This window comes from Equus caballus, chromosome 3, assembly GCF_041296265.1.
Source record: "Equus caballus isolate H_3958 breed thoroughbred chromosome 3, TB-T2T, whole genome shotgun sequence".
In the NCBI taxonomy this organism is placed as follows: Eukaryota; Metazoa; Chordata; class Mammalia; order Perissodactyla; family Equidae; genus Equus; species Equus caballus.
This window is the reverse complement of record NC_091686.1, coordinates 105,003,998-105,292,355: the sequence shown is the minus strand read 5'-3', so window position 1 is coordinate 105,292,355 and position 288,358 is coordinate 105,003,998. Positions and strand designations below refer to the sequence as shown.

Here is a 288,358-nt window from a genome sequence, read left to right as displayed (position 1 = left end):
ATCGACTAGCATAGCTTAGAAAAACTTTAACCTTGTTCCTGGCTACACTGGGTTGGTCATCAGCTATCACTGGTCACTGCTGGGCCCTCTTGCTCTTGCTGTTTTGGGAGTAGACAAGCTCATCCCTGGAGCTGGCCATGGGCCCAGATGGACAGAGTACAGTGGAGAAGGCTGGAGTGTGGAGAAGGGCCGACCCAGGGGGTCTGAGAAAGAGCCCCTTCCGGTCTAGGGAGCTCAGAGGGAAGCCCTGGGCAGGCAGGTCCAAGACGGGGGCCCCAGCTCTGATTCTTCCACTTACCTCCCCAAGTCTTAATGTCTTGATCTGTAAAATGGGTCAACATATATTTTTAATTTAGAGGGTCATTGAGAAGATTCCAAAAACAGATATATGTGGAAGTACCAGGCAGAGCACTTGAGAAATCTGACACAGGGAAATCGTGGCTCCCAGTAACAATGGCAGACACTTCAGAATCCTCACCACGTGCCGGGCACAGTCCTGGCACATTTAATCCTGATCACAACTCTATGAGGCAGCTACTATTATTATCCACGTTTTACTGTTCAGGAAACAGCACAGAGATGTGAAGTAACTCGTCAAGATAACACAGCTAAAACTCAGGCCATCTGTCCCTAAAGTTTGTGTTCCTTACCCGTATGCTTTTCATTTACCTTTTTCCTCTGCCCCTAAACTGTGTTTTTGAAGAATCTGTAAGCCATTGATCCTTCCCTTCAAATAAAATCTTGTAAGGAATTCTAATGTAAAAACAGGTACACACAGGGCAATTTTGGTAGGGGGGCTGCTGTGGGCCACAGTCTTGCCCCCTCTGCTTCCCCTTTCCCCAGCAGTGGAATTCGGATCCCAGAGGGCTCCACACGGCAATGGGTGAAAAATGGAACAGCAACATCACCTGAGTGAGCTTCGGCTCAAGGAGTTCTTGGAATTTGAGATAGAAACATGTGATTTCTTCTTGACCTCAAGGCTGGGACCTTATCTATCCACCCTGATAATGAATACACACACACAAACACACACAGACACACACTTCCACACAAATACACACTCACATGCACATTCACACATGCTCTCGCACACACACTTACACACAGGCTCATCTTCCGCTTCCCCCCCCCCAGCTCCCTCCCTTCCCATACCGCATGAGATTCCAGCAGAGTAGGGGAGGGAGGAGCCCCCAGCCTCTCGAGCTCCCACCCACTCCTCAGTGAAGGCAGGGCTCGTCCCTGAGCCGGACTCCTCAGCATCCTGCTCCATTTACAAGCCTTTTCATCTCAGGAGCTCTGTAAACAAGCAGCTTCATGAAAGCCCATTTTACAGATGGGGAAACTCTAATCACTGTAATGACGTCTCATGGAGAGTGGGCTTTCATCTGTGGGTCAAAAAGGACTCTTTCCACATACTAATGAGCAGTCCCAGAGGAAGACTCACCACTGGTCTTCCCGCTCTGCAGTCCTGGAGAGACGAGGTGGAAGTGGAGGTTCGGGATTAGGATGTCAGGGACCTGGCTGGCCAAGGGGGCTGAGTGTGTGCGTCAGTAACTGGACAGTTAAGCACCCGGGGAAGGGGTTTAGGGCTGGAGAAGAAGCCCGTGGAATAGTACTTGTAATAGCCGTAACCATGACAGCTACTGTGAGTGGGCACTTCCTATGTGATCAGCACAGTTCCCTGCAAATTCTGCAGATCCCAGGGCTTTTTAGGGAGTGCTAGAAGGGCCCAGGGGCCACCACCCAAGTGCTGGTTTAGGCCTGGGGTGACCCGGATGTGATCCATTTTAGGACTTGGCGATGGGAAGGAAGGCCGGAGTAGAGCTATCGTAAAGTGACATGGGAATTGGACACAGAGAGCAAGGACAAGAAAGAAGCTATTTGCCTTGATCGTTTGGAGCCAGGTTTTCCAGGGATCTGGAAAACGGGAGCATCTGATGTCACCTTGGGAGATTTTCTTAAAATACTTATGCTCGTGGCCCATCCCGGATTCTGATTCAATCGGCCTGGAGTGGGGTCGGATGTGGCCCCCATGCGATCGTAGAGGACAGCCAGAGCTGAGAATCACTGTTCTAAACCCTCGCTGTTCAGGCTGTGTCCACCCCCCGCAGCACTGGCATCGGCTGGAAACTTGCTAGCAATACAGGTTCTCGGGCCCTTGCCCCCTCAAGGCCCACTGAATCCAAAGCTGTATCCTAAGTGCTTCTCGAACTTTAATGTGCTTACATGTCACCCGGGGATCTTGTTCAAATGCAGTTTCTGATTCTGCTTTAGATCTTCCTGAATCCCAGATCTGACGTCTGCTCCTGAGCCCGGTGCATAGGTTGTCAGCATGATGAGAGCTGACTTTTCTACAGCGACTTAGAACTCGTCAGGGACTGTCAGTGACTTACCGCGTTTTGCCTAACTCTTATCCTCATGCTGTCCTGCAAAGCGGGCGGGCCAGGCTACCATTAGCCCCATGTTAGTGGTTCTGTTTTACAAACTGGAGGCTGAGGTTCAGAGCTGTAAAGTCCCCTCTCCTTGCTCAAGGCCCTACAGCCGGTATGCGGCTGGGCCTTGCAACTCCAATTGTTCTGGCATCTGAAGCCAGACTACATTGATTCCAGTCACAAGCCTCCTGTAACTACTTGCTACTTGAATGACAGACCACCACACTCTGCGAAGGGAGAAAATGATTAGCATGTGACTTGTGCGAGGGGAGGAGAGGGGGCATAGATCAGTGCTTCTCAACCTTGGCTACACAATGGAATCTTCTAGGGGAGCTTTGAAAAACACCCAAGCCTTTGTCCCCGCCCCAGCAATTCTGATTTAACTGATCCGGTTGTGGCCTGTGCTTTGAGATGTTTTGAAAGCTACCCCAGTGATTCTAATGTGCAGTTAAGATTGGGAGCCTCTTCCTGTCCCCCACACCACATGACACAGTCCTGTACCCTGAACACAGACAGCCTTCTGACCATTCAAATCCCTGCTCCCAGGCTCTGGAAGGCTTCCATTATCCCTGGGCAGCCGAGCAGCGGAGGGTGCCTGCTGGGAAAACATGATCTGTTGGAATCCCAACCTGCAAACTCATTTAGGTTGCCGGATTTAGCAAATAAAAATACAAGATGCCCAGTTAAATGTGAATTTCAGATAAAGAACAAGTACTTTTTTTTTTTAGCATAAGTATGTCCCATGCAATATATGGGGTATACTCACCCTACAAATTTATTCATTGTCTATCTGAAATTCACATTTAAGTGGGTGTCCTGTATTTTATCCGGCAACCAGATTCTTGTTGCCAGCCACCAGGCCTTCTAAAACGAGAATATCGGAGATGAGGGTGTCTAGGGCCGGTTTGAGGCATCTAGTTTTGTCAGATGAGGCTGCTAAGAAGTATTGGGTTTCAGATTCCTTTATTAAAACTGCCCCAGGGGCCAGCCCAGTGGTGCAGCGGTTAAGTTCGCACATTCCGCTCCAGCGGCCTGGGGTTTGCTGATTTGGATCCCAGGTGTGGACATGGCACCGCTTGGCAAGCCATGCTGTGGCAGGCATCCCACATATAAAGTAGAGGAAGATGGGCACGGATGTTAGCTCAGGGCCAGTCTTCCTCAGCAAAAAGAGGAGGATTTGCAACAGATGTTAGCTCAGACATCTTCCTCAAACAAAACAAAACAAAACAAAATGAAAAACTACCCCAGATGGACAGAAACAATAGCCTCTTCTTGCCTGTGGAGTCAGCTTTCCATGAATATGTTTACATGAATGAGCAAACCAGTTTCTCCTCTCCCGGGCACCAGGCAGTGTATGTCCGTGATGCAGTCCAGCTGGAAGCCAGGAGCCCAGAATTGGAACATAGAAAATTTTTTTCCTGGAACCACCTAACACGAGCTAAACAGCTACTGCATAAAATTTGGTAGAAATGTTGTGGATAGCATGTTCTAAGAAAGTTGGCTGTACGTGGTCTTGATTTACCTATACAGCTGGCACTCACGCTGTAGGCCTACAGCTAAGGCCATCTCAAAAATAATTGCCTGGCCAAGTCAGGGTGATGGCAATCTAAAATGAAAGCATAAATTAGTATAAGTTGCCTGTTCATTCATTAATTCATTCAAAAAATGTTTTTTGTCCGCCTACTATGTGCCAGGCATTGGGTGTGCAAAGATTCACCCTTGCACTCAAGTTACTCCCATTCTGTCGAGGGAGACAGATGAGTGAAGGCAATTATGATGCAACCAGATGAGTGCTTTGATGAGGGTAGGTCAAGGTGCTGTGAAGACCCTTGGAGGGGACTTAACCAGAGGCAGGAAGCAGGAAAGGATCTCTGGAATGGACTGAAGTGCAGGTGTGAATTTGCGGGATGAAGAAGCTGGGAGGAAAGAGAGTACTCCAGGCAGAGGAAAGATACCGAACTAGGAAAAGGGAGAGAACATGGCACCCTCTGGGAACAGGGCTTACATTCCTCCATGACAATAATTAGCTGCCCTATTTTGATTATGCAAAACTTTCTCCAATTTGCCACAGTCCTCACACTCCCTCTTATTTATAATTGGCCCACTTCCATCATTTATGTTACATGGAAGTGCTTGTGTTCAGGTTTGTGACCCCTGGTCTAGCTGCATCTCGTAAACCTGACAGAAGCTGGAATAGGAGTTTATATTCTATAACTACCATTTATTTTTATAACGTTCTATTGTCTTATTATAAAACTTATTATGGGTCCAGCCCGGTGGCACAGTGGTTAAGTTCACACGTTCCCCCTCAGCAACCTGGGGTTCACTGGTTCAGATCCCAGGTGTGGACCTACGCACTGCTTGTCAAGCCATGCTGTGGCAGGCATCCCACGTATAGGAAGATGGGCATGGATGTTAGCTCAGAGCCAGTCTTCCTCAGCAAAAAAGAGGAGGATTGGCAGCAGATGTTAGCTCAAGGCTAATTTCCTCAAAATAAATAAATTAACTAAATTAAAAAAATTTTTTAAAGTTATGCTGATTGTAGAGAATTTGGAAATACAGAAAAGTATGAAAAATAAAATAATGATATGCATAATAACCACAATTCAGAGGCAACTGCTATTGATCTTCTTGTATATTCCCTGTCATGTTTTTCTTGCATTTACATTTCTAAGTCTTCTTCGTATTTTGGATCACACTAAATATGCAGTTTTGTATCTTCCTTGTTCAGAGGACATTCTAGTAGCTACTAAGTATGGTTTATTTTGCTATATCGTAATAGTTGAGCTTCTAAGAAAACTCATTAAGAATCACTTACAATGGGACCAGAGAGGTTATATCCTAGAAATTTTTAAACTCACAATAAAAAGAGTATTTTTCCTTCTAGAATATCTGTCTTAGAGTTGTTTTTTATAGTCATAAGGGCACAGCTCCAAAAGTTAAACATTATTGGACAAACTCAACATTATATGATTCAAAAGTGACTCCAGTAAAAAAGAAACTAATGTCAAAGTGCTATGAAGGGCATTAAAGGCGAGAACGGAAAAAGCAACTTTTCTAAATTCACATATGATAATTTTATGTAATACACAATTGTAAAGATGTAGGCAACTGATATAATAAATTGAATGTATGAAGAGACATGTGACTATTTCATCTACATTCCTAAAAGTTTTTATCTTCAAATTGCTCAGAAACTTTTCTTGTTGGAAAAATCAGAGATCCCCTTATATTGGGGGCGTAAGTAGTAATCATATTTGGCACCTGATTTGGAATCCTGTAAGTGGGAGAGCATTGGCGGTCATCCACTTAACTCTCTCCTTGAAGTAAGAGTCCCTTCTGCACATCACAGTCAGTGACTGTCCATCCTCAAGCGAAGGTGTCCCATGAGGGGAAACCCAGCACTTCAGAGGTGCGATCCAGAGCTTGTTACTAAATAGTTCTTCCTCTCTTGAGGCCAGCCCAGTGGCAGAGTGGTTAAGTGCGCACCTTCCACTTAAGCGGCCTGGGGTTCGCCGGTTTGCATCCGGGGTGTGGACATAGTACCGCTTGGCAAGCCATGCTGTGGCAGGCATCCCACATGTAAAGTAGAGGAAGATGGGCATGGATGTTAGCTCAGGGCCAGGCTTCCTGAGCAAAAAGAGGAGTATTGGTGGCAGATGTTAGCTCAGAGCTAATCTTCCTCAAAGAAAAAAAAAACGTTCTTCCTCTCATTGAAGTAAAGTGTCTTCTGCTAACTTCCACCCAGTCACCCAACTCTGCTCTCCAAGTTGGAGGCTAGTTCTTTTCCATAGGTCAGGCTTTTAAGTATTTCAAGAAAGCTATTATGTTGCCAAGCAATCTTTTCTTTTCTAAGCTAAGCATCTTTAACTTTTTCAAGTTTCTACTATATTATAGTCTCTAGTAGTTTCTAGAAACTCAGAATGATTTAGGGTTATGTAATATTTTAAAAAGAGTTAAGTGAAGAAAGCTTTGGATCAGAACAAGAACAAGGCAGGGAAAGGGAATCTGGAAAGGCATCTTTCATGTCATCTCAGTTAATCCTTACAGCTACCCAACAGAGTGTAGGTCAAGACTTACTGCCCTTCACGTGACAGAAAACCTACTCAAACTGGTTTAAGCAACACAAATAAACACATAAATTAATAAGGAACTGAAAAGCCCAAGAATTGATCTTGGCCTTCAGTATACCTTGACCCAGGAACTTAAATAATGCCACTAGCACTTGGTTTCTTTCCACCTCTCAGCAATGCAGTCTGCTGCATGGCCTTCATTCTTGGTCAAAAATTTGGTGACTCCCTGCTTCTCTAGACTCACTTCCTCTCAAGTTCAAGTTCAGCAGGAAAGAGCCCCTGACGTTCCAGTAAAAGTCTCATTGCATTTCATTGACTCTGACTGCATCGTGTGCCTGCCTCTGAACAGAGGTTGGGCCAGGGACATGGGTGATAATATCACCCAGGCCTGAGTCCCACGTCCACCTCTGAACTAAAGGTGGAGGCACCATCCATCACCCAAAATGTATGGACTATGAGTGGGGGGGTGGGGGGGGGTTCCCCAGAAGGAAATCTTGGTGCCGTTACCCAAAGAAGGGAGAATGGAACACCAAGTCAGCCATGTCCACTTGTCATTTTAATTTCCCATTTAGAGATAAGAGAATGAAGCTCAGAGACAGGAAGCTGTTTGTCCAAGATTACACATGTAGAAAGTGGAGGGACAGGGATTTGTGTGTGCTCGAGTGCAAAGCCATTCTTTTCCCTCTCCCCACACCAGTGTCCAGGGGAAGTTCTGCTGACCAGAACTGAGTCCTCTCAAATGCATCTCCACTTTTTATGATTGACTAACTTTGGGTGACAAAGTAACTGATTTTAAGCCCTGGTGATTGATAAACTCTCCTGAATCATTTGAGCTGAGTGCATGTATTATTCAGAATTCCTGACTAAGGTGTTGGAATTTCTCCGTGATTGGTCAGTGAGCTCATTGGCCTCTTCCCAGAACCTGGGGGCATGTCTGCTGGGACTTCAGAAGCCAGTCACCCACTTCATCTCGACTTTCATTTCCTGGTAGCAAGTCTGTAAAGTCTATCATGGGGCCTTGTCTGTCATGACAGCCTCAATGGTACGTCTGGTGACACTAGAGTGGAACCCTGGATGATCCTGCTCCTTGGATGAGGTTTGCTCGGCCAGTGCACTGTTTTAAGATGTAAATGTGAGTGCCTGGGTCACCGTGGGGACTCATCCTTACTATCAGTACAGCATTTTGCACACTGTCTGCTCTGAAGACAATTGAAATGCCACCCTGATAGATCTTAGAAAGTTAAACTGTGTCCCTTACCAGTGGCAGAACAAACTGTGACAGAATACGCAAGAAATATATTCATACATGGAATACATCCAACTATTAAAAAGAATAAAATGAGGTGACCAAATAGTATTGGCAAATCTTGAAAACATAATGTTGAGCAACAAAGAAAAGCTGTAAAACGATGCCTGCAAAATCATGCTCTGTTTGGTTGGGCTATCTATACACAAAGTAAAAATAGAAACACATGCAGAGGCATTTATGATGGTGGGTCTTTAGGGTAGGAAGAAGGAGCTTCAAAGGGTGAAGGGGAAACAGGGCATCATCGATTTTATTTGTAATGTTTCACTTCTTAGGCTGGGTGGGGGATACGGAGATGTCTGTCACACTATTCTCTCTACTTTTTAAAATGAATAAATAAATTTGATAAATATAAAATAAGATAAATAAAATATTTGATAATGAGACATGTTCCCCCTCAGTCGTGGTCAAGTTTCCACCTCTCAAATGCCGTATTAGTTAGGATTTAATTGTAGAGACATAATCCACTCTAGCTCCCTCATTTAGGCTGAAGGAGATTTAATAGTGTTTACAGAGTTACTCAGGAGGTTTAAAGTACCATGATGAGCTTTCAAGAATAGCTTTGAGAGCCACACCACAGAACAAGAGGGCATCAAGTCCACCACTGTCTTTTATGATCAGGAAGCTACTGGCTGGATTTGGAAGAACACCATGGAAAGGCCAAACTCCGCAGCCATGGCGCTTGCCAGGAGAAATGGCGGAAGCAGCGGAAGTGTGGCCTCCTGCTTCCTTCTGGTTGGTGGAGAAAGGTAGGAAATGTTGATCCACCATATTTCTCACAGGAGCCGTACCGTTCCGTCACGTAGGGTCTTACTGCCGGTACACCACCTGGCCCCAGCCCGTGACTCCCACACACCCCCCAACTCTGAACTCATACCACCAGCCCCCATAATAGATTGGGGTTTGGCGGTCAGAGGGCTCAGTGAAAAACAAAATGCAGTTCAGTAGCCACAGTTATAAAATGGCGGGTTTATGCATACAGGACCCAGGCCCAGGACTGCAAAGAGTGAATTAGACCTGAAAAAATATCTGGGCTCACAGTGGACCATAGTCAGCTAGGCAGTCTCAAGAGGAAGGCAGTACTGCTAAGGTGAGAGAGCTAGGCTCTGGGCTCAGACCATCTCAGGCCATTTTAGATGGTCCCACCACTTGCTAAAGGGTGACCTTTGGCAAGTTCCTTAATCTCTCTGCCCTTCAGTTTTCTTATCTGCAAAATGGGGATGATACTAATAATAAAACCTCCCTCGTGGGGCTGTTGTGAAGATTGAATGATACCAAGGTAACAGTAATAACAAACACAAACAGGGCTTACCAGGCACTGGGCTAACTCACGTAACTTCGCAGCAGTGCTGGAGATGGGTACTTTCGTTGTTCGAGTCTCATGGATGTGGAAACTGAGGTTCAAATCCAAAATTCTGATGTCAGACTCTGTACTCATGATTGCTTCATGATGCTTCTCTTAGGATAACGTGAAGGGCTCAGGACAAGCCGAGCACTTGGTGAGACCAAGGTAATACTTAGCTGTTATTACCCAGAAGAGCCGACAGAGAGAAAGGTGGGTGTGGGAACCAACAACAATACTGAATTCCAACAAATGGCAAAAATATACTCCCTTTGGGCCCGGGGCCAGGGCTCAGCTAGGCTGAGAGCCCCGAAGTTGGGTGTGTTATCTATCATGTCTGTCCCCACCTCCAATGTCAGGGGTGCAGGCGAGTGAAAGGAAGAGCCTATAGCAAAAGCAATTGTGGTCTTTATAGCTCTTCAGGAGGAAGCTTCCCTGTTTCAAGCAGCAGCAACCCACCTCTGCTGTCTCAACAAAAAGGGAATCTGTTGGAAGTCCATCAGAGCTCCAGTGGGTCCTCAAAGGTGCAGGCTGGGAAAAGAGGCAGGAGCTTAGGAGGAGCCCTGGGAGGGATGCCCAGTATCCTTTGCTTCTCCTGCTGAAATCCACTGCCATGGCCGCCCCCCTGAGAGCTTCTCATCACCCCTTCCTCTCCTTGGGTGGGAGCATCCAAGGTGTGTCTCCCAGGGGGTAGGAAGTGCCAGGGGATGCTCAATTCTACCCAGATATTTCTGCTTGGGGAAGTTTCTGAGCCTACAGCCTCCTTCTGTCATCAGCAAAGGGAAGGTGGTGGGTGTTAGAAAAGTGGTAAAGACGCGCTCATACCCAACTGAGACTCTCTCTTGAATAAACTGTATATAATGCTAAAATGCCACTTCAAATTAAAGAACTCTTTCAAATGAATGTGTATTTTATTAAATTCATCAATGACTACATAGCATTGAAAAATAGCAGTAGATAGACATGCAAAACATATTCAGTCAGCCTTCAGATCATGAATGCTTGGTGAATATATCCTTTCGAGGACAGGGACTGGGGATTTGTCTTGTTCCATGGGGCAGAAAGTAGGAGGATCTGAGTCCCCAGACCCCATGACTTCCATACTCACTGGGCAGGACTGGCTACGTAATTTGCAAGGCCCAGTGCAAAAGAAAAATGTGGGGCCCCTTGTTAAAAATTAAGAATTTCCAACATAGTGACACTAGAACATTAAACCAAGTGGGGGGACCTTCTCAATGTGGGGTCCTATGTAACTGTACATGAAGCTGGCCCTGCCACTAGGGGATTGTCTTCAAATGGGAGCATAGTTTGGATGTTGGACAATGGCCGCTCCACTGGAATGCCCTTTTTTTATTCTAAGAAGTTAGCTGAGCAAGGTAACAAGTGATTTCTGTGGGGTGTTCAGCATACAAAGCCCAGTGAGCTTCCCACTGCCCTTCTCCCCTTCTCCCTTCCTACAAGCATCTCTTGAGCATTTTCTTGGTGTGTGGGGCACTGGGAAAGACATGGTTCCAACCTTCAGAATACACACAGTCTAGTGAGGGAGATAGGTTGACAAGCAAACAATTAAAACATAGTGTGATCCCTGGTACAAGGGAAGTGTGTGAAGGGGAATTTTGGAGAAGGGCCCCTAGTCAGCCTGGGGAAGGCAAGGAAAGACCCTCCATAGGCCTTTCCAAAGAAGGACTTTGTAGACCTGGGGAGCCAGGGTTCTGATTTTGTTTTAGAAAGTCACTCTGGCACAGGGTTGAGGCTGGATTTGTGGAAGGCCAGGGAGCCCAGTCATGGGCCTGCTGGCTGCCCTGGTGAGATGTAACTGGGTCCTGAACAACAGCAGTGGTTACCTGGCATGGAGAGGATGGGGTGGATTCGATAGTTCAGAGATGGAATCAACTGAGGTTCGCGATTGATTGGAGGTGGGTGGGTATTAAACTTGAAAGAAAATCCTAAAACGACTAATTGGCTTCTGACTTTGAGCAGATACTCAGACAAGGAAAGAAAGCCAGTTTGGAGGGAAAGGTTATGCCTATTACTGGTAATTTTGCAAATCAATAAAGAGAGCTACATATCACTAAATGCTTTTCTGCCTTCCACTTCACGCCTCTCCTTCCTTCTCACCACGTCTCTCCCTCACCCAAATCACCACACATAAACAAAAACACAGAAAAATCACAAAGTCTTTAGTAGAAATATGTGGAGTTGAAAACAAGGAAGTAGAATGAAGTAAATAGATTGGTTATTCCATCTCCGAAGCAATCAAAACAATACAACTTGGGAATAGGAAATTTCAGGTTTATAATTGTTTGTAGTTCTGTAATCAAGGGCACTCATCCTAGTACAAATATGTTTTTTTAAAAATAGAAATAATTTTCCTGGCTTTTCTCACCAGACTGTTTAGTAACTTATTTATTTACACCTTCAACAAGCTGTAGTAGGTGAACTCAGGTACTTAAGTTAAAAGGTGTGTTTGGGTGGGGAAAGGGGGAGGAGGATCCTTCTCAAGTTTGATCAAATCTTTAAATTTAAAAAAATACCCCCTGAGCCAGCCCTGATGGCCTAGTGCTTAAAGTTCAGTGCTCACTGCATCGGCGACCAGGATTTGTTTCCCCATCATGAAATCACACCACCCCTCTGTCAGTTGCCATGCTGTGGTGGCAGCTCACATAGAAGAACTAGAACAATTTATGGCTAGGATATATAACCACATACTGGGGCTTTGGGGAGGAAAAAAAAAGAAGAGGAAGATTGGCGACAGATGTTAGCTCAGAGTCAATCTTTCCCTACCAAAAAAAAAAAAAGCCTCTTTCCCTGCAAAGAAAAATACCCTTAACAGGTTAATTGCTCAGTAGTCACCTTGTATGCACAACATGAATCCTTGAAATGATTAACAAGAGGAAAAACTTGGTGGCAGCCCATAACATTCCTCTCATTTAGAAAGTATTTGGGACGGACTCTATAATGCAGTCTTAAAATAGCCACTAATCAGATTCCGATTTCGGAAGCTGTAAGAATACGGAAGCCCCAGCCACATCACCTGAGCGGTAATTAGCATTAAGCCACACCACGTCCATCTCTCATTTCACACTTTATAGACCCCTTAGTTCCACCTCAGCAGTAATGGAGGGAAACTGTTCAGGTATTCATATATGCCAAATCACACCAGCTACTCTCAGGGGAAAAATATTCCTGTAATAGAACCTAGGAAGTGAATTCTTATCTGTTGAAATACATAGCAGCTTTCAAGTTACCCAGGGTTGGTCTTGAAGCAAGTTCTTTTCTGTCCTTCCGTGTTGTGGTGAGGACTCCAACACCTTGGGTTGGCATGTCTGAAGTCACGTGCTTTTCTTGGCATGGCTTTGGGAGATAGGCATAGGAACTACAGTGACAGAGACACCTCATTCTCAGAGGTGTCCTCCTGGGCTTCTTTCACAGCTTCCGTGGGAGGGTGCTGCTGTGGCCATTGGCAGGAGGAGATATACAGAGAGACTTTTCTACTGACCTGTTAAATGATGTGATAATACACTTTTCATGTAAGTAATTGCTTAGTGAATTTGCTCTTTGAATACTTTCTCCCACGAAGTCAGGCAGCTGGGGAGGGTGGATGACACAGTGAGGCAGCTGGGGAGGGTGGATGACACAGTGAGGCAGCTGGGGAGGGTGGATGACACAGTGAGGCCTGATGATGCAGCTCTTCCCTTCTCTCTGCCTTGCACACGTTGACCTCTCAGAGGCCAGGTGTCTGTCTAGTGGCACATGCGTTTCCTTAGGCCAGAGGGTCTGAGCTGGCCTAAGAGACATCGTATGTGGGAAGCGCTGTTATTGTGTCTTACAGCAACCTATCTCTGTGTGTTTCAAACCAGCCAAACCAGACTTTCCTCTGGGATAATATTTGGTTAGGAATGTTTCCATCTCATGACGGACCATGCTCTAGGGATTGAAGAATGACCAATTGATTTGGGTTCTAAAAACTTAGTCAAGCATCTTCTTAAATTGGATTACTCACATTCCTGAGGCATGTGAAGTGAAACTGGACTCTGCTCCAACATTTTTGCTGGAAGCAGGTGGAAGTTTTTTAAGGAGCCTTTAGAGGAAGATGTCCAGATGGACAAAGAAGTAAGCTTCCCGGGAGGGCTGGCAGTCGGTGGGCATGAAGGGAGTCACAGATTGCATTTTGGAGCCAGAGACGGACAGTTGCTAGCTCTGGAGGCATCATTGAAAGGCTGCTTGTCACATGGCTTTGAGTGTCAGGCCAAGAAAGACCTCTGCCCTAGGTAACTTCTGGATGACCGGGTGTAGAACACATCAGGGCTAAAGCAGCGTCAAATCTTCTGCTGAATTAGTGACAGTCATTGTTTGGCTATCAACTTCTGTGTGTCGGGGTAGAGACTTGATTGCTAAATCAGGGAGAATGGAATGCCTTCTCCACTGAGAGCCGTTGATCCATTGTTGACGTATTTTCTGAGTCTTTTTTGGACAGCCTTCAGATTGACTTAAGGACATGTTAATCCAGGTGCTGAAGAAACTTCCTTCTAGAAACCAGAACTCTTGAGTTTACTCAAATGCCTCTTCAGCAAAGGCACGTGGCTGTTTTGTTTTCTTCTCCCCAGCTCAGGGAAGCTGATCAGTGGCTGTCACACAAGGAGTCTTCCAGGTGGGAAGGGGCATCTTTGGGAGCCAGGACGGTGGGATCAATTGCAGAGATGGGGGACAAGAATGACATCTAATATCCCTTCTTCAGTGAGGCCTTTCATGGCCACTCAATATAATTTATCCCCCACCCTAGACACTGTCTACCACACCATTCTGATACATCATTCTGATATATTTCCATATATATTATAGCACTTATTATTATCTCAAATTATCTTGTTCATTTAAACATTTCCTTGCTTATGATCTCTTCTGTACCTAGAATGTAAACCCCAGTGGAGTAAGGACCCATCTGTCTTGTTCGTGCTTCTGTCCTCACCAGCTAGGACAGGGCTGATCTATGGTAGGTGCTCAATAAATATTCCTTAATGAATGTATGAATCATGGGGTGTGAACAGTCTTCAGAGCCTCATAGTTTTTAAAAATTTGATTTAGACATTTGGGTTAGGAATTTTACTAAAATGAATTATTTGGTTTCATGCCTTCTGTAGATAGGAGATACCAGAATATTAAACCTATTCTGAATGACCTGGGGCATCATCGTGAATTTAGTTGTTTTATGCTGGACTATCATCCAGTCCTATTAAGTGCATGAATTTTTTTGGCCTCTGCACAAACCATTGTGATTATTGAATTTTTGTCTTTGCCTCTTATGGCTTTTCTCTTTTCATTTTGGCTGGGCTACCAGCTGTTCTCTTTCTATCATCGAAGCACCTTCAACAACCATTCTCCTACTATTCACTTACAATTTTGATGGAACTGGATCGTTAAGCTTGAGAGAGATGAATATAAAATGAAAGTAAATAGGTCCTGCCTGAGAAGTAAGGGAATCTTTGGCTACAAATGTGTTAAAATGTCCTTGATGACATTAATTTAATTTAATCCAAAATATTTTCCCACCTCTAGTTCACAGAGGATAAATTAGGGGTATTTTGGTTGCAAGCAACGGAAACTGTTATTGGTTATCTCAATTGGATTTTTTTGAGACATAGAATTGAAAGAATTCAATGGGGGAGCTCATAGAATTGAAAGAAATCTATGTCACCAAGGAGCTTACAGGAAATCAGATAAAACTAGTTTGAGGCAATGTATTAGCCAGGGTTCTCCAGAGAAACAGAACAAACAGAATAGTCTATATCTATATTATATCTATATCTGTATCAATATCTATATATAAATATCAATATATCCATGTATATATAGAGAGAGAGACAGACAGACAGACAGATGTGAGAGGAGATTTATTGTAGCAATTGGCTCGTGAGATTATGGTGGCAGAGAAGATGCAGGATCTGCTGTCTACAAGCTGGAGAACCAGAAAAGCCGGTGGTGTAATTCTGTTCAAGTTTGAAGGCCTGAGAACCAGGAGTGTGGACGTCTGAGGGCTGGAGAAGGCAACGTCCTCGCTCACGCAGACAGAGCAAATTCACCCTTCCTCACCTTTTGGTTCTATTCAGGCCCTCACATTGGATGATGTCCACCCACATTGGTGAAGATGATCTTTACTCAGTCTGCCAATTCAAATGCTAATCTCCTCCGGAACCATCCTCACAGATACACCCAGAAATAATGTTTGACCAGCTCTCTGGGATTCCCTGAGTCCAGTCAAGATGACACATAAAGTTAACCATTACAGGCAATGATAGAAGAGGCACCATAATGTTCTTTCTGTTGAATCTCCAAATTAATTCCACAGACTCCAAATGACCTAGTAATCCTCAGAAAGGAGGGATCCCTGTACACTGAGGAGGTCACATTAGATTCTAAGGAAGAAGTGTGATGGCATTTGGAGCCCAAGGAGGGTTATAATTTATCCAAGTGGATAGGAGTGTGTGTGTGGGAGGATGATCAAACCTCTGGGAATAGCACAAGCAAAAGAATGGGAGCAGGACCCTGTGTGACATTTTTAGGGACAAGTAAGTAAACCAGTCTGTCTGGAGTGGAAGTTTCAAGAAGGGGAGTAGTGGGAGGCAAAGCTGGAAAGATAGGTCAGACTGAATTAGATGGGATCTTGCATGCCAAGCTAAGGATTTGGGGTGACTTATCTATATCTGAGCAATTGACCTGGAAGGACAGAGTGGAAACCAGTCAGCAGTGTTCAACCAAGACTTCGAGTCTCTCTGTAGGTAGTGCATTCATACCCTGGCCTTGAAGATATGGCTTGCCTTCTTTATCTCCCAAATAGAAAGTGACCAGGTGCCGGTCCAGTGGCGCAGCACTTAAGTTCGCACGTTCTACTTCTGTGGCCTGGGGTTCGCCGGTTCGGATCTCCGGTGGAGACATGGCACGGCTTGGCATGCCATGCTGTGGTAGGCATCCCACATAGAAAGTAGAGGAAGATGGGCATGGATGTTAGCCCAGGGCCAGTCTTCCTCAGCAAAATGAGGAGGATTGGCAGCAGATGTTAGCTCAGGGCTAATCTTCCTCAAAAAAAAAGAAAGAGACCAGGCAGCTCTGCTGTTATTTCTTCCCCAGAATTCCATAATCTTGTTTCGAAAACTTTTCCCCCATTTGGAATCTGCCTAAATCCTAAATCCCAGACAGAGTGAGCTTGGCCTTGAAGAGCAGGAGTTTTTGTCCCTTAAACAGGCCAGATAACAATAACAATAATAATGGCTAAGATTTGTTGAACACTGCCTATGTGCCAGGTACTCCTCTAATAGCTTATGTATGCCTACTTAATCTTCTTTTATGTAATTATATCTCCTGGTTTATAGGTGAAGAAACTGAGGCACAGGGAGGCCACAGCTAGTCATTGGTAGAGTTGAGAATCCAACCCAAAATCCTATCACAAATTCCAAACTCTTAATCACCAGGGCTGAGGCCCCATAGTTGCTTAAGGGTCATGGGGTAACTGGAACTGCTCCCTGGAGGTGGATAAAGTAGGTAGTGGCAGCCAGCTTCACCCTCCCTAGGGCCTGAATTGGTGGAATTCGATCAGTTGCTTTACAGATGCCAACCAAGTCCTCCTGAAGGAAAGATGTAGGTTTCCTGGTTTTTGCCAAAGTTTCTTTATCAGTTAGATGGATGGATGATGGATGGATGGATGGATGGATGGATGGACGGTTGGATAGATGGGAAAAGGGGCTCATTTCATGTTACAGGACAGCTCACCTCATGTCTCAAGAAAGCACCACAGTCTCATTGAACTAGCAAACTCTCTCCGCACAATGATAGTTTTTTAAAGAGACTATAGCTCAGGGAAGTAGAGAGAATCAACAACTGGCCCTTCATTACAGGTAATTTTTAGTGGCCTGCACTTTGGATTTCAATATTCATCCTTCAATATGTTGACTCTTGACTCAAAAATGTGCATGCATCATTTAAAGGCAAAGTTTTGAGTGCGTTTGCAGTGTGCCTAGGTGATAAGGGTACAGCAAAGAGTGGGACAGAGGTAGTGCCTGTTGTCTCATGTATTTCTACAATTAAATAAGGTGTTTTATGAGAAAATACTTAGCACAATGCCTGGAAGCTAGTAAGTGCTCAGGCAGCATTGTGGAATTAAAGAAGCGAGAGAATGAATGAAAATAAAACTAGCAATTTTTATGAAATCTTCTGCTGAGGCCTCTCTCCTTGCCTTATAGATGGCCATTTTCTACCTGTGTCTTTACATGGCCTTCCCTCTGTGTCTGTCTGTGTCCAAATTTCCTCCTCTTAAAAGGACATCAGTTATATTGGATTTGAGTCAACTCTAATGACCTTATTTTAACTTAATTATCTCTTTAAAAACTCTGTCTCTAAATACAACCACATTTTGAGGTACTGGGGTTTAGTCTTTCAATATATGAATTTTGGGTGGACACAATTCAGCCCCAAACAAGCTGTATCCTTCCTAGCATCTAGAATAGTGCTTGGCATGCAGTAGGTACTCAATAGATGTTTGTTGAATGAATGAATAGGAGAATAAGTGGACGATCTTGCATCCCCAGGGGATCTGTGATAGTAGGAGATTCTACTGGTTTAATATTGTTCAATCTTTTCAGGAATTTTTTCCATGGCTGTCTAGGTACTGGCTTGATTGTCCATAAAGAATGTTATTCCCAGTGAGTCACAGAAGTACAAAGGATTTGCTCTTGCCCGTTATAGACTCATTCATTCCTTCAGTAAATGTGCAGCTAGGAGGCATGGTTAGTTGGTCCTGGCTTCTTTCCCCATCGTCATTCCCTTGGTTTCACCTCTGATTATGTCATAAGTCTTGATCCACATCCAATACCCAGGAATCCCTGACAGCTTATCTACACATCTGCAGACCCAGGTCTGACCAAGGCCTTATAAATCCCAGGAGGCCCCACAGCTGCCCAGCCCTGGCTGCACATTAGAAGCACCTGGGAAGCTTTTAAATTTTTTCCATTGCCCAAGCCGCAACCCAGACTGATTGAATTGGAATCTCTGGGGGAGAGGCCTGGCCATCAGTATTTTGACAGCCTCCCCTCGTGATTCCACTGTGCAGCCAGCACTGAGAACCAAGGAACCACATGCCCCTCTGAGAACAATCAGATCATGTAATTATAAATTCCAGGGATCTCCGCACACCCCAGTCCCCTAAAAATGCTCCCTTCCTGCTTTGACCAGACTTCTCTCATTTTCCTACATGGAGACACGCCTGTCCATCCATTCAACCAAGACTGAGTACTAGTATGGGAGAAAAATAGAAACATGACCTGCGCTTTCCTGTTTGAAAAAAAAAGAAAGCTTAGAGTCTTGTAGGAAAACAGAAGTATGAGTATTTGCTGAGTATAATGTTATTCATTCATTCATCAACTATTTATTGAGTGTCTACGATGTACCAGGCTTGGCGATACAGCCAGTGCTCATCCCCATGAGCTGACAGTCTGGCAGGAGAGGGAGAGGTTAGACAGTAGTGAAGTGTGGTGTACGTTATGGCAGAGAAAAACAGGGTAATCTAGGCACACACACTAGCTGAGATCTCGAAGACAAAAAGGAGTCAGCCAGACCAGTGTAGGCCTCCTCAGAACAGAAATCGTGTCTGTCTAATTGTACTCCCAGTGCCGGGCTCACGGCAGGGGCTCAGTGAATTTTTTGAATTAATGAGTAAATGAATGAATGGTGAAAAACCAAGGGGAAAGTTTTGCACGTCTGAAGCAGTGAGTGTCAGAGGGAAAATCTCAAGGTTTGCAACTGGAGGGGTAGGCAGGGGCTAGATCAGGGAGTCTCAAAAGCCACAAAAAGGAATTTGGACATTATCTTGGGGTAAGGGGAAGCCACTGAAAATTAGGCAGAGCAGCGACTAGCCAGGTTTGTACTTTAGAAGCATCACTGTGGCTGCGATGTGGATTAGATTGGAGACGGATGGAGACTGGTGATCAGCTGTTGTGTGATGGGCAAGAGTGATGGTGCTCCCTTCTAGGGAGTGGAGAGATGAGGATTATCCAGGCAGAATAGATGGGGTTTAATGTTTGACTGCTTGGATTTGGGGTTAGGGAGGAAGTGAGGCAACCCCTGGGCAGCTGATTTAGGAAGCTTAGAGGATGATGATTCCATTCACTGAAGCAAAAAGTACTAAAGGAAGAGCAGGTTTGGGATACAAATGCAGGTTTTATCTTAAGCCATGCTGAGTTGGAGTGTCCATGGTCCACTGAATCGGAAATGCCCAACAGGCAGTTGGGTAGATGCACTGGGAGCTCAGGAGGGAGGGCTGAGCTGGAGGCAGAGATGTGAGAGGATTGTGCATAGAGGGGGCAGTTGAAGCCACGGGAGTGGTGAAATCACTGGGAGGGTTGTGTAAAGACTGAGTGATTTCACATTTTGCATCTGCCTTGGCCACAGTTGATTAGCTATTGTTCTGGTGGAAGCCTGTGCAACCCCTCCTTCACAAATGGGGTGTTACCTAAATCACAAACTGATTGTGAAATCTTTTGACTAGCACAAATAATAGCTACCATTTACTGAACAACCAAACGTGTATGAGGTACCCTGGCACTTGTTTGCAGTGTGGCTTTGGGGAAATTACTTAGCCTTTCTGTTCCTCAGTTTCCTCACCTTTAAAACGAGGCTAAAAGTGCTTACTTCATAGGGTAGTTGTGAGGGCTGGGTGACTTACTCTACGCAGGCTGTTGGAGCAGTTCACAGCACGTCGTAACACTATCGAACATCTGCTCTTTATCACCTTTGTTGTTGTTGTTGCTACCTTATCCTTCCTATTTCTCTACATAGTAGGAATCTGTAGCGTCATTTTCAGGATGAGGAAATGGAGGCTCAGAGAGGCACAATAACTAGTCCAGGGTCCACCCCTAAGCTATAAGGACTCTCGGTCATAAGAAATGGAAATCCATCGAGCTTACTTAAGCAGGATGTATACCGGCTGTCTCGTGGAACCCAAGCAGATGATGTAACTGTGAATATGAGTCAGGACCTCTTAGTCGCAAACAAGAAAAAGTGACTCTGGTTTTGCTAAAATGAAAGGGAATTTAAGGAAGAATGAGGGGGGCACACAGAGCTTGTGGCAGCTTGGCCGGGGCCCAAGGCTGCTCGGAGGGACAAAAGAAGGAGGCCCAGAAGGAACAGCCTGGGCAGGCAACCACCCCCCTGGTCACTGGGGTGAATAGTCCCTGTCAGTTACTTGCGCGGGACTCATGTCCTGGGAGAGGCCGTTGTGTTTGTGCAGCTCAGGACGTGCACCTGGACGTCGTGGTCCCTGAGGAGGGCCGAAGGAGCTAGCTAACATAGTGAGGAGGGTACCTGGAAAGACCTGTGCCTACAAAGCAGGTCACAGTGGACACAGATCTCTCCCCCAAGGGAAACACAGACATGCTGTAGAAGGCGACGGGCGCCGGACAACAAAAATCACAAACCTGCTCTTCACTAGCCCTTTTTAAATTTTTTGAGGAAGATTGGCCCTGAGCTAGCATCTGTGCCCATCTCCCTCTATTTTATATGTGGGACGCCTGCCACAGCATGGCTTGATAAGCGGTGTGTAGGTCCGTGCCCGGGATCCAAACCAGCAAAACCTGGTCTGCCAAACTGGAGCTGTGAACTTAACCACTGCACCACCGAGCTGGCCTTTCACCAGCTCTTGACCATGAACTGACCAGGGACGGGAATGCCCACAGAACGATCTCCAAGCCCCATTTTGAGCCCTCTTTATATTTCTGCTTCATTCATCTCTCTCTTTCCCTGAAAACTCACTTTCTCTGCATCCTGGGTAGAAAATGTCCATCCACAACCTCAGGATTTCTTGACTGATCCAGCCACAGTGTGACTGAATCTCTTCGCACAATTTCTTTTCTTTTTTTTGAGGAAGATTAGTCCTCAGCTAACGTCTACTGCCAATCCCCCTCTTTTTGCTGAGGAAGACTGACCCTGAGCTAACATCTGTGCCCATCTTCCTCTATTTTATGTGGGACGCCTGCCACAGCATGGCTTAACAAGCAGTGCGTCGATCCGCACCTGGGATCCTAACTGGTGACCCTGGGTGCCAAAGCAGAACGTGCAAACTTAACCACTGTGCCACCGGGCCGGCCCCCCTTAGCACAATTTCAGCTTTCCAGGCAAGGAACTGATTGATCCAGCTGAAGTCAGTTATCTACTTCTGGTCCAATCAGTTGAGGCCAGAGGGGCGAAGATGATCTGAACACTCTACCAACGTGGATTGAGGGAGGGAACACGTTGCAGGACAGGTTTAGGGACTTCTCCTAGGATAAGAGCCCCAGTCTGTGGGGTTTGTGAGTCTCTGTCTGTGTTAAACTGCCTTCCATCGCTGCTCAACGCTCTGAGGTCGCCAGACTAATTGTAGGGGGAGCTGGCCTAGCCTGGGGTCACCCCCAGTATTGACAGTCTTCAGAAACTCTTGCAGCTCAGCAGGACAGAGATGACAAGACACTTGTCACTGTGAGGCCAGAGGCAAAAGCGAACATCATTGGTTGAGGCAGAACAGAGATGTTGAAGGAGGGGAAAGTGCCGGGGAGGCAACGTGCAGAATTTGGGACTGCGTGTTCTGTGGGAAGATTACAAAAGGAACAAAGGCCCTGTTCCCTGCCTCGGGGAGCGGTGCCCCCACACACTGCCAGTTAGCTGACACTCCAGCTCTTGGGGTGTGAAACCAGGGAAGGAGGAGAGAGTTGGAAGACAAGTCCAGAATCGAGGTCTTAGAGCTCAGGAGGGGACCACAGGGACATCAGCCCAACTCCCCCGTTTCACAGATTCGGAGGTTCAGAGCTATGGAACCCTCTCCAATGCCCGGGGTTGGTAACAGACCTGGGACCTGCACTTAGGTCTCCAGATCCTTCACCTGGGGCGCGCATCACCCCATTGTACTAACTCCTGGGTTTTATTTTAGAACAACGCTTTCTTCTGAGAAGGGCCGTGGGTTTGGTGTCACCTTGAATTCCATGGTTAATCCCAAAGGTGAGCTATTGGCTGTGATATTCCTTTTTCTCGTCCAATGAACTGAGACAGTGATCAGGCCAGTTAGGACTCTTTCGCATTCTCCGGGAGCTGTCTTGTGAAGCTCGTTCTTGAGTCTGGACCATTTGGGGCCCCAAGGAAAACCTTCTAGGCCCAGTGTCCCTCCAGGCCTATCTGAGATTAGCAGAAAGTCATATATCCAGGACATCTGAAATGTATACCCAAGGGGTGAATTAACCCTGGAGAGGCTGGCCCACCATGCCAGCTGGGGAAGACCATTCTGGGGATCCACCAAGATTTTGCTGAAACCGAATGCCTTTAGGGGCTAATCCATTCCAGGGTTCTCCTGAGGATAGTTTGTAAGTCTTTCTTTCCTTTTTGAACTTTAACATTATCATTTATTATTGAATAGGTAATAACTATAGTCAGATGGCTCAAAGTTCAAAAGTGCAAAAAGATATGCAGTAAAAGTTTCCCGTCTCACCCCATTCCCCCGGGCAGCCAGCTCCATCGTGTGAAAGCAGCCAGCGGTAATTGGTCAATTTTTGCCAAGCTCCTCCTCACGGGAACATGTCTGATAAAGACAAGTTGTTATTGGTGCAAGGAAATTTATGTCAGATAAACTGTTAGCTGCAATTTATTCCTCCTGCATTCTAGCTGTGCTGGGTACCTTCCAGAGCCACCAAGAGGCAATGGGCAGATGATCAGTCAGTTGTGAGGATGGGTATCAGATCCCAAATCTGTCTCTTGCTCATTTTAGTATCCCAGAAAGTCCCAACCTCTCGCTGATTGGCCTCGTCTGGAAAATGAGGGAGGAGCAAAATCTCCTTTACAAGCTGGTTGAGAGGATTACATAAGATCACACGCATTCCTGGCACATTCTCAGGAATATATGTTGCACAAAAAATTCTCTTGGTTTTTTTTTTTGGTGAGGAAGGTTGGCCCTGAGCTATCATCTGTTGCCAATCTTCCTTTCTTTTTTTTTTTTTTTCTGCTTGAGGAAGATTGTCGCTGAGCTAACATCTGTGCCAATCTTCCTCTATTTTATGTGCGGGATGCCACCACAGCATGGCTTGATGAGCCGTGTGTAGGTCTGCAATGGGGATCCAAACCTGTGAACCCCGGCTGCCAAAGCAGAGCACATGAACCCAAACCACTATGCCACTGGGCCAGCCCCAATGTGATATTTTTAAAATAATCAAAATAATTTAAAATAATTTAAAGTACATGATGAACAAAATAACCAAATTTAAATAAAGAGAGCATCAGTGCTAGTGGGAGTCATCACTGCCCTGCTCCGTCCGTGAGAACGTGTTTGAGTGGGAGAGGCGAAGCCAGACATAGGAGGGAAAAGAGCACGAGGTGCCTCAGGCAGGTCAGCCAAGACAGGGAGGCCAGGCTCTCCTGTCCTCTCTTTCCAGCTTGGACCCGGAGACCTGTCCTTTGGTCGTCCTTAGCTTCTGGCAGACGGGCCATGGATCTCTGGGAGCAGTGGGAGCAGCCGCTGCAAAGCAGAAGGGAGTGTGCTGGGCTTGTTAGAGGAAACACAAGGAGAGGTGTTCCCTCCTGCAGAAGCGCATGGCTAACAAGGGGCATGCTGTGGGAGGAAGGCCATAAGAGGAGACGAGAGAGCGTGTTCTCCTAGTCAGTGAGAGAGACGACTAACTCTGTCAAGAAATGCTTCAAGAAGCCCATCTGCTGTAGAGGCTACAGACCCAGGGCTTCGGGGCAGCTGGGATCAGAGGAAGGAGAAAGCTACTGTATAACAGAGAAGAGAACGAAATTGGAGCTGGAGTGGAGAATGTTGGAGGGGAGCGTGGAGACAGAGAAGGATGCTACTGTCCTAACTTGATGTGCCCCTCCCTGTGACCTCCCAGCCTCATCTTGAATTAAATTTGCCACCATCATAAATTGCTGGCGTGAGGTCTGTAAGAGGACTGTGGAGGCCAGGGTCAGCACATCCCCTGTCCACTTCTGCAGGAAATGCTAACATCGTTATCTACAGGAAATGGATTCATCCTCTCTTTCTGGGAAGGATGGCTCATTTGTGACTGTTAGCCAACAATTAAGAGATTCCAGAGTGATTTTGCTATTGATTAGCTGCTGTTTTGGCATCCACTTTAGGTCTCCGTAGACCTGGGATAGCAGCAGGTCTCTCAAGTGTTATTATAGCAGCATTGCCGCTTGGTAGAGATTTATGGAGCTCATTATGGAGCTCTCAGAAAGCCAAACTCTTGAGTTCCTCTCTGAACTTGTTTCTCTCTCATTCCCTTCATCCCAGTAACTGGCACCACCATCTGCCTAGCTGTTCAAGCTAAATTCCTGGCAGTCACCAGAGATTTCTTTCTTTTCCTTCCATCAGATCCATCAATGAGTCTGGTGGACTCGATCTGCACCCATCGAGGTCCAGGATGACCAACCGCCTGGCCTTCTCAGGGATTTTCCCAACTTAGCACCAAATGTCCCACGTCCCAGGATATCCCTTAGTCCCAGGCAAACTGGGGCAGTTGGTCACCCTAATTGGCTATGGCCACACTAGTCCAATTGACACTACTGCACACCCTCAGATTTGGCCTCTCTGCCTCACTCTGGGCCCACAGCCACTCTCCACCCAGCAGCAGAGTGAACTTTTAGACAACTGAGTCAGGGGTTAGCAGCTTCTGCTTGAGACCCTCCGATGCACTTGAACCCACAGCCAGCCCTCGGCACAGCCTCTGAAGGCCTTGTATGATGGGCTCTGGGCTCACTCCCACCTCTCTGGCACAGCGCTTCCTCGGTCACCACACTGGAGCCACCACCTCAGCATGGCAAGTCCCCTTACTCCGTGTCTGCCGTTGCTGTCCCTTCTTCCCGGAACGCTGTCGCTGGATCTCCACATGGATGATCTCCTGAATGATTCTCATGATCCAGGTCTTAGCACAAACGTCACCATCTCAGAAAGGGCTTTCCTACCACCCAGATGTACTTTAGCCTCCCCTAAACTGTCACTCTTTTTCCTGTAACTCTATTTTATTCTCCTTATGTATGTGTCACCACTGAAACACTTGTGTGCATTTTTGTTTGTTTATTGCCTCTCGTCTCCTTTCTGCTCCCTCCAGAATGTAAACTCCTTGACAGCAAGGACCTTCTTTCCCTCATTCTCCACTAAATCCCCAACACCTAGAACAGTGCCGGGTACACAGTCAGTGCTTACAAATGAGTGGAAGCAAGGCCTCCCTTCACGGGTTCAAACTGCAGAAGAAACGGTCTCTACCTCCTAGGAGCTTTGTGCATTTAAGGGCTTGAGGACACAGCAGAGGGGGACAAGTGACTAGGTACTATTTGAATTGTTCCAAGGAAAAGAGGGTCCCTGAGTAGGTTGTGAGTGCCTAGGGAAATGGGATTTCCAGAGGTGAAGCCAAGGGCACTTGAAGGGGGATCCTCATACGTGGAGGATGGAGGCAGGAATGAGCACAGCACACAGGGTCTGCCCATGGCATAGCCTTCGGAGTTGGCATAAAGTCATTGATGCCTGGGTGATGAAATCTGCCATGGGAGTTGCAGGGAGCCACGGAAAGCTTGGAGCAACACAGCTGAGCGCTATTTTGAGGAAAGCCAGTCAGGACGGCAGGGAGAACCATTGGTCCACTGCAGCACACATGCTAGTTGAGGGGTGAAGAGAAGAAGGTGGGAGTGGGAGAAAGGAAACAAGCACAGGGAAGACTCAGAGGGAAGAGTTGCTAGGGTTTTGTGGCAGTTTGGATCTTTGTGGCAGAGGAGATGGAAATATCTGACCATTTACCTAATTGTGTTGATTTCCAAGAGAATCAATTAGAATTGACCAATACAATTAAGCAAGTGCAGAAATCAATAGAACTGGGAAATTCAATAGGGAGATCAATAGAATTAGGTAATTGTTTGGATGTTTTCGGCAAAGGAGAGGGCACATGCAAGCCGCCAGATCTGGGGTGCTGGGTGGAGAGGGAGCTCTGTGGGAGTCACTCCTATAGAAGGGCTTTGCAGACTGTTGTGTGTAGGGTGCTGGTGGCCATCCAAGTGATGCTCCAGGACAGCTGTTAGGACCCGTGCGGCTGGAGAGAGAGGTGTACAAGTCACTCCCTCCACAGGAAAAGGGTCTTAACCTTCTTAGGCTCCAAGACCCTTGAGGATATGAGAAGAGCCCTGGACTCACTCCCCAGAAAAATGCTCCTATCCAGGCCCTCCTTCAAGTTCACCCCAGTTTCAAATGGGTGTTTTTTGTTTTTTTGTCTTCTGTGTGCCCTTGAGATTGGCTTTTGTGCCTGGAAAGGATTATTCTGAAAAGACTTTAGTTTTTATTTATTTTTTTTTGAGGAAGATTAGCCCTGAGCTAACATCTGCTGCCAACCCTCCTCTTTTTTGCTGAGGAAGACTGGCCCTGAGCTAACATCCGTGCCAATCTTCCTCTATTTTATATGTGGGACACCTGCCACAGCACAGCTTGAGAAACAGTGTGAACTTCTGCAACCCAGATCCGAACTCACGAACCCCGGGCCACTGAAGTGGAATGTGGGAACTTAACCGCTGTGCCACTGGGCTGGCCCAGATTTCAGTTTTCAAAGGATTTTAAATTTGTTCAAGTTTCAGTCTTTAAAAACTCTACTTCTCTCTGCATCTTCTTAAATTCAGTTTATAAATATCTTTGCACTATTTATAAATCCACTGAAGTTTAAATAGCAAATTTTAAAAGCACTTAATTTACATTTTAAACTTCACTTACACTTTTAATATATTTGGTTTCTTTAAGGTCTTGCAATTGTCAAATACAACAAACCTTCCAACATACCTAAATAATTTTTATGAATCTACAAAATTAAACCTCAAAATGATGGATTTTAAGTTCTCCCAAGTGTTCCAATATGGTTTACTAACTTAAAATTGTTATTTATATTCACAAGTCTAAATCAATTATTCAATCACCTATTTTAAATTAAAATCACTAGGTTAACCTACTACAAATACTAATATGCTAAATTGTCCTTAACAAGAAATTAAAATAACAGATATGTACAGATTATTTCTAAATTTATCACAAAAATGATTTGGTTTACCTTGTGGCTCTTCTTAATTCTGAATCTCCCTCAGAGTTAATTTTGCTTATCCGTCAAGGGAAAAAATCAAGTCACTTCAGTACTGACCTTTTTTTGGGTCATTATGCAAAGGGCTCCAAAACTCTAAAAGAAATCATGGCTAATCCACTCACAGAAATCTGCATCTCCATCGCTGCCACATGCTCAGATTACATTTTTCAATTGGATTTAATTTTGTGGGCTATTGTTTGGTTTTAAATATCTTAGGATATTTAAATGTCTTTTCTTACCCGGAAAACCTTGAATTTGATGGAATTCTTTCTTCTTTTATGTTGTTCACATCTGGTGGCACCCTACAGCTCACAGATAGTACAATGACGTCTCACCGGATCTCTCAGGGCCTTGCCTGTGTCCACGTGTCGTAAATGTCAGGCCACGCCCATGAAGCAGCAAGGCTGTGAAAGCCCATGGACCCCAAGTTGTGACCGCCAAGTGGTGTGAAGGGGTGAATTTAGAGAAAGTAGAGAAGAGAGTTTGTTCAAAGGGGGTGAGGGAAGTCATGGGAGAGGGTCGAGCCATCAGAGGCAGCACAAATGAGCCCAGAGCTGGGAGGGGAACCAGAACAACGCAATGTCACAGAAGCCAAGGGTGGAACGAGTCTCAAGAAAGGAGCATTTATCAAAAATGTCAAAACTACAGAAAGGATGAGATGGATGAGTGTTTAAGAGAGACCAGAAATCACTTGGATTACAAGAGCTTGGTTTCTGAACCTGATAGTTAGCTGAAGCTTCTCTGGTACCCTGTCCAAGGGCCAGCATCCTTTCGAGGAGTGTGGCCTGTCCTGTTCCTAAAATGTGTTAGAATTTCTGGATCCCCCACACTATATTAGAGTCAAAGAAACAGCTGTATCCTTTCTCACAGGTTCCTTATTGTTATACCAGGTATTTCAAATTTCTGTCAAACTCCCTTTATCTGTTATTCTGAGTACTGGAAGATGAAATCTATCGTTTGACTTTATTTCAGGTCACTTTGCTGTGTTTCTTGGAAAGAGGCACGAACTGTTCTTGACACTGCGAGCCTCCTAATCAGGAGTGGGGAGCAGTAGACAGAGCACAGATTTAGGACAGAAGCTGCAAAGCGGCGGGCTCTATCAGTGTTGAAGAAAACAGAAAAACACCCTAGCTCAGGCTTTCTGAACCTCGGGACTAGTGACAGTTTTGGCTGGATCATTCCTTGTTGAGGGGGCGCTGTGCAGTCTAGGATGTTTAGCAGCATCTCTGGACCCTACACACTAGATGCCAGCAGCACCCCCCACTCTGGGTTGTGACAACCAAAAATGTCTCCAAAGTTTACCAAATGTCCCCGGGGGTGGGACTGCCCATGGTGGAGAATCTCTGCTTAGCAATTTTAAGCAGAGAGAGAGTTTTTTTTTAGGAAGATTAGCCCTGAGCTAACTGCTGCCAATCCTCCTCTTTTTGCTGAGGAAGACTGGCCCTGAGCTAACATCCATGCCCATCTTCCTCTACTTTCTATGTGGGATGCCTACCACAGCATGGCGTGCCAAGTGGTGCCATGCCCACACCTGGGATCCGAACCGGCAAACCCCGGGCCACTGAGAAGCCGAACGTGCGAACTTAACCGCTGTGCCATCAGGCCGGCTCTTCCCCAGTTTTTTCATCTGGAGAGTTATCTTCTTTTTTTAAAAAAGGAGTATTTATAGATAAGATAGGTGAAGTGACTCTTTCTTCCCTGCTTCCCTCTTCTCATGTCCACCCTTGGATCCCCACTGTCTCTCCATATCTGAGTGGTTCCATCACTGCATCTATCCGATACCCTCTGTTGCTCAGCAACTTTGTCCTGCTCCCTTGGGAAGTCTGTGCATCTTTCACTCCTTGCGTTCCCTTCTCTGCCGGTTTCTGCCTTTTAGCATCTCAATCCCGTTTTCTTTCTCCCTTTTTCTGTTGTTTGCCTTGCCATCTTTTTTCCTTTTGTGTCTTCCCTTTAACTGAAGAACACCTACCAAATAGAAGATTTTATGGTGTGTTCTTTAAAAAACATCAAATCACAAAACAAAAACTCTATCAAAGAAAATTTGGAAAAATAAGAAACATTTTAAAAGTTACTCCTTCTACCTTCACACAACCATTCTTATAAATTTGGATGTATGTCATCCTTTTTGCTTTGTGTGGCTTTTTGTTTGTTTTTTCTTGCCATCTATTTCTGTTTTGAATTCAGCGTTTCTTTGTTATAGCGTGTCATACACATCTTTATCTTGTGACATTGTTTTCATAAATGCTATTTTTTAAAGTGGCTGCAAACAGTCTCATTTATCGAGTGGAAGTATCATAATTTACGTGTCATGCCCCATTTTGGACATGTGGTGTGCTTCCCTCTTAATTCTGTACACTAGACAAATATTTTCATACACGTTGGAATCTTTTCCTAATGTGGGTTTCTGTAAGTATAATTACTAGGTCAAAGGGTAAAAATCATGTTATATTTCTTAATACATTTCTAACTTTCTCCTAAAAGTTAAATCAACTTGAATTACCAGCCACGCAGGAGAATATCTATTCCATTGCCCACCATCATAGGACATTAATGTTTCAAACAAATCGTACTAGGAAGAAGTGTCTTTAAGAGTCTTAATGTATTTCCAAACATTGCTGGCATTTTTTGAGATCAGATCAGTAGAACTTTGTTGTGGTGGATTTTTTGCTTACTCCTTTTATTTATGGGATTCAGTGTTTGGCTTACTAATGTGAATGAACTTTAAAAATAAAAAAGATAGCAATTCAATGGTTTTATTTTATTTTATTTTTTTAAAGATTTTTAAATTTTTTTCCTTTTTCTCCCCAAAGCCCCCTGGTACATAGTAGTGTATTCTTCATTGTGGGTCCTTCTAGTTGTGGCATGTGGGACGCTGCCTCAGCATGGTTTGATGAGCAATGCCATGTCTGCGCCCAGGATTCGAACCAACGAAACACTGGGCCGCCTGCAGCGGAGCGCGCGAACTTAACCACTCGGCCACGGGGCCAGCCCCTCAATGTTTATTATTGAGAGGGGATACTTTTTCTCACCGTATTTGCTTAATTTTATGTCCATATAGTCAAACCTATAGCTCTTTCTGTCTACCCCACTCGTCTTTTTCTGTGGTCTAGGTCTCTCTCTCTGAAATTAATTCTGACACATGATATAAGGTGGGTCTGAGTTAATGTTTTTTTCAATTTGCTAACTGGTTACTCTAGAAAATGTATTAATAATCCTTGACTTTAAAGTTTATTTGAGAGGCTTTCTTTATCAAATTTTAGCAGGGGTCTATTTTGGGCCATTTTATTTAATCAATCCATCTTCCCGTTCCTAGGCTATTACCCAACTGTTTTGATAACTATGTTCTTTTACTGTGTTTTGATAGCTTATAGGGCGTGTTTCATCTCATTTCTTTACTTCCTTCTGAATTCCCTTCCATTCTCTTGCCTTTTCTATTCTTCCAGATGAGTTTTAGAATTGTCTCACCAATAGCCATGCCTTCTCCCCTGGTCGGGCGTGTCAGGGTGGGCTGGCCCAAGTGGTCTAGATCTCTAGTGCCCCCATCGCACATGTGTGTGACGCAGACTTGTCTGCTCAGTCAGGTCATCAGAACAAGGGGCCTGTTGTAAGTGTGAGCAGAATCAAGGAACAAGCCCAGAGCTGGATCTCCAAGCTGGACAAGAAAGGATGAAACCAGCCCTAGGGAGGGAGCTGGCATGAGTAGGGCTGTTCAGCCCTGAGGTGGGAGCTGGGTGGGGTAGATTCAGGGAGACTGCAGGCATGAGTGGGTTAGACTATATATTGGCTTACTCTGTAGAAAGCCTAGCTCTTCTTTCTCAGGCAGCAGCAATTTCCAGCTCTTCCTGATTGCATCTTTCCCAGGTAAGAAGACTGCTGTGGATCTGAGGGACCTAGAACCTTTGCCACAGTGTACTTGGTTTCCTCAAGTCCTGGGTGAACAGAACTGGTCTCTGGGAAGATGGTGGAGGGTGGGTGTCAGATGGTTGTGCTTGGCAGTGAGTGATGAAGGAAGTCAGTGATCAGTCAAGGAGGTCTCCATTTTCTAGTCCCAGGAGGTTCTGTGTATTGGGAGTAGAGCCAGGGGGTGAGCGCCTGTGTCTAGAGTAATGGGGGTGTTCTTGTGTGTCACTGGGCTCCCCATTGGGGGGCGCTTATTGGACAGCTTGGGTCCCACTAGAAGATGTGCTCACAGGTTCATGCTTAGGCCAGTGAGAGGTTGTGAGGAGCAGTAAGTTAACCTGGGTTTGAATCTGGTCCAGCCAGGATTCAAACCCAGATTCGTAACTTTGCGCAAAATATTGAAGCCTCTCGGAGCCCAACTCTTCACCTGTAAAATGGAGATGAAATGACTGGATTACTTAGAATTGTTGTAAGAATTAAACAATGAGTCTTGCAGCTTGCCATAATGTTTAGAGATGAAAAGCAATAGGTTTTGGTATCTGGGTTTGGTTTTACAGTGCTTTGCTACTTAATAGCTGTGTGATTTTTGGGTAATCTGCAAAATGTGGATAATGATGGGATCAAACTTATAAGGTGATTGTGAAGATTAAGTGAGATGAACCCAAGCCCATAAAGGTTTAACCCTGGGCTGTCATGTTTCTCCACTCTCTTGGCAAATATGTTGATTTCCAGAGCCCCAGGGATGCTCCATTTACTCAGCAGACTCCTGCTCCACCTCTCCTAGGCACAGGGGTGGGGTGGGGGGAGTTGGGGCCTTGAGGGTGCTCCTAGCTTTGCATGCAGGCTAAATTATGTGGCCTTGTTTTTCCCGCTTGCTTCTGGGGACTTAAGATGAGGGAGAGGATAGTCTCCCTATAGGTGGGTGGGGCCACCTTACCCCTAGGGAGGTACCCACAGACCCTATTAATGCAAGAGGGAACCACCTGGCTCAGGGGTACCCATAAACAACTCTGTAAGATGCAGGACAGCCTGGGGAGGGCTGAGAGTGAAGGTGCCCACACATTTCTCTGGCAAGAGCTCTCAGCAGAATTGAGAGTCATTTGCCAGTGTGGAGTCAATAACTTCAAAGAAAATTTACTGATAAAGCAAAATGCTCACAACACTGATAATGGAAGAAGCAGGGAAATCAAAGCTTGTGTAAAGAATGACGGCAATTCTATTAATATCTCGTGAGCCCATCTCATTTCCACGCCAGTGGTGCCCAGGTAACCTTTGTTTGCAAGGTGCCCTAGTCCAGTGCCATGTTTAAGTTATTTATCGACTTAGATTCTCAGTCTGCAGATGGTAACCTGAGAATAGGAAGTCTCATTGAATCTGGAGTTATAAATTTGACTTGCCTTTAAGTATGTAAATCTTAGCCAAAGCCAGCTTTGGTTCAAAGTGGAGAATTTATGCTAATACACCATCTGGTTGGTGGTAGGGTGGGTAAGCTAAAGGCCATAACATTGTCAGTCCTGATTGAAGTTTCCTCCAGATCTGCTCTTCTCCACAGTTATCCACCTGCATAAGTACTCCTGCAGAGGATGGATTGCCAAGAGCTTTTCTATGTTTCAATAATTCAATTAATCCATGTAGCCTCTACAAGGCCTCATAAAGAATTGCCATTTTAGGTAGAAAGGTGGCCCCTGTAGTGGGTTCAGAAGACCCTTGACTTTCCTTGGCTTTGCCTCCAATTGCAGAGTTACCCTGAACAAGTCACTAAAGAACCTCAAGTTGCCAATTAGTTTAAAGAGGAGAGTCTTAAAGATTGTAAAGATCCCAACTCTAACATTTTTTGAGTTTTTCAGTCAGGTGCCCTGTTGATAGCCTATTTTAGGATTCTGGTTGTGTCAGGACAGTGGTAGTTTTTGTTAGATTAGTTTTGTTTTGCATGTGCGCTTGAATGCTTTAGGGCAGGGTATGGTCTATCTATTTTGCCTCAAGCCCCACTACTGCCTATCATCCCCATCTGGCCATTCATACATTGACTTGTTTGGAATGAAGCCATTCGAGTACCACTTATTAATTCAACAAATATTTGTTGAATATATATTGTGTGTCAGGCACTTACTAGGCCCAGTGAACAAGCAAATTCAACCTCATAAAACTTATAGCCTACAGAGAATGGGAAACAAAAAATTCGTAACACTGTTTTGTGGTAATGAGTTTGAAGAAAAGGAAAACAAGATAAAGGGGCTGTCAGAGGAGGTAACATTTGAGCAGAGACCTGAGTAAAGCAAGGAAGCACATTGTACAAAGACCTGCCATCCAAGAAGGAGGGACCAGCAAGGCCAATGGCCCTGGGATAGGAACATGCTTGCCAAGTTTGAGGAATAGCAGGAAGGTTGATGAGGCCAGAGTGGAAGAAAATGTCTTAGCATAAACCAGCCCTATGTGGAGGGCCTGGAAAGACTTTTATGTTGTAAGTGGGATAGGAAGAAATGGGAAGGCTTGAGCAAGAAAGGACCTGATCTAGTTTATGTCAAAGATCCCTTTGGCTGCTGTATTGGATAACAGACTATAGAGGGGGCAAAGTAGATGCAGAAAGACCACTGAGACCCTAGAAATAATCCCGATGAGAGAAGATTGTGGCCAGGCTACCCTGGTAACAGATGGTGAGAAGTGATTGCACTGGAGGTGTATTTTGGAGGTAGAGCCATTTGAAGGATTTTCTGTCATATTAAATATAGAGTGAGAAAGGAAAAAGTTGAAAGGGTACAAATTCAGGCTCTAACATTTTTGATCTGAGCAACTGAGTGAATCATTAACAAGATGAGAAAGGCTGAGGGAGTCAGGAGTGGAGTTTAGGGCACGTCAAGTTTGAAAGGCTGGTGGGATATGCCTGTGAAGGAAACTGTTGAGTAGGCAGTTGGAAATTCACGTCTGAAGCTCAGGTCTAGGCTAGAGATGATATATTTGGGAGTTGTCAGCACAGAGATGGTGTTTAAAGACAAGGGCATGACCAGTGGTTGTCCTGAACAGCTTTTTAAAAAAACAGAATAAAATAGAAAATTTCAGAGTGTGTTGTACATAGTAGGTCATTGTTTTATGAAATATTTTCTTTTAGTTGTGTTTGCATACATGCACAAGCTGGGTCAGGATGTGAAATGTATTTTTTACTGTGAGTCATAGTCAAAATTTAAAAGTCATTGACCTAAGGGGTAAGTGGAAGAGAATTAAAGACGGAGCACTGGGGAACTTTGACTTGTAGAGGTCGCGAGGGAATCCAATAAAAGACTCTTGAGGAGTGGCCAGCCCATGATGGAGGAGGAGCATCAGGAAAGAAGCTGAGGATGAAAGCATTTCAAGTCCGGGGAAGGGATCATGTGCCTCAAATGCCGTCACAATCTTGAGTAAGGTGACCAAAGACTGATGGGTGGGTTAGCAACATGGAAGGCAATGGTGACCTTATTTTTGGTGGGGTGAGGAAGATGGGCCCTGAGCTAACATAGCACGGCTTGACGAGCGGTGTGTAAGTCTGCATTCGGGATCCGAACCCACAAACCCCGGGCTGCCAAAGCTGAGTGCGTGAACTTAACCACTATGCCACCAGACTGGCCCCCAAAGATGACCTTGATGAGGGCTCTTAGCCCCATATTGGGGGCAAAAGCCTTGTTAGAATGGGTTCAAGAGAGAATGGGATGGAGGGAAGAAATGGAGACAGAATGTGGATAACTCTTTCAAGGAATTTTGCTAAGAGAGGAGAGAGAGAAATGCGACAGTAGCTGAGTGGGGGACGCGAGTCAAGGTGGGGAGTGGTTTCTAGAGATGGCAGAAAACCCTGCAAGTTGTATGCCAATGGGAAAGATTCCCATCAAGAGAAGAACTCAGTGATGCAGGAGAAGGGGGGTCATTGGGGGAGGAGACACTTTCACAGAAGTCTTCCTGGAGCAGAGAGGGCAGAGGATCTAGTAAAGGGTTGTCTGTGATAGGAGCCAGGAGAGTTCCGCCATGTTCAAAGAGGGAATGCAGAGTATACAGGGACACATCCAGGAAGATCACTTAATTTGGTGGAGGGATGGGGAGGTCTCTTCTGAGGGCTTCCATTTTCTCCACAAGGTTGGAAACAGCATTATCAGCTGAGAGTGAGGAAAGAGGAGTGAGGACTTACTCACGCAACAAAAAACAATAAAGTTCTCTCATGGTTTGCAGCCTACCACTGGAGCCTCAGTGGCTGCTTGCCCGTCTTCCTCCGCCTGACCTACTGCAGGATGTTTGGACATCTGTGTGGTCGCTTTAACGCTGGTTTCACTTGGGGCTAAGGATAGTACCCATTTTCCCATCAAAATCTCTCCCAAGAGCCCCAAATCTGCCATTTATGCTCATCCACACCAAACAGAGGTCACCAAAAAAGGCGATTGTGGTTCCAAATAGAATAAAGGCAGATCTGTAGTCAGCCTGGTCTGAATTGAAAAGTGTGTGCAACTACAACATAGTCCACACTACTGGCGCATTCTTTGTATGAATTGGGAAAAAATGTCCTCACTCTGGTTGGACACAACCCCAGGTTAAGAAACAAAAAGCAAAAACCCCCTATGGGTAGAAAAATAAAAAACTGGAAGGAAATACACCAAAACTGTCATAGTGGCTATTCATTGATAGTCACTTCCCCACTATTTTGGAAATTTCACAATTTCCACAATAACTATAGATTCCTTTTGTAACAGAAATGTTCTGTAATTTTTTTTGTCTTTTTTTCCAAATACAAGTACTGGATTAGGTTTTTAAACTGCAACTCAGCAGACCCAGGGGGTTCCCAGAGCTCCCTCCCAGTCTGCACCCTGCCCCCAGGTTGTCCTGGGCTGGAAGGGAGATTCGGAGGAGGTGAGCGTGGGGGAGGGGGATCAGACCAAGCAGTTCTATTGTTCTGCTTGCACTGAAAAATCACTGGGCTGGATGATTTGTGAGGTTTGTTCCAACATAAACGTTCTGTGTGTCTGTGTTACCTATAAATTGTTGACATGATGGCAGCACTGTGATTGATCTGAACAAAGGTTTCCACGGAATTATACACAGGCTGTACCTTAAATTCCTGGGAGAGAGCAGAGGGCTTTGACAGGTTCCCTGGGAGCGGGGATCAGTGAGTACCACAGTAGCCAGAAGCAACTCCTTCTGATGCAGCATCTGGAAAGAAGTGAAATTTGGCCAGACTTCCCATTACATCTGTGACTTGTGCAGTGACCCCAAATTGAGAGAGGCCCACTTCTTGAAACATGATGAGTCTAGGTTATATTTGTTCAGCTGTGACTGCCCACTGCATTTTTCTATGAGTCACCTTCAAGGGTCCCACCCCCTGCAGATGAGAAAGAATGAAATAATAGTTGATGGTGGCAGTTAAAAATGGAAAACTCCTTGCCCTTTGTCAGGGGTTATAAAGCCTCTAGCAAGGGAGAGAAAAAAAAAAATCTCAATTTTATTGAGTTCCTTTAAGGACAAAGAACATGTATTGTTCTCAGTAACTAGCAACTGTTCCCAGCGTACAATCCTCTGGACACCTGCTCAGTGTAAATGTGGACACATCATAGGGGCAAGGAGTCCCCCTACCCTGCCCTGCCCTTCCCTCTGTGTTCCATGATGGGAGAGAACCAAGGGTGAACCACATTGTCATTAATAGTGGGAAGGCAATGGGTGTTTCGGAGAGTTGGGGTGAAAATGTGACACTTGCAATCAGGTGGGCTCTTGGGGGCCTTCCTTCCTGAGATGAGCCAGGTTCTGATGGAGGGGGAATTGGCACAAAGACAGGTGATGAGGTGGATGGTATTGGGGTCCTCTGTGTCTTTCATTCATTCCCCAAATGTCAACTGAGCTCTACTCTGAGCCAGGTACCCTGCTAGGTTTGCCAGATGCAGAGGTAAGAGACAAACTCCCTGCCTAAAAGAACAAACTGATGACAGACAGAGCTAGCAAGCTAGCAAGCAGCTAGTGTGCTGCATTTGGCCTGAGATGTATTTTGTGTGGCTCCTACAGTTGGGTTTTTGGAGTTCTTTAAAAAAATTTGAGCCAACATCTAAAAGTCCTGAAATTTCACCTAATGGTCTTAATTTCTGGCTTCTGAAATTTGAGAGAGATAGCAACGTTGGCCCTCATTCCTAACAGCAACAATCAGCTAAAACAGAGTTGTGGCTGCCCCTTTTAGGAGGAAGTATGTGGGTCAGTTCACTATTCCGAGACTTTCTGTTACACCTGGCCTTCTTCACTCAAGGCCCGTGGCTGCAGCCCTAGGCCATTGGCCAGAGGTCTGGCTCAGATGGGTGTTGCACTTTTTCCATGGAAACCACACGCTGACCCCCACTTTTGCACATCCGCTTTGATTTCCCTTCTATTCAACAAACACTGGCTGAGCAGTTACTGAAAACCAGACCATGTGTTTGGCACCAGGGACACAAAGAGTAATAAGGCACAGTGTTTGCCCTTCCTCAGGGAGGGCTTCCTAGAAGAGGTGATGCAGGGGGAGGAGAGAGGTGAGGCTAGATGTGTAGGCAGAGACTGTGGAGGTTCCGCTAGAGCAGAGTTTAGGTTCTATCTTATAGTTCAAAATTGAGCGCACACTAGAATCACCCATACGATTGCAGACCACATCGCTAGACTTTCCGATCAGAAGATCTGGTGTGGGGCCTGAGAAGTTGCATTGCCAACAAGGTCCTGGGTGCTGCTGGTGCTGTTGGTCTGGGAACCAGGCTTTAGGAGCTATTGTTTAGATGCTGAAGAGCTGTTGTGAGTTCTTTGGCCTCTCCTGCCAGCTGGCCTCGCTCTTGCTTTAGTCTGGGCCAGTGTGAAACATCCTTGGCCGTTGAGCTGTGTCTAGTCCTGCTGCTAGAGCACTGTCCTGTGATTTAGATTCAAGGCAGCCAGCAAAGCACGCCAGCGCACAGAGCATGCTTCCTCTTTAGAGACCACTGGCCCAGAGATTTGTGCGGCCAGAAAGCCAAGGAAGGCTGGGCCATCTTGCTGTGGTTTTGGAGCAGGGCAGAGGCCAGTTCCGAGCTGAGTTGAGGCAGGAGAAAATATGAAGAAAGGAGTCTACAAGTAGAGAAAGAACTTTCACAGAAAAACTCCAGGCTAGAATCTCACCCGCTGGGAGATGATGCAGATATCAGTAAACTTTTGGGGTCCTGTAGGGAATAGAAATGTGTGCCTTGAGCGAACCTGAGAGTGTGCACCTCGACTTTTGTGCTCTAAACTCCTCGAGTGCTTTAGGTGTCCCTTGCCTCATCCTGGGCCTGACACTGGACAGAAGCACAAGCTTTGGAGTTAGGCACACCTGAGTGAATCCCAACTGGTTTGGAAAGTAATGAACCTCTGTGGTCTGGATTTCCTATCTCTAGAATGTAAACAATTACTAATCCAGTCACTGTGTGGATGAAGTAAGATAATGCATGAAGAGCTAGATTGAGTGCTTGGAACATAGAGGTCCTCCACATATAACCAAAGATAAGAACCACAACTGAGTACCTACTGTGTGCCGAGCATTATATTTGGCATGGTACATATATTCGTTAAATTCCTCTTTATTACAGCCCCCTAGGGTGTAAGTTCTCTAGGACAGGGACCAGGTCTTCACAGAGAGCCTGACACATAGTAGGCACTCCATAAAGTCTTCTTGACTGATCACTGTGGGAGGGGCCCTGTCTCTAGAATGGAGGTGATGCCACTGGCTGGGGAGAAGAGACAGGGGAGACCTCAGATTCCAGAGGAAAATGAAACATAAGAATGATCGTCGCTTAGGGGAGGTGGGAGGAAGAATTGGTTATGGTAAATTAAGCCAGGAGCAGTGAAACAAAGGAGGATGGCAGGGGATTTTAAAGGAACATTTATAACTTAAAAAAACTGACGCAAGGTAAAAGTTTGAGGTACTGAGGCCTGATTCATTAAATTGATAATTATATGTTGTACCTACTATGTATTCAATACATGTATATAGTGTAATGGGAAGAGTCTGAGAGGTAGGCGGGCCAGGGTTTGAGATCCTGGCTGTGCCTCTAGTTGTAACAGACCCATAACAAGGAATAAATGGAATAATAACTGTTTAATGAACCCCTACTATGTATCACACACTATGGTAATGCTTTATATTCATTAACTTGCCAAATAACTTATAAAATATAAAAGTTCCACCAACTTTATTATTAGGACCTGTTAGTTATGACTTAGGCAAAGCATTCTCGAACCTTACTAGCACTATCGATCATTACTATGATTGATCTCCTGTGTGTAAGACCTCATACAAGCCACTTTATCCATAACACTGACATTCACCAATTCCATAATCTGTGACTGTAACTTTCTAGGGCTTGTTTGTTACTAGGCACCAGCACGGTATCTGACTATTGCAAGTACTCAATAACTGGTACCATTACTATTCTTTGTAAGGCTTCTTGGTTAATTACACATAACCTTGTCTAATTTGAACACTCAAAACCACCTTGGGAGGTGGGTTAAGCTGGGATTATCCTCTTATTGAGAAATGGAGTGAAATTGCCCCAAATCTGAGAACTCAAGAGATGGAGGACTCAGGACTAGTACCAATTTCATTAAAAAGAATTTACTTTTAAAATCTCTGCCTACAAAAGACATCTCTGCCTACAAAAGACATTCTGGAAAATATAGAAGGAAAGTCCTGAGCACCTAGCTTTCTACCTGCTGGACACCATAGGTTTTTAACTGGTCTTCTTTCCTTCCCTCTTCTAGTTGGTGACTAGAAAACTAAAAGCCATAGTTGCCTTAACTCCAGTGAATGTAGATCTCTGTTTTGTTTTAAGTTGAACCATGAGAGATTGGCTGTTCGACAGTTTTTAACCTACAAAAAATGGCAGTTTCATGTGTAGCTCTTGCCCCTCTCCTGGCTCAGTCTTACTTGCCTACATTTCTCTTTGCCACTCCTTTTCCACTTATTTTATAATCAATTTTTGTCTATTTGTAAGCTGGCTTAAATACTTTTTGGAGCAGCATACAAACAGATAGAAAATAGTCACCCGTTCTCACAATCAGAGAGAACCACTAGGAACATTCTTGTATATTGCTTTCCAGTATTTTTCTCTGAATATTCTTTTTTTTTTTTTTCCTTTTTCTCCCCAAAGTCCCCCGGTACATAGTTGTATGTTCTTCGTTGTGGGTCCTTCTAGTTGCGGTGTGTGGGATGCTACCTCAGCGTGGTTTAATGAGCAGTGCCATGTTCCCGCCCAGGATTCGAACCAACGAAACGCTGGGCCGCCTGCAGCGGAGCACGCTAACTTAACCACTCGGCCACGGGGCCAGCCCCTGAATATTCTTGAAGATACAGTCGCGTGCCACATAACCGCGTTTCAGCCAATAAGGGACGCATATATGATGGTGGTCCCAAAAGACCAGTACCATATAGCCTAGATGTGTAGTAGGCCATACCACCTAGATTTGTGTAAGTACACTCTGATGTTTGCACAAAGATGACATTGCCTGACGATGCATTTCTCAGAATGAGTCCCTGCAGCGAAGCCACAAATGACTGTGCATATTAAGGCAAGGTTGAAAACAGCCTGTAGTTATGTCAGTCTGTTCTGTTCCTTTAACAGCTCTTCATTTAAGCCTGATTCTTTGAAGTCTAGTGCTTTCTCACAACTAAGTAACACATTTGCCATTTCCTGAATTCAGGCCGCATCCAAGGAAACACTCCCTTGTCAGTGGGCCTGACCGAACAATTCTGAAATTATCAGCACTGTCCTAGGGCCCCGGAGAAGCTCTTAACGAATGCGAGAGTTCAAAGTGGTTTTGTTCAGGTGTTGTTTTCGAGCCACTTTTTCAGGCTTTTATGGTACAATCCACTTTATACCCTTTTCTTGCTGCAGCTGTGGTCAGGAGAGCGCCAGGCTGCTTGCCCACAGGCCCTCAGGGGTGGATGCCCAAGCAAGCAGGCCCAGAAGGCCCAGCCTTGATAGCTGAGAGCCAAGCAGGCAATGCTTGCCACCCTCCTCTTTTCTTGCTTCAGTCACTTGGAGCTTCTTGCTGCTGGGGAGTTTGGAATGAACAGGGCAAGGCCAGGAATTTTCCCATCAGTCTGAGCACCTTGGTTTCCCCAGGCCTGGTGACTCAGGGTGGGCACTGAGCCGAAGAAGAGAAATGATTGCCTGGGCTCCTGGAGGCCTTTCTTTCATGGCATAGCCATATCCCAGGGGAAAGTGCCATCTTCTCCTCTCTGGAGCCTCTCTCTGCCACTTCCACTTTGTAAAGAATGCCGGCCCCACTGAGTGGGTTAAGACACTGGCAGGTAGAGGCACCAGGGGGCCCAGAGGATAAACCATGGATGCTAGTCGAAAGGGCACTGGGGCAGTGTCTGAAAACCTGAGACTATATTCTGGCGTCAGGATGAAAACTGACAGTCCACAGACCTGCTTTGTTTGGCTGGTAATTTTTTTTGTAATGGTGAATTTCACATACAAAACTAGATATCTGGCTTCTCTAGAAAAGTCTAAAGATCTGACAGCATCAGGCCATGTGTCCTCAAGCAACATCTGGAGCTGAGTTCTGAACAGGGCGCTTCCTTTCCAACCAACAAAGAACATGCCTGTCTTCTACCTGCCTGGCCGCCCCAGGTGTGTACCCACCTGGAGCCTGCCCTTAGGGGATGACTCCTGCTCACTCTGTGCTCTGGCATCTTACCTGCTTCCTCTTCAACTAAGCAGGATCGCTGGTGACTTCTAAAAGCAGCAGCACTGTTGAAAGAGAAGCTGCTTCCTTCTCCTGCTCCTGGTGTGTCTTGTCCCTCCAAAGGCAGGAACGTTGGGGTGGGGTGGGGTCAGCTGGAAGGCAGGGACATTTGGGAGGGCTCGCAGGCTGCGAGATTTCCAGGAACTAGATCTTTCAAGAAGGAAACAGTGTGAGAGGATACTGTTTTTATGGGCAAGAAGTCAAAAAGTCTTCCTCTGTCAGCTTGTCAAGTGTGAGGTGGACAGCAGGGCGGGTTATAATGCGGGAAGCGCTTCAGGAGGAAGAGAAAGAACAGGGTCACACTGGTGCAGCCCAGGCCTCACTGTAACCCAACCTCGGTGCCCAAAGGGGTAGAGTTTGTGTTATTTTAAGTATACTATACATTTCAGCAGCTTTTCAGGTAAAGCAAATGGATGTATAATGGATAAAAATGTTTTAAATGCAATTCCAGTCCTTGTCAATGCACAAACACACATTTGGTAGAAGTTATTGGGGATGTGGATGGACTACCCTGTTTTCTACATGTTTAACATAACAATGTGTGCATGCATATATAGTATGTTGATACAATCCAACTCATACATTTGTGTAACTCTTTACGGTTACAAAGCCCTTTCCTTATGTTATTTTACTAAATTTTCATCATCTATGAGTTGGGTAAGGTAGGTCTAAACGTCGCCCCATTTAACAGATGAAAACTGAGGCTCTGATTAGGTAGCTTGTCCATGCCAATAAGTGACAGAACCAAATAGATGAATACAAATTTTGAACTTTTTTTTCTAATTTCAAAATTAGTATGTATGGATACATACATCCATAGCAATAAAATATTAAATCTTATCCTCAGATTTTTCCCTGTTAATGTTGGCATATATCTTCCAATCTTCTTTCTATCCATAGCTATCCTCTGCTTTTTCAGTGGTACCCCACTGGCTCGTCGTTGGGTTGATATAAGGATCTGTTATACACGTATGAAACAGTAAAGATATTGTTTGACCCACATTTTCAATGTGAAAACGGTTGTGAAGTTTGAAGTTGTACATTCAGATAAGAGGTTTCCAGTTATTGGCCACCATAAGCATTACCTTTAGGAACATCTGAATACAAAATGCTTTTTGGGGAGGCTCATAAGGCAGCGTAGGAGCTCAAGCACAGTGGAAGACCATGTTTTAGTGCTATTGTCACATTGCTGGCGTTGTCTCCTGAGATAATACACACACCCCTTTTTTTCATAGCTCCACCCACCTTGGGTTCTATAACATTCACCTTTTTTTTTGGTAGTTGCACATAATGGGAATATGAGATGCCCTAAAGGGCTGTTGGGAGATCTTTCTGTGCGGGTGGGGTGCCTAGCAATCACTCACATCTCTTCCTTTGGCATCTCCAACCAGGCTTGTCAGACTCAGACTCAATGGAGAACAGAAAGAAAATTCAAGCCTCCTGGATGGCGTTCAGACTGAATTTCAGAGCTGTGAGTTCCTTCTTAACTTTAAATTATTATTTTATCTTTTGAATTTAATTAGTTAAGAAGTAATTTTAAATAATGTGACCAAAAGTTATATATGTAATACCTTTAAATCCCTATGGTTAAAAACGTTTAAGTCAAAAGTGAAATATTTAGGGAGTAAGCTGGACCCCAAATTCCAATCCCCCAAGCCAGGAAGAAACCATTTCTTGGTTTGAAAAAAGAAGTCATACAACAATGTAATGAAGGAAATAAAAATAGGGTGACAATGGCTGCAGGCAAGGGAAATGCTCAATGGAGGAATGTCCATGTGAAAATCTGGGAGAACGTTCTAGGCAGAAGGGATGGCAAGAGCAAAGGCCCTGGGTGGGAATGAGTGATGGAAGCAGAAAGAAGGCCAGGGTGGAAGAGAAGCCACCTCTTTCTCTGCACTGGACTCCTGGCCACCCCCCCAGGCTGTGGGCCCCAGAGTGACGATCCGGTCCACGCTCTTTACCCCAGACCCTCTGTATGGCACCAACTTGTTAGCCTTAGTCCTAATACAGTACATCCTTGTAAAGTGGGAGTTTAGTGCCAACGGCCTCAACTGTTTTGAACTTAGCCCAGGGCTGTGTAGTAAGAAAGTTTTCTGATTATTCAAAGTAAATGTTAATTCTAGGAAGTAGAAGATGCACGTAAATAGACCCATCAGCGCTGTCAGGTTTACTAACTCCTGTTTTACACACAGTTTTAATGACTTTTTGTTGAATAGATAAATGAATGAAGTGAGCTATTTTCTTCATAACAGGTTAGAAAAGGCAATATAATAATGATGGATGATGACAATAAAGCGAGGAGGTTACTGTTGCATATAGTTACAGCGATAACGCAGAAAGTGCCTGTAAACAGCCTCACTGCTAACACTGTGCAGCAATGGAAGTAGAAAAATTACACAAAATACACACACATACACACATCCGTACATACGTATACACACACACACAGACACACACACAGGAAAAGTCTAAAAGCATAGCTGTCTGGGCCTATTTAGGACAGAAAAACAGCTCTTGAGGTGCTTAAGGACTTATGGGATTGTCACTGGATTTTGTAAAATGATCCTCAGTCATCAGGAGGTTGTTACATTCAGTTTGCTCCCGGCAGGAAAGTCCACGTGTGTTCTCTTTGAAAAGTTTATCACATAATTGGCATTGGAGGAGGTAATTTAAGGATGTGACCACCGGGTGACCCTCGAGCTGGACCCAGGCAATCAGAGGCTCCTCACTCCCTCCTCTGTCCTTAATATGTCTGCTCTGCCAACCATTCCCACAGTGGGAACTGTTCCAAGGACACAGCCTTGAGAGAGTAAGGTGTTGGTGAGACCATCTGGGCGGCATCTGGGCAGTATACGTGACTAAACTCAGTTAAGGCCTCTATATAAACTTTTAAGAGTCTGGCTGGCGGGTGCGGACATCTACTGATCTCACAGCCGCCCAAGACAAGCCTCGTATGTAAGTTCCCTCGCTTATTAAACCTGCCATTTACCAATCCGGAGTGGCCTGCCTCTGTCTTTGGTCTCTCCTTGCCCTCTGTGTATGGGGGCCAGTTTACAAACCAACTATTGGTTAAACATCTGGGACAGAGAAAGCCATATCCAAGTGCTCGCTGTGGTAAACATTTTTGTGACAGATCCAGTAAGTGGTTCAAACTTTCTGGCTTCAAAAAGATTCAAGCTGTGACGTAACCCAGAGCCCACCCTCTTCCCTGCACCCCTCCCCAACAGCACTAATTTCTTTCAACCTGTTAACTGTGAGATATTCATAGAAAAAATACATAGGATTAGTACAACTCAAGGATTTATGATCATGAAACAATGACACAACAAGAAGAACACTGTCAACAGCTCAGAAATCCTTGTTCCCTCAGTCTTACTCCTCCTCCCCAGAAAGTGAACCCTACCTGACTTCTAGAGTAAGAACTTGCTTCTTTTCTCCATGGTTTTACCACTTAAGTATGCATTCCTGAACTAAGATTTAGTTAGGGCTGGTTTGGGAATTTTATGCAAGTGGAGTCAAACAGGATGAATCAAACATGTTTGTCAGATAAGAGTTGTTTATTTAGTTCCATGTAACAATAAATAAATTGTTTGTTTTCATTGATGCATATTACCTGAGCACTTTCGACTACAACAACAGCAACTTCATAACAGTATCTTATTGTATGAGGGTTTCACAGTTAATATTCCATTCTACCAACGGCAACGGACAGCTGAGCTGTTTTGCGGGCTTTGCTGCTATGGGCAGTTTTGTGTATGGCCTCTGATGAACATAGGTGCACATCTCTCTTGGGCATATGCCTGGGAGTGGATGTATATACACTGGGTTTAAGTCTCATTGTGGTTTAATTTGCATCTCCCTCAATAGTGACATTGAACACCTTTTAATGTGTTTATTAACTATCCTCATTTGTAAAGTGCCTGTTCTAGTCTCCTGACCATTTTTCAATTGGGTTCTTTTTCTTGATATATAGGCATTCTTTACATGTTCTGGAATAAGCTCTTGGTCAGTGCTATGTTCTACTCTGGTCTGCCTTTTCACTCTCTTAAAAGTGTCTTTTATGGCTAATGCCTCTTGTGTCCTATCTAAGAACTCCTTCCCTACCCTGAATTCATGAAAATTTGTCTATATTGTCTTCTAGAAGTCCTATTATTTTGCCTTTCACATTTAGATAAATTCTTTTGTGTGTAGGGTGCTGGGTAGAGGGTCAAGTTTCCTTTGTTTCCGTTTGGACATCCATTTACTGCAGGTTATCTTAACCTTCCTGCTCTGCAGTGACATTGTTGTAAGTCAAGTGTCTGTATGTTTCTGGATTCTCTGTTCTATTTCATTCCACTCATCGTACAAGTCCTTTGGGCAATTAAATATCCCTATAAGGAAAGGGAGATAAGAAAGCAGTGAAAAACTGCTGATTATGCATGTGAAATTGATAACTGGGTTAAGATCTTCACTCTGCCACTACCGACTAGTCCTTTAACACTGGGACGTGCTGTTCAACTTCTCTGGGGCCCCATTTCCTGGCCTTTATATTTAGGATTAATGACAATCTATGGAAAGTGTTTATAACAGTACTTGCACATGGAAAGCACTCAAAAAAAGATCTTAAAAGTCCTTATCACAAAAATTTTGTAACTATGGATGGGGACGAATGTTAACTAGACTTATTGTGATCATTTCATAGTATACAAATGTTGAATCATTATGTTGGAGACCTGAGACTAATATAATGTTATATGTCAACTATACCTCAATAAAAAAACAGTAAAATAGCTACTGATACACACAGTATTAGGCTGAGTGAACAAAGTCTTTCACAAGAGAGCACATACTATATGATTACTTTTATATGGAACCTGAGAACAAGAAAAGCTAATCTCTGGTGGAAAGCAATTAGAAGAGTTCTCGCTCCTATGAGAGTTTAGATTGCCTGGGAAAAGGCATGAGGGGATTTCCTGGAGTGGTGGTAATCCTCTCTATCTTGATAAGGAGGTTGAGTTTCACAAGGTTACGTATTTGTCAAAATGTATCTATGGTATTTTTACACCTTGTGCATTTCATTTATGTAAATTTTACCTATGAAATAAGCCATAAACAAATATTGAACTCTGGTTGAAAATCTGCAAGCTGAACTATAAAGGCTGACATGAACTGATGCCTACAATTTTGAAAGAAAGCAAAAATAATGGATTAATAGAAGAATCGACAGATGGACAGTAATGTAATAAAGCAAATATAGAAAAATGTTTTACAGAATCTAAGTAGTATGCATATAGGTATTCAGTGTCAAAATATTTCCACTTTGGCATGTTTAAAAATGTTGACAATAAAACAACAGATAAATGGAACACATGTAATGTAAATTACCCTATATATATAACACTATAAATAAACTATAAATAAAATATTTGGCCATGGTAAAAAATTAAAATAGCAGTCACGATCTCTAATCTGCAATTTAAAAACTCATTTAGCTCACATCCTAACCTAAATTGATATATAAAATCAATATTTTTATAGTATCAATGTTTATACATTTTTACAGTAAAAATCTCCGTGAGTTTGATTACAGGGTGCTGTCCAGGTCCCAGTGGAGTGTCTGCATCTTACTTTATAAAAATGGAAATTTCTAAAGTCTAAGACACATCTGGCCCCAGGAGCTTCGTAAGGGATGTGGGCCTATATCAGCTCACAGTTTTGTAGCCTCGGGCAAGATCCTGCTCTGGGTGGGCCTCAGTCTCACATTAATGATGCTGTTTAATCTAATCAATGCTACTTTAGAGAACAACAGGAGGCACAAAGAAATGTGCGAGTGAAAGTACTTTAGAAGTTTGTGTGTAAACGTAGACTGAACGTTGAAAGTACTAAATGGTGACAGGGTTCTCTATCTGAGATGGAATGAAGGTAGGAAAATGTTCTGCAGCAAGTTGTGATCCCCTAAAGGGAGAGATTCTAGAGTGATACACACACATACCCCATCTACCTTTTCTCCATTCTGTGCAAAAAGTACTACAAAAACTACAATCCAAAACTAGAATCAAAAAGATATCATCTCTGATCTATTATGAGATCCATGTACATTGGAAAAAAGTCTTCTGTCTGAACCAGCATTTTGCCCTTTGGACCCTAAAAGGGAAAGCTTTCTCATTCCAAGTTTTTTGAAATTTCGATCCTTCTGTTAGCTCCTTGTTGAGAGTAATATAAAGGCAATGTGGAGGCAGTTAGATCTGTGCCCCATATCAAAGCCCAGAGTTACTGCGGGGAGGCTCGTTGGGATGAATGTTCAACTAAGACCTGCCCCTCTGACCCCCTGAGGTGTTATCCGCAGCCTGCTTGCCCAGGGCTGGAGGAGGGGCTGAGCCCCATGAGTACCTGCCAGTGGGTTCCTGTCACCAGTGGATTCCGCTTTAGAAATCACTCTGTGGAAGGGTGCTTGTTGATCACTCTCCAAGGGCTGGCTTTGAAGTCTAGCACCCACCAGCAGAACCACTACAGCTAATAAGAACAGTCTGGGCTGACTTGATTTCTAATGCCCACTCTCCAAGTAATATGCCCTGGCCCTCAGACTGATGTGACCAACGTGTGAGGCTGTGGAATGACGACCCCAGAGTCCCAAGTTCCAGATGAGTCTAATCAAAGCTTCCCACTCATCTTCTCCCAACACCAGAGGTTCCAGTGAAAACTAGTGGCTAACAGGCACTGAGTTCTCGTCATGTGCCAGGTACTGTTCTTCATGCTCTAAATATTTTAGCTCGTTTCACTCTAATAGAGAGGGACCACTATTCGCATTTTACACAGGCAAATGCAGGCAGAGAAAGTAAGGGGGCGCAACAGGCAACTGATCTCAGGCAGCTAGACCCCAGAGTTAGCGTGCCTAACCTCTGACTTCTCAGCCCCAGGGAGAGCCAGGCTCTATGGGTCCTGGAAGCAGCTCTCCCGACTTCTTCTCCCTGATGGTGGAGAAAGCTCTTGGGTTTTGGAATGAAACCAGCTTAGTTCCAACAAGGTGCTTCAACTGTTACTTTGGGCAGCTAGGCAACTAGTAAGCTTGCTAACTCTCACTTTCCCCAGCTACAAAACCAGGACCATGCGGCAGAGGGATAGGGCCTGGGTTGTGGAATAAGACCCAGGTTTGATCCCCACTCAGCAAATCCTGACTAATCCTGTGTCATGCCCCCAACGCCTAGCCCCAACTAGAAAGGAAGCTGCTCTTACCCAGGGAAGGTGTTTGTGTGGGCATTGGAGAAAACATCTGCCCAGCACGGAACTGGGTGGCTGTTAGGGTAAGCGCCATGACGGGCTCTCCCTGGGACGGGTCTTCTCACAGCCCAGATGGAGAAAGACGTGTGGAGACACAGGGAATACCCGGGTACAGCAGAAAGTGAAATAAGGACCATGGTTCGCCAAAGCTGGGACTAGCATGGGGGGAGCGGGTCTCCTGGAGAGAGCAGCTCCCTCCCCTTCCTCAGGCTGGTTAATCCAGCTCTTTCCCGTCGCAGACCCAAGGCTCCAGCTGGTCAAGTGTCTGACTGCTGAGTCTAAGCTACCGGGGCAGAAAGCACCCCAAAGACTGATAAGGCCGAACAATCCTAGCTTTGTTTTGGAAGGATTTGTCCCTGACTTTCCAATTGCCTTTTATCTGTGTCTCAACGTTTCTGACCTCTTCAGCCTCAGAGGAGCTAAACTAGAAGATTCAGGTTCACGGGTAGGAGAAAGCAGTGGATGGGGAGCCCCACTGGTCTCCACTCGCTGGGATCTCCCGCGGCCCGCGTTGGGGCGGAGGAGGGCGCTCCAGCCGGGGGTCAGGGCGCGCGGGACCTTCGCGGCCATGCGGGCACTGGGGACGGGGGACCGGGGACCGGACAGCTTTCTCCCTGCAGCCAGGCCGTCTGTCTTTCCTTGGCGCAGGGCGCGAGGTCACGATGGACTCATTAAGCCGGCAGGTAGGCAGTGCTGCGGCGGCGGCGGCAGGCGGTCCTGGAATGTGCGAGGGGCGTGATGACAGCAGCCGCCGCCGGCCTCTTTGCGCAACACCTTCGCTATATATACGGCGGGGCCGCGGCGCTCCACCTGGGTGCCTCGTTCGGTCCATTACCTGCGCAGGGAGCGCTGGTGAGTACCGCCGCTGGGGCAAGAGCGCTTCCTGCTCTTTCCGCTCTTGAAAGAACCTTAATTTACTTTTAATTTACTTAATTCTCTTAATTCCTCCAGGCTGCCCTCAAGGAACTTGGCTGGCTTTGGGCTGCAGAAGAGAAAAAAAATAATAAACCTTTCCCAGACTTTCAGATCCTCCCCCCTTAATATTACTGCTATTGCTGTTATTACCACTCCTATGACTACACTGTTAACTACTGGCAGTGTTATTAATCAGCTGTACTTGGGGATTCTAGAATTATAGATGCTTTGGGATTCTTGGGTTTGGGGAGGAAAAATAGGGGAACGTAGGAATCAGGACGACTGGGCTCTCTTTTTGGTCACTAACTGGATATGTGACCCAAGGCAGGTCCCTGGGAGTCCCTGGGCCTCAGTTTCCCCTCTTTACAAGAACAGAACCGTCTCAGAGTCTTTCCTGTGCTGAAAATTCTAAGTTTTTGTGGTTGCCCAGCAATGCGATGCCCCCTCCTGTGACTTCCACGTGTCCCGCTTCTTGTTTGCAGAATTATTGCAGCAAACAGTCCTAGTTTGCTGGTCCCATCAGTGCAAGCGGCTATCAGCAAAGGGCCTGTCCTTCAGTTTTGTCTTGGGAGAATAGAGCCCACAATTTCTCAGTATTTTCAGAGTCAGAGGGAAGTGGGGGGCGGCGGGCGGCTGGGGAGACGCCTTACAAGATTTGCACAGGTGCAGTTGGATTGAGGGCACCCAGCATCTTCCAGGCCAGAAAGAAGAGGGACATAGTATGGAGTTAATTCAGTTTTAAGATTCCCCCGGGTCGATGCCTACCACGGGTCGCTGGCATTGAGATGAGAAGAGTTAGAATCTCTCCATTTTTTCTAAGGAAGAAGCAACTTTCTCAAACCTGTTGATTTCACGGAGGCAGCTTGTGGATTTCACCACTTAGAATCTCCTCTCCCTGTTCAGGTTCACCAAGAGATTTCTGTTAGCTCTGCTCGCTCCGCCCTGTTTCTCTTTCTTTCCTTTTGTTCCCCCTACTGTGCCAGCAGTTCTTTAACCTGTTCTGTGTTGGGTGTTCTTGAAAAACAACAAGTCGTGCCTTATAGGATTGACAATTGTTTCAGATTGTTGAGTGTTTAAATCTCTTGGTCAGAGCCAGCCCACCAGCTGATAATGATCTCTTCTCTATTTTTATAACTTTGGTGGCAAGAAAGGCATGCTTTTAAAAGGCTGGGATGTTCAACAGATTGCTCCCTCCAAAATCTACTCCAAACCACTCACCCATCTCATTGAAACAAGTCCCCAGAAGTGGGAGGACAGACGTCTGGGTTGTTGCTCTTAGACGCAAAGCTGACATAAAAATAGCCTGAATTCAATTTAATGAAGAAAATAGCTTCTTGGGATCAGTGATTTCGAATAAAACTTTTAATACTATTCTCAGCCGCCTCCCACCTTGCCTTCCTCACCCCACACCCCCACTTCCACCCTGGGGATAAGGGCAATATCAGCAGGGAGTTGTTAGGACATCTTGGTAAATTAATTCATCCTAGTGAATTAAAAAAAGCAAGAGTGAAAAAGAGGGCTGCCAAAAGATGGCGACCATATTTAAGATGTTTATAAATTAACCCTTTTGACCCTCTAATGCAATGCAAAATAATCGGTATAGTGGCAGGTTAATTACAGGATTTATTTTGAAATATAAATACAAATTGAAAGTGTACCAGGAGGGTGTCGTTTGGTAATAGGGCCCTAGTTTATTTATTTTTTTTGAGGAAGCTTAGCCCTGAGCTAACATCTGCCACCAATCCTCCTCTTTTTGCTGAGGAAGGCTGGCCCTGAGCTAACATCAGTTAGGGCCCTAGTTTAAACTGATAGAATAAATGTCTTTTAAAAAATCTATTAGTGCATCTCCCCAAAAGTCTAAACTGAAGCCATTCATCAATGTAAAACCCGGGCCATTTGCTTCCCCCATCTCCCGTCCCACACACCTGCCTCCCACCTCGATGTCCTTGAGAGATTATTTTGTTTTGTGTTGGTTAAAGGAAGCTGAAGAAAAGTAGCCATCACCCTCTTGGGAATTTTTGAAGTCTTGGTTATTCTTTCAAAGTATAAGGAAATATTTCTTCAGCACACTGAGAATATTGGAGCCAGACTGAGTTTGATTTATGTCTGAGGGTGTAGTGTCTGTGGGCCTTGGAGCAATTAATTTCTCCCTGACTCAGTTTTCTCCTCTGTAGAACGGGGATAACATGGGTACTTAAGTATATTTACTAACAAAAATACATAAAATGCATCTGAGATTAAATAGGTTAATTTGTGTACAGGGCTTACGGCAGTGCCTGGCACAAAATGCTCAAAAAACTACATTTGGCTGGCCACAATGTGCCAGAACTGTGTTGTATGCTGGAGCTACAGAGGTCATCCTGCCGTTGCTTGTGGAGGCCACCCCCTGGTGGGAGAATGTGTGTGTGTCCCGGTCTCTCCGTGGGATACTGCCCCGTGCCGCCTCCTCTCCCCACTTCTTCAGATGGCCGTGGGCTGCTGCTGTTCTGAGCATAGGCGGCCCCAGAACAGGTCCTGGTTGGAGAGGCCCAAACAATGCAGAGTGTAAGGGTTGGGAGACTGCCAGGGGCCCTACATTTCCTTGCCACCCACGTCTCAGAAGAGCCGAGAAATTTCCTCTTCTTGGCCTGCAAGAGTTCCTCTTGGCATTGGATACACATGTGGATGCAGGAAGTTGAGCCGAAAAGGTTATCAACACAGCAGGCTCAATTGTAGGGATGAGTGGTGGGGAGTGAGGGAGCAAATGTGTGATCGTAGCCACTGGTCTCCTGCCTGGGTGTTAAAAAACATCTTTCTGGGTATTAGTACCAAACTGCCAAAATGATGACTTTTCCTTCTCTGCTTCTTCTGGCAGGTAGCAGGAGTGTGCTGGAGGAAGCTTGAGGGAAAGTGGGGAGAGGGAACAGCTGGATCAGGGGATGAGGATGGGAAAAAGTCTTTGGAGGGACCCAAAAGCTCCCAGGACCCCTGGTGGTGCCCAAAGCCCCTCCCTAGGGAAGCAGCTTCCAGACAGAACAGTGTCTGCCACACCCCTGGGAGCAGTGGCCTCAGAGTCAGGCTACATCCTCTGTCCAGCCCATTCAATGCTGCCTCTCCTAAAAGGCTTGGCATGTGCCGAATCCAGGTTGCTGGTATGCCAGAAGCCTTTGCCGGAGCTCAGCAGCCTGTCATTACAGCATTCTTGGCTGCATTTCTAGCCTCTGAATGACTAGGCAGGAGTGACACCTGCATAGAGATGAGCCCTGCCAGGTCTCCCAGAAACCCTCCGAGCCCCCTGGAGCCTGGGCCTGAGGCCCCTTGGTACCCTGCTGCTTTGATGGGACCTGGAGGATTCCTTCTCTCTCTGTCTTGGCAACCGACTGTGAGGTCAATGGAAAGGGCCTCAGCTTTGGAACCAGCAGTCCTGAGTTCAAATCCTGACTCAATCCCTAGGTAGCTATGGAACTTTCTTAATTTTGCTGTGCCTCAGTTTCTTTGTAGGCTGGAAAAAACTGCTTCCTTTTCATAAGAGTTAATGAGGTCACAGATCATGTTGGGCACTCGCCTATAATAAAACAAACTGTAGCTCCTTTATCTCTCTTGCTTTGGGTTCATTTATTGCAGGAATGTTTACCGAGGGTCTGCTTCCGTGCTGAGTACTGAGATGAAGAGCTTATGGTCTGGGCAAAGTGGAGTTAAGTCTCTTCATTGTTCATGGTGCAATGCATTTCACAAAGTTCTGAGTGCTGGCTCCACCAGACGCTATGTTCAGGGCCTCACCTATACTCATGAATTAGTCCCATGACAGCTCAGTGAGGGAGCTGGTATTGTCCCCATTTTTGGGATGATGACACTGAAGCTTGGAGAAGCTCAGGGTCACTCACAGTGAGTGGCAGGACTCTCATTGAGAAACCAGTGTGTGGTTCTCTCTCCTGGTACTGCGTGCCAGGCCTCATGGTATCAGCAGAGGTGGCAACTCCAGGGACCCAGAGGAGCCCCTGCACAGCTGCCTAGTCATGAGGCTGATCATGGGGAGTTTGCTCCAGGTCCTGCCTTTACTCCAGATCTGTGGGGTCAGCCTGCACAGAGTGCTGGGGCTTTGCTGGCCAGGAGAGCAGGAAGATTGAGGCCTTTGTGCCCGCACTGCCAAGTATAGTGGTTGGGTGTCAGGTGCTCTGATTTCCCCCCTGCCTGGGTCCGGAGAGGAACAGCTTGAGCTGTCAAGGTGGAGAGGACTAGGAGGGGAGTGGCCAGCAGTTTCAGAGAGCTCTGGGCTGGGTCCGATGGCGCTCCGGGCTCCCTGCCCTTTGAGGGGCAATGCTTTGGTGTGTGGCCCTGCACATCCTTTCCTTACCTGCAGGTGTCTAGCACAGTGAACACCCACAAACTGATGGAGGAGACGATGCACGGACCAGAAAATGAAGTGCAGCATGAGGGTAAATAATTGCTTCATCAGGGAAGTATTTGTAAAAAAGAAATGGGCTTGTGACAAATAGTTGAACTCAGAACAGGGAAGACAAGACTTCCCAGAAGGAGGAGTAGAGACATTTAATAGAGATTTGCCTTTGCTTTTTGGGGACGCTAACAGTAAATGAGTATCTGAAGGTGAATGACAGAGGCACAGGCCTCATACAGGGTATGTATTCAAGACCGTTAGAGCCAGCCCTGATGGCCTGATGGTTAAAGTTGAATGCTCACCACTTCAGTGGCCCAGATTCACTTTTTGGTCATAGAACCACCCACTCATCTGTCAGCCGTCATACTGTGGCTGTGGCTCACATAGAAGAACTAGAATGACTTAAACAACTAGGATGTACAAACATGTACTGGGGCATTGGGGGAAAAAAAAAGGAGGAAGATTGTCAACAGATGCTAGCTCAGGGTGAATCTTTCCTTGCAAAAGAAACAAAAGACACTTAGCTTTTTGGATCCCTTGCCATCATATTCTATTCCTTTCTGTTCAGTTCAGTGCAAATGGGTCTGCCCATTCCAATGCTTATAGTATTATAAACTACTTGGATGCTGGACCATGGGAATGTCTGTTTCTGTGTTCGCTAGACACTTCATGTTCACTTCTTGAAAGAATGACTGATCAATCAGAGAAATGCACTCACCGAAAACATCACTTAAATAATAAACAAATAATCATCCTTCTTACAGCATGCTGCTGAGAATGTTTCCCTAATGTGGCTGCTGTGTCATCCAGGCTGTGTGCAGTTTCTTGACACAGTTCCTCCATCCAACAGATCTTGGCCAACCCAACTTGCATATGGTGATGAGGGACAACCACTCTTCAGAAAGATTCAGGCTGGAGTTGTTTCCTATGCGTAATCAACCGGGACCAGGGCCTTCCTTCAGCAAACCCTGTATGTTGATTCCTCCATTCACAATATAAAGTGCCTACTGTGTGCAGTCTACTGAGCACTGGAAGAAAAAGAATAACAGATGGCTCCTGCCCTCAAAAACTTAAATTCCAATTGGGAAGGCAGTATAAATGTGTGTGAGATAGGAGAACAATTCTAGAATTAATTAAGATCATGAGAAAAGAGAGGTGATGCAAAGTCACAATTTTCAAATTTTTCTTTCAAATTGCCCCCAGAGAAGGAGAGTCAGGTATATGAACCTCTGGGGTTTGAGTAGCCCAGAACAGCCCATTGCAAGCTCAAAGCAATTTTTGTTTTTTATAAATTTAAATAAATTTTGCATTCTATACTATAATATGTCCCTGCTTATTTTAGTATGATAGCTGATAACCACAAGGTTTACATGTGCCAGGCACTGTTATGAGAACTCAAAACAAAACACACTTAACCATCACAAGAATCTTTCCTAGGTAGTATCCTCATTTGACATATGCGGAAACAGAGTCAAAGAACTGGCCCAAAGTCACACAGGAAACGGCAGAGCTGAAACTTGAACCCAGGCAGCTGGGAGCTAAAGTCCAGCCTTCTAACCTCTAGACCAGTAGTTCTCAGTCCCTAAGGGACATTTGGCAATGTCTGGAGACATTTTTGGTTGTTACAACTAAGGCTGAGGGGGCCAGAGATGCATCCAGTGAGCAGAGGCCAGGGATGCTGTTAAACATCCTACAAAGCACAGGACAGGCCGCCATGGCGAAGTATTTTCTGGCCCCAAATGTCAGTAGAGCCAAAGTTGAGAAACAGTTTGCACCTTGTAAATATCGCATCTCAAATGTAAATTATCTACCAGTCACATTATTTAATATTCCTTTTCCCCGATTATGTGAATAAAATCAGCTCCAGGAAGGTATGTTTATGTCACGGCCAAGGATGTTGGGGAATAAGGGCCCCAACCTCACTGACAGGTAGAGCTGTGTTTAAAAACTGGCTCTGTCACTCACCTCCAGGGTGACTTTGAATCAGTTGCTTAATCTCTTTGAGCTCGAGGGTGTCCCATGTGCAAATGGAGATGGTCATGACCCCTTTCTTGCATAAAGATTGAAGGAGATAATATGTGCTGAGCACAAGCACAGCGCCTGGTGTTCATTAAATGGTAGTTGTTGTTGTTAGAAATCAATTAAAGGATGTCACAGTGCGGTGTGGTGCAGTGCCAAATGAGTCACACGGGTAGGACGTGCAAGGGGTGTGAAGGGCAAGACCAGAGAATCGGGGGGAACTCAGGCGGAAGGGGAGGGAGGGCTCGGGCTGAGCCAAAAGGGGTAGAGAAAGAGATGGGGGGAGGGTCTCCTAATAGCGGGCTGCCTGGGCAAAAGCAGAGGTGGCACTCTACCGAGAGGATTCAGGGTCCCTATTTCAGGTCAGTGTGACCGAGCACAGAGATCATTTGGGGAGCAGTGGGCAATAAAAGATGGGGAGTCCACACCATCACAGCTGGGTGTTAGGAATTTACCCTGTGGACACTGGGGACCAAACCAGTTAAACAGGCTGCTGTGTTGGTCTAGACAGGAGGTGCTGAGGCCCAGCCAGGGGGGGTGGCACTGGGAACCAGGGGTAGAATCAGCAGGTCCTGGTGCTGGCTGGATTTGGGGGCTGTGGGAGAGTCTGGGAGGATGATAACAGGAATCACATAAGCAGCAAAGTTCCACAGAAATGTGCTGGATCTAGGTTAGGGTGAATTTGAAGTTCTGACTTCTGTACACGGCACATGAACATTGAAGATCGGAGGCCTAGAGGTGCGAATGCTTTTGTACGAATATCGGGTGGGAGGTGCTTCAAGACCGAGATCACGGCACTCACTTCCTCCCCGGATTCTGTATACGGTGAGTGGGCCACTGACTTCTGCCATCAGATTGTTGAAGCATCTTTTCCATTTGCCTAGCATTGGGCCTTTAATCAGATATATTTCACGTTTGATGTTACTAATGCATGACTCACTCCTTCCAGGAGTGTTCCAGCTCATGTAACAATTGAGAGACAAGCACGGACTCCAGAGCCAGAGAAACTCTCAAATCACGCCTACCACTTAGGCCGAGTGGCTTCACCCCTCTGAGTGTTTCGGTTTGCTCGTCTGTGAAATGGGAATGACCCTAACCCCTCACAGGGTTGCTCAGAGGAGTGACATGAACCAACTCATGGAACAGATTTCTGTTCTAAGCGCTTTACAGAAATTAACTCATTGAAGTTGCCTAATGACCCAATAGGTTATAAACTAATATAATCCCCTTCTACATAAGGGAAACTGAGGCACAGAGCAGTCAAGTGACTTGCCCCAGGTCACAGTGCATCTGGGGCAGAGCTAGAGTTTGGTTCTGAACATCTATGCTGGGTAAAGTACCCAGTCTAGTGCCTGACTGAAACTGAGTGTTCCAAGATTGTTAGTTTCTTTCCCCAAGACGCTGTGGCTGAGGATGCCTGTGCTGGGAGAGTCAGAGGGATAGACACTTTACCTACAGTCAGAAAACACGTTTTCTTTTCAACCTCTGTGCCGTTTCAAACCCAAGCTGGTTCACCCACATGGCAGCTTCAAGCTGAGGTTGGAGGTCTCCCAGGTCAGCCTTGGCCTCTCCTCCTCAACCACCTGCCTCCACCCCACCTCCCCTGCCCAGGCCCCAGCCATGTAGCTGCTGCTCAGCACAGCCCAGGAAGGAGCTCCAGCCAGCAGGCCTGGGGAGCGGCAGGCTTTACCCTGCCTTTGATTGTCAGTGTAAAAAGGCTTTTCATTGAGCCTGAGGGAGGAGTTCAACCTGTGACAGGCACTGCAACTCCAGGAGGTACTATGTGAGAAGCAGCCCTGCCCCTCGAAACCAGCCAAAGCACCACCCAAAGCTCTGGATTCACACTGACCTGGGCTCAAGGCCCTCCCACCTGGGATCTTGGGCAAGTCACTTAGCCTCCTTGTGCGTGAGTTGCTTCATCTGTATAATGGGAGAATAATGACCCCTCCCTGAATGGGTGGCTGTGAGCTTGTGGGAAGTGCCTAGCACAGCCTGGCTCAATAAATATTAGCTCTCACTGGCTGGGCAGGTCCCAGCATCCTACTCAGAAAGCACATGAGGCCTATTGTGTACCAGGCCATGGGCTGGGTGCTTATTAAGCTGAAATGAAAGACCTAATCTGTGCCTTCCTGGAAGCCAGTGACTGCGGAAGCCACTTCCCTGTGATCATGCAACTATGTGCCATGCCGTGTGGTTGCATGAGGAAAGTCGAGAAAGTTCCTTGGGCTAAACAAATTCATAAAAGCCCCTCATGATGGAACTCACAGAATCAGCTTTTTTTCCTCCCCTAGCCTCATCAACATGAATAATGGTAACAATACAGGTGTCCCTGGGCCATCTTACCTTTGTGGGTTTGGGGGTTGGGCTACATCTTTTAAAAGAATTTATAAATTACAGGTAGAAGAAAATAAAAATGACCCACAATCCCACCGCCTACTCTGAACCGCATGGAACATTTCTGGATCCTTATTGAGATCAAGCTGTGAATGGGACCAAAAAGTACTTTTTACTTACTTTTATTTTATTTTTTGCTGATTCTTTATAACCTTTTTAATGGCATGCTGTTACACTGCCTGGATGTACCGTAGTTAATACGATAATTTTCCTATTTTTATTTTTCAACTCTGTAAGTGATAGTGCAGCAAATGTCTTTTGGGTTTGTGTCACCTTTGTTCGGTCAACACACATTTACTGGGCATCATCAATGCACTGGGCAGAGCCGCAGCCCCTGAGGATGCAGGCAGGAACAAGACAAAGCCCCTTTGTTGGTAGAGCCTGCATTCTGGTAGGCAGTAAATAGATCCATTGAAGAAAAATGCTGGAGTCAGACAGACCCAGATTCTGGGAAGCCCTCTCCTAGGAGGTGATCAGAGCAAGGCAGGTATTTCTGATTTTCTGAGAAAAAATATTCCTAGATTCCCACTTCCTAGGAGTGAAATTACTGGGTCAGAGATGTATGAAAAGTGTGAGGCACTTTAGACATTTTGCCAAAGTGTTTCCCAGCGTTTCCAGCAGTGTGCATCTCACAGCATCTTCTCCAGCACAGCATATTAGACTTAAATTTTTTTTTTTTTTTGCTAATTTGATAGCTCCCTGTTTTAATATGTATATTTTGGATTGCTAATGAGGCAGAACTTATTTTTAAATAAGTGTTTTAGCCACTTGTACTTCTTCTGTGAACTGTTTGTCCCAGTCCTCTGGGCCACCTTGTCTAACGAGCGTCAAAGGGCAGGACTGTCAGGAGTGGGCTTTCCGGTGTGCCAAGAGCCACAGCTCCTCTCTGTGTAACCAAGAAAGGCTTTGTGCAGAAAATGAGTTGTGAGGAAGTCTCTACTGCGGGCTGGGAAGAATGTCGTTCTGACGAAGGGTCATTAATGCGGGCAGCATAGCGCAATAATAACTGCTACGACTTAGCAGATGCCTGCTTGGCGCCAGGCACTTTCTAGGTATCACCATCAATCTCATAACCCTGCAAAGTATGAAGAACTACTCCCATTTTATAGATGGGGAAACTGACACTTTATGCTCAGAGGCATTAATGGGCTAACCTAAATACACACCCATTCATAAGTGGCCTGGAAGTGGAAAGTCGATGGGGGCCCCCTGGAGGGTCATGAGGACTTGGTGTACCATGAGTTGATGAAGATGGATGAGTTCACATCCCCTTTTCAAATAAAGGAGAGAGTCAAGACAGAGGCTGAGACAGAAGTTAGAGAAATCAAAGGAGGTTCAACTGATTATATAGATATGAGGCTAGCATGGAAAAACGCTTGAGAACTGGTTTGATTTAGTGATAGCCTGGGTGAGTGGTTGAGGGAGGGCTACAGAAGATAAAATGTGGCACTAGGATGCCACACTTCTAAGGTATAACACGACCCCCCTTCACTCTCCCAATTCCTTGCAGCCGCTGGGTCTCCCTGTCATGGCAACTGAGTGCGCCTCCTTTGAGTGGCTGCTTCTTTAAGCTCTGTTTTCCCGTCCACAGACCATGGCTCCTTGGCCTGAGTTGGAAAATGCCCAGCCCAACTCCAATAAATACATCGAAGGGGCCACTAGCCAACAATCTGCCACACCTGCGAAAGGCAAGGAGAAGGACCAAAGTAAGTGCCGCTCATCCAGCCCCAGACCGGCCTCCTGGGAGGATCCTGGGAGAGACATCTGACTCCTCATTCCTCATGGCCTTTATTGCTTGTTTGGGCAGATGACACCGGGACCCCTGTAACCAAGATTGAACTGCTGCCATCCTACTCCACCGCGACACTGATAGGGGAGCCTACAGAGGTGGAAGACCCCTGGGACCTGCCGGCGCTTCAGAACACGGGGATCAAGTGGTCGGGTAAAAATGAGTCCGGCTGGGGTAGGCTGGAGGGGACTGCCTGTGGGCAAGGAGTTCACTGTCTTCAGTGTCATCTCCTTCACGTCATCCTCCCCCTTTCCCTCGTTCTCTGCCCCTTCAAACGAAGGTCCTGGCTAGGGATGCCTCCTGGCTGTCTGGGAGGCTTAGAGTCAAAGGCCAGTGTAATGACTGGGGATCTCTCGTTCTTTCTTTCATTCAACAAAGGTGCCAGGCTCTGGGGTTATAACAGGCCAGGCATGGTGCTGCTCCTTAGAATGCATCGCATGCTGACCAGGCCCCGGGTACCATCAAGGTGCCCTGGATGCAGCAGTGAGCAGACAAGGCCCCTGCTCTGAGAGCTCCAAGGTGGGGGGTGGGGGGGTCCCCTTACCTAAACGCAGCCACCAGGGCAGGCTCCCAGAAGATAGAGAAGGTACAGGCAGAACAGCTGGCTGCAAGCAAACCCTGCATTTCTTTTCCAGGTGCAGGGTGTCAAGTCTGTGGAATCCACAGCTGGGTGGGGAAGGGAGCTGGGAGGCAGGAGGTGAGAACCACTTTAAAAGCGAGTGGAGAAAGCAGCAGCCAAGGATGTAGCATTCCAGGATGTGTGAGGGCCCAAGCCCTCCCCAGAGGGAGGCTGTGATTGCTACCTTGCAGGCACATTCTAGAAAATATTCTGTCCTGTTCTGAAGGGGCTTAGGAGGGCCTTTATCTCTGACCCCTCACTTAGCAGATGGCAAGATGTCTTAACTGCCACACTCAGCGACCCTGGTTCAGCTGAGCCTGGAGCCTGGTTTGCCTGTCTGTGCCCCAGGCGACACTGAACCTCTCCTCCCAAATGCAAATCCTTTAGATACCCTTCACCAGGGTTTTCAGCTAAATGGACGACAGTGGTAATTGCTTGGAAAACTGCAGCCTAGGAAGTGGTTGCGTGGTTGCGTCCCATCTCTAGGCCTTAGAACGTAAATTTACAGCTGCCTGGCCAGGAGGTGGGGTGGGGGAGTTCTGAGCTCATTGCCAAACTTCTCAGTGTTTCAACACTTAAAAGCATTTGTGCTTTTTCCTCTGCTCCAGAGAGAGACACCAGAGGGAAGATTCTCTGTGTCTTCCAAGGGATTGGCAAATTCATCCTGCTTCTGGGGTTTCTCTACTTGTTCGTGTGCTCCTTGGATGTCCTCAGCAGCGCCTTCCAGCTGGTTGGAGGTATGGAGGAAAAGGTCAAGGTCAGGGTTGGGGGAGTTCTTATTGAATTTGGCTCAGACCATTGCGATGCAGCAAGCCCTCTCCACTTGCAGCCTCCTGGGGTGTTTGAGGGCTGGAAGCCAGCTCGGAACATCTGGTGAAGCCTATGCCCCCATTTTAAAGAAGACAAAATGGACACCTATAAAAGGACTATGACTGGCTGAGATGGCTGAGGCCAGGAGCCAGTCCCAAACTATCAGCCCCTTGTGTTTGTCCACAAACCTTGGACAGGAAGCTGATCGACACAAAGACTTATCAAAGGGATTCCCTGCCATCTTTGGGCCCCCCACCCTAAGTGGAGAGGAGATAATTGGATAAGGGTGTTCTCTTAGGCCAAGGTGACCTCAGAGCTGGTCCTTTGCGGGAGAAGGACATGGGTCCCTGGGCTGGGGGAATCTGCATCCATAGCAGTTGCCTAAACATCTCCCAGGACTAAGTGTGGCTATGCAGTATGAGGGGAACCCAGAAGTACTTGGTCCACCTTTGTACCCAAAATGGGTGACAACAGTGATAGCCAGCACTTTGAGTGCCTGCTGGGTGCAGGCATTTTCAGTGGCACTGTCTTAAACATTCCTTTCCAAAGCCCTTCCCGTTTACAGAGGAGAGGACCGAGGCTCAGAGATCACTGCCCGGCCCCACAAGGTTCATAGCCTGTAACTGATGTAGTGAGATTCAAACTCAGATCCACGTGACACAGAAGACAGACCATGGATTTCCACATCCCTTGGTGCCTCTCTTGAGAACTCATCTTTTTGACCTGGGAGAATTGGGGAGGGGAGCACTTATTGGAGCGTGAGGGGGGACTGACTTCCTGGAAGCCACCTCTAGTCGCCCTGTTCTCAGGTAGCATCAGTGAGGGTCTTTGCTCTCTGACTATCTCAGACAAGACACCTTGACTCTCTGGGCCTCAGTCTTTATATAAAATGGATTGGGGAATAAATTGATGGTCTCAGAGGCACACTCTCAAAATGATGCTCCCAGCATTCGCTTACAGGATGCAGTTGGGGCTGGGGGTTAGGGAGTAGATAGAGGAGAATGAGGAGATCCACTCCTGGAGGATAAACCTTCTGAATTGGGGTATATCCCAGAGAAGAGAATTAGGGCGTTAGGAGGTTCACTGATACTCGTCGGGCCAAGTACAGAGTCAAGGCCATGTTCATGACCAGAGAAGGCTGGAGGAGGGCTTGCTGGTGGAATGGGAGAAGCACAGGAGGTTGAAGGGACAAGTGGAACAAAGAGTGGGGGGTAGGGGCAGCTAGGTCAAAGAAGTGGAGATACGGCATCAGTGCAGCGCTGGGAAGAAGCATGAGAAAGGAGGATGTCATGGGTACCAGCGTGGCTGGAGATTTCTAGGTACCCTGCACCCACCCAACCCCCATCATGTGGCCATGGGTTTGTTTTTCAGGAAAGGTGGCCGGGCAGTTCTTCAGCAACAACTCTATTATGTCCAACCCTGTGGCGGGGCTGGTGATTGGGGTGCTGGTGACCGTCCTGGTGCAGAGCTCCAGCACCTCCTCGTCCATCATTGTCAGCATGGTGGCTTCCTCACGTGAGTTTAGGCACCCACGAGTCCAGATGCATTCCAGCCATTTCTCTGTCCAACTGGGGAGCCTGGGAGTTACTCTGAATATGTCCAGGCTTGTCATCATTAGCTTCCTATCTTGTCCAACTGTGATATATTCCACTTTCGATCCTAGGCAGCCTCCTGTTTCCATTTCCATAGCTGAGTCTGATAATAGACCCAGTATTTGAAGAGTCAGCTCTGAATTATCTAGAACTGTGCTGTCCAGTCCAGCAGCCACTAGCCACGTGTAGCTATTTAATTGCATTTAACCTTAATTGATTTTAATTTAAAATATAAAATTCTGGGGGCAGCCTGGTGGCATAGTGGTTAAGTTTGCATGCTTTGCTTCAGCAGCCCAGGGTTTGTGGGTTCAGATCCCACACATGGACCTACACACTGCCCATCAAGCCATGCTGTGGTGGCGTCCCACATATAAAATAGAGGAAGATTGGCACAGATGTTAGCTCAGGGCCAATCTTCCTCACCAAAACAAAAAACTGAGCTTGGCAGTTGGCATTCCAAACTTGAACCTACCTGATATTTATTCTGGCTGAACTGAGACAGAACCCCCTGAGGGGGACCAGTTTGAGCTGGTTAATTTTCAGCCCAAACCAGCATTTTAGCCCACATTAACTAGAACCTTTTATGGGCCAAATTAGAATAAGATATCATTTCAAAATACGTTACATTTATGTGTCAGAACATTGTGGCAATATACTAATTTTGTTAGAAAAAGAAATCGTACTGCCAAGAATTTGCCGTAATAAACACACTAGTCCTCGTCTCCCTTAAGCTGCCCTGGCCTCTGTCACACGGAGGAGAGAGGGATTTAGAAAGGCACTTTTAAACTGGGATCCACGGAAGGGCTTCGTGGAGTCTGTGAAGTCCCTGAAATTAGGCACTGGAAATTTTGGGGGTGGTACACGTGAATATTTCTACGGTGAGCTGCCCCAGCTTTCATCAGATTCACAGCGAGCGAGGTACAGACCTCAAAGAGGTTAAGAACTGCTACTTTAGGGAACTGCCAGCCTGAACAAGGAATGTCAGGAACCCAGCCAGGCTGCCTCCCTAAACTTGCTAACTTGCCGACCTCGTCTTCTCCCCATGCTCCAGTGCTCACAGTGCGGACTGCCGTCCCCATCATCATGGGGGCCAACATTGGGACCTCGATCACCAACACCATCGTGGCGCTCATGCAGGCAGGAGACCGGAATGAATTCAGAAGGTAGGAGGCTCAGAACCAGCCTTTGCCACCATCAGGCGCATCGGTTTGGCCAGGTTGTTGTAACTACCTTTAACTAGCGAGTAAGAATATGCTTGTCATTCCTGGATCGTAGAGAAGTCACCGCAGTGGAATACAGCTAGGGGCTGGGATCACACACTTACCAGCAATTAAACTCAGCTCCCTGGTGTGCATGGCAGGGATAATAATAGTATCTGTCACCACTGTGTTGTCTAAGGGATTAAACACAACCATACAGGTAAATGATTAGCAAGGTGCTTGGCAAGCCCTCGCTAGAAGCTTACCTACAGGCCGGTGTAGTTAAAACAAGCCCAGTTGGGATAGGATTTTCTGTCCCACTTAGTCATAAATAATTATAACCTCCAAAAGCTTCCATTTTTGGCCAACTGAATCCAGGCCACTTTTTCTTTGTTCTTCACTGCATGCCAATAAAAGGCAAAATGTAGCTTTGTGGATGCGTAAGATCTGAAAATGGGGCGGGTTGGATATAGGCAAGGGGAAGCCTCTCTTCTAACGGGTGAGGCACTTTTTGCAGAGCTTATTAAAGTGCAGAAGCAGTTACCAGGGTGTCCACAAGATGTGCTCACTGTGCGGGTCAGGCAGATGGCGTCAAACAGGCTGGTAGGGGGGGCTAGCAAACATCGTCCCTCCTGCGTTGGTGATTTGGAGGCAGCAGATGTCTGCAGAGACATTCACTGCCCCAGAGGCGCGGCTGACCTCCTTTGGTCCCTGATACAATGTCCCAAGTGTCACAACAATAATACACGTTATCCAGGGCGCTTGCGAATTTGATCTTCTCAAGAAGTCCAGCAGGCTTTTTTTTTTTTTTCCCTGAGGAAGATGCACCCTGAGCTAACATCTGTTGCCAATCTTCCTCCTTTTGTATGTGAGCCAACACAACAGTGTGGCCACTGACAGACAAGTGGTATATGTCCGTGCACGGGAACCGAACCTGGGCCACTGAATTTAACCAGTAGGCCACCAGGGCTGGCCTTTGAGTAGGCTTTTTTATGTCCCATCTTATAAATCTAGGAATGCAAAGAGATTAAGTAACTTCACTGAGGGGAATGGCTGGGACTCAATCCAGGTTTTCTTATTTTAGATTTTGGGGTCTTTTCACACTAACTTTTGCCTCTGGATAACCTATGAGATATAAAAGTAAGATCTATGAAGGTGCCTACACAGAGGAATATAACTGACCTAGCTCGCCTGGTTTGGGCTCTCTAAATAGATTGCTTTCAGTAACTTCTTAGGTAATGTGTATCTTTCTTTCCTGGTGGTTTGGATTATGTTCTTAGACAGATTCCTAGAACAATAATTACTATATTAAACAGCTGTAAAACTCTTAAAACATTTTGCCAAACTGCTAAGAAGTATTTGTGTCACTTTACATCAGCATTGTATGAAAAAGTCTTAAATCATTCTCTCTAGGAAGAAAAAGTTACTTTTTAAAATATTAGCTAATAAGGTAGGTGAAAGTTTGTACTCACAAATAAATAAATTACAAATAAATTTCTTTTACTACTAGAGAATTTAAGCATTCTCTCTCACATGTTTTATTAACTTCTCTCTGTTCATATCCCATGTCCCATTTGGTTTTGGGTGTTTTTTGACATGCAGATGTTTTTAATTTAATTTTATTTTTAATTTAATTTTTTTTTTTTGAGGAAGAGTAGCCCTGAGCTAACTGCTGCCAATCCTTCTCTTTTTGCTGAGGAAGACTGGCCCTGAGCTAACATCCATGCCCATCTTCCTCTACTTTATATGTGGGACGCCTATCACAGCATGGCATGCCAAGCAGTGCCATGTCCACACCCGGGATCTGAACCGGCAAACCCCAGGCTGCCGAGAAGTGGAATGTGTGCACTTAACTGCTGCACCCTGCAGATGTTTATAAAAGGAAAATTTCTTCATTAAGGAAAACGACTAGAGTTTCTTAATCTGGAGACAGAAGGATGGAATTCAGGGAGAACCTGTGAATTTTCTCAGATAGAAGAAAATTGTGGTATATACTAGCCTTGTTTCTTGTGGAGACTGTTCAAATGTATCATCAGAGTCTCAAGATCTTTAAAAAAGGGTTCAGAATTCAGGTGTGTAGAGGGCTTTGACGATGACCATCATCCTGGTCCCCACCTTTCCAAAGGAAGGGTGTCTTCGATATGTGTGAGTCAAAAGTGGTTTTGATGCACTCCTTCCAAACAGTGGTCATGGAGCTAATTGCTGCAGCTGTCACGTGGCTAGTTCCTTTTTTCCCAAGAGGAGAGCACTGAGTGCTGTCTGATTGGTGGGAAAGGCTCTGCCAGGCAGTGGGAGACAAGGATCCTGGACCCAGTGCCCCTGCAGTGGTCTTCAACTCCTCTATGCTTGCTGGTCCTCAATTTCCTCCTCTGTCAAATGGGCATATTAATACCACCCACTTTGAGGATTGCTGTGAGGACGAATTGAGATTGTACACACTTGTGTACACAGGTGACACCTGGCAGATGATACAAGTAATGACCTACCTAGACTGGTGCCCACTTGCCCTTTGACTAACCTGGCCATTGGCTTGGGGTGGGGTTCCCCTCCTGTAGGGCTTTTGCGGGGGCCACTGTCCACGACTTCTTCAACTGGCTCTCCGTGTTGGTGCTCTTGCCCCTGGAAGCCGCCACCCATTATCTGGAGATCCTGACCAACCTGGTGGTGAACAGCTTCAACTTCAAGAATGGAGAAGATGCCCCAGCACTTCTGAAAGTTATCACAGATCCTTTCACAAAGCTCATAGTCCAGGTAACCAGCTTCGTTCAGACAGGGAAGGGAGCTAACTCCCTCCCCCTTCCCCTACCCTCCTCAGAGGGGCAGAGATGGTGGAGAAGGATGAGTATAAACATGGCTCTTTGGTGGCCTCTGAAAAAGGCCAAGGCGGGGGGCGCAGAACTTCAGAGACACTGGGGAGTCATTGGCCTTTTTGGTTTCCTTGACTTCAACACGTGTCATCTTTATTGGAGTCGGGGTGGGGGATGGCGAGTGCCTCTCAAGACTCAAAGACTCTCCATTGGACACTTGGGACCACTTTATTCCCACTACTAACCTCAGCATCAGTGGGCTACTTGATAAAAGATTACCCTACTCCCAGCCAAAGAGGAAGTTTCCCGTCCTTCCTTCCATCTCACCCCTCTGGTCACCAGTCTGTCCATATAAGTGAAATAAATGAAAGAAGGCTTTGTGGATGCGGCCTGGGGAGAAAGGGCCAGCTTGGTTTTCTCTGCTTGGTTACCTTCTGGTTTTCTCTGCCATTCGCTCTACCAGTGAATATCTACCGTCTGCTTCCTAGGTACCAGTCCGTGTTCATACAACCATTTATTTATCAAGTACCTGCTGATGTCTTTGTGCTGTGCTCCACCCTGGGAGTGCAGATAGTGAGTCCCAACTCACTCTTGCAGGGGCTCGCAGTCAGGTTCATGTCCTCAGAGCCCCTCTTAACAGCAACCCCCATGCTCTGCCCCACCTCAGTTCTGAGGACACGCTCTTCTGTCTATTGCCTTTCTCAGCTGGATAAAGATGTTATCAACCAAGTTGCACTGAATGACGAAGCAGCCAAAAACAAGAGTCTGATCAAGATTTGGTGCAAAACTTTGACCAGCATGGTAAGTTTCTAAGAACATCACTGGGTGGGTGAATTCTTGGCATACTTTAAGCAAAACCTTTCATTCAAAGTGGGAAAATGGGCAAATAAAAGATAAGGGAAAGGAAAATTAAGGACATGTGAAAAATCAAAATGGGCCAGTGAGAATCCTTAAGGAAACAAGTTGTTGAATGCTGGGTGGACAGACAGAATGCAGTAGGACAAACAGACCCCCTTTTGCCCCACCCTGCACCATGGATACGTTATTTCTGGGTTGTCATCATTTTCATGGCTCTTGGCTTATCTCTGGCTGCCTCTCGGTTTCCATTTATGGAAGGACCCTTGGAAGCAGTGCATCTCGCTTATAGATGCAAACATCAATATGTGTCTCCCTACTGTTCCCCACGTTGTCTGCCACTCCCCACCAAAAGTGAGCACGCTGGACTAGATATACCATTTCTCATGTTTACAACCCAGACGCCGATGAATGTCACCATCCCCTCGGGTGAGAACTGCACCTCCCCTTCCCTCTGTTGGATGGATGGCAACTACACCTGGACCATCAAGAACGTGACCTACCAGAAGAACATTGCCAAATGTGAGTGGAACTCGGTAGAGTGTCAGCCACCCAGTCGGGCTGTCTCGGGTGGTGGTGGGGCTTTCTTCTCTGTGTGGAGCCCCAGTAAGTGATGGAAAGAAGGGCAGTAAGGTTCACTGAGCACCAACTCTGCACCGGGGAATGAGCTATGTGTTTTCACAGTGGAGGAAACTGAGGCTTAGGGGACAGGTGCCAAGCCTAAGGTCCCATGGTAAAGGGCAGAAGCAGTACTGGAAGCCCAGTTCCTCTGGCAGTTCCGTACCATCTGAGAACTCGTCGACAGATTCCAGAGTGCTTCTCCATGTACTTCCATATCCCTTTGACAGTAACTTTATTGTGAGTATCCTCAGTATCATGAGTAAAACACAGCATGGGATTTAGAGATAGAAGAATGGGGTGGGAGGCCTGGATCTGCCCCTGACTAGTTGTGTGATTTTAGATTTCACTTCGTCTTCCAGCCTCAGGCGATCCCACTGGCAGAACACAGCCTCAGGGCTACCCTTAGCTGCAAGGGAAGCTGGGAAGCGTGAGCTCTATTTGGGGCTGCCCTGGGTCAAGCTAAAACCAAGACTCTCTTACTATGAGACAGGAGAATGTTGGAGAATAAATAAGAATCTGTGGCCTCAGGGGGCCCCACATCCTCCTAACAGGGGCTTTTCCTACTCTCTTCAGGCCAGCACATCTTTGTGAATTCCAGCCTTCCGGATCTTGCTGTTGGCATCATCCTGCTGATCATCTCCCTGCTGGTCCTCTGTGGCTGCCTGATCGTCATCGTCAAGCTCCTGGGCTCCGTGCTCCAGGGGCAGGTAGCAGTTGTCATCAAGAAGACCCTCAACACTGGTAGGTGCACTGTCCCTCATTCTGGTCCTTCTAGGGGGTGACATCGCTGTGGCCACCCCAGGGTGGGCTCCTTTAGATTCGCTTCTAGCAATGGCCTCTGCATGGGAGTTTCTCTCTGGATCTGATAAGCTGCAGAAATTAAGATGCCATTCACCCTTGAAATCTTCCTTGGTGTCTTGAGAGGAGCCTGGGGAGTGGGCACAAGCTTCCCTTGCAGGTTTGCAAGGTCCTGAGAAAGAGCTAGCTCAAATCCAGAGAGCTTTGAGGTGGTCTTCCTTCCTGGAAGATTTCCTATATGCTCAGGACTTTACTGGGTCTGTTAGGATCCCTTAGGAAAAAGGGTGACAGATGCCCACTGTGGTCCCCACTTCCCTCTGACTCTTGGGAAGAAAATGTGGTTCTGGATAAATACATCAGCATCCTGAGGCAGCCTCTGCGACTCTACTGGCCAAGAGGAGCTCCTGCTGAGTATGGCGTCCTGGCCAATGAGAGCGAACCTAGCCGAGGACATCACTCCTCTGTGAAATCTCAGTGAAGCAGGGCCAACAATATCTACCTTCCAGGGTTGTCAGAAGGTTGTCTTTAGGAAGAGCTGAGTGGCTCTGGGTGATGCAGGGCCGGGGATGCAGGGCCTGGTCCTGTGCCTGTGGTCCAGAGGGCTGGGTTCGCAGGGCTCCTGAACTGCTGCATTTCCTCAGGGCTCCTTTAAGTGGAAACAAAGGGAGAGGGTGCGCCGTGTCGGGAGACCAGGGCAGGAGGAAGGATGGAGGTCCAAGTGTTCCCAGTGCTTTGGGGAGGAGGGTGGTTATCTGGGTGGTGTCTCAGTCAGTTCAGCTGCTGAAACAAATTACCAGAGCCTGTTTGGCTTAAACAGCAGTAATTAATTTCTCACAGTCCTGAAGCCTGGGAAGTGCAAGATCAGGGTGCCAGCATGGTCAGGTTCTGGTGAGGACCCACTTCCTGATTTACAGATGGCTGCCTTCTCAGTGTGTCCTCACAGGGAGCAGAGAGTGGACGGGAAGCAAGCTGTCTTCTCTGAGGGTACTAATCCATTCATGAGGACTCCACCCTTGTGACCTAATCACCTTCCAAAGGCCCCACTTCCTAATGCCATCACACTGAGGTTAAGGTTTCAATGTGTGAATTTGGGGGGACACAAACATTCAGTCCATAAGAGATGGGTTCAGCATTTCTCACCTCTGACCTCCAGTGAGTATGTGTTTTTGTCTTCATAATCACATGCAGGGTAAAAGGATTCTGAAAATCCGGTTTGCCATTTCAGGTGTGGGGTGGGGAGGCATCTATACAACCTAATCCTCGAGCCCAGCCCAGCCCCCTGGGTCCTGTGGAGGGGCCAGGTGGGCTTCCAATCCACACCTTCCCTAGAAGGATTATAACAGATCTATTTTGCTTCTGTCTTCCAGATTTCCCCTTTCCCTTTGGCTGGGTGACTGGCTACCTGGCCATCCTCGTGGGGGCCGGCATGACCTTCATCGTGCAGAGCAGCTCTGTGTTCACATCTGCTCTGACCCCACTCATTGGTGAGTTTCTCCCTGGCTTCTTCTGGCCGCCACTGCCATCGTCCATGATCCCTTGGGGCTGATGCCATGGGCTTTGTCTTTTTCCTCCAGGTATCGGTGTGATAAGCATTGAGAGGGCGTATCCTCTCACGCTGGGCTCCAACATCGGCACCACCACCACCGCCATTCTAGCCTCCTTAGCCAGCCCAGGGAATACGTTGAAGAGCTCACTCCAGGTCAGGAAATGCTGCACGGGGCAGGGGCTCTGGGGGTGGGATTCAACCCCATCCGCGTTATTGCAAGTAGGTGGTTTCTAACGAGAGTCAAGCTTTGTTCTGTTATGTCAAAACTGTGATGTGGAGGAGAAGCCATGGGGAGACAGATTTGAGAACAGTGAAAGCCATCTGCCCCTCAGAGAGGTAGTGAGACTCCCATCCCTGGTGGTCATTTAAACAAACTTGGGGTGGCCACTTGATAGAGGTGGAAAGCATAGACACCACTTCCTGTCACCTTGCCCCCTCTTGGGGAACTCTGCCTGGACATTAGGAGGTCGCCTGTGGCCTGGGCCTGGCATTACAAGAAAAATCGGGAACCTGCCTTGCCTGGATCAAGTAGGTGACCTTGGGCAAGAAGACTTTTGGTATTTGAATCCTTGTCCCACCACTTACACACTAAGTGACCTTAGGCAGATGACCTAACCTTCAAGCATCAATTCTGTCGTCTGAAAAATGGGAACCATGATCCTTATCTCATTAAGATTATTATAAAGATCTGATGGGGAACTATCTGAAGTCGTGCTGTCCAACAGAAATATAATGTGAGTACAGAATATAAATCTGAGCCACCCATGTAATTTAAAATTTTTTGGGAGCCACATTTTTATTTTTAAATTTTTAATTTTTTGGTGAGGAAGATTAGCCTTGAGCTACCATCTGTTGCCAATCTTACTCTTTTTGCTTGAGGGAGATTGTTGCTGAGCTAACACCTGTGCCAATATCCCTCTATTTTGTATGTGGGATGCCGCCATAGCATGGCTTGATAAGTGGTGTGTAGGTCTCTGCCTGGGATCCGAACCTGCGAACCCTGGGCCCCCGAAGCAGAGCAGGCGAACTTAACCACTACACCACCAGGCCGGGCACAGTAGCCACATTTTTAAAAAGTAAAAAGAAACAGGGAGATCAATTTTAATAACGTGTTTGACTTAACCCATTGTCATTTCAACATGTGACCGATATAAAAAAATTGGTGAGATATTTTACATTCTTTTTTGGGCTAAGTCTTTGAAATCCAGTGTGTATTTTACACTTACGGTGCATCTCAATGTGGAACAGCCACATTTCAAGTGCTCAGTTGCCATACGTGGCTGGCTAGTGGCTAGTGTATTGTACGAGGCTGGTCCCAAGTCCCCAGCATGATGCCTGGCCCCCACTTGGCACACATAGGGAAGTGGCACAGTGCGTGGCCGCTGGAGCCAGGCCACCTGGGTTTGAATCCCACTCTACCATCTGCCACCTATGTGACTTTGGGAAAATAGTTTAGCCTCATGGTGCCTCAGTTTCCCCCTCCATCAAATGGGGATTATGAACATTGCCATCTCATAGGATAGTTTTTGAGGATTGAAGTAATTCACGTAAAGTGCCTAGAACAGTTGCCTCGCACATAAGAAACACACCATAAACATCAGTTGCTGCTGCTATTATTTTTTGTTAGCTGTACCCATCCTTCCTTCACTCTCCCATTGAGCCAAGAAAGTCAGCTATCCTGTGAGCCTTTTCCTTCTGTGCCACCAGCTCTCAACCGCCCAGCTGAAAGCAGCAGGTCCAAGACACTGGGTGGCAGTGGGCGCATTCATGAGGGTCATTTTGCCTAAAGGACTTCTGAAAATTGAGCTGTGATTCAGCAGGTCACCTCCCTTGCCCTCCCTCCTCTTGTCCCCAGACACATAGTAGGTCCTCAGGTAATGCAGGTCTCACTCTGGGCTGAGCTAAGAAGTCAAGGAAGCCCCGTGACTCTGCTACTGATGCCTGCCTGGTGAAGCCCTCCTCTCCACCCCCACCACGCCACAGACCCACTCACCTGTCCAACCTCTTGTGTTTCAGATTGCCCTGTGCCACTTTTTCTTCAACATCTCAGGCATCTTGCTGTGGTACCCAATCCCATTCACCCGCCTGCCCATCCGCCTGGCCAAGGGGCTGGGCAACATCTCAGCTAAGTACCGCTGGTTTGCCATCTTCTACCTGATCTTCCTCTTCTTCCTGGTCCCGCTGGCAGTGTTTGGCCTCTCCCTGGCCGGCTGGCCGGTGCTGGTGGGCGTGGGAGTGCCCATCATCTTCGTGCTTCTTCTCGTGGTGGCCCTCAGGCTCCTGCAGTCCCGCTGCCCACGCATCCTGCCCAGGAAGCTCCAGAACTGGAACTTCCTGCCCTTGTGGATGCACTCGCTGAAGCCCTGGGACAACCTGATCTCCCAGCTCACCGACTGCTGCCAGACACGCTGCTGCTGCTGCTGCCGCGTCTGCTGCCGTGCCTGCTGTCTGCTGTGCGGCTGTCCCAATTGCTGCCGCTGCAGCAAGTGCTGCAAGGACCCGGAGGAGGGGCAGGATATCCCCATCAAGGCCCCCCAGGCCTTTGATAACATGGCCATGAGCAGAGAGCCGCAGGACGAAGTCCCCAAGTCTGAAGTGGATGCCCTGGGCACAAAGACCGTCTCCAGCCTCACAGCCTTGTAGGGGCTGCCCAGAGGTGGGAGGAGGGGCCTCAAGTCCCACATGCTCACACTCCTAGTTCTACATGCCTTTGTCCATCTCATGGGGATTTGTTTCCCATCAAGAAATGGATTTGACATCAGTCCCCACTCTCATTTCCCTTCACCCAGTATATCAGCCTGCATAGTAGTTTCATCTCAGCCCCTGCACCCTGGGTCTTCCCCTCCCAGGAAGGCGCAGAACGACACTGAAAGAGAATTAGACAATGAAACCTGGCCAGAAGAGATGATCTCACCCGCCCCTGCACACAGCTGGGTTGGCTGATAGGACTTATTTTCAGACTCAAACCATCCTCTTCCAAAGGAAAAGCCCCAAGGGAGGAATTTATGGAAGGTTCTCAAAGGTGACATACATACACGTATGCTTTTCTTTATTGTGATAAAGCTCAGACATCTCTTATAGCAAAGACTGGCTTCAACCAAGAGCAGCTGCTCCCAGGCGTCCTTGCCCCAGACCAGCCCAGTTCAGGGGAAATAATGTGTTTGTTTGGAGACCTGGAGAAGACCACAGGTGGGGGTCTTTCCCACTTCCCAGTGCTCCGCAAGTCACCTGAGCAGGTATAGCTAGTCCAAGCAGTTTACCTGCTGTGCTCTCAAGTTTCCGAGATGGGAGCCACATCTGGGCTACAGAGGGAGGTTCAGGACGAACTCTGGCTCACCTGTTGCGCTGTCTTCCTAAGAAGAGAGTGGTCCTGTTCTTGAGCTGGGCAGTTGTAGGATGAGAGCTAGGGAATGGGGAACATTTGAGGAGATAGTTTATCTACCCAAAGGACCTCATTCTTTTTAATCTGACTAACTTAGAGGCCAAATTGACAGACGTTGTGGCTAAAGCCTACTGCTGCTCTCTTGGTCAGATAAAAACCCATCCCTGTTGAGTCTTTTGGAATAAGATATACAGGTTCTCTAAGTCCCCTCCACTGCTGTCACCTGAATCCCAGGCAGCACCTGAGTATGGAACAGTTCTACATTTCTCTCTGCCTGTGTGCTCCCTGTGCAAGATGACTGAGTCAGCTTTTGGTGGTCAGCTTCCATCCATCCATCTATCCGTCCAAGCCAGAACCTCTTTCCAAACATTCTCCCATAGATAGATGAACGTTGATTTCCTTCTCTCTAAGGGCAGAAACCAGGGCATGCTGGACTGCCCACAGAACTGTGGTCATCAAGTAGCAGTAGGGGTCTGTGTGTGTCCATGAGTCCAAGGGATGTGTTCCTTCTTGCCCCAGATGCCTTCTCTGTGCCTTCTAGAGCCTCTTCTTGTAGTTATACCTCTTCCCTCCACTGCTCCTCACCCTAAGGAGTTCCAATTCTCCCCAGAGACTGAGTGATCTTCGATCAAGTCTGAGAAAGGGAGATTCGTGCAGCCACACTCTAGACCCTTCCCTCCCCATCCTAGCTTATCCATCATCCTAACAGGTTGGGGAAACAAACTGAGCCCTCCCCCGACCTTCCCCCATGTAGATACCAATTCCCAAACAGAGCCATTTATACTCTCTATTTATGGTCACACACTTGTACAGCGTTTTTCATAAGTTATATAGTAAATAGTAGTGTGATTTGTATTCTATAGTGCTCTCATTTGGAAATAAGGCCAGGTTCTACTATGAAATATAAAGACTGTCTTTGTATATTTTGTAATACCACCTTTTCAGTGTGCCTCTGTAGCCACACCTGTGCCACACACCCTGTAAATATGTAAGTTAAACCTGGGTGGGGCTTTGGCCCTCTTTGCACTCTGATTTTTAAAAATTGGATCCTTGTATCTGCATTAATTGTATTTTTATACTGGTTGTGGGAAGGGAGAAATAAAAAAGATAATCAAACCCAAAAGGAATATGTTACTTTCAATTACAGGGAAATAGGGGCCTCCTGATCTATCTCCTAGAAATGTGAAGTCTCCGTCACTTAATGTCACTACCCACCACCCCACCACTAAGGCCAGCCACATAATTTGTGGGGCCCCTTGTTCAAAAAGCAGGGGGAAAGTACCACTACAGGTACCAAATATAAAGCTTTCCTTTCTTCCGCAGTCTCTCTCTCTTGACTTACTTTTTTTTTTTTTTAGAAATTTGCTATTTAAAGTAAAAATTTAAATTTAAAGTAATAGCATGAATTTTATGGTTCATCTTTAGATTGTGTAGGGCCAGTTTAAAATTCAAACATAAGAGCTTCTAACTTGTACGTGGAATCACTGAAATTATACAACTCCTATTTTGTAGTTCATACGTGTATTTCATTCCTCCCAGAACAGCTGAAACACTGCACAAAGCTACCTCCGTTATTTCTATTTCTCTTCTGGATATGCGCATGTTCTACCAATATTCTCTGCCTTACTGATGAGTAAGGAAGCTGTGCGAGGAGGAAGGACTGTGGGCTGCCCTTTCCTTCCATGTCGTCATTTTTGGCCTAAGTGGCTGGCTAACACAGGGAAGTAACACTCATGAGAAAAGGATGTGATAGGGTTCGTTAGTCATTAGTTTTGTTGCGCTCCAAGGAAGTTCTGGTTTGAATGGAAAGCGTAGCTTCTTTGTCAGTTGCAGACAAAACACACTTACCTTGTACTTGGCTTTGAGTCTTGCTACACTCCCGCTTGTAGGTCTCCTGAATTCTGTACTCGTGGAGCCTTGCAATTGCTCTATGTGACTGGTGTGGCAAGGAACTGGGCACATATATTGTCCATTCTCTGCTCACATGCATGCTCCATTGTCCCATCAGACTTCACTTACATAACTAAGTTAAAAGATAAAACTATGAATTTCAAGACCCTAGTAGCAGAGCATTTCAGCCAAGGATGAGGCCCTTCTGAGTACGGGGTCCTGTGTAGCTGCATGCGCAAGAAGTCAGCCCTGCCCACCACCCCATGCTGGTCAAAACAAAGTGTTAAAGAAGAGCTGATTTAAATTAATAAACGTGTGCAGAAGGACTGTAAATTGACAGCACCTCTCTAGGACAACCAAAGCACATGCAGAGGGCTGAGTCAGCACTGCGGTGTGATGCTGAACTCAGGGTTGGGGTCACGCAGAGAGCTGGGTTCCACTGCCGGCTCTGTCGTTTACTGCCAAGCTTTCCCAATGCTAATTTCCTCACCTGGAACATGAGACATTAGCATGCGGCTTCCTATGATTATCAAAATGGGGCAACGTGTGTAAATATTTAGCCCAGGGTTGGTTTACTGTAAGTGCTTGGCATATAGTCATAGTATAGGGGACCAACATGCATAGCATTTGTGTGAGATACACTTCCCACACTTGTTTACATGTTTCTTTCTCTGAGTATTTCCAAAGAGAAATGGCAAACCAAAAAGCTGCCATCAGCCCAAGCCAGAGAGGCCAGAACTGGCCTTGGATTCATTATTAGGAATTGCTGGACGAGTGTCATACGACTCATTTCCAAATGGATCCAGGGTCAGTCGGAGGACTGAGCTAGGATGCAGCCTGGGGACAGGAGGCAAAGACCTCTAGCATTTTGGAAACTGTTGTGCTGTCCTTCAATGACAGACGTACGTTCTAGTCCCAACCTAGGACACAGAGATGGGCGTTGTTTTAAAAAGGTTTTTACGCTCTTTTTGTCAAGGTTCAAAATCCAATAGTCGTAGAGAGTTTACAGCAGTTGATGTTGTCATTTGCCCATCTCTCCCCACACTCCTGTCTGGTTCCTCAGAAGCAACCCTTTCCAACTCCTTAAGTGCTTTCTTCTGGTATTTTGCTCCATAAGCATCATGTGATGATAATGGCTTTTTCTTATGCATCTCTTCACCTGTTTTTCAGTAAATGAGGTTTAGCTCTCACACCATCCCCCCACTGCCACCCATTTTCTCAACCAGCAGTCAACATTTACATTACTAGGTTCACACAATTGAGATAAATTGCAGAACTAAATAGTGGACCAACATTATTTTCTTTCATTGTTTTCATCAGTGCTGTTAAATACCTATAAATATTTCTTTTTCCCAATTGCTCCAAACTGTCTGATAACCTTCTGGTTTCTTTCTTTTCTTTCATTTTCTCTTCTTTTTAAAACTTCATCCTCTGGACTCAGTATGGACTAGTTCTGTCCATCTTTCAAGCAGCTTCATCTTAGGCTTTGCCAAGCTCCTACGATGGATACCCTGTTTTCTGGAGTTTATATTTTATTTCTTTATTCTCTAGTCTGCTTGGATTACCCAAGAAAGAGTACAAACGAAATAAAATTTTTTTTTCTGCTTTCTCTCCCCAAACCCCACCCCTGTGCACAGTTGTATATCTTAGTTGCAGGTCCTTCTAGTTGTGGGATGTGGGACGCCACTTCAACGTGGCCTGACGAGCTGTTTCATGTCCGCGCCCAGGATCTGAACCCTGGGCCGCCGCTGTGGAGCACGCGAACTTAACCACTCGGCCACAGAGCCGGCCCAGAAATAAAATTTTTGATTCCACATGTGTGTGTAAATTTATTTTATGCTCACAGCCCAAAAGAGTCCAGCCCAAATTGCTGACCTATACTGTGAGCAAATAAAATGGTGATGGTTTTTAGGGCACAAAGTTTTGAGGTTGTTTGTTACACAGTACTAGGTAACTGATACGACCCTGTTCAAAGTACAAAATTTTACCTCCGTCTAATGTTTTTTTTTGGCACCTCATTTCCTCCACCATCCTTATTACCATGGCTCCTTCGGCTTAATTCTTTCAAGAATAAATCTCCCATCTCTTTCCTGGAGCGGGGCAGCAGACTTTCAGGTCCACCAGGGGTGTATTATTTAATTATTGGCTTCAGCCTGATGTCATTGGTTGTCGTATTAGCAGAATAAATCATCCTGCGCAGGTACTATCTAAATATGACCTGTGAGTGGAGCATGAATTATGCTGCCAGGAAGCAGAGTTAAGCCTTCTCATTTGGCTCAGGTTACGTGGCATCCAAAGGGGCTCTGGGATCTGCACCTTGGTGCTCAGGTTGCAGTTTTACATTCTTCACTTCATTGGAGTCTTAGGGAGTCAGTAGATAGCATCCCTTTCTTACCTTATAGAATCTGGAATCAATTAAAAATAAGACGTAGAAGAAAGACTGATGGAGGTGAAAATATCCATTTCATTACTAAGGAAGCTGATTGTAAGATGGCTTTTAGACCTTCAGGGGTGGGGAAAGCTTCCTAACATTCCACCTTTGAATTCAAAACAATTTGCTTACCCAGTCACAGGCCTCCCCTGGGGCTAGAGCCTGCCCTGAGGCCACCACAGCTGACCAGAGTAAACGGGCCCCTGAGCATGCTCCCTCTTCGTCTCCCAATCAGATAGATAAGTGGGAGGCCCACACTGTGACCTCTGTGGCAGTTCCAGGGCGGTTGAAAATCCTCCCTAACGCTCTAGCTGGGGCTGTAGGGCCACCATCCACAAGTAACGGCAGTTGAGGCCCCTGGGTGGGTGTTTTCCATGCATCACCTCATTGACTGTCATCAGAGCCCGAAGAGATAAGAGCTGTTTATTTCCACTTAATGAAGAAGATTCAAAGAATTTAGCTGACCATCCAGGATAACAGGATTTGAATCCAGAGCCCAGTGCTCTGTCCACTGAACCATGCTACTTTGTGACTCACTGACATCAAGATTATAGGGCAGCTTCTGGGTATATTAGAGTTGAAGTGTCAAGGCATTTCAGAAGGAAGAAGCTTCGGGAGAGGAGGTGGAACAGTTCAGGAATAAGGAATAAAGGGCACAGGACTCGAGTCTTATCCACCGTGATATACAGGTGCTGAACCACCACTTTCTGTATCAACCTCCCAAGGCCAGCTCCCTAGTCCTCACAGGGGCCTGGTCCTTGCTCCTCACCACTGAGTGCAGTATGTGTGGGACACGTCACGAGTCAAGGCAGACAAGTCCCTCCCCAAATATCCAGGGCTGAGGCAAAAAGGGAACTGTTCTCAGCATACACCGCTTCAGGGCCAAGACGAGAGCCTTGAGATTTGCCAGTGGAGGGAGCAAGGTCTCACCCTTCTCCTCCTTGGAGTTTTAGTCCCAAGTCACCAAGAGGGAAGCTTTGCTCAGGGGATTGTGTAATCTCTTGCCCTGATCCTACCCTGGCCTTCACCCATCTGTCTGAAAACAGTGATGGAAACTTGTTCCTTCTTTGATCTTCTATCACTCTCACTTTTGCTCCCCAAGAAAAAAGAGACAAGAAGATATTGAGAATCTAGACCTGGTGGAAGGAAGACATTCTCAGGAGACCTCTCTTTAGATGGAGAAGGAAGTTTGGGCAGAAGTTGAAGCCGAGGAATGTCAGCTGTGACCTTTAACTTCTGCTCTTCAGCCCTTCACGTGTTTCTCTCTGAATGCCGATCCAAGATGGGCGTACTTCCTCCCTCCCTCACGTCTAGAGAGGTGGTTTCAGTGGAACCCTCAGAGAGCGAGGTAGGAGTACTCTGCAGCAGAGAACGTGAGAGACTGCTACCCAACTTGTGTCTGAGAAGAAACGGCTGGTGGCAGCAGAGAAAAAGGCTGTGTTTGAGAAATGACTGCACTCCACTCTGACAGCCAGTTGAATGACGTCCAAGATGGCTCACTCACATAGCTGCTGGCTGGGAGCTCAGCTGGAACTGGCAACCCGAGTGCCTTAGTTCTCTTTCATGTGGGCTCTCCACGTGGCTTGGGCTTCACAAAGCAAGGTGTCTGAGTTCAAAAAGGGAGTGTACTAAGAGTGGGAAAGAAGAAGCCTCAGATCTCTTCAAGCCCAGTGTCAGCAGTTATACAGCATCGTTTCAGCCACATTCTATTGGTCAAAGCAAGGACAATCCCAATTCAAGGGGAGGGGAATAGACTCCACTATTCCACAGGACAAGTGGCAAAGAATTTGCAGCCATCTTTAATCTACCACATTGGACTTATGGCTTAAAGCAATCCTCTGACCTTTTCCTAACCTAAAAGTAACTAGGAAAATTGTGACTTTTCTGAGTTTTTTGAGGAAGTTTTTTGAGGAAGCAAAGAAAGAACTTTCCATTGGAAAAATTTTAAAGATCAGTGAGGAAAAAAGAAAGTTGTATTCTGATTTTATATAACTAGTCATATTTATTTAATTTTTCATTATGATAATAAAAAACAATAATAAAATAACATAGCATTGAAATGCACAAAATAATATATAGAGGAAATTTTATAGAAAAAAATTCACAAATGGAAAAAGTTTAGTCCACATTAAAAATTTTTTAAATATTTTTATTACGAAAACTTTCAAACATAAAAAAGTAACAGAAAAGTATAATGAATTCCCACGTGCCCTTCACTAACCCTCAACGATTACCACCTCAGAGCCAGTGTCTTTTCACCTACACCCCAACCTACCTCCTCCCTTCCCATATTGTTTCCAAACCAATTTTAAAGACCATATAATTTCGTTCACAAATATTTCAACATGCATTTGCAAAAGATGAGAATATTTTAAAATATACTGACATGATATACGAGCGATGAGTGTTATCGAGACTTATTGTGGTGATCATTTCGCTGTACACACATATAACAAATCATGATTTTGTATACTGGAAACTAATCTAATGTTATATGTCAATTGTATCTCAATAAAAGAAAGTCTTAAATACTCAAATACCATTATCCCATGTACAAAAATCCCTTAAAAGTAGTTGGACATTTTAATACATCTCTATTTGACAGATCTAGCAGGCAAAAATAAATAAAGATATACAGCTGCACTGTCCAATATAGCAGGTAGGAGCCACATGTGGTTGTTGAGCACTTGAAATGTGGCTAGTGTAATCGGAAAATTGAAGTTTTAATTTTATTTAATTTAAATATGCTTTAAATTCTACTTGATTCAGTATTGGCAAGTTTTTAAGAATGTTTAGAACAACGTGGTTACATGAATCTACATTTTCAACTGTAAATTTTATGGAATCTAAATACAGATCAAGTATTTCTGATGACAATTTAGCATCTGAGATGTGCTGAAAATGTAAAATACACATTGGGTTTTGAAAAACTACTATGAAAAAAAGAATGTAAAATATCTCATTAATATATTTTGTATTGACTACATGTTGAAATGATAATATTTTGGATATGGGGGTTAAATAAAATATGCTAATTAAAATTGGTTTCACCTATTTCTTTTTACTTTTTAAAATATGGTTACTAGAAAATTTTAAATCACTTATGTTGTTCACAGTATATTTCTATTGGACAGTGCTGCTATAGAAAGTCTGAATGATATAATCAATAAGGTCAATTTAACAGACAAATATTGAATTCCCTTTTTCTACAAACATAAAGCTTTCCTAGTACTCGTAGATAAGCTTGAAATTGATTATATATTGTTTACCAGAGAAAATTTCAGTAAATTCCCTAAAGGAGAAATTATTCAGAACACTCTCTAACCAATATAAATAACAAAACTAAAATCAACAAAAAGACCTAGCTGTATGAAAATATTGGAATTCTCTCCTAAATAATTCTTTTGTCAACAATGAGACCAAAATGCAAATGTAGGATATTTAGAAAATAGCAGTAATAAGCATCCTCCATAGTAACCCTATAAGATGCTGACAAAGCTGTAATAAGAGGCAAATTCAAAGCAGCAAATGCTTTCATTTCTGGATGCAACTCTGCTAATACATTTGAAAGTCTTTACAAAGGGTATTTTTGAGTAAAATGTAAATTACCAAACTTGAATCAAGAAATAGATAACCCAAACAAAGCAATAACGGTGAAAGAAAAGTTGATTGCCTCCATAAAAATGCTGGGCCAAGTGATTACAAAAGAAAATTCTTTTTTAAAAAACTTCAAGGAGGGGCCAGCCTGGTGGCACAATGGTTAAGTTAGCATGTTCCTCTTCAGTGGCCCAGGGTTCGCCACTTCCGATCCCAGGTGCGGACATGGCACCACTTGGGAAAAGCCATGCTGTGGTAGGCGTCCCACGTATAAAGTAGAGGAAGATGGGCATGGATGTTAGCTCGAGGCCAGTCTTCCTCAGCAAAAAGAGGAGGATTGGCAGTAGTTAGCTCAGGGCTAATCTTCCTCAAAAAAATTAAAAACAAAATTCAAGGACTAGATAATTCTCATGATAAAGAAATTGTTCTAGGACAAAGGACAGAGGAAACCATAGATTACATAACAATTCAATTTATAAGGCTAAGCCAGACACAAAGTTTAAAAAAGATGTATAGATGATGTTCATTTACGTATATGTATATGTTATGTATATGAAAACAAAATTGTTTTTTAAAGCTTGGCCCTAGCCAACATCTGTTGCCAATCTTTTCTTTTTTCTTCTTCTTCTCTCCAAAGCCACCCACTACATAGTTGTTTATTCTAGTTGTAGGTCCTTCTAGTTCCTCTACGTGGGACACTGCCTCAGCACGGCTTGATGAGCAGTGCTAAGTCTGTGCCCAGGATCTGAACCAGCGAAACCCTGGACCACTGAAGCAGAGTGTGTGAACTTAACCACTTGGGGCTGGCCCCGAAAAAAAAATTTTAAACAAAACTCCAGTAAATAAGTCCAGCAGTATATAAAATACCAAATAACATTATGTCAGAAATGTAAAGATGGCTTAATATGAAAAATCTACACATAAAATTCATATCAACATCTGTCCTCCTGATAGATATTTTTGAAAAGTTTGATGAATTCCAATATCCATTTCTGATGTATTTTTATTTTTTATTTAGTTTTTTTTGGTGAGGAAGATTGTTGCTGAGCTAACATCTGTTCCCAATCTTCCTCTTTTTGCTTGAGGAAGATTGTTGCTGAGCTAACATCTGTGCCAATCTTCCTCTATTTTATACGTGGGACACGCCACGGCACAGCTTGATGAATGGTGTGCAGGTCTGTGCCTGGGATCTGAACCCATAAACCCCGGGCCACTGAAGCAGAGCACGCAAACTTAACCATTATGGCACCAGGCCAGCCCCTAATGTATTTTTAAATAGTAAACTTTGATTTAAAAAACATGCTTTCTTTTCATGATGAAGAATATCCTTCTCAACATCTAACATCTGACTGGTATAAATAAGAATCAACGTCATACTTAAGAATTCAACATCAATGATTTTGAGACACCAAAAGCATTCCTATTAAAATCAGGAACAGTGGGGCTGGCCTGGTGGCTCAGCGGTTAAGTTCGCACGTTCTGCTTCTCGGTGGCCCCGGGTTTACCGGTTCCAATCCCAGGTGCGGACATGGCACTGCTTGGGAAAAGCCATGATGTGGTAGGCGTCCCATGTATAAAGTAGAGGAAGATGGGCATGGATGTTAGCTCGAGGCCAGTCTTCCTCAGCAAAAAGAGGAGGATTGGCAGTAGTTAGCTCAGGGCTAATCTTCCTCAAAAAAAAAAAAAAAAAAATCAGGAACAAGGCAAAGATTCAGGTTACCATCACAATAATTTACCGTTACTCCAGAAGTTTTAGCCATTCCTAAACAATAAGGCAAAGAAAGATTGCATTCAAAATAGCAACAATGCCATTAACTACCCAGGAATAAACCTAGAAAGAAATGTGGGAAAAGAAGGACTCAAAATTACATATACAATATAACCTTTACTAAATTAAAAAGAAGTGCATAGACCACGAGCAACTGTTTTTATAATTTCCTACACTGTCAATTTAGCATTAGCATACATTTTATGACCAGAAAAAGATAAACAGCAACAACAAAGAAAAAAATCCCTAAAAGAGAGTGGGTTGGCGTAGAAAATGTGATGAGCTTGCAGTGTCAGGAGAGAGAGGGGATTTGGGAAAGGGATTGACTTGGAACCGAGGGGCATGCTTTTCCTCTCCCAATACCTTCTTGGGAAATCCTACTTCCGGGAACCATTCATCCAGAGCTGAATGTGACTGTCTCAGAGTGTTGGAGTTCAAATTCCTTGGTGAGTCAAGCTGAAACTTGCCAGCAATTAGATGGCTGTAAAAGACACCAGAAGACAAGCATGCTGTGTGATAAAAATTTTTCCGGCTGGATAAAGTCCACAATACCAGACAGCACACACGCAGGGCTTCTGGGGCCCTAGGCTTTCTGATGGCCCAACATTTCTCATTGAGGACATGATCCCAACCCAGGGCAAGAAAGAGTCTTTCTAGCCAATTTTTTTTTTTTCCCCAGAGCTTTTATACTTGAGTTTATTCTTCATTTAACTTTTCAAACATTACTGTAGTTGAATATTCCCACTTTCCTTTTCACTTCCACTTCCCTAGATTCAACCTGAAGAAAGGGAGAAAGAAGTAAGGCGTTTGTGTGTGTATATGAGTGTGTAGACACATGTGTCACTGCATTCTCCAGACATTTCCTTTAACACTCACCCTCTCTCTGGGATGACGGGGATTCTGGTTCACTCCCGTGAACTTCTGAGTGCTTGCACCTTCTGGTTGGGACTGGTCACCGCTGGATCCAAACTGTACTTTCTGTGGCCCACCCACAGCTCCTCTTCGTCTCATTACTCCTGATTCATGTCGTGCCACTTGATCCTCTGCTTCACATCCCAGAAGCACCCAAACCTGAGTAGCTAAAGTCACAGGCTTTCCTAAAAACTCGAAAATGCCATAGACTGGACAACACAAGGAGGAAAACTTTAATCTCAAAGCACCATGTTGGCCACACACCGTCACCTGGAGCCCCTTCCTGTCCAACTTTCTCCTTGGCCTACCTGCCCGGCGTTCAGCAAGCTCCTTCCTCGCAGATCTCAGCCTCGTTTCAATTTGCCCTCCCCCCAGGCCCAGGGACCCTCAAGATCCCTGGATTCCCAGTGTCCACAGAAGAAGCCCCAAATCAGTGAACATCCCAGCAACCCCGGGAGGGCACACTTACCCTCCGCTATGCAGAAGGATTGAGCTCTTTCTTCAAAACTGCAGATGTCCAGGCCAGGCCTTAGCACGAGCACCGAAGAAACTTTTCTCCACAAAAAGCAGTCCCCTCCATCTCCTTATTTCCAGGACGACTTCTGGGGGCCACTTGTTTCAGTAACGTTCTCAACTTGGCAGGACCCGCTCAAATGTGGAACCGCAGGCCTCGCCCCAGAGATGGCCATTCAGTAGGTTGAGGGCCAGGAATCGGCATTTTTAGAAAATGCCCCAAGGGATTCAGATGCAGGTGATCCTCAAAGCATGCTTATAAGCACTCTTCCCCTAGCAAAGGGCAAAAATTAAGATGCTTTTTAACACAGCTTGCCAAGACTTCTCTTTCTCTCCCCCCACCTCTTTCCCTTCCTTGCTTTCTTCCTCTTCTCTTTCTTCTTCCCCTACCCCCTTTTTTTCTTTTTTGAGGAAGATTAGCTATGAGCTAACATCCACTGCCAATCCTTCCTCTATTTTATATGTGGGACGCCTGCCACAGCATGGCTTGATAAGCAGTGCTAGGTCCGTGAACCGGCGAACCCTGGGCTGTCAAAGCGGGGCATGTGACCTTAACTGCTACACCACTGGGCCAGGCTCTCTTCTTCCCCTTCCGCTTCCTTCTCCTTTTTCTCCCACACACAAAAATGTTAACAGTCATTTCTGGGTGGTGAGAAATATTTATAAAGAAAATTATGTATATATTATGAATATATAAGAAATAAATAAGATACAATAAATCATAAACTATAATAAATATAATAAATAAACAGGAAATTAGAAGTAAAGAAGAATAAATAAGAAAAACATAATACTTATATTTATATTTTTCTGCCCTCCACCCAATTATTTGACCATGAACTTATATGATTTTGTCACTAGTAAGAAAATGTAATAAGGAAAAGAAAAACGCGAATGACCCCGGAAATGCGTCCGGTGGGAAACTGAATCTGGCCTAGGAGTCTTCTCCTGGCTCAAGTTCAGGGCCTCGTCTCCAAAGAGCTTATCTAAGTAAGCCGGGGCTTGTTCCCACGTCTCCAATAAAACCTCCAGTGGCTGTCAGTGCTCGCCAACGACAGGCCTGCTGAGCTCTGAGCTGGAAAGGAAAAAGGTATTCCAGGTTAAAGGTCATCTGCCACTCAGGTCTCAGAGGGAGACTTGATCTTTTCCCTCCCTTCTCTCTACGTCCGGCTGTCCTGCCCTCCCTGAGGTTCTGGGGCCCCGTAGCCCCATGGTGAGTGTGATCCCACTCTCCTCTCTCAGCGAGAAGGCAAGCCTCTGATCATCCGTGCTCTCACCTTTGAAGCAGGAAGGGGCACTAATGATCGTTTCTTCAGAAGAGCGTTGGGAGAATTAAACAAAAATGCTTGTGAAAATGCTTTGCAAATTGGACACCACCAGCGACTCCCGCAGGCACTCGTTCCTTCCCCAGAACCTTAGTAAACTGTACTGTGTCTCGAGAAGAGCCCTGGGCATGGGATGTACAGACGGAGAAGGCAAGCTCCTGCTTTCAAGGAGCTTCCTGCCCCGGAGAGACAGACCGACAAAGAGACAAAGCCAGTGCCTGGGGGAGTCAATCGGATCAAACAGCAAATCCCCTCCCCTCCTTAGGGGTCCTGTGACCTGAGGCTAGTTCTCTAACCTCTGTGACCCTGCGAGCTTCTGTCTCAGCAAGGTGAAGCCAGCTCCTTCACAGGGTGGTGGTAAGGATTCTGTGAGATGCTCCCAAACCCCAGGTACCAGCATCTCTCCTTTAAAATGTTCCCTCCAGGGTCCGGCCCGTGGCCCAGCTATTAAGTTCGGGTGCTCTGCTTTGGCGGCCCAAGGTTTCGTCGGTTCGGATCCTGGGCGTGGACATGGCACCGCTCATCAGGCCACGTTGAGGCAGCGTCCCACACGCCACAACTAGAAGGACCCACAACTAAGATATACAACTATCTCCTGGGGAGATTTGGGGAGGAAAAGCAGAAAAGGAAAGGGAAAAAAAGTAAAAACGTTCTACAAGTCCTAAAGTAAAAAAGTTCATACAAATAAAAATATTAAAAAAAAAATAATAAAATAAAATGTTCGCTCCCCGTCCCTGCAGCCTCTGCAATGAGTTCGTCAACCTTGCCGGCCCCTTTTGCTTCACGCTAAGCAGCGAAATTTATGAAATCTTGGGTTTGTTGGGTGATTCCTATTTTTCTGATCAACATTAAAGCAAAGGCATAGTTGTTAAAATTTTAAAAGTTTGTTCTGGTCAGAAACATTTCATGGCACCCCCCCCCCGCCCGCCCCCCCCCCCCCCCCCCGCCCCCAGTGTATAAATACTACATTTAGGGAAATACTGGGATTTGTAATTAAACCACATTGCTTAGTGCGTGGTAAGGCTTAAATACACACAACGTTATTGATTCTGAGAAGTAAGCACAAAGAAAGGCTCCTCAGAGAGGGTGGCATCCAAACACAGCACTGCACTGAAGCCAGAGCTGTCATCAGACAGAGGAGAGGGCTTGAGGAAGGGAGGAGGGGAAAAAGGAGATGAAAATAAAAGGGAACAAAGGCCAGGATAATGAGATCAGGATCGTAGAACATTATAGGAATTGCCTGTGGGGCAGCCAGGCTGGGCTAATAGGGGAAGCCTGTGAGAGGGGAGCTGGGACCTGGGAGGGATAATTAAGGGGGCTCAGATAAAGATGGAGGGTGTGTGTGCTCTCTGAGGAGTTTTGACTTGATCCTGATGGATATGGCCAAACCTGCTGAGGAGTCACAAGTTCCCATGCACAGCCTAAGAAGACCTCAGGGAATTATTTAGAGTGGCTCCAGACAGAGGGCCCACAAGGCCGGACCCAGCCTGCTTGATAAATCCGTAAGGCCACCTCTCATGCTTCTGGTTCTTATCACTCTGTTCGCTGGCCTGAGGCTTCCAGATAAATCAGCCCACAGGGAACTACGAGTTGATTTCAGCAGAAATGAGCATTTTGTTTCTGGTATCAGCTTCTACTGTCCTAAAAGAGGTGTGGCTGCTACAATCGTCATTTACCAGCCTAGTGGTGAAAGCCAGAATCCAGGAGCTGTCTTGGATTCCTCCGTCTGCCTGACCGTCCACGACCAGGGTCAGCAGGCCTGTCAATTTCCCCCTTTCAATCCTGACCTGATCTTGTCACTTCTCTGCATCCCACTGCCCCTGTAGTTCATACTCTTTTCATCTCTTGCCTCAACACTTTGTAAGCGTCTCGAAACCAGTCTCACGGCTGGTTACATCTGGATTCCTAGATGTAGGTAGCTACAGGATCCTAAGCAGATCCCTGAATTTTACTAAGTTTTGGTTTCCTTATCTGTCAAATGGGGAAGATGTATTCACATATCTGTCTCATAGGGTTGCTGTGGGTATTACTGAAATGCCGAGTGTAAAGCACTTTCTACACGGCGTGGTGCAGAGTAGAAGTTCAATAACGGCCTGGTGTTATTATGATGACCCTCCTCCACCATCACCCCCCACCTCCAAGCTGTGATCTACAGCTGCCTAAAATTGGTGCCGTGGTGTCAGTCTGCCGCCTGCTGGACTGGGTTCATGGGAGTCTGTCCCCTGAGAGTCAAATCTGCACCCTGCGTGTGCAGATTGCTGAACCAGGTGTGGCTGAAGGTCAACAGGGAGGAGGCTAGGCAGAGGCAAGAGGGACGCCTAGGGCACAAAATTTAATAAGGTGCTCACTCTCAGGATCATGTGAGTGCTTCCTTAAATTTTGTGCCCTGGGTCCAAAAATGAGATTACAGTCTGCTTTGTTTTCCTCTAATTGGTGGTTCTTTACACAGAGAACCAGATGCTCCAGCTCTTAATAAAAAACAAGCAAGCTCCAATGCAGCCTTCCAGGTTCCCTAGGACCCAAGGGGGTAGGAGGGAGCGGGGAGAGCCCAGGAGAGGTTTAGGGTTACAGTGATACGCGGTGAGGGGAGTACTGGGAAGGACATGAGTGTCAGTGTCCCAGGCACCTAGACTTCCCAGGGACAAAAATCTGCCATCAACCCTGAGTAGACACAGGCTGGCTAACAGTCTGGTACCTTTCAGTACTACAGTGTGGATCTACACTTTGTCCTACCCCGACTCAACCTTCCAGCAAGAGAGAAATTTCCTCTCTTACCTCTCGGTTGGCCCCGGCCCTAAGCTACTAAAGCATATACTGAGGTCATTCTTCTATGTCCCAACCCGCTTTAGGTAGCTGATTACTCAGGCAACTCTGGATCCACTGGGCAGGATGTTGGGGTTTTTGGGGTGGTAGAGGGCAGAGACTAGGCATCATCCTCTCAGGGGGCGATCAGCAGACACCTTTGTCTTGAACCTTTCACATCCTGCATGGGTAGAAGCTTCTTTCCCAGCGCTGGGTGATGCCGTGCATGTAGGGTAGGGGTGAGGTGGAAGTGATGAGGATTTTAGGCTGGTTATTTTTAAAACTACAGATGAGAAGCAGGCTCCGAAGACCGGAATTTTGCTTGCCCTTTTGAGAGACTTTTGCATTTGTGAAGGAAGGGGGATGACATTGTAGGGACCTGAAATTGGCCACCCCAAGATATGTCTCTTTGGCACTGGGATTGTTTTGGGGCTGATTGCTTTTGATAAACTGGGACAGGGAAGGAGGCTCTGAGGAATGGAACTTGCCCTTGTTGGGACACATTTACATTTGTAAGGTAAATCTCTATCTGTAAAAGGTGCCTCCCTCTCTGTACCAGGAAGAAGAAGAGAGATGACCTTATCCCTAGAAACTCTTAATGGGGAAGGCAAGAACTTAAGTTGGTTACTGTCTGGCAACCTCATGTAACTGATTTAGGGTGGTGGCTTCTGGCCTTTACTTAATCCGATTTGATTCTTGTCTAAAAGTCATGGGATCACCCAACGACCAGACCCCACCTGCACTGATACCATTTTAACTTTTTTTCATGTTCTTTCCTTTGTCTTCGTAAAGAGATGACTCACATACCTATGCCTTAAATTTAGCCCTAACCCTCAACTCGGGGCAGCAGCAGGAGCTCTGACTGCCCGTGGGTCCTGTCCCCACGCACCAGCCCTGCCTGCCCATGGGTCCTGTCCCCATGCCAGTGGGGGCAGCAGCAGGAGCTCTGACTGCCCGTGGGTCCTGTCCCCACGCACCAGCTCTGCCTGCCCATGGGTCCTGTCCCCATGCCAGCGGGGGCAGCAGAAGCGGGGGCAGCAGAAGCGGGGGCAGCAGAAGCGGGGGCAGCAGAAGCTCTGACTGCCCATGTGTCCTGTCCCCATGCTATTCCATACTATTCTCTAAATAAAAGAGCACTCCTGCCAGATCTTGAGAGTCTAAGAAATCTTTCTTTCGACTCCTCGGCTCACCGACCCCGCATCAGAAGTAGAGGACAGAGAGAGGTCTCAGATTTCCCAGGCATCTGTCCTGGCCAATATTTTAGAACTCCTTTCAAATTAGTGGGTTAACACAGCAAGGTGAGACCAAATCAGGCTGGTTCCAGTCTGGTGCGTGGGATTAGTGTACCGTGGAAGGAATCAAGGATGTGGCCGAGGCCAGTTAGAAAGTCAGCAGGAAATGCCAGCCAGCAGGGTTTGCACCCTCGCAGCAGAGCTTTCCCTTTGCCCTGTGCTTCTTCCTCTGCCTTCACTTCTCACCCCGTTGCCCTCCGATGGGCTTGGCCCAGAGAGAGACTTTGAACAGGGCAAGCAAAGCAATGGAGTAGGAAGCTTACGCGTTTCGCTACATGCCAGACTGGGTTTGAATTCTGGATCTACCACCGACCACCTGTGAGGTGTTGGTTAAGCTATATAACCTCTTTGAGCCTCAGTTTCCCCAGCTGCAAAATGGGATCTCAGAAGATGAAAGGATGAACGTGGCAGTATTTGCAAAGTACCTGATAAGCAGATTCCACTGATGCCAGTTACACTCAGCTTTGGTCTGTCCCACCTTTTTTCAAATGAAGTGGTGTTGACTTTTTATAATCTTAGTAGGAATGAAGGAGGCAGTGGTTTGCATTAGGACTTTTTGAGGGAGGTTTCTACTGGGTTTCTTGGGCAAGAATTAATAATAACGATGATAGATAACATGCATGGAGCATTTACTTTGTGCATGGCCCTGTTCTAAGTCCGTTACGTGGACTAACTCTTCTGTTCTGCCACCAGCTCTGCGAAGCAGGAACTACTGTCATCCTTATTTTACAGATGAAGAGAAAGACCCATGTCCCCAGGAGAGCATGCTCACCTCTTTACTCCTGCTGGATTGGTTCTTTTTTTTGCCATTCCCTTATGATTTTTTAAAAAAATAATTTATTAAGGCAAAATTCCTATAACATAAAATTAACCATTTTAAAGTGAACAATTCAGTGGCATTTAGTACATTCACAATGTGGTGCAACCACCACCTCTATCTAGTCCCTAAACATTTCCATCACTCCGAAGTCAAACTCCTTCCCCATTAAGCAGTTTCCCCCCATTATCCCCTCCCTCAGCCCCTGGCAACCACCTTTCTGTGTCCTCTCTCTGTGGATTTCTCTCTTCTGAATATTTTATATAAATGGAATCATACAATATGTGATTTTTTTGTTTCTGGATTTTTTCACTTAGTATAACGTGTCTGAGGTTTATCCATAATGAAACATATATCAGTACCTCTTATGGCTGAATAACACTCCATTGTGTGTATACAGTCATGCATCACTGAACAGGGATACGTTCTGAGAAATGTGTCATTAGGTGATTTTGTCATTGTGCGAACATCATAGAGTGTACTTACACAAACCTAGATGGTAGCCTACTATACACCTAGGCTATATGGCATTAATCTTATGGGACCACCATCGTATATTTTGTCCATTGTCAACCAAAACGTTGTTGTGTGGCACATGTTGTATACCACAATTTGCGTATCCATTCATCCACTGACGGACATTTGGGCTGTTTCTACCTTTTGGTTATTGTAAGTCCTGCTGCTATGAATATATGTGTACCATTTACTTGTTTGAGTCCTTGTTTTCAATTATTTTGGGTCTATACCTTGGAGTAGAAATGTGGGGTCATATGATAATTCTATATTTCACTTTTTGAGGAAATACCAAGCTGTTTTCCACGGTGGCTGAACCAGTTTTAGATTCCCACAAACAATGTATGAGGGTTCCAATTTCTCCACGTTCTCTTCAACACTCGTTATTTTCCTTTTTTTTATTATAGTCATCCTATTGGATATGCAGGGATAACTCATTTTGGTTTTGATCTGTATTTCCCTAATGATTAAGGATGTTGACATCTTTTCATGTGCTTGTTGGATATTTGTACACCTTCTTTGGAAAAATGTCTATTTAAGTCCTTTGCCCATTTTTTAATTGAGGTGTCTTTTTTAGTTATAAGAGTTCTTTATATATTCTGGGTACTAGACTCTTGTCAGATATATGATTTGCAAACATTTTCTCCCATTCAAGTTTGTCTTTTCACTTTCCACATAATGTCCTTGGATACATAAAAGTTTTTAATTTTGATGAAGTCCAACTTATCTATTTTTCCTTTTGTTGCTTATGCTTTGGTGTCGCATCTAAGCATCCCCTGCCGAATCCAAAGTCATGAAAGCTTTACCCTAGTTTTCTGCTCAGTTTTACAATTTTAGCTGTTATATTTAGGTTGTTGATCCAGTTTGAGTTAATTTTTGGATAGGATGTGACGTAGGAGTTGAACCTAATTCTTTTGCATGTGGAAGTTTAGTCGTCCCAACACCAACTGTTGAAGAGTCTCTTCTTTCCCTATTCAGTGGCCTTCCCCTTACGATTCTGATCTCTGTGGAATAGACGTGAAGACAGTTAGGGGGCAGCCAGGTGCCCCAATTCCTGGCTGGGAACCAGGGGAGCTATCAGGACAGGTTGCTCGGTATGTCAAACAGAGGACTAGGAAGAAAATTTTTAGAGCTACAGCCCTGTGTATAAGTGGGGGCACTGCTTGCTCTTTATGGTTTTATCAAACATGAATTGAGCAACCCTTTCAAATTGATTTGATTTATAAAATGCAATGAAAATAATAAATAATGCAAACCATTGTGGTAACGTCCAAATTCCAAATCAGAGCTCGTTGCACGTAACACGTCGACAGGCAAGGCCAACCTTTGTACAAGGAGGCCGTGTAATTTCCATCATTTGAGCAATTTACTTCCTCTGTTTGCTTTTCTAATATCCCTGAATGTGAAAAACTTTAAGCTGGTAGTTATGGTATAGTGTTTTACAGTTTTCAAAACGTATTCACATTCTATTGCAGTGAATGCTTAACTGAAATAAGACCTCACTCTAATTCGAGATAGTAAATGAACTTGAAATTGTAAATAAAACACTTGGGAAGGACTCCACATTTATCATGTATATGCCACACCATATTTAGTGCTGAACTAAGAGAAGAGGAAAAGAGGATTCGTGTTCTCTGAGTATTTCCCATACATGAGGTGCTCCAACAAGCGTGCAACCTGTTTTCTCATTTAATCCTGGCAACAGCCTGTGAAGTCGGTATCCTGAGTCCCCTTTTACAGATGTGGACATTGAGGCACAAAGAAGTTAAGTCTCTTGCTCAAGGCAGATCTCTAAGAAGCGTAAAAGCCAGAATTTTAGTCCAGATGATATGGTTTCAAAGTCTATATACCCTCTTTTAGAGACTGAAATATCAGTGGCAACAAAATTTAGTTCAATTGTAATGAAAAATAAAAACAAGCCAAAAAATGACCCAACTAGTTCAAACTGGAGTGTCCTTTGCCTGTGTATATTTAGGCTGATTGAGCTGGAATATCACACTGGTCTGCGGTAAACTGGAAGAGAACTCATATTTTATAGAATGCCAGGGTCCGTTTGAGAATCTTTTGACTCTCTTATTTAAAATTGATGATTTTAAGAGGCCAGTTCATCTTTCTCCTTCCCTCAGACAGATCCCCAAGAGACTTTCAGGGCTGGTTCTAATCTGGAGCTATCAGTTCTCACTCGAGGTTTTAGAAGTTTTAGATTCTAGCTAGTTCTAGGTTCTTTTTTTTTTATTTGAGGAAGATTAGCCCTGAGCTAACTACTGCCAGTCTTCCCCTTTTTTGCTGAGGAAGCCTGGCCCTGAGCTAACATCCGTGCTCATTTTCCTCCATTTTATATGTGGGACGCCTACCACAGCATGGCGTGCCAAGCGGTGCCATGTCTGCACCCGGGATCCGAACTGGCGAACCTGGGCCGCCGAGAATCGGAACGTGCGAACTTAACTGCTGTGCCACCAGGCCAGCCCCTAGTTCTAGGTTCTGGACCTCTAGAGTTCAGAGGACTCCGGAAAGACCTACCCTTTCCCCCATGACTACTTCTGCTTTTAATCCAGCAGGGTGAGAGTGTGTCTGGGTACCAAGGGTCCCAATGCAGTGGACCAGCTGCTGAGCTCTTGAATGTACCTTCATCCCTGGAGACCAGAGTGGCTGAGAATCCTGTTGGACATCCAAGCATCGTAAGCTGAGTGGTCACGCCACCCCCAACCTGAGGTGCCGAGAAGAGCCAGCCACACACAGCAAGTCTTAAACTGTTCGTTCTCATTGATCCAGCAATCCTACTTCCGTGAATTTATCCCAAGGGAATTAATACAGAAACTATAGATTTGCTACAAGGATTATTTTTCTCAAAATTTATTTTTATAACCAAAGATCAGAGATAACACAAATATCCCACATGGGGAGATTGAATAAACCAAATACAATACATCCATATAATGAAATATATTTCAGCCATTAAAAGTATGGTTAAAAAAAAAAACAACTAATTTTTGACATGGAAAGTTGCTAAATGAAAGCAAGAGTTAAGTAGAAAAGATTACCACACAGGGTTGTCATCTATTTGTCTCTTTCTATCTGCTTGTCTATCTAACTCCAAATCCTAAAGTATAAACACTATTAGCAATGGGAGACCTTGGCTAGTGGGATTATGGAGATTTTTGTGCTTTTCCATATTCTTCAGGTTTTTCTGTCATTTACATGTGACTTTTGTAATGGACAAAAAATATTACTTAAAGAAAAATTAAAATAGCACCATCTCTGGAGAAGAACATAAGATCTCGGGGCTTCAACAGAATTGACATTCCACAGAATGCGACTTGTGATTTTTATTTTTTTTGGTGAGGAAGATTGGCCTTGAGCTAAAATCTGCTGCCCATCTTCCTCCTTTTGCTTGAGGAAGATCGTCCCTGAGCTAACAGCTGTGCCAATTTTCCTCTATTTTGTAAGTGGGATGCTGCCACAGCATGGCTTGATGAGCAGCATGTAGGTCCACACCTGGGATCCAAACCTATGAACCCTGGGTCACGGAAGCAGAGTGTGTGAACTTAACCACTATGCCACTAGACCGGCCCTGAGACTTGTGAATTTTGAACATACATTCAGTCCATCTCACTCATCAACCTACACAGCTGAAAATGAAATACTACATGGCAATATTCCTATTCTAATATTCCTATATGTATCAACATGGATAAATCTCAAACACATAAGGTGGAATGAAAAGTGAATTTTAGAAGATACTATTTAAGTAGAATTTAAAACATTCAAGACAAGTTATTAATGTTCATCTTTATTTACATAAGTAGTAAAAGTTTAAAAAACACATTGGAATTAGGGAGACAAAATTTAAGTAGTGGTTACCTTCGGGCATAGAGAGAGGGTGAAAGAATTTAGCGGGGGATGCCTGTGGGACATTTTTTATGTTTGTAACATTTTGGTTTTTTTAAAAAGCCAATCATTGAAAGAGAAAAAAGAAAAAGGTGACATTTTACAAAACAGGTTGGTAGGGACACAAGTATTATTTTCTATACTTTTTAATGTTTGAAATAGTTCATTAAAATGAAAAAGAACACAGTAGGGATTTAGCATAGAGTACTGAGGAGTACAGGGTTTTTCATCAGGGTTTGCCCCCCAGCTCCACCATGGTAAGCACTGTGATCCTGGACAAGTACCATAATCTCTTTAGCCCTCGTTTTCCCCAGCTGCAAAATGGGGATGGTTATAATCAGTATAAAATTAAACAAGGTTATGAATGCATGGTCCCTGTATGTGTACATAAGTAAGTGCTCAATAAGCGTTAACCAGTATTATCACCACCTCCGTTTGACTAGGGGAAGGGCGTTCTTGAATCACTCTGACTCTCATTTCTTAATTCTCTTTAGAAAATGAGATTTTGTGTATTAGACCCCCAGAATTTATTCATCTTCTAATTGTAAGTTTGCAACTTTTGACCCATAGCTCTCTATTCCCCTCCCCCCAGCCCCTGGTAATCACTTTTCTGTTCTGTTACTATGAGTTCAGCTTCTTTTTAGATTCTACGTATAAGTGATATCATACAGTATTTGTCTTTCTCTGTCTGACTTATCTCACTTAGCGTAAGGACTCTAAGGTCCATTCATATTGATGCAAATGTCGGGATTTCCTTCTTTCTCATGGTTGAATAATATTCCACTGAATATTTTATATACATATATATAATATATATACTATGTCTTCTTCATCCATTCATCTGTTGAGATGGATGCTTAGATTATTTCCATATCTTGGTTATTGCAAATAATGCTGCAATAAATGTGGGAGTAGACATCTTTTCGATATTCTGTTGACATTTCCTTTGAATTTGTTGTTAGTGCCGTCAAGTCAATTCTGACTCCTTGCGACCCTGCGTATAATTGAGCAGAACACTGCCCGGTCTTTTTGCACCATCTTCTCAGCTTCTGGAACTGTCTCAGACAATGCTCTGCTGCTATTCACAGGGTTTTCGTGGCCAATTTTTTCAGAAGTGGGTGGCCAGGTCCTTCTTCCCAGTCTGTCTTAGTCTGGAAGCTCCACTGAAACCTGTCCGCCATGGGTGACCCTGCAGATATTTGAAATACTGGTGGCACAGCTTTCAGCATCACAGCAACATGCAGCTGCCACAGTAGGACAACTGACAGACGGGTGGTGTGGCTCCCTGACAGGAAACGAACTCAGGCCGCAGTGGTGAGAGCGCTGAATCTTAGCTGGGGCTGGCTTTCCTTTGCATATATACCCAAACGTGGACTTGCCGGATCATATGGTAGTTCTATTTTTAATTTTTAACAACATTGTATTATATACTTGAAAGTTACTAAAGGACTAGATCTTAAATGTTATCACCAAAAAAAAAAAGATAATTATGTGATGCAATGGAAGCATTAGCAAACGCTATGATAGTAATCATACAGCAATATTTAAGTAAGTGTATCAAATCAACGCGTCGTACACCTTAAACTTCACAAAGTTATATGTCAATTATAGCTCAATTAAGAAAAACAGAAAGTGAGATTTTGGTCTCATATCTGGAAGAAATATAAGTGAAAATAAGGATATAAGCTTGGAACAGCTTTTTTTTGTCTGATTTTGACGAGAAGCTGAGTTTTGACAAGAGCTGCTAATCAAATCTGTGAGGAGGATACAGTGCTGATTAACCCAGCCTCCCTGCTGGCGGCAGGTCCTCTGAAGCACTGAAGAGCTGTCAAGTTCTTCCAGCATTGTGGGGCCACGGTTACGTGCTCAGCTCTTTTCGGCTTGTCTTCACGTAATCAGGCAGGATCTCCACAGCAGCACTTATTTCAGGCTTCTTGGTACGAAGATAGAAATATATACCTGACCAGCCCTTCTATAATTTCTCACTGTGCTCCTTCTCTGTACCAGCACCGTGCAGGAGCTGGGGGTGCCCCTGCTTTAAGAACTTAAACGATTCCATTGGGGAGATAAAGCAAATACCAAATAATGAAGATCTGAATAATAGGACAAAAGTATGTAATTGCTTTGCTGAGTGGTAAAGACAACGAGTCAGGGGATTCATAGAAGGGGGATGTGTTGAAGGCTGCAAGAAAGCAGCTCCAGCTTTGGTGTCACACAGATGGAAGTTGAAAGCAACATCCCTCTCTCCTCCCCAGGAGGTGTGTGCTTCCCTGCCCCCATAGCTTACCCCTGTGACCTCCTCTAGCCAATGGGCTGTTAGCGGAGGTGATGTGAATGAAGGCTTCAAATATACTTGTGCATTTCGGTTTTTGAGCCTTTTGCCAAGAGATTATTGGAGAGGATAAACTTTTCCTTTACCCTCTATGTACATTCAATGGGGGCCTGCAAATTAAACTAACAAAACAGATTAACAAGAGAAAGGCACACAATTTTTATCAATATTTTACGTGTATGGGAGTTCACAGAAAAAGAGAAATTCAAAGAAGTTGTTCCACTCAGGGGGTTATGTACCATTTTACAAAAAGGAAAGGGGGTTTGGGATTTGAGGGATGATGAATTGTGGTGAAGTAACCAGGATATATGTGGGGAAAATAATGGAAGATAAGGGTTATTTTTGTAAAGTTTGTATATGCAGACTCCTCTTGGTGCCAACCCTCCATCTCTGGTGATAGGAGTTCCTCTCTTTTTCCTGGTGTGATAGAGGAGGGGACTCTTTCACAAAAAGAAATCGATGCCTTGCTTTTAGGCAGAAAAGGGGAAGGGCAGAGAACTCTTCCTGCGTCTGTTGATTCTCGCTAATCCTTATGCCAAAGGGGCATAGTTTGGGGTTGCATATCCTGACCCAAGAAGGATAAAAGACCATGTTGAGCATGCCTGGACCCACCCCACAGCCTGGAACCAAGCCCAGCTGAGTCTACCCTAGATCAGCTGAACCACTGCCAACCCACTAGTGCCTGGGTGAGAATAAATGCTGATGGCTGTGTGCCACTGAGATTTTATGGCTGCTTGTCACTCAGTATGATTGCAATAATTTATTCATCTATACAAAGGGGAAACGTGTATCTAACTTGCAGTGGTATTGTGCGAATTAAGTGACATAAACCCAATGTCTCAGATTTCGACACCCTGAGAATACAACTGAGGTCACGTTAATATTGATCCCTGACTCTCAACGGCTCCTTTGCTCACAAGGAAATTCCCTTCTCGGAAGATGGTTTATACATAGTCCTGATGTTTCTCAGTGTCCGGGTGTGCCCCTCCCCCACCAGCCCCTGGTCCCCACACCCCTGCCAGGGTACCACTGTAAGCTGTTGCTTAGAGTTCTGCATCTGTTGATTGGCTCAGGCTGGCCATTTGGTGGACTGCAGTGGAGACTCACCAACAAATAGCACAGGACTTGAACGTCATGATGCAGGACAGCTTGACTCGTTTACTTACTTAACAAACATCTGCTGTGTACGCAGCAGTATATTTCAGCGGTATACTGAGTCAGATTCATGACTTAGGGTAGTTGCTTTGATAAGGGTATATTATTTGGGAGAGGAAAGAAAATGCTCTCTCCCACATTTATACTCACTTGTTGAACCCACAGCCTGGTTAGGGCCCCAGAGAGTCGGAATTTAGTGAAAAGCTCTTGCAAATATGAAATGTTTCTAGAATGGCAGGATTAAGAAGAGATCCTCTGACAGCTACAGTAGTAAACCCAATTCGGTTCTCCCCTACGGCCCTCAGGGCCTGTTGCTAAGTCTGGGTCCCTAGGGTCAATGTTCTCCCTGGCCCCTGTAAGGCTTTTCTAACCCATGGCCCTCAAGTCTGTCAGGCACGTCTGAGCCCTGATCATGAACAGCAGTCAAGATCTGTTCCCATCAGACATTCCAGCCTCCATGCAAATCTGAGTCTGCAAACAGCTTCTTGAGAGCTGGGGTATCGTTCAACCAATCCCAATGGATAGATTGGGTCCTCTAGGATCCCTGCTTACAGAAATAACGTATGCAAAGTACCAGGTGAACGGCAGGCAGTCGAGAAGTGTCAATTCTCTTCCACTTCCTGGAGGAGAGGAAACTTAAGCTGTATTACAGAGCAGTTGGAATGAAAAAAGGAGAGGCCAGAAGTCTCTGTGCCCAGTGTGAGTAAAAAAGCTCAATCTTTGTGCTTCAGACCTTGAAGACAGCTCAGAGATGACAGATAGACCAGTGAAGTGAGGCTGGATGGTCTGCTGATTGCTCAGGGTTACACAGCAAGTAATAAAGGCCATGCATCCCTGCTCTGGGTGATTGCAAACCCAGACACCCTTTTGGTGATGAAATTATTATAAGGCCTCCCAGAATTCCTATAAATATTTCCTAAAGTTCTCATGAATACTACTTTTCTTAAATTTGTGACTCTTCTTCAAAGGTTAACGTTATTCATTTGAAACTGTTCCTGGTCCCCTATTAGCTTTTTTATTTTTGTGATTAAGACTTTATATTTTTTAGAGCACTTTTAGGTTGACAGCAAAATTGAAGGGAAGGTGTAGAGATTTCCCATACACCCTCTGCTCCCTACCCACAGGCATAGCCTCTCCCATTATCATCTCCCACCAGACTGGTACAGGTGTTAAAACTGATGAACCTACATTGACATATCATAATCACTCAAAGATCATAGTTCACATTACAGTTCAATTTTGGTGTTGTACATTCCACAAATTTGGATAAATGCATTATGACATGTATCCATCACTACGGTATCCCACAGAGTATTTTTACTGCCCCCAAAATTCTCTGCGCTCTGCCTTGTCTTTCCTCCTGTCCTTCTCCCATCCCCTGGCAACCATTGATATTTTTACTGTCTCCATAGTTTTGCCTTTTCCAGAAGGCCATATAGCTGGAATCATACAGAATATAGTCTTTTCAGATTGGCATCTTTCACTTAGTAATATGCATTGAAGTTTCCTCCATGTCTTTTTACGGCCTGACAGTTCATTTCTTTTTAGCGCTGAATACTATTCCATTGTCTGAATATACTACAGTGTATTTGTTCATTCACCAAGTGAAGGGCATCTTGGTTGCTTCCAACTTTTGGCAATTACGGATAAAGCTGCTATAATCATCCGTGTGCAGGTTTTCGTGTGGGGACAGAAGTTTTCAATTCATTTGGTAAATACCAAGGAGTGTGATTGCTGCATGATGTGTAAAGAGTATGTTTAGTTTGGTAAGAAACCACCACCCTGTCTTCCTAAATGGCTGTACCATTTTACTTTCCTGCTAGCAGCTAATGAGAGTTCCTGTTGTTCCACATCCTCGCCAGCATTTGATTTGGGACATTCTAGTAGGTAGGTACCCTATAAGCTTTTTGTCATTGAATTTTATTTTGAGGGTAAAGCAGGACCCTCGTATATAATCCATTTGGAAACCACATGGCAGTCTCCCGGGCTTGCCCCAGCTGAGCTGGCCTGTGGTCCTGCCCAAACAGCTCTCTTCTTTCTCTTCAAAGCTGTGAGTCCTTCAAGACACAATCTCTGTGCAATGGGGAGGGCAGCAGTGGGGGGCCTTCTCAAACCAGCATTTGCCTCTGAGACCTGAGGGCACTCCAGGTGCAGACAGGAGGCCTGGTGTGCGTTCCATGGTGACTTATCCTGCTGTGGATGGCTGAGGTCAGGGAGAGAGAAAGGTGCCTAAAAGTGACAACTAATTAAAAACAGCGTTAGGTAGGGTGTTGGAGTGGGAGGAGGGCGCAGGCTGCATCCAGGCATCAGAGTCCCTGGGACCAACACTCTTCCTTATCCCTTGGCCTCTCAGTAAGGAGCTCTGCCCAGTTGAACAGCTGGGCCACAGGAGGTGACATGAAACGTGAGCCAGGCCATTTCTCAATGATCAACCCAGTGCATATTCTTCATGGAGTGAATAGAAACTAGAAAACAAATAAGAGCTCTCCTTACAGGGTGCCAGCCAGAGTCTGTTCCCAGTCCCTGCCTTCCTTAGGTTGACTTGTGAGGGAAATGACCCTTGGTGTTTCTCAGACACGCCCTCTAAAAATCACGCTCTCTCTCAGTGACATGTTGCAGCTGTTTGCTACTCTGCAAACACCAGGAGCCATTGGATGGCCACTTTCAGCTTCTTAACTTATTGAGAAACCAACTAATATTCGTGACCACATTCTCTGCCTTTCTGTTTGCAGTTTCCAGAAGACGAGTCCGGGCCTGTTCAGAGCCTGCCTTTCTGAGCACACTCACGGCTGAGTTCCCAGCCATGCGAACCAAACGGGGCACCACAGGCCCTCCTGTCAACAGGAGCCCTCTGCTCCACCCTATTCTTATTGTTTCCTGAAATGCCGTGTGCACCTGCTCCCTTCCAGGCCTCACTTGGGCAGTTCTCCCTGTCTGACATGCCCCCTCCCATCTGCCTGGCCCAAATCCTGCCCATCCAGCAAGGCACCTCCAAGACCCTCTCCCACTTACTGGCTACCACTATTGCCCTGGATCACTGAATGCTTTGAAACATCTTTTGTATTATCTTGGCAGTGGCTGGCAAATTTATGTACACTACACTCAGATGCACATTGGGAATATATTTCCTTTAGTTTGTCTATAATCTAGTCTTCTTTTGAGTGTGCATCCTCTGGGTATTGATGGGGGTCTGTGGGGGAGTTGGTGAGGAAACAATTTATTCTAATGTAATAAACTAATACAGTGCCATTGGGTAATGTTCAGTTTCTTTAGGTGAAATGCTTCCTCTCTCAGCATCCCCGCCTCCCCCTACACATATACACACTATACCTCTATAAGATGGTATAATGGTGGAGTCTATGGGATGCTTATGATGATGTGTATAATGTCTTCATACTATCTAGTCACTGGGCCAGCCTCTGAAGCTAACACCTGTTGTCAGTCAACTCGTGCTCCCGTCCCTTGATTTGAGCAGTGCTCTGGGGCACCCTCTCCAACTTCCACTTGCTGATGGGCTCAACTTCTGGCTTTCAGTGCTGTTTAAAGATTCCCATAGTTGCAGCCACTGCTAGAGTCTTGAAAACCAGCTTGCCCTCTATTACTTCCCACATCTCTCTTTCAGGGCATATACACGTTTCTGGACAACTTCAAACCACACAGAAAGCCAGGAAGACTCAACCAAGCCAAACTCAAGCTTTTCTTCTTGGCTACAGCAAATGGAGGCCCAGTTATGGGCAGGGGTCGGCAAGACTGGTGCCTTCTGATGAAAGCAGGACAGATGTCTCTACGCCCCAGGGCTCCCCCACATTTAAGCATGAGGGTCAATCTTCCTGGGGACTGGAAGTGGAGGGAGGATGTCAAGAGGATGTGAAAGAGAAGCCTGGCATCTGCCTTCATCCTCCAAACTCCATTTTTCTCTTCTTTCTTTTCTCTACCATCCTGAAAGCTAGAAGGAGTGGATTTTTCTCTCACTTCCCTTATCTTACTCTTTCAACTATAGTAGCTAGTTGTCACAAGTGGAAGGGGTACTGTCTCTACACTGTTGGTAGAAAAATCTATGAGCTAGTCCTCCAAATCCATCCTTTGCTATACTAAAGAAATGCAGGAAATCGCTCTTTCTCCACTAGGCTTAGTGTGCAAGCCCATTATCCTAATAATGGGTCAGCATTTGCCTCTTTTCCACTCTCTGGTTATAAGCTTCAGGGCTCTCTCTCTGAGGGAGAAGGCTGCAAAGTAATACGACCTATAGGGGAAATTAAAATACATTGGTTTAATATTTACAAATATTATCCCCCATTTCATTTTACTTTACACTCGAGCTTTTATTTAACTTTTTATTTTTGTCGGTCTTGTCTCTCCAAGTAAGTAAACTGCTTGTTTTATCCGCTACAGAGTTTCACACACTATTATATATGGAGTAAATTCACACAAGAAAATTAAAAATAAAATTTTATGGCTTCATTGCGGTATAATTGACATACAATATACTGCACGTATTTGAAGAAGACAACTTGATGAGTTTTGACATATGCGTACACCAGTGAAACCATCACCACAATCGAGGTAATGAATAAATGCATCTCTCCCAGAAGTTTAAAAGCCTTCTTTCCCGGCCCCCCACATCACCTCAACCCTTACACGCCCCCAGACAGTCACTGATCTGCTTTCTGTCACTATAGATTAGGTGGCACTTTCTAGAATTTTATGTAAATGGAATAACTTGATATGGATTCTTTTTTGTCTGGCTTCTTTCACTCAGCATAGTTACTTTGATATTCATTCACGTTTTCTGTTTATCCATAGTTCATTCCTTTTATTACTGGGTAATAATCTGTTGTATGGATATACCATAATTTGTTTATCCATTCTTTTGTTCATGGACATTTGAATTATTTCCACTTTAGGGCTGTTACAAAGAGATCTGTTAGGAACATTGGTGTACCAGTGGACAGATATTTTCATTTCTCTTGGTTAAATACCTAGGAGTGGATTGGCTGGGTTGTATGGGAAGAAGAGTTGCAAGATTTGGTAAATAAAAATACAAGGTTTGAATTTGAATTTCAGATAAACAAGTAATTTTTTAATGTACGTATGTCCTATGCAATATTTAGAACTCACCTAAATTGAAAAAATTATTCATGGTTTATGTGAAATTTAAATTTAACTTGGTATCCTTTATTTTATCTAGCAATACTAAATTGCTAGTGTAGTATTAACTTTTTAAGAAACTGTCAGATTCTTTTTTCTGAAGTGGTAGTACCATTTACATTCCCACCAACAGTAAACGAGAGTTCTGGTTGCTTCATGTCCTTGTCAACACTTAGCATGACCAATCTTTTAATTTTAGCCATTCTAGGGATCATGCAGTGGTGTCTCAGTTTGGCTTTAGTTTGCATTTCCATAATGACTAATGATGTTGAGGAACTTTTCAGTGTGTTTATTTGCCATCTCTATAGTTCATTTGATGAAGAGGCTGTTTGGTTCGGTTTGTTTCTCCATTTTTTGTATTGGGTTTCTGGTCTCTTATTATTGAGTTGTAAGAGTTCTTTGCATGTGCTATATACAAGTCGTTTGTCATATGCACTCTTTGCAGTGTTTGGTTCTCTGCTTTGCCGATCTCCACAGCACATGCTTTGTCTGTCTGTTGGTTAACCCGGGATAGTCTTCCTCACATTAGAACTTTTGCAAAATATGCTTCAGCTTAGACTCATTAAGGAAATGCCAAGGCTTCCTCATGCTATCTAATGTCACAGTGAATGTCAAAAAGCAAGAGACTATACGGTTTGCTAAATTCTTTTGCCTACAAGGATACTCAGGTTGTGGGAGACTGAACTCCAGTAAACATCTGCCAGTTCTGAGCATGGAGGCCAATTTTAGTTTGCTTTGCCTTTCTTTATTTCTTGTATTTGGACCTCAGGTACCCAGAGTTGAGCTAACCATTCTCCTCAGTTCATGGCACGCCATCAACATTGTCTGCAAGATTCTACTCTTTTTGTATTGTAATATATTTCCTTTCCTCACACAGCCCCCCTCCCAATCCCTCTCTGAGTACCTAACTAGCCACTCTGATATATTTGACATGTGATTTAGGCCAGTGGTTCTCAACCAGGGCAATTTTGCCCCTACTCCCCACTCACTTGGCCAGGGGACATTTGGGAACGTCTGGAGAAATTTTTGATTGTCATAACTAAGGGAGTGCTACTGGCATCTAGTAGAGAGAGGCCAGTGATGCTGCTAAGCATCTTACAATGCACAGGACAGATCCCAATAGCAAAGAACTATCTAGCCCAAAATATGAATATTGCCAAAGTTGAGAGTTATGCATGTATCCTGAAAAAAGAAGGTATATATAGACACACACACACATGAATATGTACGTATACATATGTTTATGCACACATATATGCATATAATATTCTTTGGGCGTTTGCTTTCTAATTTACACAGATAGTATGGAGATATAGATCTGATTCAGTTTCTTACTTTTTTCATTTATCAACATATTTTTAACATCTTTCTAAATTGCTGCTCATAAGTCTAGTTTCTTACTTTCTGACTGGTGCATGGTTTTCTGTTATATCCATCTACCATATCCATTCTCCTACTGATGGGCATCCAGCCTGCTCCATCTCCTTGCTCTCCCAAATAGTGCTGTGATGAATATACATGAGCCTCCCTCATGTATATCCCCTATTGGACCCGTGCAGGTTGTGAAGTCCATATTCAGGAGTGGGCCTGTCATAAATACTTAATTTCACTAAATATGTTACTGCCATATTGCTCACCAGTTTGCCCTCTTACTAGCTAAGCATGAGAGTTACTATTCCCCCATAGTCTCAGGATAATACCAGCGTTCTCATTTTTGCAAGTTTTATGGATACAATGTGGCATCTTTTTTTGTTTATTTGTTTTTTTTTTGAGGAAGATTAGCCCTGAGCTAACATCTGCCATCAATTCTCCTCTTTTTGCTGAGGAAGATTGGCCCTGAGCTAACATCTGTCCCCATATTCTTCTATTTTATATGTGGGATGCCTGCCATAGCATGGCTTGATAAGCAGTATGTAGGTCTATGCCAGGGATCCGAACTGGCGAAGCCTGGGCCTCCAAAGTGGAGTGCACAAACTCATCAATGGCCAGCCCTGTGAAGTGGCATCTTTTGATTTTAATTTGTATTTCTTTGACTTCCAGTTAGATTGAGCAGCTCTCCACCTATTTGTAAGTCATCAAATTTTCTCCTTCCATGAATTGCCTGATCACATGCTTTGAATGTTTTTTCTACTGGGTTTTCTGTTCATTGTTGTGACTGATTAGCATGCATTCTTTGTACATTCTAGATATTGAGCCTCTGTGGTGTTGGGTGTTTCGAATGCATTCTCCCAGTCTGTCACTAATCTACCAACTTTGTCTGTGGTGTCCTTTCTTGAATAGGAATCCTTTATTTTTGAAGAAGGGAAATCTATATATTGTTTAAAAAATCTTTTCTCATTTGAAATGTTAAAATATTCTCCTACAGTTTCTCCTACTAGCTTGGCAGTTGCACTTTTCATAATTAAGCCTTTAATTTATTTGGAATTTTTTTTTTATAAAGGACATGAGGTACAGTTTCAATCTTATTTTTCCACATATGATTAGCCAATTTCCTAACTCTGTGTACTGAATATTCCATTTTTACTCCAACTGATTTGTGATGACACTTTATCATACATCAAATTTCTGTATATATCTAGTTTCCTCCTGGGATGTCCATTCTTTTCCCTTGAACCACTTGTCTATTCCTGCATCACCATCACACTGTTCCTGTAACTACGGCTTTGTAGTATAATTGTATTCTTCAGGTCAGTTCCCTTCACTCTTCTTTTTTCAAACTTTCTCTAGGTATGCATGGACTTACATTCTCCCATACAAATTTTAAAATCAGTTTGTCAGTTCCTCACAAAATCAGGGCTTTTACTGAAATAGCATTGAATCCATAGATTAATTTTGAGGAAATTAACAAATTTATTTGTTGTTATTCTATCCATGAACATGGTATATTGATTTATTGATATCTTCTTTCATATACTTTTAAATTCTAAGATTTTCTTGGTAGTGATCTGCTGAGTTCATTATTAAGTTAATTACTAGACATTTTATAACTGTATTGCCATTGTAAATGAAATTTTTAACTTCATTTATAATATTTAGTATTTTATTAAATATATTTTTAATAAATATAATTCTTCAGCATTTTATTTTTTGGTTACTTATGCAGTTATAGGAAGACACTGTTGATTTTTTTTCTCGACATTTTAGTCTGCAACTTTGTTGGACATTCTACTGGGACTTCAAATGACTCACAACTTGGGCTCTCCCTCTACCAAAGAATAGAAAGAAAGACTACCACTTCCCCAACTCCCAGAGGCTTGGCAGTGATTAAGCAGTGGATGAATCTGTGGATTGCTATCAGACTCACCAAAATGAAGTCATTAAGAATGAAGAAAAGGAAGTCCAAAACATGGATTGTAAACTCAGTTGCCTAAGTGGACTAGGTGTAAAGCACAGGGAATGGGGGTAACTGGGGCAAACCAAAAAGCACAAGTTCTACCTAAAAAGGGCAGACCTACTCAGCCTCAGCTAATTCTTGCTATGCAGCAATGAAAGCCCAGTTTTCCCACATCTTCAGATTTTTTTAGGAGAAGCCCAAACACCTTGAGTTTAAGATATTAGCACTATTTCAACCTTTTATTTATTTATTTTGGTGAGGATGTTTGGTCCTGAGCTAACATCTGTTGCTAATCTTCCTCTTTTTCTTTTTTCTCCCCCAAGTCCCAGTACATAGTTGTATATCCTAGTTGTAGGCCATTCTAGTAATTCTATGTGGGACACCACCACAGCATGGGCTGACGAACGGTGTGTAGGTCTGTGCTCAGAATCCGAACCAGCGAACCCCAGGCCGCCGAAGGGGAGCACGTAACCTTAACAATTTGGCCACAGGGCTGGCTAGTATTTCAATCTTGTAAAAATATTGGATGGGTCAAAGAAAGCACATCTGTGGGCTAGATTTGTTTCACAATCTACTGATCTGCATCCTTTGGTCTAAGAATGTCCCAAGTGGAGGAGATGATAGGGAAGTAACTGAATATCCTCTCTGGACCCACCCTTCCATTCCTTTATTCCTTCCCTTCTACCCCATTTGCCTTCACTGTGCAGGGTTCTGTTCCAGCCAGCTTGGACACTAGTCTTATAGGACGAGGTTAGAACTTGAGGAGAGAAGAGGGAGGTTGAGGCTTAAGAAGGTATGGGCTGGGCCCAGATCCCAAAGCCTGAGAACTCCCAAGAGAACAGGAGTCTAAGCTGGGACGTGAATTGACATGTGGCCCACCAGAGTCACCTAAAGTGGTTTGGTGTTGAAACCAATCCAACTCTTTCCCGGCATCATCTGAAGATGAGCAGTGTTTGGACAATTGTCTCAGATTAGGTTGGCTCCCATGGGTCCATATTCTGGACCTGAACCAGCCTCCTATGGTGTCTTAGGTTGGTGTTATGGGCTAATCGTGTCCTCCCAAAATTCTCTGTTGAAGTCCTAGCCCCCAAAACCTCAGAATGTGGTTGTATTTGGAATAGGGCCTTTAAAGAGATAATTAAGGTAAAATGAAGTCAGATGGGTGGGCTCATATCCAATATGGCTGGTGTCCATAGAAGAGGAGGAGATTTCGACACAGACACACAAAGAGGGAAGACCGTATGAAGACACCAGAAAGAGACAGCCATCGACAAGCCAAGGAGAGAGGACTCAGAAGAAACCAAACTTACCAACTCCTTAATCTTGGACTTCCGGTTTCCAGACTGTGAGGAAACAAATTCTGTTGTTTAAGCCCCCAGTCTGTGGTACTTTGCGATGGCAGCCCGAGCAGACTCCTATTGTTGTGTTCCTTGGCAACAGACTTTGAGGGCAAGTTCTGTGTGGTTTGTGGGAGCAGTGTCAGGATATCCTACACAAAAACACAGAAGGCAGAATTGGGCAGAGGGAGAAAGTGAACTACGCTAGGAGTGCCACCAAGCAGGAGTTCTGGAGTTCTGGAGGTGGGATGGCCTTTCAGGGCTGTTCCAAATTGAGGCAAGGGGTATTTGTTTTCCTACGTCGGCTATTCTCAAGGTGAAGGAGGGGAAGTGATTTTGGCCCCCAGGGAACGTTTGGCAATGTTTGGAGATATTTTTGGCTGTCACAACTGGAGGGTGGGCAAGGGTGTGTGTGTGCATGCACTACCGGCATCTAGTGGGTAGAGACCCGTGATGCTGTTGCTAACCACCTCCAATGCACAAACAGCCTCCCCACAACAAAGAACCATCCGGCCCCCAATGTCAGTAGTACTGATAGAGAAAGCCCGCCCTACACCAACAAGCCACTGGCCATGAGCTGCTCTGGCAAGGACATAACCTTAGGCAGACCCCTGAGGGGTGTAGCTGTGACCTGTCACCACCCTCTCTTCCCAGCAGCTGAGGAATGAGCACGTTTGCCATGAAGAGAGGAGCTGGGCACAGTAAAGAGCCCTCTGTCTGGCCTCTCAGACTTCTCTTTCTAATATAAGTAACAACTAACCATGTTCAGGGCACTGCCCTGGGAGTTTTAGATACCTTATCCCATTTAAGCCTCATGAAAAGGCCAAGAACTGGATTTTATTGCCCCTGTTTGATCATAAAGGAGATCCAAGACTCAGAAAGGGTTAATCACTCACCCAGGGTTCCTGAGCTAGTAAGTTACAGAACCAGAATTTGAAGCCAGGACTGTCAGACTCCAAAGTCTGGCTCTTTCGCAAGCAGGAAGGACAGGCTCTGCTGAAACAAGAGCAGTATACACCGCATAGACGGGAGAAAGAGGTGGACTGCATACTTAACCCAGAAGTGATATAAATCCAGCCTCAGAGCTGCCAGAAGCTCTGAAACAATTTCTGACATCATGGGGGCCAGACCTGGGGCTCGGGATTCCCGGAGAAGAGCCTCCTGGCACCTCTGTATCTGCAAATGTTAACAGGTTACCAGAAATAACGCCTCTGGTAAAGAGGACTTTTTTTTTCCTCCTTGAGGAGAATGCATGGACTTTAGGACTTTGGATGATGACAACAGTAACTATGAAAAAGAAAAAAAAGCTACTTCCCAGGAGTCAATGGTATAAAAATAATTTTTATTTACTACTGTAAATAAAGTAGTGCAAAGAGTAGTTTGGACCAATATTGCATTACTGATTTATCTACTACCTTAGCAGCATACAGTGTACAGTCGGTCTGCCCTTCCTCTCCCTCTCTCTGTGCCTTTCTCTCCCCCTTTCTTCACACATACACGCTCACGCGCTCACACACACACACGCACACCCTTCATGGACTCAGGCAGGCAGAAGGGGCAGAAGGCTGGGATGAGACTATGAGCTAAAGGCGTGTTTCCCGCATACCCACTGCTGCCAGGCTATTCTAAGGGGTAATTCATGGAGAAGACTACGCTTAAATACTAAGAATTTTCTAAATGTTATTTTATGGATTGCAATTGAAAAGTAAACCATATCCAACAATGTCATTAAGTGATTTGGAAGCACTACGACCTTAGAAAAATTCAAGGAGAAAAATGTAAACCAATTTACAAAAGCCATCGCCTTCCCTGCATGTGTGGCCACAACCTGTGTATTTCAAGGTGCCTTAGAACTGCTGCGTTTTGGAAGTTAAATTGAAATCTGTTGATTGGACTTTGAGGAGCAGGGTTGTGGCAAACACTTGTACTGAAATATTACCCAACTGGTAGAGAAGTCACAATTTTCTGTTCTTTAATAAAAGGGAAAGAACAAGGCGCTAAAAATTCTTAAATTACATCTCAGTGTATAAGGATGCCGATATGCCACAGGGCATACACACAATCGCCAGGAATGGACGTCGGCAATAACCCTGGCAACCTCCCCAACACCCCTATGACCAGGATCTTCCTTGCATTGGTTTGATAACCTTTGGTATAACCAGTGTCTGCTCTGGGTACTTCTTTGTAATTCAATTTAAAAAAAAACAACAAAAGACACCAAGTGCAAAATTTGCATCCAGTTGACAAGACATTTAAGGTGTTTATCAGTATGTTGCGGTGGCCCCAGCTTCCCAATACCAGCCGTTGAAAGGATTGTCTCTCATCTGGAGAGACCTGGAGTGCATAGTTCACCCACGAGGCTCTGGGTTATTAGGGACCGTGGGCTGGTCCTGAGCGGAGGCATCTGCAGCTGGAGTCACAGCTGGACTTGCAATGGGAGCGGTGGAGTCTGGGGAAGCCCGGGCTGGTGTCGGACGGGAACTGGTGGCTGCAGAGACACATGTACAACAGGTGCTGATTATTCAAAACAGTGCGTGCAGGACACACAACCACGCCTGGACCTTAGCAAGCCAGGGAGATGCTTCTAGGCTAGTGGCCATGACACGAACTTGATAAGGCAACTTTGGACCCATTATCTAGGTTCTTCGGACTTTGGTGTTCCCTTCTGTAAAACGGCAGATTGGAATAGATGTGCAAAGACCTTTGATGGTTTTGACACCCTGGGACTCTAAGCTCTGCATTTATACTGTGGCTTCCAGGTAAATATTTTAATTAAAAAAAGAAAAGAAAAAACCAACACTCTGGTTTGTTTCCTGTGCTTATATCTCTTTTTTTCCCATGGTGCTGACGCAACGCAAGCTATGAACTATACCAATCAATCATAAAGGAGTGTTGGTTTTATTCACTTTCTTATTCCATTTGGATGATGTACCAAATTTGGTTTAAATTACTTTATTTAAATAAATGTGTATACGTTTTGGAAAACATAACTTCTAGGTTTAATTATTTATCAATCTACCTTTAGTAAGGAGATTGAACAAACACAAACATTAGAGAGGCTTATAAAGTTTTATGCTTTATGTTAGTGGTTTTCAAATGCACGTGATTTTGATTCCCAGGCAACAATTGGCAATGTTGGTAGACATTTTCGGTTGTCACAGCTGAAGGGCAGGGTACTGCTGGCGTATAGTGGGTAGAGGCGAGAGATGCTGTTAAGCATCCTATAATGCAGGGATGGCCCCCACACCAAAGAATGGTCCACCTGCAAACATCAACAGTGCTGAGGCTGACATATGCCGCATGTGTACTGAGGCTGGGCGGAGTCCCGGTTAACAAGACCGTGGGCTCTGGAACCCAGCTGCTCCGCCCTTTATCAGTTATGTGACCTTGGACAAGTTACCCACTCTCCTTCTGCCTCTAAAAAATGGGGAAAATAAAAGCATCTCTACCTTGTTGAGTTGTTAAAAGGACTAAATGAGTTAACGTATATGAAGTGCCTAGAACAGTGTCTGGGACGCACAAGTGTTCAACAAATGTTAGCTATTAATTCCAGTGACCCATTTTATCCTGAAAATGTGTTAAGATTTATTATTAATTTCAGGGGCATGGCTTGCAGGACCGATAAAAAAGTTGGTGCCTTTGCTTCTGGGATGCCTACAGATCTCTGTTAGGCCCCAATATCCTGTGAAAACTGCAGAAACCTTGAAGCCAGGAAGTCCAGGAGTCTCATGCCTCTGCCATTTATCAGCTGTGTGATCTTGGGCAAGTTACTTAACATCTCTGATTGTAGTTTCTTCATCTGTAAAATGAGGGTAGCAGTTGGCAGGGATGAATGACATGTGGCTAGCCCAGTGGCCATAGTTTGTGCCAACAACTGCTAGTTTGCCTTTAACCAGTGATCTTAATCGAGCTCAGCTATCCTTGACTCTTATACACTTTCCAGTAGATGGGACCATTTTTAAAGATTCCCAAATGTCCATTCTGAAATGCACTGACTTTAAGAAGATGCTGGCATATATCTAAAAGTCATACGCTGACAATCTGATTTTTAGATAAACTCTTCAAGAGATCCATCTTCAAGGAGCCTTTCTAGGCCATTCAATATGGGCTCCAAAGTCTCTGGTTTTTCTGGATATGTAAAGGAATTCTCCTAGGAACCCTTTCCAATACCCACTGAAGATCTTGTGGATCCAGAGACTGTTCAGAAGGAACAGGAGAGTGGTGGTGGAGGGGGTACCCAAGGTGCTGCATAACGCTGGGGCGTTTCTGGGTTAAATCATCACTGTGGCAGGTGAGCTACCCATGGCAGGGAGCATGAGGTCCAGCGATGGGGCACAAAGACCATTTGCTGGAGTCAGGAGACCCGGTCTAAGAAAGTCTTATTTATCTACCACCAACAGGTGACTTTGGGGTAGATATTACGGCAGACATTTCAGTCCCAAAAGCTTGAATCTCATAGGGCTTGGTTTCCTCTTCTGTGAATTGAGGGGCTCCGATCAGATGGTGTTCAAGACACCCTTGGGCCCTAGGATTTATCTTTCTGATGATCTCTGAAGAAGTTAATGAGGTACTAAGGCATGTATTTTTCCTTTTCAAGCTCAGGGAAATGTTTAAATCACCATGGTAACAAGATAAATCAGCAATCAGTTTTCTGATTAAAACAAAAAAGTGCCAATGTGTAAATGTAGAAGGAATGCATAATTAGCATTGCCACGATTTAAATTTTCTTGTAAGAGCATAATAAGAATGCTCAATGTTTCTACAGCATGTTTGTTATTATCCACGTGAGAACCCTCCCCCTTCCACTAGGGGTCTGCGATCAATGGACAAGCCCCCCACAGCCCATGGTAATTTTAAAGTGGCCCCCTTCTCTCTGCTCACCTGGGATGTGTGTTAATTTGAGGACCAAGTAGAATCAAGGTAACAGGAAAATAAGCGTGCTGCTTAAAAAATTACAGAGCGTGTTCCAGAGCATAATAGAAATGATTTTTGGATTACCTGCTGCTTGGGGGACCATTTTCTGTGCATTAGTGAGAATAATCAAGACCTGGCTCTGAGTGGTGTGGACCAGGGGTTGGCAGACTGCAGCCCATGGGCCAAATGTAGCTTGCTGCCTGTTTTTGTGTGGCTGAAAATCTAAGGATGGTTTTTACATTTTTAAATGGTTGAACAAAAATCAACAGAAGAGTGATATTTTGTGACATGTGAAAAACATGAGATTCAAATTGTCACATCCAGAGTAAAGTTTTATTGGAAACCAGCCACACCATTCGTTTTCATGTATTGTCAATGGCTGCTTTCACACTATAAGGAAAGTTGAGTCATTGCAACAGAGATGGCCCTCGAAGCCAAAATGTTTATTATCTGGCCCTTTGCAGAAAAAGTTTGTTGACCTCTGTTGTGGACCCTTGAAGGAAAAATGTCTACTTGCCAGTTGACCAGATGGGAGCATAAAGAAAAGAAGAACACGAGGAGATATCCTGGGTTAATCTCGAGATAGTAGAATGTTTGCAAAGATGGGGGGCAAGCGGATGATTGAGGGGGAGGCTCTGGGAATCATATCCTCTGAATAAGATCTAGCCTCCTTCCTTTGGGCCTCTGGCTCTAGCAGGGCGCAGGACAAGATTCCTGTCATTTAAATGCTTCTTCTGAGTGGAGATCCTGGGAGGGCACCAATTGTAATGAGTTAGGAGAAAAGCAAAATCTCACCACTAAATCGCTCTGACTTTAAGGCTCCTGCTTTTTTCATGAGCACCACTTTGTGACATTCTACTGTAATTTTTGTAGAAACCTCATTAACCAGAAATGTAGAGGACAGGAAAAGAGCAGGAAAAGGTTTAATTAATCTTGTTCGTATCATCTTACTCTTTTTAAAAGACCACTAGGCTAATCACTTAGGCAGAAAGGATGAGTTGGCTTAAATTACGAATGTTTGAATAGGCTGATACAGGTTTAAAAGGCGACCGAGTCACACCCAGGAGCTGGTAGCTCTGCACAGCGTGCTCTGTCCTGTGTTTTCTATTCAGACGTAAAGTCTGCACCGACACTAGTAAGACGTTGTCTGAAATGGCCATTGACATTTTCTCCACCTAGTCTTCTCTTCACCTTCCTTCGGACAGCCAGCCAGGCTTCACGCATTCTTGTCTCAGGGGAGATTTGTGGCAGGGCCGAAATGGAGATGGTTCTAGACATACTTTGCTTTGGGGTTTTTTGTTTTTTCACAAGCCTGAGTCCATTAAGGCGCTTACACTTGGCGTCCCTCACAGGGAGGGGAGAAAGGCTTTCAAGATGCAAGGAGGCAGGGAAAGGAGCGTTTTGGAGCCTGAGAAAGTGGCTGAGCCCCGCTGTGGGTTGTACCAGCAGCAGAGCCCTCACCTTCAACCACCTGAGAAAGGAAGACTTGGGAGAAAAAAGGCTAATGGTGCACAGCCTTGGCAAAGAGGATAGGACTCTTAGGCGACCGAGAAGCGGCAAAGCCACTGGCCCTGGAGGGACAGCGTGGGCCCAGGGCACTGTGTGTTCTGCTATCAGACTGGTGACCACGTGAGTGGTCCTAGCGCTACCCAAGACCCAGGGACCTTTGTATCACCCTTGGTGGCATCAGCCTCAAAAGAGACTGAGGGGCCTGTGGAATGCAAGCTAGGAGTCAAAAACAAGCTCCCTTGAAGGATACAAAAGACATGTGTGATATTTTTTGTGATAGACTAGTCAATGTCTTCGTTTAGATGCTGTAAAAAGAGTTTCATATTTTTGACAGAGTCTAGCAGCATAGAAAAGCACGATAGACTCTGGTGATTGTATCTATCACTGAGATAAACCAAGCTACCTGAGAGCAGGTGCTACCTGGTGTCACCACGTGTTAAGTACAGGTAAATGGCCTGGAGGACACTACTCCTTGGGCACTACCAGTTAACATTTGTTGAGTTCTAAGCACTTTACGCCGCGTTATCTTCTTTGGTTCTCTCAACTACAACAGGAAGTAGGTGTACTACCATTTCCACTATTTTACAGAAGGGGAAACTGAGGCAATATACGATCTCTGCTTTGCCCAAGGTCACACAGTTAGCGGCAGGGCCAGAATCTTGGCAGGCTGACTCCTGAGTCTGTGGTGTTAGCTACTGTCCTGCACGGCTGGCCTTCCGGAAGGTGGGGCAATGTTATGTGGCAAATGCTGTGACATGTTGACGGTATATCACAGAGCATACAAACTCAGGAGGAAAATGAAGGTCATTAGAGCCGAACGCAAACGGATGGAGAGCTCAATTTAAAGGTTTGACCATAAATCATTCATTTTAAAAAAATTGACTGGAAAAATGCAAATCACAGAATGACGAAGATCTCTAACTTACAGCACAATCCTCACACAAAGCCACTTAAGGGAGGTTCCTAATTCTCCATCTCATTCCTCTTTCCTCTGTCAATCAGCACTTGAGTTCATGATTGTGCTTGCTTCCCAACGCCATGGCTACCACCAGCATCTACTACATTGTCCCCCTGCCCATGGGGCGGGTCATGGGACCTGGAGCACTGGGGCATCAGGGGATCCTGATGGTGGAAACTTTGTCCTCTGAGCAATCCCCCACAGAAGCTTCTCTCCTGTTCTACTGTGCCTCTATTGCCCCTGCCCCATGGCCCAATCTCGGACGAAGTACCTTCTTATTTCACAGTTAGTGACAAATTTGCACTTATGTTGAGGACTTTATGAAAAAAATTTACTCCATATTTTAACTCAACACCAGTTCTAACAGGGCTGGTAGGCACCACAGTGTGGGCACATTTTGGAAATACGTGGAGACTTTGTTTTTTCACTTTTAGGCCCTTACGACTCAAGGTATGGCCCATGGGACAGCAGCACGAGCATCACCCGAAACCTTGTTAGAAATGTCGAATCTCAGAACCCAGCCCCAGACCTACTGAAGTAGGATCTGCATTTAACAAGATCCCTAAGTGATTCATATGCACATTAAAATTAAGAAGCACCCGGGCTATAATTTACACATTGAAATATATACTATTTTGTTATAATTAGTTTCTTTTTTTTCCTCCTTTATATTGCTGTTAGGGCATTATTTTAAAAAATATATGTGTAGGCAGGTTAATTATCCTTAATTTCAGGGCACCAAAAGATGTGCCACAAAATATTTCTTATGTAAGAGGATGATAGGTCGAAGACAGATGGTAACCACTATTTTAAAGTATTGTGAGTCTGACAAAGTTTGAAATTCTACTGCCCTACATCCTTTCTTGGACTTTATTTTGTGAATTTGGGGCAGGCCACTTCATCCTTTTGGCCTCAATTCCTTCATCTGCAAAATGAAGGGCATAGAATTAAATTATTTTTAAGATCCCATCCAGACTTCTCTAAGGCTAGTCAAGAGGGAAGGAGGGAAACACATGAAGAAGCAAGTGAAAGAGAAAGAGATGAAGAAAAAGTGTGAAAGAGCACAGGGTACATAGAAAGGGGAATATATCAAAGGGCAGGAGGAACAGGAAGACGAGAATGGGGAGGGACTGATAATGAAGATGTGAAGGAAAGAAAAAGAGACAACTTCTGATAAAAGCAATTCCGCCAGCCCATGAATTTTCATGGCGACCAGCTGGCATAAAATCATAAAGACAATTTTCAGTTCCTCTAATGGAATTGCATTTGTAATAATCATAACAATATTTCTACAGAGTAAAAATGACAAAGATAATTTGAAATGGAAAACACTGATGAGAGGCAAAATAAATATGCTCTACCTGGCAACAAATTTAGCGACGGGACAGAATTTGCATGAGGACAATTTATAAGCTGGCATAGTACAGGGCATCAAGCCTGGAAGGGCTGTTGACGGTTCCTGGCTAACCTCCTCAGGTAAATCAGAGGGAAATGTTCCGGATTAGCCTCTAGCAATGGCGACTTTCTCCTCCCATCGAATCTGTGGTGAAATGTACTCCTTTCGCTTTTCATTATCTGCTGCATAAATAATGGCTATGCGAATGCTCAAATGCCATGTCCAGTCCTAATTTCTCCATTTGTAAATGTCCCTGATGGTCTTCATGAATGACTATGTCCTCCTGTAGCCATCTAAGATGGTGGAAGATTACAACTCTCCACAGACAGATGTTTGCAAATTTAAGCACCTACTAAGTGTGAGATACTATAAATGACAGGACTAAGGCCTTCCTCTGACTCAGTTTATGGTCTCACAGGGGAGATAAACACGGTAGGTAACATTTGTTGAAAGGGTTTTATATGCCAGATAAACACAGTAGTTAACATTTAACTATAGTAGTCCTTTTGGTGACTTATGAGTAATTTTTTCACTGAACCCTCCTAACACCCTTGGGAAGTAGCTACTGTTATAACTTCATTTTATGGACGAGAAATTGGGGGATCAGAAAGGTGAAATAACTCGCCATAAGTCACACAGCTAATGAGCAGCCAGGCCTGGACTCTAAGCCCAAATTGAAGCCACTGGGGCTCCCGTCTCCTTAAGTAGTGCCCAACATGAGCTCAGGCAAATAATAGTGATCAGTGGAATCCCCATTAGATGAAATGCTGGTTTTACGCTCCTCCTTAGACCTGCCCTCTGAATCCATGGGGCTGGGGATTTTTATTCACCATCATTCCTTGTTTATCCTCCCACACCTTTGATTCCTTGACTTGGATAAATGGGAGGACATCAGCCTGAAGGGGGCCTCAGAGCCAGGTTTAAAGGCACATAGAGGTCAAATTTTGATAGCAGAGGTATTTTCAATAGGAGAAGACATTTTAATTTGATTTCTTAAGCTTTTTATTTAAAAAAAGCCTTGCTTACTTTGAAAAATATAACAATAATTGGGGTCTTCCATCAGCCAAAGATTATGATGCACCCCTAGGGGTAACCCCCCATTTTTATATATAATATATATATATATATAAAAGAATCCCTACCTTTTTATATTGCCCTGGCTTTTTATAAATCTTTACCTGAGACAGACTGGAAATACTGCACGGTCCGGGCGATCAATATGGACAGCAGGAAGGTTCCCAGAAAATAGATCTGCAAACATCAGAAGTATGCATCAGATGACTGAAAAAGGGCAGGGGCCCCTGGGCAGGGCTGGGGGAGACAGTACCTACCAGGGCAGAGTGCAGGATGGCGCCCCAGATAAGCCGTAGGTGAAGGTAAAGCCAGGCCAGGGCGCAGGGGCTGAAGGACTCCTCAGTACTGTGGTTCCAGCACCTACAGATAAAAAGCACAGCGCATCTTGACGTGTCAGCCAACTTTGGTGGCCTTACTTATGACCAACATTTTCAGATCCTCAAACTCTCCCCCTTCTGCTTTGGGACAAATGGGCACGCTAAAGATAAGAGATAAAGAATTAAAGCCAGTTCTAAGGGGTTTGGACCTGCCTTAAAATTCTAGGATCCTGGCAGAAATCTTAGAAGAAGGTCAATCCTGTCCTTAATTAAAAGCCAAGATGTCAAGGAGAAGCCTGAAGCATGGGGGCCGGCAGAGCAATACTTCTGTTCAAGTGTCTGTCCAAAGTCCAGCCATTGGAACATCTCCCTATCTTACAGAAAAGCATGGTTCCATTGGACATGTTATTTTTTCCACTTTTGTGGAAAAGCTTGGTCAGCGCTTTAATTTCAGATCAAGCATTCTGTAGCTTAAGCCTCACATACTAGAAAAGGGAAATAAATCTGGGTTCAGCTGAGTGTTCTCTAATCAAAATGAATCCTGAGCCCTTTTTACAGCAACTGACACTACAAAATAAGAGTAAGGCTAACCTGAACCGAGAGGCAAACCCCACTCACTGGGGATCCCCCAGAACCCACCAAACTAACAAGGCTCTGAACTCACCTTTCGTATAGTTCCTGCAGGATGGAGATGTTATTAGAATGGATAGTTGGGTCAATTTCCAAGAAATCCAAAATATGATGCGGGATTATAGCACCTTCCTCAACTAGCAGGGCCAGGTTAAAAAATCCCTGAAAACAAACCGCAAACCAAACTCATTAGCTCCCTATAATGAAGCCCAGACACAAACCCTGCATCAGAAGGTAAACTTTTACAACCTCTCGACTTTTTTTCAGTCCCTGGAGCCAGATGGTTTTGTCATCTTCATTGATGAATTGTTTCCCTAAATAAATGCATCTGAGAAATTTATTTGCAGGAGAACCAGGAGGGTTTCAGAGGATGCTGTGTCCCATCTGCTCAGAAGCCAGTCAACCGGGAGATCTGTCCTTTCCTGCTCTGTTCACTCTCTCAAAACAGAACTTGCTGGAAAACGTGCCCTTGTATCATCAACAAAACCAGAATACTGAGTCGAAGGCAGTGTCCATCACTTACAGATTATGCCCTGGGTCATCGTCAGCATGTCAGAAATCCAACGAAATGTTTTTGTGCTGGGGCTACTACTCGTGACTGACATTCTCATGTAGCGAGTCTCTTATGCACAGAATGGGGTGCGGGTGGTTGCCCCAGGTTGCCTAGGCCAACATGGAAAACCTCTTCTCATGATTCCTCTTGTCACAGATCTCCACTCTGGGATGCTTCCCTCTAGCTCTCTCTTACACACCTTCTTCTTGACCTCAGAAGTAGGACTGCCTTATTGGGCTGCGCAGGTCCAATGAAATAACACAGTGAAGAGCCTGAGGGTAGAGGTGCTTCACAAAGGATGGAAACTGTTATACTACCTGGAGGAGATGCACTGTCCATCACGCGCTGAGCATGTGGCCACACCAAGAAATAAATAAAAAACGATCGGTTACTTACCATTAGGGCTTTACAACTTTCCCTGGATTGCTGCCCTTCAAAGAATTCATGGTCATGTTTTAATGACATATCCTGCCTTTGACCTTTACTTTCAGTTGCCACTGACAACAATTTAAATGAAAATCACCATCCCCCAGGTTGTATATACCAGGACTCTCACAAGCATCCTATGCAATGATCATGATAAAAATAACAGCAGCTAACATTTTCCGGGTGCTTGCTATATGTGAGGCATTGTTCTGTTTGATATACACTCACTTAACCTCATAACAACAAATTGAGATGGGTACTATTATTCTCCCCATTTTATAGATGAGACAACTGAGGCACAGAGAGGTTAAAGAATTTGCCCAAGGTCGCAAAGCTGTAAAGAGGCAGAGCTGGAATTCAATTGCAAACAAAGAGGGTTGGCGTCTCAAATCTCAACCTCGGTCATGCTGCCAAATAACCTCTAAATAGATGAAAGTATTAAGTGATGTGGGCTCAGTGAGTTGAGGAGTCGAAAGAAAGATTTCTTGGACTCTCGAGGTCTGGCAGTAGTACTCTTTTATTCAGAGAATAGCCTGGAATAGCATGGGGACAGGACCCATGGGCAGTAATAGCTGCAGGCATGGGGACAGGGCCCATGGGCAGTAGGAGCTGCAGGCATGGGGACAGGGCCCATGGGCAGGAGGAGCTGCAGGCATGGGGACAGGGCCCATGGGCAGTAAGAGCTGCAATGTGTTGAGGGTTAGCTCTAAATTTATAAGGCATAGATATGTGAGTTATTTCTTTACTAGACAAAGGAAAGATCATGAAAAAAAGTCATTAAAATGGTATCAGTGCCGGTGGGGTCCGGTTATTGGGTGGTCCTATAACTTTAGATAAGAATCAGATCGGATTAAGTCAGGACGTCCTATGCTTCCCAGAGGATGACACAGATCGGTATGTAGGGCAGGACGCCTTGGGCTTCTTCCTGGGGCAGAGCCAGGCTTGATCCTCATCATTAAGTATCTTTAAGATGCACACACGCAAGCAGAGAATGGAATATTTGAAAGGAAGGTACCCTTAAAACTTGAAGTATTAGAAGAAAAGAAAAACATTGCTTTATAAAAATTTAAAGTCTCTGAACAATGAAAACATAACAAGTTAAAATAGATAGGAAAACAGACTAAGGGAATATTTGTGTGCAATGTAATAGCTTAAGGTTCATTATCTATTGGGCAAACGTAAAAAGAACTAACTATGATTTAAACTGAAAAAAAAAATCAGTATCAAGACTCCAATAGGTTAAACAGGTAAAGAATAAGAATAAAGAATCACATAAAAGAAAATATTAAGAGTAAATTATCATAGACAAGTTGAGGTAAAAGTACCCATCTTCACTAGTATTCAAATAAATGCAATTTAAAACCATAAGGAAGCATCAACTTAAAACTATTCAATTAGCAAAATTAAGTCACAAAAACACCCAGTGCTGAGCACATGTCAGTTATCCTCCCACACTTAACCACTGCTTGGGGATGTATTAACTGGAAAACACTTTCAGAAAGCAAATCGACAATATACTGTTATTATGCAGCTGTAAAACAATTTAGACTGTTTGACTCAGTAATACTATCTCACAGACAATAAAAGAAATCATTCCAATGGAGTTAAAAGATGGAAATATGAAAACGTTCACTGTAGCACTAGCTATAATTGCAACACAGTAGGAAATGACCTCCACGTCTTCCTTAATAGATTCTAAATCCCATGAAGCCAAGAATATTGTCTATCTTTTTATCTTAAGTCTCCACCACTAAGCAATGTTTAAGACATGGCAGGATTGGATAAACATATGCCAAATCAGTGAATAAATTAGCGAATGTAAGAATAAATGTCCACCAATAAGATAAACCTTAATAAATTGGAGTTACCAGCTCAACGGAATATAAGGCAGTGGTTAAGGGTAAGAAACTAGAAAGACTATGGAATAAAATGCCCACATTCCTACTGTATGTGAGAAGAGATGGATTTTGAAAGTGGTGTGTACACTCTTGGTAACATCACAGAGATACGCTTGCCTGTGGGCAGGGACTGGAAGGGAACATGAAGACATGAAGGAGTAAAGCCCGTCACGGAACTGTGGGTGCATTCTTTGATTTTTCTTTTCTTTTAAAATGATCCTTTAATGTTTTGCAACATTTTCTTTCCAAAAAGTAAAAATCGGAATTGAAAAAAATGATCCAGACCTAATTTTGAGTCACAGATACCACGTGAGAAAGTTTAGTTTGGCTCTTGATCAAATCGTTTTAGCACCAACTCCTATTTCATTCCAGAACTAATAATAGAACGGACTGTGTCCATTGTGTGTTCTCAGTGCTGGGCTCAACATTGTACATCAAACGTCTCATTTAATCCTCATAAACTGTGAGGTATTATCCCCAGTTCACAAATGGGAAAATGAAGACCCAGTGATTTAGTGACTTGCCATGTACAAACAGCTATGAAGTGACAGAGATGTGGGACTTTAACCCAGGTAAAGAATCATCCTGACATAGTACCTCGTTTGGAAAAAAACTAATACTGGCGAGTTTCCAACTTTTGCTCATCCAACATGTGCCCAAAGCATACCACCAGAACGTGTTGCATAAGAGGGTTATGCAACCATTCCAACTTCCAGCCTGAAAATGACCCTGAGATCCTCACAGGAGAATTCCCATTGGCAAATCCAGGAGGAATGAGGGAAATAAAGAATCATATTAGCACACCACAGAATGACTGCAGGGGGCAAGATCTACCGAAGGATACTAAAATCAGTGGGCAGAAGTTTGAGGAGAAATCGGATATTTGCATGGTTGACATCTAACTCTCCAAGATACCTATAAATTTAGAAAGAGAAAAATAACTTTACAGGGGAGAAACTGAGCAGAAACCATGTTAACCAGGTGACTGAGATCAACCTCATCAGTAACAAGACATATTGAGATCATGTACACCTCGTAGGATACATTGAGAAGGACACATCATTTCTGTGCTGTCCTTGCCCAAAATGTGTAATCTTAATCTATTCATGAGAAAACAGAAGACGGACCCAAATCGAGAGACATTCTGCAAAATACCTGACCAGGATTCTTCAAATGTAACAAGGTCAGGAAAGACAAGGAAAGACAGAAACTGGCCCAGATTGAAGAAGATAAAAGAAATATGACAACTAAATGCAATGTGAGATCCTGAGTGGGACTCTGGAACAGAAAAAGGACATTAGAGCGAAAACTAGTGAAATACAAATAAAGTCTGAAGTGTAGTGAATGGCACTGAACCAATGCTGATTTCTTAGTTTGATAATGGTATTGTGGGTATGCAAGATATGAACATACTCTTCCTGCAACTTTTCTATAAATCTAAAAATATTCCAAAATGAGGAGTTTCCCAAAAAAGGTCACTGAGAGCAAAATCCTGTCACTGAAGTATTAGCCCAACTATAGAAGCAAACTACTTCCCATTTTGACCACACTTTCAATTTCTTGAGTTTCTACATGGTGAGTTAGTTTGAGAGAATCTGGTAGAAAGACCCCTGGGCTTGGAGCCAGAAAACCTGGGTTTATGGTCTGGCTACTTCATCTACTACGGGATTGTTTGGGCTTGAGCAATTTATCACCCTGTCATAGTCTTGGTATTCTCCACTATGAAATGGGTGTGCTAAGCCCCACCCCCACAAGACTGCTGTGGAAAACATGGTAGGTGTTCAATAAAGATTCGCATTATGGTTAGCGTCCTCGTAGAGTTGTTGTGAGGGGCTTGTGAAAATGAATGAGAAATGACTTTGTAAGCTGTGGAAATATACAGACAGGAGGGCTTATGAAGACTCTAGGCCTTTCGACCTCACCAACGGGGATCCCCCGGAGCTCGTTTCTGTCATTGTTTACCTGTGAGTCTCCGTCCAGTGCTGCTTGGGCATACATCTGCACGGACAACTCAAGGTCTTGTGACTGGTTTTGGTGGCCATAGTAGTAAAGGTCTCCCATTTTCAAATATGCTGCAGGACAAAAAGCACAGGTCCATTTGTCAAGTGGTTTTATTTCAGACCGACATTTTAAACAATTGGCCCATTTGCATGGTTGAGAACTTTCCTACCAGAATCTGAATACCAAACATATTTAGGTTTCCTTGGTGGGTCAGGAACCAAAAAATAAAAAAATGGCTCTTGTGCTAAACCTTCTACACAGATTTTTTGCTTTGCTGGGCAGCTCTCCTAAATGGGTCTGTTTGTGAGAATCAGAGTCTGCAACCGCACAACCCAATCGGCCAAGGTTATTTCACATCTGAAATTGTGCTGCTTAGGTTTGATGACTGACGGGTATTTCTGGTATTTCTTTACTCTGTTTAAGCCACATATTTTATTTTTCCTCTGAGGAAAAAGTTTTAAGAGTGTATGTATCACTCAACGTCCAATCAGAAGAAGAGAATCCATGTCAGGTAGTTCAAAAGAGGGATTTTAACACTGTGAACTGGTTACCAGGGTATTGGAAGAGCTGAAAAGGCAAATGGGAACAACAGACAGCCCAGAAATCAGTAATCTGATCAGCCATCAGCGGCCCAGGGACGCTATCATCATCCCCGGGCTGGGAGCCAGCCGAGACCAAGAGGGTGGATGACCAGGCAGGAGCTGGAGCCGTGGACAGGCAGCCATTGCCATAGACATAGACCAAAGCAGAGAGAGGAGGGGAGAAATACTTGGACTTCTTGCCTTCTCCCATCCTGCAACCTCCCTCCAGAGCCTCCCATTGGCTGGCACTAATCAGAGGCACTAGAGCAAAGCAGTCTGGGAACTGTAGCTCCTGAGGGTCAGCCCCCCACCATACAGAGCAGAGCCGAGGAAGACAGGAAATACCCCTGGGGGCAAAAAGGCAAATGACTGGCCCAGAGAGTCTCTCCATAATAGCTTCCTCTTCTGAATTCTCACTGATTCTGAAGAATTGGTGGGTTCAAGCATTGGGTGGACAATGGACTGCATTGCGTGAGGCTGAGAGCAGAGTTCAGTCATGATCTTCATAGCAGAGATTTTTCACTCTCTTTCCTAATTGTTTAGAAATACCACACTTCACACAAAGCTGTTAGATGTTCCCTGTTGCTAAACATTAAAATCACCAGCGAAGCTTCAATTCAGCACCCGTTTTTCCATACATACCAAATGAAGGAGCATCGATTTGAAAAACAGAGAAATTATAGTATCTCCAAACGCAATTAACACCCAGGTATGCCTTGGCCAGGTCCTAAGGGGACGAAGGGGGAGAAAAAGTGAATTCAGTAATATTTCGGCCAAGTGACTCATTTTGCCTCCATAAAACCCACTTCATTATCCTTAACCTTAATGCTTCTACTCCAAGAAGAATACATGTACTTACTGGGCGCTCCTCACAGATGTGTGCTAAATTTGTCTGTGACACTTCAATTCCAGTTTCTGCTGCTAAAACATAATACAGCAAAGCTTCGTGCCTAAAAATAGATGATTAATAATAAATTTCATATAGTGGCTCTCACTAATACTCACAGAGAGCTTTATATTTAAATGTAAGAGGGCACCAAATAAGCAGTTTTTTTAAAACCATAAAATCATGAGTTCTTTTTTTCTTTTTTTAAATAAACACGGTTGTTAAAAATACTGCCTGTACTAATTTATTTCCTATCTTCAAAGCTGAACTCACAGATAAGGTTGGGGAGCTGGTTGGTACAACAGCTACCTCTACTGGCAGAAGGTATGTTGAGTGTTGGCTGGGGAGTTGTCTACTAGCCGTTGGTCCTTGAATCCTTCGGTCCTCGCTTGGAGGAGATAAATGGTATTAAGAAAAAGCCCTGTGTTTCTGAGTCCTCTGTTTTGTGGAAGGCTTTATGCGGCTTAGGATTCTGAACAAGGTTAATTAAAGCTGAACTGTTGTGGTGCATTAGAAGTTTGGCAAAGGAGAGCTTTGATTCCAATGGCCAAAAACACACATGAAAAAATAAATGTTCGACACCACCAGTAATTGAGTAATTAAAAAACAATGGGAGACCACTTTTCATCTGCTGAAAGATTGGCACCCAGTTCATGATAGAGTAACAACAAGGGCTTGGGGAAATGGACATATTCCGACAACTGCTGCTAGTGGGAGGGCCAATTAGACAATGGTTAAATGTGAGGAGTCTTAAGAATGCACAGACCACTTGGCCCAACAGTTCCCCCTGCTCAGAGTTTATTCTAAAGAAACAATCAGAGACATGGGCAAAGATTCTGTGGCAACAGAGTTCACAGCAGAGCTGTTTATGTGAACAAAAAACCCCAGAAACAACTTAAATATCTGAAAATCAGTGACTAGTTAAATTAACTCGCAGTGCAGCCACTTTCAAAGGTGGCTGTTAAAAATGTTGTTGTGGAAGAAAATTCAAAAACAGAAAAACGTTCATGCAAAATTTTCCATTCAGTAAAAAAAAAAAAAAAAAAAAAGGCAGGATAAAAAACAGTGTAAATCCATTTTGGTAAAACAGACATAAAACTGAATACATACCATGTTCACACACACACAGATACATAAATGCAGAGAAAAAGTAAAACCCAAAAATTATCTACCAAAATGCAAACAGTACTTATATCAAGGTGGTAAGAATGGAAATAATTTTTATTTCCTTCTTTTTACTTATCTGATTTCCCCCATTTTCTTCGTTTTACCCAGTTTGTGAGTAGAAATTTATTTTAACCATAAATAGTTGTTTCTAAAGCTTATTTTTCATTCTAAGTAGTTGACATTACTAACTTTCTTAATTTTAGTTCCACCTAGGAACTGGTTTATGGAAGGGTGGGGAGGGGTGGGTTGAGAAAATAAGGTAGGCAGATTCTGAAATCATCTTTTCTACACTGCTAAAGCAGCTTCTGGCAGACCATCTTCTGGGGACACAGAAAGGTGGCTAGGGTCACATTAGGACAGCCAGACTTTCAATCAGATACACTGCAGGCTACTGGCCACGTGGCTGCTGAGCGTGCTGATTCTCAGTCTCTGAGATGCCCAAGGCAGCCGACAAATTAGCCATGACTCATGCTAAAGAGACGAGGCTGGCTAAGCAGTGTCCCCTGCCTAGGCAAGCCAGATAACAAGTCCACAACTGCAGCTGCAAGAACAATACAAAAGACACTGAGGCATTTTCTTACGTAACCTGCAAAAATCATGTTTGGTGACAGAATGCTCAGAGCAGACCCTAGATGGAGGGCCTGCGAGGGAGGCTCAGCAGAAAGTCCCCATCGTTTTGCAATCAGGTCCTGTTCCAAAGGTCTATAATCTCGAGTGTCTTCGGGACACTCAGGCTCACACCAGTGCCTCAGTTTCCCACAGGGGTGGATGAAGGAAGCAGATGGTGTGGACTTGCCAGCCCAAGGTCAAATACTGGGCTGGCTCCCTCGGCTGCTGTAACTGGATCAAATGTGGCTTGACGTTATTAAAATGTAATAAAATGAGTTTTTCTTAGACAGTATTCGGGTAGACTGCTAGACTCTGGGGGGACCCACGAGGCTGACACTCTCTGTACGAACAGAGTCACTATGATAAATTTTATAAGACTAATATCTTGTCTCTAAAGTTACTTTGGTGGTGGGGGAGGGAAGAGAGGAACAAGTTTTAAAGGAAGACTTCCACTTCTAATTATTGTATAAGTCGGGAGGAAATTTCATAGAATTCTCGAGCATTTCCTTTGAGGAAGCACTGGAATCCATCAAAAAGAGATGTCTAAAAGCATTAATGTCAATAGAAATAAGGAACAGAAATTCGCCTCTCTTTTCCCGCTTGCAGAAGCGATCATCAGATGCTGGTACATGCCAGTACCACCACCAGCCATTTTCATGCATCAAAGAGTGAACCATAGGTGAGGATTAGAACACGGAAGATCAGGCTTTCTCAGCTTATTAAGACTTCTGAGATGCCACACCTCTGCAGAAACCCTATCCACATTTAGCCTGCTGGCACTTTGCTCTCACTTAATTGTGTTTCAACAGAAACTGTCTGCAAGTATTAATTACAGATATTTCTACCCTTACATTCATGGAACAAACATTTACTCAGCATTTGCTACGTGTAGGAAGCCCAAAGACAAGCCACAAAACTGTAGTGTCCTTGCATGAATTTCCTCAAGGTTTAGGAAGCCAGCCAGAGCTTCCAGCTTGATTTCCAAAGCACTAAAGTGAAATTGTTCCCCAGGCAGTCCTGATGGGGATGGGGATGGATGAGGAGAGGAGGGGCTTTAGAGTAAAGAAGGAGTCTAGGAGCACGTTTGCCACCCTCCCACTTCAGACTCAGCACATACACTTATAGAACTTTCATAACGATACATCTTAATAACCAATGCTTCGACTGCCTGCTGTGAAGTGTGAATTTGGGCACCTCTGAGCAGTTTCTCAAACAATGATATTATTTTCTCTGTGCTCTTTTCTGCCAATGCCTGAAACAGTTCAAACTGGAAAGATAAAAAAATCCTGGGGTCTCAGTGGAATTCAGGACCCCCGTTCTATTGCAAAAAGGTGAATTTCTTTCAACTGGAACTTTGCATGCCTCCTTGTCTTGCCTCAAGCCCATCACAATCTGGCTAACCTCCTGGGGTAAGTGTTTGGGGTATATTTAAGACAAAAGACAATAAGACACATAGCTCACAGGTAAAACACGCGTAGGGGTAAGGCAGAGAGAAATGAAACATGACAGCCGGCCTCTCCTTAGCTGACTTCTCCTGGTGTCCGAGGACAGCCTCAGGCATGGCAACATTATCTTCCGTATTGGGCCTACACAGCAAAAGGCCGTTCTCTCACTCACACTCTTCATTTAAACTGTCCCATATAAATCTTGGAACAACACAGAAAAGTACAAGCTCATCAAACTGACACACGTAATTTGAGAATAATGCCCAGAATAAATTCACTCACAGAAAATGAAAAAAGGGGATGGACTTGGGACATGGATGGACAATTCAGTCCTATTACTGCAAAATAGATGTCACCAAAAAAAGCCACGTTGGGGTGTGAGGAGGCCAACATTCATATATTTCCCATTTAACCCCTGGGGTGTGTTTGGAGGCTCCGCAAGAAGGAAGAGATAGAAGCCCTTTGCCTCAGATATATTTTGACAAAGATCTTCCCATTGGAATGGATACCAGATGTTTCTTCCCATTGATAGGAAAAGGCTTCAAATCTAGATTGAGACTTATCTTTAACTATACTTAGCATCAGCATCAAGACTGGCAAGGATATGGAGAAACAAAAATTTATACACGGTTGGCAGGGGAGTAAACTGGTAAAATCATTTTGGAAAGTAGTTGGCATCATCTTGTAAAGTCGAACATGTGCCTGCCCTGTGACTCCACTCCTAGGTTTATATTTTAGAAACTCTTCCTATATATGCCAGGAGATACATAAAAATGTTTACGGCCACCTTGTTCTTAAAAACAAACAAACAAAAAAAAATGGGAAACAACCCCAATATGTGTTAACATGAGAACTGGTAAGTAAATTGTGTTATAAGACAGCAGCGAAAATGAATGATCTACATGTACATGTACCAAAAGCTATGAATCTCAGAAACATAATGTCAGGTGAAAGGAAAAAGCTGTTGAAGAACTATATATAATATGATTCTAATAATATGCAGCTCAGAAACAAGCCAAACTAAGTCTTATGTATATGAATATATCCATATACAGTCACATGTCGCTTAACGATGGGGAGACGTTCTGAGAAAAGCATCATTAGGCGATTTCGTCATTGTGCGAACATCATAGAGTGTATTTACACAAACCTAGGTGGTACAGCCTACTACGTGCCTAGGCTACATGGCACTAATCTTATGGGACCATCATCATCTGTGTGGTCAGTTGTTGACCAAAACATCATTACGTGTAGCAAAACTATAAAGAAAGCAAGGGGCAGATCAACAAGGTTCAGGATGATGGTTACTTCCGGGCATTGGGAGTAGGGGTGATCTAATCTGGGAGGGAAATGCAGACGGCTTCAATAATTCATTTTCTTAAATAGGGTTACAGGCGTCCACTTTACTGTTATGCTTTGGAACCTATATATATATAGGACATATTATTTCTACATACCAACTATTATATGATAGAAGAACGGGAAAATAACTCAACTGGCTCACGCTATATCTCTGGCTCAAATGCTCAGCTCCTTTTACCTGGGTTCTGAACTAGCTCCCCCTTTCAGACTCTCCCTTCTCTTCTCCATCAAACACAGTTGTTTGGCTCAGTATCTCCAAACCCAGCTCTGTCATGTCACTACCCTCTCTCAAAACTATCAATGGCTCCCCACTGCTTCACAAATTAAGTAAAAAGTGTGTGATCTGCCATTCAAAATTCCGTAAAGCAGGACTTCTGTGGTCTTTTTATATATCACTCCCTTTTGCAAATCTTACCCTCAAGGCAAACTGGGTGGCTTAAAATTTCCTAGACTCACGCACAATTTTCCTGTCTCTTTGCTTTTGTTCCTGTGATTCCCTTCACCATAAATGCTGTTCCTTGTATGTCTAGTGGAAACCTCACCTATTCCTTAAGGCCATATCATTGGCTACCTCCATCATGAAGGCTGGCAGAAGTTCCTCAAACCAGATAGCTTCTTTTCCTCTCCAGCATCCCTAATGCTCTTTACATACTGCTCAGGGCCCTTCAGTTATGATTATTCTGTCTTTTTAAGCACTTGCCAGGTGCCACGAGGTGCTGGGCTCTGGGATACAAGTCACAGGGCAATCAACAAGTAAAGAGCAGTCCTGATCCATGAAAGGACAAAAGGGAGTAAGGAGTTAGGCAGGACTTCTGGGCAGAGGGAACAGTAAGTGCAAAGGCCCAGAGGTCAGACAGAAGATGGGCCATGAGAGAAACTGTAGGTAGTTCAGCATGAGGAGGAGATGAGGCTGCAAACTTCCTCAAGCCCTACTGGTGGCATCCCCCACAGCTTATGGCAAGGCACCCGGCATTTAAGTGTACTCAGTAAATTGGCTGGACTGGACCCAGCTCACAAACAGTGTAGAACACACTTAATTCCCCTTCCCTTCCGCCAAAAGATAACAACCAAAAACACAATCTCATGTTGTAACTGAATATTCGAAGAAGGACAATAGGTGACAAAAATCTTTTTTTTCTTTTAAGGAAGATTAGCCCTGAGCTAACCTGTGCTGCCAATCCTCCTCTCTTTGGTGAGGAAGACTGGCCCTGAGCTAACATCCGTGCCCATCTTCCTCTACTTTATATGTGGGACGCCTGTCACAGCATGGCTTGATGAATGGTGCTAGGTCCACACCTGGGATCCGAACTGGGCGAACCCTGGGCCACCAAAGCGGAGCAGCTAACTTAACCGCTATGCCTCCAGGCTGGCCTCCACAAAAATCTTAGTTCATCTTGAACTTCAGTGCAAATTTTTAAATGTGCTACCTGAAGTGCTTTGTGATATTAAAGCCAAAAGTAGACAAGAAAGCTAAGCCATTAGCAGAAGCTATTAACAGACACTCTATGGGAAAAACGGTGTCAGACATCTTGGTGTATGTGTGTGTGCATGTGTGTGTGTGTGTGTGTGTGTGTGTGTTGGGGGATGGGTATTTACAGATGTGCTCTCCCTTTGGGGAAACCCATCAAATAAACATTTTCATATTTAATTGCTTCGTTCTCCTTAAGAAGCTTGTAGGGGGGTATGGGTGGGAAGTCTGGAGGATGAGAAGCAGAGAATGAATTAAAGTCAAATTTGGGAGTTTTATGAACTGAAGCTCACTTGGGAAACAAGATAAAACACCACAAAAATCGTAAGGTATATCAATTGGAAAATAATAATTTCATTAAAAAATTTCTTTCCAATTGTGCAAAGTGAGGCCACAGATAATAAACTTTCACAAAATGATAATAATAAACATTTGTATTTGGTGCTTTTTTCATTGAGTTCATTTCCCTCGCATTCTCTAATTTAAGATTCTTGTTTACTGAGATGCTATCTGTTGATTACGGGGGCACCCATGGACCAAAGGAGAAAATGGCATTCTTTTAAACTTATATTTAAAATTTTTTTTTAGGAAGATTAGCCTTTAGCTAACAGGTTTGCCAATCCTCCTCTTTTTACTAAGGAAGACTGGCCTTGAGCTACCATCTGTGCCCATCTTCCTCTATTTTATATGGGATGCCTGCCACAGCATGGCTTGACAAGCAGTGCATGGGTTCACACCCGGGATCCAAACCAGCAAACCTTGGGCCGCTGAAGTGGAACGTGCAAACTTAATCACTGCGCCACTGGGCCAGTCCCTTATATTCTAATTTTTAATTGAGGTTCGGATCAGAGTATGATCGATGACAGGTCTGGTCTAATGTTCTTGAGGCAGCGGACCGAGGGGATATGTGCTGATTTGCATATACTTTTTAGTTATTACTGAAATACCCAGATCATTTAGGCAATAAAGCAGCCAAGAAAATGTGGCCCAAGGAAAAGTAAGAGAGAGTGCTAAGACTCACAGAGGAAACAAAAAGATGGAGTCAGGTAGAGTCTGGAGAGGTGTCACCTTATTTGTAAAATCAAGTAACAGCAACTGGGGAGCATTTGCAAGTCCTCATACGCGGTGTCTCAAGCCATAGAGTACATCATGCTAACTCCAGCAGAAGAAGGTTAGAAAGGGCAGGCTGTTTGGCTGTGACACTGGAGGTTTGGTGAGTGACTCAAGCAATGCCAGGTTCCTGGCCGTGGGAGATGCAGTAAACTATCTACGGAAGAATGCAGCCTAAGCCTTAAACACGCTGCTCTCTCTTCTTGCCACGAGTATGGTGGAAATCCTGGACCTTCCGTGGCCTGTCCTGAGAGGCAGAGGTCAGCTAAGATCCCCTGTGCTTCTTCCAGACTCGAAAACCAAGAGAAGCAAGCTTGAAGGGAGGGGAAGTCAACGCATTCGTGTGTCTCTCAACTTGATGACTGTGGACGCTCCTCCTAGAGAACTGATTTTTGTGTATAATTAAACATGGAAATGCTATGTTTCCCAATCAACGGCCAATCAGCGTGCGATACTCTGAATATTATTGCTGGGAGGTCGTGATTTCCCTGCAAATTGCTTTTTCAGTTGCATTTTAAGGCTCCATCTCATAAGGCTACTCACAGATTGAAAGATAAGGGCTGGGAAAGTGCATTCTAACGCGGGTCCCGAGCTTACCATGAGCCCTCCAGGTAGGCATTGAGGCCTTTGCGAATGACATGGCCCAAGTAACCATTTTTCTCAGCTACGTGCTTTGCCCATCTGAAAAGGAAACAGAAGAGAAAATATACAAACTGTGGTAAATTAAATAATTGCTTTTTCCTTCATATGATCTCAATAAATCCCAGTTGGGGAATATTTTGCTTGTTAGAATTTTTACAGAGCAATAAACCAGAGCTGAATGTTAAGAAGGTAAAGAAAGACGCGTTTTGAGAGCTTCGCATTCAGTGCCTTTTCTTAAGGATGCTTAGGAGCTGTCATGTATGGGAACAAAGACATGAAAGGTATGTAATGACAAATATCCACCAATATGGAAAAAGATAGCCTTCACCAAGAATTCTAATACTCTCTCCTTTAAAATATGTTTAGTGATTTATTATAAGCTTTCCCTATTTTGTTTCCATCCCTGAATTTATCCTGGAGAGGTTTACTAATAATGAACTAGTCTGTTGTAATATTTAGATCTACAACCACTAAAACAATATTATAAGAATACATAACTCACAAGCTAATGGAAGGGGGAAATACAATAATTTTTTAAAAATACTTGATTAATATAAAGGAAGGGCAACAAAAGAGAAAAAAGGTACAAAGAATAGATAGAACAAGTAGGGAATAAATAGTAAAATGGTAGATTTAAAACAGGTACATCCATAATTACAGTAAATGTAAATGGACTAAATACACCAGTTAAAAACTAAAATTGTCGGACTGAATAAAAAATACACAAAACTCCAATTACATGTTGTTTATAGGAGATATACATCAAAATTAAAGGACAGAGAAAGATTGAAAGTAAAAGGTTGGAAAAAGATACAATATGCAAACTCTAACAAAAAAAGCAGGTGTACCAAAATTGACCATATACTGCTCATAAAGCAAGCCTCAGCAAATCTCAAAGGATCAAAGTCATTCGAAATATAATCTCTGATCACAGTGGAATTAAGATAGAAATCAATAACAAAAGGATAACAAGAAAATTCATGAAACATGAAAGTTCATACCAAATGTCCTAACTAACTATGATAAAAAGCCTCAAGTGTGTCTAATTTTATCACTGAGTGCAGGTAACGCTGGGTTGGCTCTCAAATGTCTTATGAAAAATAACCTTTTGGAGAGCTAGACCATTGGTGTGGGGTGGTGTACAGCAGAGGTCTGCAAACTTTTTTTCTGTAAAGGACAAGATAGCAAATATTTTAAGCCTTGTGGCCCACATGTGATCTCTGTTGCGTATTCTTCTTTGTTTGTTTGTTTCACAACACTTTAAAAATATAAAAAGCATTCTTAGTTCTTGGGGCCACAGATAACAGGTGGCAGGCCATGTGTTATCTGTGGGCCATAGTTTGCCAAGCCCTGCAAAGCATTTCAGTTATGCATGACCTCAAAATTGTGCTCCCTGTCGTTCTTCGGGAAGCTACGGCAGGTTGCGCTCTACCAAAATGTAGGAGTAAACCAAGAAAGAGGAATAGGGTCCAGCAAAGAGAACCACAAAAGATAGAAATGAAGGGAGCGGGAACCCCACAATGATGACAAAGGTCATTTCAGGAGGGCAGCTCTGTCCTGAGCAAAGACTCTGGGAGAGATGTTACCAAGAAGATTAAAGCTATCTGGTGGGGCTGGACACACTGAGAAGACATTTAGACAACTGAAGGAGAATCTGGAGACCAACCACATAGAAAATGATAAGTACACAGAAAGCTGAGCAACGAAAGAACAGTAAAATACAGTTGCTATTCCATAGAAAACAAACGCTTTGCAAGAAAGAAAAAGCCAAGTAGTATACCACATGGCTCGGCAGCGAACATGGTCATAATAATGTAAGCCCTGATGCTAATCTGCCATTTACTGGGAAGGTGGGAGAGGGCAGGAAGTATGAATGTGTGGGGTGGCAGGAGTTGGCAGAGCGAGAGAGAACTTTATCTTTCACAGTGGGACATCATTAGACAATGCCTATAATGAAAATAACAAGAAATAGTGGTGTAAGTATGTTATTTAGAGATAGAGGCAAATAAGAAAAAAGTAATTAAAAAATTGAACATATTTTATTCTTGGGAGCAGGACACAGAGCCCGGGGTGGGGTGTGCAGAGATTTCCTGTTTTTTCTTATCAAACTATTTTTTTTTTAATTTTTAATTAAATTTTTGTTTTTTATTTTTGCCTCGTCAAATTTTTTTGCTCTTTAAACTATGTGTGTGTGTAACTGATAAATATAAAAATGAAATTTAAAAAAATGCAAAGAAAAAACAGAAAAAGGAACTTCGTTTTCTCAGGCATGGTGAATACAGCACAGGTTGTCCGCAGCATGTGACAGATTCTTACACAACAGCCTTCTCGGGATCTCTAGGGAACGTCTCCAGGTTGCCTGTGATATAGTAGAGGGAACACCACAAGGTTCCTTCGATGTGTCCCCCTTGTGCAGCCTTATGGAAATATTCACCAGCTAAAGTCTGTAAGAGAGACGGACAAGGTCATTCTCCTTAGCGAGGAGTCTTCCTGGCTGGGCTGGTTTCATCAGAGCCAAGGTGGGGAGGTACTTAACACCTGAGGGCATCACAGCCTTATAACTTCTGCTATCTTTAAGAAAACCGAGGCAAGTTCTAGGAAGACAGCCAACCACAGGAGCTGGTCTCTGGATGTGATAACCTTGACCACAGCTCTTCCATTGGTTAAGTTTGCCCAATAAATAAGACAACATGTAACTACGAATACCAGTGTCATCTCATTTGATCCCGTAACCCCTGCAAGCTAGAAGGAAGACCGTGTCAGAAGCCATACCAGGTGAGAATTCAGGCAGTTGCTTTCCTAACCTGGCTTAAAACCTTTATTCAAATGCATGCACAAAAACTGCATTTCCAGTAGGAAGGTGAGAATTAGAACATGACAATAAAAAATCCACTCTCGCAGATGTGTGGGAGGGTTACCAGACATTTGCAATGCATAAAAATATACCACCTCATATGTAGTCAGAGAGAGGTAGAGGGGGAAAAAATAAAATAAGCACTTTGAGTGGCCTATGTTCCACGGATTGCTATTATTTTTCCAAGGCAGTTAACTGTCGTTTTTAAGCATGGGTCTTAGAGTCAGACAGGCTTGGGTTCAAATTCCAGCTCTGCTCCTTATTAGCTGGGTGACCTCGGGCATGTTCCTTAATCTAACTGACAGATTATCTCAACTTCTTCCACTGAAAAATGTGGCTCCCGACAGTAACTAGCATGAAAAGTTGTTTCGAGGATTAAATGAGATAACACATTCTCGAGGCTTAGCCTGGTGTTTCACAAAAAATGATCTTCTGATTCCCCACCCCCAAGTCTGCCAAGGCTTCCCCATCCCACTAAATGCCCTCTCCACTCTTCCCATCTCAATAAATGCCAAACATGCTGGAGTTGTCCTGATTTCTCTTCCCCTCTCCCACCCCACATCCAATCATTAGCAAATCCTGTCACCTTGACCTTCAAAATTATCCAGAATCCAGCCACAACTCAGCCCCTCTTCTGACCCTGAATCCTTTCTCCCTTGGATTCAATACATTAACCATCTGCTCCTGCTCTGGTCTCCTTCAATCTTAGTCCCCGCTAGGATCCAGGAGGAGCCTCCTAAAACACAGCCTATCACTGCCCTGTTCAAAGCTGTCTGGGAGTTTCCCATCTTGCTCAGAGCTGAGTCATCACAATGACCCAGGCACCTGCCTCCCTGACCTTATCGCCTGCCTCTCCCATCTCCCCTGCTTTCTGGTCCTGCCACTCAGGCCTCCCTGCTATTCTGCGAGCACACTAAGCCTGCTTTCTTCTTGGGGCTTTTGCCCTGGCTGTTCCCTCCTTCTGGAATGTTCTCCCAGATATCTGTAAGCCTCCTTTAGGAGTCTGTACAACATCACATCATCAAAGAGACGTCTGATTTCCCTTATAAAATAGCATCCCCCAATCTCTACCCTGCCTGTCCTCCTTACCCTGCCTTATTTCCCCGTAGCACTATCTCCACCGTCCTCATATTATATATTCATTTGTTTATTGTCTTTCTCCCCCACTGGAAAGTAAGCTTCCCAAGAGCAGACACTGTTTTGTCTGCTGCTGTGTCCCCAGTGCCTGGCGTAGGATGGGCGTTCAATGAACTTTGTTCAATGTAACGATGCTTAGGTTATTATTATCATCATCAAATTATTATTGGTAACGAAAGGCTTCCATTTCACGTGGGGATCCAGGTCCTGACTCCACTAAGTGTGTGACTCTAAGTCACATAAGATACCGTAAGTTTGCTGTATCTCCACGGCCAGAGCCTCAGTTGCTTATTATGTAAAATGGATGTAATAATAGTAACTATTCCAGAGAGTTGTTAGGATAAAATGGGACAGCACACGTAAAGTGTTTTGGCACACATAAAGTGTTTGTGAGTGTCTGGCACCAAGGAAGTGTTCAACAAACACCAAAGATTGTCATTGTTGTTTTCATTACTCTTCAATCTGGTCTCATACCAGGTAACCCTATTAGGACCCAGCTCTCTTTGCTTCTAGTAAGATCTATCTCAGCACCATCTCTCGCTCATTCTCCCCTATATCATCTCCTGCTCCTCTCCCCAGCTCAGGCCTCCCTCCTCCATGAAGCCCTCCTGACTGCACTGGCCTTCACCATTTCCCCTTTCCAGAACTGTTTGGCTCACAGCAATTAGCACATACTTGGCATATGGCTAAATGCCTTCCTTTGCTCTTCACTATCTTGTCTTCCTAACCAGACCCTTGAGTTCCTCGGGAACATGGTCTGAGTCTTGGGTGGTGTCTGTCCCACCCACAGGGCTCGTCCAGGCTGGGCACACAGTGCACCCTCACAAATGCTTCATGATTGAGTGACTGACCAGCTGTACGGCTGGTCTCAAGTCTTACTCACTTGATTCCTTCCAGGAACTCCTGGGAAAATACCATCCAGATACAGGACTCCAAGATTGTATGATGCATCTGGGTTCCCCATTTCTTCTGCTTTTAACCAGTATTGTGCTGCTTTCACATAATTTTTCTTGAACTTGTGGTAATACCATCCCAGGCCATTGACTGCCTGATGCAATCCCTGGATTTTAGAACAAGAAGAAAGAAATTACTTTTTTTTTGTTTTAATGAAACCTAAAGAGAATTGATTGTGAAAGCATTCTGCTGGAGTCTGAGCAAAACCTTTCCTGTCTCTTTTTTGGGACAGATGGCATCAAAGAAAAGCTAAGTGCTCGAAAACACGAGCCCGCCTCAGAGTCTTCCCAGGTGGATTTCTCCCGGCTGCTGCTGGGATTTTCGCATTCCAGCTCAACAGTGATGCTGGCCCCCAAATCATCACTCCCCTCCAATGGGCTGTTACGCAATGCCCTTGTCTACAAAAGGCCTCTTATTGCCCTGAGTATCAAGAGTGCCCTGAAATTCAGGAAAGCTCAACTGCAACAGGAGGCCTGAAACCTGTCCTGGCGGGGACGGTTTCTAGGTGACCCACCTGCCCATCTGTTGATTACCCTGCCCTGAACACCAGCAAATTCTCGGAGAGAAGCAGCTGCAGCATCCTACTTGCAAAGCACAGGTGCCTTGTGACTGCTTAGCATCCCAGCTCGGCCAGGTGGAGTCTGGTCCGGGCTGAGGCAGAAGGGGAGGGTGGTGGAGAGGGGGTGGGTTTCAGAACTGCATCTAAACTGGCACCAGAGAAGGGCTGGTTCATGTGAATCTAGTCTCGAGCGTCTTTGTTCTTGCTGATTCATGCTATCAGATGCCCTCCTCTGCTTCCGCAGGTTTGCACCCAGGTGCTCCCACCTGCTTCCACACGACAGCCTCCAGTCTAGTTGCTGAAGGCTCAGGAGCCCCGCAGGGGTGTGAGGGCTCCTGACAGAGCCTCCTGCCCAGCAGGGAGACACCTGAGTGCAACCTGGGAATGCAGTGCTCTCCTTCCTCCCATCCTGCTAGACCCACAAGACCAGGAACCAGCAGAGGAAAAAAGGATTCGAGGGGTGACAGTGCCCTTGCCTCTGAGAGAATCCTAAGTGCAGAACCAAATCTCCTTCACCTTCCCTTTCATCCGGGAAAGATAGGTGTTCCTTGACAACAGATGCCAAGACCCCAGCCTGCAGCCTTTCCAGTCTGCAATGGCTCCTAAAAGGCTGTGCTTCCTAGTCTTTATGTTGGAATCTGGGTGCCAGAAAGCCCAGGAGAAAGAAACTAACAAAACTCGTAGAACAGAAGCTCCATGAGGGCGGGGATCTTTGTTTTGTATCTCAAGCACCTATATGAGTGCTTGGCACAGAGTCGGTGCTCAATAAATGTTTGATGAATGAACAAGAGCCACCCTTTGAATGCTGATGCTAAACAAAATGGAATCCAAATCCTCTACTCTGAGGATGGAGAGCAGGGCTCAGTTTTGCAGGTCCGCAAGAAAGCAGACACCTGGGAAAACGTTAGTGCCCTGGATCCAGTCACAGAAGCATTCTTCTTGAGCCTCGCCAAGGACCAGGTGCAAGGCAGGCTCCTGATAAGTCCTGCAGACTGTGTTTCAGTGAAGTAACAGAGCAGGTCATTGTAGAAAGTGGCAAGAACCAGCTTTGGAAGAAGTCTACAGAAGGACACATCAACGTGGCTTTTACAGTGAAGTCAGGGGCCCCAGGCTTATTCACATGCACTTGTCATGAGTCAAAACATCTGCAGAACTCCTTAGGAAATGCATTTGGACCAAGTTCCGAGCCCCATGAGAACTCCTGTCTTATTTCTTAATACTCATACCTTCTTCTGGATATTTACACCTCAATCAACAGATTTGCCTTCACATGACTTCTGGCTAAGTCCAAAAATCAAACTATAGGCACCTTCACCACAGTGCCCGACAAAGGGTAGGGGCTTAAAAATTCCTTGTTGGGTAAATGAGTGAGAATCACCTAATACTTTCAAAGATGTGACTACTCTGAGCCATAAAACTGCATTTCCCCAATACTTATCTAAGCTCAGCTAAAAGTCCCTTCAAAATAAAGCACATTAGACATCAATTCACCACTAGGATGGCTAAAGAGATGCAAATTTCACACCTGCCAGGAAGCCCCATAACTGCCCCATTTTAGGACACTCTGGAACCAATGCCCTCAGTGACCGTCATTAAACTGCTTTTCTATTTCTGCGCTACAATTTGTTGGGGTCGGAGCTGATGTGCACTTCCCTGGGTTCCCTTCTCCTCGGTCATGTGCCCTCTTGATACCCCATAGGCGGAGGAAAAGCCTCTTGGCTCTCTTACTCCATGCTCCACCTCCCTCTTTAACAGAAAAAAGACACTCTGAGCTCCCTAAAGAAAGGGAATGAGGAAGAAAAATCCTCATGATAACGTCAGGAGTCTTTGTTGACAGGGCAAATATTAGCAGCCTTTGGGATGGAGGCACATTCAAGAGCCAGAAGAGCTACACAGGGCCCTGTCAAGGTTGTAGAATTACAGTGGTTTCTACAAATTTATTTATTTGCAAATATGCGTGAGTGTGCATGCATTGGGCATGTGTGTTTGCACACAGGGATATGTGTGCATGCATGTGTGTGCGTGTGTGTGCCCCCTCCCAAATGATATTTAACTTGCATTCTGTGTTGCTATACTGAAACTAGCTGACTTGAAGATAACATTGAAGAGCAAATAGTGACAAAAGCAAAATAATTCCTAAGACTGACAATGAACTTGATAAATAGCCCCATTATTAAAGCACGGAGAAGTAAATGGGCATTGGACACGACAGGGTTAACCTTCAAAAGAATTAGGCTTTTGGTTTTCCTAATTCAAAGGCATTTATACCTATTCAATTTCAAGGAGCCCTTGCTGCTTGTTATCAGGGCAGCCCGTGATTATAATTTTAGCCTTCAAACAAAATTGGGCTGAATTCTATTGACTGGAAGGTGAATTCAGCTTTTAAATTTTGCCGTCCCCATTGTGGCAGGTTTCTGTATGTGCGTAGCTCAAAAATGACTGATCAGTGCAGCGCTGGCGACCCCCCACCCCCCCACTGCATTTCTACCTTCCAGCTGAAGCCTGGCCATTCACTCTCGCAGACTCGCAAGCGTGTGGGTGTGTGTGGTGGAAATGTTTCCTTCTGACAATATGCAGAAGTGTTACCTTGGAAGCGGCTTTCTTCATCAGCTCTAACGCAAGCTGTCTGTTCTTTTTTACTCCTTGACCCTAAACAATGATAAACAGCAATGATTACGAAGAAAATAAACCCGGGGCACACTCAAAAACATTACACAGATACATCAGTGTTTGATATAAAATACTTAAAAATAAAACCCAAGCTTTCTTAATTAAAAACCTAATCTTACAGATTTCTATATGCAGAGCCATTGCGTTATCACCATCACCATCATTATTATTTGGCTTATATTTGTGGGGTGGAGGCAACAAACCTCACCCTCCCAGCCCAGCAGTGACACAAAATTCCCTGTTTGTCATGGAGCGAATCTCATTCCCATCGATCCACAGGTGCTGCTGGGAGAAGATGTGAATAAGGTTACGTGAGTTTGGTCATCCTGGATGTGTTTCTCTGGGGATTACCTAATTTGTGAGCCGGATAAAGGACTTTATCTGTGTTGGACAGTCAAGAGTTATTAGGCTGTCATTTGCAGTCTTCCTGGGTCCTCACAGAAGTCCCCAGGGTGGTACACTGCGGCTTCACAATCAGCTCAAGAACCAGCTGTGAAGGAGACAGGACCCCTTGAAATCGGTTGCTTCAGAGAAGCTGGCAGAAACTGACAAGGTTCCTCCTGCAAAAGCAAGTTCTTCCTGCAGAAGTGGTTTGTGCTCATGGAGAAAAATGGCTTTGGGGTTCTGGTTACAAGAGAGCAACCCTGTGGGGCCACACTGAGGTGTCTGCAGGACCCCGTGGGGGAAATGGTGGGTCTGAGGAGGGGCTCCTGAGCTCTCTCTTGACGTAAGTCTGACAATGAAGATGGTAGGCAAGAGGAGCCAGGTGAAAACCACTGCTGCTTCAAAACTCAGTCTGCTACGGACACCCCGTGCCCCTCAATGTACCCCACGGAGTCCTCCTGGTCTCAGACACAGTGGTTGACGAGGGCACATGTGATATTATGTAAGAGGGTTTGCAATGACTACAGTTATTAACACTATTTAAACACTTAGCTCTATGGTGAATGAAGACAGCGCTAGTGAACAGTTCTGTGCTAATTAACAGGGGCCAAGCACTGTCCTGTCATATCCAGTCCTCACAGCGGCCCTGCAGAGGTGCTGCTGTCATTCCCCTCTGAGAAACTCGCTCAGAATCACACAGTGAGTGAGAAACAGAGGCAGGATTTGAACCCAGGCAGGCAGGCTCCAGAGTCCAAGCTTATAACCACCATGGAATATTTTCTCCTGTACACTTCAGTTCTATGCTGAGAAAGGGTGATTCACAACCTCCTTGCAGGATACAGAAAACATGTAGGGTATGTGGTCTCTATAATTTTTACATCCTAAGATAAAATTCTGGCTCTAACTAAAGGTTAAATTCCATACACTGAGTTTCTACTAGACTTTAACTTACCTATTTAATAAAACCAATGAGCTGAAGCAAAGTGAAAGATGAAAATATTTTTCAGAAGTGCACCATTACTTCATTTAATTACAGAGAGGAAAGAGAAAAGGACATGAAGATTACTTGGCATAATTGGCTAGGGCGATGAGACAACCTTTGTGGACTGAAGAAGCATCAGAAAGACCAGAACGGCAGAATGTTAGAACCTGGTTGAACTCAAAGTTTATCTCCTCCAGCTTCCTGGTTTTGAAGGAATAAAACCGGGACCCAGAGAGGTTGACTTATCCAAAACCTCACAGTTAGAGCTGCACCTAGAACTCAGATACTGTGATTTCCAGACCAGGGATTTTCCAGTATACTTGCTATTTAATCAGAAGTGGGATCGTTTCTTGCACAAAGACTACATACTACACACAAATCAGAGTAGTATTGGAAGCTGTTAAGTGAGAGAAATGGAAAGTCTTGGTATATAGCAATTGCTCACTAACTATCCACTGAATGAATTCAGGAAGGACAGTTGCTACAGCAAAAGTCAAAGCTCCACCCTCATGTGGATGCAAAATGCAAAACTCGACTGTGTAGACAAACCACAGCCACCACCATGGTGCCCTCTTTGAATACAATAGGCTGAATACCCACACAAAACCAAGTGCACGTTACTGTCCTTCACATTTGGAAAGTCCATTTTCTGCATGGGGTTCTTTCACATGGGTTACAATTAAAGAGACCTCTGGCCAGAGGTAAAAATGTTCCTTGAGATGCTGATAAAAGTCTTACTTCATCCCTCCCAGGGATAACTTAGTTAGAGGGCAGGAAAACCAGAAAAGCTTTCAGGTTTGGGAAATCAGACCCTGAGAAAACCTTATGACATCTCCAGAGTCATTTATTCATGTATTTGCCTCTCCCTCTAGATTGTGAGCTCCAGGTGGGCAGGAGTAATGTCTGATTCATGCCTTTCTCCTCTCCACACTTTGGACAGTGGCCAGCCCCAACTCTGGTGGACAGGTGTCTCTCCTCTGTGCCTGTCTCCTTCGTGCTTGTTTTCCCCACCAGCGTATGAGCCCCCCGAGTTCAGGGACGCAGCTCATGCATCTGATGTCCCTCCATCTAGCACAGTCTGGCATTTTGTCAGCCCTAAATGGTGTTTACTGAATAAATACATGGATGCATTGGCATATGGCTAAGAGTCAAATCATTTCTATGCTGATTTGGTGACTGGAAAGAAAAAGTCCTGGCTCTAAATTTGGAAACCACAACAACCAATAGATTTTAAGGCTTTGGAGGGTTAGAAATGCAGGAAAAGTCATAGCTGTTAATCAGTGAGTGGCCACAGCTGTGGTTCTGTGGGGTGGGGCTGGCCCCGTGAATCCACATCTTTGTCTGGAGACACTCGCTATCTGGGGGCAGCTGCTTTCTCTGGGTGTGGACATGCGGTCCGAGTGTTTCCTCATCAAAGCCAACGGCTTTTTACTTTTCCAAGATTGGTGAATTGATGCTTCTGTTTATGGATTTAAGGGCAGACTCTGAAGGCAGACTGCCTGGAGCCCATTCCCAGGTCTGAAATGTACCAGTTGTGCAACCCTGGGCAAGTTACAAAACCCCTCTGTGCCCCTGTGACCACAAATATAAAGAGCAATCATAACACACCTCGGTGCCTACCTCGCCAGGTTGTCATGAGGATTAAATGTGTTAATACACGTAAATCAGGTAATGAGGGCTCGATCAATCAGTGTGGACTATTATTATTTCATATAAGATACAGTATTTTACAGTTCTCAAAGCCTGTTCATTATGTTATCTCATTCGATCTGTGGTCATTACCATTGTCCCATGAGATTAGATGACTCCAAGGACACACAGCTGATGGCTGCAGAGGAGGGACTTGAACTCTGTCCTCTGTTTCCTGGGCTAATGCTCTTTCCACCCATCCCCACCATTCTCCTATTGGCTTAAAACCAAGATTTTTGTTTTGATCAATGAGACTGTTGAGATCCAGCCCAAGCACGCACTGTGTTTAAGCTGTAATTCAATGGCAACTCTGCGTGGTGGCGAACTTGCAGCACCTTTGGGGGCTGGCAACCATGTCCCAACCCGTAAAATATGGGTGTCTCCTCCAGAAGCCTACAGTTCTTGCAAAAGCAAAGAGAATCCAGGTGTCAAACAGATTAATGATTAAAAACGAGACCAGGCGACTGCTTCTGACTCCGCTTTTTCAGCAAACATCCCTTTCCTTCCACGGTGACAGAAGCATATAGGAAACTGCTCAGGAAGTCTGACAAGAATTGCAAATTTCAGCACAAACTGAGTGATTCTTACCTTGAATAACACAATGGCATAGTCGTAGATTAACGCCGGGTCCTCGGTCTCCAGGGCGCCCTTGGCGTACCACTCAATCGCCGCTTCCGGATTCTTGGCCACACCTTGCTGGCCCCAGAACAGCATCTGGGCCAGTCGTTGCTTCAAGACAGTAGCAATTTAGAATACTGACTTTCCTGTGTAACACTTCACATAAGACTTTAAAAGTCTTTAAAAGGTAGGAGGACAAAGCTAGTTTAAAATGTTTTTATATTGAGAACCAAGAACTAGGCAGACACAGGACACATGTTAGCTTCCAACTGGGGGCCAGAGCCCTGAAGGTGGACTGGTGTAAACATAAGTCCTTCACACAAGCTGGAAATGGTCCGTCGGGGCATGCAAGTGAATGACTCTACCGCACCCAGGGCCACAGCTCGATGGCACTTGGTCAAGAAGCACAACTGTCTCCTCCCTCAAGAGCCCCCTCCTTTGGAAAGTACTGCCCATCCTCTTGGCCCACTGAACAGTGTGGAGGCCTGTGCCCAGCCGTAGTATTGGTTAGAGCAGCCTTCTGCGCTCTTATCTCCTCCTAGCCCAGCGTTTGTCAACATGGCTGGCTCCACCATTAGCCAGAGCCTGGGAGCTCTCTGGGGGTAGGAAGCTCAAGATCTTATTTATCTGCCCTCGTCCCCTCCGCCCTCACCCAGCAGAACTCAACAGAAGCTTGCAGAACAAAGATCTGCTGAATGAAGGAAGGTAGAGGCGTCCATTGCCAGGAAAGTTCATGCAAGCTGTGGAGCACCCAGTAAACGGCTCTGGCCGCAGCATTTCCAGAACTACGCACTGGAATGTCTTCCTGCACTAGGAAGACCAATGAGGCTAGGGACAGGCGTCTAAGATGGGAGCCAGAGGCAATGCCAGTTAACATTCTGGCCCCCTGTGGGCCCCTTATTGTCATCCCTTCTTTCTGCTTCTCCTCTCATCTCCTTCTCTTTCCTTTCCCTGCAAATACTTAAACTTCCAGCAAAGTACCTCCTGAAATGCCAGGAAGACCTCTACGAAGGGGTACAGACCTCTTACTACAGAGTCTCTGAAATGTCTGATTGTCAATCATTTGTTCTTTTCTGTTTTCTTTCTCTTTCCCATCCCTAGGCTTCTGCCTGCTTAGCAGACCCAGTGGCTCTTCCCGACACTGTGCTCACCAGGAGCACGAAGCAAAGCGAAATCCACCCTTTGGGAAAGAGGCTGGCTTCCTCCCGCCCGGTGCCATCAGCCTTAGCAGGCTCCCACCAAGGCCTTTTCTCCATAGTGAAATCAAGGCAAGAAGTCAGACAGGACACATCCTCCCCTCTGCCCTTTCTTGTACCTCTTAAAAGTCCATCCAAAAGACAAGGCATGTTCACAAGACAGGGTCGATCCTTTCAATCTAATACGCCACACGTGCTTTTCTACTGTTCTTCTAGCTGAATTCATGGCCTTATTTTCAATGCCCATCTAATCTCTCCTGCACCCAAGATGCTTCTTTTTATTTCTGATGCACTAAAATGCCTGAGGGTAGTCTTTAGGACTCATTGTAAATATTGTGGACCTCTCTCTTTCTCGACAGGGTAGGACTACATTACCAGCCCACTTGAAGTCAAGAATGACCAAGTGACTTGCTTTGGCCAATGCAGTGTGAGATGGGACTTGTGCCACTCCTGAGCAGAAGCGTTAAGAGCCAGCCTGTGACCTGCCACGGTCGTCGCCCTGCTGCAATGGTTTTGGAATTACGTGTTACCGTGAAGTCTCTGTTAGATTAGGTTCCTAGGGGACCACGAGAGCACAGCCTATGCCAACCCCCACCAGATGAGTAGTGTGAGCAAGAAATAAATCGGGGTTGTTTTAAGCCACTGAGGTTTGGGATATTGTGTTACCATGGCATAACCTGGTCTATTATAACTGATAGAATTTCCAAGACAGTGGACTGTATCTTTACCTGAGCTGCCGCATTGCCTCGGGTAGCTTCATGCTTCAACCACATAAAGACGTCTCCGTCTTCTTTTGTTTGTACCTTGAGTGTTTCATCATCTTTTAGTCTAATTGTTTCAACATATGCCTAAAAAGGAAGAAAGGAGGGAAGGAGGGAGGGAGGGAGAGAATGGAAGCAGGGAGAAAAGAAATATCCAAATGATATGGGTATGCAAAAGACATGACATTATTCATAAACCACCAATTGCTCAAGGAAAAACCATATGAATAATTGAAATATGAGGTGTGTCCACAATGCCATAAGATCAAATTCTTTTCAAATGAATATATCACATCTCATGTATCTGAGTATTTTTGTTCCTATCAAAGCGTCTGCCTTGGAAGGACACAATTTATTCCATTTCCACTTCTATTGCTCAAGCTTGTTCAGAAGACCACTTCTGTGCCAATGATTTCAGAACCAGATTACACACAGCATCAAAAAAGGTAAATCAATATTTTCTAAGTATAACCTTATTATTTTTTTTTATCCCAAAGTGTTATTATCCTGCATGACTAACCCTCCCTATTTAGCAGGCTCAGCTTCAAATATCTTTTGGCTATTTCCAAAAATTAAATTTACCCTGCAAAGAAGAAGGTGCATTAACTCTGAGGATGCGAGCAAGAATCTGCTAGAGGCTTTAACGATGAGCCCAAAGGGAAAGTTCACAAAATGTTCTGAATTTGCACATAGCCTCCCCGTTATCTGACTCCTTTGAAGAGAATAAGACTCATTTTGATGTGTAACTTTTGGCTGTTTAACAAAAAACTGGCCCTGTTGTTTCACGGTCTCCCCTTAAATAATGAGCCCTATCTACCCGTGCTGAGAGGGGTTCCTGAAAGGGCTGCCATGCCCAGCGCATGCCACAGGCAGATGGTGAAAAACTGGATCTGGATGAGTCTGGGAAAGAAGCCTCAGAAAACAAGCAGCCTGATTTCCCCTGTGACCTCCTTTGTGGGTTAGTTCTGAAAGTACTTAGATTCACAAACTCTAGTCTGCAGCCCCGTTCCTGAGAAGGTCTCTCAGCTGCCTCTGCCCCTTGGCCGCGTGGAGCCAGGGTCCTTTTCAGAGGCATTGGGGTGGGGGGGGTGAGACGTGGGGACTGTGCTAAGACTCAGAACCCAGCAGGTGTCAATTCCTGATGGATGTCTAACCTGGAGAGGCACCAAGCGAATAGCCACAGCTAGAATATGGCGCCCACTACCTTTTATTGAAACCAATATGTGCCAGGTGTTTAACAAACGTTTTTTATTTAACCCTCACGACAGGGCTGCAGCCCAAATATCACTGTCCTCAATGGATAAGCAAAGAAACCGAGGCTCAGAAGGCGAAACCGTGAACTCAAGGTCACATTGTGGAGCTGGCCCTGGAAGCCAGGCTGGCTTGACTCTAAAGACAGGGCTCTGAGCCCCTCCCCCATGATGTTGCCCTCCAGAAAGAAGCCCCTGGAATCCTATCTCATTGAGTCTTTGCCAAGTGTGCTGCCAATGAGAGGGCATTTCAGCCCACACTCCAGGGGACACTCTGTTGTCTGTGATGAGCCTGGAACTGGGCTGAAGCTCAAGCTGCTCAAATAATGGAATTCTCAGCTAGAAGATTTTGTTCAACTGGAGAGTTTGAGTGTTTTAATTTTTAGTTGTCCTTCTCCTTTCCTTTGATTCCCTCCTCCTTCACCTGTGACAAGACTTGAATGGAAGACATAACATATGAAGACACAGTTCCCACACCCTGCAGGGATTTATAAATCCCTTATAAATTTATAAATCCTCTTAGGTGTTTCTGCTATGCTGGTGGTGACAGTATATCCTAAGAACCAGCTTAGACTGCATGCCAGGCACTGTTCTAACTGCTTTGCCCAGACTGACTCATTGAATCTTTGCAACCTTATGAGATAGTCACTATCAATATTCCCATTTCACCCAAGTGGAAACTGAGGCCCAGAGAGCTGAAGTAACTTATCCAAGGTCATATATCAAATATATTCTTCAAACTTAGGAGTCAAACCCAGGCTGGCTGGCCATGGGGCCCACAGTCTTCGCTCAGCCTCACCACCCTGTGCAGGACTCATGCATCTGGGAGGAAGCAAATGGCAGGCCGTTTCATTGTGTCCCTCCATAGACAGTGAACTCTATCCACAGTGCCTTGAGGGGGGTCTTGGCAAAGACCACGTTTCCGGGGGACCTGGGCAACCATGCATAACTCTGAAGAACGAACAGTTAGTCTTTGGATCCCTATCCCCTGACCCAGGCCTGTCTCTCTCCTCTGGGAGGTGCCATGAGCTTTACAGCAGGGTGGGGCCATTAAAAGCACGAACTTTCACATCTGACGCAGGGGACTTGAATTCTAACTTGCCACTAACTACCTGTGGGCCTTGGGCCCCTAACTTTATTTATCTGAGACTCAGTTTCTGCCTCCACGAAATGGAGCTTAGCCTGGTACCTGCTCTACCAAAAGCACTCAGCCTATTAGCCATAACTTTCTACAGCATGAAGAGTTAGAAAGACCTGGGCTCAAATCTAGGCTCTGCTACTCATTTGCTGTGTGACTTTGGGCAAGTTCTTTGGCTTCTCTGAGTCTCAGTTGCCTCATTTGTAGAACAGGAACAACACTCGTACTGACTTCAAAGGATTGCATTTATGTTTTCATAAACATGTGCTTGTTTATGAAAGAGCTTAGCATAGTATCTGGCACATGGAAAGCTCTCAGTAATGGGAACTCATCATTCTTTAGGTCCTTCATCCATTCTAATATGTAAAAGAGTGATAGCAGTTTAGAACATTAGTTCTCCTATTGATATTTGCAGTTTTGTAGAGCTGAGAGCCTTACAAAATTGTGGGGATGAAGATCCATTTAAGAAGACAGAAGAGATAGAATTTGAGGAGGCAGTGCTGGGAACAGAAACACTGCAGAGAGCACACACTGTGTGCTAGGCTCCACGCAGCACACGTCATGAGGATTAACTTACTTGTGCTGTAAGAACCATGTGAAGTGCAGACCATCATGGCACCCATTTCACAGGTGAAACGGTGTAGAGACAGAGAGGCGAGCGGAATTATCCAAGACTTCACACCCAGTGAACAGCAGACCTGGAACTTGAACCCAGGCAAACGTGGCCCTGGAGCCACATCACAGTTGCCTGCTACACCCAGGCAGGTGGCTGCCTCTCCACAGTTCTGGGGTCACCACAGTGGCAATTAGCACCACGTCAGAGCCACATGCCTAGGGCCTTCTGTGAAAGCCAACCACCTATAAAGCCTTGGGATAAAGAAAGAAGCCCTGAAAGGGAACAGTGTGAGGCTACTCATTCATTCAAACATCTCGTGACCAGGAAATGATGCTTCAGATGTGACCAATGAGGAAAAAGTTGTGGGGTGGAGAAGCAACAGTGGGAGCGAGGGTAGGGGCAGAGCTGGTGGAGATGCTATAGGATCCCAGCGTCCCAGACTGACCAGTTCTGGGATCTTGGGTGGCTTCTGGGGGGTTCTTTCTGTTGCTGTGTTGTAAAATCAATGTGTCTAGAATGAATAGTTTGTATCTGACACTGCAGAGTTAAAGCCCGCTGACGAGGTCAGAGGAGGTCCAAGGTCTGGAGACTGTGCCATCCTCAGGGCGCCCTTGAGCCAGTGTCCGAGAAGGCTCCACGCTCTCCCAGAGGCACTGACACTTCACAGGCTTCACCTCCTCTCTGTCTGCTCAGCCTACAGGCTACAAGGGCAGTGTTCATGTTACGTCAGCTGGCTGCCATTGACCACAGTGAAGGCAGGGCAGAGGGGAGAATGGGGAAGGGCTGGGGAGGGTGAAGGCAGTGGTGGAGACAGAGAAAGGAAGAGGGGAAATGAGAGAAAGAAAGAGAGAAGGGAAGAGAGGGAGGGAGAGAGAGAGAGGAAGACAGATAAGGCAGGAAGGAAAACAAGCCCTGCAACTTGGCAGCTGGGAGCAAAGGCTCGCAGCCCCACATTTTCCGGAGCGTCTGCGTTCTCTGGAGCGGTGGAATACGACGGTTCAGCCAGCACTCCCGGGATCTGAGGCGCAGGGTAAGTTCAGAGGCTCCACGTAAACAGCCTACCCCCGCCAACCTCCTTCAGGGCCTGTGGGAACCGCCAGCAGGAACCTGCCTCTCAGGGTGTTTAAAATCAGCTATAACGTTTGGCTCCCGATACGGGGGGTGTATTTCTTTGCTGAAATTTAACATTTTAGGGATTTTAAAGTAAGAACTGGGGAACACAGCTGTAACAACGGAGAGAAAGGGAAGCAAGTACACCAGATTTCCCAGACGGGGATGTCACATACAAGGCTGAATGCAAGAGAGACAGTCTAACGGCAAGTGCTCTGGGCGCTGGCTGTCGACAGTGAACACTGTCACATCCAAAAGCAGTAGAGAGTCACAAAACACTGTGATCCCTTTATGTTTGCCACTGGAGGCTCTGCACTCCTGTCCTATCTATCATCCCAGTGGTAAACAGTGAGCACCAATTGTGTATCAAGCACAGTGCTGGGCACTGGGGTCACTGATATGAATAGACGAGGTGCCTGTCTCAGGGAGCTCAGAGTCTCCTGTGGGAGCCAGATCTACGACCCTGTACACAACACTCATCCTAAGAGCCAGGGCAGGGACGTGCCCGGGGGCCATGGCCCCATAGCAAAGGGGAGATCTGGAGGAGGAGGTGATGGATGAGCCCTGTCTTCAAGGAAGTGAAGAGTCAGCAGGCAGGACAGGAGGAGTGGGTATGGAGAAAGCAAACCAGGCAGAGGAGACCAAGCAGAGCCAGGAGGCATGAACAGCAAGGTGTGGCCAAAAGCTTAGTGTCGCCCGAGTGGGCAGGTGGAGCAAGGAACGTTGAGAGTTGAGGTTGGGGAAGCAGAGAGAAACCAGATCAAGGAATGCCTCCTATGTCAAGCACCGAGTTGGACTTAGTGCTTCTTGGTCAGTACTTCTCAACTCTGGCTGAATATGATGATCATTTGAGGAGCTTTGAAAATACACACATACACACCCATTATCACTGCAATAAGACTATGGGGTGGACCCTGTGCATGGGTATTCTTGAAGCCCCCAGGTGATTCTGATGTGTGGCCAGGTTGAGAACCTCAACTGTCCACAGCCCACTTTGTGCTTGGTAAAAAGAGAACGGGAAGGGACAAGATGAGTGACAGGAAGACCAGTCAGGAGGCATGCTAGTTTGCTAGGGCTGCCATAACAAAATACCACAGACTGGGTGGCTTAAACCATAGAGATTTCTTTTCTCGCAGTTCCAGAGGCTACAAGTCCAAGATCAAGGAGTTGGCAGCTTTTGTTTCTTCTGAGGGCTCCCTCCTTAGCATGCAGATGGCCACCTTTTTGCTGTGTCCTCATATGGTCACCCCTCTGTCTGTTTTGTCAGTGTCCTAATCTCCTCTTCTTGTAAGGCTGTCAGTCACATTGGATTAGGGCCACCTAATGACTCCGTTTTAACTTAGTCACCTCATTAAAGGCCCTGTCTCCACATACATTCATATCATAGTGTGAGGGCTTTGACATATGAATTTGGGTCCATAACAAGAGGCTGTCACAGTGGCTCAGGGGAGAGATGATGAAGGACAAATGTAGGCTGTGGTAGCAGGGATGCAGACGGGAGCAGGGGGAAATTGGCAGGTAAAGCTGTTGGGGACTGTAACTGATGGGATTACGGAGGGATCAGAGATGACTCAGTTGCTACCGTGAACAATGGTGCCATTGGTTGAGGTGTCTCTGGGGAACGGAGAGGAGATGAGGTGGTGTGTTTTCTTTGTGGTTTGTTACAGTGCCAGAAGGGAGCTTGTAAGAACAACCTCAGCCGGAGAGGAAGGTTTTAGTGTCATCAGTATGTGGCAGGCATTGAAACGAGGGGTGTGGATGGCACCCCTGCCCCTCTAGAAGTTGTAGAGAGAGGAGGGTGGGGACCAAACCTTGCAGAAAAGCAAATTCTGAGGAGTGGAGAGAATGAGACAAACTCATTCGCAATTAAGCCACAAAAACAAACAAAAAACCCTATTATCTTCTTTCTCTTTAACCGGAAGCAAAGCCCCACTAAATCATGAAGAAGTGACGTGAAGCGAGATTACTAATAAAGAAGATGCATTGATTCGAACCACGAGTTACATAAAAAAGAAAATGAAACAAGAATCAAGAAAGGAGCTTCTGACAGATCCTTGGTTTGTTAATTAGAGGTCTGGCTTTCCCTATCTCATTTGTTACGTGTTGCTGGTGAATTAATAGATTTCTCAACAAAAGGACATTTAAATCAACGTACGACACCTGCTTAAATTCTCAAGAAGCCATTAATTACACATTCTTAAGAAAATGAGCGATGATACAATCTTCTAACTGTATAATTCGTATCTGTGATTCTTAATCATACGACTTTTCAGCTGCAAGACGGATCTTTCCTATTCCTCTTCTCTGGTTCAGACCAATTAAACATTTTCTTTCATAATCATAACATTTCATATGCCAAATCTTCAAAAGAAAAGGAGCTTGTTAGCAACATACCATTTCCCATTGCTAATTTATGCTGAATCAGAATTCTTAAAAGTATAATATACGCATATAGGGCATTATTAACACATTCAGGCTTAGTAGAACAATGGCAATATTCTTTTGTGGCTTGATTTTGTATGAATGTTTTTTCAGAATAATTCCTTTTTTTAAAAAAAGTTATCAATTAAACAAATTAATTCCTGTCAAACTGAGGTTAAATTTTACACATAGCTTGTATACACTGAGAGAACACAAATGATAATGATGAGTGTGCACGTTTCTTCAGAAGAAATCATTATTTCCTAAAGGAGTTAGGGTGTATATATAGACAGCCTTTTGGTGTGTTATAGATTGACTCGTGTTTAATGTTCACTGACACCGTATATCTTTGAGTCATTTATTTCATAACCATAGAGTGGCCAGTGTAGGTTTCTTTTCCAGAAACCACCCGTTCTCAATCATCAAAGCACACATTTTCTGCACCGCAATTTTCTTAGCACAATCCAGGAGCAGCGCTGGGAAACAGTGAAGGGTCTAGTTCCCAGTTAGCTGCTCAGCCCAAGTTTCTACAATCCTGACCCAGCCAGGCTTGTCCCTAAATCTCCCCAAGCATAAGCAGGGAATATCAAGAGTTTACAGTGTAGACCAGAGCTGAATCCAGCCATGCCATTCACGTACTGTCTATGGCTGCGCAAACCCAGGCATCCCATTTGTTTATATATCGCCTCTGGCACAAATGAGTAGTTGCAACAGAAACTATGAGCAAAGCCTAAAATATTTACTATCTGGCCCTTTACAGAAAAAAATTGCCAACTCCTGGCGTAGACTACTGGTACTTTTCAACTCAACCACCTCAAGTGCTATGACCAGGAAAACATCTTAGATCATTTCTGGAGAAAAGGAAACACAAAAATACATTCCAAGAAGCCAACTGCATCATGGTCCACTCCCACTGCATGCAGATCTGCAACATACACTGTCACCTTGACTTACATCCTTTCATTCGCTGACCTCAAACAAGTCTGGAAACAAACCATCAGTTGGTCCAGTGTAACACATTAGTTTTTTTTGGTAGATGTGAGTCACTGATTTCTCTGCCCAATGAGTCAATAAGATTTGGGAGCCTGTAAAAGCAGGGGCAGGAGTTAGAGCCCCTTATCCAGTTCTTAACTGAGGACAGGGCAGAGTCTTCAGACATTGCCTGCTGTCGGTCACCTGGGAGCACTGGGCTAGCAAGGTTCACATGATGGTGTCCAGCAGCAGGGACACAGCTAGGGACAGAGTCTGCTTCTGTGTATCATAGACCCTGCTTGCTCATTACATATTGATAGGAACCCTTGATTTACTGCCCCCACTCAATTTGGCTCAATCCCCCCTAACATCTCCAAACCCCACCGCTTCACATGGTCTTGGAACAAAGACAAGATGCCTATGTTTCTGGTATACACTTTTTGCAAAATCAAAATCTGTCCAGGGCCAAATCTACCCTTCCCCTACCAGTCCTCCCACTCATGGAAAGGTTTCCGTGCATAGATGTAGGATTGCTCCTGCATCCAGCCTGAGAACAGTCAGGAAATATCAATTGGAGAGTACAAGAAAGCTCTTCTCTCCATCTGATTATGCGCATCCTGTGAAGGCCAGTGAACAAACTGGCCACAGGTGCAGACACTTTATTAAACTGTTCTGGAAGCCCTGGGAAACAGGGCCATAACCATTTCCACCGATTTCTCTCCCGTACCTGATCTCCTTGTAGCGTGTGCTGGTCAAGGGGCGTCTTGGTGGCAATGTTGCTGTAGTAGGCGTAGGACAGCTCCCAGTCCAGGGGGTAGTTATCAATACCCTGGTAGTGTTTGTAGCCAAGATTCATTGAGGACAGTCTCTCACTGCCCTGGCCTCCAACCAAACTATACAACATGCCCTGTTTGAAAGAAATGGACAAAGCGTTCACAAGATTGTAAGAAAGGGTCATAAACTCCTCACACTGAAAGGTCATCTGTCCCCATCCCTATATATGAGCCTCTTCATTCCAGAAATATGTTAACATGCCTTGAAAAAAACTGTTAGAAAAGCAGCCCCAACAGCATTCTAACAGTTTGCATATTCCCAGTTATCTGTCCTTCTTAATGCCTAACGGCTTAAAATTCCTTGACTTTTGCCCTTTTCTCAGTGAAAATGGTGGTCTTCCCCTGACTTCTGTCACAGCATCTCTTTGTTAACTGCCAGCTGTTCTGAGGATCCCTGGTCTGCTTCAGCTACCTCCTCTACGGCCAGATGATCTGAACAGTGGGTCACGTCCCAATCTCACGCTCTCAGAACATTAGTGTTGGGAAAGGTCCAACAATCTCATTTCATAGTTGAGGGAACAGAGACCCAGAGAGTTGAAGTCAAGTGTCCTTGGCCAACCAGCCACTTTGTGGCAGAATCTTCTGTACTATGCCACCTTTGTGAGGATTGCCTCAGGGCCTCAGGAAAGCATGCCATCAATCATAAGCTTCTACAAGCCAGTGACATGCACAAAGAAGTCACTTAAAAGGACCATGGAACCACCAGGGCAGGTCTACACAGTCCATCTCTTCAAACCCAGGATGAACAATTATGTGTGCAAATCTGAAAATTAAAAGTGATCAGGGACCATTTAGTAGTTCTTATAAAAATGTGATTCCAAATGTTAGGCAAGTTGCGTGATAAATTTGGATTCAAAACCACAAACGAAACCGTCTGGTATGGCTTTTATTTTGATGGCAGAAGGCTGGATGTAATGATACTTTGCTAAGAGGTCCAAATGACTTCACTTAACTAAAAATTCATATGGGATGATGCTCTCACAGCAAGAGCAGTCATAAGAATTGACAAGAGGCACCTGTTCTTGAAGGACTGGGATTCTGGGAAGCTCTACCCAAACTTGCTTGTACAGTATACCGATCCTATCCCCAAGCCTCTGTCCGGAAATGGGTGCAGCGCCCTTTCCCACTCACTGAAAGCAGGAGATCCCGTATTTAACACAGCCCTAGGATGTTTCTCTCGAGTGTAAAGATTTTAAAGGACTCCATGGGGCATGGATATGTCCAGCTCCCCCTGGGGCATGAGAGCATTACTCTGCAAATATAAAGCAGGTGACTGACGTTCTTGGACCCCCTGAAATACTCTACCTGCTGCTGATCCCGAGGTACATTTAATCCAGTTTCATAAAAGACTGCGAGGTAGTAGGATGCTTTATGGTATCCACAGCAGCTGGAATCCATCAAAAAGGGGATGACAGAGCTAATTTGGTGAAGACCATCAACACTGGAGAGTCTCCTTACAGCTTTCTCAAATATCCTCCCACCGATTTCTAATACAAATTCATTCTGGTTCCTTGACACTGTAAATAACACAATTCACAGCACACACAATTAATTACCATAGGATTGACGTGGCTTTATAGAGAAGAGGGAAAAGCCAATTAAACCACCTGAGTTATTAATATGGTTGGTCCTGCAGTGCCTTGAAATATACCACCTTCCGGGGAGGTAAATTAAACCCTTGGCGGATGCCACGGTGTCATTCTGTAAATAGCTTTTTCTTTGGCACTAAATGACAGCCTAGTATTCTGGGGAAAAGAATGTACCTTATATAACTGAGAGAGCGCTGAGAGAGAGTAATTTACCACCTAATCAGGACCACCTAAACTTCCAGAGATTCTTTTTTCCCTTCTAAGACTCTCTGAAGAAGAATGTATTTTATTAGAAATAGTTCCTAGGTGCTGCTCTAAAAAGTTAAGAAAAAGAACCTTATTTTGAGATGCTTTCTTATCATCTCTTGCCTCCAGTTTTTCTTGTGGGTCTCTAAATACAATAAAAAGAATGAGTCAACCTTTATTGAGAGCTTACAAAATGCCAAACACTGGGTTATGTGTCTTATGCAAATTATGTCATGCAATCTGGACAATTTTATGAGGTGAGTACTATTATTAGTGTCCTCATTTTTCAAATGAGGAGACTGAAGCCATGAGAAGTCAACTAACCTGTCTAAAGTTACAAAAGCTGGCAAGTGTCTGAGCCAAGTTTTGAATCCAGCTTTGCGGGTCGTGAAACCAGAGTTCCTACTCACTCTGCTACACCCACCTCCTGATTAATAGGCAACCAGCTGTCTTAATAAGTACTTTACCACATGGGTAGAGACCTCTTTATGCAACTGCTTTAAGCTATACGATACTTCCTCTGACCTAATTCTCCCGCAAATCTGATAAACACAGAAGCCCAAATTAGCAAACTATATGGCCCTATAGTGTAAGTGTTAACAATCTTCTAAAGTCTGTCTACATATTCTTCTCTCTTGTTTATTAATTCAAGCAGTGCATGTTTCCTTCCTATTCTGTGCATCTATTAGATGCTTTGTTACAACAGACCATGTAGGATTGCAAAGATACTATTTGCATTTAAAGAGATCTGGTCATCTTACTTAAGACTAAAACTTTATCTGCCTAAAAATTATGTCCAACATTTTTCTTTTACTTTCTTCATTCCATCCAAAATTAAACTGTTGCTAACAACTTTCAGGAGGCAATAAGAGACTCCCTCTATCAGCACTCCACTAAGGAATGAACAGGGATGAGTTCCCACTGTGGGAAAACTCGAATGGGAAGGTTTGGGATCGGATTTACTTAAAGGCAATCCCCTCGCAGAGGCCCATGCTAAAAGCAGGACCAGTGGGATCCATGGATGAAACTGCGAAACTCGAGGTGTTGGTTATGAGCTGGTGCCAGTCTCTCCAGGCACACAGGTGGGCTGGCTGCCCCTGAGAGGGGCACACATGCCTTCATTTGCCAAGCCGTGGGGAAGGAGCCCACCCCCCACCTCCACCCAGTGCTAAGGAGTCTCATCTCCTGGCTCCTGGAGCCCCGAGCCCCAGCACTCTCCAGGGGGCAGCAGCTGGGCCTGCTTGTACTCCCTGGATCTCGAGCGGTAGGGTCAAAAAATATCACCTTGCTGAACAAATGAAATTTGCTCTTCTTCCTGTATTTTTTTAATCCCTAAAGAAATAGCTGCTTACTATTAAAAAAAAATCAATCAACGCAGCTTTGTATAAAATAAAAACAGAAGCCCCCTTTCTGTCAATCCTTCTTAAACAGTGAAGATAAACAATGTTAGAAGCTTGGTGTGTATATTTCCAGAATCTCCCTTTGCACAGACAATAATTCATATACACGTCTATCTGCATATATACATACACTTTCCTTTCCAAAAAGCTCCTATAAATTCTGACCCTCAACTTTCTTTTTTAAATTAAGCACATAACATGGGTATCTGTCCGTGGGTTGCAGATGCTCATTCTGTCTAAAGCTTCAACAGTGTTGCCTTCTAAAGTATTTTCTAAATACTTCAAAAGTATTGCATTCTAAAAACGGCATTTTTCCAACCAGTTATCTATTTCGAGGCTCTTGGGTTGCTTCCAGTGGTTTCGCTATAACCAACAACATGGCAAAGAACATCTCCCTCTGCTCATCTGTTGGGATATATCTGAATAATGACACCCTTTTCCGCCAGGAGTCTGGGGATCTCATTTTGGGTTTTCCCTTTGCATAGCTGAGAGAAGAATTCTGCCCTACTCGACCATTAGACAGAATAAGAATCTCCTCCACCAGATTCAGTATGCACTGATGCACTACTCAGTTGGAATTGCAAAGTTAAATCCTACTTCCACTCATTTATATATTTACTTTTAAATAGGTACTCATCTCAGATGCCCCTCTGTGCACATTCTGAGCAAAGCAACATTAACATTTTCTTAACGATTCATCCCGGCCTCACCTGCTCTGCCAAACATCTCACTAAGATGATGAGTTTTGCCTGAATACCCACAGACACCGGCTTTGTGCGCTCAGAGGAGAGGAGAGACTCCAAACCAAATGAAGTTCCAAATGAAACACTTGCCCTGCTGACCCCCTGGCACAGAACCGCCGAAATCATTAGCGGGAGTGCCCAGGAAGCTGGGTTTGTTGGAGAACAAGGAGAAAAGGGGAATCCCTCACAAAGCTCAAATCCTTTGCACAAAAAGACTTGTTGGACTGAAAGAGAGGAGGCCGGTTGAAAAGGCTTCGTTATTTCTTTCGCATATTAAAATTCTTAACTCCCCCCAAATATTTCCAATCAGTATTTTCTCTGCAATAGAATCTAAATAATTTTCTCCACGAGAGACTATAATAAAAAATAATTCTAAAATAAAACTGCTCATTTTGCACATTCTTCAAAGTTCGAATTCTTACTGTAACACAAAATCAAAGCCACAGTGTCACTGGCGATATTGTAAGACTGGCAATTTTCAAATCAGTTTAATGAAACTGTTAATTTCACCCATCTGGCTCAGCATATGCATTTTTTTTCTGGTCGATCTGTAACTAAAAAACATGCCTTGTTTATAGAGATTAATGGTGTAACGAAAAAACAAACAAACAAGATGGAAGAAAGAGCCATTTTCCCATTTTCTTTCTTCTTGTTCCAGAAGCTCAGGAAATGAAAGGCACCGCCATCATCAATTAATCCTTACTATTTTCCGAACAGCCCAGCATTGTTTATTTCGCTTTTTTTCTTTTTTCCAGCAATACCATAAGGTCACCATTTGTGCACTCATCATTAAAAGAGGTAAAAAGCAGAAAATGAGAAGGTAGCCACTTGCTGAAGGAGCTGGAGTGAGCATCTTATTGAGAATTCGGAAGGAGAAAGGCCAGCTCATTCTTGTGAGAAGATCGGGGACATTAAGAGGAAAGTCATCTTTAGTTTCAAGATTACAAAAGGGATAATGCATCCCAAGTAGAAGTTTGAAAGGGAGAAATCAGTGAAAGGAGAAAATGTTATTTAACCAGAAAAAGAAGATCTTTACCAAGTTTGCTAGTTTAAAAAACCACAGCACGATCCTCATATGCATTCTGATTCAGCGAGCCCCATTGGTTCCCTAAGACCTAAAGAGATGGTTTATTTCTCTCTCTAAAGTAAACTATTTGTACTTTTCCGTACTGTGCAAATTTTATGGTTTTATACAGGCAATTTCTCTCCCCGCTCCCTTTTCCTTTCTCTCTCTCTTTCTCCCCCTTTCTCTTTCTCTTTCAGGACTGTCATTGGGGATTCTCTGAGCAGAAAAGGTACAGCCCTTCCTTTGTTTTCTTCTTTGTCCTTCCGCACATTTTTTAAAAGCTATAATGTATGCTTTCTTTGATAAAAAAAATAAAGATGATGGTTCTTCAATGAACAACAGTGAAAATAGCTCTTAAAGGACATTATCCTGGTATTATTAAGTAACATTATTGTAAATCTACCATCTCCATGCTCTGCATTTTAGAATCTCCAAATAAACATTGCAATTGTTGGCAAAAGTAAGATGAGTTAAAAACAAACTAGAGTGACACCAGCGCAGCCAGCACTGCGTCGGCATATTGTGTGGGGGCACCGCTTCCTCTGCACTCAGCGCTCCGGAGCCTGGGGCAGGAGTCAGGCCGTGGCCCTGACGGAACAGCACAGATGGTGTCAGCGCTGGGAGGCGAGCCCAGCTTCAGACCAGGCCTCCTCCTGAGAAACATGTGCTGACAGACCTCAGACTTACCATAGCCACAGTCTCCAACTCCTGTGGGCTCAAAGGTGCCCAGTCCAGGATGATAGGAGGGAAGGGAGTAAAGAGTTCTGGCCTCAGGACAGATGTCCGGAGAGGCATGAGGGCCAGCTCACCTGCCTCACTCACCTGTGCCTCCCTGCCCTCGAGTCCCACCTGCACCTGAGCCTCTGTGTCCCTCCTCACTCCTTCTACCGTAACCAGCTCTCTGGCCCTGAGCGCCACCTGCCATTGGCATTCCTGCAGCCTCTTATCAGCCCAGTCCCCATCCCCTCTCTTCCCCGGATGCCAGAGCCCCATTCAAAGGGTTTTTGAATTCAAAGAGTTCTATTTTGACAAGGAAAGTGTGACAGGAGAGTAAAAGAAATAGCCAGCACACCTCTTAAATAAATGAAAAAGTGTGCATACTAAGATACTACCATCCTAGCATTAGAACAAGCCCCAATGCTAAGAGGGCAACTTCTGTGCTCTGACAGGAGCCTTTTTCCCAGAGAACTGGAGGTTCCCCAGGAAACAACTTAGAGGCTGACCAATCAGAACGGTCCCCCTGAAGTCCTGAGCAGATGCCACCCAGAGGCTGGACAGTGCTGAACTTTGGGAAAGAGCAGCACAGGAGAATCCCCGTGCCAAGCATGGAAATCAGGCCACAGAGCAGTGGGTCTGGAATGCCAGGAGGCAGGAAGAGGATTCTGCCACATCTCTATGCACTGCAGCTGGGTGATCCGAGGAGCGCTGCCATCTTTAATTCAAAGACATGCCAACTCCGGGAGGCGAGGAACAAGTCCTGTTATACTTCAGAGCGGGAATCATGAGTAGGGACAGCTGCATTTTATACCAGGTTAGCACATCAGCTGTCAAATTCTAGGAAGCTTCCTTCCTCTGCATCCCCTGGCACTTGGCAGAGTGTGTGTGGGGGCTGGTCTACGCTTTTCATCGTGGTCGCCCCAGGGCCCAGCACAGTGCTCGGAGGTATGCAATACATAGGTGCCAAATTGGATTTGCAGGTACCTTGGGGCTGTCTTACATCTGGGCACCTGTACACCTCCGCAACTAGATTACAGATACGTGGCAGCAAGATCCACGAGGCCTGCATCTCCAGAATTCCTTTGCAGTGAGTGCACACGGACTGAGGAGGATTCTGGTCTACCTTTGTTGCCAGGGGAGAGTTAGAAAACAGCATCCTGACAGACCCGGGAAACAGAACTTTGTTTGCAGAGGTGTTTTCAGAGCCAAGACAGCAGCTCCTGAGAGGGAACAGGCTAAGGGAGTGTGTGAGAAATGAGAAGAATGCAGAGAGAAGGCAAATAAGCCCACAGCACTCCCTCAGGCTGGACTGGTGCCACGGCTTGGCGAGTGCTGACCTTGAACTTGTGTCTCCTGGAAGTCACATTCCTCGTTCCTTCAGGGATTCACTGACCCAACAAAGATGTTTTTAGTACTTACAATGAGATTACTTATTTACTTGGAGTGAATTCAGTTACTGAAGAAATACTTATTGAGGGTCTTTGAAGAAGACCTTGATGCTGTTGCTGTCTTTGAAGACCTCTAAGCTCCACTGTGGAATCAGACAGGCAAATCCACCATCAGAATGCAGTAAGACAGGTACTGCAAAAGGGACACCTACAGAATGGCAAAGGCAGCATGGAAGAAGGAGCCATCTGCCTGGGGAAGATGACGGGAGGAAGCAGTACTTGAGTAGGGACTTGAAGGCTGTTTGCAGGGCAGGCAAGCTGAGGGCCGTGCGTGGGTGGGGCAAGCTGAGGGCGGTGCGTGGGTGGGGCATGCTGAGGGCCGTGCGTGGGTGGGGCATGCTCTTGGAGGGGAATGGTGCAGAAATGTGCTGTTTAGGGTCACAAGGAAGAATGATGGATTCCCTAAGCAGCTAACATATGCCCAGCACCATTGCAGGCGCTGCCGAGAACTGGAAGTGTAAGTGAGGTACTTACACTTCTTGCACCACCTTCAATAAGCTTGCAATTGAGCAAGCGGTAGACACACATATAGGATCAAATAGGTGTAACTCCAGGAAGAGTGAGATGAGCTCTTTTTTTTTTGAGGAAGATTAGCCCTGAGCTAACTGCTGCTGCCAATCCTCCTCTTTTTGCTGAGGGAGACTGGCCCCGAGCTCACATCCATGCCCATCTTCCTGTGCTTTATATGTGGGATGCCTACCACAACATGGTTTGCCAAGTGGTGCCATGTCCGCACCTGGGACCCGAACCGACGAACCCCAGGCCGCCGAAGCGGAACGTGCGCACTTAACTGCTGCGCCACCGGGTCAGAGAAGACCTCTTTTCAGGTGACCCTATCCCTCACATCCACGTGGTACCTTTCTGTCCATGAAGCTCTTTCATAGACATTACGTCACTTTATGAGAGCACTGCAGTCTTATTTACTACTAAACACACTTCTCCAGTATATAAATTACACCTCAAGGTGGTTCCTCAAAAGATTAAACATAGAATTACCATATTACCATGTGAACCAGCAATCCCATCTCTGAGCATACAACCAAAAGAACTGAAAGACAAGTCTCGAAGAGGTATTTCCACACCTGTGCCCACAGCAGCACTAGTCACAATAGTGAAGAGGCGAAAGCGTCCATTGACAGATAAGTGGACAAACAAAATGTAGTATAGGAATATTATGCAGCCTTAAAGAAGGAGATTCTGACACATGCTACAACATGGATGAACCTTGAGGAGTTGACACTAAGTGAAATAAGCCAGTCACAAAAAGACAAACACTGTATGATTCCACTTATAGGAGGTACCTAGAGTTGTCAAGGTCACAGAGACAGAAGTAGAATGGTGGTCGCCTGTGCCCGGGGTGGGGTAGGGGAGAATGGGGAGTTGTTTAATGGGTCCAGAGTTTCAGTTTTGCAAGATGAGAAAGTTCTAGAGATCTGTTGTGCAACAATGTGAATATACTTAACACTGCTGAAGAGTACACTTAAAAATGGTTGAGATGGACAATTTTAGGTTACGTGTATTTTAACACACAAAAAAAATCTTTTTTAAATTATAGTCCTTAAAGAGTGAGGGTGTAAATATTTGGCCAGTCTCTTCTGTAGGAGGGAAATACAGCTCAGTCTTTTGGGAACAACTGGAAGGTGGTGACCACTCCTGACCACACCAGGCCAGGAGGCAGAGGACAGTCCATTAGACACTTCCTACTGGGTGCTGATGAAGCGGAGCTCTGACTCTCCACCCCCTACAGTGCTCTCATTGCTCCTTTGAAGCACACTGTTGGCTTAGAGCGAGAGCAGATGATCTTCCTAAAACCACACAGTGAGGGGGAAAAACACACTCAAGTCTGCAACTTGCAGTGGAGCGGCCTGCAAGTGGAGTTGGCCGGATACATGCAGAGATGCTGCCATGAAAAAAGATAACTCTGTCTCAAAGAACCACAGATCACAGGCTATTGTCTCACGCTGTCTTATTTTTTCAAAATGCCAGGGAAAAAATAATTCCCTTTGTGGGAACTATGGGAGCTAACTTTTTTTTATTTACCTAAATAACTCTCGCACAAAACATGAGAGGGGGCACTTAGTCAATACTTGTCTAGTGAGCGCATAAATGGAAGGTTGGGATATGAGAGGCTTAAGACATTACTCACACAAATTCCTTATCTTTGTTACTGCACCTATTCAGTTTCTACAGCAAGAATTACAAGTATCAAACATCTGATACTTGAGTCCATTCTCGTAGCTTATCTCAGATATGAAAAATGTAATATAATGAAGATGTGCTAATAAAGTCTACTAGTCAAGCGGGCCAGAAAGCTCAGGGCAGCAGCATAAAACATTATGCAAACGTAGTTCCTATCAACTAGAGTCGTCCAAACCCATCTAGACACTTCCAGCAAGATGAACTTGGAAGGAAGGGTACATGAGGAACCCGGAGAGGATACACAGTCACATCGATCTTCCTGCTATTCTTTTTATAGGAGACCAGAGTAAAGATACGTAAAAAATGTAAGCATTTCTTTAACCTTTAATTTACAAAATCAAATTTTCTGCATTTCTCTCTGTCTTCTGAGAACCTGGGCACAATGTGTAACACCAATCTCTCTCCAGGGTTCGTGGGAGGACACCATGATAGCCCCCAGCAAGGGCAGTGTGCCAGGCAGAGCGATGAATTGTAACGAGGAGTGTCTGTCCAACCTCCGCAGAAGCCTCCCCAGTCCTTCTGGACTGAGCAGTGTAACCCAGAAACTCAGGGGCTGAAGGCAGAACGGGGGCTTGAGGTTGGTTCTGGAGATTCGCCTCCCTCTCCTGCTCTCCCTCCCAGCTGGCTCCCCATCCCCAGGAAATGTCAGGGAGAGGAGCAATGCAGGTGGCAGCATGCCGAGGGAGGCAGAGGCCACGGTGGCAGGTATGGCCCCTCAGGGTTCGCTCCTTGGTGCTGTTCTAAGCAGACTTAGCACCAGAAGGACCCGACTGGCTGGTTCGACACCAAATAGCAAATCTGGCTTTCAGGTCCTCTCTCCCCGCAAGGGTGGAGACTCCAGAAGCCTAAGGGAGGTCAGCAGAAGATGTTGCTGTGCTGCAATGCTAACAGCTCCTTACAACAGGACATCTTATGGTTCAGGAGCTCGTGATTTGGGTTTTCAATTAAATTCCATTTCCAGGTCTCCGCGGAGAATAAAATAATTCTAAATTCTTATAAACAAAGCTTCTGAGCTGTAAAAATAACATGAAAACATTCTTATTGAGAGTATTTCCTTAAAAAAGAATGTGTGGTGAAAATGATTCATTCCTGTTCCCAGTCAGCAAACCTATATTTAATACGATCAGAAATCTCATAAAACCAGTTTGGATATGGACGTGGTCTTAGCTCCTTTAGCCTACGCTATCCAACACGCATCTCCCTCTCCTGTTCGTCTGTCTTGAGAGGTGGCTCCACCACCCACAGACGACCAATGAAAACCTAGGAATTATCCCCGCTCGGGACTAATAGCCATACACTTACATAGCAGGGTTCTCAACCAGGGGTGATCTGGCCTCCTCAGGGTCATCTGGCAATGTCTGAGGACATTTTTAGTTGTCACAGCTCAAGAGGGGAGTCATGAGAGGGGAGAGACTGCTACTGGTCTCTAGTGGGTAGTGTTTAGCCAGAAAAAGAGCTAAACATCCTACAGTGCATGGGACAGACCCTTCACAACAAAGAATTCTCCAGTCTGAAACATCAGGAGTGCCAAGGTTGAGAAATACTACTTACAAGGAGCCCACGATGTACTGATACTGTTCTAAGTCTGTATATATCTATTCCTTGAACCCAGCTCTAGGAGAGCGGTACCACCATCATCCCCATTTTGCAGACGAGGAAACTGAGGCTCAGAGAAATGAAGCAACTTGCCCAAGATCACACAGCTAGTAAGTGCTAAGTTAAAACTGGAACCAGGCCACCTGGGTCCAGAGGCTATGCTGTCACATGACTCCATGTGACGTCCCTGCCTGAATCCAGGCAGTCACAGAGTCTTTCAGAACCAACCTCTTTACATTCTTTGGCTCCATCTCCATCACTCTGTCCCATCCAGGCCTGCATCCTCTCCTCCTGGACCATGGCAATGGACTCCCTGCTTCCAGCTCCACCCCCCTCTAGTTCACCTCCCCCAACCTCCCAGTGATGACAGACTAGATCTGACCACACCTCTCCCTCCTGCTTGAAACTCTTCAACAGGTCCCTGTACCTACGAGGTAAAGCCAAAACTCTTCAGGGTGGTGTCTGAGCCCCAGTTGAATCATCACTGTCCAGGCCTTCTTCTTCCTCCCAAACCATTTGCATGTCTGTTCCCAACTCTCTCCCTCCACTCTACCTGCAATACCCACCTCCTCCTTGTCTATCTGGCCAACACTTACTGCCCTTTCAAGAATCAGTCCCAGTGTCACCTCCTCCAGGAAGCCTTCTCTGAACACCCCAGCCCATCAGGTAGAACTGATCGCTCCCTTCTTTTACCATTTACTTCCACAGCCTTTATTAAAATGCATTACCGTTTTTCTTTGCTTTCAAGTCTGTCCCTCAAGGGTAGGGACCTTGTGTTATTTTAATCATCTCTGAAGTCTAGCCAAGTAACTGAGAGGTCACTCAGCAACTATCAAATGAAGGAAAGATGAAATATCCTATATGGCTTAATTTCTTTCAGGACAGGGCTGGGGGTCACTAGCTGCAAAGGCAATCTCCCCTGTTGGACACTGCCATTCTTAGGAAGTTCTCACATGCAGTCAGTTTCTGCAATGCCTTGACTTGAGGGTCTGGTTGTATGCCCAGGAATACCACGGGTTCCCCTAAGCACAAAGATAGGTATCATCGGCCCCCTTGGCATCTCCTTCCCCAGGCTGAACACCTCCAGCTTCTCTCCTCTTCCTCACAGACATGGTTTCAAGATCCCCCGTGGCCCTACCGTATGTAGTTAATTACCAAGCAAACCCAAATCTCGATGGGCTTAAGGAGAAGCTGGCCACACTTGGGAAGTACACACAGACTCCTGAGATGCTGCTTAAAGCGTAGTTCAAAGCAGGGGTCTCCAGTTCAAGTGCCCATTGCCCAGGCAGGTCAGGTCCATGAATGAACAGGCAGGAGGTGCTGAAAGCGAGAGGAGAGGCTGCGGACGGACAGAGCGTGCCTGTGCCGACCACTCACCTCCAGGATCGCTGCCATGTCAGAGTGAGGCCCAGCACTGCCAGATCTTTGCATTTTTCGCGAAAAGCTAGAAATACGCATTTTTACGCAAGTTTTTTGATACTGGTAACTGATTTTTTTAAAAAATGACAACAACGTAGGTGTCAAACCAACTGCATCTGGGGGCCAGCTCCGGCTGTGGGCTGTTCATTTGTGGCCTGGGTTTTAAATAAAGAATTGCTCGAGCAACTCCTAAATTGAAGTTTTTGCATTTAGCATTGGAAATGCACACAGATATATCGAAAGTTGTGGACATACAAGGGTAGAATTTAAATCCGAAATTAAGCTAGAACACTAGGGTTAAAATAACTTGGAGGCACAAGTCACCAAAGAGGGTGAGCGAAATAGAGGAAAAACAGGAGCCTTCCTGACTAACGTCCGGAAGCGAGGCAAAGACACAATTACCAGTCAACGACTCCATCTCCAGCAAGGCCTGGAACAAGCTGGGGTGCTTCTCTTTCAGCTCCCTCTCCCAGGGGAAGGCTCTGCACGTCGACGGGCTCCCATACCTGCGCTTCAGGTCCAGGTAGGAGTTCTGGAGGTCACCTACAGGAAAGGGAAGCACAAGCTGCCACTCCTCTTAGCAGAGAGCAAGTGTCACTTCTCTAAATCCCTTCTGCCTGGGAGGAACTAGAAAGAACAGGTGAGAATTAACGTTGCTGGATGTTGTTTGGGTGCATTCGGGATGTGAAATTAGCTACGATGCCTTTGCCTCGAGGTCACAAATTCAAAGCCGAGGCCAAGGGAAATGTGCCAAAGTTGCTGATGGCTGTTGAATAATTCTACAGAATAAGCAGCTGGCCTCGGACGAGTCCCCAGGAGGCCAATATCTAGGCCATTTTGTTGGCAATGTGAGTTAAGGAGCAAAGCCCAAGGATCCCCAGGGAGCGAAGGCAGTAGAAGATGTTTGAAAAATCTTCCCAGTGCCACCAAACAGATCAGCATGCAAGGCTGGCCTCCCAACTCTGCGAATCTCTCCTGAAATTACATCAGTTATCAAAATCGGTTTCTTGCCTGTTTGGGACATTACTATTCCCATAAATCTTCCCCCTCTTCTGACACATAGTATTTTCTGGATGATTCAATGGTGAGAGTAGCAGCTGGGGACCAGTACAGCCTATTTTTAAACTGAATTGTAGAAGTTCTGCCTTTCCACACTTACCTGTCACCATCTGTAATTACTGCCTGGGACAGTTTTACGTGAACCCTATCGGACTAGGGTATGTTCGAGATGCATCCATCCACCAAGGCCTGGAACGGGAAGTTAGGCTCTGGGGATGGTGAGATATGTGGGCAGGACTGAAATACTCAATTTACTTTTGCTGATGGTAAAGGCCTCACAGGAATTTCTCTTCCAGAAGGAACATATGTGACTAACTCTAGTGCCACTATATCAAGCAAGAAGATCTATAGCACAGAGAAATTTACGAGTGCTAGATCCAAGCTGGAAGACAAGACAGGACCAAGTTTGAAGCGAAAGGATGTCCAGGCAAATATGAGCAGGCATGAAAGCAATCTACCTGAATTTCATTCCTTTGGTTGAAAATTACCGATGTCTTCCAGAATGAGTCAATTTCAAGGATTTAAAAAATAAAACTGAGCCCCCAACAACAAAGTCATTGTTCAACGTTTCTGAAAGCTAATATTCAGATATTAATGGCCCAAGACAAAAGTGCACGGATGGGGAAACATTTCTAATGATTAATTTATTTTCCAATTCATTTTTATTTTCTTAGACTGGCCTAAGATCCCATTATGAATGGGAATAATGCAATGCGAGACTCAAAACACTCTCATTTGTATTCTTAAACTAAATTACAGATAGTCGAAGCTATGAAGCAGGTTCGGGTTCCTTTCAGCTGCTGGTCTTGCTGGAATCCAGGTGGAGTGCACCCTTTCACTTGCATCCATCTGTGGAGGGCTCACAGTCACAAGTGTCCCCATTGGCCAAGTCATACATGTTCTATTTTAACCCTGTTAGAAAGAAGCCAAACATGTTTCGATACCAATGCACTGAGCTAAAAACTGCTCAATACTTACATGCTTCTTGTCTCCGGCCCCCTTGCTGTACCGTGGATGCATACACAGACACTATTTCTTGAACTTCTGCACATCTTTCATAATATAACTTGATTTGTTCAGCAAGTTGCTTCTCAAGGAGGGGATTAGAAATCTACAAGAAGGCAAGAAAACCGACTGAACGATTGTCGTCAAACCCCCATGGATACCTACAAAGGCTGCGTTCGGGTTATTTCCTTCTCCCACTGACATCACCAGGTGGCTTATTTGTGCACAGGTCATCTACTCTGGATTCACAAAGCAAGGGTGTTACTAGGAATTCAAGGACAGGCTGGTTCCCTCTAGCTTCTTTTTGTGGCATCTTCTCCTCTAAAGAGCTTCTTAAATGTCAGGCTTTCCCAGAGACCAGGCTCCACTCTCTCCTTTCCCTCCACTGCAGCCCATCCCCAGAAAATCACATTCATCTCCTCTCCAGTTCCCAAGGGGACGCCAAGTCCACCAGTGCTGTGCCTGCTGCCTGCCAGCTCCTCCCATCTTCTTCTGCTTGGCCGCCTCCTACTCAACCTCCAAGAGCCAGATCCAGGTCGCTGCTTCAGTTTCCCTAACAGCCCACCTCACCCTCAGGAGTGTTCCAGCGCGGACGCTCCTGCCTCTGCACCCCCAAACACTGTGCGCACATATGAATTAAAGCGGGCACTGCAGTCTTTCATGACTTATCTGTTTAAGGTCCAGACAGGGAGCTCCTGAAGAACAGAGACCTGATCTCAACTCTGTGGTTTTCAGAATGCAGGTTGTGACCCATTGGAGGGTAATGAAATTATTTCAGTGGGTTGTAACCAGCAGTGATTTTTTTTTTTTTTACAAAGCAGAACACAAAATATCAGACTGCATTGAACACAGCAAGGGTACGTATTCTTAGTACAATTTTGGTTTCAGCTTTGTGTTATATATATATGTACACATACATGTGAGTGTATGTACGTATATGTGTCCCCGTATATTATGTGTATATGTATGCATATGTATGCTCTGTTCATGATATTAAATACATTTCTTATTGTGGACCAACTTCAAAAAAAAGTTTGTAAGCTACCATCTTAATTCATCTTGGTGAATAATAAGCATTTGCTGTATAAATGAATAAACGAATTTCATTTCCTTCCTTTTCTTGGAGGTCTCTCGATAGGGACTCTAAGGTGCACCCATGGGTGGTAGGGCTGCCCGCTTTTCCTAATTGACTTCGCCTAGTGACTCCCGCTTTTCCCAGAACAAACCCCACAGGGCCCAGGGAATGAGAGAATGCTCCTTGTTCAGAAATCTGGTGATCTCCTTACCAAGGCAGAAAAAACGGCCGCCGTGAAGGCCCCCTTGTGGGGAAACTCTCTCCCCCCGGCACCACCCTGCTGGAGCTGGCCTGGAGAACTGGACAGTTCCATCTGTGGGTGGGCTGGATGTGAGAACCATGGTGCAGGAGACGCAGTTCTGAATACAAAGCCCTCTGTGACCTCTACAGCCGCAGCCCTCCCAGCCCAGCGTGAGCCAAAGGCCCGCTTCAGAGGAGAGCAGCAAAAGGAACCAGGACTCTAATCTTCTAGAGCGTCTTCTCTTCTGATGCTCTAAATAATAGCATATAAAAGAAGCTTTACCAAATAACTAAGATTCTCTCCTTTCATTAGCTTAATCACTGGATAGGCAACAGCCTGATAAAAATCTACTCTATAATTAAACTAGTGGTTATTAAAACAGAGGAAGTAAATGGTTTCCATTTTATGAGTACTAAATGAACCAAACGTTAACAGAAATCTATTATTGCATTTGCTGGGGGAAAAGCCTCAATATCAATTATGTTTGATGACAGAGCCGATGTGAGGTCCAGCTTGGATAAATCTTTTGTTTATACTGGGTTTCACATGCCCCTGAGCCACCCGCCCATCACCCACGAGCACCCAAAAATTTCCCATGGATCCCTGGGGCTCACCTGCGCAGGGTGCAGAGAGCGGAGGCGGTAGTACTTCAGGGGTCCGAAAAACCCTTCAGTGCCGGCCACATACCTGCTCCCTCCAACAATGAAATACCCATCGGTGTCATTATAATAGAAATCCTCCCGGAAGCTGGAGAAGAACAAAGGATTAAGAGAGCTCTGAGGCTGAACCAGATTTTTTAAAAAGAGATTCTTTTATCGACCCTCCTTTGACTTAAAATCCCAAATTTCCACAAGCTCTTCACTCTGAGTTCTAGCAGATGAGACCACAGTGGGGTCAGGTGGACTTGGGTTAGGATCCCAGCTCTGCCACTTACCAGCTGTGTGACTTTAGACCAGTCACTTAACCTCTCTGAGACTGAGTTTTCTCATTAGTAAATGAGCTCCTCACTTACTGGATTGTTAAAAGGATTAAGTGAACTCTAAAGATGTACAGCGCCTAGCAGAGCTCCTGGCTCACCACAAATACTAATACATGCTGGCTATTGATATTGATGAAATTGTTTGGAATCACTGGAATTATTTGGAATTGATGGTCTTAATCGGAAGTATTTTGCTCTAAAAGGAAAAAAAACCCATTGAATGGATAGAAGGTGGCTGCGGAGGAAAACTAAAAACATATCTTATTAGATAAGAACTGAGGTAAAATTCAGAGTTGGGAGGAAGAGGCCACAGAAAGGTCAAAGGCTTGGTCAAAGAGCAGAGGTCAGCACAGGTGATGCTCGCGAATTCTATTTTGTCCTGAAAGACTTGAAGGCTCAGGAAAGAAAATGGAGGAAAAACATGGGTTGGCATGAATAAAATACACATAGTTGCTCCTTGCAGCATTATTGCTATTCACCAAAGACTGGAAAGCCCAGGCGCCTGTCAGTGAGGACTCGCCCACATCCATCCAATGGGCCTTGGATGTCAGCTTTTTTACCATACGGCTTTAAAAGAGGGAAAAGAGGGCTGTGCACTGACCTGGAAAAATCTCCAAAATACATTGTTAAGTGAAAAAAAGTAAAATGAAAGTGCAGAACAAAGAGTATATTTTTCAGCCAATACAAAGAAGAATGGTTTGCTTTTGTTCTTTTTTTTTTTTTTTGGTATTTGCATTAGAAAAATTCTAGAAGTATATACAAGAAACTAATAAAAGTGTTTCCCTGTGGCGTGGGGGGTAGGGGACAGACTAGATGGGGCAGAGCTGGGAGTAAGGCATCTAACTGTGTATCTTTTCATGTAGATTTGATTTTTTAAACCATGTGCATTTCCTACCTATTCAAAAATTAAAATAGGAATGGGTGGGCAAGGTGCGATCAGAGCATATGTGAACAGCAAGGAGGGGTCAAGCCAGGCATCAAGTGAGAAACAGGCAAAGAGGAAAGAGCCAGGGAGCGCAGAGGGCAGATGGAAGCAGAAGGAAAGAGAACAAACTGTCAGGCAAGCCACCAGGAGCTGGCGAGCCGCCAGAGTGATAGGCCAGGGTGACGCCAACGGGGACAGAGCAAGCTACCAGCGGTTGGATCAGAGAAGCCAAGCAACCCGGGGTCATCCCAGGAGAGCAGATGGACTGACTGTTAGCGAGGAACCCGACCCCCAGCAGGGGCACCTGGCTGGAGAGGAAGACAAAAGGTGGAGAGATGAGCACTTCTGACAACATCACTGATGGCAGTAACAGCGAACACTAAGAGATCAGCCTTAGGTGAAAGCAACTAAAATGGAAAAGAAGTGCTTCATCTCCTGAAACTTTTCTTTCCAGAATCTCAGGCTTGAAGGGCCATGAGAAGAGAGCCCCTTTTTCTCTCGTTTTTCAGCTGAGATCACAAAGTTATTATCTCCGAGAGCTGTGAACTGATTCTGTTTTTCAAGACCTTAGAAAGGCTCGAACATTCCAACCACCCCCATGAGACAATACCTGGCACGCAGTGGGTTCAGCACAATGCTTCTGCAGTAGAAGGCCCCTTCAAAGGCCTCCGCTCACCCACCCAACAGCTCACCCGATAGCCCCTCCCCACAACACGCTGGATGCTCGCCGGCTGGAGGCGACTCTCCAGAGACCTAGTCTCCACACTTTTTAAATAGAGATAATAATAGCACCGACCTACAGGGTTGTTGTGAGGATTAAATGAAATAATATTTAAACAAAGCATTTAGAACAGTGCCTAGCACATAGTAGGCACCATAACTGTTAACTATGGTTATTAATAGTAACTTAATCCACTGTAGGACATTGCTGCCATCTCTTGAGTTGCATGCTTAGTAAGAGTAACACGTGTTCCTTCCCAAACCTGTTAATACCAATTGCACGGTCATTGTAACCGTACAACTCAATTAAATATTACGTTATCCAATAAAATATGGATGGAGAAGAAAGAGTCGTTCATTCTATAAAAATTAAGTTGGATATTTTGGGTAAACTCAGAAAAGAATGGCTACTAAAAAAATTGTTGTGGAATTAAGACAACTGTAAAAGGTTGGAAAAAGAAATTGAGGAAATCTAGAAGGATTGTGCTATTTCACAAGTGTGTTTGTTTTCATTTGGAAGAAACAGAAATTGGGTGCTGTTTATGCAAGAAAGACGACAGGGCACTTTCATCAGTAGATTCATACTCAAAGGAAAGGCCCTGCCTGGAAAGACTGGCAAATGAACGTACATTTCCATTTTTTTAAGTAAAATAAAATGTTTGCAGTAAGTATCTTTTTTATGGATCTTCGCTTTAATAGACTTCTACTAATCAATAAAGTGCTTGGTTCCTATGGTAGTGGACTGTAATATTTTTGGCTTTTATCATTATTATAATACAATGAAATAGGAGCGCTCTCCAATTTGGCCTCCATCCACATGCGAGCCTCCACATTTTTCTCCTCTAAAATTCTCAGTGGCTGCACAAATATTGCAAGAGATTCCTTGCACTGGGCCTTGTTTGATAGCCATCAATTTCGCTGAGATAAAAGCTTTCCCTTTCGAAAATCTCAGACGTGCTGGCAAACCATCTTTACTCTCATCTGGACACAGGAGAGCGCCCTGGTTTATTACGGAAGAATCACCCAGCGTTCTCAAATAGGCCTCACTCAGAACTGGAAATAGCTCCAGCTCCTGGCTTCTCCAGTAGGCGAACTTAGAGACTCAAATTAGCTGCCACCCTCACCTCTCAGAGTAATTCTCATCTTTGACTCACTTCCCCAATACCTGCTCTGAATTCTGACCCCTGTTATCCTTTCAAGTCACTTTATTCATTTCCTTCCCAGCATTCAGCACGATTTGCAATTTTAAACTTATTTGTGAATTTCCTCGGTTAAGATCTGTCTCCCCTAAGAGACTTTTTTAGCTCCATGAAGGCAGGGGCTGACTGTATTCTTTCTGTTCAGCATTTTATTCCCAGAGTCCGGCAGCATGTCTGGCATGTGGTAGGCATGTTGGATGACTGAAGATGTACTGGATAGACGAAGGAATCCAGCACCATACAGGTCTGCAGCTGTGGCCTGTCACCGAGCGGTACTGACAGCCTTTCATTCGGGTGTGGCACTGCACTTCTGAGCACTCAATGACTGATCTTCCCACCCCACATTTGTGGGATAACAGCTACCATTGTGTTTACATGACAGGAACAAATAAAAAGGAACGTTGAGAGGCTTTCCCTGGAACACCGATAACCATCTGAAATATCTGATGTTTAGTTCACTGGCTTGGCCCACTCTGAAAGCGGGATTCCAGATATCTGACCACAGGAATCCCTAGTGGACCTGGCATTAACTCTTTGGTTGTTCTAAATGCTGGAGGAGGGCCTGGGAGGACGGCAGGGCCACTGAGGTGGGGGTGAGGGGCACCCTTGGGTCTGGGGACTGCCGGTATCTGGGGACTGCCGATATCACCGGGTGAGTTTTCTGTGTTTTCACGGGGATGTTGAACTGGTACGTACCTGAAAATCGGTCTGATCTTTGGAATCTTATATGACTACACCGATTTTGTCTTTTCTTAACATTTTGACATTTTGTTCATCGTGGATTCTTTGCATTAATTTTGATTTTTAAAAAGCCTATATCCAAATGTAATTTCTCATGATTACTGTTATGAGTTAAACTGTCCCCCCTCCCCCCCTGCAAAATTCATATACTGAAGTCCGAACCCCCAGCACTGCATAATGGGATCTTATCTGGAAATAGGGTCATTGCAGATATAATTAATTCAGATGAGGCCATACTGGAATAGGGTGGGCCCTTAACCCAGTATGACTGGTATCCTTACGATCAGGGCAAATCTGGACAAAGACAGACACTCGCACAGGGAGAACCCCATGTGAAGACTGGAGTTACACTGGCACAGGCTAGGGGACTCTCAGAAGCTGGAGAGAGAAGCCTAGAACAGGTCCTTCCCGGAGCCTTCAGAGGGAGCACGGCCCTGCCGAGCCCTTGCTCTCAGCCTCTAGCCTCTAGAACTAAGAGGCAATAAATTTCTGTTGTTACAGCCAGTCAGTTTGTGGTACTTTGTTCCAGCAGCTCTAGGAAACTCATACAATTACTGAATTTATCTGATGCCTCCTTAAACTTCATGTAGAAAGCACATGCCTCTCTCGCCCCAGACTGGTCCCAGCCCTGGATCACACTGTGGTCTCTCATCTACAACTCACTCCTGTCAGCATCCAGATTTCTGGGATTTCAGAGGAAAGGAAGCTCTTACATGGAAAATAAGAAAGAGCCTATGAAATTCAATCAGTTGTCAAAAACATCCCGGAGTCGGAGGTGGGTGTCAGGGGAGAAAGAGGAAGGCATTATTTTAGATTTCACGTTCTGAAATGCAAACCCTTAATTTCTCAGGACTTCCTTGCAGATAAGAGATTTCCAAAGGAGCCACATATCATCTGTTTCTCCAAAGAGAATTCCCAGGCCTTTCCTATTCTTGAACTCTTCAGAGAGCCCACGGCCACCTGTTACATAACAAAACTCATAGCTGTTGAATTCTTCCTGGCTGGTCTAAATCCGCCTGGTGTGCTTTAAGACTTCTGCTCCGTGCTTCGGCCCCAGCCTCTATGCTACAATACAGCTATCACGTCACGCCTGACCTTGTCTTTGCAGGCTAAGGAATAACACTGCTTTAGCCTTTCTATATAACTCTAATCCTTTAATCCGGCTGTGAAAATAAGCATTGTTCTACATACCCAGGGCATAAAAGAAATCAGCTTGACTTAAATGTAAACAGGAATGGTGAAAAAAAAAAAAAAACCCATAGCATATGCCCCTTTGTCCCAATGTCTCCTTCTCTCTTTGCTTTCCTTCCTTTAATAATTGGTTTTCAAGAAAATGTGGATTGTGTGGGGACTCTGAGTGAACGGAGCCTGTCTGGAGCGGCAGCTTTCTGCTTGGTGTAGTGGAATGACTGAAGGATGGAGGAGCAAATCCCCTAGCCACCATGCCCAGCAGTCCTGATACATTGATTTAAATCATACATACAAAGCTGGCAATTTATGTTTCTGTCCTTTAGACTTACTCTTAAGTGTTGGATTATATACATATTACCAAGCTCTGATGTGGTATCCTGAGTTCCTAAAGAAGATTGCCCCATGGTTCTGCCACCATAGAACCCCCTATAACACAGGGATGTCAAAGCAAATTAAAAAATTATGAAATACAAGGCAAGAGACCCAATTCTCAGTTTCTGTAACTCTTGCAGGGAATGGTTACATAAAGATGAAAAGTTATACCAATATCAATGGTTGCATACATTTCAAACTTAGATTATCAACATAAATATGAAGACTGTCTGCTTTTATGTTTTATTCTAGGCCAAAGTTACTGATCATTCTCAATAAGCAACATTAATACTCTGATTTATTTTTCAGAATCCTTTGTGGAAGATAATTTTCAAAGAAAATAAATTATATAAAGTGCCACGAAAGGAAGAATTTACAATGAGATCTGGAGAGAGGATTAGTTTCTCTTACTTAGAAAACAGGTTGTGGGGGAAACAGGGAGAGTTTGTGGATAGTAAAAGAAAAAAAAGTACAAAGACTAGCTATAGGGCGGACTAGCTACAGGCCATGCTTGGAAAAGCTGATTAAGGAGCTTTGGGAATAACGTTAGGGTTGCGGGCTAAAGCGTGAAGATTCCTTGACCCTCATTCAGCAAAATTTTTCAATAAAAAGAAAGATCACACTTACCTAATGGTCTGATTATGGTAACTTTTCAAATCCTGTCCAATGCTGGTGGTCACTGCTATCTATGTTGGGAGAGATACACAAGGATCAGTTACACCTCAATGCCCCACATCATAAATTCAGGTCTGGGTATAAATTACTCATAAAATGTGCTGCAGAGTTTTTCACCTGATCAATTTCTGCAAAAATAAAAGGAACAGTTTACTAGCCCTGTGTATATTTTAAAACTTAAGAAATTTGATTTCTCCAAATGACTTGACATGGTAGGAAAGATCTATAATGCAGTTTCCCCCAATGGGTTTCAGATACTTCCAAATGTCAAGCCAAAGGTTCATTTGGCGTATTGTGCTTAAAACCTTGTTGCATAGAAAGACGAGGAAATGTGTAAGATACGACAAGGAGTTTTTGAAATTTTGCTCTGACTCCGTGAGAGCCTTAGGGGGAAAACGAGCTCGATGCTGAATGTTCTTCACGCACGACTGTTTCCCACCCTCCTTCTCTAAGCACTGAGAATCCTCACTGTCATTTTAACAGTGACAATGGTTTTGTGGTGAGTGTTGTTAGCTGTCACATGTGTTCTTCTCAGGTACTGGACTGCAACATAAGCTCCTGGAGTTAAAGGGCTCCTTTTAGTCTCCAAATGCTAGCACAGAGCAAGCGTTTAGGAAACATGTGCTGGCCCAACTAGATTCTCGAAGATGTGTCTACAACACTGTGTCTGTGAAAAACAAGCTCACCCATGAAACCATCCAGCGCAGCCATAGACAACATGTGGGTTCAGAGAAGAAAAGGACTCAAACCCACTGTTTCTCTAAACCAATCATTTATTTTAAGTCAACTGAGTCAAAGCAATAAGTATGGTAGTCCCGCCACTGAGGAGGATTTTGTATAGAAAAACAATAAATTTTGTTTTGGAACTTATATATATTGGGAAGACCAGTTGGGACGGAAAGAAAGAAGGACAAATGGCAAAAGTCTACTGAAAAAGAAAAAGAATATATTATATACATACATACACACAGACTTCTTTTTTCTTTCTACCCTATCTGGTCTTCCTAATTCTCTTCTTCTGCTTTACCCCATGAACTCTGCTGTTAAATTCATCTCTTTAATTAAAGGACTACTTTGATTTACTCTTCTTCTGCTAAAATATCTTCCATGAAGCCCTGCTGCCTTGCAAGTAGAAATCTAAATTCCAAGATACTCAAGATTCTCCACATTCTAGTGATAAAGAAATTGTTTTCTTCTCTTAATTTTCTGCAGCCCCCAAATTCCTGCTCCAGTCTAACTGACTGATGTGCTAATCCCCAGTGATGTGCTAAAATGCCCCTTCTTCTCTTCTCCATCTCGATTCTGCCCATCCAGAGGAATCTTCTCTTTGAAACCTTCCCTGAGCATCCCAGCTCAAAGAGCTGTCTCCTCTGAGCCAATATGACTCATTTGGCAATTAAGCTCACCTTACAACATCCCTTTACCTGCTTAATGTTACTTCCATAAGTAATCTATAAGCTCCTTCAGTGAACTGCCTTGCATACAGCAGGTATAAACTAAGATCTGTGATTTGCTCTGATGATTTGATACCTGCCTAAGTGATACACAGCTCTGAGCTGACCTTCTCCTTAGGAGAAAGCAGTAACCCAACTATAACGCCATCTTAACCCTCACGTAAACGAGAAGCTAAAATGTGGACCACAGCTACGTCACCGAACATCTTTCAGGAAACAAACAAACATATAAAACACCCCAGCTAACATTTCCCAGACTCTTCTCAGGAAAGCAACAAGGACTGACCTGATTTCTCTTCCCTTCAGAAAAAGGAAATGTGATAAACCTAACCACTGAGGAAGTCTGTGTATCATCTAATACACAAGACAAACAAAACATCTCTTTTAGTTTTCTTACCAGAAAATCACAAATCAATAAGAAAAGCTGATGAGAAAATAAAGCAACCAGAAAAATAGCAGCATTCTGGCATCGTGGATGCTGAGAAATGGAATTGTATTCCATTATAACAACAGATTTGCCATAATCCATAAAATCTGTGCTATGAGAGTCTGGAACAGTTCTGTGCAGTGTTTTATAGTACGAAGTAGATAAAGACCTTCCGTCCCACCAGAATTATCACTTACGTTTGTTGATTATTGTTCGTCTGTTTAAAGCCAAACATAAGCAATTGTTTCAACTGCCAAAAACAGTCAAACCATTTCTTGGCTGAACTAACCACTAAATTTCCTGTAAAAATAAGTTGTAGATCTGATAACACTACATAAACATGGCCAATGCTATTTTAACATTTATCTCCACAAGGCCTGTCTCCCTGAGGGAAAAGGGCTGAATTGCTCAGATAATTGCAGCTACATAGATGGCTATATTATTTACTCATTCACAATATGGTCGCAAGAAGCAGTTTAAAAGTTAATTAAATGGGATGGAATTCTTATGATTTAAACTTACAGCTATAAAAGTTTGACGGAAAAAGTGTATAGCTGTAAAGAGTTCATCATTTACCACAAATTTGCTTTTACAGATTTTCTTGCTCCCTGACTTTATAGCAATGCTTAACATTAAGTGTTGATGCTGGTATGATTCGTGCTGGAGCATGCATACAGATACCTGGCCTCCGTTAAAAGAGATATCCAGTCTAAACCACTCCTTCAAAGGTACGGTGAATTTAGTTTTTACAGCGAGGTCTTCTCCTTTGTCTAGATGCATTTGAATATGCAAGTGGCCTAAAAGGAAAATTAAAGCTCATGAAAATGACAAAAAATACTTAGGAGGGAATGAAGTGGCTACACCTTTTCAACAATTATCCTAAGAAGCTACCAGACCACGTCATGTATCTTCTTCAAACAAAAACAAAAGAACATATAAGTAAGTACATTCCTTTGTAAAGAAGACATTTGTTTTAAGCTTCCAGAAAAAAAGTTCAACCTGAAGCCCACATTTGAAAACCATCATTCTCGCTGAACTGCCACGTTGACAATATCTTCCTTACTCTAGACAGACGTACCTGCCAATAGACAGAGCACAAGAAAATTACAACATCGTTGTAAAGGTTCTTTTTCGTACTTACCCTCTTCGGTAAGAAATACAGAGGGTGTGCCGTACATCTCATTAGAATCAACAAAGTACAGAATTCCACAGAGATTGGCCTTGCAATAATGGAGTAAATAAAGCCACAATGAAACAGTAAACCTGTAAGAAAGAGGGGAAAAAAAATTCGGCAGATTGATATCATCTAAGAACAGGTAATTACAGTTAACAATGACCAAGTAAATTGCTTTCTTTCCAATGAAGGGACGAATTTGCCTTCATGTTCATCATGAGAGATCAGCTTGCAAGGCTTGATTTTTGAGACAAAGGAGGTGGTTATAGTAACTGCAAAAGACACGAGTTAAGCATCATTGTACAAAACTGGCAGACATTCTACCTTGCACCAAAAACTCTGTTTCTGTGCCTCTTTGAGAATCTCACATGCCTGCCATTGGAATTCTTGATTAAGTCTTATAAAGCCAGACATGGAATAAAAATCTGGATTTTAATAAGAGGTGATTTGAAAAGAAGTTATTCTAATCTCAATGATTAAAAGAAAAAACATAATTAGGGCTTTTTGAGCAATTTTGTTTCTTTCAAAGATAAAAGCCTGAAGGTAGAGAAATGTCATAATCTGCAAATGGCATCACTATATGCTAATTGGGACACACAGCTCCTATTTTAATGCACACATTAGGTTGTTCGGTAACACAGTTCTGGCTGACCAATATGGAACATCTAATCTAATTGTTCCATTTCTGGACTGGGGCTATTTTTGTGGGAAAAAATATTGTACATCTGTGATTTGTGAAGTGAGGATAAAATCACAGTCGTCAACTTAACTAGGGCACATTTAGCCAGGATATGTGATCCATCAATCATTCAGCAAATATTTGCTGGACACTTGCTTGCTGCCACACAGAGTGCTAGGGACCAGCAGTTCAAAGAAGAGGAGCTGGGAATAATTGCATTTTGCACATGAAACAGGAATCCAGGTCAAAACAAATATATAGAGTTCTCTCATTATCCCAGCAAGCAATTCACAGTTTGGGTTAAAGTGGCAGTGGCCCCAGGTTTTTGGGGGATACATCCAAACAAGTCCTTTAGAATATTCTGGGTTTTATAATCTGGCCTCCAAATCAGTGGTAAGATATGCCAGCAGATGGTGTCACACAGCTCCCTCCTGACCCACCCAGCTGAGCAAGCTCATGAAGATAAGTTATTACAAGGAAGCTTAGCAAGAACATACGCTCAGTAAAGTGACTCAAGATCTTTCTACAGCCAGCAGCATGGGAAGAATTAAATCACTCTGCTAAATCCATCCAGTCTGAGGTGAACCAGGAAACATTTTCAGCATCTTCAATTCAGCAGAAGGAAAAAAATATATCTGGGTTTTGCTGAAATCAATGGAGGAGATCAGAAGTTGTGAGATTTTTAAGCAGCTCATCCAATCTTCCAAGAAAGAAAAATCAAAGCAAAGGCTGCAATCTGTGCTGGCTGTGGCTGGCTGCACCTGAAACCCGGCGAGGCCAGGCTCCGGCACCTTCCTCCCCTCCTCATGGCCTTCCTGGGACCAACATGTGAAGTGTGAGGCAAAGTGAGGAAAGCACAGTGCAAGAATAATTGAAGAATACTCTGAAGTTTTCAGGTCCACAGATTCTGCCTAAGTTCTGTAGATCTCAATATTTTTCCAAAGCATGTTACAAAGGTGTTCCTCCTAAGGGGTTCCACTAGCCTGCTCTGTCCTCAGATAAAAAGGGCACCGCCCACCAGCCCGCATCATCTGCCCGTTCTTACACTGGGTAATCTATCCGCTGGCGTCGGGTGGCTTCCAGCTCTCGGTTCAGAAACCTCGGGAACTTCTTCACAATGCCTGTGTTTTCTCCACTGGAAGCATAGAGAAAGCCCAGGAGGGTGACCACATCTGCAAACAGCAAGACGGCTGCCTTTCAATTATCTCCAGAAAAGCATTGCTTCCCAAATCACATTCTTTCTAGAACCCTCTGCCTAGCACCAATCAAATATTTAAATAAAATACTCTGAAACTATTAGCAAACATTTATTGAACATGGAATATATGCCAGGCATCTGCGAAGCACTTTACCGAGCTATCTCAATTAGTTTTCATAACAACCCTATTAAGGAGATCTATCATTAGCTCCATTCTACAGACGAAAAGCCCGAGGCATGGAGACGTAAAACAACTCGCCTAAGGTCACAGAGCTAATAAGCGGTGGAGCCAAATTTCAAGTTTGCAGCTCAGGTCCTTGGTGCTTAATCATTTTATATACTTCCCTTCTAACGTTAAGGAAAGCATTTTGAATTTGTGTAATAACGGTACGTTATCATTTCAGCAGCACTCACTCTGGTCCACACTGCTGTAAAAAAATAATATTTAATAATTATAAATATACATATAAATTCACTTAATCCTCATCATTGTCCCCAGTCTACAGATGAGAAAATAGATGCACAGCTGCCAAAATAGTAACTAACATTTATTTAACACTGAAAATATGCCAGGCAACATGTTAAGCACATTTCAGGAATAATCTTGTTTAATTTTACAACTTACGAAAGAAGTTCTGTTAGTATCCCCATTTATCAGATGAAAAAACTGAACCTTGGAGATTATAATAACATAAGCTGGACCTGGGATTCAAACTCAGGCAGGTTGGTTTCAGAATCCATGCTCTTCACCTTGCAGTTTCTTTCTTCTGTACAGACTTTCCACAATATTCAACACATCACCCTCTGCAAAAATTACTAACCATATCCCTTCAAACCAGGGAGCCTTCCACTGTAGTTTGCAAATGTGGGAGAATTCTGTGGCTACAGAAAGGAGGCATGTCCATAACAAATTGTAAGGTGGAACTGAGTTATTTCATCTATATTTAATACTTACTGCTTTAAACAAGGCCAATATTAAATTTTTATTTCCTATATCCACCCCCCTTCAAAGAAAAAAGAATTCACTGAGCTCAACCTAGGAATAAAGATCATTTTTCTCTTTCTTAAAATGCTCCTTGGTTTAAATGTCCACGATTAAACGGTGGAAATACTCTATTTTCTGGGGCTTCTTGGAGAGGGAAGAGTTGATTTCTGAGCAAGTTATCGAATGTCAATATTGGCACAAATTATAGGAGCCTGGGATGCTGGACACCCGGCTCTTGTTCCCCACTGGGGAAAATATTTTATTATAGAGAGAGGTACCTCTGATGCATTATAACTTGGAAATCATGAGAGCACAGTTGTCATAGTCTCAGACCCCCATGTTTATAATAGAATTCAAGAAGCCAAATTTCCCCCAGTGCCCACAAATCTACTCGCTTTGTTGTAGGTAAAGATGCATTTGGAAATCCAAAAGAGTGAAGCTATCAGTTCTAACAGAAACACTTCTAATCTTTTTTTCTTTGCAGTTTGAGCTCAATTTGGGCACACTGGATTTGCTGGTCTGTTACGGGAGCAGGAAGGGGGAATGGAAATGGAAATACTGCAAGGATGTGTTTGGAATTTGGGGAAAAAAATTTACCAAGAGGTTGATACCAGCCCAACCTTGGTTTGGCTTCCATCGTGTTGAGTGGAACATAAGAGACCAGATGGCCACGTCAGGCCCCTGGGAGGCCTTCTGGTAGTGACTGCTGTTGAGTTATCTAGTGTATAGTAGAAACACTTATAAAACAAGCAGGATTTGATTCTGCCCAACCTGACTCCAGTCAAAGGAGCCTTCATAAAGGAGGTTTCCAAAATGAAAGGAGTTAAAAGTGAATGTTGATGAGCCTCTCCCTTATCAGGGGATCAAAGTAAAGCGGGGTTGAGCAGGAGACTGTGGAAGGAAAATCTAAGACCCAGTGATCTAAAATAATTCTACAAAAACACATATTTTTTGTATCCAACAAAACCAAAGCAATGGTGGTTTTCTTGTAAAATCTATAGCTTCGATAGTTTTATGATTTTGAATTCTATTACAATTTTCCCTCAGTATAATATTGTCTTCCCATTTAGCTAGAAATAATTAATAAGAATGAAGTTTTGGAGCAGGAAAGGACTTTAGAATTCATCTAGCCCAGGATCACATATGAGCTATTTCCTAGTAACTGACTATGGCTGCTTGGAGCACTATGGTTCATTAGTGATGGCTCCCACAGACACTAGAATGGGAAGGAACAGTACCAATGCCATTCACCATGGAAGAATTGACAGGTAGGAAAATTTAGGTCCAAAGAGGTTAAGTGGCTTGCCCAATTTCCTCTAGAATGTAAGCTCCAAGAAAGCAGGGACGTTACTTTATTCATTATTCCATCCCCAGAGCCCAAAACAGTGCCCAGCACTTGATAGAGGCTCCATAAACATTTAGTGAGTGAATGTGTGCATGAATAAATGAATGAATGAACAAACGAATATAGTGTGGGCAAATCAGGATTTGAACCTCTCTTTCACCCAAAACTTCCCACAATTCTATAATGTGCCCCATGCCATCTAATACAAACAATAGTCACTCTTCTTTCAGATCCTGCCCCCAAATCCGTTTCTTTGCCTAATCTGGAATGAGGAAGCTGGGGGGGGGGGGGGGAGGCATCCTTACGACACAAACATAAAACGCCAGGAAAATAGTTCAAGTTTGGAACCCACCCCCTCGCTTATTTTATTTCCCCAAATTTTAGAGCAAGAAGCAGCATTAGATATTATATGGTGCAGACTCTTTCCTTTGGGGGCGAGAAAGGTGTTAGCGTCTTGTTGAAGGTTGTAGAGCTAATAAGAAGCCCAAGTATGATGCAAACCTGGTCCCCCACTCTGTAGCCACTGGGTTTTTATTAAACCACATCACATCTCACAAGTCTTCCCAGAGAGAACGAGGGCTGATGGGCAGCGGGCACGCCCCTGTGAGGCCATACTGGTGGTTGAAACACTGAAATATCTCCATATTGGTTAGATAATTGGTGCTGTCTTGAACTTCCAAGGCCTCATGACCTACTATCCATGCCGCCCCTCCTTCAGGGTAGAGCCTGGCTCAGCAGGGACCTCCAGCATCATCCTGTTTCAGCACTAGGGCCAGCGCCCGGGGAGACTGACTGGGGCCCCCATCTCTTCTGGATTGTTAAGTATTTCGAACAGCACCCCTGAGTGGGGTGGCGTGGGGGTCACATAGACCATTTTCCAGTTCAGCCGAGTTGACAGAGACACCAGTTCTGGGGACGGTGTCATCCCCACGTAACAAAGCCATGCTCAGATGCACTCCAAACGCACCACAGTGATGCCACTGAGATCCTCAGCCCATTCTGGAGAAGTGAGAGATGGTCTTCATGCAAGGAATAACAGTGACTATAAATCTGTAAGTGGAACCTGGAGGAAAGGAAGCTAAGATTTTCCCAACCTGGAGAAGTAAAGCTAGAGCGCAGGTAACTCAATAACGCTTTCCAAACACAGGCCATTAAACAGGCAGCGGCAACAGGGTGTTTCATTTTCTTTAAAGCCAAAGCCTGAGAACAAAAACTCTATTTTCTAGCAAGTATGATTTAGGTCAGAACTTCCCCCAAAAGGATACTAGGCAGTGAAGTGGGTTACTAAGGAAGTCTGTGGAATATTCAATACTAGGAGTCTTAAAAATAAAATAAATTCCTCTCCTAGTAATTTATCCTCCAAGCATACTTATACGGGTGCACAAAGATCCATGTACAAACATGTTCGGTGAAACCTTGTTGTTAACTGGAAAAGACTAGAAATGACCTGCACGACCATCAGCAGGAGACAGGTTAAATAAATTATGGACTGTCAGGCAAAGGAATGCTAAGCAGCTATTGAAAAGAAGGAGGTCTCGCAGCATGCACTGCTGTATAAAAATCTCTGCCGTACTCTTAATGAGAGCGGGACAGTTATGGTACCCTCCCATGTGTGTTGGAAGAGGACACACAAGAAACCAGTGTTACTCAGTTTGTCTGGGGGAAGGGACTAGAAGGCTCGGGTGGGCGGGAACTTACTCTTCCCCCTAAACCTTTTTACACTATCTGAATCTTTTACTAGGTACATGGATTACATTTTGGCTAAAAAAGAAGAGAACGACATCTCTGAGCATTTCCGTGCAGGCGGGGAGAAGGAGCCAGCCACACTCCGAGGCCTCCCCATCCTGGGCCTCCGAGGCTGTTCAATCTGCTTCAAAGAGACAAAGTCCAGTGGGTGAGGAAAACAGGATGATTCACACCAGTAAAAATCCAGCTCAAAAAAAGAGGATTGCTTCTAATTTAGAACCTGGGTTAGAACCGTATTAGCATATTTCGGAGAGGCAGCATAGCAAAGTCAAAGGAATTAGGAAGCTTGGGCTCCAGTTAAAGAAGCGCCCTGAGCCTTGGTTTTCCCCTCTGTAAAGAGAGGACAAGAATAATTCTGTCTTTCCCATGGGACTATTATGAGGATTAAATGAGACAATGCGCACAGAAAAAGTGCTTTGAAAATCAGAAAGGGCAATGCAGACTCCAGGCATTAATTAGTGTTATTACTGAAAAATTCCGACTACCATGATTAACTGGGGGAAAAAAAGGAGTCAGTCTTTTTTTTCCCCTAAACGTGCCAAATATAGACTTCCTATAATAACAGAAGGTATCACTATGTCATTGACTTGAATAGTCTCACTCCATAAACTGATATTTTCAGAGACAGGAAAAGTCTGGCCCCAATATTTGACTTAGTCTTCTATTATTTTGTTGTAGTGGAATTTTGTTATAAGAAATCATGCTTCCAATCCATTGGATCTGAAGATGAGAATGAATTTTTAGTGAAAGGAAAAGAGTGGAAAAGAAGAAAACTGTCATGTTCCCCAGTTTCTAACCTAAGAGAAAAGATCAGAAAAACAGTCACATAGGTAGACAGTAGGGCAGAATGTTTAATAGCCCTTAGCATGGCATTTAAGAACCTTCGAAGTGTGGCCCCGACCTGCCTTTCCAGTCTTATTTCCCGAATCGCCCAACTCACACGTGAGATTCTACCTGAACAAACGTGTGGCTCCTGTGCAGCTACTCCACATTTCCACCCTGTGGCCGGCACTGGTGATCAGGCCACAAGGCGTGCTTTCCACTAGGCACAGACTCAGCCTCAGAATCCTTCTCAACATCATGCTCTGGGCAGCCACCCCCATCACGCGGAGTTGGCATACAAGATGAGACTTATTTGCCACTCCTCGCATCAAGGGATGCAGGCTCGTCACATCGCCCCATGGAGCTGCATTTTCTCCTCTGCGTGGTATGGTTCATGTTTTCCCTTCCGCCCAGATGCCCTTCCCTCTCTTCCTTTTCTCACTATGAAAACTCTACTCATCCTCCAAGCCTCTGTCCAAATGTCACCTCTTCTATGAAGAAGCCTAACAAAGCTCCTAACACATAAAGACTGCTCAGTAACTTTTTTTAATGAATGAATGACTTAAAATAAATAAATAGTTCCAGGACATCCCTCCGCAGTATTGCCTAATAGCTAAGTGTGGCATTTGGGAACCAAACTACCTGGGTTCAAATCCCAGCTCCATTATCAATAGCTATGTGACCTTAGCCAAGTTACGCAACCTCTCTGAGTCAGTTTCCTCCTCCTCCTCTGTAAATAGGATGGTAGAGTACCGGACAGATTAAATCAGATACCCACATAAAGTATTTAGCACAGGGTCTGGCACATGGTGAGTGCTCAGTCAAGGAAAGTAGCTGTTATTATTTTTAGTCATGTTTACCTCCCACATAAGCACCTAAAGAGAGAGAGGGACGGTGTCTGTGTCTTTGAACCTCCAGACTTAGTAAAGAAATTGGTACATTATAGGTGCTCAATTAATCTGTGTTTAACTGAATTGAACATGACACATACTATGAACAGAGAAGGTTACCAACAGAGAGGAGGCCAGAGGGTAGAGAGCTAATTTCCAATTGTGGGAATCAAAAAGAAAGAAAAAAAGCTTCAGGGTTGGGCGGGGGAGGGGGGAGTGGGAGAAGGGTGGAAATCTGAGCTGGTCATTGAAATATGGGTATGATTTTGCCAGGAAGACATGGAAGGTGGCAGCGGGAGGGAGGTGTAAGTGGAGAGAGGGAGTCAGGGATGGCAGCTATCCCTGGAAAAAGGAACTCCTTTGGCCAAAGCAAAGGGCTGGGATCACAGACTCCAACTGGGGGACAGGCAGGACGAAGGTGAGCACCTGTGTGGTGGCAAAGGAGAATCACTGATCGGGAGGCGGCAGACTTCACCAGCACAGCCCAAATGGGCTCTTCTGGGGAAGCTGAGGGGTGCCAGTTCCGGGGAAGGAACACAGCCACCCCGACCCACGCATGGCCCCTAGGGTGGCAACACAGCCCCGGAAGGATGTTGTCACACATAAGCATAAGAGAGAAAAAGGTCCTGGCCATTCGGCTAAGAGCAACCGTCATTCATTTGACAAATGGTCACTCCATACCTGCCATATGCACGTGCTGTGCCAGGCACAGGGACAAAACAAAACAGGACTCTGGCCTCCTGGAGCTTCTGCTCTAGTATGGAGACACTCAACAGGCCAATAAGCAATTAAATATATTTAACTACAATGTCCGGTGGCAATAAGGCTATGAAGGAAAATAAAGGTGGATAACCATGGGGCAGGGCTGGGGCTGCCATCTTAGATAAGGTGGACAAGGAAGCAGTCTCTGATGAGATGACATTTTCGCAGAGGGAGGAAGGAGGTAAGGGAGCAAGCCATGTAGTGACCTAGGGGAGGGGTTTCTTGGGTGGAGGGAGCAGGAATGCAAAGGTCCCAAAGTGGAAAGGATCTTGGTTCACTCAAGGAGGAGCAAGCAGGCCTAAGTGGCTGGGACAGGTAGGCAGAGGGCAGCACGGCAGGAAGGACGCCAGCAAGGGGACAGGGACAGATTCCACAGGCCATGGTAAGGGATGTGGGCTGACCTTCCTGACTGCAATGAGAGGAACTGTCTGCAGGGAGCAATGTGACCTGCTCACACACGCTGCTGTGAGGGGACTGAGGACAAAGTGGGGAGGCCATTTGCAGGCTGCTGCCAGAGTCCAGACAGGGACGGTGGTGGCTTAGACCAGGACGACAGCAATACATGTCGTGAGAAGTGACTGAATATGTGATACAGTCTGAAGATGGAGGCCACAGGACCAGCCGACCTCTCAAAATAGGATGTGATAGGAAGAGAGCTCCAGGTGGACCCCTAGAGCTGTGCGGTAGATTTCTTTCTCTCAGTGAGTTCACGCATGAGTCAGGGATACATGTGACTGGAGAGCGACAACAGCTAACGCCTAGTCCCCTCCCCCAAGGAAATGGATGACAATAAGCTGCAGGTGTGGTCTGCCTACCACCTAGGGCCACACGCCCAGGGTGCAGCAGGCACAGGTGCACCAGAAGGACACGTGGCAGAGCCTTGGAACACACATGTCCTAAGAGGCTGCCCACTTCTAATCCGGGGCAGGTTTACTCAGCAGGGCTGCAAAAAAGTCTGTGGCACCTCTGCCGAAAATCAGACCACCAGCCAGGCTGGGCACGGGTCCTGGTGAAGGAGATAGCTGCAGGGGGTGTGTCTGGACACACACAGCCCTTGCCTCGGGAGTCTAACCTAAGCTTTTGGTGGGGGGTGCCCTGTGATCATCATGGAACATCCATGAACAGGGACTTTGGTTCTCTATTTTTATAAAGGAAAAAGAAAATGAAAGCAAGGTGGCGGCGGGGGGGGGGGGGGTACTTCAGTTCGGATGCAGAGCCCTTGTCGGACACCAGGCACTTGACACAGAAAACACTCCCCACACCCCACACCCAAGCTGGCTGCAGACGACTGTGATGGGACCAGACATGAAGGCGCCCCCGTGGCTCTCTAATGGCATCTTGTTGTTCAGACTTGACTCTTGTTCATCAAGAGCCAAATAAAGGAGCCTCTGCTAAGAACAAGCCAGAAGCCTGGCTCCCTTCCATCGCACAGCCGATATCAAGAACAAAGGTCGTGGACACCTTCCATAGGGCTGCCGCTGGCTCTCTTTTGATTTGTCTTTTAAAGAGAGGGAGAGGAAACGGACCCCTGTTTTGGTGAGCAAATCACAGTCGTGCAAACAGCGCCGGTTTTGAGGGTGCACAGAGCACTCCCCTATTTCAGTGACTTTGACTTTCAGGAAAGGTTTTCCTCTGCATTATGCTTTTATCAGATTGGTTCTCACCCCAGAAGTAATGCTCTGAAGAAGCTGGGGAGAAAAATCCCACTGTGCTATTCTGAAGAATACGAATTCTATGAATTTGAGAAGGAACAACAAAAGAAAGAAAAGACGTCTCACATTTTAAGGGTATGTTCAGGCGCCCTAAGAACTCAGCCGGCTCATAAATGACTTCATTTGAAAACTTTCTGCTTGCAATTCAGGCATCCTTCAATGAGAAATATGTGATCTGCCAAACATGAAATGGAATCATTAAGCCCTGACAAAATCGGAGGCAACGTAACACTATGGCTGCGTGTGCCCCGTGTTTCCTCCTCCTTAACAAATTAGGGATCCCTGTGGATGGCATTCCAGACGGAGGCTAGCATGGGGTTCCGCCTGGAAAAGGGATGCACATTGATCATCGAAATGCAGGCAGCTCGACGATTGCAGATATTGAATTACCTACCCCGTCCTATCCCCAATGCACACACACACAGAAAAGGAACTTGCCTTTTTCTTCTAGATATCTTTGTCTTTAAAGCATTGCACCATCATGGAATAAGCTAGACACTGAACAGGGTTATTAAAACAAAATGTAGGATAAAATTGTACAGAACCATATACACATACACAAGTGCACATAAAAACTGGTGAAATATGAATAAGGTCTATAGTCTGGTTAATGGTATTAAAGCAACGTCAGTTTCCTGGTTTTGGTATTGTACAAGCGTTATGAAAGATGTCACCATTAGGGGAAGCTTGTGGAAGGAGACATGGGAATCTCTACCATTTTTGCAACTTCCTGAGACTCTATAATTATTTCAAAATGAACAGTTTTTCTTTTAAATGCCAAATGTGTTGTTTCTATGGCAAGTGGGTTCTGATCAATTATAATATGTGGTTGCACAGGCCCTTTAAGTTTTCATTCTATGCAGGGCAGTTTTGGAGTGGCCCCAGGAAACAGTCATTGCCATTGTTTCCGCCAGGTCCTTAAGTCACCTTGCCCCAAACCAGGCCTCTTAAAGACTAGGAGGTGTCAGTCACAGCGGTGGAAGGCAGTGCTGTCACAGGTCCATGGACTTCCTCCACCCCGCAACCCTGCCTGGAGGTCTGGCCACAGTAACTCTAGACCCACGTCCTGCCCGCTCTGCCCCTGCTGCACAGGCTCTCAAGCTTTGGGATGCATCAGAGCCCCGAGGATGTGTTTAAAATGCTGATTCCAGGGCCCTGTTCCCCACAGACCCTGACTGAGTAGGTACTGGATGGGACCTGGGAATTTGCATTTGCAACAGGAGCCCTGGGTGATTCTGTGGCAATGTGTCCTAGGGCCACACTTTAGGAAACACTGCCAGACCCCAGGTGGTGCCTGGGAGCATGCCCGGGGTTGACTCCCCATTGCAGAGTAGCGAGGAGAGCTGGCAGGTGCTCAGCATCCACATAGCAAGGTGCCCCTCCAACCAGTGGAGAGAACTTCTGACCCCTTCTTCCAAGTGCACACAGCCAGAGATCTCCAACCCCCATGCCTAAGAGAGGCTGAGGAGCCTCCTGCATTGGTCCTTCGGTGGCTGTGACCATGTGGTATTTAGGATAAAATGCAGAGTTTGGACTCTATCATCATCATGGCTTCTTTTCACTGAGTGCTGATTATATGCTAAGCAAATTACACCTCATTTAATTCTCACAACACTGTTCTGAGGGAATTGTTATTTATTATCCCCATTTTACAGATAAGAAAACTGAGGCTCCAAAAGTTCCAAAATTACACAGGCAGAAAGTGGCAGAACCAGGAGTCGAACCCAGGTCTGCTTGGCTGAAAAGCCAGTGCTGCACTAAAAATAACTGCCACTTGAGGGATTTTTTTTTTTTTTTTAAAGATTGGCACCTAGGCTAACAACTGTTGCCAATCTTTCTTCCTTTTTTTTTTTTTTCCTGCTTTATTCCCCACCCCCCACCCCCCATACATAGCTGTATATCTTAGCTGTAGGTCCTTCTAGTTGTGGGATGTAGGACGCCGCCTCAACGTGGCCTGACCAGCAGTGCCATGTCCACGCCTAGGATCCGAACCCTGGGCCGACGCAGCAGAGCGTGCGAACTTAACCACTCGGCCACGGAGCCCCCCCCGTCTTGAGGGATTTTTGAGGGGAGACGGGGAGAAAGATTTTCCCAACCCTTGCTTCAGTGGCATTAATACCCCTTTTCTCCTTAAAGCAGATCTAAACCTCCCAAGGCCCCGTTCCATGCCCCCTTTGTCCTTCCCACTTTCATCTTCAGTCCTTTTCTCTCCTACTCTTTCTCCTCTCCTCACCTTTTTAATTTTCCCCTTTCATCCTCAAAGTCCGAAATTACAGACGCAGTGTGTCCCTTCATTTCCCTCGCCTCCTCCACTGCTAATATAAGAGTTTTCCCCTGCCACCCTCTTATGACACAGGCTATCTGAAGAAATGCGAATTAGGTTCCCAGCAAGGCGAATGACCTACCATTTTCAAGAGGACACTGGGGAATCTTGTTTGCTCGAAGGTTCCAAATATAATCTGTGTTCCACTCAAGGCACACTTGATGATCTTTGAAAGGGCGTTCAAAAGGCGGGACGGTAGTCAGCAGAGTATAATTCGTCGCCACGGCGTATAGCAAGTTTTCCTCCCATTTAACATTTAAGTCTCCACCACTATATTTGTGAGTAATCCAGGCGCGTAGTACCACCGCGGACACCGAAATGGAATATCTGATGAAATAATCATCTCTGTAAACCATGATGCTCGGAAATTTCACGTGTACTATTTGTCTCCTGCTGGTGTGAAGGTGTTTCTCATTCTTCCACCTCTTTTTGTACACGGGAATGCTGCTTCTGAACTCAGAAGAAACGACTGCTTCCAAATTGACGACACAAGGTTGAGAGCATAAGTACTCGACCGAGACTTCAGAAACGTTGCGAACGTTTCCTTCAAAGACAGTGAAATAAATAAAGTCTTTGTAAGCCAGGCTCCGCTCAGCTTTGGGTATCACCGACGTAGTCAGGGAAGTCTGCCTGCCCAAAGACGGCACAAAATTCTGAAAAGAAAAAAATAGATATAATAAGTTTAAACATCACCATATTAACAGATATGTGCATCATTATTTTCCTGGGCTAAAAAAATATCCAGCTACATAAAGCGATGCATGCGGAAGATAAAAGATGTCGAAACTACGACAGAACAATTGGAGAAAAACCAGCATACACACAAATGAAGATTAGGTCACATTACACTCTCTCCTCAGACTCAGGAGCATCTGCTGATCGAAATGTGACTTTCAAAGCTATGTGGCAATCATTCCAGAGCTGGTTTCCAAATGGAGGAGCTAGTTCACAACAAATCCAGTAGCAGCGCACCTGCCTTAGAGGGAAAAAGAGACAATCCAGACATGCCCAAACTATGATCATAACTTCAAATCGTGGTGAGATGCAGCCAAATCAAATGGTGGGAGAAGAGTTCAAAGGGCACCTGAGAGAGAACATAACAGGGACAACAACCGTTTTGCTCCCGAAAGTGCTAAGCCAAAGCAAGCGTGAGTGATGGATGGACCAGCAGGAGCTTTCTGTCGCTCCAAATCACACACAAGCAGGCTAGGACCACAGGCTGCTGTCCGAGTCTTTTACCATGGATGGTGCTACACGGGCCAGGAAAGATTTTGCCATGTGTTTATTCATCTAGTTTTTTAAATGATGAAGATCTCTCAATGTGGACATTCCTTCCAGAAGAAATTTGGAAAGTTTGGTAGTGAAACTAAGGCAATGTTTTAAGCACAAGGCACTGAAGCATGGGTCCTAAGAGCTCTTCTGAATACAACTTCGTGATTTGGGCATCCAAAATAATAGCAAAAATGTTACTTTGGACCACTTCACATCCATTAGAATGGCTATTATCAACAACAACAACAAAAACCAGAAAGTGACAAGTATTGGACAGGATATAGAAAAACTGGAACCCTTGTGCATCGCTGGTGGGAATGTGAAACAGTGCAGCCACTGTGAAAAGCAGTACAGCACTTCCTCAAAGACTTAAACACAGAATTATCGGGGCCGCCCCGTAGCCGAGTGGTTAAGTTCGAGCGCTCCGTTTCAGCGGCCCAGGGTTTCACCGGTTCGGATCCTGGGTGCGGACATGACACCGCTCATCAGACCACGTTGAGGCGGCATCCCACATGCCACAACTAGAAGGACCCACAACTGAAAAAATATACAACTATGTATTGGGAGGATGTCGGGAGAAAAAGCAGAAAAAACAAAAAAAAGAAGATTGGCAACAGCTGTTAGCTCAGGTGCCAATCTTTAAAAAAAAAAAAAAAGAATTATCATACAATCCAGCAATTCTACTTCTGCGTATATGCCCAAGAGGTGACAGCAGGCACTGGAAGAGAGCTCTTCACAGTCATACGCTCATGTTCACAGCAGCATTATTCATAATGGCTAAAATGTGGACACAACCCCAATGTCCCCTGATGGGATGAACAGATAAAATGTAGTATATACAAACAAAGGAATGCTTTTTTAGCATTTTTTTTAAGGAAGGAAATTATGACACATGCTACAACATAAATGAACTTTGAGGACATGCTAAGTGAAATAAGCCAGTCACAAAAAAAACCCAAATACTCTTTGATTCCACTTACATGACTACTAGAGTAGTCAGGTTCATAGAGACAGAAAGTAGAATGGTGGTGGCCAGGGGCTGGGGAAGAGGAGAACGAGGAGTTAGTGTTTAATGCGTACAGAGTTTCAGTTTTGCAAGATGAAAAGTATTCTGGAGATGGATGGTGGTGACGGTTGCACAGCAGTGTAAATGTACCTAATGTCACTGAATCATACCCCTAAAAAAGGTTAAAATCGTAAATTTTATGCTATGAATATTTTTTACCACAATTTTGAAGAAAAAGGTCACTGTAGTCTTTTCTAAAGAAGGAAGAAACAGGGACCCTGTTCTTCAGTTCTGGCCTGGGGCTGTAGGAGAGGCAGAGTGGATAAGGATCAGGAATCCTGTTTACAAATGACAGTGACACAAGACAGGACATGGCCAGTGCTCTGGTCAAACTACAAACAAGCCCGAAAGAAGCACAGCACCAGGTGAGAGCAATTCTGACTGGGGGGGTCTGGGACAGGCTTTATGGAAGAAATGGTACTTCAGTTGGGCTTTGAGGGATGAAGAGAAGTTCGTTAGGTAGAGAGGCAAAGGGGAGACACTGCAGGTGATGTGAACAGCTTAAGTAGGGCCAAGAAGGCAGGGAAACGCAGGCGTATTTGGGGACTAGCAAGCAGCTTGGTTTGGCCAGAGAATAGAAGAGGGTAAAGACACAGAAGGACATGGGGATATGAGGTTAAAAGGCAGGGTCCCGGCGCTGGAGGACACTGAATCCCAACCCAAAGAACATGCACTTGTTTTCAACTAACAACAAACTATCAATGAAGGTTTCTGCAAAAGAGGATGGTGTTTCTATTTTAAAGTACCGACAGTCATTTAGAAACAAAGCTGACAATGAAGAAAAATAAACAAACATAGTTCATTGCAAATTCTCATAGTAAGAGAAATGCAAATGGAAACTACACTGAGATACCATTTTTAACCTATTAGATTCACGGAGATTAAAAAGTCCATTAAGTCATTGTACTGGCCGCCGAGCATAGGCGAGTCTGCCCTGTTCTGTCTTGCTGGTGGGAGTGATATCCACGAAGGGCAATTGGGCAGTGTCTATCAAAAGGATCAAGCCACCCACACTCTGGGTCAATAATTCCTCTTCTAGGATTTTATCCTACAAATATACTCAAATTTATGCAAAATGATGCATGTATAGCTTTTCACTGCAGCAGTGTTTGTCATAGCAAAAGATGAAAAACTTAAATGTCTGTCAAGAGGGCTGGTGCAACAAATTATAGCACATCCACTCCTGGAGTACTACACAGCTACTAAAGTGAAGAAGAGCTTCATGTACACAGAATGAAATGATTTCCAAAGTTTGAGTTTTGGTTTTTTTAAAGCACGGTTCAGAAGTACCCGTTGGATTTTTTAAAAAAGGAAAAAATATAGACATATTTGCTTGAACACACATGGCATTGGTTAGTTGCATAAAGGATGAGGGGACCAGGAGACAGGGTAAGTGAGAGATCGGGACTGTACGTCCTTACTTATCTTTTGAATTTTGCGCTACATGAATTTTGGGGAAAAAATAGTGAGGGGAGGGGAGAAAAGCAACAGTCCTAAAAGATGAAAACGGAAAATGTAGCTTCTCCCAATGGTAGAGGGAGAACAGGAGAAGGGGGGGCCATTCCTCTAGATTCGTCATGGGAAATCTGTGGGAAGAAACATGTCAAGAGCAGGGCACAGTCCAAACTGCCCATCCCTGCAGGGGGAGGCTGAATTGTTTTATGGGCTCACTTCCACTTCCAAATTACAGGGAGGGAAACACATACAAAAATAATCTTATAATTAGAAGTAGAGCATGTTAGCAGACGAGCCCTTGGTGACAAGCCGGCCCAGTCCATTTTTCAGACGAGCAAATGGCAACGGAGAGGTGACATCCTCTGACATCACCCAGCTGGTGGCTTTGCAGAGGCAAGCCCAGAAACCAGGCTCCTTTTTGTCACCCCCATTCCCACCCCATAGGCACAAGAGCGAGACGAAAGAGTTGCATTGCACAGCTGCCTGGCAACTCCAGGCTAAATTCTGCTTTCAGATGAATAGAGATACAGTCGGTGTTTGTCCACAAGTGGTGGTTTATGCATGTGGCCAGATGTGCCAAGATGTGGCCCCCTTCTCAAGATGCGAATCAAGCCATTAAGCCCACAACAGAGTTCAGCAGAAGCCAGAGATCGCTGGCACTGATGGAGGTTGGACTAGGACAGCAGCCAATGAGTGGCCAGCGCTCCTCATTCCAAATGCCCCCAGTGGTGCCCTTCCACAATTCCACCGGAAGGAGACATTGCTTATTTAGCGAGACAATAGGGAGGAGAGTCCAGGACATGCTGTGATATATTAAATATCACGTTGTGTTCCTTTTCAAAGAATGACTTAACACCTCTTCCTCTTTCTTCACATGTGTACCTCAAAACCTCACTAAGGCGCAGTCCTCCCACTTCGATTTTTTTTATCATGTTTTTATTGCTGATGCTAGGAACTCCAGTGAAAACCTTTTTTAAACAAAATGCAGGGAGAAGGGCTATTTGATTTCACTATGTTTCATTGCAAAGTGCAGTTAATAATAATGTTCCTTACTTTACATCTTATTGCTAAAAATGCACCAGCCCACTTTTCTGTGTTAATAAACACAGCATGCTGAATATGGTTTCAGTTTTGCTTATGATCCATGGTGGCCACAGGTCACATTAAACACTCATAATATGGCTGGTCCAAACTGAGATATGCTGTTAAATGTAAAATATACACTGGATTTCCAAGATTAAATATTAAAAAAGGAGGTAAAAGATCTCATTAATAATTTTTACACTGATTACATGTTGAAACGATAATATTAGGATACAGTGAGTTAAATATATCACTGACATTAATTTCCTGTCTGTGTTCACTTTTTTAACGTGGGAACCAGAAAATCTGAAATTATATATTTTGCTCGCTTTTCTGGCTCACATCATATTTCTACTGGAGGGTGCTATTCTAGATTTGAGGTCAGCAGACTTTTCCTGACCATATGGTAAAGGACCACACAGTAAATATTTTAGGTTTTTAGGCCACTCAACGTCTATCGCAACTACTCAACTCTGCCGTGGTATCGAGAAAACAGTCACAGACAACTCATAAGCAAATGAGCATGGCTGTCGTTCAGCACCGCTTTGTTTACAAAAACAGGCAGCTGCCTGGATTGACCCATGGGCCAGTTTGCTGACCGCTGTTCTAGATTATCAAACTTTTACTGTAGATAGTTTTGAAGAACACGAAGTGACAGAAGATAATGCTTTTAAAGGAATTATCATAAAGAAGAAATGAAACTAATAACCCAGTTAGGCATAATTTCATGTATGTGTAGTTGATGGGGCTAGATCTATTATTTTACTAAGGTTCCCTGGTCGCGGTGTTGACATCTTACTTTTGTTTCTTTCAATAAAGATTTAAGTAGGATAAGAAGTTGGAGCCAGGCTGGGCAAAGAGATATAATTTCACAGACTGAGAAAGATTATTTGAGAAGTGGGAGAAGCATGAGTGACAGCTAGGGTACAAGAGAAGATCAACCTCAGGGATGGAGCAATTTTTCTTAATATGACGGGGGTGTGCTGGTCCCAAGGCGGACCTCGAAATGAGCATATGTAGCTTTAGGAGCATGGTCTAAATCCCTCAAGAAGGTGTTAACCATCTTCAGTCTTTGGGCACCTGTGCAATGTAGGAAGCTGGCATCTCGTAGGTTGGAATGGACCCAGTGGGCAGCTGCCACACCATGAATTGTGGCCACCTCTGTTATGTACAAAACCAACACCGATTAGCAACACATCACACTCTAAATATTGATTAAGCTGAAGCTGATTTCCTGGCTCAAGTCATGTGTGTGGTTATGAGCTGTTTCCTGCCAGGAAAAGAAAGCAATTAACTTGAGTTTCAGCTACAGGCGTGACACGTGTCCAACCTTCATAGGTATTTTCACATGCCAGGTTGCATTAACATGAGCTAAAAATTACCCAAACATTCCTTTGTTTAGAAATCATAAGGTCAGAGTCCGTGTCTTATTCATTTTTATGTCTCTGGCTTCTAAGATAGAGCTTGGCACACAGTAGGATTTGGTACGTGTTTCCTGTCAAAATAAAGTGCCACTAGTGGGCATTTCTGCCAGGTGCCTCAGTGGTCCATCCTAGGTCACTGCTGCACATGGTGGGGGTACCTGCACATAAACCAAAGGACTTGATCCAATCGTGAGTCCCCCCCACCTTTTCCTAACATTCACAAGTTCTTTTGTACGGAGGCCCGTGCTACTTTCTTACAAAGAGTCTTCACCCTTTGGCATCTTACTGGGCCCCTGGGGGTCAGAGCTGACCTGCGGCACTGTGAGGTCAGGGTCTGACACCCACCTGGAGTGGACTTCTCCCAGCTACCTAGTCCCTCCAGACCTTTCAGCCAATCGCACTACATTCTAGAACTTTTCCAATTTTCCACACCAAAAATACAAATTAAACTTCTAAAATTTCCTATCCCTCCACCCTCTGTTGGACTCCTGTTCATCTGGCAAGTTCATCCACGTTAATGGGATAATGAAAAAATACTGTGGTAATGTCCCATATCTGCATTTCTATGCCAGCCTGGCAGAAATAATGCCTTAAAAGCAGAGCCCAAATGCACTGCAGCTGTAAGCAAGATATCTGGGGTGTAAGGGACATTTCTGTGTCGCTCAAATTATGCCATTTAGGCAGCCACATAGATGTTCCACCTCGGAAGCTACTGATCTGTTCCGCACACAATGGAGCTGGACTCTGAAAGCTGGTGAGCCCCCAAACACCTGTTTATACCACAAGTAAGCCCTAATCAAAGTCAAATTTGACATCGTCACACACAGCCACAAAACACAGATGCCTTTGTCTTTGCGTAATTGTGTTAAGTATTGTAAATTTTTGGAACAAAGAAAGAAAGGAGTCGGTCAATGTGTGTTCATCATAAAAGACCCAAAATTGGAGACCTAAATGCATTCAATTCAGCCCGGGAATTGAAAACCAGATGAATTTATGTATCTTCTGGATGGAAAAAAAATCTATCAATACTGCCTAAACTTCTTTGAGTATGACTGCATCTGATTCCCTTAAACAAAATCAATAGGAAGAGACTCTATTCAAACAGTCCTCCCTTGTTCCAAAGGGCTGAGAACAGTTGGCTCCCTTCTCTGTACGACCCACTTGTTATTTAAGGAAGGGACAGAGAGATTGGAAAGTCTTCATCATTCATGTCTCGCTATGGGAAGTTCATTTACACTCACACGTGTATGTGGGGGCTTCAGATATGCAAACAATAAGTGACTGTCTTTCTCACTCCTGCCCATTCCACCCCATCAGTCGCCTAAAGAAACTTTGGCTCGTGAGCGCGTCCTCTCCACTCAACTGGCTGGATCAAACTTTCCATAGGTCAAAAAGGCAATTGTATTGGCTTCCAAGCCTACTTTTCCAATTTCTGCTGACTAGAAATAAGAAAAAATTCTGTTTATGTCAATAAAGCATGCAATTAAGCAGAATGGGACATGATGTCAATATGGACTTCAAAATCAAGATGTGCCTTGGGAAACACTTCCCAGTCAACCAGCATGTCTTCCCAAACTGAGAGGTGGCCAGAGAAACACATTCATCACAATAACCATCATAGTCCTAGCTGTGCTGGGTCTTCTCGCCCACTGTAATACTATTTGATGTGCTCTTTCTTTCTAACTCAAATCATATGCAGGTCACCAAGGTTTGGTTTGGTTTGATTTCATTGAGTACCTACTGTGCGCTGGGCATTGGGACAGGTGCAGTAAGTCTTTCTTCCCACTCACTTCTAACCTCACCCTCTCACATTGAACTTACAGAACTTTTTACTTCAAACCTAATTCTCACAACAGCCCTGTAAGGGACACAACATTCCAGCTGATGAGACGGAACGGACTCCAAGACGGTAAACAACTTACCCGAGGTCAACCAGCTACTGAAAAGCAGAACCAAAATTCAAATCCATAAGTGCTGACTTTGTCAGCACTGGTGCCTTCCAGAAACACCCAAAACGATGCCCTCAACTCACCCACTTCCCTCTACAGGTGTCACCACTTTCTGGCTACAGGTGAGGGTATCTTGGGACTTTGCTCACCCCCATCTTGAAAGTGAGGGGCGGCTAAATTTCCATCATGAAGCCTTGTGTCTGGGGAGGGTAGAGATTATCCTACCCACAAACACACACACCACACTGAGCCTCAGCTTGATGAAGCCCTTCCTCAGATGAGGATGGGAGACAAACAGGAGCTGCCAAAGCAGAATTTCCTCAGCAATTCCTCACACGCTGCCTGGCCCTCCTGCCCCTCAGGTCTGCTCTCAGGGGACTGGGATGAGCCAATAAACAGGGTAACGGAATTCACTGCAGGCTATTTATGGTCTCCTCGAGTCCATGCATCTTCCCTGTGAACTGCCTGGCTTCTTCACATCTTCTCTTCTACCTTTCCTCCAGCTGCTTCCTTTCAGCCAATTCAGGGCTCCCACACCTTAGCCAACAGGAATAGAGGGCAAAAGGCAAACACCATTGCTTAGGAGATTTTAGGAGCTCTGGTTAGGATGGACGTGGAAGCCACTGACTGATGTCAAGTTTGAGGATGATCTCTATATTTCAAATACCCATAATCACTCTTGCACAAGCTGGATGATTGAGGGTCTCTGTACCCCGTTTTGATCTTAGTAGGTCCTGTGGTACACACAGAGTCAAGAATTAATGACTACCTCTAGAGGGATAACTGAAGGTCTGTGGCCACTTACAGAGAATTCTGCACAAGACTCGGTCACAGCCAATGTCTGCTAACGATCCCCACGTACATCTCTGCAGCAAATGTCCTTTTATTTCTTTGTCCTTTGATTGTCTAACAAGAAAAAACATCCACTCTGAATATTTCAGCTCTACAGCTGACATCAATACTAGCCATTGTGAGGTTTGTTTGCTCATTTAAGAAAAAATTATACATTCGAGACCAGAGTTCGGAATGGACAGAACTGCCTTGTACAAGTGCCATTGTCACAGATGGGGCTGGAGCAGCCTCGGGCTGTCCTAGCCAAGTCTAGAGGAAGGTAAGAGTTAACGATGCAAGAGAATGGCAAGGGGGTCTACTGGGCAGAGCAAGTCCTGTGTGGACCACACGACTCAGCACCAGTGACCTCAAGGGAAGTGAGTTCGTTACTGTTTGCTTTCAAGGCCCTCACCCTCTCTGAGGAGGCCCTGCATCTTGACCTTGCTGACCTCAGAATTTTCTGGCAGCTGCTGGAACCAGGGATCATCTTTTCAGAAATCTGCTTGGCATCGTTCCGTGACTTATCTTTCAGGCCTCATCACAATTATTCATGCTTTGGCAGTATCCTAGCTACAGTCACAGTACTGTTCTTGGGCTGCTACTGAAGGTTACTCTGTCCCTACCAATGGAGAAGGCAGGTGCCCACCGCCTCTGGACCCTGCCTCCAGGAAGCACGCTCCCCAGGAGGGCAGGGGCTTAAAGGCATCTGTTCAGAAAGCCACTCAACCTCCAGCCCTTGTGAACAAGCAAATAGGTGGGAACAACACAAAATGGGAATCAAGCCCCAAATCAAGGACAGTTTGGCTTTGGAATGCATGCCAAGGCACACTGGGCCCGCACTTGGACACACATTCGTACAAACTCAATGCTGAACTCTGCCAGCTGCCTCCGGACTATATAAAGATTCCATCCTTTACCTCTCCATTGCAGATGGCAAATATCTTTTGGTTTTACCTTTTTTTTTTTTTTTCTCTTTAACATCCTGCTTCTATTCTGTGGCCTGCGCTTCCTGCTTTGTATATTTTAGGCTACTTTAGACATGACCTCACATCCTGGCCAATTGCACAGTAGCTGCTAATTGCAAGAGCTTTGCTAATGGCCCATACATCTATGCATGAGGGGAATGGGTTACAAGCAGCAAAATCCAGAAGGCAATAAGCTAGCATGGCTAAGAACTGAGGCTCTGGAAGCAGATAGATTTGGGTTTCAATCTCGGACTACCTATGTGGCCTGGGGAAGCTTACTTAACCTCTCTGAGCCTCAGTTACCTCATCTGAATGGGGATCACAATAGCTCCTATCTCACAATGTTGTTGTGAAGATTAATACTGGATAATGCATGTAAATAACTTAGCACAAAGAAACCACTACTATTAATATTATTATTTAGGCTTTCAAATTATGAGATAGCTTTCACCCTCTAGTGTCTACCTATTCCTGAGATCCTGCCTAGCTATTCGGCTCCACCTCTACCCTCCACCTGCCCACCCTCCTTCCCTTAGCAGTCACTTCCTCTAGGAAGTAGACCTTGAAGAGGAGAATGCACACTACCGTGCATTTTTTCTCAGCTGTCTCATGTTTTTCACACATTTCATGCAGATGTTTACATTTTCCCCAATGTGCACACCACACTTCTCCAAGGTCAAGAAGCCTCGCCTTTCAGCAGGATCTCAGGTATCACAGCCCTCTAGAACAAAATCCCTAGCAAATGGCTAGACTTTTAGCACCAAAAGCGAAGCCCATCTTCCAAGCCACACTTTTGCTTTCTTGGGTTTAGCAAAACCTTCTCATTCACTTGCAAAATGGCCTTCCTGTTTATCAAAGTCTTTCTTTTGCAGTGGCCTCTGAAGCTCATCTGAAGGAAGCACACACAGTCAAGAAGGACAGACATTTCCTCTCCAAGAGAGTTCCCAAGTCCATTCCTGCCCTGCCTGCCAAGACGTCCAGCCATGCTCTAGTTATTTTCCACATTACGGTATTTTCTATAATCTTTTCAGAGCCCTAGCTCCCCACTTCTCTACCTCACTCTGAGCTATCCAGAGCATCATTGTCCCCCTTGCTGTGATCTCTTTTCTTAAGTCCCCCTTGGTCCATACAGAACTTTTACACTTGCTCCATCATCTGCCTCTGTTCCTACAGCTCACTAGGCCTTTAGGCTTGGCTCTCGTGACCGTGATTTCTTGGAACTGTCAAGAAGTGCTCTCTCCTTGCAAGGCCTTGGGATTTCCATGTGGAACTTTCCAGACCACCTGTAAATTACTGTTTCACACTCTACTCTACTACATAATTTCTGCCTCTGTGGGTAAACCAGCACCTTGTGGAAGCGGGTCATCTGTTTAAACTGAAACCCTGTCATTTGTCATGGCAGCAGTTTTATTTATGAGCCTGTGTGCTGTAACCTTGTGGCATAAATATTAAATAATAATATCTCTTGGGTGAAAAAAAATCATTCATGCTAACCAACAACTTCTTATGAAAATATGAGGTATATTCAACCAGAAAATTTGGTACTGGCTAATTTTAAAATATGAGAAAAAGCATGGATCGCTCAACAGGTAGATGCAAAAGCAGAAATACAATTTGCATTTTTACACCCTCTTGCTTCAAGAAATGAAACATCCAAGAAGTAAAGAGTCTCAAAAGAAAACTTGGGCTGGGTGGCAAATTTCTCTGGAACCAAACTCTAATTCCGTCAGTGTCTCCTCAGCAGTTTTTAGCTTTGATGAAGAAAAACTCTGAATAATGACAATGCCACATAAATTAAAGGAATTCTGGATAATGATACTGCTTAATTTTTTTTCTTTTAGCATTCTGTGAATTTCCTATTACATCAGTTTCATGATTCAGCATTTTCCATTCATTTATTTACAATAATATATGGTGAGATAACCCAAGGTTTCTGCAGGATCCTGGAACATAAGGTAGGCTGGACAGGAAGGGTGTCACCTTTTGTAAATTTACTATTGTTTAGGAGAATTCAAAGCAGACAGACGAAACCAAGCCATCAAAGGAATTGAGGACTACCTCCCACCTCGTTCTGAGGGTCTAAATTACTCTGGTATTTCAAATGAGTTGGTTTTGAAAAATAGGTTACTGCCATTTAGTTGACTAAAACAGTAGCCAAGAAATGTGCAAATTGTAAACTGACATGTATAAGCCAAATGTTATTATCTGAAATGACAATCTTCAAGACGCAGCTAAAGTCACTACTCTGGCGGTAAGTGTGTTACAAAGAACTAGATTTCTTTCTGGCAACCGCAGCAACTTGGCGGGAGTGACCACGGAGGAGTTGAAGAGCACTGGAAATGCAAGGTTCATCGCCCGGTGCGTTGGCAGAAAACGGTCGGGGCCATGAGGGCCCGGGTGGGAACTAAAAGGAGGGTCGAGGCGGGTGGCATTCGTGGAAAGAAAGAGGCGAAGTTGGGCACAAGAAGGAAAGGAGCCGCGAGAAGATTGTGAGGGAAGCCCAGGACGGGCAATGGAGGGGGGTGGGGGGTGCTGGAGAACCGTGCGCGGCAGGGTGGGGAGGGAACGCGGGTAGCGAGGCTCCCAGATGGAGTAGGGGACAGGACGGAGTCTCGAGGGGAACCCGACCCGGGTCTGGAGCGAGTCTGGGAGGGAGAGGAATGGACACCAGCGAGAGCGCAGCGCGGCAAGTCCGGTCCACGCACCCCTCTCGGCGCCCCGGGTACCCATCCCAGGCGCCGGGCGCGCCCAGGGCGCAGCGGCGAGGAAACTAGCAGCGCCGTACCCGCCCCGCGTGGCGAGGTCCCCCGTCGCCCCCACCCGCGTCCCCCGGGCTCCGCGCGGAGGGGAGGACCCGAGTAGGGTCCGGCGCTCACCAGGTAGCAGAGTAGGAACAGCGCGCAGGCAGGGCGGCCGCCGAGGCCCGGGGGGACGCCGCCACTCGGGGGGGCCATGGCTGCGGCCCGGGGGCCGACCGCGGGCGGCGGGGGTTGTTGCTGCTGCTGCCGCGGCCACCCGAGCCCCGCGCCGCGCCGCTGCATGGCGAGGCCGCCCGGATACGGGCCGGAACAGGTCACCTGGTGCAGGGACCGGCCCCCGCCCGAGGCGCCACCTTCCCGCCCGCCCCCGGCCGGGCCGGCCGCCGCGCGCGGGGCCACCTGCCGCCGCCGCCGCCGGACCCGCCGCCGCCGCCACTGCCGCTCCCGCCGTCGCCGCCCCCGCAGCCCCAGCCAAGCGCCGGCTCCTCCCCGCTTCCCAGTCCCCGTCCCCTCCCTCCCTCCCCTCTGCCTCCCTGCCCAGCCTGCCTCCCGGCCGCTCCCGCCGGCCCCCAGCTTCCACCCCTGGGGGCAGCCGGCGCCCACGCAGGTGGCTACCGACCCGGGTCCCGCCTCCCAGCTGCCGCCCCCCTCCCGGTTCGCTCCTTGCCCGACCTCCCTTTCCTTTTCTTTCCTTCCCTCCCCCGCCCCCCTTCCGCGCTCTTCCTCTCGGCGATCCCCCCCACCTCCGTTTCCCTTTTTCCCTCTCTCCTCTTCTCCCACTCAGCCGTCTCTTCCTAAGCCCCTCTTTTTTCACTTTCTCCCTTTTCTCCCTGTCCTTTTTCTCCCTCCCTCCCTCCCCTCCCTTCTCAGTCTGTTCCGCCCCCCGCATTCTCCCTCTGCCACCCACTCCTTCTGCGGGTCGCGCAGCCCAGTTCGCGCCGGTGCAATGGGTTTTTGTTAGGTGGCTTTTTGCGCGAGGGCGCCATTCCCGCTGGGCGCAGGGTGACTGTGCCCCCTGGAGTCGCGCCACTCAGCGGCCCAGCTTCCAGTCCTGGAGGATGGATTTTGACCCCTGCCAACCTCCACCTGTCCACCTGCAGGGGTGGGGCCGCCTCCCTGCTGGCACATTTTTAGCCCGGGTTGTGCCCCACCCTGCTGGCTGGTTCGCAGCACGTTCTGGATGTTTCCCGAGGGTTTTGTGCGGTGCCGCCGCCGCCACGCTCTTTGTTTTAATTGTCCAGAGTATCGGCGCCCAAAGCGGGCTTGTATTTGATTTGCATCTTTGTGCCCCTGTTTCCACTTTGGACCAAAAAAAAGAAAATGAATTAATTAGGCCAATGCAATTGTATTCAAGCCCCAAATGAAAGGACTAAGGCTCTTGAAGTGCTCAAAAAGCTTTTTAAAAGAATATCCAGGCACATCCTGGGCTCTGAGCAAGCAGGTTGGGACTGGCTGCTCGCCGTCCCGGGTTCTGCCGCCAGGCCGAGGGGCGCGGCGAGATGGCGGGACCGCTCAAGGCCCGCCCTAGCGCTCTGGGAAGCGAATGGCTGTGTCTATTGGCTCAGACAACTCCTTGGGCCCTGGGCTGCTGCTCTGAAACCGTTAACCCATCTTCGAAAGTTCGCAAAAGCTTCCCTTTGGCACCGGTGGATTTGTGCGGATTGGAACTAATAATAGATTGGGAATCTGAGAGGACACAGCCCTTTCCCCGTGGAGGTGCCATCACAGTAGGTCAAGTCACGACAGGCATCGGGAGAGGCTGGTGGTAAGATGGGTTAGACCAGCTTTGCAATCCCCTGTGGCTGCATATGCCCTCAGGCTCTCAGGACAGGCGGCCTGGCCAGGCTCAGCTCCTCAGCTGAGTCATCCCTTACTTTTTTTAGGTCACTCGATGGCTGTGGCCCTGGGTCAAGCTCTTGGCCCCGAGTCACTCACTGCAAGGTAATGCTTTATGTCAGTGGTTCTCAGACTTCAGCCTGCATTGGAATCGTGGGGAGGGCTTGTTAAAACGCACATAGCTGGACAACCCCGCTGGAATTTCAGATTCAGTCAGTCCTGGGTGGGACCAAGAAGCCACCTTTCTAACAAGCTCCCAGGTGATGCTGCTGCTGCTGCAGAGACCCCATTTCCAGAACCATTGGCTTACAGGAGACGGTCACTTCTGCGCCTCTCTCATCCAGCAGCCACCACATTAAAGCATTTGAGGGTTTCTTTGTTTGACAGATGTCGCCACCACTATGCCCCACTTCCACAGACGCAAAGCACTTAAAATTCTCCTGTGTGATGTGGAAAACCATTTATTCTATCGAGTGCCCAAGGGGATCAAAGATTTGATGACTTTGTCCCAGATCATGTCCATATTTTTTCTGTCTGGTCGAAGTATAGACTATACTTTTTAATGTATGTGGGAGGAAAATTGTCGGCCACTTCTGGAGAATGGGGCTTCCTAATATTTCTTTGGTTTCCCCCGTCTCCCTGGGCCTTTCTCCAGAGTTTCTCTCCTCCTTTATTGCACACAGACTCAGCTGGTCTTAGGGAGCCAAATGATTCCCTCAGGTGGTTTGTAATCAGGATTCACACAATCACAGTTTTCAAAGCCTTGTGAGTTTAAGGGTTTGAATTTACCTAACTGTAGTCAATGTGGAGGAACCCCATAGGGGACTGGGCTATTTTAACCTGGTATATCCAATCTCCCACTTATTTGTCTTCTATTGCATTCCTAGTGTCCATCAGGCACCACCAAAAGCCCGAGGAATCCAGAAGTGGGCAGACCATCCGTTCCGCAAGGAGCAGCAGGCTTGCAAAAAACACCAAACACACTTTGGTTCCGTAAAAGGGACGTTCAGGTTGCTCTGCAGCCCAGGGCAGGGGGTGGCAGAGCTGGCTGATTCATTCTGTATTGGAGAGGGGCAGAGAAAGAGAAGGTCAGGATGTCTATTCATAGTGGAGTGTGACATTTTGATCAAGAAGACAGAATCAGTTATTGCCCGGCCTCATCTCTCACTGTTTGTGTCAGTAATTTGAAAGATGTGGTCTGATTTCAGCAGAAGCCCCTTTATTTAAAAATATCGTTCTTTCCCATTGCCCTGTGGAAGAGCTTAAAATTCCACCATTACAATTCATTGACTTGAATTAAGTTTTAATACTCCACTAAAATGTGAAGGCCCCTGGGGAGAGTGTATTAATCGAGTATCACTCCTTACTGCCTTAGTGTGAGTCGGTTTATCACATTCCCCTCAAAGGAGATGGTGAGAGGAGAACAACTCCACACCTCAACACAGAAAAGGACAAAAGCATCAGGGGCCGAGGGAGAATGGTGGACTCATTCATCCTTATTGAGCCTCCAGGGGGAGGAGCATCCAGAGGCCTGGAGCCAAGGAGGCTGGAGAAAGAGGTGAACCTCACTGAACCCGTTTGCCTCGATGGGCACAGATGACATCTTAGGCCAGGAGTCCTCAGACTGAAACGATCACTATAATCTCAGGGACAAATGCAGTTGGCCAACTATTAACTTGCCAAGTAAAAATATTCAAAACAGGACCAGCCTGGTGGCCTAGTGGTTAAGTTCATCTCGCTCTGCTTTGGCAGCCCAGGTTCGGTTCCTAGGCGTGGACCTACACCACTTGTTTGTTGGTGGCCGTGATGTGGCGGCTCACACATAAAAAGAGGAAGATTGGCAACAGATGTTAGCTCAGGGTGAGTCTTCCTCCGAAAAACAAAAATATACATATTTAAAACAAACAAAATAACCTGAAATCTACTTTTATTCACCATTATTTTGTTAAAAAGATAGGGCATTTTTACCAGCAAAAATTAAGGAGGGGTTTAACATTATAATAAAAGACAGTCCTTTAAACTGAATGTAATTTGCTTGTGAAAAACTCCCAATTTGTCTGTGTCTCATTTGGCTGTGGACCAGTAGAAACTTACCCTCAGACTGGCACTGTCCATGCTGGGGCACTTGGAAGCCACATTTCCAGGGATCAAGGCTGTCTAGGGAAAGAGACCTGTGCCTACAGAGACAAATGACACCTGCATATCAAGAGGTGGGGTGGTGGCACTCTGTGGGAGGAAGTGAGGCATGCTCCTTCTAACCACTCCGCTCCTACATAAACCGCTGGGGCCCAGGCAAATGCCACCTGCTCTAGGGACCTTCCCTCATGGCCTCAGGTCAAAACTCGATGGGTCCTTTCTCTCTGTTCTCACTGAGCATTGCCTGGAACCCCACGTAGCAACCAGCTAATCCTGCTTTATACGGTAGCAGGTTTGTCAGCCTGTCCTTCTCTTTGGGTAGACTGTAAGATCTTTGAGAGCAGGGGTGGTTTCTTTCTTTCTTTCTTTCTTTTTTTAACTTTTTATTAAGATTATGATAGTTTACAACCTTGTGAAATTTCAGGTGTACATTATTGTTAGTCATGTTGTAGGTGCGCCACTTCACCCTTTGTGCCCTGCCCCCACCCCCCCTTTCCCCTGATAACCACCAATAAATTCTCTTTGTCTCTATGTTTAACTTCCACTTATAAGTGGAATCATACAGAGTTCGTCTTTCTCTATCTGGTTTATTTCACTCAACATAATACCTTCAAGGTCCATCCATGTTATTGTGAATGGGACGATTTTATCTTTTTTATGGCTGAGTAGTATTCCACTATATATATATATATATACACATACACACACACACACACACACACACACCATATCTTCTTTATCCAATCCTCAGTTGATGGACATTTAGGTTACTTCCACATCTTGGCTATTGTAAATAATGCTGCGATGAACATAGGGGTGCATGGGACTTTTGGAATTGCTGATTTCAAGTTCTTTGGATAGATACCCAGTAGTGGGATGGGTGGGTCAAAAGGTATTTCTATTTTTAATTTTTCGAGAAATCTCCATACTGTTTTCCATAGTGGCTGCACCAGTTTGCATTCCCACCAACAGTGTATGAGCGTTCCTTTTTCTCCACAACCTCTCCAACACTTGTCACTTTTTGTTTTGGAGGGGTGGTTTCTTAATCAGCTCTGTGTACTCCCCCCTGCCTTGTATAGAAAATTCTTAAACGTAGTCGCTAAATAAAATTGACTCCATCATCTTCCTTTTCTGTTTTTTCTTCTACCCTCCCTTCTTGTCTTTCTCCCTTCTTATCTTCCTTCCTCCTTTCCCTTTTTTATTCATTGTTATCTCCTCTATCTTCTTCCTGTTAGAACACAGCTTTCCCATGACTATCAGGTTTCTCCCCTCTCCCACCCTCTCCTTTCCTTCTGCAATTTCAGATATTCAGAATAAAGACAAATGAACTGTGACATTTGCCTTTTACGTCAAAATAGAAGAAAACAAAAATAGAAGAGAAGACGGCTGGCAGGCAGCACACTCCCCATCCCAACTGGAAAACCATGGCCTTTTTCTCTGCCAAGGATGACCTTCAGGCTTTATCTAAATCCTGCACGCACGGCATCGTTAATGTTCAGTACCTCCATTTTTCTCACAATGCCTAAGCATTACCTTCTCTAAATCCATGTCCTGACTCTGTTCTGTTTTGCATTCTCCTTATTGACCAATTAACTTCCTATTTCTTCCTTCCTTGGGGCATTCCACCAGATAGCGTCCTTGAGTCCTGGTCCCCAGACCCCCTCAAGTCTCTGACTCTGCAGACTCTGTTCCTGTGGGCCACGGAGCTCTTGCTTTGAGAAGCTGTAGTGAAGAGGGGATGGAAATGCTTGTGTAACCTGGGAGTTTTTCCATGTGTTTCTCCGGGAATGCTGAGGTCTCGGAATCCCTCGTCTGTAGCCCTGGCATGCTCCGAAATGAGCTCTATTTCTGGGCCTGTCAGATGAAACGCTATTGCTCCTAGTTATTTTTGGCTCTTTGCCCTTCTGAATAGGTGCATATTCAGCTCGATTCTCACCCCACCCTGAGCTGGGAAAAAGCTGGCAGCTTCCCTTAGCCCAGGCTCCTCCCAGGTCAGGAGCACTTGCCCCCTTAGGCAGCAGCTATCATAAGCTCTCTGGATCCCATGCAGGCTGTTTGTGCCGTGTCCAGTGGGCAGCAGGGGAATCCACTCAGTGGCCCCCTCGGATCACTGATGAAGAGCTTTGTGAGCTGAACACCCGTGGGCAGGTGCAGCCAGGTGTCCAGAACCTCCTCACTGGGCATGGCTGCAAAAACTTCTGCCATCTTTGGGGGACCTGGAATGGGAGGGGGTGCATCTCAGGCTCCGTGAGCACAGAAATATCTGTATACTGAGGCTCTGAGGAAGGAAGGTGCCCTGGGACACAGAAGGTCAAGGACATGTATGTGTAAGTGGAAGGCTATCTTTGGGTGCACGTGTTGAGAACATATACGTGAAGGAGTGGAGCGGAAAGAAGTTGAGTGTGAATGTGCAGGTCCACTTGGGACAGAGAGTGAGAGGAGAGAGCAACCGGGGACCGAGGGAGAGAATGTCAGTGTAAATAATTGAAGAGAGAATGTGAGTGCACGTGAGAGCTTGCGGAAAGCGATTTGTGTCTCCAAGTCCTGACAGTATTTTATAACTGCATCCTGTAGCCGAAATTGTGATCCTCAGGCAGGCATTAACATCGACTTAGGGCTTTTAGTCCTTCCAGTAATATCGAGTAAAATGAAACGTCCAGATCAGCTGTACTTGTATGGATGCTTGGTAAGGTCCTTATAAATCAAATAAGGCCTAGAGAAGGGGAAGCTAGACCAGGGTCCTCTTAATAAATAATTTGTGTATTCCTCATGACATCAGCAGCAGTCTCATTTTACAGATGAAGAAACTGAGTCATTTGAAAGAAACCAGGAACATGGCCAGGAAGTGGCAGAGCCCGTTCGGATTCAGGCCATTTTGCTCAAGGACTCGTGCTCAGACCACGGCACTAAACTTCCGCTGTGATTGGGGGTGATGGAGAGGCAAGCAGGTGTTGTGTGGCGTGTCGGGGAGCCCCTCCTGGGTTTTCGACTTGAGTCTCTGTCAGGGCTTCAGCAGCTGCCTGAGAACATGGATTGTTGTATCAGACACACCTGTCCAGGGCCCGGCCCACCACTTCCTAGCTGTGTTACCTTGGGCAGGTTACCAATCCTTTTTGAACCTCAGTCTCCGCATCTGTAAAAATGGGCTACAGTTGCAGATCTGCCCCTTTACATGGTGTTCTGGAGGTCAGGGAAGGTAGCATAGGTGACGGTGCATGGTAAACTATCAAGCCTTAGACAAGAGGAAACCACTGTGTGTACAGTCATGCGTCACTTAATGATTTTGTCGTTGTGCAAACATCACAGAGTGTACTTGCGCAAACCTAGATGATATAGCCTACTTCACACCTAGGCGAGATGGTACTGATCTTATGGGACCACCCTTACATATGCGGGCCGTCGTTAACTGAAACGTCGTTATGCAGCACTTGACTGTATTTTTCCTACTTGCCTACCTCCAAAAAAGGCTCACAAAGAAAGATACATCCCTTATAAGACCAAGAAAAATAGAGAAAGTTTATAAATACCTGTGGCAGCATGACCCCAGCCATGGACCACATCTCCCATTATAACCCTGGCGGGGTGTATTCCCCCGTTTTCCACCTGGGGGAAGCCAGCCGCCAGGTGTGAGCTTCGACTGCCCAGCATGCTGTGAGAAAGCCCACGCTAGCCGTGTGGAGGGAGAGAGAGAAGCTCAGCCAGCCTCTAGATGTTCTGGCTGTCTCAGCCCAGCTGCCAGACATGTGACTGAGAAACCATCTTGAACGTTTATGGCAGCTGAGCCTTAGGTGACTCCTACCTCAGCCACCATCCGTCAGAAACTGTGTGAGAGTCCTCAAGCAAGGACTGCCCAGCTGAGTCCGGTCAACTTACTGAACTATGAAAGGTATAAATAAATTGTTGTTGTGAGCCACTAAGTCTGGGGGTAATTTGTTCACAGCAATAGATAACTGAAACAGTATCGGAGGCTAATATTAATTTTAACTCAACAGTATAGTTAGCTTTGAGCTTCCTGGCATTCAAAGTGAAAAGGGAGCAGGATGGATTATATGCACTTCTTATTGTCTTAAGGTGTTATGATTTACCTGAATAGAAAGTTGATCCGACTCATCACCTTGCAGTCAAATCAGAATGAAAATTAAACTATCTTCCTTACATGAGAATCTCTCCTATCTTTACCAAAATTACAGTTGTGCCGATTCTATAATCTGCCTTGTGAGAGCAAACCCCAAAAATTGCCATCGTCACTAACAAGAAAATATCCCTGCATTCGGCCCAAATCTTTCAGACTGGAGCTCAAGCCCATTTTCTCTTGTTCAGTTCTCAGTGCATCTTCCACCTCCTGCCTCATTCCCATCCCAAATTAAGTCACATGCCGGCTTGGTGACTCCGGGGTCCTACGCAGCCAAAATTACTGATTAAAATAGAAATGCTGAAAATAGTTGAAACTGAAGCAAATTGGATGATTTATTCAAACCTTCAGGAAAAATTACTATTCAGCCCAGAATTGAAATTTAGACTTGTGGTACCTAATCAGCTAGAATGCAATACTTCCCCGGTGCTAACCCCCCAAAAGGGAAAGAAAAACTCACATGAAATCTAGACATGGCTGTCCCTGTGTGTTTTAGAACCCGGGCCCCGCAGGTCAGGAACCATATCTGTCTTCCGAACAGCGCCATGTGTAACGCTTTACTGGTGCTTATTAAAGCTTTTCTTCACTCTGACCTTCCAAGTCTACGGTAGTAAAAGAATACGAGTGTGAAGCAGTGATTTCCATTCTCTCCACCGTGGCCTTGGTGAACGGGTGTCGCTTGCCTGCTGGTCCCATTCTGGGAAGTCTGGGTTAGCGCATGGAGTCTTTGAGGTCACTTCACTCACTCGGGACCTGAACTAGGCCCAGGTAACCCGTAAGGTAGTGAACATTGTCTTTTGTGCCCTTGACCTAATTTTCTATACTCTTCCCCCTCATTTGTCTTCACACCCCTAAATTGGGCTTCAGAGTCCTTATGCTGAAACTCTAGCCTAAAGGTTGGGAGAAAGGGCCGGACTCAAACCCCAGCTGAGTTCTTTATGCTACATTTGCATCAAGACTTTCCAATCATCAAGACATTTCATATCTGTGTTTCAGTTCACTGTCTTAACAGTCCTGTGGAAGACGTTGTTACGGGTTGGATGGTGTCCTCTGAAAGGACATGTTGGAGTCCTCACTCCTGTGTCTAACCCCTGTGGCGCTGCCCTTATTTGGAAATGGGGTCTCGGCAGATGTAATCACGTGAAGATGAGATCATAGGATGGGCCCTAATCCACTATGACCGCTGTCCTTACAAGAAGATGGAAGTTTTGACATAGACATGCCCATAGGGATGACAGCGTAAAGACACAGAGGGAAGACAGCCATGTGAAGAGGGAGGCAGAGCTTGGAGTCTTGCTGCCCTGAGCCACGGACTGCCTGGGGCTACCAGAAACTGGAAGAGGCAAAGAAGGCAGCATGGTCCTTGTCCCGAGGCTTCAGAGGGAGCATGGCTTTGCCAGGGCCTTGATTTTAGACTTCCATTTTCCAGAACTGTGAGACAATAAATTTCTGTTGTTTCAAGCCACTCAGTTTGGGGCAGTCTGTTCCAGCAGCCCTAGAAAATTAATATATAAGTGTTATCATTTTTCCTATACTTTTTAATGCAATGTTATTGGGTACCAACTGTGTTCCGGGATCCATCCTGACCTCTGGAACCCAGACCCAAGGCTGCAGATTGATACAAAGCAAATCAAAGACCCCGGACCTTCTGAGGAATCTCCATGCTCATTTGGTTGTGTCTCAGGCTCTCCGCAAACACCCCCCACCCATCACCACTGCCTGGCTTGTGCTCATTCCCGCAGCTGTCTTAGAGGTAGACATTGCTGGGACTGGTCGTGACTTAGAGGACCTCCTGATCCATCCCCCTGGTTTTCCAGGTGTGCCAGCTGAGGTTCAGAATCGTCATGCTACCAGTAGAAAGGCAGTGTTGAACTCCAACACATCTTCTCACTCTGGGACTCTGATTAATTCATGTCATGAGTAAATTCAACAAACAACCAATGTTTGTCGAATAAACACTAAATTATTAATGACTGGTAAAGAGAATGTGTTATACTTCCCAGAGGTATTTGAATGTGGAACAATGCCTTAACCCGGATAAGTGAATTTCTGATATTCAAATGTGGGGCTGGGGTGAGGGATAGGCAAAGCAGAGCAGGGAGGTTTGGCGGTGAGGGCAGAGTCTTTTGCTGACCCTTTATCTCATATCCCTAAAGCAACCTCTGTGTCTGCTTAGGACGGGTCTGGCTGCCTTGGAGAATTCTGGAAGTGGGCTGAGGAAGACCTTGCTCTCCTCTGTACTTTGAGAGGCCGTGCAGGGCTGTGACCAGTGCCCTCCTGGATTCAGAAGGAAGCGCTGGCCTCATTATATGCGTGTACCACACCTGCTGTTTTAAACTCCAATCCTGCTGAACAATTCAGAAATAGATCCATTATAGGTCTGCTTTAGCCCCAGGGCTTTAACACAGGTCACTAGAAAATCCAAGATTGCACAGTAATTCAAACTCTTAAGAGGGAAAGAAAAAAATTCTCTTCAGCTCCTTCCCCATCCCCCTGGCTCTCTCCCCCACTATAACCTGGAGTGCCTCTTCATTTCTGTAGTGCTTTGGAATAAATAGCTGTTACGTTGAACGCGAACTCTAAATTTTTCTTTGGCTATTAATTGATAAGAGCAGCTCCTTTTACCTTTCACGCTCTGAAGTAAGATTACAGTGTAAATAAAGTGGGTCAGGTTTAGCAGGATGGACGTGAACCATTCCCTAATGCCTCTAATCTCTGGTAAGGGAATAACTAGGATTTGGACGTCAACATTCAATAAGCAATCATGTCGCTCCTTCAGACTCCACCTAAGTTAGTCCTCTGTTCCCTCGAAGAGAATCCGACGAACCTCCAAGCCGTGCTCTTCAATTGCAATCTCCTTGTTTGTTCTAGCCCGTGAGAGGAGTCAGGCTGTCGGAGGGCTTGGGTTTGACCTATATTAATTTGAGAGTATCAGGGATCTCTTGTTTTACTTGAAACAGATCAGGGAAGAAGGATCAGTAGACAAGGATTTTCTCCATTGCTGATCACCACGCGGTGCTCAGCATTTCATGAGCCCGGCTTCCCATTTTCACAGCGCATTAGAACCATTATCTAATTATTAATCTCACCCTAGAGTTCTGAAGAGTTTATGATGCCTGTTGAAGTTAATGAAGGCTTTTACCTATAGATCTGGCACTAAATCATTGTAATTGACCAGGTGCCTACAATATGGTAGGCGGTGATAGAATTGACAGAAGGGGAAAAGAATTAGAAAGAAAGGAAGAAGAGGAAGAAGAAGAAGGCACCAGAAAGGAGGAGGGGTGAGAAACCAAAACTAGATTGTAACTTCAAACCACCTCATTAGAAAAATGGGGCAGTTAAGGAAGCACTCACCGAGTGATCTGCTTAAACTTTAATTAATTATTCATTTTTGTATATTTATGTGGCACACCTCCTCTAGGGAACTCAATGTGCTTTGCAAACATATTAAATAATTAACTCTCGCAAATCTGAGTGAAGTGGAGAGGCAGCAAATGTACTTCATAAAAGGCCGGGTGGGTTGGTGAGTGACAACTAGATGTCTCACTTTGAAGGAGCAATGCCATGTGATACTCCCCAGAGGCTAGATAGTGGAAGACCTCTTCTGGGGACTAATAATATGGTGATCTGTCCTAGCGTTTTGCAGAGGAAGCAGTTTTTGATTATGAGATATGTGATGATAGATAGCCAGGCAGACACGTAAATAGGTATGAATTTCTATAGAAATAAAGTATATATATATATTTTTATATATATATATATTTTTTTGCTGACGAAGATACACCCTGAGCTAACATCTGTGGCCAGTCTTCCTCTGATTTGTATGTGTGTCGCCACCACAGCATGGCTGATGAGTGGCATAAGTCAGGACTCAAACCCACGAACCTGGGCAGCCAAAGCAGAGCCTGCCGAACTTAACCACTACACCACCAGGCTGTTCCCCTATAGAAATCAAGGATGTTTTGAGGAAGAATGTTATTATAAGAAAGCCAAATGAGGTACGTTTAAAAAATATGTATTGCCTTCAAGACAAAAATAAAAGTTAGGAATAGTTCCAAATCAAGAACACCAATTATGGCATTAAATAAAATGAAATTGCAAAAGTCAAATGCCAAATGATGAGTAATTACATTTACTAAGTTGTGTTTAAACATATTTTGACTTCCTAAAATTGTATCCTCACTGTCTTGACAGGACACCATGAAAAAAAATACCTTTAACACAAGTGGTTTAAACACCCAGAAAGTATAAATGTATCTGTTAAATCTGTGAAGGGCAAAAACAAACAAAAACTTAGAAAATAAAAAAAGAGAAGAAGAAGAAGTGAAAGTGGCAGCTGCTTAGGTTCAGTGGGTGGAGCTGCAGAGTAGAGCGGCCACATTCTCATCAGAAGGTTTGTGCCTTGGTGGGCTAAGACCTCTTGGTCAATTACAGGAACAGACTTCCGTTCAGCGCATCTTCAAACTAGTAAATTGGAATGTACACACGGAGGAGGATGGACGGGTCCTTGGAGAGATCATGGTAATTAAAACCACAGTGTGCATCTGTTCATGTACATATTGCCTGGTGACACATCGCCCAGCAGCTAATGTCGATATTTGGCCGACTAACCTACTGGAATTTTCAGTGTGGCAGAGAGATGGTGATTAACAAGCAGACAGGTTTTTCTTACCTTTTAAAAATGAAAGATGACCTTACCCCAAGACCCATAGCCAGAAATTAAAATAAAAAAGGGAGAGGTGGTGAGTTGAAGGGAGAGAAACTTTTTTTTAAAAGCCAACAAAACCACTCTACTGATTCCCAACTCCACCTAGAATCCCGACTGCTTTCAATTTTCATTTTATTTTACCTTTTTTTTTTTTAAGGAAAATTGTCTTCCTCTTTTTCTTTTTTCTTTTTTCTTTTTTTAAGGGAAGTAGGATAGAATTGGTTCTCCACCAATTCCCAATCAAGGGTGTTTGAGCAAGTCCCTTGACCCTTCTGAGCCAGCTTTATCCATTGAAAATGCTGACTGCCACTCAGGATTGTTCTGAGGATTAAGTGAAATGGTGGCTGGGGCCGTGCTTTGCAAGCTTTACAAATGTGGGGTGATTAGGATCATTTTGGACAGGGTTGAAGATCTTCCTGTTCAGGGCACACACTTCTGAGTGTCAGGACTGAAAAACCTCCCAGGTCTTCTCCCACCCTCTTCCACAAGACAGCCACGCTGCTGCCACTGGACTGTCCCAAAATCATGCTCCAGTTTCAAAGACGTCGTTCTTATTTCATTACTTACTTTCCCCCTTGGACCAGCCCAAGTTTAGCTGGTTAATTTCAGTATTAGCCAGGGATCAGTCTTCAGCCTTAATATAAACAGACCAACATTTTTCTGACTAATCCTCCTACTTCCGGCAGCACAGACCACAAAACAAAACAAGCCCTCTCTCCATATTACTTCAGGGACTGTAGGTAAATTCTCCTCCCTGAGAGAAACATGCATGCTGCCTGGGGTGACTTCTGTCCTGGGCTTTCTGATACTCGGACCAACTAGGTTTTTCTAACTCCATTCACGTTTTTAGTAGACATAGCTTATACCTTTTAATCTAAAATACCAAGAGCTTTTTCAAATCATGTAAGCCAGAGTATTATTAATATTTTAGGTAGCATGCTATTATTATTCACCCTATATATATTTTCCTATATCTATTATATATGTATAGTTTGAATCTACTTTATGTGTTACACATATACAGCAAACAACTATATATATTAGAGATGAGTTTAAATTTATTTTGTATATACAATAAGTTTATATAATTTACATATTTTATATATACGTAAGTTTAAACTTGTCTATACCTAATCTCAACTCACCAGATTTAAATTCAGGGTGGTTAACAGGTACTTCTGTGATATTTCTAAATCCTGCCTCTCCAATTATATAAAAGAAACATCTGCCTACCTACCCAATTTAACAAAAAAAATTGGCAAAATACCGAGAAAGCCCAGCAGCTTCAAGGTGAGAACTAACATTCCTCAAATGCTAACACCAGATCTCCCAACTGTGATCTCATTAAACCTCACAACAATCCAGTGAGGGATTCAGCCACTGCTTTTATTTTGATTTCCAGAAAAAGGACAGTGGAGATGCAAGGAGAATTGGCCAATTTTCAAGGTCACTCACGTACAGCATGGTAAAGAAGCCGAAGCCAAAACATCCTCCGTCTGGTCCGTTGTGGCAGCCCCAGCTGGACAGAGATGTTTGTCCAAGCAGAGGATGGGGGCATTGGACCCCTGACAGAGCATTTCGCTCTTTTGGGAAATTTTACAAAGCATTCCCAATTCTTCTCGTCTGCAGTTAAGCATCCAAATGATTGCATTATAGCTTGTAATACCCTCCCATCTCCCACCAAAACTGAGATGGGGAGAAATATTTAAAGTCTCAAGAGCACAGAAAGCAAAGAATCGGTTCCTTGTTTGCTTCTCTGCAGAGGAAGAAATGGGAAAGCCAGTTTTGCATTTCAGACTTTAAATTCAAAGTTGACTTGCAGACCATAAACTCAATGTCCCTCAATGAATAGAAAAGGATCTGCCTTTTACTGAGAGTTTTGAGGGAAGCTAGAGTATGGTGATTTTCATACACATGCTTTGTGTCCAAATGGTTTGAGATGGAAAAGTGATCTTGGTTGGAAAAACCTCTAATCACATTCTATAGAAAAATTTTTTAAAAATTTATGTAAGATTAATCTTCAAATTATTGGCAGTTTTTGTTTTTATTTCATCAAACTCTGCACACCAGGTTTATTAGTTATGGATCCTCTATTAGAACAGTTCAAAAGTGGCGGGGTGGATTTTGCCCCCCCAGGGGACATTTGGTAATGTCTAGAGACGTTTTGGGTTGTCACAAATGGGAGTGGGGGTGGTGTGCTATCGGCATCCACTGGGCAGAGGCCAGGGACGCTGTGAAACATCATACAATGCACAGGACAGCCTGCCAAACAAAGAATGATCCGGCCCAAAATGTCAGTAGTGCTGAGAAACCCCGCACTGTGACAATCACAGTCGACACTCAGGAAACTGTTCCTTTTCCCCTTCCTTCCTCCCCGCCCAGAATTCTGCCCCACCAAGATTTATTGCTGTCTTGGTATGTTATGCATTACAATAGCTTGACCCAAAAATATTTTTTCAGATCTTTTGACTCTCCAAATGTTGAATACCTGCAGTTTGAAAATGCTATTACGATGTGTTTTATTATTAGCATTATAAATTGAATCAAGAACATTTATATTTTGAATTTGTCTATATTTAATCTCGGTTGTAAACTGAAGCCCCAGCACACAAAGGCCACACGTTACCTTTCAGGGGAGAGATTATGCCAGTTGGGTGGGTGCCTTGGGTTCTATTAAAGTTGCAACCAGTCTTCCCTGTCAGACCGTTACAGCTAAACACATTCAGATCTGCAAGCAGCAAGCGTGGCTTCCTGCCCAAATGGCTCATTGTGCACAGAGGAGAGAGCAGATCCGGACCACTGGAGCGTGTCCCTCTGCCACCCCTGAGCATCCTCTCTATTATCCACTCAGACCTGGGAAACCAGCCTGCCCGACAGCTAACAGCTGTTGGGGGATACCTGTAATTGAGTCAAGCTGCTGACTAGGGACTGTGTAAAGGCAAGTTCTAAAACCTTCTTCCTGGTGTGCCTCTGAGTCCCACAACCCACACTGTGACATTGGATCCCTTCCTGTCCACCTGTTCTTCCCCATGTGTCAATTTTGCTCTTAAGATAAGGACAAAGCTCCTTTAGCGTGAAGAAGGTCCTGCGCACACCCTTTGCTCTCTCCACTCCTCCTGCACTGACCTTCATGCTCATCCACATGTAAGTCATACTCTCTCCTACCACAGGCCCTTTGCACAAGCCTCTCATTTCCTCCCCTCCCCCCATTTCACCTAGTTGATTCACCTGCTCATTTAACAGATATCAGCCCAGTCATGACTTCCTCAAGGACATATCCCAGGCCTCCCTGATCTTCTAATACACATTTTCATCGTACCACTTTCTTCCTTTAGAGCACTCACACAGATGCAATTTTACTATTATTTGTGTGATTATTTGAAAAATGTCTGAGTAGGACGCGTCATTGTACTCTGAGCACCAAACACAACACTTGCAATGTGGTAGGTGCTGGGTAGGTATTTGTTGCCTGACCACTTAACTAAACAAATGAATAAAAGGACAAATGAATAAATCAATGAATGAATGAAACTATCCTAAAACCTAAACTCAGGAGCAAAGCCATGGCTGTGAAACCACGTGTGCGCTTAGGTCCAGGTCACCATCTGGATTGTCAGTATTTGGCATTTAAATTATTGAAAGGAGGAGAAGAGAAACCTTGCCTACAAAACATGCAACTGAGAAAAAATTGTCTACCTCACTCAGAGCATCATTAAGTTAGAGAAGAACTCCCACGCTGTCCTCTAAGATGAAGCCCACATCCAGATTCTCATTGCGAGCTTGGCTCCCCTAGAATTCTCTGTTCTTCTTTTGCCTGATCCCACTGCTTCCTAAACATGAAATATCCACAGCTGCACCATTTCTTTATACTTTTTTTGGCGAGGTTAACCTTCCTTCTTTGGTTGTATGTTGTGTAATACCCAAGAGGCCAACACTACTGTTTGAGATATTTAAATATGACTTTGAGAAATGAGTCTGACTTAGATATAAAAGCCTACAGTCACCACGATGAACATGACTGCAATGTTTAAAATCCCTAAATAAAGAGATGCAGCACTTTCTGCATATTCATTGCTGAAATGAACATTATATATGAGTCCTGATTTCGTAAGCATTCAAATAAGGCAGCAGAAGGAAATGTGGATTTACTTATTTCTGTCAATAAAACAACGGCACTTGACCAAAGGAAGAATTGTTTCCTCTAGGAGAAAGAGTAATGTGTACACGGAAGGCAGTTCTGTGTATTAGTCTCTGAGCAAAGCTTTATTTTTATATTATTGTGTCATTTTATGCACAGTCCCCAAGTGCCTTGTCAGTGACAGCCACTCATTAAATCACTTAAACTATCATATAAAAATAAAGATGGATTTTAGGCTACACTGAGCAGTCAGTCGGTTAGCAAATACTGATTACTCCCCATGGGGTCCCAAGACTTCTTGCAGGTGATGGAGTTGTATATTAAAGAAGTACATGGTCTGTTTCCTCGAAATGACACAGAGGTTGATCTAAGCAACAAATAGATGAACCTGTAGTCAAAATAAGATTATTCAGATAAATGCTGTCTTGGCAAAACGGATCAAAGGTCAGTGGTGGATCTCTTCATATTCAGTCAATATAATGCAGGTTCTATGCCAGACAGAGGAGAGAAGCTGTTCCCTGAATATGAAACTGTTTGGTAAAAGGCCAAAAGGTCATGATGGAGCAAAGAACCTTCTAGAGGTCAGCTTGGTTAATATACAGCTGAGCTCCTCCAACATGGGACAAGTGAAGCCTCACGATAAACTTTGTAGGCCTTTCAGAAGCATCATTTCCCCTTTTTGGAAAAAAATGTGTAACATTTTTCAACATGGAAACAAACATGGATATATCATGGAGAAGAATAAAAGAAAAACCCTATGAAAATGTGGAGCCACAAGAAACCACAGACACTGAAGGTGGGAGTACAGATTGGTTCAACCACTCTGGAAAACTCTTTGGAGGTATCGACTAAGTTGAAATATGCAAAACCCACGATACAGCAACAGACTTTGAGATAGATACAGTCCCAAATTCGTGCTCAGGTACACCAATAGATATTTACAAGAATGTTTAGTATTAGACATAATAATCAACAACTGGAGACAGCCTAAGTGCCCATCGACTATGAAATGTATAAATAAATTGTGGTGTACTCATATGATGGACACACAGCAATGAAAACGAGTGGACTAGAACTACACAAAACATCATAGATAAATCTCACAGATATGTTGCGTGAAAGAAGCTGGATGCAAAGGAATTAGCAGTGCTTGATTCCGTTTACAAAAACTCCAAAACCAGGCAAAACTGAACAATAGCATCAGCAGTCAGAATAGTGGTTGGTTTCCCTTGGGGAGAAGACAGTGAGGCACAGAGGGTGGGGGGCTTCTGGGCATTTGTTTACCTGGTGGTCATATGCCTTGTGATAATTCGTTAAGCTGTATATTTATGTTTTGTGTACTTTTTTGAATGTATGTTATACATAAATCATATCTCAGTGATTAAAACTTTTCTTAAAGCATGTGACCCTTTGAAGATAAAAACACTAGCATTCAAAGAAATATATTGCTTCTGGGTGGGACTACCTACCACCCCTGGCTGCCCCAAATTTGCTGAAGTATGTGTTCATTCTTTGTAATTAAGGTCAGGAGACATTGGCACCGGTGGGAGTTGGGGAGAGGGAACAGGAGCTGGAAGGTGGGTGAGAGTTGGCCAGGTTCTGTTTCCTAGCCATGGGGAGAATCCATCAGGGACACGATTGCCTGGGGATATACCAAATGTAAGCACTAAACCGGGGGTTACCTGAAGAGACTGGAAACCAATGAATCAGTGGTGGAAGTAGGAATTGGGTTTAAGCATAGAAGCCAGAGGGCAGAACCGGATGAATGGCACCAAATGATAGCTCTCACTGGTGAAGCAGTAAAGAGAAAGCAACTGGAGAGAAGTGACTGAGGAGCCCAAGAGCAGGTCAGAAAGTAAAAAGGTGGGTCAAGAGCTGGGAGCGCCAGGCGAGGACTGGCTCTCTCCAAGCCGCCATGTTCCAGCTTTAAGATTCCGAGTAGTCAGAGAATTCTGAATTTGAATCTGGGCTTCTAGGTGGTGAAGAAGGTATATTTGTCAAGGTAGGAGGAGAGAATACGTCTTGTCTAGCAGTTTGTTAGCTTGATTTATAACTTCTAAGTATTTGGACATATGGTGTGCTGGCCTCCGTTTATACTCTTGCCCCAGGGCCCATGGATGTTAGGGGTGGACCTTCTAAGACTCACATTCCTCACTTAGGAGAAACTGTCCCTCTGGAAGAGAGCAGAGTTTGGACACTGCTCTACCTCATCAAGAATTTTTTGAAACACTGATGCTGACAAAGCAATGCCAGTTATTAGCTGTCCCACTTCCCCCAGATAGGGGGAAACTCCACATTGATAACACGGCTTCTGATTTATGTGTTCCAATAGAAATGCTGAAGAGGACAGGAGTAAGTCCGGAATCTTACAGGAACATGTTAAAGATCTCCCTAAGATTGATGTCAGCCCATTAATCTGTACATTTAGGGGGCCAGTGTTGGTCTATTACCAGAACCACCTAATCAGTTCCTCCCTGCCCAAGCGGACCTGGTGAGGGGTTTCCGAACTCTGCTGCCCTCAATATGCTTGGTGTCGGTGGCAGGCTGTTGATCTCATATGCAGGGACTCCAGTAGAGAAGAAATGAAGTGGTTTGACCAGACTTGCCTGGCTCCTTGTGCTCGCTGTCTTATGGCCTCTTTCGTACGTGGTTCTCCCCTGTGTTTCTCACTACCGGCTTGAAGAGAGCAACTGAATTGGGCCACTTGATAAAGGCGGAAGCAAGCAGTACAAAAGGTAATGAGGCTAAACTTCAAGGTTGTCTCTGAAGTTTCCCATCTGATGAGAAAGATGGCAAAGACTTCAAAGAACCAAAGGGCAAGGGTCAGCAAACTTTTTCTGTAAAGGACCAAATCGTAAGTATTTCAGGCCTTGTAGTCATACAGTCTTTGTTGCAACTACTCAACTCAGCTTCGAAATCAGCCAGAATGCGAAAGCAGCCACAGACGATACTGGATGGAATGATGTGGCTATGTGCCAATAAAACCTTATTTACAAAAACAGCTGGTGGGCCAGATATGGCCCATGAGCCATAGTTTGCAGACCTCTGTTCTAGGGTATAAACACTTCCTGAGTCTAAGCCAAGAACTCTAGGAAATGGATTAATTTTCTGAATCAGTGAGAAAAACACCACCACACCATGGATCACACTTAAGGTGGATCTCATTGAGAGGTCTATTCTGCAAATCAGAGGCCATCAGATGAATCCCTCTAAAACACCAATATGCTCATGCCTTTCTCAGCCTGAAAACCTTCAGGGCTCACCTTCACACTGAGTCTGGCCTGCTTTTTTCCCCAGTTTCATCCTTTGTCAGTTTCACATACACCTTGCTGTCTAGCGATGGAGAGCTCTTTGCTGTTCCTTTATTAGCTGTGCAAAGTCATAGCTCCATACCTTTGCGTGTGCTGCTCTTCTGCTGAAAAGACTCCCCTTGCCACTTTCAAACTCTTACGTATCCTTCAAGACACTGTTCAAATGTCTCTGTCTTGACAATCCCCCAGCACCCCTAGGTTGGGTCAGTTTCCCCTCTTCTCTGTTCCTAACACACTCTACACAGACCTGTACTCCATCAATACGACTTCAGAGCAATCCCTTCTAACTGATCTCAAATGGTTTAACCTTATCTTGTATAGTATTTTGCTCCCTCCCTGCTGGGTTGTGAACTCCTTTCAGATCAGGCTATGTCTTATGAATCTTCCTTCACTCTGAGGTCAGCACTGAATCTGCCATGGAAAGGATGCTGGCACATGTTTGCACAACTAAGTCGGTGCAGAAGCTAGTCGTGCTGGGGCCACTGGGGTTTCGTGGAATGAGTCACAGTTTAGATTGTCTGCTATTTTTATAAGATACTTTCAGTGGCTTAATAAGCGACTCTTCCTGACAAGGCGCTTGGGAACTGTTCACAAATGACAGAATGATATTAAAATCAAATCAGGTTCAGAGGTAAACATACAAATCTCTCCTCCACCTACATTATATGCTTCCTTCAAATCAGGAAAGATAATTGTTTTAGTTTATACAGATGTTGTGTATTTATGCACATGCATTTTTCTCTTTCAAAGACATCTCATGAAAATCTCATTCTTATATTAGATAAGGGACCATGTTGCATTTTTTTTTAATGGATTTCCTAGATCTTATTGATTTGATCTCCAGTTCCATTTAGAACATCGAAGTAATCATTTTTTCAGTGGAAGCCTAGCAGCTCAAAGCGTGGCTGCAGTTTTTCAAAGTGCCTCCTAGAGGATCCCTTATAGAATTAAATCCAGGGGAGAGGAGAGTTCATGAAAAGACAGACGTCCCCAGGCCTACTGAGACAGTGTTTGTCCAAGGAAAAGGACAAATCGGTGTGTGAGACGGACATGCATTAAGTTTAGGTGAACCCTGCCACATCATCGGGTTTTCTACGGCACCCGCTTTCCAGATGCTGCTCTTCTATAAATTAATGAGTAGGACACACAGGACCTGGGGGGGCCAGATGTGCAGCTGTGCTCTGCCCTAGGCTCACCCAAGAGGGCCAGTGGGGGCCTACTCTCCCTCACCCCGCCAACAGTCCCAGCCTCAGGCTTGCCCAGCATCAGGGGCCAGGGGTAGTGGGGTCACCTTTTATAAGTTGCACACAGACACCTTATAGGCCAGGAGCGGGCCCAAGGAAAACCAAGGCAAAAATTCCAAAGACTGGGCATGCCCCTAACCTTGATTACCCCTTACTTCCTCTAAAACTTCAGACAGCCTCATCTTTTTCTCCTTATTTGCCCCAAGAACTCTTAGGAAAACATTAGGTCTGTAAGAATCCCCTCGGCTGGCAAGGTTGACTCAGTCCTGTTCCCTTTAGGTGATGGCTTCACCACCTCTTTGCCTTTACCTCCGTCTCTCCCTGGCCAGCAGGGCCTGCTCCTCAGCAGATCTGTGGAAGTGGACCTCATGCCATGCAGAAGCACACACAGGCCAGCTCCTCAAGGTTATGAGGCCACAAACCAAGAGAGAGGAAAAGGAGAAGTGGTGGAAATTAGTTTCTTTCAGGCTTGTCTGATTTCCTCTGGGCCCTGAGTATGGCAGGCCATAAATAGATAATCAAAGATTTTTACTTTCCCAGGTAGGAATTATGTAATCAGAGGCTCCTTCTTCCTTTGTCTTTTTGAAACTTCACTGGAAGGAAATTCTCCTTGTGTTCTCAATTACACTGAGCATTTTCTTTCTGCTTTTACTTGGGAATCTTCATGCTCAAGTCAACAGCCTTCGAAGTTAATCAGATAATTCTGTGTAAATTAATACACACACCAGAGTTTTAAAAATACATCCTCTATGATCCTTTGGAGTGAGTGTGTGTGACAAGAGACATCATATAATGACATGGGCACTCATTTAAAAAATAGCCCTGTTTCCTTGTTCTCCTAGGCCCACTGAACCCAGGAGCATGGCTCCCACTCCCCTCCACCTAGAGCTTCGAAGATGAAAAGTGCTCTGTCCACAGCCCCGTTCTGAGAAGAGGAACTCTTCAACTGCTGTTAACAGAGGGAATAATCTCCTGCCTTAGTGTATGAATCCTGATTCTCCGAGGTTTCAGCCTCCATGGCTAATGACTCCCAACTCTGCTCTTAGCTCCTGAGCCCAGACTCTGTTATCCACCCTCCTCCTAGACATCCGCACACATGTATCCCCCAGGCATTTCCAGCTCCACGTGTCCAAGTTGAACGTCCCACCCTCAGCTCGCCAGCCCTGCTCTTCCTCTGGCATTTCCCGCAGCACTGCGAATAGGCCCAGTCATCCAAGCGAGAAATCCAATGCCCCTGGTCAGGGGTCCTTTCCTGGGAAACAAGGCTGGCTCCCATTGTGCCCACGGCCCCCAACGCAGTTCTGCTCACATCAGGGAAGCCTGGCTCAGCTGGGATGCCTCCTTCTTCTTGCTTGTCTCCACATCCGGGCAGTTTTGTTCCCCCATTCGCTCTGCCCTGCTCTAGTTCAGGCCTGAGCTTCTTCCCCAGGCCTCTGCAAACACTGGTGGAAGTGCAGTTCAGAGCTTGGGCCCCTAGGACAAGACTGCCTGGGTTCAAATCTTACTTCCATCCCGGCTTGCTCTGCAATTAATCCTTCTGTGCATCAGTTCCCTTATCCTTAAATAAGAACAATGCCTCCTGGGCATTTGGAAGGAACAGTCTTTGGCAGGCTTTTCCTATAAAGGGCCAGGTTGTAAATATTTCAAGTTTTGTAGGTCAAGATACAAAATTAAGACTATTATGTAGGTACTTACATAACTAGAGAGAGAATTAATTTCCACAACGTATTTTATTGACAAATTTCAAAATGTAATAATAATCAAGGACAATTTTTTTGTAACACGGGTCTGCTAGTAACAATGGAGTGCTCTTTTCGGGGGAAGGATAACATTTTGCTTAATTAGGGTTCAAAATCATCATCAAAATCAGTTACAAATGTTCATCTGTAGAAATCATTCTTGGCTTGTGGGCCATACAAAAACAGGTGGTGGCCTGGAATTGGCCCACAAGCCATAGTTTGCCCACTCCAGGGAGAGAATAAAAGAGAGAGTGCAGAAGACATCATGTGCATTCAAAGGGTGTCAGTTAGTATAATTATTTCTTCCCATCCTACCCACTGTCACGCGTGGCTTCAACTATGTAAATACTTAGGGTTTCATTGAGCTGTTTCATCCCTCTGAGCCTTTGCTCATGTTGTGCCATAGCCTTCACCTCCTTAGGGATGCTCCCTTGCCCTGCTCCCTTCGTCCATATCTTCCCATCCCTGAAAGATTCGCCCACTCCTGCCTCCAGGCCCTGCTCAGCATGACCCGCTCCCTGCTGCTGCAGCCTTCGATCGTTGATGTCTTCCCTTTTAAACTGAGTAGAAACCATGCATCACTCACAAGGTCTCCAGCTCTGTGCCCGATCATATTACATGCTCAATAAATATGGCTGAATATATAAATGATCCTCCTACATCAAAAAGGAAGACTCAGCAGAAACCTACCATGATCGCCCCAGTTCCCAGAGAGCTCTCGGTTCTCTGAGAACCTAAAGCATTTGGCCCTCATTGATTTTCTTATAGGAGACACATTCTAGAATCATGGCTAAGTGCCTTAGCTCTGGGTACAAATCCCACCTCTACCACTTCCTAACTTTGTGGTTTTATACAAGTTACTTACTTAACTTCTCTGAGCCTCCATTTCCTTGTCGGTAAAATGGGGATAATGGCGGTCCCCACCTCACATGTCGTTTGTGGATCAGATGAGATGAAGCATGTACAGCACTCAGCTGTGAATAGTTTATAAATGTTTGCTGCTTTGCTCTCATTTATAAGAGTAATGACCAAGTTTTAAGCTCTTTCATTAATATGTTTATTCCTCACAACGACCGTATGAGGTACATACTATTGTTAACCCCAGATGAGAAAACTGAGGCACAGAGAGGTTGCATAACTTGCCTAAGGTCCAAGAGTCAGTGTGGCAGAGCCAAGATTCAAACCCAGGCCATCTGGCTCCAAAGCTGTGCTGCTAACCTTGGGCATAGATGGGCCTCTTCTGCGAGATTTCAGACTCTGAGGGTCAGGAAAGCGTTCCAGAATTCTTTGTACCTTTCCCAGCTGTGGCACAGCACCTTGCACATGGTGAAGGTCAATACACACCTGCTCATTCATTTATCCATCCTTCCTCCACCATGATCCAGAGGGATCTAAAGAGTGCTCTAGAGACATTTCCTCCTGTCCAGGCCTGATCATCAGTGAGCACCTTTGTGCCTTAGAGGAGGGGACAGGAAGGCAAGCAGAAAAGAAGAGTAAGGTAAGAAAGGAGTGCAGGTGGGGTGTCTGGGGAGAATTTCCTCTGCTCAGAAAGCGACAGTAGAATTTGACTCCATGTTGGAGAACTCCTACTGCCTGTGGTCCCATGGGATACCAACCCCACCATCAGCGACTGGCTTTGAGGACACCAGCCAACGTAGGCTGACTCTACTGTCTGTAACATGACTGTCTCTCTTAATCAAAGTGATGTCATCCTCTGATTTCAGAAAGTGAGGGATGGCAAAATTAATGACGGCTCGAGCGGGCTTCTAACGGCCGACGGCTGCCGAGCGGCTGTGGGCTGCCGAGCCGGCTGCATGTCAATGGTGCGCGCAGGGATTTCTTCGCTAACAAGAGTGCCATAAGTCTTAATTACCCAGAACCAAGGCCTCACCTTGCTGCGTGTCCCCTGGGAGCTCCCTGTGAAGTCAGTGGGAGCTTTGCCTGCAGTTCAGCCCGGAAAAAACTTGCCTGCAAATGTTTGCAAATTACCTTGAGCACCTCGGATGGAAACAGGAGAGAATCATTTATTTTTAGAATGTTGGCATAGCCCCTTCTCTGCCTTGCTTGACACATACCTCAATGTTACCCAAATCCCACTCCCTTTACCTCTGGGTAATTCTGAACTGTGGGCGTCTTTCCTTCGTGGTTGATGGATACAGCTCTTAGATTTTGCCCTCAGCCGAACCGCGGGTAATGTCATGTTGTTCTCATCCCTTACTTAGCGGCTCTCTCTAGAAAGCCTAATGCTTCTTCCATTACAAGAACTGCTTTGCCCTTTCCTTTATGGCCATGGCATGCCGCAGTCTCCCCCCTCTCGGAGGATGCTGAGAGCCTGCTCCACTGCTCTTGCTTCCCTCTGGAAGTAGATGTGCTTGGTGCCTCACCCACATCCCCTTGACTGGGGGCTGCTAACAGCTCACAGCTGCTCCCTTCTCCTGGGACTTGCCCTGGGAGAAAAACACTAAGCTTTTTCACCAGGAGAAAATGCCTTCCCTCTGGGGACAGCCCACAGCCACGGCTGCCTGATAATGAGGCACAAGGCTGGCCCTCACGCTCCAGAGCTCCCCATGGGATCAGGCTGAGGCTAGACCACATCTTAGCCTGTCATGTTCAAGTCTCCCTCAAACCCTTCCATGTTTCACCTGAGGGCGTTCCCTCAAGAAACTCCTTGCCCAAGAAGCCTGTCTCAGGCTCAGCTTCTCTGCAACCCAACCTAAGATGCCTAAGTTACCCTTCCCGCTGCAACCTACCTGACCCTGTCTCTGCCTTTCTTAATGCCTTCTGTGCCCTCCGTTGGCCAAACTACATAGCATGGGGCTGAATCCCACAGACCTGGGGCTGCCTCCCCTCCTGCCTCACCTCCCATCAGGCCTACCGCCTCACCCAGCCCTCACTTCCTCCAGAGAGGCCCACCCAGACCCAACCCTCATTCCAACCCTAAGGGAATAAATCAACATTTGCCTACTTGTGGTTTACCCAAAGTTTTCCTAAATAGAAAATTCACTAGAAATGTATTAAAAGAATTAACTGGGTTTTTTTTTTTAAAGATTGGCACCTGAGCTAACATCTGTTGCCAATCTTCTTTTTTTCTTCTTCTTCTTCTCCCCAAAGCCCCCTAGTACATAGTTGTACATTCTAGTTGTGAGTGCCTCTGGTTGTGCTATGTGGGACACCGCCTCAACGTGGCCTGGTGAGCAGTGCCATGTCCACGCCCAGGATCCCAACCGGCGAAACCTGGGACTGCTGAAGCAGAGCACGTGAACTTAACCACTCAGCCACAGGGCCGGCCCCCAATTAAATGGTTTTAATACATATGTCAGTGCAGTCTGGTTAGGCATCTATTTATAATCAATGTATGAATGGACCGGATGTTTCAGAAGGTTTCCATTTCTTTTGGACCCTTAGCTTGGCAAAGACTTTCCAGCCCCACCGAGCTCTGACTCTCGGCAGTCCTCTGCTGAATCTTAAAACCCCTTGCCTTTCCTCTGCCTGCTCCCAATGACAACATAACAAACAAATAAGGAAGAAAAAAATTTAAAAAAACTGTGCAATTCCAAGTGCCAGAATAACTCTGCTCATCTGAAGAAGAAACCCTTGAACATCAATGAACCGTGCTTTAAAATTTGCCGTTTCACTGCCGACTTTTCAGAAAAGCATCACCCTGTGAAGATGTCGCTCTTGGATGCATACCTGGTGACTGCCGGCATCGTCCAGTGTTCTGAGTTGCCTGCTTCTCCCTTTGGAACTGGGTGTATTAGTCAGCAGAGGAGCATTCATTCTTGGAGTGACCACAGATTGAAACACAAGCAGCATTAACAAATGATCGGTGGTGGATATGCAACAGGAGCAAGGGCCAACATTAAAACAGCCCTCTCTTTTGGCCAATACCTCATCTTGTCCAAAATTCTTAGAAATATTAATCCTCCTGGAATGCTTAGCAATGCATATACAGTAAAATTCTTGAGGAAGCTAATAATTATCTGTTGTTAGCAAGATCAATTTACTGCAGTCTTTCACTGCAGGGACAGAAAAATATTGTGACTTGCTCTGCTAAGCAAAACACAGTGGCAGGATAAATTAGGACATTTAAACTCACAATAATAAAGACACATGGCTATAGTTCCCCTCTACATATAATTGATAAAATTAACAGAAAATAGATACAATGGTAATAGAAGAATGTGTTATGAACGGTTGGCTGAGACACAAAGGGACAAACTTTCTTCCATCGCTTATGTTGTAATAGCTAATATTTATTAGGCACCCACTGTGCATGGCACAGCTCTTATCAGAGACATGGATAATAATAAATTACTACCTGTCAGCCACGTGCACAGTAGCTTCATTATGTGACTAGGCGGCACTCTTATTAAGTCTTTGGAATCTATTAAAAGTCTCATTTTGAAACAATGAACCAAGAGGTACAAATTTATGAATTGTGGATCCCCGGTATTAACGCAAAGACTCAGCCTTGGAGTGAGAAAAAAAACTTCTTAAGAAAAAGAAATTAATTTCTGCCAAGGAAAATCTAAGAACATAAGTTAGCAGGCCCAGCCAGATGCCTCTGGCTGTGCTGTAACAGAGATGAGGCAAATATCTAATTTCACAGGAAAAAATTTATAGACTAGACTTTGAATCAGGCAGATCCCAAAGACCTTCCCTGCCGGGTTCTCAATCAAATGGCGTAATAAACAGCAATGTCCTCACACATCTGAAATGCCCCTCTGATCTCTGGGTCTGATCAGTGTCGTGCTGTCACCTCTGTTGATGTATCCTGACATAACTTGCCCTTTACATTCACTGATTTAATTTGCTCAGTAAACGTGGTAGATTGTTTGCAAAGTTGGCTGTAATAAATCCTCACATCAGTGCGTGAACATCGTTGCACCACCTCCTGTCAAGTGGTGGAGTCCATTCTTCCTCACCTTGAACAGAAGAAGACTTTGTAACTTGCTTTGGCTGAAGGAATACAATGGAAGTGATGTTTTGGTGACTTCTGAGTCTAGGTCTTAAGGGGCCTAGCAGCTGCTACTCTCACCTTCTTAGAACACAGGACCACCAGGTAAAGAGGCCCAGGCTAGCTATCTTGAAGATGAGAACTCGAATGGAGAGAGAAGCCCAGGCAACAGCCAGTACCAATGGCCAGATGTGTGTGAAGCCATCTTGGACCATCTCGTCCCAGTGCTACGGACAGAATGCTCGCTTTTCCCCCAAATTCACATGTGGAAGCCATAATGGCCCGTGTAATGGTATTTGGAGTTGGGACCTTTGGGAGGTAATTAGGTCATGAGAGAGGAGCCCTCCTGAACGGGATTGATGCCTTTTTAAGGGGAGGCGGGAGAGAGATGATCTTTGTCCTTGTTATGAGATAACACAGCAAGAAGGTGTCCCTCCACAAACCAGGAAGAGCCCTCAGGGAATCAGCTGGCACCTTCACCTTCGACTTCGCAGCTTTCAGAACTGGGAGGAGTAAATTTCTTTTGTGTAAGCCACAAAGACTATGGTATTTTTGTTACAGCAGCTCCAACTAAGTAAGACACCCAGTTCTACCAGGTGACAGAAGCTGCATAAATGACTCCAGAAGCCATCAAGCAGGAGAACCACCCTGTTGAGCCCAGCATGAACTGCTGACCCTCAGAGTCACAAATAAATAAATAGTTATAGTTTCCAGCCAGTAAATTTTGAAGCAGTTTGTTAGACAGCAAAAGGTAACTAGACAATGAACAATGTGACAGACTTTAACATTTTATGCATTATTTTAAATGAGTGTTTCTGTCCTCCTTGTACAGAACAGCAGCTCCAGAACCACACCAGCTTGTGAAGCTAGGGAATCTCTTCTTGTCCCTTCTCCATGGTCTCTGAATGCAATTCACACTGAGACTGAACTGTCCAAACTTCCTTTGCCGAGGGATTAATAAAAATCGAAGGCTCAGAAATGCGTGTCTGCTGGTTGACTGACTGTTTACAGTGAGGTGAGTTGAAAGGCAGCCCCAGGCATTCTCCTCTGTCTGGGTGAGGCATTGCCAGCCTTGCTACGATCGTGGCACCATCGCCAAGGGACCCTTGGATGGTGTATCAGTCAGGGTTCTTCAGAGAAACAGAATCAATGGAGAAACAGAACCAACTCTATCTATATGAGATATAGATACAGATATAGATCCCTAGCCATAGATAGATTGATCTATCTATCTATCAAGCGATCGATCTATCTATCTATAGAGAGAGAATTTGTTTTAAGGATTGGCTCAGTTGATTGTGGAGGCTTGGCCAGTCCAAAATCTGCAGGGTAGGCCGGGAGGCTAGACATCCAGGGAAGGATTTCACTTTGAGTACCAAGGTCGCCTGCAGGCAGGATACTCTCTTCTTCGAGGGACGTGAATCTTTTTCTGTTAAGGCCTTTCACTGATCGGATGGAGGGTAATCTGCTTTACTCAAAATCGACTGATTTAAATGTCCATCTTGTCTAAAAAATACCTTCACAGAAATATCTGGAATAATGTTTGACCAAATAGCTGGGTGTGATAGCCTAACCAAGTTGACACATAAAATTAACCATCACAGATGGTGTGGTGAGTTGAATTCCGCCTCCCAAAGAAAGAAATGCTAAAGTTCTAACCCCCAGTAACTCAGAATGTGACCTTATTTGGAAATAGGGTCTTAACAGAGAAAATCAAGGTAAAATGAGGTCATTAGGGTGGACCCTGATCCAAGATAACCGGTGTCCTTATAAAAAGGGGAAATTTGGACACATGCACAGACATGCACAGAGGAAACACTGTGTGAAGACTCACAGGGAGAAGATGGCCATGTGACCGCAGTGATGCATCTAAGGAGCCAAGGAAGACCTAGGACCACTCCAAACAGCAGAAGCTGGAAGAGGCCAGCAAGGGTTTTCCCCTAGAGCTGTCAGAGAGCACGGCCCTGCCGACACCCTCATCTTGGACTTCTAGCCTCCAGAACTGTGAGACAATAAATTTCTGTTTTAAGCCACTCAGTTTTTGGTACTTTGTTATGGCAGCCATAAGAAACTAGTACGGATGGAGAGCTGGGAAGACTGCTTCCAGATCTGAGAGGCCACAGTCGCCTGTACCTCTGGGGGAGGGGAGCTGAGTAGGACCCTAAAGTGTGTCTTCTCTCCTTGAGCTCCTGTCCTCACAACAGGGGACTTTGGCAAGCCCTGGGAGAGAGAGAGACCCGAAAGGAGTCTGGAAATCTTCTCTCTTCCCACAAAGAGACAGAGACGCTCCCGAGATTTCTGCATGACCAACTTGGGTGGGAGTATGGGGCTTCTTGGCTGTGATTTTGGGGGCTTAGGGAGCTCTGTCCAGGCATCTGAGAAAGGATTTAGCATGTCCAGCATGGCTCTTCCAGCACGTGGCTGCTGGTCCTGCGTCTGGTTATGCCAGCTCACCCTATGGTGGAGAGAAATCCAGTGGAAGTCATGCTGAGCCCCAAAATGGGCAACAGCCTGGGTTCTGGAGTCAGACAAACCTGGCTAAGTCCGGATCTTCCAATTACCAGTTAATAATAATGGCTCTTTTTGTTGATTGCTGAGCACTTCAGGTACGTTATCTCATTGACTCATTCTAACAACTCATTTTGCAGATAAGAGACTGAAGCTCAGAGAGGTTAACTCACCTTCCCGAAGTCACACAGCCAGCTTGCATTCTAATCCAGGCAGCCTGCCTCTTAAGCTCCAAAGCCTAAATTCTTAACCACCATGTGTGATAAAAACATACTAGGGTCACAGTGGCCCGAATTAAATCCCTGTACTTAAGCCAACCAGCAGGCCTGAAGTACCCACTCTGTTAGATGTTCTTAAAGGTACAAAAATTAAAAAAGCAAGATCAGGGCCTTGGCCTTGAGGTGTTGACAGGAGGACACCCACTTGGGAATAATTATAACTGACGTCGCCCCCTTCTTTAGGAGTATGGAAAGTTTAAGTTCACCCACCAGGAAAGCTTTAGCTACTGGAGGCTTCACCATGTTTAATGAGCTGGCGTTTTGCCCTCCAAACACATCAGCAGGTAAATGCTTCTCATTAGGAGAGTTTTGTTGGCATTTCAAGACAGTCAAAAACTAAAGGAAGTTGGGCCAGCGCTTAAAACGCTAGGCAGCAGGTCCAAATTATAGCTAATCACCAGCCTAGGCAAATTGCCGATTAATTCAGACTTTATTTCCCCTCGTTTCACGTCTTCCACATCCACATGCTGCCTACCTGGTTTGCAGGAATAGGCCAGGGTGAGGCTGGTCAGATAAAAGTGCTGTCACATTCGCCAACCAAAGGCTGTTTGCCTTCACCGTGTTATTAAGACAGTACATCAAGAAATGGCTTCAACATTAATCACAAAGGAGGAATCATGAGACTCGTATCCTGGAAACAGAACAGCTTTGGAATATAAAGGAAGGGCAACGCCCTGGTATTAGCTGTCCGCTGCCTCCAGGTACTTGCCTGTCCAAAGCAAACAGTGGGCCCCGGGCGGCTATTGGGGCCAGAGTGTGTTCAGAGGTCGGGGGAAGGGAGCATTGTCACACAGGGTGCGTCCTGGTGCTGGGCAATCCGGGACCCAGTGGCTTCACTCATCTGTGGCAAAGAGGACAGGGAGCTGTGGCTGGGAGGAGCCCACCTGCGAGGTGTGATGGATGGGAGGGTGGGACTGCAGGCTGCAGAGGCTTGTCCCAGGTTGTCAGCTGGGGGGTCCACAGGCAGAGCAATCTTAGACGAGATTCAAATCAACACAGGTTCCTGGAGGTGGAACCCTGGATGACTGTATTTGTTTTCTAGGGCTGTCGTAAACTGAGTCACTCAAAACAACCGAAATGTCTTGTCTCGCAGTTCTGGAGGCTGCAAGTCCTTCATCAGGGTGTTGGCCGGGCTGGTTCCTTCTGAGAGCTCGTAGGGAGAATCTGTTCCATGCCTCTCCCCCAGCATCTGGTGACAGAGGACAATCCTTGGTGTTCCTTGGCTTGGAGAAGCATCACTCCAATCTCTGCCTCCAGCTTCACGTGGCCTTTTCCCGTGGGTCCGGGGGTCGAAATTTCCCTCTTAGAAGGACCCAGTCATACTGGACTAGGGCCTGCCCTAATGGCCTCGCCTTATCTTGATCACATGGGCATAGACCCTATTCCCAAAGAATCTCACATTTGCACATACCAGGGGTTAGGAGTTCAAGATATCTTTTTGGGGGATACCATTCAACCCATAATAATGACCCTAATGGGGGTCTCCCCCACTGGACTCTGAGCAGCTGAAGGATGTGCGCTATCATATTCATTTCATATCCCCGGTGCCTAACATCCTGCCTGGCAAATACCTAATGTCCAATAAGTGCTGAATGAATGAGTAAGCAATAGTCTTAGATCTATAGGATGGAAGTTGTTTCACCAAAAACTCGAGTGCAAAATCCTGGCTCCACTACTTCCTCCCTGAGTGGTCTTTGGCAAGTCTCTTAGTTCCTCCAAGCCTCAGTTTGCTGCTCTCTAAAATGGTTATAATACAACCTGCAGGATGGCAGTGAGAAGCCAAGAAGATGGGGTATATAAAATGTGTGGCACTCGCAGGTGTTCAGTAAATGGGAGGCATTATTTTTCAAGGAAATTCCAAATTTAACCTGTATGCTCCCCTCTATTTCACGTTTCTTTACACCGCATTCATTCCATCTTAGCCATTCTTCAAGAATTTTCAAAAAACCTAACACAGAGGCTAATCTAACTGTATCAATCAAGATGTTTGCAGTTGACAGTGACAGAAACCCCCTTCAAAAAAAGCGACATGGAGGGTATTTATTAGTTCACATAGTGCCCTACTGTAGTGGCTTCAGGCAGGGCTTGATCCAGAGTGCCAACAATGCTATCAGAGATCTCTTGTCTCTCAGGCAGGCCCTGGCCTCATGGCTACCAGCAGCCTCAGACTGAAATCCTCCCAGCCTGACAACCCCAGGGGAAAGACACGGCCTTTGCCAATTGCAATATCAGGAAAGATCCAAGGAAGCTCCTGATTTGCTTGATTTGCCTCATGTGCCTATGGGAACCAGCCACAATGGCCAAGAGTGTAGGATACAAGGATTGGCCAGTTCTGGGTCCTGCGAATGGGCAAAGTGAGCTCCCCTTGCATGGGTTCCCTACAGAGAAGACGGCTCTGCTTCAGAAAGGGGTGCTGGGGAGATTCAAATGAGAAACGCCCCTGACCTTTGAAACTGCCCATAGGAGAGAAGACCAAAGATGAGGCTAAAAACAATCAGGTTTCTGGGAAAAGTACTCAGTGTCATTTTTGAAAAAATAAAAACAGAAACCATGGTTTACATGTAATAACTTGTTACTTCAGAATAAAAATGCCCCGCTGCCTTTGCGGTCCTCACAGCAGCACCACTTCCTGCTGGGGATGAGGAGGGCCGGTGGGAGTGACAGAGACTGAGGAGGCCTGTCAGTTTACCAGCTGTGAACACTGGGAGGTCCCTGCCTGCAGGGCGATGGGAACATGGCAGGTGACATAACTCCTAAAGGATGCACCCAGACCCCACCAGGCCAAGGATGTGGGGTAGGGCGGGGGTCGGAGGAAGTTCTGTGGCAGGGATGACGGTGTGCTCCCGCATCCCTGTGCTAAGGACAATCCCGTCCGAATCCACTTATGGTCATCTCACAGTGGTTTTTTTAATTGTTAGTTTTATGCTAGACTCTGGCTTCATGAAAAATACCTCATAACTCAGATTTAATTTCCCTGGGGGAGACAGATTTGAAATAACCATCAAATCTTTTTTTTCCCTCTTTTTTGCTACTCTAAGCAAATTGGGAAATATTTTCCCCTGAGGGACGAAAGTCTGGTCACTCATGCAATAATCATTTTAATGCTATTTGCCTTTTTTTTTTAACTTCCCAACAGTGTTTGCATATAGCCCGCCCCATTCTATATTTCTACATTCTTTTCACGAGTAAGGCAGACAACATGTCCATGTTTAGGGTTTTGTGAGAAATTCAACTTAACTTCATGGCCAGAGGTAGATGCAAGTCAAAGACTCACTGATGAAATCAGGCCGCATTTGGAAAATGCTTGACAATTTATCTTGCACCCTCGTTTCATTATCACACAACTACCAGAGGCATTATCCTCAATTTATAGGTGAGAAAGCTGAGACCCAGAGGGTGAACTGGCTTAAGGTGTCACGCATAAACTTGAACCCAAATGATAACAGCTGACATTTACTGTTCTAGACACTTTGCACCCAGTGTCTCATTCAATCCTCTCAAAAACTTGTGAGGTAGGTTGTGGTTCTCGTCCCCATCTTACGGATAAAGAAATTGAGGCTCAGAGGGTTAAACAGGTTGGTAAAGGTTCAAACCCAGACCTATCTCCCTGCAAAGCTACATCTAAATGCAGAACTGGGCTCTGAAAGCCCAGAATAGGAGGAGGTGAGAAGCGATGGGTGGACCTGGGACCCCTGAGGAGAGAGCAGTCAGAGCCGCCGCACTGCTCAGCTGAGCAGCCTGCCTCTGCCAAGCCAGCTCCGTGGATGAACTTTTCCAGACCTTGGTCGTTCAGAAGCGCTGAGGCAGCCTGGATGGAAGCCCAAGTGCTGAGAAGAAGGTGCTCCAACTACATAACACCAGAGTGAGCTGCTGCCTGCTGGCCTAACCTGCTGAAAACTTGGAGACTCCCGCATCCACAAAGATGCCGTAGACAGAATGAAATATCTGGGAAGCAGAGAGCTCCCAGCAAGTCCGACGACCCATTGCAGCCAACAATCCTGCTGCGTGCCCATCCTCCCACATGGGGTGTAGATGGATGCAAAGATGGGGGAGGCAGCTGGCATACCGCCAATTCCTGCACTAGCAGCTAAGGGCGGCCCTGGCATTTCTTACCAGCCCTAAACACCCTCCTCCAAACTCCTCTAATTGCCAAAGCTCCCACTTACAAGTTAATCAAAATCCTGACCATGAATGAGATAGAAAAAAAATACTCCAATAATTAAAATCTCAAAAGATGCCAGTGTTAACAGTCTGTAGATGCTTTCTTGCTACACTAAGGCTCTCGGGAGACCAGACACCAGCCGTCGGTGTAAGAGTCACAGGTGCTATGATTAGGCCTGAGAGCATGTAGCGGTGACAAGTGGAATGAGGAAGATTCTTAATCCTCCTGAAATCCCAGGCTTTGTAGGTATTTAAATAATTAATGAGAAGCGAGGCTTTCCCTGCCTTCTCAAGAGAGGTTAAATTTCCAAGTGTCTTCCCCAGGCGACAGTGTCTCTAAAATGCCTGGAGGATATAAGAAACTAATATGCTCAGTCATTCAACAAATATTGAGTACCTACTTGTCCCAAGTATTCTGGAAGGTGCTGGAGACACAGGGGAGGTCCATCAAGTTCCTGCGTCATGGTACATACACTCTCAAGTGAGGGGCTATGATAAACGTGTAAGTATCTAGGTTGAAGGTGCTATAGAAAAGAAAATAAGAGCACCAATGGAGAGCGAAGTGGGGTGAGGACTGCTTTAGACTGTGTGGTCAAGGAAGTGGTACTTGAACTGATACTTGAAAGAAGAAAGAAAGCCAGGCCAAGAGCTGGGCATTTCAGGCAGAGGGCACTGCAGGTGCAAAGGTCCAGAGGACAGATCAGACTTGATGTGTGTTCTTGAACAAACAGGAAACTTGTATGGCAGGACCTGTTAATATGGGACAATGGAGGGAGATGAGGTAGAAGAGATAGGCAGGGACAAATGATCTAGAACCTTCTAAGGATCTGCTCAGATGTTTGGAGATTATTCTAAGTGATTAGGAAGACTTTGGGGTGTTTTAGCAAGGGCTCATACAATCTGATTTCAATTTCTAAAAGCTAGCCCTGGCTGCTGTGTGGAGAATGATTACGGGGGTGGGTGGTAGGGAGTTGAAGGAACCAAAATATTCAGTAGGACCAATCATCCATGTTAGATAATTTTGCCTCTGATACAGTAAGGCCTAGTGACATGCTTGCTTGACCTTACTACACAAGTAGTTGGTATTTTCAATGGATTTCTCCATTGTTTGGCAGAGTTTTGTCATTTCAGACTTTTTAGGTTCTTAAGGCAGTGTTTTTATAAGCTGATCTACCCTTTTATCCTTCTAGGGACTCATGGGTGGACCTGGAGCAAGGAGAATTGACTGTAAACAATTAAGAATGTCAGCTGACCAGGCTGATCAGTGAATGTCTTTGTAATTCCCAAGGTGCATAGAGCTGTATAATTGTGTCCTTGAAGTACTGAAGACACTTGCTCTGTCATGTCCAAGAACATAGCCACCATTTCACGGTGATGTCCTTTGGGAATGGTGCACACGTGAGCAGGGGATGATCAGCCCTATGAGTGTGGGGGCCACAGGGGAAAGAGGCTAAAACAATCTGTGCCTCCACTTTTTGCACCAATTGTTGACATTCACATTGAGGAACTGTACGGTTTGAATGTTTGTGTCCCCCGCAGACTCAAATGTTGAAATCCTAACCCTCAGTGGTGATGGTATTAGGAGATGGGACCTTTGGGATGTGCTTAAGTCATGAGGGTGCAGCCCTCACCAAGGGATTAGTGCCTTGAAAAAAAGAGGCTTCAGAATGATCCTTTGCCCCTTCCACGATGTGAGGACACAGCGAGAGGGTGCAGGCGGTGAACCAGAAAGAGGGCCCATGTCCAACCACGCTGACACCATGATCTTGGACTTCCCAGACTCCAGAACTGTGAGAAATAAATGTCTGTTGTTTATAAACTACCACCCCCGACCCAGGCTGTGGGCTTTTGTTACCGCAGCCTGAACGGACTAACACAGGAACTGAAGCAGTTTTTTTGGACTTTTGGCCCATCGGTGCCATTACGTTCACAGAAGAACAGATATATAAGAGGTTGTTTAATGTAAAAAATATTGACATTTTATTTGCCATCTCCCTGGATATGAAGTTCCCACTTATTTTAGGTTTAAGTGTCTCCTCCACAGAGAGGGGCTTTGTGCACATACATAGATATTCCCAGGATAAAGGCAGAATCTTCTAAAACTAGGATCTCACTGAGCAGGGAGATGGTGCTTGTTCCTGATGGGAAGTAAATCGAGACTTACTTCTAGCTGGGAAGAAGCAGACGAGAAATTCAGAGTGGTAGGTCCCTGACCTGGGCAGATGAGCTAGAATATGAACTGTAAAGTCCATCACTTATTTTGGCAGACAGAAAATAGGAATTTTGGAGAAGAGTTTCGAATCAGGCACTCAGACCCAATAAATACTCCCATTCCTTGCTGAGCTCCCAAACACTCTGCCCTCTATCCAGCAGGCTACAGAGGATGCTCAGCACTGGACCTCTGGACCATGTGTCAACTGGAGCCACCTGGCTCACTTGATGACAACTCTGTGCCACCCCTCACTTTCCGTTCTGCATTCTTTCTTCTTCTTTCCCTTTTGTTCTTGTGCCCAGCGACACTTCAGTAACACCAACACAGGTTGACTTGAGCACATTTCTTTGGTGCCAAGATTGTGAGATGGCAATGGAAAAGATAATGAGAAGACAGACTCTTCAATGGGTTCAAAATTCTGGCTCTGCCACCTACCAATTACAGCCATGCATCACTTAATGACGGGGACACGTCCTGAGAAATACATTGTTAGGCAATTTTGTCGTGTGAACATCAGAGAGTGTACTGAAGGGGAACAAAATTTGCCACCCCAAATGTGTCTCTTTAACATGAGGACTATTTTAGGCTGATTATTTTTAAGAAACAAAGGACTCAGAAAGTTTTTCTTGTTACCTCCCGCTTAACTGCCTAAAAGAAATCAGATTTAAAAAAAAAGCCTGTCTCAGGAAGTGAGCTATCACCTTAGTGTAACATGAACTAGACGGTAGACAGTTTGTTGGGCTCCCCTCTGTGTTCTTCTGTTTCTGTGTGGCCAAATACACACTTGTTTTCCAAACATTTGCTCCTTTTCACCTACCTGTGAATTGCCTTCCTTCCCTTTGAAGTTCTTGACTCTCCCCACCCCAACATCTTTTCTCATTAGCTGAGGATGGTACTTAAGGTGAGGGCTTCAGCCATTTTGGTAAGTTACTTGGTTTTCCTGGACTTCTCCCCTATATACATGCTATTAAACTTTTGTTTGCTTTTCTCCCTCTAACTGTCTCAGGTCAATTTCATTCTTAAACCAGCCACAAGAACCTAGAGGGTAGAGGAGAATTTCTTCCTCCCCTACAGTACTTACACAAACCTAGATGGTAAAGCCTACTACACACCTAGGCTATACGGTGCTAATCTTATGGGACCACTGTTGTATACACAGTCTGTTGTTGACTGAAATGTCGTTATTCAGCTCATGACTGTATATGGCTTTGGGCAAGGCTGAATCTCTCTGTGCCTCGGTTTCCCAATCAGTAAAATGGGGATAATGTCTACCCTGTCAGAGTAGAGACTAGAGGAGATCATGTGTTTGAATAGATGAGATCAAGCACATAGTAGGCACTTAATAAATGTTTGTTATTATTGTGGTTATTATTACTTTGAAAGAATTGAGTTAAATAAGATGTAGTCTCTCCTCAGGGGCATAAAATCTAGTATGTGAGATAAAAGACACTTAAATAATTGTTATATAGGCAAAAGGTGACAAACGCTCTAATCAGTATGTGGAAACAACACCATGAGAGCTGTGGTGGGTTGAAGATAACTGCAAATTCCTTGACACTGCCTCCATTAAGAGCCAGGATCTATTTGTCCTTTTTACCTCCTCAAAACTGGGCTGGCCCATGACGACAGAATGCAGCTGAAATGACTTTGGGTGCCTTCCAAGGCTAAACCATCAGAAGCCTTGTGGCTTCCTCCTGATTTTCTCAGGATGCTCCCTCTAGGAACCTAGCTGCCATGCTGTGACCTGTCATCTACAGGTGCCCCATTGACAGCCCCAGCTGAGCATCAACTGTCAGCCATGGGAGTGAGCCGTCTTAGACGGTCCAGTCCAGTTAAGGCCCCGGTTGACTTCAGCTGTGCCAGCACCCAGCCACACCTTGTGATGCAGAAGAATGCCTAGTAAGCCCACAGCATTTCAAGAGATAGTAAATTATTGTTTTAATTTGTAAGCACTAAGTTTTGGGTAGTTACTTATGCAACTGAAAATAATCCAAACAGGAGTTAAGGAGAGAAGAGTCCATTTCAAGTCAAGTGATCATGGAAAGTTTCCTAGAAGAAGTGGGATTTGCGAATGTCCTTGGAGAGGTGGACTGTGACAAGAAGTTCTCCAGAGAAAGTCTTTCTAGAGAGAGGGAAGAGTTAGAGCAAAGACCCAGAGGCAGCAAAGGCAGGCTGCACCTAGCACCTGGCAAATATGAGGCTGCTGGAGTGGAGCACTGGGAGAAAGGGGCAAGAGGAAGAAGGGGAAGCTGAGGGATTTCTTAGGGTCAAATCATGGTGGCTTTGGGGACTGGCTCACTTTGTTGGCAGGAAGGAAAACTCATTCCTGCTCATCTGACCAAAGGGACTTTATGGGAAACAATGGGGCTCTATGGGTAAGAGGACAGGAATTTATGGGAAGAATGGAAATCATAGAGCAGCTAGACTTCCCAGAAGACACTGGAATTGGAAGGTTGCTCGGGATTCCCCCAATGGCTCCCCATCACATGCACAGTAACACCCTAAGTCCTCGTGGCCTGTGAGGCCCACTGCATGGTGCTCTTGCCCAGCTACCTCGCTGACCTAATTTCCTTTCACTGTCTCTTTCGCTCACTCCTCTCCAGCCACATCGACCTCTTTGCCGTTCTTTGAAGAACAAGCACATTATGGGCTCAGCAATTTGCCCATAGGTCCCTCCACCCTCCATCTGGACTGTTTATCTTGCAAATATTCACATGGCTTCCCCCTTCTCTTCATTCAGGTCTCTATCACCTTCTCAGAGACGCCTTCTTTGATGCCTAAGTAAAAATAGCTGCTCCCATACACAGTCCTCTTGCCAGCTCTACTTTTCTTTCCAGCACTTATTACTCTATTCATTCATTTATGGAAGCCCTCTTTAGTTTTTTTTAATCTAGAGTATTCCATCCTCCAGCTTTTTGTTATAATGGATTTTTTTTTTTTTAATATACTTGAAGTTTTAGGTTCCCGGCAAAGTTGAGTAGCAAGTACAGAGAGTTCCCATATACCCCTGCCCCCATACCTTCACAGCCTCCCCCAGTATCAACATCCCATCCCCCACCAGTGTGGTACATTGGTTACAAACCATGAACCTACATTGACACGTCATTACCATGCAAAGTCCAGAGTTTACATTAGGGTTCACTCTTGGTGTCGTACATTCTGTGGATTTGGACAAATGTATAAGGACAGATATCCATCATTATGGTATCACACAGAGTGTTTTCACTGCCCCAAGAATCCTGTGTACTCCACCTATTCATGCCTCCCTCTGCCCCACCCCTGGCAACCACTGATCTTTTTACTGTCTCCATAGTTGTGCTGTTTCCAGAGTGTCATATAGCTGGAATCATAGAGTATGTAGCCTTTTCACGTTGGCTTCTTTCACTTAGTAATATGCACTTAAGGTTTCTCTATGTCTTTTCATGGCTTGACAGATCATTTATTTTTAGCACTGAATGATATTGCATTGTCTGGATGTACCACAGCTTATCTGTTCACCTACTGAAGGACGTCTTGGTTGCTTCCAAGTTTTGTTAGCTATGAATAAAGCTGCTATAAACATCCATGTGCAGGTCTTTGAGTGGACACAAGTTTTCAACTCCTTTCAGTAAGTACCAAGGAGTGTGATTGCTGGAGCATATGGTAAGAGTCTGTTTAGTTTTGTAAGAAATTGCCAACTGTTCCTATGTAATGAAAAAAAAATGGGCTTTTTTGGATGAGGAAGATTGACCCTGAGCTAACATCTGTTGCCAATCTTTCTCTTTTTGCTTGAGGAAGATTGTCCCTGAGCTAACATCTGTGCCAGTCTTCCTCTATTTTGTATGTGGGATGCCACCACATCATGGCTTGATGAGTGGTGTGTAGGTCTGCACCTGGGATCTGAACCCGCAAAGCCCGGGCCACCAAAGCAGGGCATGTGAACTTAACCACTACGCCACTGGGCTGGCCCCCACACCCATTTTTTTTATTGAGGTATAATTTACATACAACATTATCTTAGTTTTAGGTGTCCAACATAATGATTCAATATTTGTATATATTGTGAAATGATCATCACTATAAGTCTAGTTAACATCTATCATCATATATAGTTATAGAATTTTTTTTTCTTGAGATGAGAAATTTTTTATGGTGAGGAAGTTTGGCCCTGAGCTAACATCTGTTGCCAATATTCCTCTTTTTGCTTGAGGTATATTGGCCTTGAGCTTAACATCTGTGCCAATCTTACTCTATTTTGTATGTGGGATGCCACCACAACATGGCTTGATGAGTGGTATATAGGTCCACACCTGGGATCCAAACCCATGAACCCCTAGCCACCTAAGCAGAGTGTGTGAACTTAACCACTATGCCACTGAGTCAGCCCCAAGATGAGGACTTTAAGATTTACTCTCTTAGCAACTTTCAAATATGTGATACAGTATTATTAACTAGTTGCCATGCAGTACATGACATCCTCATGACATTTATTTTGGATAACTGGAAGTTTGCACCTTTTGACTCCTTTCACCCATTTTGCCCACTCCCCACCCCTACCTCTGGCAACCACCAATCTGTTCTCTATACCTATGAGCCTGGTTTACTTTTTTACCTATTTATATTTACTTCCCTGACTAGAACGTAAGTTTCATGAAGGAGAGATCTTGTCTAACGCTTAGAATAGTGCCCAAAATGGTGGAAAACAATGAATGCAGAAACGAACCCCAGGCAGTCCCAGCGCTCATGGTGTCTCGGTGCTTCTCAGCAGCAGGGATTTGTAGATCTTCATTTTAATTCTCCTCCATCATTCTCTGCCTCCTGCTATTCCCAGGCAATTCCCTCCCGCTCTGCTTGGCCGAGCTTTTCTCTCACGGCTTCTGCTGACGCATCTCCACGGCTTACTCACAGCTCCCCTTGTGCTGCCACTGCCTGTCCTGTGCATCTGTCCAACTTCTGCTCCTTCTGCCAACCTCCTGACTCTCCCTGGATTTCTAGCTGAAATTCGAGAGGCAGAGAATCTCATTGGGTCAGCCCGTTCCCCATTTAGACAGAGATTTTGGACCTTTGACTGTGTTCTGGGTCCTATGTCCATGCTGATTTAATCAGCTATGGCCACAGGCACAGAGCATGGCAACCTAGCAGCAGAGTACTATTATTTCACTCAGCGGAGGTGCATGGATGCAGCAGTGACCATTAATGACCTCTTGACAAAATGTCCAGGGTGAGTAATTCGTACTTCAGGGAGACATTGAAGCCTTCTGAAAAGAGCAGTGATTGACCAGATCTATGTTTTCAGAAGATAACTTTGGCTTCCCCATGAATGAGGCAGTTTAGTGACGGAAGATGATGGCATGTGTAAGACTGGTTAGAAAGCCATGGCCAGAGAGAGCTGATGAAGACCCAAACCAAGCCAGTGGCAGTGAGAGTGAAGAGGAGGGAGCAAGAGCAAGTGAGTCTTGAACCTGAAGACGTCCAGGCTGGACCAGGCACATGTGGAGTTCAGCAGAAAGGCTGGGTCTAGACACCCAGCTCTGGAAGTCATAAAGATATTATTTCAAACTGGGCGGTGCACAGTGTAGTAACAGATAAGGCAACACAGACATTTGGGGAACTCTCTTAGGTGTAAAGAGCTGATCAATAAAGAAAAACCTGACAAATGATCTAAATAGGAAATATTTACACAGATGAGTAGGCACTCAGAGTCACAGTGCCCGATAAAAACAGGGAAGCATATCCCCTACTCACTCTCATAGTCTCAAAAGCACAGGTCCAGAGGATCCTGCATTAGGTCCCACTCTCTTCCAAGCCCCAAGCTTCCAGTCTGACTGTTTTCCCGCAGAAAGTAATGATACTTCTTGGGAATCCACAACAGTCTAAAAATACATCAGCTGGGCTGCACTGCCATAATTAGTGGAGCTGCTGTCCCAGGAAACCCTCGTCACCATTTTGCTTAGATCAGAGAGCGGATTAACTTTGATGTCTGTCTGAACCCCGTGCGAGACACCGCTGGTGGTCTGCTCCCTGCAAGCGTTCAATCTTCACATCCAAGGGAAGAAGGAGAAAGGAACGGATAGCAGCCCGAACCAATTTTTTTTTCATAGTGATTGAGATGAAAATATGTACCCTAGGACTCCTGACACATTTGATTTGCATGCTGTCTCCCTACCTCCCTTGAGCTCTCTCTCTCTTTGCACAAATACCTTCTTCCCCCAGACCCAAACCTCCTTCGGCTTTCACAAACATTGGCACAGCTATGAAGCCCCAAGCCCTTTGTCTATGCCATGTGTTGAAGGTAATTTTTGAAATTTCTGATTCTATTGGGGCTCCTGGTGGTATGCAATGAAAATGAACTCTAAAGTCCCAAGGGAGTTTACTGGAAGCATGTGGGGTGGCCTGAAGAATCCAATGAACAATCGAGAATCAGACTGTAAGGGGAAACAATGAGGGCAGCTCCAGGATTACAGGCAAATGGGAGATCTGCAATAATCTCATCAGAATGTTGGCGGTGGAAAAAATCCACTGCAACAGTGCTGTCTGTCCTTGTGCACCATCCTCACGATTCTCATTTCGGAAAGCAAGAGAACAATTGGACCAGGTTAGAGTTGTGCTCACTGTCAGACAACATGAGCTCACTGACTTTTCAAAGCAGTCTAGATAGGTGGGAAGAGCAGGTCTTGCCTGGATTTGAATCCAGGCTCTGCCACTTACTAGCCATGTGACCTTGAGCTAGTCATTCTTGTTATGCCCCAGCTTCCCCATCTGCAAACGGGGACACCTATCCATGGGGGTTGGTGAGGGCTAATGGGTAAACCTGTGATGGTGACGGGCACAGGGGGAGTGTTCTGCAACCTTGGTATTAGCATTGATAGGAATGCACAGGGCCCCTGGATTTACAGTCAACCAAGAATGCCAAGACGAGAGGTCATTCTCCGAAAGGAAATAGGAGCTATTATTAGGGGAGGCTGAGTAGCCAAAAAGCAATTACTATCCACCCCCAAATCTTATCCCTCCAGCAGACTGTAGATGCCATGAGGACAACAGACTGCGCTGTTAATTTACTGCTGCATCCATCAGCACCTGTGAACCTCTGAATACACAAATGTTGCCTGCTTCCTCTTTGTGTTCCCAATCAACCGGTACAGTGCTTTGCCTGGAGCAGGCACACAGGAAGTATTTGCTGATTGAATTTATAGGTCAGCGGGATTCTCAGAAATGGGGAGAATACCGGGATCAAAGAGATGAACTTACATTTGTTAGGACTTGGTGGCAAGCAAGTGATAAGTAACTAGGTTTTGGCGTGATGATGCTAATAAGCTATATAAATGTCATAGATGGATTATGCCATTTGTGTAGATTATTGTTATTTGTATAACTTGTAGCCTGGCTGCTGGTGAGACTAAAACCTTTAGATCAGCATGAGGAGACAGAGAAACCACCAGTTACTTGCCACATGACCTTGGAGAGGGGGGTGGCTCATCTGTCCCACCCTGTTCCTGTCCCTGCCTTGGAGGCACTGCTGGCACCTCACTAGGATGTCCCGGCACACTCCATACTGGGTAGTAAGTGGGTAGGGCTCAGCCAGCCATTCTGCCAAGTTTGCTCATGGAGACGGCAAGGTGTCACAGAGGAGTGTGTCAGATTAGGAATCATGAGAGCTACCCCCCGGTCCTGGTTCAGCCAATGGTGTGTGACCCTAAGAAAGTTCAGGTCTCTGGCTCTCAGTGACCCGGTCTATAAAATGGGGCCATCCTTGACTTGCAGCTCACAGAGGTGTTAACCAAATGAAATTACACCCATGGTGATTCCACCTGGAATTCAACCTGTTGTAAAAGACAAAACCCAACTCAAACTGGCTTCCATGAAGAGGGGACTTTATTGGCTCATGTTCCTGAGAAGTCCAAGGGTAGGTGCTGTTTCAGATATAGCTGGTTTCAGGGGCTCAAGTGTAATGTCAGCAGGTGATTTCTCTCCATCTCTGAGCTCTCCTTCTGCTATACTGTCCTCACCCTCAGTCTCTAAATGCTGGTCCCTAGCAGCTCCAGAGTCTCATCGGGTTCAAATCCAGCATTTCACAGCTGGCATACACTAAGCTTGGCTTGACGTGGATCATGTGGCCAGGAGGATGATCAGGCCTGGGTCCTATGCCGATCAGTCCCTGTGGCAAGGGAGCTTGGTCAGACTTGGTTATATGCTTAACTCTCAGAGCTGGGAAAAAAGTAAGGATTGGGTTGGGGGACAAGCCCCAGCTTACCTCTTGGACTGAGAATGGGAGAGGAGTGGTGTGCCAAAAGACATTCGGAGTACTATTAACAGAAGGAGAAGTGGACATTGGGTTGCAAAAAATGGCAAATGTGCACAACACCTGGGAATTTTCTATCACGTGATATAAAGCGTGCATCACAGCTTCCCTCTTCGCTCTGAAGTCTTCTGTCCTTACCCTAACAAGCTCCTGTAGGCACCTGAGGAGCAGCTGCCTCACCCTGCAGTCGTCTGTCTTTGTCTCTGAACTGCCGCAGCCCGCAGGACCGTATCACTCATCCGCAACAGGCTGCAGTCAGGCCATTAGTTATCTTTTTATGTACATGTCCTGTCTCTTCAGCCACGTGGCAGGATCCTGGAGAGCAAGGGTCACGTCTTATTTATCTTTGTGTCCCCAGTAGCACTTTTCCTGGTGTTTGGGGAACAGCAGATAGTCTATAAATCTGCCGACAAATTGAACACCTGATTTATATTCTTGTGGAACCACAGAACTTGATTCAACTACAAAACTACAAAGAAAGAGGAAACCTGTGCTCTCCACACCATTTCTGAAAGATCATAGATCTTTTCTGGGCTAAATAATGCTGCTAGGGTGAAGATAAATATCCTCTTTGCTCCCTAGCCCCTAGCTGCTGGTATCATTCTTATTTATAAAGGATTGAGTGAAGGCCCAAGGAATCTTAGTCTCAGCTGCCCACTACCCCTAGGCAGGTCATATGTGGGCACAGCCCACCTGGGAGGATGGAGGATGGCAATCACAGGGAGAGAAAGCAGATGTCTGCTCTCAGTGGCCCCCAGCCCAGGCAGAAGTCAGAGCCCCAAGGTCCCATCAGTGGGCCTGGCCACTGGCTCTCTGCCCTGGGCTGATCCCTATTTACTCCGCATCTCATTCGTAAACCTGACATCCAGTAAAAGCAACAGGGAGAGAGGAAGGGATGGAAAAACAGGGTCAGAAAAGATTACTTGTAGCTTGGATGTTGCAACAACATTCCTCTCAGGCCAGTCTTGGACCGGAAGCAGGCCCTGTGGCTCCGGTTTCAAAATCCCCCTGCAGGCCATTCTGGGTCAGGCGATTTGTCCCTTTTTCTCTAACACCCTCAGACTGCCCCCAAAGAGGTCAAGTGACTTGTTCAAAGCCGCGCAGCCAGGCCGGGGCTCCCTCACCTGTCAAGTGGACCGACTGATAGGAGGATTAACTCAGCGAGTCCCAGAGAGCATCGGCTCACGGCAATAAGGCAGAGCCCCAAGTCGCTAAAATCAGATCAATGGGGGAAGAACGAGAAAGTGTAGCTGGTAAAGGAGGGAGTGGTAAAGGAGTTCTGGAGGGTGGTGGGCAGAGCGGCTGAGGGAGGAACCAGGCTGAGGTCAGGGCAGGGGACAGAATAGGGCGCGCGGAAGCCAGCGCAAGAAAAGCTCCGCTTCCAAACCGCCGCTTACGCTGGGCCATTGCAGCGCGCTCAACGAGAGGGCGGGGAAGGCGGGGCGCGGTGGCCCCGAGGCTCCGCCCCTCCCCGCCCCAGCCACACCCACTCCCGCGGCCCCGCCTCTGGCTCCACCCCTTCCCTAACCCCGCCCAGCCCAGGTCCCCGCCCCGCCTCCTAGCCCCGCCCCCAAGGCCCGGAAGCGAAAGGCGCTCCGCCTCTTCCGAGCCGGGTCACGGCCGGGGCGGCTTGGGCCGGGCTTGTGAGAGCGTGGGGCGCGCGGCGGCTCAAGGCAGACCCCGGCCCGGCGCCATGTCCGGGAACCTGCGCACCGCCCTCATTTTCGGCGGCTTCATCTCCTTAATCGGCGCCGCCTTCTACCCCATCTACTTCCGGCCCCTAATGCGGCTGGAGGAGTACCGTGAGTGACCTCTGACCCTGCGCGGTGGCCTGACCCCAGTAACTTCCCCCCTCCCGGGTCATCTCCACGGCGGGCGGTGGAAAGAGTTTGGTTCCCCGGGCAGACCCGAGTTCAAATCCTGCTCTGTGCAGCATTGTGACCCTGGACGAGTGACTCAACCTCTCGGATCCTCAACATCCCTATCTATAATATTTATTTCTACAATACCTAAAATAAAACTGCCAGGCCTCCTGTGACACGCAAAGGTGGTAATGAAAGCAGTCTTCACTAAATTCATTAAATACTAATTCATACTCATAGTTCCCGTTCACTGAACGTTATTATGTGTCAGGTTAGGATACATTGGGTAGTTTAATTTGCACATCCTCTCTCTTTGAGGTAGGTTTTATTACCTGTTTTACAGTTGGGGAAACTGAGGCTCAGAGAGGTTGTATGACATGCTCAAGGTCACACAGCTAGTAAGTGGCAAGGCAGATATTCCAACCCAGGCCTCTTTCCAGAGCTTATGCCACACGCTGGTGCTGTGAATGGTGGTCTTGCAGGGAGGCAGATGGAACCCTAATCATCCTGAGCTTGAAGGTGTTTTATTGCACTTCATTTCCAGTCCCAGAGATGCCTTCCAGCGGAAATGTTTCAAACCTAAACTGTTAACCTGGATTTTTGAGTTTTTCCTCTCCTTTCTCGTCACGCCTTTTTTCAGATTCTGCTGTCTTCCTTCATTTTGAGCTGGTTGCTCACATGACAATGGCGAATATCCTGGGAGCAATTTTCCTCCTTAATCATTCAAGTCCTATCATTCTAAAAGCCAAACTCTCGTTCCTTGAGACCTATACCTCAGCGAGGATTAGCACTTTGATACATCTGAAACCATCTGTCAGAGAGAAAATATTAGGCATTAGAGGCTCATTTTGTTCTCCAGGAAACCTGAATCATCTTGAAGATGGAGGAGGGCCAACCCTGCCCCTTGAGAATATCAGTGGAGGCTGAGAGCTTGGCGGTTTGAAGGCAAAAGCCCCGTGTAAATGCGCTGCGCATTACAAACGCTACAACCTGTGGTTTCTGGAGGCAGGACAATTTAAATACTCAAATTGCCTCGTGGCTTCTTTTTAGCAGCCGGGATTGAAATGGCCTCTGTGCGTTCTGCCTTCCAGCCTGTCCCGGTGCACCGAGCGTTGTCGTAGATGTGGGGCTCTGTGAAGCCCTGCCTAATCTATTTCTACCGTCTTTCCCTGCCCCAGGCTATTTTATTACAGATTCCAGAGTTGAACTTGGGACAAGGGGGTCTGCTTTGGATCCCACCAGAAAAGTTTCAGTTATGAAGACTAGAGCAGTGGCTGTCAACTGGGCATGGTTTTGTCTCCTAGGGGATATTTGGTTCTATCTGGGGACGTTCTTGGCGGTCACACTGGAGGGGTAGGGTGGTGTGAATGCTGGCATGTAGTGGATAGAGGCCAGGGATGCTGCTCAACTTTCTGCAATGCACGGGACAGCCCCCCTATGACAGAATTACCCAGCCCCAAATGTGAATGGTGCCAAGGTTCAGAAACCCTGTTCTAGGTCAGGTGGTCAAGGCGTGGGTTTGTGCCGTGTATCCCAGGAATCTTATAGGGATAGTCTAGCATCTGTGGTGGTCTGAGTTGCTTGAGACAGACAAATTGGGCCTTTCAGGTGAACATTTAGTGAGTGTGGCTACAATATCTGCATTTTTAACTAGAAGCCTGTCTATGCCTGCGCACTTTTCGCATTCGATTTTGATTAATTTGGCCACTCATATCTGAGAGTCATAGCTGATTCTTTAAACAGGTAAATAATACTAGACAGCTAATATTTATTGAAAGTTTATTATGTGTCTGGCACTCTTCTAAACACTTCTTACATATTAACCCACTTAGTTCTCATAACATCCCTTGTGGTAGCTGCCATGTGATCGTCACTCTCATTTTATAGGGGACAAACCGAGGTATACAACAGTTAAGTGATTTGTACAAAGCTCACAGCCGGTGAGTCAGAGATCCGGATTTGAACCAGTGCCCTCGATCGCTACACCACGGCACTTGTACTGCCTCTCTAAGGGCCTGAGGAAAGGGAGTAAGGCAGATGAGAATCTAAATGCCGTACCAGGTGAGGGCCTTTAGATAAGTTACTTAACCTCTCTGAGCCTGGCCTGTTTCCTCATCTGTAACAGTGAAGTTTATAGGACTGAACTTACAGGTTTTTGGGGTCTTAAATAAGATAACCAGTGTGGAAACACCTAGTATATGGTCTGACATGAGCTTCCCATAAAAACAAGGAGCCACGAGTGCAGGGGAGTGAGACTAGGAGATTTAAGCAGGTGGACAGACCCAGGGCTGGCTGGCTGGCAGGAAAGGGGTCTAGGCAGGTGAGGTGTTTGTGACCTGGCCGTGGGAACCTGCTGTGAGGGCGGAGCTTCAATTCATTTCAGCACATTCAACTAGCATTTATTTAGTTTCTTTTTTCATGCTTTTAAAACCTGGATTTTAGCAGTTACTAGGTACCTGGCACTGTGTTAGGTGTCAGGTGTCCATGACTGAACAAGACAGCACTTCTCTCCATGTCTCTACACCCTTGTCCAAATATCGCCTCCCCCCCCCCCGCCCCCCCCTCCCCTCCGACTGCTTGGACTCTGGGCTGGTCTCCCTGTTTCCACCAGACCCCAGCTGCACCCATTCTCCACCCAGCAGCCACAGTGGTCTTTCTGGTTACTTTTTTTTGCTGATCTCTACCTTATTTGCATTTGTGGTAAAAAAATGTGGTTTTGATTCTTTGGTATTGGTCAAGATTTGTTTTGTGGCTTAATACACAGATCAGTTTTTGCAAATATTCCCTGTGTTCTTGGAATGTGTACATTTTCTCCTTGTTGGGTACAGAGTTCTGTATATGTTCCACATCAAGCTTCTTAATTCTATTACTTAGGTATCTTGAGGCCATGTTATTAGGTGCACACAATCTAGAATATTCTGGAGAATTTTTTCCAATTATCATTATACAGGGGTCCTCTTTATCCTTAATATTCCTCCCCAACTCTATTTTATCTGATATTATAGTTACCAGCTTTCTTTTGGTTAGTATTTTCCTGGTATATCTGTCCTCTTATATTCAGCTTTTATTTGGACTTATGTGATAGTCTCATTGCCAGCCTCAACTGGATTCTTAAATCCAACCTGATAATGTCTTTGATCTGTTGGATTGAGTTCATTTTCATTTATTATGTTTACTGGTATATTTGCATTTATTTCTCCCCATCTCATTTTGTGTTTTTAATTTATTCTTCTATTTCTGTGCTTCCTTTTCTTTCTCCTTTTCCTTCTGCTAGGTTGAAAGTTTTATGTTCTATTTTTATTCTTTTGTGATTCCTGTTTAGTTAGCCAATATCTTTATCCTCCTAGGAACAATACAAGGACCTTAGAGTGCCTCAGCCCCGTCCCACACATGTGTTATTTCAGTCCTACCTTGTGTTTTTTCTCCCCAGTTAGTGCCATCAGTGTTTCCTGCAGTCACTGATTATTTCTCTTTACCCGCATTCTTTAATTACCAATCCTTCTTGTGTCTCTTTCCTTTCTAGTTACAATTTTCTTCCTTCTAAAATACATCTGTTGATATATATTTGATGAGAATTTGTAACTGGGAAACTCCATGCTTGTTTGTCAGAAAGTGTATAGTACTCCAGGTCTTCTGCTGTGGCTATTGAAAAGTCTGCTGTCATTTGTCTTCAGGTTGGGTTCCCTCACTTGCTTGATTAAAATACTTCAGTACCCTCTGCTGAGCTCACAGTCCAGCCGGTGGGGGAATCATTGAAACACTTTGATCAGGACAGCCGGGTGAGCAGATTCACTCTTGACAGGCGTCACTCTGACGGTATGTGAAGGAGGGGCTGGAGGGACCAAGGCTGGAGGCAAGGCAGCGAGGTACAGGAAGGCTGTACTTCCTGTGGTCACAGGAGAGCAGGGAGAGGTGACTGTGGCCTGAACCAGAGTGGTGATTCTGGGACTGGGGAGGAGTACTGAGTTTGAGCCACGTTTAAGGGGTAAATCCTGAGGAGAGGCTGCAGTCACAAGCCTGTGAAGATACATCTTCGTGAAAAGGGGTGTGGTCAGCAGGGTTAGGCCGCATGAAGGCAGTAAGAAAGATGGGATCTGAAAATGTCCATTGGATTTAGCAAAACGAAGGTAAAACTCATTGGTTATTTTGTTAAGAATGCTTTCACAGGTTTCATAATAGGCAGAAAGCAGATTACAGTGGATTGAAGAGTAAATAGTGTATTAAATTGACTATTTAAAGATGTGTGGCTGTATGGAGAGGAAAATGACAAAGTATATTTGCACCAGGTCTTGGGGTCTACGGAGAGTTTTGTTTTAGTTTTGGCTGGGAGAGATGGGGGAGCGAAGGGAGTCTCTGCACAGAGAGAGAGGCTGGAGAGGGAAGACCATCCCCAGAGTGGGAGGTGGCCTGGGGTCTTGAGATCAGATGGAGGAGGGGGCCTTAGAACCAAGTAAGGACATCTCCGCCTCCAGCTCAGGAGGAAGGGCAGGTGTGGATGCAGCCAAACGTGGGTTTGATGTTGGGAAGTTGTGGGCGCTTCCAAGTGATGCCTCTTGTTCTGTTTGTGGTGCAGGAGGGCAGGTTATCTGTAAGTGCGAGGCACAACCCCCCGCCATTCTCTCCCTCCTTGAAACACTCCCTTCCCTGGGTTTCTGTGACTGCCCCCGCTCAGTCCTCCTGGCTTCACTCTTTGGCTCCTGCCTTTCAGCCACTCCTTAGCCTCTTGTTGGGTCGTCCTCCTCTGACCATCCCTCATACATATGTATTCCCCAGGATTCTGGGCATATTGAAGAGAAGCCCATAGTTCTCGGAAGGGCAGGGCAGATGCCCAGTTCTTGAGAAGTGGAGCCAGTGGCTGGCAGGGGAGGAGCCCAGGCCATGTAGGGCCTACACATTAAGTCAGGGTGGGACCATCAGCCTGACCAATGCTGGCCAGCCTGGCTGTGGGGAGTGTGGGGACAGGTAGGATCCAGGGTCTCTGCTGGAATCAGCCTCGAGGCAGCAGAAAAGAGGAGGAAGCCTGCTGAGGTGAAGTAAAACCGAGGAGATCTTCCATGATTTAATAGCAGGCAAGCCACTATCACAAGACTGCCTATTGGATTTCCTGTTGACATTCAGTGTTATCTCCAGTTTCTTCACTGACTCATGCAGACCTTACTAAGTGTTCCATGGAGCACAAGGTCATTCTACCCGTGATACCTCAAGTACAGAAATGAGCCCTGGGGACACGGCAGTTGGCTTTGGCCCTCAGCAGTCCCAGACCAGAAACATGGGGACATTTCTGCTGTGCTTCTGGAGGGAATCCCAGACGTTGCTTTTTAGCTTTCATCCTGTTGGCACAGAGTGCTTTGAAGAGCCCACGTTGAGGGGAGCGTACAGATGCTGTAACTCAAAGCCTGATCTGTCTCCGTTTCCTACAACTAGACTGTGATCCTGAATGTGCCTTTTAAAGATAACGTGCATTTTATACCAACCTGTGAAATGAGATAGAATAAGACCGTTTTCTGTGATCCTGTTCGTTTTTAACTTTAATTAGGTGTGCAGAAGCATAAAATCATAGAGTCTTGCCCGAAACCCTGTGCTCATTCAGTTTCCTCATTTAGGTGACTTGTCCAAGGTCACTTAGCACATTAATTGCTACATGGACACTAGACCCTGACTCCCCAACCTTGTCTGCTGCTTACTGATGCCCTGTCTCACATGCCGTTTACACAGGGAGGAGTATTTACGAGCAAAGTGAAAGGCTACATGGATGAGCTGTGAGGAGACCACAGTTCTCGAAGTCAGAACAGGGTTATAAGGAATCACTTGATGCGGAAATAACTCTTACCTTGGAAGGGCATTTTCCCTATTACATGCCAGGGGCTTAGAATATGCTTTTTATTCCTTTCACTGTGGAGTCGAATGACGTGCACAGACAGACTAAAGCCAGCGTCACAAAGCTCCCTGGATTCACCCAGACTCTGGCGAGGAAACAAAAGTGTTTACAGTGTTGGGAGGATCCAGTGCTTGCAGTGGCCGCTTGGTCCCCCTCAGCCGCTGGTTCACACTCACCACAAGGGCATGCATGGCTAGTTCTGGGTCAGCCAGCTCACATCTAGATGATGCACGTGTCTTGGCAACAGCAGCAAATCGGAGCACTGGAAAAGTATTTTTTAAATTTTATATCTGCTATTTTAAAAAAGATACTTTGAAGTAATCATCATGGAAGAGTCACAGTGTTGTTGGACGTCATACCTGTTTTGCAGTTGTGCATTTTTCTTATCAAAAAAAACAAAACCCAACAGAAAAGACCTGAGAATAGTACAATAAATCCCTGTTTATCCTTCACCTAGATTTACCAGTTGCTAACATTTTGCCACGTTTGCTTCCCCTCTCTATATAGTATATATTATATATCTATCTATACATACATATATAGACACACATATACACATAGAAAATTATATGTGTGTATAATTATGACTGTTGTTTTGCTAAACCATTCGAGAGTAAGTTGAAGACATTGTGAGCTTTCATTCCTAAACACTTCAGCGTGTATTTCCTAAGAACGAGGACATTCTCTTACATAATTGCAATACAGTTACCCAGTCCAGGAAATTTCATGTTGATACAATGCTGTTATCCACTATACAGTCCCAATTCAAATGTTGCCATTTGTCCAATTCAGGTTGTGAGTTGCTTTCATTTTCCCTGTTCCTTGGCAAGAGGAGATGGGGCTGGGGTCCTGAGGTTGTACTGGCACTGGGTAGGGCTCTGTTCTGCACCTGCTTTTCGGTTTGTATGTGCTAGTCCTCTGCTAGAGCACCCTCCACTAGTCACTTAAGAGACTGCTGAGGGGGCTGGCACTTGGGTTTACTCTGTTCCTTTGTTGTGAATGTTAAAGTAACAAGTCACACAGTAGATTTAGTTCACCGTACAGACATTTAACATAAAGATATATTTTCATTTTCAAAGACTTAACAATTATTAGGTGGATTCTTTACCTACCATGCAAGAATCAGCCGTCTGCATGCATTCCCAGTTTTAATGATATACCTCGGCCCTTTGACTAGAGATTATGATCCTCAATTAAAACTGCAAATCAGACACTGCCTTAGCACCAGGGGGCAGAGTCGGGCTTGCTGAGACTCCGGAGTACGGACTTTTCTAACCTGAATTGCAAAGCTCCAGGCCCAGTGTTGCAGATTTGCATTTTAATCATTTCTCTCCTGATAGAAACATGCTCGCTACTGAAAAGTCAGCAATTAGCTTATCCTGATTTGTTCACTTAGTTAAAACCCTGACTTCTGTGTTGCCCTTTTCCTGAGGTTTTATAGACATTAGCTGTTTCTCTGATGATGGCAAAATAGAAACCTACTGTCAACCTCATCAAGATATACTTGCTAAATCCTGAGGGACCAGTTTGTTTTCCTTTTAGCATATTCCGAATTCACAAATCAAGTGTCTTTGTGTCATATCATGAATTTATATAAGACTGCTTTGGCCTTAGAGTATTTATAAAACATTAATGGATTAAAGAACCAGGGGATGTAGATAGGATGCTAATACAGGTTATCACTTGGTAGGAACTGGTTCAGCAAACTGGTTTAAATTGCCTATCCGAGCCAAAAAAAAAAAAGGTGGTTGCATAAGGACAAGGATTATAAAGAGATTGTGGTCTATTTAAAATAAATCCTCAGCCTGTCTCCAACCTCATTAGCAATTAGCAAGAAAGTGTGGAGACAGGGATTCCTTTCTCTTCCCTTGGTTCTCCATTGCATTGTAGGAGGTTAGAGCACAATTAGGCAGTCTGTCCTTGCCACCAGAAGTCCACTTCCTTTGATGCTTGGCGATCTGCCAGCTTCTTTGGCTTTGCAGTACCTGCCTCATGGAGAACGTGTTCTGTACACCAGGATGTCTGATTTTCTTAAATCTGTAGGTCAAGAATCCTTTCTGGCAATCAATTATTTCTTAAAAGCTCATTTCTTCCCTCTTCCATAGTACTGGAGAGTGAACATTTTAGGTGTAGAAAATTGTATCTATTTTTGTCCCTGACACGATCGATGACAGTGTAGTCTTTTGCTAGTTGGCATTTTCTAAGAGCATGTTTGAAACACATCCATACTTTGAGACTTACATGTTGATGGTGTGGTAGGGCTCAATCCTACAAGAGTTTAATGTTTCAGGAAATGAGCTCACCTTTTGTGTTGAGTTATTTTAGAAAGTCTGACACCTTAAAGGCTCCATTATCATCCCCTCTGGATGGAAGAAGTCTTTTGGCAGATCTCGGCCCAGAGGGTCTTGGTTGCCGTTCACCTGCTAATTTTCAGGGAGGCCTGATAAAACCATCACACCATTGTCTATAATGGGTGTCATTATGCTATGCCTTCTCTCTGTCTTAGAATTGGATATCAAGATTCACATAATCCCTATTGCCCAGGGTTTTATTTGCCAAAGCAAAACTTAGCATTGATAGAACTATCAGGTAAATCACTTAGGATTGACTCTGTCACATCGCTGGAGAAGCAAGTTCAATGAATATTTGATTTGGCAAAACCCTGTTTCTTGTACCTTTATGTTTGTGTAACTTTATGGGAATCCAGAGGCCAGAATAAAGGAAACGGCCTAATATTAAATAAGAGCTAAATGTAGATTTAAAGAAACGGTGTCAACCTGATTAAAACAAAGTTCTGATTGCAACATTTAATTTAGTAGTAAACATCCTTTGGCTCCAAGTCTTTCTCCTGAAAAGCTACCATTTGTTTGTCAAGATACTTAAAATAATGAGTCTTTGTTTTCACAGACCTTGGGTTGATTCTAAACCACTTAGAAAGATGTGTCAGAGTGCTTGAAGCCCACAGACATAAAATGCCCAATTTCTCTTGGCCCTTGCCTGTTGGACATCTCCAAAGAGATCGGCCAAGCTGCTGTAGCTAAAATGCACTTACTAATTGGCACAGCACCTGCAATCAATTAGGGAAGCTTCAATTATCCAAAGCAAAGCCACCCACCCAAAGATTAATTTTCTGCTCTATTTCCTATCAAAAACATAGCATATTTAGCTCTAGGTCTGGTCCTTCAATGGAGTGCATTTGAGACGTGTAAACTACATCGTTTTCTTGTTAATTTTACTCGTTCCTTCATTTCAGCAGCCTTCCCCTCATAATATCACGCCCACCAGTTCTTTCAGAATTGTTCTTTTTCTGTTGTTTTGTTGCCTTTCCAAAATGCTGAGATCACCGAGAAAAGATGCTAGTTGGGAGCTTTTCTTTTGAAGTATGGCTTGCTTGCTTTTATTGAGAATACCAGATCTTTTTGCTTTATAGGATCCAACTTCCATAACCTAAAAGCTTTGAGTAATGGTGTCTCTGAATATAACAGCACTTGTATATATTGTTTTCTGATTGTCCCACGTAAATACAGAGATTTCCACCACAACTACCCCTTCCTCCTTTCTAAAGAGTAATTTTCCCCATTGTGTTTCTCAGAGAAGGAACAAGCCATAAATCGAGCTGGTATTGTTCAAGAAGACGTGCAGCCACCAGGTAAATTTAAAAAGCAAAACAAAATCTCGTTTGTCCTGTTGCGTTGTATGAGGCGTGTGTATGTGCTTTGCAGTGGGAGAAATCTTTTTAGCTTAGAGGCTGGATTGTGATTGTGCTATTTATTTCATAGCAGTTGCCATTTTATAGGTGCCACCCTAAGACTTCATTTTAATATTTCACCCCAGAATACTTTTTGCAAGTTTGCACGTTCCTCTTTTGCATTTGATAAGTGGGCATAAAAACGTAACAAGTGTGCAATTAAATATGAAGTGTGAATAGCTGTTTTGCAGACTTATTTACCAAGCACCTGTTTAAACACTACCCTCATGGGAAAATACTGTTTACTTGTGAGCTATTTTAATTGATGTAGGATTCTGCTTTATACAAAAGCTCAAAAGTTCCGTTTATGGCTGAATGGTTAGTTACTTTAAGATGATCCAAGTTGGCTGAGAATGAGAGGTTTCCAGCTTATTAACCAAAACTCTTGTAATCTGTGGCAACATTCTTCTTTCTTTCTTTCTTTATTAACTAGGCCAGATACATATCTTCCTGTTGTGGGGTAGTTTCTGAGCCACTTAAAAGTCTCTCACGGCTGCCGTGGCTTCCCAGCTGCTCCATCCCAGGGTTCCGGCAGCTTGCCCACACTGTCTCAAACGGGGTGCAAATTGCCCAACTCAATTCTGACGTCATTTTGTTTTTGGGGGGTTGAGGGGAGTGGTTGGAAGTTTCAAAACGAATCCTCTTTCTATTCATGTTTCTTTCTGTAGGGTTAAAAGTGTGGTCCGATCCATTCGGCAGGAAATGAGGAGGCTGTGCCCACTCTGATGGTGAAAGTGGACATCTTCATGCTTTCCATCCTGCAGCTAGCACAGTCAGTCACCTCCCTATAGAACAGTGGCTGCAGAAGAAAACTCTGTAATGCCACAAATAAGAGTGCTGTGCACAGGATTAACATTGCCCTTCTCAAGGATCAAAAGAACCCTGGAACAAATCACACCATTAGGAAGGTTTTCATGATTCAGTTTACTTTCTAAAAATGAAGCTGTCAGCCAGCTGTGTTTGGAAGCGATCTACTTGTTATTCAGTCTCTACCACTCACCCAGCCACGCTGCAATATGAATACAAGCGACCAGTAGACTTGGGAAGACCCTAGTCTGTTTCGCCATCTTCCAGCTAGGAAATTTCAGGGAAAAACCACCATGCGGAGCAGCGTCACAGGGCTCTTTGAAAATGTTAAAGTTGATAAATCTCTTTGAGGACAAGGCACACTGTACTCTTTAAGAATAAACATTTCAGCCTAACAATCTCATTGAAGGTTGCTGCATATTGGAAAATAAATATGAAGCAAGTCAAATTAAGGGTCTGCATGCATAATAGAAATCAATGTTGAATTAACAGAAGTGAAAATGTGTAAATTAAAATGACTTATTTTTACCTCACAATGGTGTAAGTTTTTTTGTAAATCCTTTTTTATAAATTCCTCAAATTATACCAAGAAGTATTATTTGCCCTGCCTATATTTGACTAGATATTTGACTGTGTGGTGTTTGTCAGTTTGTACACAAGTAAACATTTTAAAGGTAAATAGCAAATTTGTTGAGACAAATATTGATTGAATGCGATTCTCTACAGGTACCTCCCCAGGTGCTGAAAGATGAGCGTAAGAACACTTCTTTCTCTGGTGCTCTGTCTGGCCCCTTACTAGATTATATGCTTTCGAAGAGACATATCTTTTTCATTTCTACATCTCCCAGAGTGCCTTGCAAATTACTGTAGGCTCTCTTTAGATGAGCTGCTTGACAACATAACTTTTTTATTGTCAACTGGCACAATTAGGTAATTACTGTCAAAAGAAATAAGATTGATAGCTCTAAAACCAAAGTCATCTAAAACCAAAGTCAACATTTAATTGACTTACAGTTAACAGCCCAATAAAAAGAGTTGACTCATTCAGGGTACATTTGACCACTATTTTCCTTGGAGGGGGCAGCAGGAAGTTGTGTAACTTCAAGTCTAGCATTCTGTGGTGCTTCATTGAGATTTCTTTATGACTGAGCAAGTGTGTGTACCATCTGCTTTGGAAGACATCCAGGCTAAAATGGCTGTGTCTGAGTGTCATAGAAGAGAATTTAGGGGTCTCCACTGCCTGTGGAACAGATTCAGTTTAGTCTCCTGAGTGGGACCTCTGTCCTGGCCTTGACCCTGCCCTTGGTCCACCTCTTTGCAGAGATAAAGAGGTTCTCCCTCCTGCTCAACTGCCTTGATGTTCATAAAAGGGTCACTCTTCATGTTGTCAGAGATGTAACGTCAGACTCTCTCTGCCCACACTCCAGGAAAGCTGGGTTGTAAGAGGTGCTGCTCATGAGGATTCACTGAGGGCCTTGCCAGTCATCCACTCAGTTCCCAGGTGTGCCTCCAGGATAATAATGAAAGCACTCGAGAGAGGAGGTCTTAGTCGCATACATTTAGGAAACATAGAGTTAAAGTTAATTAGGTTTATTTGCTTCTAATTTGATGATTTTTCAAGAGAGGCATAGCGTTCCCCACATGCATTTGATCACAGAACATGTTTTATGGCTTATCTTCTGGGACTAGTGACAGCACCAACAACATCCTTTGAGGGAAGTCCTCCTCTAGACCAGTGGTTCCCCAACTTTTTGGTCTCAGGACCCTTTAAAACTCGTAAAAGTTTTTGAGAATGCCAAAGTGTTTCTCTCTATGTGGGTTACTTGTATAAATACTGTATTAGAAATTAAAACAAATTTTTAAAATATTTATTAATTCATTTAAGAATAACAAACCCATAGAGGTTAATATGACCTATTTTTGTGTGATGTTTATTTTCCAAAACAAAAAAAGTAATTTGAATTTCTTTAATGTCTGGCCTAATAAAAGCTAGATTCTTGTATCAGCATTTATTTCATTATTGCTATATCACATGTTATGTGGCCTCTGGAAAACTCCACTGTACACATTTCTAAGAAGATGAGAGTGAAAAAGGCAAAAAAGCTTTACAGGTCAGAGAGCCCTAGAGATCCCTGGACCACACTTGGAGTCTAATTGTTTTTCCTTGGATTTAGTCAGCCCTTTTGAGAATTGTGTATCTGGTTGTGTTAGTTCCCTCACAGAGTTGCTTGTAGTGAACTGTGCTTTGGCCTGTCCATATTGAAGGAGAATATAAGGAGAGGGGAGAAACTGACAAAATTTCTTATTGTTATTATCAAAATGAAATTGTTGGATCCTTCATTTTCAATGTCAAACAATATCCTCTTTAGGAAGACACTGGTTGACTGACTTATTTTATTTTCAATTTTAGAGGAAGATTGGCCCTGAGCTAACATCTGTTGCCCGTCTTCCTCTTTTTGCTTGAGGAAGATTGTCGCTGAATTAACATCTGTGCCAACCTTCCTCTATTTTATGTGGGATGCTGCCACAGCACGGCTTGATGAGTGGTGCTAGATCTGTGCCAGGGATCCGAACCTGCGAACCCTGGGCTGCCAAAGTGGAGAGTGCGAACTTAACCCCTATGCCACTGGGCCAGCCCCCTGACATTTTCGAAATCTCAGAACCAGAAGTAGTCACACTGCTGAACAGTTGGTACATTTATTATGTGAATGTTGATTTGTGTAACTTGTTTCCCTCTTTATATTGGCTGTTAGTGTTACTGCACAAAAATGGGGTTCTCCGACCAGATGCACATAAAAAAGCCAATTAATTATAGCATCACCCTTTCGGGAAAGAAAACAACGTTATTGCTAGATCAATCTGCAAGGAGACAGGGGTGTGCCCTTAAATCTGTCTCCCCGATCTAGGGCTTGGGGCACAATTTGTGGGATGAAAGACAGGGTGGCCTGAAGTGTGGAGATAGACAATTGGAGGAAAGGAGGAGTGAGGTAACTGATGTGGTGATCTCCACAAGCCTAGTCAAGCTTTGTGTCTCTTCATAGGACGCATGTTCACAAAATGGTAGCATTACCATGATCTGAGGCTGGAGTTTTTATCTCCTTGACATCAGAAAGGTCATTTGTTGAGCATTTGTGCAGGCCCAGTTGATAGGTTGGTGGTCTCATCCAGCCTGAACTGGACAAGGGGTCACAGTTTCTGAAAAACCACTCAATTAATCTGTTGATAAGATGGGGTCAGCTGAACCCGTCTTGGAGGGCCCACGGTTGCAATAGGAAGCTCAAACATATTTATGGTCCAGCTTTTTAGAAAGTACCTAAGACCCTGTGCATTGTATTTGGGCCTTTACATTCATTTCATCCTTTTCCCCTCTCCCAACCTTATGTTTCTTTCTATCTGCTTTCTCACTTTAGTTTTCTGTCTTACCTTGTATGTTAGACCCCTCACTGAAAAATGAGGCAGGGCATAAACGGTATTTATTGAATTGAAAAACCACTTATAATCTAGTTAGGCAAGTGAAGCAGATTCACAAATAAGATTAAAATAATGTGCATATTAAAAGTGCCTTTAAAGAGGTTCAGGGTCTCTGTCGACAATGGACATATGCAAACCCTGTGTCCCTAGTTCTACTCCTAGTTATTTATGCAGCAGAAACGCATCCATAATTTCACCAAGAGACATGCACTAGAATGTTGACAGCAGCACTGGAAACCAGCCAAATGCCCATCAACAATAGAATGAATAAACAAACTGTGATATAGTCACACAATGGACTACGATACAGCAATGAGAATGAACCACAATACGAGGACCCTCACAAAAATGCTGAATGCATGAAGCCAACTGCAATAGTACTTTCAGATCCCATTTAGATAAAGGATAAACAGGGTAAACTAAGCCTTACAGTTAACAGTCAGGAGACTGGCTACTCTTGGGAAGGGGGAGGGGCAGTGACTGGGAAGGGATACAGGGGGTCTTCAAGGTGCTGATACGTTCCACTTTTTGATCTGGGTGCAGGTTACATGGGTGTACAGACAGTCTCCCACTTACGATGGTTTGACTTACAATTTCTCGACTTTAAAATGTTGTGAAAGTGATATGTATTCAGTGGAAACTGTACTTCAAATTTTAATCTCTCCCAGGCTAGCCATATGCAGTACGATACTCTCTCATGATGCTGCGCAGCGGCAGCCCCCACAGCTGCCAGTCAGCCACGTGATCACTCGGGGAAACAACTGATAGAACCATCCTGCACCCATACAACCATTGTTTTTCACTTTCAGTACAAGATTCAATAAATTATATGAGAAAGTCAACACTTTAGTTCGAATAGGCTCTATGTTAGATGATTTTGCCCAACTGTAGGCTAATGTAAGTGTTCTGAGCAGGTTTAAGGTCCGTGAGGCTAAGCTATGACGTTTAGTAGGTTAGGTGCATTAAATGCACTTTCGACTTAAGATATTTTCAACTTACATGAGTTTATCAGGTATAACCCCATTGTAAGTTGAGGAAGATCTGTATTGAGTTTTTAATACTTCACTGTGCTGTACAAATTCGCATACTTTTCTAAACGTCATACTTCAATAAAGTTTTTAAAAAGAGGTGCAAAGATTGGCTTTAGAATAAAAAGAAGTTGCAACTGATTGTGGAGTCAGGAAACTTTCCAGAGAACCGTGTTGTTCGATGGAAGGGTCCAGGTTCAGGACGGATGGTAGAAGTTACCCTGCAGGGTTGCTAGGAACTTAGGAATACTGTCTTCAGGGTGCCTAGGAAACACCTGGACCATGGCAGACGCCAGGATAATGGCAACTGCTGTCGTTGATGGAGTGGCTGGCATTGGAATAAAGCTATGAAAATGGCTGGGATTCAGACAGGTGGCGAGTGACAAAGGTGTGGAGTCAGCAGAGCTAAGCAGTATTTGAGAGACGGTTTGGCTCGGATGTAGGTGTGTTGGGGGAGACCCTCTGAACCATGGCCTTTGCCTGTCCTGTGCACCACTGCCCTGGGCATGGCACATAGTGGGCACTCGTCAGTACTTGCACGGAGCAAACAATCAATTGAAAGAACCAGTGAGGGAACAGATGAAGGGAATGGTAGTTTAGGGCCATATGGTGGTGGACACCCTTAAATGTCAAGCCGATAAGTTTTAGTTAACTTATAGACATGAAGTATCGTAAGCAGGAAGTGGCCTGAAAACTTTAAAACAAAGCCAGAGTGCTCTCCTGGCGTAGTGTGGGGCTGTGTTACCTGTCCGTGTGACGGAAGTGCAGAAACAAAGAGTAAGCATTTAGAAAGTTAATAGCAGTGTGACAGAGTAGTTTTTAACTTTTGAATCTGATAAAAAATCAGGCTTGCGTCTTGTGTTTTTGCTTTTTAAAAATTTCTGATAAAATTAATTGGATTGTAGTTTACAGGCCCTCGATGGATTAGAAACAAAAAACTGGGGTTCGCCCGGGGAGTTTGATGAGCGCTGACCCGAGGACGAGTGGAAGAGGGCGTGCTCAGCTCGCGCCAGTCCCCGCTAGGGAGTCCCGTGTGCTCGGCCGGCGCAGAGCTGCCTGGCTGCCTGGGGCTCCTGGTGCTGATGCGGCGGCAGGTGAAAACACCTGGTTCCTCAGCCCTGGGCAGGACTCCACGGACAGGCCATTTCACTCTCCCAGGCTGCGCTGGCACCTGCTGAGTGGGGGAGGCCTTCTGCAGTTTCTTCTGCCTGTTGCTAACAAAATACGTAGCTCGGCAACCCCTGTGTATGGGAAGGTAGGGGCAGCACGTAGGGAGCCTCCATGCTTGTGCTGTTCCGCCTGGGGATGGGTGTTAATTCCGCGGCTCTCTTCCCTGGAGCGGGGGCTCTCAGCCAGGCAGGGGCAGCTGGGTCGCCCTCCTCCAGGGTCCCCCAGCTGATTGGAAGCAGCACGGGGCCCTTCCATTCCTCCACTCGGACTCTAAGTGGGGTTTCCCAAACTCTGACCATCTGAACACACTGGGAAGAAACAACGAGTCCCGGCTCCTCACAAGAGTTGGGGAACAGTCTGAGGCAGTCTCCTCTCCCTGGGGTTCTCTCTGTGACCGTACATGATTAAAATGAAATGCAAAAGGGGCTGGCCAGTGGCATAGTGGCTAAGTTCCTGGGCTCCTTTTCGCAGCCTGGGGTTCACGGTTTCAGATCCTGGACTCAAACCTACACACTGCTCATCAAGCCATGCTGCGGCGGTGTCCCACATATAAAGTAGAGGAAGATTGGAACAGATGTTAGCTCAGGGCCAATCTTCCTCAAGCAAAAAGATTGGCAACAGATATTAGCAAAAGGCCAGTCTTCCTCACCAAAAATTAATTAATTTTAAAAATGCAAAAATTCAGATGTTTTGTCCAGACCCTTTTCGCTGCAAGTGACAGAACACCAAACCCCAAATGGTGCAAGAAGGGCATTCAGTCCTGTAGTGGGAACCTCCAGAGTCACAATCATTTTGTATTATCACAATGATTTTTTAAAATATAAAAATCATAGGTCACAATCATTTGTGAGTGGAAAAAGTAATTAAACCCAGAGCCCTCAAGAAGGAGTCACACTGGACATCCTGGATAGTTACAGTTTTTAACCTCTCCTGGTAGACATTAGCTGCTTGCTTTGCCCAACACCTTTCTTGCTCTCTCATGGGAACATTTACTCCCACCTCCTACCCCCAGTTTTGCTCATTCCTCTCCCCTTCTGTCTCCTTGCTTTGGGTGGAGATGCCCCAGGAGTAGGCATGTGGTCCAAGTTCGTTGGGCCAGTCAGAACACTCTGCAAACTCGTGGCCACAGCGATTGGATCCAAGATGGGCATGTGACCCAAACCAAGCTAATCAGGTCTAACTGGAGTTAATCCTGCCTGTTGACTTGTGTGATCAGACTAGAGGAGGGCTCTCTTTTTCACCGGATTTGGAGCAATTGGTAGTCATCTTGTTACCATGAGGGCAGAGCTGGTCTGAGACTAACACCATCATAGAAAGAAACAGCAGGAGACAGACACCAGGTCCTCGTGATGCTGTTCACATCTCCCAGATTCACTTGTGTCTGAAGCAAGAATATCTCTGAATTAATAAATAATGTTAATAAATTCCCTTTTTTTGCCCCAGTTTAGATTGGGTTTTCATCACGTGCACCAAAAGAGTCTTGACGAGGCATCTCAACTTTATATTTTAATCACTGTTCTGAAATGTATTCCACTTCTCATTTCCACCTTAAATAAAGGATGTTAAACATAATTCCACCCCTCTTTGTGAGGGGTTCTTGTTATTGTACAGTTGTGCCTAAGGGGCTGTTGGGGCAGTTTACCTGCTGTGCCTGTGAGATTTCTGGCTTTTCTGTTTTTCTTATCTCTGCCCTGCCTCACAGCTGTAAGGGGCAGTCTCCGGCTTCATCTCCAGATTGCTGCTTCTAGTCTGCAGTGAGATTGGAAAGCAGTTAGCCAAAATTCTGGAATCTGGCATCGAATGAAAGTAAACGTCTTTAATTGTGGACTTAGAGGCTCTGGTCTGGATAAATCGCAAGGGCTTTGTGATATTTTGGCTGCCCCGGGGGGTTTTTGGTATTTGCTTTCTTCTGCTGCATTATTCTGGACAGATGAGGTTTCCTGATGTTTCTGTTGGTTGAGACTTTTACTGTAACAAGATTTTCACGCTAAAGGGTAGTGCAGTGTGAGCAAATGAGCCAGGTTGAAATGTCTTATAACTTAGCAAAGCTATTCAGTTGTCTTCAAAGAAGGAACAGTAACCCACAGCAGTATTCTGAACCCCAGACTGACCTTTAACTTGTTTTTCTTCTTTTCTAAAATAGCCTCTTTATTTTCAACCTCTAATAGCTTACACTGACTTGCAAGGGGAGGAAAAAAAAGCAAGTCTGCTTGTATCAGAGGGAGCGGTTTACTTAAGGCAGATGTGGAATCAATTTGGGCAAATGCGAGCTGCCAGCTTCTGAACTTTCTGGCTAGCGTATGTGCCCTGGAGAACATCGAGCCACTTAAGCCCGTCAATGTGATGCTGGAATATTGGTAAACAGGGGTAAGGGGCACGCAGCTTGCTGCCCTTGCTGGGTTAAGTGAAAACCTGTATAGGCACACTCCCTTTGAGAAGCTCAAATGAAGACAATTGTGTTTAGAAAAAATATAACCAATATCTGGTTTTGAAATTACTAGGAAAATGGCAGCTCTGGTGATTTATCTTGCAGAATAAGCAAAATCTGCTTTCTAAAATGGTTATTTTTTATTTTTATTTGTGCTCCCACTTGGTGTAGACTCACATTACAGACATAAAATACCCAAGCACAAAACCATCATTTGGCTTTTGTAATCAAGAGGGCAGGACTTGGTTTCTGCCAATCTGTGCCTTATGCAAGTTAGGTCTGTGGCTTTGGGGAACAAGTTAGGCAGTGGACTGAGAACCTCAGAAGGGTCACTCCTGTTTCTCCACTGCCTAAACATGTGACTCCTCGGTCTGTTTGGGCTCCCCATTAACTTTGTACCAGCTCTTGCCAAACACAGTTGTTTTCAATGATGAGGAGAATAATTGCAGTGAGTGAGCGTCAGAGAACTTGGTACAGCCAGTTCCCAATGTGTTTCCAGCAAAGGAATGGGAAGACGAGTGAGGGCAGTTGCTTGTCTAGTCTCTAGAATGCCTGACGTGATTACACAAACATAGTAGGTGTTGTGGGCTGAATTGTGTGCCCTCAAAAGTCATATGCTGAAGTGCTAACCCCCAACCCCTCAGAATGTGACTGTATTTGGAGATGGGGTCTTTAGAGAGATGATTAAGATAAAATGAGGATATATGGGAGGCCCTAATCCAACATCACTGGTGTCCTTATAAGAAGAAATTAAGAAACAGACCTGCACAGAGGGAAGACTGTGTGGGGATGCAGGAAGAAGATGGCCATCTATAAGCCAAAGGAAGAGCCCTCAGAAGAAACTAACCCTGTGGATAACCTTGATCTTGGACTTCCAGCCCCCAGAACTGTGAAAAAATACATTTCTGTTGCTTAAGCCGCCCAGTCTGCAGTCCTTTGTTAAGGCAGCCCTAGCAAATTAATACAGTAGTTGTGTAGTGAGTATCTGCTGGATGTTGTTATATCATCTCTTGTGAATATTTCTCTAAAATAAAATCTGTTTGTCCTAGAGGATCATGGCCTTAGCTTGAGGCTGAATCTCCTCTAAGGTTTATCCCTGGCTTCCTTCCCCTATTGCTCACCCAATGACCCTCCATTTCAGCCCAACTCATCTACTCATGCCCCTCAAAATACCATTAGTGCCCTCCTGCCCCTCTCCGTCCCTCTGCCCACCTTCAACCCTTGTGGAACATCCTCTTCGCTTCTCTTCACCTATCTAAACACTACCGTTATTTCTAGACCTATTTTGAGTTTGCCCCCACCCTTCAGTGCTTCCCTGACCTTGCCAGTTTGGGTGGATTACTTCCCCCTTTGTCTTCTTCTTCGTTCATACCACTCACTTGGCACAAAGTGGCATGGCTACCTTGGGTTGTGATTTTATTACCAGCAGGTGACAACTCCCTCCTACCTTCAGCTCAGGCTAAAATCCTTGGCATCATCCTTGCCTCCTCTCTTTCTCTCACACCTAACAGTCAAGCTGGCAGGAAACCAATGGACCCTACCCTCCAAATATCTCCAGACTTTGAACCCCTCTCACACCTTCCACTGTTATCACCAATGTCTAAGCCACTCTCTGCTCTTGCCCGGATTATGACGACATCCTCCTAAGAGAATTCTTGGCTTCTACTTTTGTCCCCTGTGGTAGGCAGAATTCTAAGATGGCCCTGTATCCTCCCCTCCCCTGAGTGTGGGCAGGACTTGTAAAATGGATGTCACACCTGTGATTAGTTTATTAATCAGTTAACTTTGAGGGGTATCTTAGTCGGTCCTTGCCTAATCAGGTGAGCCCTTCAAAGGGACTGGGTCCTTCCAGAAGGAAGAAATTTGAAGTGTGAGAGAGCTTCTCCTTGTGGCCTTGAAAAAGAAAACAGCCATGTTGTTAACTGTCTGTTAAGGGGACCACGTGGCAAGTACTTGAGTGTGGCCTCTAGGATCTAAGAGCCATCCCCAGGGAACAGTTGGCAAGAAAGTGGGATCTCAGTTCTACAACCACAAGGATATGAATTCTGCCAACAACCAGTGAGCCTGGGAGAGGACCCTGAGCCTCACATGAGACTGTAGGCCCAGCCAACACCTTGATTTCAGCCTGGTGGGACCCCAAGCAGAGGATCTTGCTAACCCATATGTGGTCAACTGACCCAGGAAACTGAGGGAATAAATTTGTGTTGTTTTAAGCTAAGTTTCTGGTAATTAGTTACGCAGCATGGATAACTGATACACCCCACTTCAGTCTATTCTCCGCACACTAGTCAGAGTGATCCTGTTAGAACACAAGGCAGATTGTGTCCTTCTTTCTCTCAGAAGTCTCCCGTGTCTTCTGTTGGCCTTGGAATAAAAGCCAAAGACCCAGAACATCCTCCATGATCTGACCTTTACCATCTCTGACCTCACGACCTTTTCCTTTCTCTCCTGTTCTCTCTGCTGCAGGCACAATGGCCTCCTCACTGCTCCAGGAATGCATTGGGCCTCCTCATGCTTCCACTTTAAGAGTTTGTTCTCTCCGCCTCGAACTCTCTTCCACCAGATTTCCTCATGCTTCTTCCATTGCCTCCTTCAAATCTTTTCTTAAAGAGCCTCCCCTAATCTCCACATTTAAAACTGCAACCTCTCTACATCAAGCCTAGCCCTCCCAATCCCTTTTACGCTCCCCAGCACTCTATAGTTTACATATTTATTGTGAATACTATTCTGTAACACTATGTATCATTCACTTATTTATCATGCATATTATGGGTTTCTTTCTTCTCCTGTTGGAATATACACTGCACAAAAGCAGGGGTCTGTGTCCCTTTTGTTCACTGATGTGTCCAAGCACCTAGAGTAGCACCTGGCAACCAATACTTGTTGAATCAGTGAATGGATATTTGTCGTGACTTTTAACAGTGAGATCCTTTCTGGTTAGTCTCTCTGGAATGTCCCACTGACATCCCCACCGCCTACCCTAGAGGTCAGTTCCCACCCTACAGGCAGTTCCCAAGAAGCAGATGCATCCGGGGTCTCTGACCTTGCACTCATGGGGCAAGTCAGAATTGCCAGGGAGCTAACCCCAACGAGCATCCCCCAGCCAGTAGGGCATGGGAGTTGGTGGGGAAAGACCCCAGGTTTCTTGCTCCATGAGACTCAGCCCCAGTTGTGTACAGCAGCAGTCCACTCACTAACACCTCTTAACTGGCTTTCTTCTTTTCTCTGTCTCACTTCCTCCCTCTCGCATCACCTCCCAAATAAATGACATGTCCCTCAATGCTTGTTTCAGGGTCAGCCTTTAGCCTAAAGGAACCTAGACTAAGCCAGTTCCCTGGTTTGAAGTATTAAGGCTGCAAGCCACATTTTAAAAACAAGCTTTGGGACTGACCAGTGGGTGAAACTTCAAACATTTCCCTCTCAGGAAGATCACAGGATTCAGTCCCTTAAGAATTTTAGAAGCGGAGTTCCATCAGGTAGGAATAGAGGTCTAAGAACTGCTCTCGGTGTTCTGATAGCCTGCGAAAAGTTGCCATTTACCAAGGACAAAACTATGTGTGCTAAATGTTAATGTTCACTATCGGGGGCTGGAGTCATCTATCCTTATGGCATATTATTCGGATCAAAAGCTATTACAGTTATGGATGTACAATTAACTTTTACAAAGAGGGGAGATAACATTAATTCATCAAGGACATCGATATCTGAACGAATCTTTCTAAGCAGAAGCTTTTGCTGTAAGCCCAGCTGGAAACCACTAAACTAATCTAACCCCCTTGTACACAGGAGGCATCTGAGGCCGGAGAAGGCCAAGGGCCTTGGCTCAGGTCACTCAGCTGGGGGCGAAGGGTCAGGGCTAGAACTTGGGCCTCTAGACTCCCCGTTCCATGCTCTTCTCACAGGAAGGGAATGGCATACTTTGGAGAATCTGTGATGATTGTTTCATCTGGAGAATATTTTGATAGAGCCAAAAATTTCCTTAAAAAGCACAGTGAGTGAATTTTACCCATTCGGAGATAAATTAGCTGCAGTGACAAAATGCTGAATATTTACAACATCAGATGAGCTTCTCTGTGGGAAACAGCTGCACGGCATATGAAGAATAGTACTAAGGACACATTTACTCATTTCGGAAGCAGCGTGGTGTAATTACACGCCTGGCATGGTACCTGGCACATAGTAGGCTGGTAGTGCCTAACTCTTTGAACTTGGACAAGTGACATGACCCCCTCTGGACCTCTTCTAATGTGTAAAATGTGGGGAGGAGAAGTTCATGATCTAATGGGGAGACCTGGTCCCAAGTCTTAACTTTGCCATGGGGTCCTGGGTAAGTTCCTCCATCCCTCGGAGCCTCGGTTTCTACATCTCTAAATAGAGAATCGATTATAAGCTCTCCATGATGACTTTTAGCTTAAAAATTCTAAGTCTGATGGCCTGGATATTCCCACACATCCCTTTCCAACTCTCACAGTCTCTGATCTTATTGGGTTTGGAATTGATTTGTTTCTGAGATTGATTTTTTTTCAACCTAAGTGAAAATAAAATGACACCTTCCCTTCAGTCAGGCTAATCCCTAGTGAGCAGCTCAGAGATGAGAAAGAAGTGTCAAGTAGACAAATATAAGTGAGGGCATCCACGGCAGGGGCATTCTAAAACCTCTCCTTTCAGCCAAAGGTGATCCCCGGGCAATTACTCTCATCTGTGCGAAAGCAGGTGGGAAAGGAAGACCAGAGGGCTTGCTCTGACAAACCCAGGAAAGCTGATGAGCAAGAGGGTTGTTAAAATGTGGATTTCTTCAAAGCCCTGTTCTTAGATTCCTTTTTGAAGAGAGAAGATTGCTTCAGGGGTGTCTTGTTCCTGACCAATAGCTTCCCAGAACTCTTAGCAGGACGTCATGTCACCACCCCTAGCTGGCCTCTCTCGAGATGGGTGCTCCAGTGGCAGGAACTGGGAGTATAGGCTTTTGAAAGAATGCTACATATAGTAAGATCTGCATGAGGATTTAATTCTTGATCTGGTTTGCAACATTTCTCTGTGTGTATATATACATATATATATGAGGGTATGGTAGTAAAGTACTGTGGTTGATTTCTGTTTTAAGCAGAACTATTAGACATTATATGCCCAAATGATCAGGCACTTTGCACTGTGACACCAGTGATGCCACCCTGGGGAAATAATTTTTAGAATTCCCCTCTCAGACTTGCCTTCTGAGTCAAGGCACAGTCTTTGGAATGTCCTCAATGGTAGAGGACCAAGGTCTTTTAGGAAAGAATTTGAGTTTTAGAATAGCCTTAAGTCATTCAGAGCGAGACTTGTGGATAAGGTGGGTTCTCCGGCTCTTTAAAAACAGGCAGAAGAATTCTGCCTAATAAATGTGGAAGGAATGAGAGAATGAAAAAGTCATCATTTTGTAACTCCTAGGGGAAGAATTGATTCAGACAATGATCATCAATGGATGAACTCGTTAGATGAAAGATTGATGGGGAACTTGAACACAGAGGGATGAGGCTGTCACCACCTGAACCAATGATCAATCTTAGCATCACCGAAGGTAGGACATTGTGTGTTTCCTGACATGATGCAATACGCAGCAGGAAGTGCCACCAGGAGGTGTTCCTGCCACGCATGCCAATAGTGCCCCTGGGGCTGACTTCCCTTTGCAGGAATTATGGAGGAATAGGGGAACAAGTAAAATGACTTGAATGGTATCACAAGGGGTCAAAGAGACAAATCCAGAATGTGGGCCCTTTTACAGCACAGCTGATCCAATTTCTACAAGTTAGCAGTGTGAAATAAAGATGGCAGAGGGAATAGTCAAGATTAAAAGAGAATTAAAAAAAAAAGATTAAAGAGAGTGAAGAGACATAATAACCATATGGAACATAGGGATCTTTTTGAACAAACCAGCTATAAAAGGGACACTTTTGCGACAATTGGGGAAATTTGTTTACAGACTGGGCATCAGATGGTGTCAGAGAATTGCTGTTAATTCTGTTAGGTGCAATCCTAACTGTGTGGTTATGTAGAAACAGTGTTGACTGGTTTTAGAGCTGCAAAGTGAAGAATGTAGGGGGGAAGTGACCTGGTGCCTAGGGTTTGTTGTGGAATACATCAGCCAAGAACAAACAAAAAAAGAGAACATTTAAATGGATAAAGTAAATGTCATAAAATCTTGATAATGATTGCATCTGGGTGATGGGTATAGGAGCTTCATTGTACTAGTCTCTCTATTTTTGTTTGAAATTTAAAAAAATAAACAGTGAGAGGGGGAAGTAGTGGTGACTTTCAAAAGCTGGTCATTCTGAAGCAGGGTGTCAGACCACCGGCTCTCTGTGGCCCCTTTCATGTCAGTTAATACATATATTTCTCTACAAGGGAAAGAGGAGAAGAACAGGAGAAGAAGGAAGGATATCTACATACACATGTATGTAATGATCTCCAGGATATATTTTTAGTGATAAAGCAAAAGACAGAATAATGGGCTTAGAAAGCTACAATTTGGGTAGAGAAAAGAGGGTGGGGGTGTGGAACAAATCTACCTTCCTCTGGAAGGACGCGAAAGAAATCAGTGGTTGCCTCAGAGGCGAGAAACTGGTGGCTGGGCCAGGGTACAAGGAAATTTTACTTGCACACCGTATAGCCCTTTATACTTTTGGAATTTTGACAGTATGCATGTATTACCTATTCAAAAAATACAATTTTAAAGAAAAACAACCAAAAAAGAGCCATGCTTTTATTCCTCTATTTTAAGCAGGGCATTACTAGTCTAGAGCCAGTCTTAAGCTCTGAAGGAGTTTAGGTTTGGGGGGATGTCCACCTCATTTACCCTCTCTTCTTCAGGAACCACCTCTCACAGAACGTGGTGAAAGAATGGGCCTGGGTGGCGCCATTCTGTGCTTCAGCCACAGCTCACTGACCAGGGCTGAACGAAGGACCTAGATTTTCATTCTCTATCTCTCTCATAAGTCTACTGTTTCTTCTTTTTTTTAATTAAAAAAAATTTAGCTGTGGTAAAATAAACATAACATAAAATTTACTGTCCTAACCATTTTTAAGTGTGGAGTTCAGTAGTTAAATACATCCATAGTGTTGTTCAACTGACCTCCAGAACTCTTTCCATCTTGCAAAACTGAAACTGGATGCCCATTAAACAATAGCTTCCATTCCCCCCTCTCCTCAGCCCCTGGCAGTCACCATTCTACTTTCTGTTTCCATGAATTTGACTCCTCTGAGTACGTCAGATAGGTGGAATCATTCAGTATTTGTCTTTTCATGACTAGCTCATTTCACTTAGCATGATGTCCTCAATCTTCATCCGTGTTGTAGCATGTGTCAGAATGTCCTTCCTTTTTAAAGCTCAGTAATATTCCATTGTATATATATGCCATATTTTGCTTATCCATTTATGTGTTGATGGACACTTGGGTTGCTTTTAGCTATTGTGAAAAATGCTGCTATGAACATGGATGTACAAATATCTCTTCAAAACACTGCTTTCAGTTCTTTTTGGTGTACACCCAGAAGTGGGATTGCTGGATCATACGGTAATTCTATGTTTAATTTTTTGAGGAACCTCCATACTGTTTTCCGTTGTGGCTGCACCATTTTACATTCCCACCAACAGTGCACAAGGGTTCCAGTTTCTCCACAACCTCACCAACACTTGTTATTTGCTGTTTTTTTGATGGCAGCCATCCTCGTGGGTGCGAGGTGGGTTTGATTTGCATTTCTCCCATGTCACTTTCTTTTTCTTGACTTGATCCCTTATCTTCAATCCCGTTCTCTTGCTATAGCCCTTAACAAGTCTGTCTGTCTCTTAAGGGGCGGTAACCATGGCAACGCAGAGTACATTCCTTTACTAGGGCTGCCATAGCAAAGTGCCACAAACTGGGTGGCTTAAAACAATAAAAATTTGTTGTCTCATACTTCTGGAGGTTACATGTCCAAAATCAAGGCGTCTGTGGGGTTGGTTCCTTCTGGAGGCTGAGAGGGAGTAGCCTAACCTCTGGGTGGCTGCAGGTAATGCTTGGCACTCCTTGGCTTGTAGATTCATCACTCCAGTGTCTGCCTCTGTCTTTACGTGGTGTTCTTCTGCGCATGTCTGTGTCCAAATTTCCCTCTTCTTATAAAGACACCAGTCATCTTGGGTTAAGGCCCTCCCTACTCCAGTATGACCTCATCTTAACTAATTACATCAGTAGCCACCCTATTTCCAAATAAGGGCACATTCTGAGGTACTGGGGGTTGGGACTTCAACACACCTTTTTGAGGAACACAATTTAACCCAAAACAAAGAGCAATACTTTGCTGAACTGAGGAGCTGGGGAAAAAAAAGAATGTATGATATAACCATAGGACAGAAGAGACAGATCATATAACTACAGCCTCCCTGGAGCCTAGGAGTTAAAGAGTCCAGGAGCCAGAGCCATCAATGAAACAAGGAGATGAAGGACAGAGGAACACTTGGCAAGTCCATAGACCTATGTGGCTTGGGTTCATTGTCTCAACACGTATGAGAACCTATTCTTGAATCTAAGGGTTGGAATGAGCATAGTATGATAGATGTTAGGAGCAAGGACTCTTAAGCTAGACATCCTGGATTCAAATCCAAGTGCTACCATTCAGAGCTGTGTTATCTTAGGCAAGTTGTTTGTCCTCTCTGTTTCTTGGTTTCTTTGTCTGAAAACTGAGGAAAATTATACTATCTATCTCAAAGGATTATCATCAGGATTATATTTGTCAGTACAGAAAAAGAGTTTAGAATGGTGCCTGGCACCAGTCACTGCCCCACACACATTAGAGGTTATCGTTATTGGGGCTGGGCTGAGAGACAGTCCTGCTCCAATGATCTTTCCAAGTTGAAAGATGGTTCATTCAAATGGGAGTTGAAAAGAGGTTAATGAAGATGAAGATGCTACTTTCAGAGGCTTGGGCGGAGTTTAGGGAACCAATAAAGGATGATGAAGCACCTAGGGACCAGCAACAGCAGGATGGCAGAAGGGCCAAGGGGAGGAAGTGGAGTTGGTGGAATCTGATGAGCGTGTAGGGAATGAAGGCGCCTTCCAGGCGCTGTAGCTGGAGAGAGAGGAAGCAGCCCTGCCGAGGCTCAGCAGGGAGAGTGGGACACCGAGCCTTCTCCCTCCCCTCTCCTCCAGCCTCCTGGTTTCCTGCTGGTGACTTCCCATTCCTGCTGGTGATTTCCCAGTGCTTGTTTTCCATGGACCAAACCCAACTGGAAGTCAAAGGGCAGAAGAATCAAGCAGAGCCCAGGTCCCAGAAGGACAGAGTATGGATCTGGAGGGGTAAGTGGAGAATTGACAGCACACCGTCCCACCAAGACTGGTCTTAGGAATGCAGGGTGATACCATGAAAGCAGTGTATGTTCCCTGAACCACACCAACCAGAAGAGAAGATGTAGCAGTTAGTGCTCACCCCAAATTCCATGTACTTCCTACGATCCGCTTGGGGCCACACGACTACTTCAGACTACAATGGACTGGGAGCAAAGACGACATGTGTCACTGGCTCCAGTGGCTAAGAGCCAGTGTGCCTCTTCCATCCCTCTCTTCTTCTCACACAGTGACATGGGGACATTGGGGTCCACAGTTTCAAGATAGGGCAGCTTCAGGATAGAGGAGGAATGCCCAGCCTGCATCAGATTTAACTCAGTGAGAAGAAACCCTTTATGGGGTAAGCCTCTGAGATGTGGGGATGCACCTGTTACAGCAGCACAGCCCATCATGTCCTGACTACTGCGGAAGGAGATAACCTGGGCCTGGAGTGGCCCTCGGCAGTAGAGAAAATGTCCCTCCTGAGCCTTGGAAATATGCTGGAAATAATTTAAAAGAAAAATATCACCCCACCCACCTCTATCCCCGGGGGCAGTTGGAAGTTGACTCTGTTTCCTGAGGGTCCTGTCATCTGAGTGGGTCGCATGGAAGGAAAGATGGGGGTAGGGAGTGGGGAGACTTGACTCAAGGTGCAATGGGGGAGGCAAACCAGGCTCTGAGGCAGCAGGGCTGGGGAGGGTTGAGGGAGGAGATGGGAGGGGCATTTCCACAGCATCCTCAGCCTGGCAAAGGCTCTAATTAGAAATGAGGCATTTCAGCAATGGAGCATTTTTTCTTTCAAGGAGCTGAGGTGCCGAGGTAAGTATTACACCCTTTGAAGATCTGTTTGTGTTATGAACATCAAAGGGTAAGGAGGGTCCCTTTCCGAAATTTAAATGTAAGGCTTTCCTTCTCAACATCTTGCTGGTGTTTTAAATTAATACCTAGAACATCACAGGATTCACAAAGGAAGCAGAAGCCCAGATGCGTGAGCTGGGTGCAGAGGGAGCGGGCACTGGGGCAAGTCTGAGGGGAAGCTCCCACCCTCTGCCCAGAGGTAGGCATGAGGACAGTGGACCGGCTCAGGTCAGATCCCAGAGGCTGCGGGGACCCAGTGGTCAGTGGCTGGCCTCCCAGCCCCAGAAGCCCAACACAGAGAAAGATTCGGACCCAGAGATGGAAGCCAGTGAGCAGAGGGCCTGCCACCCCAGTCAGCCTTAGCCTGGATCTTGGGGCTGAGGGCTTGGGTGGGGACCTCACAGAACCCTGAATGGACAGCAGGAGACAGCCAAGGTGGAAAAAGTGGGTCAAGGCTGAGAGAAGGAACCCAGGAGAGGGAAATTTTCAACTGACTGTGGGAGCCCAACTAGATCCTCTCCGGAAGGATATGCAGCTGAGCTGGCAGGGCCCCCAGTCTCCTAACTCAGACACCACGAGCACTGCCATAGTCCCCACACAGCCATTAGAACCACGATTCTTCACTGGCTGCATGTGGGGAAAATAAGGGAAGCATTAAAAATGCTGATGCCTAGGCCTCACCCAAACCACTTCAGTCAGAATCTCGGGGCATTTATAAACTCCCTGGTGATTTTCATGTGCACCCAGGCCCGAGTACTGCTACCTGAGAACAGTGGTTCTCAGAGTGTGGCCCCTAGAGTAGCAGCAGCACCTGGGACCCTGTTGGGAATGCAGATTCTCAGGCCCTGCCCTGCCCCTCAGAAACTCTGAGGGTGGGGCCTGGCAACCTGTTTTAACCAGTCCTCCAGGTGAGTCTCATGCACACTGAAGTTTAAGAACCACAGCACTTGGGAGGAAGAAAGGATCGCCAGCTGGTGTGCCTGTCCCCTGCACAGACTGGCCCTCCCTCTGTAGTGATCATCGCAGTGGCCGCCACCACGACGGCTGAGATTTGTTGGGCAGCTCCTGTGTAAAGCACTCTCCTGAGAGCTTTACATGCCTTACCCTATTTCATAAACCTCACAAGGTGTCTGTGAGGCAGGTGTAATGATCCTCTTTTTACAGAGGAAGGAACCGTTTTCAAGAGGCTGAACCAGCTGACCAAGGGCACACCCAGCTGGTCAGGAGGGAGCTGGAGTTCTGACTCCAGAGCAGTCCATGGTCCTGGCTACTTGATTTTTCTCTGACAATCTGAAAACACCCTGGACAAGTGAGGGTGCCAAGAGAGGAGAGGAGGAAACAGTGGGTTGCTGTGTGTTCTCAGGTTCTCCCTTCTTCTCGAGCCCCTCTTGTCTTTAAAGAGAAGTAACACTCCTGGAGGCTCTGGGTGGGTTGCTGAGAGTGACTAAACTCCTCTGCTTCTCCCCGATGGGCTGTGCCTTTGAAAGAGCGCCAGCTATTCCTTTTCATCTCGGCCACCATTTCCCTCCCAGCCTCGGTGGCTCCCCTGCATTATTTGGAGCAAGTGTTCCAGGAGTTGTGGAATCTGCAGCCCCTTGAAGGATTCAGGAGCCCCATGCCCTCTGGGTGGTCTTAGCACCACGAGCGGAGAGATCGAGATGAAAGATGGAGCCTCAGAGTGTAGAGGACACCTGGGAAAGTTGCCTGCCACTGTCTCCACACACCAAATGCACAGTGAGGCCGGATAAGGGTTCTGAGGAGGAGGAAGTAGGAATCCATTTTCTTAAGAAGCTTTGATCAGCATGGTGTTCATCAGGATTCTTCAGAGAAACAGAACCAATAGGAGATTCTATAAGCTGAGCTGGTCTGAGAGAGGAGTGAAGGGAAATGGAGAAGAAAGAGAAACAGAGAGAGTTGCAATAATATTGGAATTCCTGGTCCCAGGAACCCCTAAGCCCAGCTCTCCTTGTGGTTTTATTATACGAGCCAATCAATTCCAGCCTTTTGATTAAGAGGTACGTGTTAGACTTCTGTTGCCTGCATCAAAAGAAGCCTGAGGTATATAAAGAGAGAGTGGGAACAGGGCCAGGACTAGATGGAGGCAAGAGAGGTCCCCAAGCCCCAAACAGAAGGAGGCCTTGCTCCCAGGCTAAGCTTGTGCAAGTGCACAGCTGGCACCTGAAGTGAGTGCCTTCTTAAATTCTGGGCCCTTGGCACTTGTCTTGCCTCACTCTTCCTGGGTGGTGACCCCAATATTTGGCTATAAATGGAAGTCTTGACCTTGGGGAACTCAAAAATGTAATTATCCACAGACTTATTTGCTTACTCACTTATTAAACAAGCTTTGATGAGTGCCTCCTGGGTGCCCAACACCATGGTAGATGCTGGAAGGGGCAGCAGATGAGGTTTCTGTCACTAAGGGGCTGACAGCCTGGCCAGGAAGACAAACGTTGAGAAAATAATAACTTGAGCGATGTGTCTTGGAGGAGAGGAAGTATAGTGTGCAGTGGGCATGTGTGGCAGGAGGATCTAGCTGAAGACTGAGGGGGAATACGATTTGGATTGCGGGGCGTGGGTGTGTGCATGCGTGTGCACACACTGGAGAAGGGAAAGTCATCCCAGATAGAGGGGCAGCACACACTCAAACACTCTCCATATCCACTCAATAAACAGTTGTTCGAACCTATTAGGAACCAGGTGTGGGTTAGCCTTCGGGAATTATAGAGATAAAACTCACCATCCCACCTAAAGAAGATGTGGTGTATATATGTATACAATGGAATACTACTCAGCCATAAAAAAAGACAAAATCATCCCATTTGCAACAACATGGGTGGACCTGGAGGGTATTATGTTCAGCGATATAAGCCAGATAGAGAAAGACAAACACCATAAGGTTTCACTCATATGTGGAAGATAAACAAACACATGAACAAAGAAAACAGTTCAGTGGTTACTTGGGGAAGGGGAGTTGGGGGTGGTCACAGGGGACAAAGGGGAACACTTACACAGGGACGGACAAGAAATAATGTACTCGGGGCTGGTCCTGTGGCCGAGTGGTTAGGTTCGCGTGCTCCACTTTGGCGGCCCAGGGTTCGGATCCTGGGCGTGGACAGGGCACCCCTCCATCAGGCCGTGCTGAGGTGGTGTCCCATGTGCCACAACTAGAAGGACCACAACTAAAATATACAACTATATACTGGGGGTATTTGGGGAGAAAAAGCAGAAGAAAAAAAAAGAAAGAATGTACAGCTGAAATTTCACAATGATGTAAACTATTATGAACTGGAAAAAAAAAAAAAAATCACCATCCTACCTTCAAGGAATTGACCCTCACAGTGAAGGAGCCAGACAAGTTGAGAGACCTTGACCATGCAGAGCAATGCATTCCATAGAGTACAGAGCAGAACGTTCAATTCAGCCAGAGTGGGTAAAGAAAGACTTCCTGGAGGAGTGATGCCTGCCTGAGCTGAATTTGGAAGGATGAGCAGGTATCAGCCATTCAAAGAAGAAGTCAGGGCAAGCCAAGAACAGAGACCAACCAGCAAAAGGCAGAGAGGTGAGGAAATGCACTACGATGCTCTAAATGATGATTCGGTACCCAGGCTAGCCCATGCCATCCAATATGGACCTGCCATACTCTACATTTTCAAAGAACAACAGTAGAAATAATACCATAGTGGAATTGCATCCACTCCATCTTTCACTAAGTCCCACGCACCAGCTTTTCTCCCAGCACTGGAACAGATAGCTATTTCTTCAGTTGAACATGAGATGATGCAGTTGGCTTGCATCTAAGGATTTGTGCTGCATGAAAAAATACGATGTTTTTAAACTAGAATGAAATTCGATGCCCCAAGATGTCACATCCTGAGAGTCTGAGAAGCTAGAAGGAATTGAGAAGGACCAAGGAAATCCCAGATTTACACCTCCCAGATAATGCACTCTCTCTAGGGCATAGCTAATTGAGAAGAATGGCAGACAGCTGTCTACACTTTTAAAATTGTTCTTCTCTTTCTCTCTGATTATGTAGATATGAAAAAATGTGTGCTGGAACCAGAATTCCTGGTTTGAATCCCAGCTCTGCTTTCTAACTGTGTGTCCTCTTTGCCTCAGTCTCCTCATCTGTGAAATAGGGATAATAATACTGTTAGGAGAAATAAATGAGTGGACATACATAAAGGGCTTATGCCAGTGATTGGCAC

The 288,358-nt window shown here is 45.0% G+C and overlaps 3 protein-coding genes and 2 long non-coding RNA genes across 7 annotated transcripts; 3 read left to right on the top strand and 2 right to left on the bottom strand.

Moving 5' to 3' along the window:
- Window positions 1-49,780: 49,780 nt before the first annotated feature.
- Window positions 49,781-75,986, top strand: SLC34A2 (solute carrier family 34 member 2). 2 transcript variants are annotated; one of them, XM_014738782.3, is made up of 14 exons: window positions 49,958-49,994; window positions 54,397-54,472; window positions 60,437-60,551; window positions 60,653-60,787; window positions 61,862-61,990; window positions 63,435-63,578; window positions 64,707-64,818; window positions 67,410-67,605; window positions 68,367-68,462; window positions 68,918-69,038; window positions 69,711-69,878; window positions 71,303-71,419; window positions 71,510-71,634; window positions 73,498-75,986. In XM_014738782.3, the coding sequence occupies exons 2-14, from the start codon at window positions 54,455-54,457 to the stop codon at window positions 74,122-74,124; spliced, it is 2,103 nt and encodes a 700-aa protein (XP_014594268.2). In that variant the 5' UTR covers window positions 49,958-49,994; window positions 54,397-54,454; the 3' UTR covers window positions 74,125-75,986. The 2 variants fall into 2 exon arrangements, with proteins under 2 accessions (XP_001499513.2, XP_014594268.2); XM_001499463.5 differs by lacking the exon at window positions 54,397-54,472 and having other exon boundaries at window positions 49,781-49,994.
- Window positions 75,987-111,238: 35,252 nt separating this feature from the next.
- On the bottom strand, window positions 111,239-250,109 carry SEL1L3 (SEL1L family member 3). Of its 2 annotated transcripts, XM_070262529.1 has the most exons (26): window positions 249,996-250,109; window positions 210,559-210,827; window positions 197,382-197,440; window positions 195,212-195,782; window positions 184,392-184,518; window positions 182,635-182,756; window positions 182,175-182,290; window positions 179,565-179,623; window positions 173,425-173,557; window positions 171,468-171,600; window positions 169,833-169,973; window positions 158,313-158,524; window positions 156,902-157,081; window positions 148,635-148,754; window positions 146,681-146,821; window positions 142,954-143,016; window positions 139,738-139,914; window positions 137,180-137,307; window positions 134,819-134,902; window positions 127,034-127,124; window positions 126,817-126,901; window positions 125,555-125,664; window positions 120,750-120,877; window positions 120,026-120,128; window positions 119,873-119,945; window positions 111,239-112,405 (listed from the first exon to the last, which is right to left on the bottom strand). In XM_070262529.1, exons 4-26 carry the CDS (start codon window positions 195,483-195,485, stop codon window positions 112,266-112,268), a joined length of 2,940 nt encoding a protein of 979 aa, XP_070118630.1. In that variant the 5' UTR covers window positions 195,486-195,782; window positions 197,382-197,440; window positions 210,559-210,827; window positions 249,996-250,109; the 3' UTR covers window positions 111,239-112,265. The 2 variants fall into 2 exon arrangements, with proteins under 2 accessions (XP_070118630.1, XP_023494042.1); XM_023638274.2 differs by lacking the exons at window positions 197,382-197,440; window positions 210,559-210,827; window positions 249,996-250,109 and adding an exon at window positions 208,051-208,365.
- LOC111772937 (uncharacterized) lies at window positions 205,739-206,989 on the top strand. Its single transcript, XR_011437165.1, has 3 exons — window positions 205,739-205,882; window positions 206,047-206,183; window positions 206,348-206,989. It is a non-coding gene; the product is annotated as an uncharacterized lncRNA (long non-coding RNA).
- Window positions 250,110-253,126: 3,017 nt separating the features above from the next.
- Window positions 253,127-254,915, bottom strand: LOC102149919 (uncharacterized). Its single transcript, XR_011437164.1, has 4 exons — window positions 254,696-254,915; window positions 253,710-253,886; window positions 253,524-253,575; window positions 253,127-253,427 (listed from the first exon to the last, which is right to left on the bottom strand). It is a non-coding gene; the product is annotated as an uncharacterized lncRNA (long non-coding RNA).
- A 67-nt stretch (window positions 254,916-254,982) lies between these two features.
- On the top strand, window positions 254,983-266,402 carry SMIM20 (small integral membrane protein 20). Its single transcript, XM_005608840.4, has 3 exons — window positions 254,983-255,373; window positions 264,904-264,960; window positions 265,728-266,402. Exons 1-3 carry the CDS (start codon window positions 255,265-255,267, stop codon window positions 265,763-265,765), a joined length of 204 nt encoding a protein of 67 aa, XP_005608897.1. The 5' UTR covers window positions 254,983-255,264; the 3' UTR covers window positions 265,766-266,402.
- Window positions 266,403-288,358: the final 21,956 nt, after the last annotated feature.

Excerpts from the sequence above, each read along its gene's own strand:
- SLC34A2 (XM_001499463.5), top strand. The coding sequence starts at position 49,881 with ATGACAGCAGCCGCCGCCGGCCTCTTTGCGCAACACCTTCGCTATATA. Across the intron at positions 63,579-64,706 it reads CAGCATGGTGGCTTCCTCAC|TGCTCACAGTGCGGACTGCC; the intron begins GTGAGTTTAGGC and ends CCCATGCTCCAG. Across the intron at positions 71,635-73,497 it reads CGTTGAAGAGCTCACTCCAG|ATTGCCCTGTGCCACTTTTT; the intron begins GTCAGGAAATGC and ends CTTGTGTTTCAG.
- SEL1L3 (XM_023638274.2), bottom strand. The coding sequence starts at position 208,215 with ATGCAGCGGCGCGGCGCGGGGCTCGGGTGGCCGCGGCAGCAGCAGCAA. Across the intron at positions 182,291-182,634 it reads TGTATTTCTTACCGAAGAGG|GCCACTTGCATATTCAAATG; the intron begins GTAAGTACGAAA and ends TTTTCCTTTTAG. Across the intron at positions 126,902-127,033 it reads ACATCTGTGAGGAGCGCCCA|GACCTGGCCAAGGCATACCT; the intron begins GTAAGTACATGT and ends TCGTCCCCTTAG.
- SMIM20 (XM_005608840.4), top strand. The coding sequence starts at position 255,265 with ATGTCCGGGAACCTGCGCACCGCCCTCATTTTCGGCGGCTTCATCTCC. Across the intron at positions 255,374-264,903 it reads AATGCGGCTGGAGGAGTACC|AGAAGGAACAAGCCATAAAT; the intron begins GTGAGTGACCTC and ends TGTGTTTCTCAG. Across the intron at positions 264,961-265,727 it reads AGAAGACGTGCAGCCACCAG|GGTTAAAAGTGTGGTCCGAT; the intron begins GTAAATTTAAAA and ends TTCTTTCTGTAG.